The sequence below is a fragment of the Lissotriton helveticus genome, chromosome 8 (genome assembly GCF_964261635.1).
Source record: "Lissotriton helveticus chromosome 8, aLisHel1.1, whole genome shotgun sequence".
Classification (NCBI taxonomy): Eukaryota; Metazoa; Chordata; class Amphibia; order Caudata; family Salamandridae; genus Lissotriton; species Lissotriton helveticus.
The window spans coordinates 1,360,536,455-1,360,824,812 of NC_136069.1; positions in this window are offsets into that span (position 1 = coordinate 1,360,536,455).

Below are 288,358 nucleotides of genomic sequence, written 5' to 3' on the forward strand. Positions count from 1 at the left end.
CATCGTCAGGGGTAGTAAGCGCTATATAAATGCTATTACAATACAATTACAATACAAGCACTCACATAGCAAATCACAGTGGTCAACAATGGTCATGTCAGATGTAGGAAGGCAGCAGATGTATGGGTTATAATGTCCATTAATGCCATGAGTAGATCATGTTTGACAATGTTTTATTGACACAGTGTAATCATTGGTAAATAACCAAGGTAGGTGTATGTCCAGGGTCAAAATGCTACTGTTCCCTTTTACAGAAGACATAGGTGTGCTGACGGTAGCAGTTATGAGAATTCACACCACCTGGGTTGTTCTCTAATCCACACTGTAGTAAGAGGTGTTGCATAGTCACTTAGGGCAAGGTCAGGTTAGAGTGTTGTGTCAACAGGAAAAGAAAATGTGTCATGAAATATGTAAAGAACGCATGTTTGACAACAGGTGCACTGTTGAGAATTCTAGTCTGCTAACTTGGATATTGGTTAAAGTAGCTTTTCATGACCTATGTGATGATGTAACTGGGTATGTACATCTTGCATGTGTACTAAGTGCCCAATACCATGTCACCCTTAAAGGTCAATGCCAATCAGAAGGTTTTCCTGTGGAGTACTATCACCCCGAAGGTGCATTCCCTGGGGGTCAGACTCAACGCAGTGGCCACTCCTGAAAACGGTGGCAGGACTAGAGAGGCTGGGTGAAGAAGATCGCCAAAGTCCAGCTGGACCTGGCACCTCCAGGCAGGAGGGGCATGTGCCGCACCCTGACCCCCCTAATGCGTCGCATCCTGGCGGTGACCTATCCTAATCTCGATGGGCAGTTGAGAGCCAGACAGCAACAATGAGTATGTGTCTTGATGAACTTTGTACATTACCATGCATGTTCACGTATTACAGCTAGTGTTATGACTGTTAGGTTTTGCAACAATTACGACCCATGTAATGTGTAACATGTAGCATATGTAACAACAGTTGTTGGTGCATGGTTAGGTCCCTTGATTCAGGGACATGTAAGACTAAAATAGGGTGAGTATTGCCAGTGGTGCTATTCCATTATGTAATGGGCTCATGACAACACAATGTGCAAGAAAAACACCCCTTTACTGATTTCTGTGATGCTCAGCATAGTTCAGCCCAAATACCACTGTTTGCCCTGTCTCTGTATTGAGACAACAAGACTTTTGTGTTATTTGATGCTAATGAACTTGAAGGTGATTTTCCATGCAATACATCTAGGTAGCAAGCAGGCACTGTGATATTGCAGGCCTTGGTAAGTAGAGCTTGATCTTTGTTAAACATTTTACAAACAGCTCTGGTGCTATCAGTTGAACAATGACAATATATTTAGACTTATGTGTACTGGTGTCACATGTCAGACTGGACCTTACCATGAGTGAGTGACAGAATACATCCTATATAATTTTAAGCAGGTTCCATGTTTTGGACTATGTGTAGGTGACAACATATGGTTGTATGTGCCTACAAAAGTAGGTGTTTAGTGGTAATGGGGGGTAAGTACATGGAAGTGAAATTTACACATTCCCAAAGGTATTGATGGTTGTCACAAGGGGCATTATTCTTTTTCGGCAAATAAAACTATGGTTTAGCACTGTAAATCAAATATCTGAAAATGTGGCTTCAGTGACACTTGAAAAGGGCAGATATATTCAGGTGAAGAACACAACGGCAACTAAGCTGGACAATATGTGAATGATGATATTTTTCAGGGTGGGATAGGCTGACTGGTATGGTCTACTTGCAGTGTACCCTTGCGTAGAGTTATATGGACTAGGATAGAGGTTAATTCATTTGTCAACATGATTTAAACCTCATATTTTCTACTAGTCTCATTAGAGAGGCACAGTTTGCAATGCCACACCAAGCCCAAAATGAAAGGCCGACTAATAGTCATGCCTTTCGTATGAACGTCACCATCTTTCAGGAGACCTCAAAGAGTGTGTCAGTTTCTTTTAGGTATAAGACGACACATGTAATGAAGCTTAGATGTGCTAGACTACCTGTGTTTCACAGCGCATGTTCTCTAAATGTGTGTAGAAGAAACTGCATGGGGCACTTTCTGCTCATTATAGAGGGCAGCCGGGTATGAACCTATGTGTTCAAATGCTTCCAACAGGTCTGCAAAGCAAACAAATCTGTGCTTTTGGGACTGAATGCTGAAGTTGCTCTTTTGTATTTGATTTCTGTATTTATGAGAAGTTTGGAAAGGTTATTTAAGAAATTCAGAATGTAAGAGCAAATGTGTGTTGTGACATATGCCTCTGGATAGCACTTAAATGATATCTCATCAGAACTGGAACAAACAAACCAGCTGTCGGTTGGCAGAGCTTGAGACTTGGTTTCTCATCGAATCACATCTCGCAGTATTTTAATATATTACATAACACAAGAAATATTTTCACCTGTGTGTATACTTTCACAAGCTGCTTACCATCTTGGCATGCTGAAAAAACAGCAAGAGGCATTTTGCTCAGGAACAGCACATTTGAACACTGTGGGTTTAAAAGGTATATAAGGTTCGTAGCACTCATCAAATGTCCCAAAAATCACTGATGATGTATGACTGAGTAAGATGGTCACTGTACCAAAGCCTGTCCTGTCCTAATGTCTGATTTGTTTCATTTATTTCCCAGTATAATTGAGCCCACGTCTCTATAGCGTTGTCCACACATTAAAAAGCCATGGGACAGATGTACCCAGATTTCCATTTGCGATATCCTAATAGCGAATATTTGTAGTTCTCTATTAGGAAATCGTTGTGTACAACAGTCTGTTTTACACTTTTTGTGATTTATAATGGGTCGCAAGGGACCTGCCTCATTAATATATTATTTTGTGACTCATATAGATTGGCTAGCACTCACAGGATGGTGGCCTGTTGGTGTCAGCCGACCACCATGTCTGTGACTGCTTTTTGAATGAAGTAGCTTATTATTTTGAAATGCAGCCCGTTTTCCTTAAAGGAAAATGGAATGCATTTAAAAAAGAAAAATGAAAAGTCTCCTTCACATTTTTTAAGAGTAGCAGTGGTCTGCGAATCAGCCTCAGGTCAGCCAATGAGGGAAGGCAGCAGTCCCAAGCCTCCTGGGACATCCGAGGCGAGTTGCAGGTAAGTGTGCGTTTTAAAAAAAAATAATGTTTGGTGCGAGCGTGCATGTACTATGAATGTTTGGTAATGAGTGTTGTGAATGGTTTTCTTTGTGCGTGTGCATGTGTGTGCCCCCTCCTTCCTAAAATAACCGGTGCCACTGCATGTCCAAATTATAAATGACAAGGATGTAGTTTGAATGAATGTTCAGAGGGTCAATGCATCTCCAGCTAAGACTGAGGAGTCTCATTCACTGACGCTTCAATGGCCCCTGCCACTGAAAAGCTGCTTCATCATTTTGCAGTATTAGCACCTGGACCTGGATTTGTATTGAGTTCAGCATGATGTCCTGGTCGACTGCTCCCTCCACTATGTGGCTTGCAAGTGTGAGGTAGATCAGTTGTACTGAGCTATTGTTAGAACCGTGTGCACCCGTGCGTTTGGAAATTTACACATTACTCAAATTCAAAAAGTCTTTATTTCGATAAAAATCATAAAAGACACATTAACAGGACAATTTACATTTATGGCTGAATAAAACAGATCCACATTACTCATTTGTGTCCTCTGTGTCCTATAGGCATGTGTAGTAAACTTTGCAATGTGCCAAGTTTATATTAAATATCAATAATTATATCTTTCAGGGATCAGACATCTCCTTTTAAGATATTTTGGCTGAAAACGCTTGTGCTTTGTTTTGTTCATTTCTGAAACTTGATATGATTTATCAGCTCCTCTGAACTGGTGGAACATTCTGTTGCAATTCCATCTGTTCTCTTTCTTCAAGTGCATCTTGGAATAGGGATCTTTATTTGACACTCATATTTACCTCACCAGGTAATCTCAATGTTGGTACAATCTGGTATGGTGTTATTGTTTGCCAGCGATTCTGCACGTATATTATCAGAATGGGATACCGAATACGATGTAAGTCATCTGGTAGGGGTAAATCTAGGTGCAGTGCTTTGTTGGATATTCCCTTTGCGATAATGTAAACAGCTGGAACTAAATTACCACTGGAAACAAATGGGGCCTCATTTATGAAAAGTGACGCATCGCTGCTTGAAAACAGCGATGCATCACTTTTCATTGCGCCCTCCTTGCGACACCAAGGAGGGCGGTATGACACATTATGTCGCAAGGAGTTACAGATACGTCAGTATTTCTGACGTATCTGTAGGCGCAAAAGTGACGCATTGCTGGAGTGTGTCACAAAAGTGACGCAACTCCAGCAATGTGTCCTTTCACATGGAGCAAGCCCCATGTGAGAGGGCCTGCGTCAGTCTTACGCCTGCTGTGAGGCAGGCGTAAGATTCTGACGCATTTGAATCCTAGAAGTGGCGCAGTGAAATCTCATAGATTTCACTGTGTCACTTCCATGACCCTTTCTTGCGTCAATACGCCCCCCTGGCATACATTATACCTGGCGCAGGTATAATGTGGCGCAGGGGTTTACAAAGTGACGCATCTACCTTGATGTGTCACTTTGTAAATATGGCGCAACAAGGCGCAATTTTTTACGCCACTGGTGCGTCACAAAAAGTGACGCACCGGTGGTGTAAAAGTAACGCATGGCTTTTGATATTTTTACATTTATTGATTTGTATAGCGCTGAATCACCCATGAGGGTATCTCGGTGCTGGGGACAGAGGAACATCAGAACAGGAGGGAAGAAATTTAGAAGAGGTGGGTTTTTAACATCTTTCTAAATTGAATCAGATTGTGTCCTGAGCGTAACTGAGGAGGCAGGCTATTCCAGAATCGGGGGGCAAGATAAGAAAATGCCTTGCCACCACTGCAAGCCTTTTTGATTCTGGGAATGGTGATCAAATGTTCGGTGCTAGACCTGAGAGTTCGTGACGGGATATAGGAGGAGAGCTTGTTGGTGAGATACTGGGGCCCTTGCCATTACGGGCTTTGTGAATAATACAGCCTATTTTGAACTTTACCCTTTTTTTTATGGGGAGCCAGTGAAGTTGATTGAGTAGGGGTCTAGAGGGTGTTCTAGATGGGGCATTGTGGGTGAGTCGGGTAGCAGTATTCTGCACTACCTGGAGTTTATTAATGGCACTTTCGTTGGCCGAAAACAGGAGGACATTACAATAGTCAAGCCTACTCAATATTAGGGCCTGCATGAGTGTTTCTTTTGTAGAGGAGGGTAGGAGTGGAAAAATCCTAGGCAGGAGGCCAAGAACATAGTAGCTGGAACCTGCGGTGGTGTTGGATGTGTGTTATGTGTGAGTTTGTGATCAATTCTGACACCTAGGTTCTTAACCACTTCTTTGGGAGTGGGGGCAGTTCCCAGCTCTTCTGGCCACCAAGTAGGTGACCAGAGAGTGGTAGCTCCTCCAAACAACATGATTTCTGATTTGCCCCCCGTTGAGTTGCAAAAAGTTGTTACGCATCCAGGCAGCGATAGATTTCATGCCTTCGGAAAACAACAGATCAATGTTGGGTGTATTTTTATCAAATGTTAGAAGGAGCTGGGAGTCATCTGCGTATGAGATTGGAGTAAACCCCAAGGATCTCATGAGTCTGGCCAGGGGGGTGACATATATATTGAAAAGGGTAGGGCTTAGGCAGGATCCCTGTGGGACCCCTTGCTCACTTTGGTAGTGGCAGATGTAAAAGATCCCATGGTAACTGTTTGAGTTCTGTCTGTAAGAAAGTTGGTGATCCACCTCAGTGCTGGCCCCTGAATGCCTATGTCTTGGAGCCTTTCCAGAAGGATGTGATGTGAAATGGTGTCAAATGCTGCTGACAGGTCAAGCAGCACCAAAAGCGCTGCTTGACCATTGTCAGCAGCCATGCGTATATTGTCAGGAACCTCAATAAGGGCGGACTCGGTACTATGTTTAGCCCGAAACCCAGATTGAGAAATATCCAGTAGTTGGTGAGTTTCCAAATAATTAGACAAGTGTCTATTAATGTGTTTTTCAATGAGTTTAGACTGTAAGGGTAGAAGAGATATGGGTCGATAATTAGTGATTTCGGTGGTTGGGACCTTGGGGTCTTTACGTATGGGTTTGATTTGCGCATCTTTCCAAGCCGATGGAAGGCGGCCCTCCCTATGGGAGCAATTCAGAATAGAGCAGATCAGAAGAGCTAGTTGTTCCGCAAATTTAGCAGAAATCCTGGCCGGGATGATGTCCAAGGGTGAGCCAGATTTCATTGCTTCTATAAGGGATGTAACTTCCTTCATATGAAGCTGGAGAAAGGTGTGGAGTTGGGCAGATGTGGTATAAGTTTCAGGAGAGCAGACCGTGGGGGGAAGGGAAGAAGTGTTAGCAGCAATAATTTTCTGGTAAATGGTATCAATTTTGAGGATAAGATGCTCCGCAACATCATTGCATATGGACTGTGAGCGGGATTCCACAGTGTCATATGCTGATGGGCTAGAGTAGGCTTTTACTATTTTAAATAGCTCCCTGGAATTGGATCCAGCCTTCTCCAATTGATGAGTAATGTGCATTTGGCGCGCTGTTTTAATGTTGTTGTGGTAAGCTGCTAAGGCTCATTTTAATTTAGTTCTGTCTTGTTCTAAGTGTGTGAGTCGCCAGGTGCACTCCAGTTTTTTACATTCACTCTTTTCAATAAGTAGGGCCGGGGAGTACCATTCTGTAGTAGCAGTAGAGCTTTTGGGGGGGTGAGCGGCCGGTTTTAAAGGTTCTGCTTCATCCAGTACACTGGAGATAGTGTTGTTAAAATGGCTTAGTTGTTGTTCAACATTGAAATTGCGGGTGTCAATGTCCCATGTCGAAAAAGAAGAGGCAAGGTGATGAGCTTTGATTTTATGCCAGGGTCTGTACCACCTATCTGTGAGGGGTATGGGAGAAGGTGAGATGGGGTGTTTGTCAGATGGAAATTAACTACAGAGTGATCCGACCAAGTGAGCGGTATATTCAATGAATTGAGAGTTGGAAAGAATTAAATCAAGGGTGTGTCCTGCTAGATGAGTGGGATCGCTGTTGAGCTTGAGAAACCCCTGGGAAGCCCAGTCCTCTAGACAAGTTTTGGCGTCTAAGTTGTTTAAGTCCTCACTATGAATATTAAAATCTCCTAGAAGTAGGAAATTTCGGGTAGCAGAAATATGGGGGGGCGATAAATTCTTAAAGACGACCATTAAAGTTGTTTATTGGTCCAGGGGGCCTATAAACCTGTGCTCCTTTCCAACTCTGTTGGGGTTGTAGTTCAATCTTAAAAATAAGACATTCGAATAATTTCGAACAGAACTGGTCAAGTATGGTAACTGGTATATGTTCTTTATGAATTATGGCTTTACCTCCGCCCGCTCATTCTAGCCTATCAAGTCTTTGAATGCGAAAGCTGGGTGGGAGAGCTAGAGCTATCGCAGGAACCGCAGAAGGTTTAATCCAGGTTTCCATGAGAAATCCCAGATCTGGGTTAGTATCCTCTAAGAGATCCCAGATGGTGGTGGCATGTCGGGGGAGCGATCTAATGTTTGCTAAGAGGCCTATCCATGTAGTATGGGGAGGTGGCTTCTGCAGAGGGGTTCGTGTAGGGCCGTGTCTCGGCCTTAGAAGGTGATCTGGTAGTAATAGAATTAGCTGTAGTTTTTATTGTCTGCAAGGGACTGGGCTGGTACTTACACTTATAGCAAGAAAAAGGTCCTTCGGGCCATCCTCCGAAGGGAAATGATTGGGGGGCGGTCTAAGCTTCAACAGGAATTCTCTAGTATAGGTGAGGATAGGTAAGTCTCGAGAGGAGCTATCAGGATTATCAGGTTTAAAATGACCAGGGGTCCTGGCTCCTGGCGTCGGACAGGCGCGCACGGGCGCAGAAGGTCTTGCATTAGGCGTGCCTTCGGCGCACCCGCTGCGTGTCTGGGAGTGCATGGGATGATATAGTGGGTGGGCTAACAGCTGCAGGCAGCTGATTGGTAACCTGGCCAGGAAATTGTGAATCACTTCCTGTAGCTCGGGTCTTTTTCCCGCCTCCCTCCACACAAACCAAACAATTGGTGGTGGACCGTGGGGTATGGACTGACAGTAACAATACAGTGAGTGCCTTTTTAAAACAGTGGCGATTTTACCCTTGTTCTTTTTTTAAAAAATTCAGCGTGAGCACTTTCCAGCGCTCCAATTTACCTCCAGCGCGTCCAAGTGTCATCAAGGATTGTCCACTTTGTACAACTGTGATACCTCCAATATCTTGGCATCGAATCCTGGAATTGAAAGGAGAAGGACAAGGACAGTCATTGTAGACCCCAAGGCCCCCTTAAAATCAGAAATGATTCCTGAATGTATTTCTAGAACTGAGTCATTTAGCACGACTCAAAGTGATGCTCTGATAAGAAAGAATAATGGCGATTATGGTAGCGGACGGAACTACATTGATGTACTTGAAAATGAAAAAATTAGATTAGATTTAAGGAATGGGAAGATTTTGAATGTGTTGCCTCCCTCAAACATAAGAAGAGAGTAAATCATCCCTTTTTTACTGGAAAATCTCCGTCCCAAACCCATAGGCTTATTTTAGAGCAAGACTGGGTTTTCACGTTACGAAAATATGGACAACAGGGTCAAGGGAAGTAGTCCCTTTGACCTTGCCTGACCCTGTACCCAGTTGAAAGCAGTTGCCGATTTTAGTAACTCAATCACAATTGGGGAAGTGAGAAAAGCAATCATCAGTTCAGCAACAGGAAAGGCATTAGACCCAGATGGGGTCCCAGCTGATCTATCCTAGGGCAATTTAGATATCTGGGCCCCATTGATTACAAATATTTTTAGAGCTCTAGTTATCAAAGACTTTGCAGGTTCTTGGAAGGCTTCAAGTGACAATCCCCATTTATAAGAAAGGAGACAAAAATGATCCATCAAACTACCGGCCCATTTCTCTTATCAATTCTCCTGCTAAGATTTTTGGGAGAGAGATTTCAGGGAAACTGGAAGCATGGGAAACAGAGAGAGCCTTTTGTACGGTGGCCCAATATGGGTTTCAACCAGATGTAGACACTTCAAAATAAGCACTCAATCCGTCCCTCATTTTAGGCAAATATTTCAAGGCCAGGAGAGGAGCCCTGTGTATGGCTTTTATGGACCTCTCCTCTGTCTTTGTCGTAGTGGACAGAGACAAACTCTGAGATATCATGGAGTAAGCAGGGGTTGATATCCCCCTTTGATGGTCTTGAGAAGGGTACACCAAGACACCACTATAAGGGTTCGACGTACACAGGTTGGTGATTTAACGCCCCCCATGATCAGAAACTACTCGTTTAAGTAAAAAGTCCAGCAGTGAAGGCGATTAATAATTTATTCAGGCATCCTGAACTCCCTCGAGTTAGAGACATGTTCAAAGCAGTGTGGGACGTGTAAGGTTCACTTTCCTTTTCGACGCTAACAACGGATCTGGAATGCCAAATCAGGGCCCCCTTAAACGGCCTTCATTGCTGGACTTTTTGCTTAAACACGTAGTTTCTGATCATGCACAGTCCAACCAAGGTCCATACGGAGGACTTGACTACCTCAAGTGTTTAAGGTTTAATACCTTGACATGCGCCTTGTTTGGATAATGCTGTACTCGATTCTAAAATCTACTGCAAAATACCAGGCTTGCCCTTGTGAAGCCCTCTTTAGGGTGAAACGCGTTGGCTGCACCTGCATAGAATTAAGAATATCAAAGAATGATACAGACACAATATTGAAGACTCAAGAACCTCTTTCTTATCTATGTTCAATTGCTATTGTTGCCTCTCTGTTTTTGTTATTGTATACTGTATTGTGTGATCTCTAAGCAGCGGATCATTGAGGTGGGCAACGTTATATTTTTTGTTTACTTGTGTGAAGAATTGGGCTGGGCAGCCTCGAATCCCTTGACTGCTTGTTGAGACCATAGTATAGGTGAGAGGCAAGTGAGAATGAGACTGAAAGGGGTAGTAGGAGACCGTGTAAGAGAAGTGATAGAGATTGGTGTAAGAGAGCCTAGAAAGAGTGAGAAGTAAAAGACATTCACTGACAGCTGAGGTAAGTAAAACAAAATGCTCTTAAATGTGTTTTGTCATCATGCGCAGGTGAGAGTGTGTTTGTGTAAGAGAGTGTCTGTGTGAGCATGTGTCTGTATGTATAAGCATGTGTGAGAGTGTGTTGGAGAGATTAAGTGAGATTGTATCAGTCATTGAGTGTGATTGAGTCAAAGTGAATGAGAATGAGGAAGTGAGTGAAAGAATTACTGGAAGTGAGTGAGAATGAGTACGTGAGAATGAATAAGAATTATTGTGGGGAGTATTTGAGTGTGTGAGGGAATTAGAATGAGTGACTGAGTCATAATGAGTGAATGTAGCTGTGAGTGAGACTAAGAAGGACAGAGAATGAGTGAATGAGGGAAAGAACAAGAGTGAGAAAGTGAGTGAGTCAGACGTAGAGTGAGTGAGAACAAAAGTGAGTGTAATCTACTGGGAATGAATGTGAGTGAGTGAATGTGAGTGTGAGAATTTATTTTTATGCTTGCGAGACTGCAGTTAGCCCTGGAAACTTGACAGTAAGCTCTGGCTTTTGAAGACACTAATAGCAAAATGCTGGCGGTGACATACTGGAGGCAATTCCTATTGTGTAAGCCACCTGTGCTAAATGTTGGCACTGACTTACTAGAGATAACATTTAGCTTATGGTAACACCCGTGACAACATGCTTCTGCTGGCATACTGATGGCACTTCTTGGCATAGAGGCATGTGTGGAAAAAGCTGTAGCTGCTATACTAGAGGAAGGAAATTCTTGGCACGGACCCATGGCAAAATGCTGGGGCTGGCATTTTGGAGGTAAATATTCGGTTAAGGAAGGGCAAGAGTGGAATTGTTTTTATAAAGGAAGTGCCATCTATGCTGTGCACTAGTGACGCCATTCTGGCACTGGCATATGTTATGTAATTTTTTACCTTAGTTGAGATCCATGGCTTATGGGGTCATCCATGACAAACTGCCACCACTGAAGATAATTTTGACATAGGCAGGCACACCCGGCACATTCTGAAAAATATATGGTCAACTCATGGTGAGCATCCAGTTTCATCAGCCTAGTTCACCATGAAATATCTGAATGTTTAATGAGTGCAGTTTCATGGCCTATTTCATTTGTAAAATTATGTGAAAACTGCTTAACAATAAGCTATTTGGCTGACTTGTTGTCAAAATTTTCTTAGGAGGGGAAACCCCCCATTCAAACCCTTCCTGGAAGAACTTTGGCTCACTCACTTCACCCCCTACCACTTAAGTCAAGTGTCATCATGGTTAAGGTCATAAGACATCACTTAGCGGGTCAAAGATCATATAATTCAGGGTTAAAGGTCATATGATGCTACTTCCTGTGATGTAATTAAGGGTACATGGCGTGTAATGTCACCTCCATTTCCCATGGCATTCTGGTGAATTGATGTCCAATGATTTAAGTCACAAACCCTGGTAACCTTTACATTTCCCCACATATATGGAAGAAAAAAAACACAATTGCCTGGATTGCCTTTATGGAAAAATGTCATAAAGGCTTAAACATAAATTGCCCCGAATGTAAAAAAAAGAAGCTTAGCAGAAAAGTGATTAATGACAGTTTTATATAAATATCCGATAAATAAACACATGGAGCCATATTTCTCAAAGATGTATCTCGGTCCATGGCAGGTTACCAACTATCTTGAAAACAGAACTTGAACATCGCAGAAAAAACAACATTTTCAGTTTTTAGTTAGACCACTTAATCATTTTGGCACAAAAGCTAATACGGTTAACATCGCAGTAATGGGACTGTAACACATATTTCCTAGAACATAAGGAAAGACGAACGTTGTGGACCTTAGCTTTTATCTATTACCCAACTCGTATATTGGAATTCAATACTTGAGGCGGATGCATTGTTATTACACTGGAAAAAGGCAAAATATAAAAAGCAATTACAATTACTTTTTTGTTGATACTTTGAAGCTTTTGAACAATGAGAAATTGTCGCTTCCAAGCTATGGGATTTGGTTATTTGCACATTGAAATGTCCTTCTTCAACTGTATGGGACTCTTAGAATATTTTGATGCACTCAGTGCAGCAAGCCTTCCTGCTGCCCTGCCATGCGGTAAAAGAAAAGGGCAGGAATGTGCCTTATCTACAAGATACAGCATATTCCTGTCCTTTTACCCTGCGCTTCCGTACGAAGAGCTGCTATGCGCCAACGCACCATAGTGCAAGGGTGTCTGCATTGTAAGGGTGATTGCTTTTGTGCAGGAAGGGACACCTTTCTGTACAAAACATTCATGAGAGGTGTTTTCTTCTTTCTATGTGTGCTGCAGAATACAGCACACATAGAAAATGGAAACACGAGGAGAAATAAAGATATTTCTCATTGTTGCATCTTACTTATGCCTCCACTGGGGAGGTGTAGGAATCTGACGCATTCCCAGGTTTACAAAACCTTGGAAAATGTCAGCTTCCATGGGGTTTATTTACAAGCCCATTGCTCTGCCGGTGCGTGGGTGTTGCAGTGGGTGTTCCCACGCAACATCATGGTACCTGACCCATACCCAGATTTACAAGGTTTTGTAAAGCTGGGAATGCATCAGATTCCTACGCCTCCTCAAGAGAGGCAAAAGGCAGGCGCAACAAGGAGAAATACCTTTATTTCTCCTCATTTTCCCATTTGAAATGTGTGCTGCATACTGCAGCACATATAGAAAGAGGAAAACACCTCTTGTGATTGTTTTTGTGCAGGAAGGTGTCCCTTCCTACACAAATACAATAACCCTACAACACAGACACCCTTGCACCATGGCACAAGGGTGCCTGCATTGGCGCATTGCAGCCTATTGTGCATCAGCACAGGGGAAAAGGACAGAAATGTGCAGTGTCTTGTAGAAATGTTGTATTCCTGAACTTTTCTTTTGCCGCAAGGCAGCACAGCAGGAAGGCTTGCTGTGCTGCCATGTATCAAAATATTGTAAATGAGGTCCCATCGATATTGCATGGGAACAGCAACACCAATGGAATGCCCCTTTCATGCAGAGTAATGCATGACAGTGGGCCATATTTATGAGGCATTGAAAAGCCACGCAGGGTAGCGTTACGTGGCCTTGTAAATATGGGCAGGCTCATTGCCCCACCGGTGGGTCAAAAAAGTGATGCACCAGTGGCTCATTGGGCTTGTACATAAGTCCCTATGTATTTTCTTCGGGAATTTTTGTATACATAACCATATTGATTGTTTGAAACAATTGACTTTTAAGACTATTTTAGCTATTCTGTTTATTTAAAGAAAAACTATTTTCAAGTGACATTAACATTTCAATAAGTATGTAAGTTTAAATGTCTGTCATTTCCTTCTTAGGTTTGGATTTATAAACATAGATAATTTAAAGTCTATATTCATTTTAACATTGTAATGTTTATTTTTACATATGTACATTTGTATAAAAGTATTTGTGTTAATATTTGTTTAACAAATGTATTTCTTTTTAAATGTTATTTACCATTTCAATGACAATCACAACACCATGTTTAGTGACATTTGTACAGTTTGCAGTTATAGCAAAGAACAGTAAATCACATGTTTGTTCCGCTATAATAGTGAGAAAGCATGTTAAAAAATAGGTCCAAACCATTATCTGAAAGCAATGCCCATGTGACAACTTGGAGACCAAATATTTTCTGGTTTCATCCTCTATAAGGAAAGTGAGGGTGGTAAAATCATTGGGAGTAATGGGATACGATGGGGTCTTGGCCCATAAAGCACTCTGAATTTGATACAAGTTGAACCTGTCGAGTAGCATTGCGGTGGCGAAGCATGTGCCCCTTGCCCAGGAGATGGCGTGGTCCCGACTACAAATCTCCTTTGATGTGCAGTGCATATTGGCCTCAATGTGTGCTTGACAATGGTTTCTACAAAGGTGGAACAAGCGGGCGTCTGCAAGTGGTAGAGGGGGAGAGAATAACAGCCATGTTCCCAGTACGCACATCAAACAGCGCCATGCCCAACAGGTAGTGGAGAGTGGCTGCATGTCCGTGGGGTCCAATGGTAGCCCCATGGGAAGGATGGCATTCAATGATGTCTTACCCTCTAAGTCCCTGTCAATACACTCATAAGGAAGGGGAGGGTCTCTATGCTACCAATGGTATGCATATTGATGCTGAGAGACCAAATAATAAAGGTGGAAGTGTGGCACTACAAAGCCGCCTCTTGCATTGGGGAGACCAGCGCCCGCCAACCAACCTGCGGTCTATTGACCGTCCAGATTAGCCACAACAGAAGACACCTCAAAGTGACAAAAATGTGTTACTAAGTGGAATAAGGATATTAACAAAATAAATAGAGAAATCGGGGAAGGGCACCCATTTTAATAATAGCAATGTGGCCAGCTAACTATATTGGTAACTTTATCCACCTGTTGATTTGTGTAGTTAGTTTGCTCAGAGCTGAACCATACTTCAGACGGAGGATCTGCTCCTTATCGCAATGAATATGGATACCAAGATACTTGATGGTATCACCCCGTGATTGCAAGGGAAATCGCTTTGGAACTGCTGCATGACCGCTGATCTCAGATTTACTCCTGTTGATTTGAAGACCCAAAAAATTACCCAATCTTTGAATCTCCTGAATAATAGGATGTAAATAGCAATAATGAATAGGAGTAAGTATGGGCGAAATTTGCGAATGCGTGGTCCGCGAATTCGTCCGAAATTGCAAAAAAAGTGTGCGAGTTCGTGAATTTTCCCGCTAACTCGCGGATTTTTGTGCCAGTTGCACAAATATGTGACCACGTCTGCCTGTAACTTTGCCAGTGCGCCAAAAGGCGCCGAGGTCCCTTGAGTGACCTGGCCATTATAGTGGGGACTGGCGGGAAGACGTTTCATACCGCTAGTGTGTGGTGGATTTGGCCAAACAGGCGGGGTTTCTATGCGAGTTCACTTGCATCTTGTTTATAAAGGGTCACAGACCGATCAGAGCAGAAGATGAGGAGAAAGCAGCCTCCTGCTCACAGGAGCTACACGGGGATGGCGCTCGGGAAACTCATGGATGTAAAAATACGTTTGGCACAGGACCCCAGAATCCTTCAGATGTCCAAGATAGCTCAGCTGCGCGTGTTGGTACAACGCCATTCTGATCCTGCTCAGTGGGTTCAGGCGCATGCAGCTGCTGCTCCTGGACAATGTCCCATCTCATACTAAACTGCCTCGTACAGGCATATGCTGGCGTTGGGCAGTAGGCTGCAGTGGCATGCTGGTGCTCCATGCCTGGTACATGTGCATACCGGTGCCAAGGGGGACATGTGTTTATTGGTGCTGTGTAGCAAGTTATGACTTTACATTTTGACTGCACCAGATAGTGGTACCACCTACACGGATCAGGAGAATCCAGGCATCAGACTTCATGGGGCAAGAGTATAATGGTGCTGTGCAGTACGGGTATATATGTACTGGGGGCAGGGGGACACTTAGCACAATGTGTGCTCACACCCAGAGGGCTCCCAGGCAATTGAGCACAAATGATTTTCACACTGAGAGGGCTCCGGGGCAGTTCAGCAGCACGGGGGCTCACACCCACTGGGCCTCGAGGCAGTTCAGTAGCACGTGGGCTCACAACCCCTGGGCTGCTCAGCAGCGCAAGGGCTCACACCCACAGGGCTCCCGGGCAGTTTAGCAGCGCCACCCTCTGGTTCATCACTGCCACCCTCTGGTTCATCACTGCCACCCTCTGGTTCACCACTGCCACCCTCTGGTTCTTCACTTCCACCCTCTGGTTCACCACTGCCACCCTCTTATTCACCACTGTCACCCTCTGGTTCATCACTGTCACCCTCTGGTTCATCACTGTCACCCTCTGGTTCATCACAGCACCCTCTGGTACACCACTGCCACCCTCTGGTTCATCACTGCCACCCTCTGGTTCACCACTGCCACCCTCTGGTTCATCACAGCACCCTCTGGTTCACCACTGCCACCCTCTGGTTCATCACTGCCACCCTCTGGTTCATCACTATCACCCTCGGGTTCATTACTGCCACCCTCTGGTTCACCACTGCCACCTTCTGGTTCATCACTGCCACCCTCTGGGTCACCACTGCCACCCTCTGGTTCATCACTGTCACCCTCTGGTTCACCACTGCCACCCTCTGGTTCATCACTGTCACCCTCTGGTTCATCACTGCCACCCTCTGGTTCATCACAGCACCCTCTGGTTCACCAGTGCCACCCTCTGGTTCATCACTGCCACCCTCTGGTTTATCACTGTCACCCTCTGGTTCTTCACTGCCACCCTCTGGTTCACCACTGCCACCCTCTGGTTTATCACTGCCACCCTCTGGTTCATCACTGCCACCCTCTGGTTCATCACAACACCCTCTGGGTCACCACTGCCACCCTCTGGTTCATCACTGCCACCCTCTGGTTCATTACTGCCACTCTCTGGTTCGCCACTGCCACCATCTGGATCATCACTGCCACCCTCTGGTTCATCACTGCCACCCTCTGGTTTGCCACTGCCACCCTCTGAATCATAACTGTCACCCTCTGGTTCATCACTGCCACCCTCTGGTTCATCACAGCACCCTCTGGTTCATCAGTGCCACCCTCTGGTTCATCACTGCCACCGTCTGGTTTATCACTGCCACCCTCTGGTTCACGACTGCCACCCTCTGGTTGATCACTGCCACCCTCTGGTTCATCACTGCCACCCTCTGGTTCACCACTGCCACCCTCTGGTTCTTCACTTCCACCCTCTGGTTCACCACTGCCACCCTCTTATTCACCACTGTCACCCTCTGGTTCATCACTGTCACCCTCTGGTTCATCACTGCCACCCTCTGGTTCATCACAGCACCCTCTGGTACACCACTGCCACCCTCTGGTTCATCACTGCCACCCTCTGGTTCACCACTGCCACCCTCTGGTTCATCACAGCACCCTCTGGTTCACCACTGCCACCCTCTGGTTCATCACTGCCACCCTCTGGTTCATCACTATCACCCTCGGGTTCATTACTGCCACCCTCTGGTTCACCACTGCCACCTTCTGGTTCATCACTGCCACCCTCTGGGTCACCACTGCCACCCTAAGGTTCATCACTGTCACCCTCTGGTTCACCACTGCCACCCTCTGGTTCATCACTGTCACCCTCTGGTTCATCACTGCCACCCTCTGGTTCATCACAGCACCCTCTGGTTCACCACTGCCACCCTCTGGTTCATCACTGCCACCCTCTGGTTTATCACTGTCACCCTCTGGTTCTTCACTGCCACCCTCTGGTTCACCACTGCCACCCTCTGGTTTATCACTGCCACCCTCTGGTTCATCACTGCCACCCTCTGGTTCATCACAACACCCTCTGGGTCACCACTGCCACCCTCTGGTTCATCACTGCCACCCTCTGGTTCATTACTGCCACTCTCTGGTTCGCCACTGCCACCCTCTGGATCATCACTGCCACCCTCTGGTTCATCACTGCCACCCTCTGGTTTGCCACTGCCACCCTCTGAATCATAACTGTCACCCTCTGGTTCATCACTGCCACCCTCTGGTTCATCACAGCACCCTCTGGTTCATCAGTGCCACCCTCTGGTTCATCACTGCCACCGTCTGGTTTATCACTGCCACCCTCTGGTTCACGACTGCCACCCTCTGGTTGATCACTGCCATCCTCTGGTTCATCACAGCACCCTCTGGTTTACTACTGCCACCCTCTGGTTCATCACTGCCACCCTCTGGTTCATCACAGCTCCCTCTGGTTCACCACTGCCACCCTCTGGTTCATCACTGCCACCCTCTCGTTCATCACAGCACCCTCTGGTTCACCACTGCCACCCTCTGGTTCATCACTGCCACCCTCTAGTTCATCACTGCCATCCTCTGGTTCACCACTGCCACCCTCTGGTTCATCAATGCCACCCTCTGGTTCACCACTGCCACCCTCCGGTTCAACACTGCCACCCTCTGGTTCATCACAGCACCCTCTGGTTCACCCCTGCCACCCTCTTGTTCATCACTGCCACCCTCTGGATCACCACTGCCACCCTCTGGTTCATCACTGTCACCCTCTGGTTCATCAATGCCACCCTCTGGTTCATCACTGCCACCCTCTGGTTCATCACAGCACCCTCTGGTTCACCACTGCCACCCTCTGGTTCACCACTGCCACCCTCTGGTTCATCACAGCACCCTCTGGTTCACAACTGCACCTTCTGGTTCATCACAGCACCCTCTGGTTCACCACTGTAGATTATGGGGAGAAAGCACACCTGCCGAGCCTCAACCGGGGGCTGGTTAATGTGTTACTGAATTTGAGCTTAAAGTCCGGCACCTGCTTCCTTATCTGTAAGTGCTTCCTGTTGTGGTTTAATTTTTGTGACAGCCTGGAGCATTGTGCCATACTCGTAACTATTCTCTGACCCTGCTTCGAGGGTCAGAGCAGGGTCAGAGAATAGTTGCAAGTAGGCAACAACTCTGGAGGCGCCGCTCAGGAAGCACTTACAGGGTTACAGCAGGTGCCCAAGTTGAAGTTAATTTCTTTGTAACCATTTTGTAAATGGTTAAAAAGAAATTAGCTTCAACCTGAGCACCTGCTGTAACCCTGTAAGTGCTTCATGTACTTCATTCTTTGAAAATCCGTCCCGAACGCAATTTCGTGGATTTTTCTGCAATTTCGCGAGATTCGCGGACTGCAAAATTGCAGAAAATCCGCAAATTCCGCGAACGGAACGGATTTTACGCCCATGCTTAAATAGGAGTGGGGAAAGTGGGCATCCCTGTCTGGTGCCCCTAACTAATTGGAACATGGATGTTAAAGAACCATTGACATGAATACGAGCCATCGGTTGAGAGTAGAAAAGTTTGATTAGGGACCAGAACTCATGCAGGAGGCCACATTTCTGCAGTGTTGCAAACAGAAAGGGCCACTCAAGAGAATTGAAGTAATTCTCTGCATCAATTAAAGCCACAGCTGCAGGGGCCTCAGGTGTAATCCTGGGCAGTTAACTCTGCTCCTCTCACGGAGTTTTCCATACTCCTTGTTACGCGGAGCTCACAAAGTTCTGAAAAACTCCGCTTTGTTCAGTGGGACAGAGTTTTTTTCCTCCCTCGCGTTCACCAACGTCAAGTTGTGGGGTGAGGAAAATCCACGTCCCGGCAAGATTTTTAGTCGCTTGCGATCGTCAACATCAAGTTGGCGAGCGCAAGCATGGAAGATAAACCTCCCAGTGAGATTTCTCAACGCTGGGGGTCAGGTTTCTCATTGCGAGTGGTCAAGCATGCTCACGACCGCTCGCACTGAGAAACTGCCCCTTTGCATTGAGAAAGCTGCTGCTTGAGTAAAAATCTGCTCGAGCAGCCGAAATGGAAAGAAGGGACCGCATGTGCTGTGCAAGGTGCTGTTCAAAACGATTGCACAGTGCAGACAAGCATCCAGCACTGTGCATTAACTGCGAACAGCATTTTTCTATTGAACTCCACCGCTTGCGGAGCTCCGCATAGTGCGACTGAGGTTTTTTGCCACTTTGCGGAGTTCCGCGTAGTGCAACTCCATGAACTCTGCCCAGGGTTAGGGTAATATTCTGTTTCTGTTCAAAACTGAGAAAATAGTATGCAGATTTATGGAGGTGAATCGATGCAGAACGAAGCCTGGCTGAAGAGAAGGGATAATGGTTTTGAGAAGAAGAGGCAATCGAGTGGCAAGAACCTTAGCGAGATCCTATTATCAAAATGTAATAAACACAACAGCCTATGGGATTGGCAATGCAATGGGTCCTTTCCAGGTTTTAAGATTAGGATTACAATGGATTCATGAAGCATGGGAGGTAGTATACCTGTGTCAAGTGATTCAGGGTAAAGTTCTGAAATGAAGGGAGCAAGACGATGTTTGTACATTTTATAGAATATTCCCATGAGTCCATCAGAGCCATGGGCCTTAGACCCATCCATGGAATCCATTGCAGAGATGATTTCCTCATCCACTATTTGTTCACTCAGAGATTGTTGCTGTGGAGCAGAAAGCCAGACCATAGCCACCTCCGAGAGGTAGTCCACCAGGGCACTGCCCTCCTCTGCAATACCGAGAAATGTAAAGCTGAGTGTAAAACTGTAGCCATTCTGCCGGGACCCTGCCATTATCTGAGGTCCAGGCCCTATCCTCAAGTGTGTGCTCCAGTATATAATCAGGCCCCCTCTGCAGGTGGGGCATTCTCGCCAACATACAGTTCAGGTTCTCGCCCTAACCGTAGCGTACGTTTTGGCGCCATCACCGGGAACATTCAAAACCATAAAAACCGGTGCATGCTCCAACAGTGTGTGGGGAGGGCATCTCACCTCACCAAGCCAGGGGAGGAGTGAAAGAGAAAGGAACCAATGATCAAGTCGTGACCATTTGCCATGGGATTAAAAAAAAAAGTGTGATCTTGAAGCTGAGCATGTTGATGTCGCCATGCATCCCGAAGAGAGTATGTACTACACATGTCACGCAATATGTGTGTTGTACAAGGCTTTCCACTTAGGCCAGCCACCATGGACTCCACCGCTGGGTTGAAGCATGCGTTGAAAACACCCCCAACCATTATATGGTCTGTCTCCACCTTGTCAAGTAAATTCTTCAAGTCATGGAAAAATCGGGAGTGTCTATGTTGGGGGTGTAGATATTTAAGAGCAGCATAGTTTGACCTGCCAGCGGCCGGTTACCACCATGTATCGCCTCTCTGTGTCAGTAATACTATCTATAAAGGAGAAGGAAACAGAGTGGTGAATCAGGCTGCATACCCCACGAGAGAATGAGCTATAATTGGAGAAATATCTTTGTGTTTCAATCAGAGGTCAAAGAGGAGCCCGGAGACATGTGCATCTAATGTAAAAACGTTATTTTTACCCCATGCCTAACCAGGAACTGTAGCACTTGTTTTCCCTTTCGGGGGCTCTTAATGCCTCTAAAATTCCAAGTCCTGACTGGGATCTCTAGTCCACATGTCTCAGTGATACGAGCCATGGGCATTCTCTACAATCATCATGCAGGACCAACGGATTGCAGCATCACAGTCATCCTCACAACATGGTGTGTAATCATGAACACAAAAAGCAGTCTGTTCCCAACCACTTCCCCCCACCCATCCCAGGCAAAACTGTGCCCAGCAATGACCCATAAGAGAACAAAAAGGAAAAAATACCCAATAAAGACAAATAACCATGGCGTGTGTACACCACAAGGGATAGGCAACACATCGACAGCTAGTTTCCAATGTAAACTCATACAAACAGTTAGAGATCAAGATACATGTGAAGAAAAAGGGGCAACATCAGATCATTTGGATTAGTATCTCATGTTTAGTAGATAGCCCAGGGGCTCCGACCATCCATAAGCACATCAGCCTTCCTGAAGAAGCCACTATAGAGAGTGGCCCACCTTGACGGTTCACAAGGATCAAAACAAACTATTGATCATCCCCTGAGGCAGTAGGGAAGGAGTGTAGTAATCAAAATGTCTACAGCATCACATAGCACTTCATGTTAATCCGCTGGGAAGAGTTCTGAACTGTTTGTGGCCTGCAGGTCAGAGGGGATTATGCGGGAAACTCTCTGGTGCTCTGGTAGTCTTTGGCATATTTTTTGCAGAACGATTGGCGTCCGCAGGGGTGTCAAAAAAAGTGGCTTACCCTGTACATCCACAAGAAGACAAGCCGGGTCAAGCATTCAATAGCGTAGCTCCAGACCCTGAACCAAGCCTTTGCATCTGCAAACTTACGACGGGCCTACTGGACCTTCAAAATGAAGTAGGATAAAAGGAAATAGTCTTTCCCTCATATTGGACCTTATTGTTTTCACTCACCAAACAAAGTGAAGTGGCTCTATCTCTGAAATTCAGCATTCAAGCAATAATAGGGTGTGGTGTTGGCCCCGGAGGAGGACGCAGGCCCTGAGACCGATGTGCTTTTTTCACAAAAAAGCTGTAGAAATTCCTTCTATCTGAACAATTCCTTTAGCATCTGTTCAACAAATTGGTCCATTTTACGCATAGCCATTGATTCCGCAATGTCAATTGGGCGTAAGTTATTGCGGTGCGACTTGGCTTCCAAGGCCTTAGTTTTCGTAGCTCCGCTCTTGACTTGGCATTCTAGCTTCTCCAGGTGCTTTGACATGGTAGCGGTTCTGTCCTCTAACGTAGAAACGTTTTCCTCAGCTCCCTCAAACTGGGTCTGATGGTGGTCAAGGTGTTAATTCATTCCATCCAGTCTGCCTGACAAGGCATCAAATCGTACATCCACTGTAGCAGGTTGCACCAGCTCTGAGGCACCCTGCCCTGATCCCAGAAGCCACTCACCTGCAGTTTCAAAGGACCTGAGGGAGGCGACAACCACCGCAACATGGATACTTCTGATGGCAGTCCCCGGCAACAGGAGGCAGCCAATAGCCATGCCCAGGAACCTCCACCCTCTGTGGCCCGAGATGGACACTGACAGGAATGACGCGGACTGCCTAGGCAGTGCGACCTCCCCCAGCTAGATGTCACCACTTCAAGATGACCAGGCCGAGGCCATAAGGCAGACCCAATGAACAAGAGATGCAGTGCAGTGGGGCATGGCAAGGTCCGACAACCCTGGCCTCAGAACCACATGCGACCCCTGTCACCACAGTGTCCCTGAGGCAAGCCCAGGTCCAGTGTGCTGCCTCAGGGAGGATCTTCTAGACCACAGCCCCCAGACCGGTGTCTCAACCAAGGGAGGCATCCTCCAGGAAGCGGGCAGGCTGAACACCACTCAGGCCAATGGGGATGGCCCAGAAAGTTACTTATCCTGGCATTTGGTGAACTAGCTGTCAGAGCATCAGCACTGTGTGGCCATCTTGGTCGCCGCCTTGCCCACGCCTTCCAAACTTATTGAAATGTGCCATCACATTGAAACTGATGGCGAGTTACCGGCAGTGTAATTGCCACATTTTTGAAGAGTGCCAATACATCAAGGACTACAAAGATCTGTCAGTAAACGGAAATCAAAAAAGTGCTGTGACCATTTATTAATCAGCCTGTTAGCATCACATGTTTTTAAAAATAACCAAATATGTAGTGATCATGCACACGAGAACAAAGGTTGAAAGATAGAGTCAAGGAATGTTTTGGACAGCTTCGAAATTGATTTAATGGTAAAATTGCAAAATGGGCAAATCCCTTGCTATCACCAGCTCATCAAAGTCCACATTTCAAAAGTGTCTGCAGGAGAAAACACCAGGGGCCATATTTATGAGCCTAGTGGCATTGCCCTTATACCAGGCAACATTTTACATGCGTGACACAACTCAAAAAGGAGAATTATGAAGTCACACAAGCCATATGCGTGGCCCTGAGTTGTCTCATAAATATGGAGTAAAAATTTGTGATGCGTTGTGTTTCTCTGCCCTGGGAAGGCATTCCATGGGCATTGTGTGGGTGTTCCCATGCAACTCCTATGTTTTTTTATGCATTCCCAGATTTACCAGAACTAGTAGATTTGGGGATACACCAAAAAGACACAGCTTCTCAGGGGAGGCGCAACAAGTAGAAATATCTTTATTTCTTCACATTAAAAGAGGAATATGTCTCAGATGGTTGTTTTTGAGCAGGAAGGTGCCCCTTCCTGCATAAAAATAATCCTGCAAGCAATGCAGGCCCCTTGCACTATGGTGTAAGGGTGCCTGCGTTGACGCTAGGCTGCCAAAAGGACACCAGCACAGGGGGAAGGACAGGAATGCACCATATGCATTATATACAGCGCATTCCTGTCCTTTTCCTATGAAGCAGGGCAGCACAGAAAAGTGACTTACCGGACTGCCCTGTGCCACAATCTTCATAAATGTACCCCAAAGAATCTCATAAATATTTGTCAATGTGTTCATCCACTCTAAATAGTGCATCTATACAGTGGTGCTGGAGCAATTGTCAGAGTGGGGATGCTGTCTTGTAAGTCACATCACTGGATTAATAGTTGCAAATATCTTCCCTAAACCCTAACATCATAGGGATTTAATACAAATGTGTTGTTAATGAACAAATCAACCACAACATTTTTGAAGGGTGAGATGCAAGTGATGCATCTGTTTAAATGGCCCTTAATGCTAAAAAGTCAACATAAAAAGCCACTGAAATCAAACTCAAATACTAGGAAGGTTTTTGCAAATTACAATACTGTAGACTCCTCAAACGCAGGCCTTAAAGAAGTCCATCTACCATAGTGTGTTCAGCATAAAATCTGGATTCACAATACTGTTCTTGATAGTCAGATTCACTACGAATTATGGGGCATATTAGCAACAACTTGCGAAAATTATCGCAACCCACACTTAGCGCGATTTTTTTATCGCCTCTTATCGCTGGATGTTATCGCAGATATAACCCAGTATTACCAAAGTTTATCTCCACGGCGATAAAAAATCCAGTGATAGCGGCGAATCCCATCTATAACTTGAGATTTCCAGCGATAAAAATCCTATCGCTAAGGAAAATCTCACTAATAGGCAGGTGGGGACTTAGCCATAGAATCCACCTCCCATTGACTATTATGGCTAAGTCAGGTTTTTACCAGGTGTAAAATCCTGGCGCTAATCGCGGTTAGCGTGCGTTTTTCTATCGCGCCACGGGTGTTGCTAATAGGCGATAGCTGTGTTAGCGACTGCTTTCAGTCGCTACCAGTTTGCCCAATTACCAAGCTGTTAGCGACAGCTTGGTAATTGGGCGATAAAAACGCCACTTTATCGGCAAAAAGTGCAGCTAAAGCGGCAATAACGCCCTTGCTAATATGCCCCTAAGTTCTAAAAAACCCAGACTCAAATAGAGCTCTGTTACTGACAATGACCGGATTCTAGTTATATAAAGGCTGTGCTAATACATAAAATATGCTTGTAACACACTCTTGTTGAGTTCTTGATAGTATGCAAAGTTTGCTCCTGATAATATCCAAAGCATACAAAGAACTTTTTTGAGAATAGTATCTAGATCCGCTTAGTCATAGTTCTGTTTTTATTGTTACCTGCTGAAGGAAAACACACCGGATCCGCTGGTGTGGCCTTAAGCATGCAGAGAAATATTGATGACCGGCCTAAGATTATCAATAGAGAGTATTGTAAAATGTTCAAGTCTAATTTTTGATGCATTGTGAATACAAATACACAGATTCTGCAAGGTTTTTCATCACGAAAATGCACTGTTATTGATCTGTTTTTATTATAACAATGGCTTCAGCGTTTGTAATAAGCACAGTTTCATAGAACTCAGCTCCTGTTAATTTTATTAAATCTATTAAAAATGAGGATACAAAATACGTAATTGCAAAACAGCATAATTACAAAATATCAGATAACAAGAACAAGCAAGGAAATTCAATTAAAGATTGGCTAAAAACGTATGAACAGGGAGATAAAAAGTCTCTAAGATGTCATCAATTATGTCATGAACAATGTAATATGCAAGGTTATAAGCAGTGCATGGCGGGGATGCAAGTTATAGTTAGATCAGTAAATGATAAAATGATAATTTTTGTGGTGTTTTTACACATTAGTTATTACCTTATTTATTAAAATGTCACCTTCAGTTAATTTCTGTCCTTTGTTTCCGTTGCATAAGGTCTTTTTACCATACCGAACTATACTGTCACTTTACCTACGGTTTTTTCAGTGAATTCTGTTAGAAATTGAGGTTTCTTGTTGGCCATATGGCAGAAGAAGTCCTGCCCATTGACTGGAGTCCCTCTACACACCTGGCTGGTGTACTGCTTGGGGGAAACTAGCCTCTCCACCATCATTGTTTGGCTAGCCCCGGTGTCCATCAAAGCAGTGACTGGGACCCCATTCACTTCCACCTGGTGGAAGTGATGTCTCCCGCCCTCAGGGATCACCAGGGATCACCATCTTACCGTCTGAGTCTACCTCCCAAGTAAGGGAGATCACGGCATGAGCTATGGCCTGCCCTGGAGACTACCTACCCCTAAGGGCACATTGGCCAACCCTGTAGAGGTACCACCAGTGGATGGTTTCTTAGGACAGACAGGGTCCCCCTGCTTGTGTTCTAACTGGGAACACTGGTTGGAAACGGTGTTGGAAATGGGGCTCCCTGGGCCGCAGCCCAACAGAGAGTATTTTAAAATGTTCAAATCTAATTTTTGATGCATAGTGAATAAAAATACACAAATTCTGCATGGTTCTTCAAATGCACTGTGTTATTGATCTGTTTTTATTTATAACAATGGCTTCAGCATGTGTCCTATCTGGGAACACTCAAAGCAGCGGTGTTAGAAGTGGGGCACCCTGGGCCACAGCCAACCAGAACCTCCTCGCTGTTTCCCAGAATGGGCATGGGATCTCTTTCCCCATTACCCTGGGACCTGTCTGTGTCTTCCTTGAGCTCCCACGCTTTCTGCCTGGGGGGAACATGAACCACCACCCTTCTTGGGGGCATTCCTATATGCCATTTTGTGGAACGCGGTGCTGACCCAGCGGTCCGTCTCCTTAGCAAGCTCTCTGAAATCAGTGAGGTTGCTATCAACAAGGTGTTGACGTTGATCTGGAAAGTAAAGACTGGACATGTGCTCTGTTGCAAACAAATTGTCCAGCCCCTGATAATCTTTTACCTCACTGCCCTTCACCCAACCACCCAGTGCCTCGCAAAAAGAATCCACACTATCAGCCCAGGTCTGTTTGGAAATCTTCTGACTATACATGAATTTCTGTCTATATTTCTCTGGGGTCAGACCAAACTTTCTGATTGGGGCCTCCTTCATGGGGGATGCCTCATCCTGTCACTCCCTTCTAGGGCCAGTAGAGTGTCCCTCCCCCTCACTAGAGAGATGTCTCCAAAGACTAGCCCTTCAATATGGCTCAGGGACCTTGTGTATTTGGAAAGCAATTTCATAAGCCTCAAACCATCTGTCTATGTTGTTTCCCACCTCAAAATCAGACACCAGACCCTTGGGTGTGGAATAATTGCTGCCACCATCTCTGCTGGACTCACCTATCTGGCCTTAACCCCTTAAGCGCTGCCGTCGGCCAACTCTCTCAGGCTCAACTCCTGAGCGAACATCTTCTTCTTTTCCTCTATGGCCAATTTTCCCCCATTCAAGGACTTTTTCTTTTCCTCTAAGGCCTTCTTCTTCTCCAATTTGAGTTTAGTCAGCTCCAATTGTAATTCCCTTGCCTATCTCCTGTTCGCCAGCTTCTGTGAGGACAGACCTTTAGAGGAAACTGCTCACTGGCACAGGAGGAGCCAATGATCCATGCAAGGTATCCAGCCCCTGGCCCACAGGTAGTCCCAGAATCTCCACTGAATCCTGGTATTCCTCTTCATCATCCTCTATATGCTAATCATCCTCCTTATGGGTCTCATGTGCTGCATCCCTAGCTTCTATCCCAACTCTAAGAGCCTTTTGCAGCTCCACTTTCTTGGTGAAAACTTGGTAGAAATCTCCAACTCCTTGCAAAAATCCTTGAGTTGCTGTATGGTGTACTTCTCCAACTTGCACAACTCACAGTCCATGCTTGCAGATGTAGGTTTATGTATGTGACGTCAAATCAGACTCATGGTTTATAGAAAAGCAAAAATGCCAATCAGGGAGAATTGAAAATATAAAAATGTGAATTGAAGTAAGTAGGGAATAAAATGCCAATAGGGATCAGAGACAGTTGACTCAAATTTATCTGCACAAATACAAGTTCCCATCCTCACTGCTGATCACCAATGTTAAAAATTGAGGTTTCTGGTTGGCATAATATACACATTGTCCAGACAGGAGCCACGGTCCTATTAAGGGTAAATCCGATACACAACCTAAATTAACCTGGCACAAAGCAGTCAGGCTTAACTTAAGAGGCAATCTGTAAAGTATTTGTGCACACTTTAATTGCAGAAACAGAGTGAAAACACCACAAAAATACTCCAAGCCAATTTAGACAAATAAAGAGTATTTATCTGAATAAAACATGACCAAAATGACAAAAATCCAATAAGTAGAACTCTAGATATGAATTTCTAAATATTATATACAAAAACGTGGTTAGAAGTCACTATGGTCAAAAGTTTACTTGAGGTTGCGAGGGAGCTGTGCAAATCCAAAGTTCAGGCAAACTGCGAGGGAGGGCTGGCCTGCTACAGTACCCATGCAGGATCTGCTGAAAAAGTACCCTGTATGGAGCAAACTATCAACGCTTAGGGCATGATGCATCAGTTGGGTCCCTGCATCATCACCAAGCTTCATTGAAATGCAGGCAATGTGTCATTGTTGAGCTGTGCTGGCTGTGGAATTGCTGTTGTAAAACAGCCTCTGCGTTGTTGTTGAGGGGTGATCCATTGGTTCCGAATGGTGCAAGGGCAGTAATGCTATGGATTTTGCAGAAAAAGCCTCCAGAGCCTGCTACTGAGGCCCAGGACTGGAGGGGCTAACCCAGGCAAGGGTAGGACTCACAGATGGCAGAGTCCAACAGCACCAGGAGAGTGGAAAGGAGTCTTTTGTGTCTCTGAGACTTCAGAATACAGGAGGCAAGCCAGCAAGCCTTCTGAGAATGCTTGGTTTAAGGATGTAGAGAGCAGGTCAGGTCCCACTCACTCCAGGAAAAAAGGAGCAGGCAACAGGACAGCACAGCAGAAGAAGTTGCAGTGGCAGTCCGGCCTGTAGCCCATTAATCAGCAGGCAGCAGGCTCACACAGCAATGTAGGTAGCAGAGTAACAGTCCCTCCTACAGCACAGCAGCTCTTCTTCTAGAAGGAATGTCTTTGGCTCCAGTTGAGTTCTGATTTGGTAATATCTATACCCTAATGCGCCTTTGAAGTGGGGGAGACATCAAAGAGGCCTTTGAAGATCATGACACTGCCTTTCCTACCCTATCTCCAAACTCAGTACCGGCGGGTATTCAGCTCTTTGTGTGGGGACAGGCTCAGCCCTATTCAGGTTTGTAGGACTTGGCCTTTTTGACTAAAGTTCCTAAACTTTTTGCTTTTCCCCTAGACCATTTTCCTGACGTAGAGTTGCCAATTTAAATGCTTTGGGTACTTTGCCACTGCTGATAAGTGTCAAAGTACAAGTGTTCCCTATGTAAAGTGTAATGGTAATTGGTTGACCATGATTGGTATGTTTGCCTTACTAGTAAAGTCCCTAGTGATGTGCACTGTGTGTGCCAGGGCTTGGTAATGCAAAGGTGCGCGGAGAAGGGAACTCAAGCTTGCAGTGTAGGGCCTGCACGCAAGTTTGCTAAGTTAGCATGTTGTCCTGTAACCATTTGTGAGGTCTTACTTTTCCTTTTTCATACACATTGGGTACCCCGTGGGCAGGGTGCAGTGTAAGTAAAAGGCAGGAAATGTGTTATGTCCTGACAGTGGAAAACACTCCATTTCATTTTTCACTGCTGAAAGGCCATTCTGCACATAGGACAGAATGGGGGAGGCTGGGTATTGTGTTTTGGTAGCCTAATTTCCTGTAAGTTTATAATGGAGAGGTGAAGTTTAGTACGTATGAACTCACAGTGTTATATCACATCTTTCTAGGAAACTGGTTTTGTCACTGTGTGTTCCGAATTTTGTGCTTTAAGCATTTCTGTGTGCCTCTGCTGAATGTGGATTGACTGTCTGGATATGAGAGGTGAGAGGAACTGGGAGAGGTCTTAACCCAGGGAGGGGCTGAGATGGCACCAGGCTGCCCTGCATCTGGAGATTATGGGGAGGAGAAGACCAGGAGGTGAAAAGGTCTGGGCTGGTGCAGTAAACCAATTGACCCATCTCCTGCTGAGTGATTAAGGATCCAAACCCCCAGTATCAAAGAGAGAAAGGTGACACTGGTAGGGAGACACCCAGAACTGATTTAGGGACGGATCAGGGACCTCTGAGCACAACAAACTTCAAATACATTAAGGGGTGTAACTATGAGAGCAGAAACCCCTGAAGGTTGGTATGAAACAGAAATGGAATGAGACTGAAAAGGCTTGGACCCATTTCGTGGTCAAGAGGAACCTCTGCTAAGGAAGGAGCAACTGAAGAGACTGCTGGGAAAAGACCAACCCTTGCTTCGTGATCTGGGGCTGGTCTGCAGTTTGCTGTTCTAACCAAGGAAGAGGCTGTTGGGACTGTGCTTGGAGGCACTGGGTACCCCTGCTTGATGGAGACTATGCTTTGTGCTTTGTCTTCTAACCCCAAGGGCCAGAGGTGGCTGGCTCCCTGTTTAGGAACATAACACTTTCTGGAGAAGTTTCAAGCTACGCAGTGGTCGCGTGTTGTGGCAGCTTGAGGCCCTCAGAAGATATGCCCTGTGATCTTGGATACACAAAGGAGGAGTGAGACCCGGACGCACTGGGTGCGTGTCGTGGTGCACAGAAAGCACAGGTGACAAGCGCCTGGCCAACATGGGCATCGCAGGTGAAGTGAGTCTCGGACGCGCTGGGTGCATGTTGTGGTGCACAACAGGCATTAGTGAAAAATGCCTGGTCAGCGTGTGCACCGAAGCTGAATTGAGACTCGGACGTGCAGGGTGCGTGTTGTGGTGCACCACAGGCAATCGTGAGTAGCACCTGGTCGGAGTGCGCACCGGAGGTTGAGTGAGTCTCAGACACGCAGGTGGTGTGTTGTGATGCACGGGAAGCGTTGGTGGGGAGCGCCTGACCTACGCGTGATTCGGAAGTGGAGTGAGTCTCAGATGCGCATGGTACGTGTCGGGTTACATCAAAAGCGTTGGTGAGTAGTGCCTGGTCATCAAGTGCACCGGAGGAGAAGTGAGGCTTGGACATGGTGAGCGTGTCATGGTACGGCCGAAGTCATTGGTGAGGAGCGCCTGGATATCGGGGCACTGGAGTTGGAGTAAGTCTCAGTGAAGCAGTCTGCGTGCTTCAGTGCTACCTGGGACTGTGGAGGTGATCGGCTGATCATTGTCTGCACGGGAAGAAAGTGAGTCTCTGCAGTGTGGTGTGCGTGTCTTGGCGCTAACTGAGACCGCACGAAGGAGTACCTGGTAAGCGTGCACTTGGAGTCCACGTGGAGTCCCATCAACGTTGTGTATGTGGCTTTGTGCCAGAAGAGATCCGGAGGGTGCGATGGTGAATGATCACCCAGAGTAAAAGTATTCTCAGGGGCGTGGGGTATGTGTGCCCTGTGGCCGCCTGAGACCTTCCTAACAGTCGAGGGCCGGACCGGCAGCCCCGGAAGAGCTGAGCTGCCAGGCCAAGCCGCTGAGGCCCATGAGAGATTTCTGCATGGAAGGCCTAGTTTGTGGAAGGAGGAGAGGAGAGTGGGGTTGCGCCCCCAGTTAACATGGAGTAATACCTGGGTGGGGTGCAGGCTTGGAGGGACACTCTTGCAGCCTCTCAGTCCTTCGGATGACAAGAACTTTGCTCGGCTCAGAGTGGGGCTCGTATTGACGAAAGGAGTGGCAGTACAGGGGCTAGAGTAAGAAGCTGTACTCTGTGTCATCGTTGAACTGTGTGGGGGCAACTGTTATTGAAGAAGCTGATTGGCGTAATACACATTGCCAATATTGCTGCTAACGAACTGCCGGATTATGATGCCTGACATTATTATTGCCCAATGAAGTACACGATTGTAGCGTTACGCATTGCATTATTTCTCCCTAGCCAAGTACAGGAGTGTAGCGGCCCGCATTGCATTATTTCTTCATTGCAAAGTATATGATTGTAGTTATGCATTGCATTATTCCTTAATTGCATAGTACATGATTGTAGTGGCCCGCATTGCATTATTTCTTCAATGCAAAGTACGTGAATGGGGTGTCACGCATTGCATTATTCCTTTCTTTGCGCAGTATATGAATGTAGTTGTATGCATTGCATTATTTCCCCCATTGCAGGTACTGTGGTGTATCATTATGCATTGTATTATTTCTCCATCGCCCAGCACAGGATTGTATCCTTAGGCTATGCACTATTGTTTGTCCATTACAACGTGTGTGATTCTAGCATTACGACCAGCGTAGCATTTTGAAAGTGGTGGTTGGGATTTGGACCTACCAGCCAGCCGGAACGAATATTACCCTTTATTCTATGTTGGCTTATGTATCGTGTGGTCTTATCCTACTCGTGCCTTGGAGATAGGCCTGGCTGATCGTGCCAAGCTACTAAGGGGGTGAGCAGGGCTATCTCAAACGGTGGCCTTACTTGGCCTAACGTTGAGTTGGGAGCCCCGGGTCACGCACTTGGTGACAGTAGTGCGGGACTGGAACTCCGGCTTCCAACAAGGTTCAAGTGTCAGCTCCTCCCTACAAATCTAGTTCAGGAAGGGCCATCAGTCTAGTGATTGGCCATCAGGATGGAAGTCACACCCCAAGCTTCCTTTGTATTACTGTCTAGAGGGAATGGACAAAGCCCAGCTGTCACCGAACCCAGACATGTATTCAGAGACAGTCAGAGTGACAGAATGATTAAAGTCTGACAAGCCTCTGTGTGAGGTCAACCTCCCATGGAACACCACCACACATTTTTCATTTTATCTTTTTTCATTTATTTTGGGCTCCCTAATTGGGGTCTGTGTTGGATCACACAGGAGAAAAGTGGGACCATACTGGAGGTAGTGCTCGGTCCCGCAAGAGAATCGAGAGACATGTGGCACAAAAAATGGCTGACTTTCCAAAGCATGTTTCCAATCTTTTGTCTGAAATCCTACTCTAATGCCCTTCACTATATCTCCATATTCCACATCAGATGCTTGACACATAGTTTTCACTAGTACTTTGTAAACATGCATGTCTGTTGCATTATGGGTGATATACTTTATGTAGTGCTTTGCTGTTGCATTATGGGTGGTATACTCGGTGTAGTGCGTGGCATGAGGTCTATAAGTGCATAAGTAACTTACTGAAATTTAAGAGGACATCTCTCAATCTTTTAATCACAAAGCACTGTGCTTTATAGCATTCCTACAGCTTGTCTCAGAGGTGATTTATGTGTACTAAAATGTTGACTAAAGACTAACAAACAGCTTTCAGGTGCCAAGTCAAACTGGCAGTGAGAGTGCATAGACAGGGTTTGACCTAGTATTCCTGACCCATGTGTAAACACTGCATGTTTAACTATGCCTAGCACTCTGATACTACACATGTGTCTCAATTAGTTTAAAGAGTTTGTCTTTGCATCAAAGCACATACAAACCTGCCCGATGTTTTACCAACACCTGCCCTAAAGGGTATTTAATACATAGCTGTCAAGTTTCACAGGTTCATGCATGGTGTACACCTAGAGTGCATGTTTTTCCTTTTAATTCTGAGTCGTATAGTCCTCTTTTAAAATGGAATATGTAGAACAACAATTCCCAGAGTTCAATATAAAACAATCTTTCTGAGCAGCACATCATGCATCAACATATAACATTTTGCACATCTTCTAACACATTGTTAAGTATAAGTTTAACTCTCATCAAGCAGTTTTGTTTTTTAGTCAAATTAAAGCATGCAGCAAACTGCACATGTACAATGTTCAGGTGAAGGGCAACACATTGTGAACTAACTACACCTAAAACAAACTTTACATACTCACACACTTACTCACCTATTAATAAATATATAAAAGCACTCACACTACCACATTAAGGGCCACTCACGTAGTTTCAATCTTTTTTTATATATTTCATACTCCATTTTAACAACCTCACATACACACATACCTTTTCAATACATTTATTCTCAAAATTAAATGTAATTCACACACCAGAAAAAATTAGTCATTGGTGAAATATTTGTTTTTGCTCTTATTAGATAGATTTGGTACTCTCAGGAATTGTGAAAACTAAGCATAAGAATGGCACCTCACTCTCAAAGCAACAATTAATGGCAACATTTTCAACTTTGCTCTCTCTAATACTGCGGAAGGCAGAAGATAAAAACTAATTTTTCATATTTTAGTTTTGTAACCCCACTTTTGAATCGTTAGTATGTGTTAACCCTTTCGCAGTTTTATAATTCAATTCAATTCAATTCAAACTTTATTTCGGTTTTTTCTAAACCATAAAAGTACATAATATAAAAACATCGCATTAGAAGTTAAAATCATCATCACAGCAAAAAGATTATGAGTAACTGACTAAACCCTATATCATGGGTGGGTGAGAGATTTACATAGTCCATCAAAAATTTCTAAAAACGCTAAAGGAAATAAAAGATTTAAAATATTTACATCGGATAATTAATAAGCGGGGGTATATCGAATTTTTAATTCATACATTCCAATTATAGTTAAAGAACTATTACTATTCAGGGGATTGAAAAATAGAGAATTTGCTATTCGACAGTCAATCAGTGTTGATACACTCAATTTATATGTTAAAAGCAAATGTTGGGGCAGTCTACATACTATCCACTAACTGCTTACATGATATAAATGTAAATGTAAATGAATTTATATAGCGCAAATCACCGAGCGGTTTCTAAGCGCTTGCTTAGGGAACCCGTCCTGGTATTCCCCTGTGAGATAACCCCGGCAGGGTATCTGCAAGGTGAAAGCCAGGCATCCCGCCGCGAGGGGCCATTGTGGAGATTAAGCAAGCTATTGCCCAGAGTCGCAGAGTGTGAACCCGTGAATCAAGTAGGCACCGGAGCGAGAATTGTCGAGTCCATGGACATTTTAGGACTCAAGACCCCGCCGAGCCGGGAATTGAACCCTGGTCCCAGGCTGACCTCTGCTTCCAGGTCTGCCTCCTCTAACCAGTGAGCCACACTTCTCCACTAGATGATAGTCAACTAAGATTACAGTTTCAAGTCATTTTTAGCTCTATAGAACATTACACACATAAGAAATCTAGACATACAAAATACTATCGGTCGTGCAGTATCTGATATGAGGATTCATTCAGCCTCCTTATAGTGTCTTACTTTGAGGGTATTACATAGGGGTTTGATCCACCTGTCCCTCAAAGTTTTATACGCCGGGCAGAAGAATAAAATGTGTGAAACATTTTCCTTTACCAGTGTAACGTTTTTACAGAAACTGCATTTATCTACGTCTTTGTCAAGAGTCTTTTTGCCCCATTTGGATTTTTTAACATTAGTCTGTAGGACCCCATATCTAAATTTAAGATATCATGATTTTGCCACGGGGGATAAACTTCATCTAAAAGGGATTCAAGTTTAGGCTCATCTTTAAACTGAAGGAACCTCAGAGATAAGGGTCCTAGACTAGCATCCTGTAGTTGGGTTTCACGTTGGTAATCCCAAAATCGATGCTTTACTATTTTGCTACAGGATTTGGTTAGCTCCTCAGGTTTTTCCCAATACAGTAATAAACCTATTTTTTTGAACCAGGTGGCAATGTGTTTGAACCAAGGGATATCCTTTAAAATTCCAAAGGGCATTAGCTCTTGTAGGCCCAGTCTGTAGTGAACAAGCTCATCGGTGGTCCAGATTCTTATCCAATACATAAGGGGACGTAGCACTGCTAGACTATCAGTGCGTTTTAGGTTAATGTCCAAAAAGACAGGTCCCAGTGGTGTTCTTCTTGGCAGCAATAGTAACCTTCGCAAAAAGTCATTCTCGCCCACTTCAAAGTTACGTTTACAATGAGGGCCCCAAAGTTCTGCTCCGTAGAGGGCTGCAGATTGTGCCTTACTCTTGTAAACCTCAATGGCAGGTGATACAGCCTTCGAGGTACTCCCTCCATGTTTCTTCAATATCGGCATAGAGTTTTGGAGCGGGATTAGTTTGTTTTTTTCTAATTGAGGTTTCCATGCCATTTTGGAATCTAACGTGATACCTAAATAATTGAAGCTGTTCACGTATTCTAATATTTCACCTTGAAGTTCCAACTTTAACATTTTTTTTTACTTGGGTTAATGGACATATATTTTGTTTTGCTCGGATTGCTCTCAAGACCCTTTTTGGTACAGTATAAGTGGAAAGTATTTATCAGATTTTGGAGCCCACCAGAAGTTTGTGATATTAGAATGGTGTTGTCTGCAAAAAGTAATGCAGGGATTGCCTCCCCCCTAACTTGGGCGAGTCACTTTTACTTTCTTCAAGGAAGGAGGGAATGTCATTTACGTAAAGAGAGAACAAGGTTGGCCCGAGCACACAGCCTTGCCGCACTCCACGCTTCACCGGGATCTCTCTAGTGAGTTCTCCACGTGGCCCCCATCTCACTTTTGCCAAATTATTTTCGTGAATTCTAATTATTTGTACTAATATTTCAATGGGCACTCCTAGGTCGCTTAAGTGGGTCCAGAGTCTGTTTCTAGGAACCAAATCGAAAGCAGCTCTTAGATCCACGAATGCTACATACAATGAACTGTGTCTGACCTTGACATACTTCCAACATGGGCATAAAAACCTAAAGACCTGGTCGATCATACTAATCTTTTTTCGGAACCCTGCTTGATATTTTGTTAGCAAGTCCACCTCTTCGATCCAGGACGATAGGCGCAACAAGATGTGTCTTGCAAATATTTTTTGTGGAATGTCTATAAGACTGATCGGACGATAATTCGCCGGATCCAGTCTATTCCCCTTTTTAAAAATTGTGACAATCTCTGCCCCCTCCATGATTTCGGTATTGGGTCAAAGTTTGCTATGGCATTACATAAGGCATTCATATAAGGGACCCAAGTTGCCAGATCATGTTTTAAAAGATCTGCGGGACATTTGTCTATTCCCGGGGCTTTCCCAGATTTTAAAGCTTCAATAACATAATTTGTCTCTTTTAATGTAAAATGTAAGTCAGCTGCCTTCGCTGACTCAATCATGTCACCCGTCAACTCTGAATTGTTAACATCAGATTCATTATTTTTTAATTCAGAATAGAGCTTGGAGAAATGATTGATCCAGGTGTCCTCATCTAGGAATAAATCACGCTGTTTACCGGCCCTATTACCTTTCATCATTAAGTTCCAAAACCCTGCCTGGTCCTTTGTCTTGGCTGCTCTGATGAGACCCTCCCATATCTCCTCCTCCCAGGCTCTTTTGGCGGCAACAATTGTTTGGTTATATGCACGCCTTAGTATCTTTATTTTGGATAAGTCCTTTCCTTTTATTGCTACTATTAGCTCCGCCTTTGCTATACGACAGTCCTTAGAGTACCAGGGTGTTCTATTACTGACCCTTTCCCTTGCCTTTCCCTTCTTAATTTGGATTGTTTTACTTAGTATAGGTCCGAGGGCTTTTACCAACTCGCCATGTAGATCAGATATTGAGATTAATACTGAGTTGTCCTCGGTATACTTGGATAATGTTTCTGAAAAGGTTAGGTAAACTTTAGTCAATGCCCCTTCATCCCCTAAGATGTTGGGCCATTTTATAACACGGTCATTCTTTTTTAACATTATCTGGTCATCTAGAGTGCCATAATTGTTGTTTATAGGATTCACTATAGAGAGGAGTTCTGAGGAAGCCCTCAAGGTCAAGGGTAAATGATCGCTCTCTGTTCTAGTGATTATTTTGAAGTCACACAAACAGCTCCAACAACTTAATGATGCCATCATATAGTCTATATAACTTTGAGAATTCCCTCTAAAAAACGTGTAAGCCTTAGGTTTATCAGAAGGAAGGCGACCATTGCAGGATCTAAGGTTATGGGCCAAGGTTAATCCTAGAAGCTGAGTCACTGCTGCAGTGCATTTGACCTGTTTTTCACTAGCCAGAGAAGGAATATTGTATGCTTGATCCTGTTGCTCCATCAGATCATCAAATCCATATAACGGCTCAAAATTACAATTAAAATCACCAGCAATGAATACCCTTGGGCTATCTCCCAAGGTGTCTTAAACACAATTAAGCTGATTGACAACATTCAAGACACCCTGTGAGGGCCTATTATAAACATTAAAGAGATATGTAGCTTTATCTTCTTTGTCTCTAAACTTTAGGCCCAGTATATCTTGGGAGTCAATCTCTACAAAAGTAATTTCAACTTGCAAGGTTACACGGGCCCAGATAACTAAACCTCCAGAGGGTCTACCTTTTGGTGAGCGTTTTGCCTCGACCCCATACGTTTTATATCCTACCATATAGGGGCTTTCTAGCATCCAAGTGTCCTGCAGGATTATAATATCGTACGATTCTATAAAAGAGTGCCAATTTGGATCCACCAAATTTCTATTTAACCCTGCAATGTTCCAGGAGACAATGGATAGGTCTTGACAGTTGCTATATTTTCTGGAGCAGCGAAATCTATTAATCAAGGTTTCCGCTCTCGAGTCTTGACATATAATAGGTAATTTACTAGATGGAATTTTTTGGGTAACCGCCATAGTTCTAACCCCATTAGTGTTGATCACCTCCTCTACGCAACTGCTTGTCTGTGTGACATTAATTCCCTTTGGATCTTTCTTCTGGGCTGGGGTTGAGAGGGGCTTATAGTCCCCCATAAGCTTGGCATTCTCAGTTGGCAGTCAATCAACCCCCTCCATCCCCATAAGTGAAGAGAATCTGTTATGAATGGGGATGTTAAATGTGGAAGGCCTGAAGTTACGGGAGGCATGATTTCCGTGTTTCCATGGATTAGCCACTAGGGACATCGGATAAAAATAGCTCAACGATCTTGCAGTTATACCTCCCTCATAGCCCTCACAATACCAATCACGAATATGGTTTATCACTCTCCAGTCTCGAAAGTTTATTATAATTATATCTCCAGGAATGTCTTTTGGCCTCCTCCCTACCCAGGACGCCCTTCTAACATTTATAATATCACCGTCCAAATGAGAAGGAAGTGGTCTATTTGCCCTTAGCCAGTACATGGCTTTATTCATGAGGGTCTGATAACTCTCAAATTTCCTTACAGGGAGTGAAGGGACTCCTGTTAGTATAATTACAAGAGGTTCTGCCTCAGGTGGTAGGTCAATGCAAATCGAAGGCCCTGCTACCTGGTTGCCATTATCGGGGGTGCTCGATTTTTTGTCCTCGATTTTCATATCTTTTGTTATAGGAGGTCTATTTTTGGCTGTTTCTGTTGGACTTTGGGAGTTGGCTTGGTACTATTTTTATTATTAGTGGGAGCAGTCTGACCTACTCTCACCACCGAGTCTTTCGAAGAGGATTGTCTAGGCAGCAACTCTTTTAGTAGGGTAGAATTGGTAGTTACAATATCAGTGATGGACCAAAGTTGCTCATTTATACGCTTGACTCTTTCCACTATAGGTAGCAACAGGGATTTGAGTAAATGCTCTATATTAATCATTAGATTTTGCAATGGGACTGTTATTGGGTCCCCATTGTTCATTTCACTTGAGGAAAAACCTATGTTTTTCTTAGGGGTATTAGTGGGTCTACAGGATTTAGCTCTGTTTCCCCTTTGTTTCGTACCCCCTTCTTCCTTTTTTGGGGAATACCCGTCTCTGTATGTTTATCACTTGTGGTCTTTTTAGGAGTGCCATTGCTAAGAGTTTCGCGCAATGAGTCTTCCGGTGAAGTTTCCAATAAGGAGTCTAAGGTGGTATCAGACATAATTGGATCCCTATGGATCACTTGGCGGGCTGGAGAGTCTTGTAATAGCAATGGGATGCCTATATCTCATAATTGGTCACTGTTATCAATAGTATATGTGGGCGTTTTGGCTTGGTTTATAGCCCCCAGGGACGAACGTTTTTTTTGCCATTCAGTAGATATTCGTCTCTCAGTAAGGGCTATTTCTTTCTCCAATACTGAAGCAGCCCTTGTGATAAAGGCATCTAATGTCCCTCTAACAGAGCCACCAATTGATGACTTCCGCCCTAAGCTCGGGGTGGTGTTCATTGTTTGTGCACTATATTTGCCTCAGCAAACAGTACAAAATTAATTCAAACCAATTAATGCACAATGAGAAACCTTACTATAAGTCCAGTAAATCGTAGGACCAAGAAGGGTGGCCCAGGCCAGCCTTGGCCGGCCCCGGATGGCCACAGACGGCCAGCCCTTTGCCCGGGCTTAGCCCGGCGCTCCCGCGGCACGGGGATGTGATGGCGATTATATCGCGCCTGGGGCCAGGTGTGCTTGGCCAGAGGGAGTCTTGGGATTTGCAGTCCCCCACAGGTAGGCGGTCAAAGTTCCAAGAATAAACGCGACTCACAATCAGGGCGCTTTGCGGCTGGTGCTTCACCCGGTTAGTCCTCTGGAGTGAAAACAAACAGGAACGCCATGAAAAGAAAAGTACTCCACGGGTTTCAATGGCCTCACGAACACGCCACAGTCAGCTCTGGCAGCGGTACCCGCGATAGCGGGTGCGGCAAGCCGCTTTGAATGCGCCTGAGGCTGCGGGCGTGGCGGTGGTCCGGGCCAGGTGTGCTTGGCCAGAGGGAGTCTTGGGCCTTGCAGTCCCCCACAGGTAGGCGGTCAAAGTTCCAAGAATAAACGCCACTCACAATCAGGGCGCTTTGCGGCTGGTGCTTCACCCGGTTAGTCCTCTGGATTGAAAACAAACAGGAACGCCATGAAAAGAAAAGTACTCCACGGGGTTCAATGGCCTCACAAACACGCCACAGTCAGCTCTGCGCAGCGGCACCCACGATAGCGATAGCGGGTGCGGCAAGCTGTTTTGAATGCGCCTGAGGTTGTGGGCTTGGCGGTGGTTCGGGCCAGGTGTGCTTGGCCAGAGGGAGTCTTGGGACTTGCAGTCCCCCACAGGTAGGCGGTCAAAGTTCCAAGAATAAACACCACTCACAATCAGGGCGCTTTGCGGCTGGTGCTTCACCCGGTTAGTCCTGTGGAGTGAAAACAAACAGGAACGCCATGAAAAGAAAAGTACTCCATGGGTGTCAATGGCCTCACGAACACGCCACAGTCAGCTCTGCGCAGTGGCACCCGCGATAGTGGGTGCGGCAAGCCGTTTTGAATGCGCCTGAGGCTGCGGGCGTGGCGGTGGTCCGGGCCAAGTGTGCTTGGCCAGAGGGAGTCTTGGGACTTGCAGTCTCACACAGGTAGGCGGTCAAAGTTCCAAGAATAAACGCCACTCACAATCAGGGCGCTTTGCGGCTGGTGCTTCACCCGGTTAGTCCTCTGGAGTGAAAACAAACAGGAACGCCATGAAAAGAAAAGTACTCCACGGGTTTCAATGGCCTCACGAACACGCCACAGTCAGCTCTGCGCAGCGGCACCCGCGATAGCAGGTGCGGCAAGCCGTTTTGAACGCGCCTGAGGCTGCGGGCGTGGTGGTGGTCCGGGCCAGGTGTGCTTGGCCAGAAGGAGTCTTGGGACTTGCAGTCCCCCACAGGTAAGCGGTCATAGTTCCAAGAATAAACGCCACTCACAATCAGGGCGCTTTGTGGCTGGTGCTTCACCCGGTTAGTCCTCTGGAGTGAAAACAAACAGGAACGCCATGAAAAGAAAAGTACTCCACGGGTTTCAATGGCCTCACGAACACGCCACAGTCAGCTCTGCGCAGCTTTATAAAGAATCCCAATATGGTAGTGTATTTGTGCATGTTTGTGTCTTATTTGTGATCGTCATGCAAAATTATCGGGAGTCCCAAAACATATTTGCTTGGTAGTTTTATGATTTTAGGAGTACAGTACCCTTTATTAGCAAGCCAAACCTAGGAAATGGGACACCTATTATACAACAATGAGTCAATACACTTCTAATTTCTAAAAACAGACAACTCTTTCTATAACACCCTTCCCCAATACATCTTTAGAATAGTCTCCATAGCAACCCACTGGAACCATTAGGTCACAAGTTCTCAGCACATTCTAGAAGGACTATACTAGTTAAAAAATGAGCTGCAGCACTTGTGGTTTACTGTACAGAATTAAATGTTTACCCAAGTCTGCATTATTGCAGGAAAGTGCCTCTTTTGGCATGGTTAGCCTCCACTTTTTGCCTTGAACATGATGTGATTTCAAATGTAAGTGCACTTGTTCACTGCTACCCAGGTTCTAAGTGCCAGAGCTCTTTCCCAAAACTGTAACACGATTGGCACAACTTCAGCAACCCCTTTAAGTGTACTCCTGGTACCTAGGGCATTGAGAATAAAGGAGCGGGCCCACTAGGGCTGCAGCCCAAATTGTGGCACCATAGGTAGGGACCCCTCAGATCATGCAAGCTGCCATTTCAGGCTGTGTTTCTTGGTGCGGAGAAAACTTAAGAGTTGACCTGGCACACATCCCTGTGTGCCATGCCCACAGAGACTGCAATAGGTATAGGTAAGTCACCTCTACAGCCGTCCTCACAGCCCTGAGGCAGGGTGCACTGTATCACATGTGTGGGCATATCTGCCTGAGCAGATATGAACCTACAATATCTAAGTCCATTCTTGGGTATGGTAAGTAAGCTGGGAAGCCATAGAGGGTACATGGGCTGGACATCCATCATTACGAGTTTCCAAGCACCATGATGGCTTTACTGTATTCAGGGATGTTTGATACCAAACATCTCGTTTTAATAAATCCACACAGATGCCAGTGTTGGGTTTACTAATAAATGCACACAGAGGGTATCTTAGATGTGCCCCCTTAAAACCTCCCAAACACTGGTGTGGTCTCTGACCAGTCTTAGCCAGCATGCCACCACCATTCATGTTTCTGAACTAATGAGGACGAGAGCCTTTGCTCTCAGAGGCTCGGAACAGTGCCACAACTGGGATGGGGTGCTTCGCACCTCCTCCAGGCAGGAGTATCATTCCAAGGCAGGATGCTTCAAAGGTGTTGCCGCCTTTGAAATGCAACCCTGGCATCCCCAGCTAGTGGAGGCTGCCAGCTCCTCTTTCCTGCTCCACTTTTGGCGGAGGACAGGTGGGAAAATGAGTTATGCTAGGAGGTGGGCCCACCTTCAACCATCACCACCCCTAAGGTGGGGCAGGTGATGTTGTCCCCTCTTTTCATATTCCTCTAGTTTTGGTTAGAATTAGCCAACCAGCACCAGGGTTATGCCCACCTCCCAACAGAAGTGACCATATAAGGGTGTGGTCACCCTAAAGGTAGTTAGTAATCCATATTTGTAAACCCAAACATATCACCCCTTAGGGTTTCAAGGTGCTGGGGGCCATTGGGGAAATTAAGTGATCTATTGCCCAGAATCACATGATGCTGAGCTGAGCTGCTGCCAGTGATCGAACCTTGAGCCCACAATCCGGAGTCAGCCACTCTGGCTACTGCTCCACACCTCTCCTCCCTTGTCTATTGGCTACTACCTGGCACTCCCTTTAACACCCTTAAATTCAGTATTTAGGTGGCATCCCTGGGCCCAGAACTTTCCTGATGACCTAAGGAGAAAACGGACACCAAAGAGCTGCAAAGAGCAAGGAGAATAGGACGCGTGACTGACCTGGTGCCTAACCTGCCCAACTGCCTGCTGACTCTGATCCCTGCACCAAAGTCGTCTTGTCCTGCAGCTGTTCTCCAAGAACCCAGGAGATCTGCCGGCCTTTGACAAAGAACCGGGAACTCCCATGGATTGGTGGAACCAATTCCCTGCATACTGCAGGTCAAAATGAGATCCCATAGCAATGACAAATGTGCTCGCCGCTGGAACCATTGAGATGTGGTCCCCCAGCAGAGTGGCTAGTGCCCCCCAAGAGTGGACTGCTGGCTCTCATTAAAGTTCTGATTCCCTACTGCATGCCTGATGACCTAGAGCTTGTGAAGTCCATCTGTTCAACCTTTGCCATAACTAAGGTGTGTTGGTCGACAGTCAGGCCACCAACCCTGTCAGTCTTCACTCCAACAAGAGGGCACTCCACAGCACTGGTTACCAACACTGAGAATGTGTTTTTGTATCTTCTGTTTGGTGGCTTCACTGTGCGGAGAAACTGTCCTGGCACGATCACTGCTCCACTGATGGAACAACTGAGGTGAATCTTTGGTGCACCCAGTCCCAGTAACGGGCATTTCCATGTGTACCTGCATCCAGCATCCCTGGGCAAGGTAATTGAGAACTGCCTGTTCAACTTGTGTCCTGGGACCCCAAAGACCTCTGCTCTGGAAGAGTAGAGACCAAATCTCACTCCAAGTGCCCATTGGAGTAAGTGGTGCAAAAGTTAAGTGCTTTAACCTCGAACACAACGGTATCTGATTGATGGTCTTGCCCATCCCCCATCATTTCCCATCTACTTGCTATAGATAAACTTGTTTGACAGTGCTGCGTGTTACCACTGTGTACTTGGCTCAACAGTCTGGCCTGTCTCCCATTGCCCGCAATCTTAAAACTGTGAGGCAGTGATGCAAGTTACTGCCATGTGTTCTACATAGACCATAACAGTTAATACTTGATGGTGTTTAAAGTATTTTCTTCTGAAACTGTGGTACAACTGTATTTTCAAAACTTGCCTATTTGTATTGATTTTGGTACCTAAACATATATAGAAATAAGTTATTTTTGCACATTGGTCTCAGATTTTTTCTTGAGTGTGTGTTTCATTTGTTGCTTCTGTGAGTGCAACAAATGCTTAGCACTACCCTCTGATAAGCCTAACTGCTTGCCCACACTACCCCAAATAGTGCATAAGTATCATCTACTTTTGTCTCTGTATACCAATAAGAGACTCACTGGACTCTCTGCACTGTGTATTTCGTTTTAGTATACTATATAGAGAGCCAGTTTGCTACAATTACCATTTATATTTTTATCAGAGCCAATCATACATCGAGTTACTTATCCTTTCAAGATACTGCCTAATTTTATTCCACTGCATATTCACAACATCAAATCAACAATGCTTCTTTTTTAAACCAGGAGCACACATCCATTTTAAGTGCCTTTTATTTTCCAAACTATCTCATTTAGATCCAGCCTTCTCCCATCTGCTACAGCTGCTTCACTTCAAAATGGTTAGAGTGTGGATTGTGAGCCACAGCTATATGTGTTGGGCTAGATAGTCTGCTAGAAAGCGTGTTATTGACAGGGACTTGGGTTTGCCTAATGTGGACATTACTTGGATTGGCCAGAGATGATTGAAGTGGCATCAATTGCTGCCTTTGGTTAAAAGCATTGTGATTTCCAACCCCCTGACCTCATGACTGTACACTGTGGTGGCAATGACCTAGGCACTCTGACTAGGGTAGGACTGGAAATCCTAATGAAGGATACCTTTACACAATTAATGACACTTTTCTCTCACAGTATGTTGGTGTATCCCAACATATGCCAAAGACAGAAATGGAGGTGGTCAAATCAATTCTGTCCACAGATTGACAATGCCAGGAAATATGTTAATAAAACTGTTTCTGCATTCCGCAGAGACCATAACATGGGCTCTATCTTCAACAACAACCTGCGTTTTGACATGCATGGGATTTTTAGAAATTATGGAGTTTACTTCACAGATAAAGGCAACACAGGGTTTCTCAGCAACCCCAAACTCTGCATCCTGTCATGTGTGTAGCTGTCACATACTCACAATGAACACAACTGCTCTTCTCAGAGCCACCCTTTGGCCCAAAATGTCCTTCATTATCTTTCTCTATAACTTTTTTTACATTTTTTTAAATATTCGCAATGATGTCCCAAATATGCAAAACAAAAGCAGACATGTATGTATGTATGTAAGGTAATTTATACAGTGATACTGTTACTCCAAGGAGTGTCCTGGAGCTGATGCAGAAGGAGGGGTTATCAGAAGGAGAAGAAATGTAATGGCTTAGGGTTTAAGGAAGATACACATTTTGAAGAGGGGGGCATCCTTGATGCATCTAAGTTCCAAATAAAGTTTATTCCACAGAGAGGGGCCTGGGACAGAGAAGGAACTGCCCCCTGACCTTGCCTCCCTGAACTGCAGGACTTTGGCAAGACATAAGTTGGCAGAGAGCAGGTTTCTATGGGGCACATACAACTCAATTCTAGCAGAAAGGTAACCTGGGCTAGTTCCATACAGTGCTTTTTGAGTAAGACGCAAGATCTTAAAACTGAATCTCTTACTGATCAGAAACCAGTGAAGATTGAGAAAAAGCCGTGATATGGGGGAATTACGGGGTAGCCCAAAAATTGTTCATGGAGCAGCGTTCTGGATCAACTGAAGTCCATCAATCAGATAGTTCAATAGACCTAAATACAGTGTATTCCCGTAGTTCAAATGCACTGTGATCAGGGCTTGAACAACTTGTTGTCATGCCGTAAAGGATAGAAAATGTAGAAACTTTCGTAACATACACAGTAAGGTGAAATAGGTGCCCACTACTGTACTAACTTGGGAGCGAAACCCAAGTTGTCCATCAAATTCAATTCTTACATTTTTTTAACTAAGATTGCCAAGATATCTCTGCTTCATAACCAAAGAAGAGGAGCTCAGTTTTTCCAGCATTGCATTGAAGTTGGTTCAGAGAGAGCCAGCAAAAAACTGCACTGAGGCAAATTCAAATGTTTACACCCAGGATCATCTCATCGGTCTTTCAGGAGAATAGCAGCTGGGTGTCATCAGCATATGACAGCAATTGTAGCCCCTAAGGACTCTGCCAAGTCACCTAAAGGGGTGAGAAACACAATGAATAGTGTGGGGCTCAATGTCGAGCGCTGTGGCACACCCACTCTCAAATTATGCGGATTTGCATTGAAGAGGGGGCACCATCCCTCTTGTTCTCCCCCCTCAAGAAAGGATGCTAGCCAGTTCCGAGCCTGCCCTCTAATTCCAATTGAGCTTAGATGGTTCAGTAATATGCAGTGAGAGACAGCATCGAACACCGCTGATAGATCAAACATGATCAGCAGCGCCCTGTCACCTGCATCAAGGCTGATACGGATGAAGTCTACTACCTCAAGCAGGGCTGTCTCAGTACTGCAATTAGTGCGAAATCCTGGTAGACCAGCATGTAGCAGGTTGTTGGTTTCTAGGTAAGATGAAAGCTGATGATTTTCATGTTTTAAAGGACTTTTGAGATAGCTGGAAGTAGGGAGATCGGCCTATAATTGGCTGGATCTGTAGGGTCGGCCGGGTTTTTTTTCAGTATGGGTGCAATTTTTGCCTGCTTCCATGTTGTAGGCACAATAACTGATGAGAGAGAGGTGTTAAGAAGCTGATTTACAAGAGGGTTGATGGCCTCCACTCCTCGGATAAACATGGGGACCGGGTCAAGGATGAGCCTGATTTAAGGCGCCTCAGTGCTGACAAGGGAATCTTACGTGGCTATAGGGGAGAAGGACTCTAAGAACTTGACATTGTCCCTAGTAGGGGGAAGTGATTGAACTAGCTCAAGATGGTTTACTCCCTACTTCTCTTGCTATGTCCCTGCTAGCACTAGCCATGTTGCTGCCTTCCTCCCCATTGTGGGGGGAGGCTGGCCTCAATGGCAGCTATTTTCTCATGAAAGAAGAAGGCAAGTCGTTCAAACCATTCCTCGTAAAGTGTTATATGGCCCATGGTGGCTTTGGGATAAGTGAATGATTCGAAAAATATCCTTAGCACGGTTGACGACATTTAGAAATTGGGCCTCAAAATAAACTTTTTTGCTAGTTTAATTTCTAAATGATATTTCCTTAATGCAGCTTTATACTCCCCTTTTTCGATAGGGCAGTAAGTTGCTCTCCATTGTCTCTACCTATGTTTGCATTGTAGTTTGGTTATTTTGAGAGAGTGATTATACCATGGGAATGAGAGTCTGGTCCTGCGCAGCTGGTGACATCTCTCTGGGGCTAGGGCTTGAGTGGAGGACTCAGTCTAACTATCAATAAGGCAAGCATCCCGGTCGACCCTGCCTGAGACGGAAGGCTTTCCCACTTCTAGCCTACTGCAGATGGTTTCAGATTGGACTTAATGAAAGGCTCATACCATACTGGATATGTTGCCATTAATAGGTGGAAAACACCTTTGCCTAGCCCATCTGAACCTCAGGGTAAAGTGGTCTGACTAAATCAGAGGGATAGGGATGTCGACTTTGAGAGGTAGGGAAGTAAAGATTTGGTCTAAGGTGTGACCCACTAGATGAGTTAGGGTGAAAATTGACTGGGTCAAGCCCATAGCTGTCATACTCGCTAAGAGTACAGATGTTTCTCTCACGTTCTTATTTTCCATATGAAGATTAAAGTCTTCCAGCAAGATGCAGTGTACATATCTAAGCATTAAAGGAGCAAGAGCCTCATATAATGAGGATATAAATCCTCCTTTGGGGCCGGGGAGCCTATAGATTAGAGCCCTGGATATGGATTGGTTAGGGGAGAGAGAAAGGCTGAATCCCGAAGCCTCTACCCTCTCCGAATTAATTAAAGTTATGGGGATAGGGTGAAGCAATCCTTATAAATAATTAAAAGCCCTTCCCCTCTACCCTAGTCCCGGTCCTTCCTAAATATTTTAAAGCCGTTGGGGACTGCTGTCCAAATATCTGGACCAGAGGAGACTGTGAGCAAAGTTTTTGTGATAAAAAGTGCAACCAGGCACTCATCAGAAAGTAAATAGAAGAACTTATCTGCATGTTTCGGGAGGGACCGTAATTTAATCAAAGCTGCTACAAAGGTAGAACTCAGCCCTGACTGTTTCAATAGATTTGCCACAACTAAGGATTGTTGGTCGACAGTCAGGCCACCAACCCTGTCAGTCTTCACTCCAACAAGAGGGCACTCCACAGCACTGGTTACCAACACTGAAAATGTGTTTTTGTATCTTCTGTTTGGTGGCTTCACTGTGCGGAGAAACTGTCCTGGCACGATCACTGCTCCACTGATGGAACAACTGAGGTGAATCTTTGGTGCACCCAGTCCCAGTAACAGGCATTTCCATGTGTACCTGCATCCAGCATCCCTGGGCAAGGTAATTGAGAACTGCCTGTTCAACTTGTGTTCTGGGACCCCAAAGACCTCTGCTCTGGAACAGTAGAAACCAAATCTCACTCCAAGTGCCCACTGGAGTAAGTGGTGCAAAAGTTAAGTGCTTTAACCTCGAACACAACGGTATCTGATTGATGGTCTTGCCCATCCCCCATCATTTCCCATCTACTTGCTATAGATAAACTTGTTTGACAGTGTTGCGTGTTACCACTGTGTACTTGGCTCAACAGTCTGGCCTGTCTCCCATTGCCTGCAATCCTAAAACTGTGAGGCAGTGATGCAAGTTACTGCCATGTGTTCTACATAGACCATAACAGTTAATACTTGATGGTGTTTAAAGTATTTTCTTCTGAAACTGTGGTACAGCTGTATTTTCAAAACTTGCCTATTTGTATTGATTTTGGTACCTAAACATATATAGAAATAAGTTATTTTTGCACATTGGTCTCAGATTTTTTCTTGAGTGTGTGTTTCATTTGTTGCTTCTGTGAGTGCAACAAATGCTTAGCACTACCCTCTGATACGCCTAACTGCTTGCCCACACTACCACAAATAGTGCATAAGTATCATCTACTTTTGTCTCTGTATACCAATAAGAGACTCACTGGACTCTCTGCACTGTGTATTTCGTTTTAGTATACTATATAGAGAGCCAGTTTGCTACAATTACCATTTATATTTTTATCAGAGCCAATCATACATCGAGTTACTTATCCTTTCAAGATACTGCCTAATTTTATTCCACTGCATATTCACAACATCAAATCAACGATGCTTTTTTTTTTAAAGCAGGAGCACACATCCATTTTAAGTGCCTTTTATTTTCCAAACTATCTCATTTAGATCCAGCCTTCTCCCATCTGCTACAGCTGCTTCACTTCAAAATGGTTAGAGTGTGCATTGTGAGCCACAGCTATTTGTGTTGGGCTAGATAGTCTGCTAGAAAGCGTGTTATTGACAGGGACTTGGGTTTGCCTAATGTGGACATTACTTGGATTGGCCAGGGATGATTGAAGTGGCATCAATTGCTGCCTTTGGTTGAAAGCATTGTGATTTCCAACCCCCTGACCTCATGACTGTACACTGTGGTGGCAATGACCTAGGCACTCTGACTAGGGTAGGACTGGAAATCCTAATGAATGATACCTTTACACAATTAATGACACTTTTCTCTCACAGTATGTTGGTGTATCCCAACATATGCCAAAGACAGAAATGGAGGTGGTCAAAGCAATTCTGTCCACAGATTGACAATGCCAGGAAATATGTTAATACAACTGTTTCTGCATTTCGCAGAGACCATAACATGGGCTCTATCTTCAACAACAACCTGCGTTTTGACATGCATGGAATTTTTAGAAATGATGGAGTTTACTTCACAGATAAAGGCAACACAGGGTTTCTCAGCAACCCCAAACTCTGCATCCTGTCATGTGTGTAGCTGTCACATACTCACAATGAACACAACTGCTCTTCTCAGAGCCACCCTTTGGCCCAAAATGTCGTTCATTATCTTTCTCTATAACTTTTTTTTACATTTGTTTAAATATTCGCAATGATGTCCTAAATATGCAAAACAAAAGCAGACATGTATGTATGTATGTAAGGTAATTTATACAGTGATACTGTTACTCCAAGGAGTGTCCTGGAGCTGATGCAGAAGGAGGGGTTATCAGAACGAGAAGAAATGTAATGGCTTAGGGTTTAAGGAAGAGACACATTTTGAAGAGGGGGCATCCTTGATGCATCTAAGTTCCAAATAAAGTTTATTCCACAGAGAGGGGCCTGGGACAGAGAAGGAACTGCCCCCTGACCTTGCCTCCCTGAACTGCAGGACTTTGGCAAGACATAAGTTGGCAGAGAGCAGGTTTCTTTGGGGCACATACAACTCAATTCTAGCAGAAAGGTAACCTGGGCTAGTTCCATACAGTGCTTTTTGAGTAAGAAGCAAGATCTTAAAACTGAATCTCTTACTGATCAGAAACCATTGAAGATCGAGAAAAAGCCGTGATATGGGGGAATTACGGGGTAGCCCAAAAATTGTTCATGCAGCAGCGTTCTGGATCAACTGAAGTCCATCAATCAGATAGTTCAATAGACCTAAATACAGTGTATTCCCGTAGTTCAAATGCACTGTGATCAGGGCTTGAACAACTTGTTGTCATGCCGTAAAGGATAGAAAATGTAGAAACTTTCGTAACATACACAGTAAGGTGAAATAGATACCCACTACTGTATTAACTTGGGAGCGAAACCCAAGTTGTCCATCAAATTCAATTCTTACATTTTTTTAACTACGATTGCCAAGATATCTCTGCTTCATAACCAAAGAAGAGGAGCTCAGTTTTTCCAGCATTGCATTGAAGTTAGTTCAGAGAGAGCCAGCAAAAAACTGCACTGAGGTAAATTCAAATGTTCACACCCAGGATCAGCTCATCGGTCTTTCAGGAGGATAACAGCTGGGTGTCATCAGCATATGACAGCAATTGTAGCCCCTAAGGACTCTGCCAAGGCACCTAAAGGGGTGAGAAACACATTGAATAGTGTGGGGCTCAATGTCGAGCCCTGTGGCACACCCACTCTCAAATTATGCGGATTTGCATTGAAGAGGGGGCACCATCCCTCTTGTTCTCCCCCCTCAAGAAAGGATGCTAGCCAGTTCCGAGCCTGCCCTCTAATTCCAATTGAGCTGAGATGGTTCAGTAATATGCAGTGAGAGACAGCATCGAACACCGCTGATAGATCAAACATGATCAGCAGCGCCCTGTCACCTGCATCAAGGCTGATACGGATAAAGTCTACTACCTCAAGCAGGGCTGTCTCAGTACTGCAATTAGTGCGAAACCCTGGTTGACCAGCATGTAGCAGGTTCTTGGTTTCTAGGTAAGATGAAAGCTGATGATTTTCATGTTTTAAAGGACTTTTGAGATAGCTGGAAGTAGGGAGATCGGCCTATAATTGGCTGGATCTGTAGGGTCGGCCGGGGTTTTTTTTCAGTATGGGTGCAATTTTTGCCTGCTTCCATGTTGTAGGCACAATAACTGATGAGAGAGAGGTGTTAAGAAGCTGATTTACAAGCGGGTTGATGGCCTCCACTCCTCGGATAAACATGGGGACCGGGTCCAAGGATGAGCCTGATTTAAGGCGCCTCAGTGCTGACAAGGAATCTTACGTGGATATAGGGGAGAAGGACTCTAAGAACTTGACATTGTCCCTAGTAGGGGGAAGTGATTGAACTAGCTCACGATGGTTTACTCCCTACTTCTCTTGCTATGTCCCTGCTAGCACTAGCCATGTTGCTGCCTTCCTCCCCATTGTAGGGGGAGACTGGCCTCGATGGCAGCTATTTTCTCATGAAAGAAGAAGGCAAGTCGTTCAAACCATTCCTCGTAAAGTGTTATATGGCCCATGGTGGCTTTGGGATAAGTGAATGATTTGAAAAATATCCTTAGCACGGTTGACGACATTTAGAAATTGGGCCTCAAAATAAACTTTTTTGCTAGTTTAATTTCTAAATGATATTTCCTTAATGCTGCTTTATACTCCCCTTTTTCGATAGGGCAGTAAGTTGCCCTCCATTGTCTCTACCTATGTTTGCATTGTAGTTTGGTTATTTTGAGAGAGTGATTATACCATGGGAATGAGAGTCTGGTCCTGCGCAGCTGGTGACATCTCTCTGGGGCTAGGGCTTGAGTGGAGGACTCAGTCTAACTATCAATAAGGCAAGCATCCCGGTCGACCCTGCCTGAGACAGAAGGCTTTCCCACTTCTAGCCTACTGCAGATGGATTCAGATTGGACTTAATGAAAGGCTCATACCATACTGGATATGTTGCCTTTAATAGGTGGAAAACACCTTTGCCTAGCCCATCTGAACCTCAGGGTAAAGTGGTCTGACTAAATCAGAGGGATAGGGATGTCGACTTTGAGAGGTAGAGAAGTAAAGATTTGGTCTAAGGTGTGACCCACTAGATGAGTTAGGGTGAAAATTGACTGGGTCAAGCCCATAGCCGTCATACTCGCTAAGAGTACAGATGTTTCTCTCACGTTCTTATTTTCCATATGAAGATTAAAGTCTTCCAGCAAGATGCAGTGTACATATCTAAGCATTAAAGGAGCAAGAGCCTCACATAATGAGGATATAAATCCTCCTTTGGGGCCGGGGAGCCTATAGATTAGAGCCCTGGATATGAATTGGTTAGGGGAGAGAGAGAGGCTGAATCCCGAAGCCTCTGCCCTCTCCAAATTAATTAAAGTTATGGGGATAGGGTGAAGCAATCCTTATAAATAATTAAAAGCCCTTCCCCTCTACCCTAGTCCCGGTCCTTCATAAATATTTTAAAGCCGTTGGGGACTGCTGTCCAAATATCTGGGCCAGAGAAGACTGTGAGCAAAGTTTTTGTGATAAAAAGTGCAACCAGGCACTCATCAGAAAGTAAATAGAAGAACTTATCTGCATGTTTCGGGAGGGACCGTGAATTAATCAAAGCTGCTACAAAGGTAGAACTCAGCCCTGACTGTTTCAATAGATACCAGCACATTCAATAATTGGTAACAATGTAAGTGAATCTGTGCATCACACTGGGTACATCACCATCTAAATAACTTTATAAAAACATGTATGAGTCTCTGAGCGTGTCTGTAACTATGTGCATGAGTATCTCACTGGGTCCATGAGCAAGTGTATGAGTCTTTGTGAATGAGTACATGACACCATGAGTGGGTCAGCGACTGGGTGCATGAGAATCTGAGTGGGTTTGTGAATGGGCACATAAGGGCTTGAGTGGGTAAATGAGTTTGTAAGTGGATCAGTGAGTGGGTGGAAAGTCTGTGAGTGGGTACATGACTGAGTGGGTCTGTAATTGGGTACATGAGTGTCAGGGAGCTCTGATTAGGATTCTGCACTTCTTTGTGTGTCTGTGAGTAGGTGCATGAGTCTCTGAGTGGGTCTGTGAGTGTGTGCACGAGTGTCTGAGTGGGTTTGTAAGTGGGTGTGTGAGTCTCTGAAGAGATGTGTGAGTGGGTGCGTCAGTCTCTGAGTGTGTCTGTGACTGGGTGCATGAGTGTCTGAATGGGTCTGTAAGTAGGTATGTGAGTCTCTAAGTGGGTCTTTGAGTGGGTGTGTGACTCTATGTGGGTCTGTGAGTGGGTACACGACTCTCTGAGAGTCTCTGTGAGTTAATGTGTGCCTGTCTGAGTGGGTTTTTGAGTGGGTGCATGAGTCTCTGAGTGAGTCTGTGAGTGGGTGTGTGAGTGTCTGAGTGGGTGTGTGAGTCTCTGAGTGGGTACAGAACTGTCTGGTTAGGTCTGTGAGTGGGTGTATGATTATCTGAGTTGGGTCATGAGCAGGTATATTAGTCTTTGAGTGGATCAGTGAGTGGGTGAATGAGACTGAGTCAGTGTGTGACTCGGTGCATGATGCTGAGTGGGACTGTGTGTGGGTGTATTAATCGCTGGATGGGTATTTGAGTGGTTGCAGGAATATATGAGTGGATGGGTGAGTGCCTGCAGTCAATGAATACATTTGTGAGTGGGTATATGAGTCTGTGAGTAGGTGTGTGAATCTCAGTGGGTCTGTGAGTGTGTGTGTGTGGGTCTCTCAGTGGGTATGTAAGTGGGTATATAATTCTCTGAGTGGGTCTGTGAGTATGTGGGTGAGTACTTATGAGTGTCTAAGTGGGTGTGAGTAAGTGCATGAGACTCAGAGTGGGTCTGTGAGTGGGTACATGCATTTCTGAGTAAGTCTCTGGGTGGGTCCCTGAGTGGGTCTGGGAGTAGGGGGATGTGTTTCTGAGTAGGTGTGTGAGTGGGTGCATGAGTCTTTGAGTGGTTATGTGCGTGTCTGCCTAGTTCTCTTTTAGTGGGTGCATACATATCTGAGTGGGTCCGTGAGCAAGTATATGAGACTTTGAGTGGATCTGTCAGGGAGTAAATCAGTCTATGAGTTGGTCTGTGAGTGCATGCATGAGTGTCTGAGTGGGTTTGTAAGCTGGTCCATAAGGGGGTGTACAAGTGGGTGTGAGAGCCTGTGAGTGGGTGTGTGAGTGTTTGAGTAGGTGTGTGAGTACCTATGTAAGTCTCTGAGTGCATCTGGGAGTGGATGCATAAGTCTCTGAATGGGTCTGTGAGTGGGTGCATGACTATGAGTGTATCTGTGTATCTGGTCCTTCAGTGAAATTGTGAGTGGGTGTGTCAGTCTCTAAGTGGGTCTGTGAGTGAGTGCATGAGTGTCTGAGTAGGGTCTGTGGCTGGGTGCTTGAGTCTGAGTGGTTATGTAAATGGGTGCATCAGTGTCTGTGCGTTGGTCTCAGAGCTGGACTGTGAGTGGGTGCATCAGTTTCTTAGTGGGTCTGTGAGTGGGTGCATGAGCAGCTTTTGAGTGGGTCTGTGAGTGGTTGTATGCATCGCAGAGTGCATGTGTGAGTGGGTGCATAAGTCTCGGAGTGGGTCTATTAGTGAGTATGTGGGTCTCTGAGTGGGTCTTTGATGGGTGTTTGAGTGTCTGAGTAGGTGTGTGAGTGTCTGTGTGAGTCCCTGAGTGCATCTGTGAGTAGGTACATGAGTCTCTGAATGGGTCAGTGAGTGGATGAGTGGGTGAGTCTCTCAGTGGGTCTCTGAGTGGATGTGTGGTTCTCTGAGTGGGTCTGTGAGTAGGTACATAAGTGTAGGAAAGTGCCTCTTTTGACATGATTAGCCCCCACTTTTTCGCTTGATAGTTAATGTGATTTCAAACTGGCAGTGCACTGGGTCTCTGCTAACCTGGTTCCTACTGCCAGATCTCTTTCCCAAAACTGTACCATGATTGGCACAACTTCAGACGCCCCTGTACAGCCCCAGTAAATGGTACCTCTGATAACTAGGACATGGGTACTGAAGAGGGTTCACCAGGACTAGAGAACAAAGTGTACCACTCCAGAGGCCTATGACCAAGATCATGCAAATTGCAATTGGAGGCTGCATGCCTTGGTCCAGAGGGAACCGAAGAGTCAACATGGCACACAGCCCTGTGTGCCATGCCCTCATACACTGCAGGGGGTATAGGTAAATCAACCTTACTGCAGACCTTGCAGCCCTAATGCAGGGTGCACTATATCCTATATGTGGATATATGACTCTGCAATATCTGAGCCATTCCTGGATATTGTAAGTGCACAGGAAAGCCAGAGAAGAACATGGGCAGAATACTTGTCATTACAAGTTTCTTAGCTCCATGATGGCTTGACTGTACCCTAAGATGTTTAGTACCAAATATCTCATCTTAATTAACCCTCACTGGTGCCAGTGTTGGATTTATTAATACATGCACACAGGAGACCCTTTAGATGGTCCCCTGAAACCCTATCAAGTACTGATATGGTGTATGACTAGTCATAACCAGCCTCCCACCAGCAGATATGTTTCTGAACTCATGGGGTAAGAGCCCATGCTTTCAGAGACCAGAAACAAAGCTTGCTCTCGGAGGAGGTGCTTCACACCTCCTCCAGGTCTGAATGCTCTTCCAGAGCAGGAAGCTTCAAAGGTAATGCCACCATTGAAGCCCATGTTTCCCCAGACAGTGGGGGATGCCAACCCCCTGTCCTGATCCACATCTGGTGGGAGGACAGGTGGGAAAATTAGTTAGATGACAAGGAGTGTCCACATTCAGCCAGCACCACCCCTAAAGTGTGGCAGGCGATGTGCACACCTCTACTCAAAATCCACCATCTTAGGATGGTTGGAAAACAACATATCAGGGCTTGGGTAGTGGCCCTTCCCATAGGAAGTGGTCACTTAGAGGTGCAGGAAACCTAAAGATAGGTAGCCCATTGTATATTACCTGTCTTCCCCTATGATGCCCCTAAATTTAGTATTTAGGTGGCATCCCTGGACCTTGAACCGTATATTCAATGGAGAAGAACAGAAGACATGGACAAAGAAGAGCTGAAGCCCAAGAACTGAACCTGACTGCAAAAAATACTGACACTAAACCAAGCCTCTTGCTTCAAGGAATGGACAATCATGGATGTGCAGTCTCAACCTGAACCTGCGAAGACTCCAAGAATCTGGAGCTTCTCAAGCCTTCAAAAACTCTCCAAGAATCTCCTTCGGAGTGAAGATTTCACTCCCCTGCACACTGCAGATATCAATCCTGCTAAGTCCAGTTTGTTGACATGCTGCTACCCAACCACTCCGACTTAGCACTCACACCAACAGAAATATTTTCGCTCCGGAGGGTCAGATCTGTCTCTCCATCAAGTTGGGAGACACCAACACCTACCGGAGCCACACTGTGCTAATATCCGAGGTACTAGACACCCTTCAGCAAACAGCAAAACTGAGAATCTGTGCTGGATACCAACTACCCTAGAACCAAGCATCTATTGAGGGATGTCAAGATCCCTGAAACCCATTTTGTAAGTGGGCCAGTTGTCGCGACCAACTCTTCAAGTTGCTTCTAATTGCGAGGACCTCTCGATGCACAGCACCCGGCTGACCTAACTGCTCAGCACCCAGCACAACCAGCCCTGGTAATGACAAACCAGCCATGCTCCAATGGTCCAGAGACCCTTGCAACCTCCTTTCCAAGCGGGACTGGCTGGACTTACCTATAATTCCTCATGTGCCGTGTATTTTGAGGTGGCCTGCTTCGTCATGGCACACCAGCTACCATCACCTTCAGCACACTGCTCTTGGCCGAATCTGGGATGCTCCCTACCTTCTGCTGCTGAAACTTTGGACCTGGTCCTGCTATTGAACTAAAACAAGAAGGTGACCTTTGTGAAAGCATTGCATGATTGTACTTGCATTTTTCTTCCTTTACTCATTGACTTCAATGGTGTCTAATTGCCCACAAAAGTGATATATTTTCCGAACACTTAACAATCATAAAAAGTACTTACTGTAAACCAAAGTTCTTGGTCTTAAAAATAACATAAATATTGATATTATTTTTATAAATTGGTCTTCAATTTATTCTTGAGCATGTGTACATTTATTGCCTCTGTGCGTACAACAAATACTTAGCACTACCCTCTGATAAGCCTAACTGCTTGCCCGCACTACCACAAATAGAGCATCTGTATTATCTACTTTTGCCTCTGTGAACCAATACGGGACTCAGTGGTCTCTCTGCAGAGTGTACTTTATTTTAGTACACCACGTAGAGATCCAGCCTTCTACAAGCATTGTCTGAGTGAGGTCTGTGACTGGGTGCATGAATCTCTGACTCGCTTTGTGAGTGGGTGTGTTGGTCTCTGAGCTGGACTGTGAGTGGGTGCGTGAGTGTCTGTGTGGATCTGTGAGGGGGCTCATGAGCTTCTGAGTGGGTCTGTGAGTGGGTGCACGAGTGTCTAAATAGGTGTGTGAGTGGCTGTGTGGGTCTCTGACTGGGACTGTGAGTTGGTGTACGAGTTTCTGAGTGGGTCTGTGAGTGGGTGTGTAGGTCTCTGATTGGGACTATGAGTGGCTGCGTGAGTATCTGAGTGGGACTGTGAGTGGATGTATGAGTCTCCGAGTGGGTCTCTGAGTATCTGCATGAGTCTCTTAAGGCTTCTATCAGTGAATGTGTTATTGTCTGAATGAATCTGTGAATGTTTTTTTTATTTTATCATAGATATTCACAAAGTCACCACAATGTTACACAGAGGGCTGTGCTGATGGGAATTTGTGAATATCATGCATGGAAAAAGCAACTCTTTTTCAACATTTTATACACATCAGGGGTTACTCAAAGACCCCTATGTTCCTCTCATGGGGTTCAAGAACATCCAACCGGACCTCTTATGCCCCTATCTGCCATTTCATATGTGCCCCGGTTACTGTTCAAATGCAGTAAAATGGCGGCAGCAACTCTCAGCTCAGATTGTGGATAGTACAACACAGCATTTCTGTTTGTGCACGCATTCGTGATTTGCCGTAAAATAATCACAAATTCTTCGAGGACACAGATATAAAAATTTGGATTTCCTTTAATTTCTCAACAACTACTGAACAGATTTACGCCAAAAAACTAAAAGCTTGATATGCAGAACCACATCTACCTATCTGTCAAATTCAATGTAATTCTGTCCTTCAGTTCAGGCTGTAGTTGTGTTCAAAACTCCTATGAGAATTAACATGGGAGAGTCACTTTTTTTGACCACCCCTTTTTCTCAGCCCCCACTTGACGGATCACGGATCACCCTGAAACTTTCAATGCACAACAAGACTCACCGGCGCACTTTTATTTGAAAATTTTGCGAAGATTCTCCAAACAAAGGCAAAGATATAGGCATGTCAAAAAATGCTTTTCCTATTAAAGCATGGTCCTAAATATAACTACCTACTGACAACCACCAGTAGGCTATATAGCACTGTGCTAATCATATGCTTAAAATCTTTGCTGTAGAAATGGTAAAAGGCTTTGTCCCTTTCTATCTCGTGTGGATGGCACTGTGCTAATCCTATGGTTAAAGACTTTTATAGAAAAGCAGACATTTGAGGTGTCGCTGGTGTTGAGAGTGCTCTATACTGGATCAGCTTTCAACCTAAACATGAGAACTACCCAGGGTTCTCTGCTTCTTTTTTGCATAATTTACGCGTTACCCTATGCCTGAAAGGGAATTGTTTTGACTTGTACTGGGTGCTCCCTTGTGTCTGGACAAAGTTATGCCTCTCTGAAGAGCTCTAATGAGAGCGAAACACGTATCAGGGGTTGTTTTTATTAATTTCAGGTTGGCTTGGATGGTATTTACCAATCCAAAGCTGAAATACTGTGCATGGAGTGGTATCAGGCTTTGTTAATTTTAGTCTCGGTTTGAAAAAAACTTTCAATTCATGGATCGAAAAATAGTAGATATTTGTACTGTTTATTTTTATAAATGTGTTTATTTTTATTTCTTTCTTCATTCCCTCCTTGTTAGATGCGTCTGTGGACCATTTTAGTGGACACCCATACCAAAAACCACGTCCAGTGGTGTTTTCAAACACACCCGGGTGCCCTGAGCCCCCAGGATATACTCTCCTAATCTGAGAGAAAAGAAACGTGGAAGCACTCGATTGTGTCATCATAGTAGGTAACGGTTGTGCCTATTGGCTATATACAACTTTTTAGGAAAAACTATGTTCTTTTTTCTTATTTGTCTTTCTTTGCCTTTCTATTTTCTCCCTATTTTTTCATCCTCTGGTGAATGAAGGCACCCATCTTCTTAAAAACCTACTGTGGGAAGATGGAATAAGGAACCCCATAAGACCACTGTTGTGGTCTCCTCAGTCTCCCCATAGGGTGGCAATAAGCAATACATAACCTGGGTGAGTGGCAAAATGTACTATCGGGCCTTTACCCAATATGAAATGTTTAAAATGTGGGGAGAGAGATGTTTCGAGTTCTGCATTGGGAGCTACTCTGCATGCCCAACTTTTCGCATTTTTGGGAGGCTCTCCGGGGCAGGCCCTCTATTAAATTATCGCCCCTAATGAGTAAAGGCCATGGGAAAGGAGAGTCTGTAGACTAAGTTTACCAACCTTTTATGTCTAAATGATATCCCCTACGATGTCTTCTGGTTTACAAACTTTATGGTTTAAATGGTTGAAGCTTAGATGAATGAAGAGTATGTATGTAGTATCATTTGTGATTTGTGAGTACATATACTCTGGTTCCCCTCCAACCTTGGCTGTCTGTGCTTGGAACTGCTCAGAATTTCTGTGAAGTGAATATTATGCGGAGTGACTTGAGCTATCAGAGCCAAAATACACACTATTGCCTTTGCAAAAAAGGAACGATGTGAAAATGAGAAATGACTTATGAATTGTGTTATAATTTTTTGAAAATGTCAATGTATTTAAATTTTGTATTTGCAGTGTTGTCGTCCCCCTCCCTGTGGTACCTCTCCGCCCTGATGAAGGTGTGGCCATAAACTGGCCCAACACTGAAACACGCGATGCCCAGTTCATGCTTGATTACCTCAGGGCGGGAACTATCCCCATTGGACTTAGGGTGCGCAATATACCGGGTCTTTTTTGTCAAAATCAGACAGTTCCTGGAGCGGTGGGCCCTCATCTCTAACCGCTGCTCCAGGGACTGGATGATGCTGATTATTGAAACTGCCCGAGAAGTCATCTCAATCTTCAATAGGGAAATTCAAGAATTGTAAGATACATTGAAGGATGGCAATGCTGTAGCTCTTGGGAAGAAGAAGTTGGAAGAGATACACCTAGCGCTCGACTCCTTCAATGACTACCTTCTAAAAAGAAAAACGGAGAAGTTCCGAAAAGATATCCGACTCTTCTCCCAGGAGCGAGTTTATCCCTATCTCTCCCCTTGATTCTATTCCAACGTGGATGAGGGGAACCAACGTAATCAGACCCCAGATGGAACAGTAAGAGAGTAACCACCTTTTCCGATACTACTGATTCGGAGGGAGAAGTCCAAGAGGAGTATGACCCTAACTTTGACCATGGCTATAATTCCAGTCATCCTAATAGATTTGGATCAACTGAGAGAAATCCTCCTCAGAACCCTTTTTTAGGGAACCGCCGTGGCAATTTTCACCCGAGAACGCGTACCCCACAAACTAGGAACTACCCTCTGGGTCAGGGTCAACCGCAGAAATATGTCGAGACTCGACACCAACAATATTGGAAAACATAAAAGGTATCCCTGTGTTCAATCTGTCTGAGAAAGTGATTGACTCTAGTTCTTCTGACCTTCTTACGAGGGGCCTATCATTTGTTCCGTCTGCTAACTTTGACAAATTCAAATTTACCAAGGATCTTCACTTGTTCTTTCAGAAAATGTGTCTCAAAAGATATTTTTCGGATCGCCCCCCCGTCCCTGGAGTGGAGATCTGGACTAAAACTCCCCTCAAATTTTAATCCTTCTATTGAGATGGTGGGTCCGGAGGTGAACATATTTGAAAAGGTAGTTACAAGGAAAGTTGACAAATTTATAAATACGTCCCGGTGCCTCCATCCAATTTATCGCGACAAGAAGAAAACGTCCTTAAGAATCTAAGAGAGGACAAAAGTATAACAATCAAGCCTGGCGACAAAGGGGGAGGCATCGTTATTTTCGATACCCCCAAATATATGGAGAAAATGAATGATCTTTTGTCTTCATCTGATCACTATCAGAAGATTAGATCCAACCCTGAGAACGCCCTTAAGCAGCGCATTTTATGGTTAGTAGAAAGGGCCTGTGAGATGGGCATCACTTGCGAACAGGAAACTGAATTCCTAACCCCGAGTTTTACACGGATACCCATAATCTATGGTGTGCCCAAAACACACAAGAATAGCAATGACCCCCCCGCTTAGACCGATCGTGTCTACTATTGGGGCAACCACCGAACCCCTGTCTAAGTACATTGACCGGTTTTTTAAACCCTTGGTGGGCGAATTACCATCTTATGTCAAGGACACTGGCCATTTTATTGGTAAAATTGAGGGTTCAGCATACCAGGAGGATCGGGAACTTCTTCGAACCTTGGATGTTGAATCATTATATTCTAACATCCCTCAAAATGGGGCATACCTACCCATTGAGAAAATACTTGAATCAAAACCTGAAATTACCAATGCGAGTTTTATTCTCCAATGCCTCAAGGTGGTGTTGTATGAAAATTATTTTGAGTTTAACAACACCTTGTTTAAGCAGACCCGTGGAGTGAGTATGGGGGCCAGTTGTGCCCCGAGGATAGCCTGCCTATATGTAGGAGAGTTCGAGAGAGTTAACATCTACAATGAGATGGCCCCCTTCCATGAAAATGTCAAAAGATGGTGTCCCTTTATTGATGACATCTTCTTTATATGGGAGGGGGACCAAGGCTCACTGAATGAGTTTGTTGAATGGCTCAATGCTGCAGACCCTAAACTCCAATTCACCTGCCATGCCAGTAATGTCAAAATTGAGTTTTAAGACATTTGGGTGGAATATGAGAATCAAGAACTAAAAGTCTCTTTGTACACCAAACCCACCGCCAGAAATACGTTACTCCAGTATGGGAGATACCACCCACGCTGCCAGAGGGACAGCATACCATACAGCCAGTTTCTCCGCATTAGGAGTAATTGTATGGAAATTAGAGACTTCCTAAACCAATCTGATATCCTAAAAGAAAAATTAAGTCATCGAGGGTATCCAGCTAAATTGATAAAAGATTCATTCAAACGTGCAAGATATTCGAACCGTGATTGCATGTTTCAACCAAAACAGGAAGACCATATTGATTCTTTGGTATGCATTACCAGACACTCTAACCTTGATCATAAGGTTAGACAAATCAATAATTCAAGTTGGCACATCCTGAATCTGGAGAACGACAAAAAACCCCTACAAAGGCCGATATTTGCCTTTAAAAAAAATAAAAACTTAAAGAACTATCTAGTGAGAGGCAAGATGAATGAAACTCCCATCAGTACTCAAACAGCCATTACTAACCTGAACCCCATCTTGGAAACCATCGATGCGGCACCTGTCAGGCCTGTCCTCACGCGATCATTGGTGACAGTGTGACCACTATTGAGCGTACCATCTCTATGGCACGAAACAAAAAGCTAACTAACTGTCGCACGGACAATATAATCTATCTCATTTTATGCCCGTGCAATTTACCCTATGTGGGAGAGACTGGACGAGAATGTCGTGTAAGGATTGGAGAACATAAATCAAACATTAGAATCAAAAGGATCACTGCACCCATTGTATCCCACTGGTTAGAAAAAGGACATTCAGAAAAGGAATTGAGGTGGTTCATCCTTGAAAAAATTCAAGCTTCACAAGGAGTGGATCCTTCCAATCTCCGCAAGAAGCGAGAGGTGTTTTGGATATTTTTCCTTAACTCTGTAAGAAAAGGTCTTAACGAGGAATGCCCTTGGTCCAATGCGATTCTGTAACCCCTGCCGTCTCCTTTGAGTTTATCTTAAAAGAGTTTTTCTCCCTAGCATCTCCGTCAATCTCTAAACTTGAAAGGTGGTGATGACTAATTTACTCCACCTACCTCGCAAAGATGTTATTTCCCTTATATGTTGAATCAGTATATATAGATGTGGTTGAGATGTCTGAGTCACCTTTGGGGACGACTATGGCCTTTCTCACTGTTGTGCCCGGAGAGGATATCTCGAAGTCTTTTTCATTGTGTAAGGAGTCCTTTCAAAGATGGTGACCACCACAGAAGTACCACCTTGTGATTAAGAGTCCGCTCTCTATCTCCATTTCTTTATAAGGGCGGCTAATCAGTGATCTTTGGAGTCTGCAACAGGTGTATAAGAGGTGCACGTATGGAGCCCTTTCTAAGATGACGGCCGCCATAGAAGCTCAACTACGAGAATAAGAGTCCGCTATGTTTATTTCACCATACTGGTGGCTAATTAGTGATCCTTGGACTCGTTAACAGGTATATAAGAGACAAATGATCAGTTGGCTCCCTCGAACACTGTAGCAGAACGAACTGCGGGTACCCCTATTAAACCTTACGTCATTCTCGATCCTCGGTAAGTCGCACTCCGTGGCTGAGCCGTCTACTGGGAGCTCAAAGTGGGATCCTGTACAGGGGATCCCACTGAAACTCTCTGTACGAAGCCTTGGTATCCTGCCTCTAACTGGCTTTATCCTTCTTTTTGCCTTTGTAGTCGTGCCGGTCACCGGTATCCCCAACCAATTCTTTCCAGCGGCCGCATTCTTGATTCCATTCGAGCCGCTTTGAAAGTTCCCTTCATCTTTAACTATGGTAAGTGAATCTGTGCTGCAGTCCCCATGCGGGCTCATGATTTTGAAGCCCACTAGGGGCTAATCCCTTCGATCTGTGGATTTGAATTTTTTGACATTACTTCTACCCATGTACTACCCAGAGAGTAAATATATGTTTACTTCCACCTCCTAGAAACCGGCAGTAAGATTTCCTCCAGATACTAGCCATCTATGTTGGAAATAACATACGATAAATTGAATTCGGCGTGGGACTTCAGACCGATTCAAGGTAGAGCCTACTGCATTTTAAAGCCTGTTATCTTTCGAGTGGGTTCCCTGCATTTCTTAAGCTAGTGTTATCGAGATGCATAGCCCTATATGCAGGCAGGTTTGTCCCGCTGCCCTAGGATTAAACTCACACACAGGCAGTCTACTATTTAGAACTGTTTCTGGCAAGTATACCTTCATGGAACCAATACCGATGTGGGAGATAATTAGCTAAGTGCGAAACCCATAGAGAGGAACAGTCAACTTCACATTGTTAATTTTAGTCTCGGTTTGAAAAAAACGTTCAATTCATGGATCGAAAAATAGTAGATATTTGTATGTTTATTTTCATATTTTTTTTTATTTTTATTTCTATCTTCATTCCCTCCTTGTTAGACGCGTCTGTGGACCATTTTAGTGGACACCCATACCAAAAACCACGTCCAGTGGTGTTTTCAAACACGACCGGGCGCCCTGAGCCCCCTGGATATACTCTCCTAATCTGAGAGAAAAGAAACGTGGAAGCACTCGATTGTGTCATCATAGTAGGTAACGGTTGTGCCTATTGGCTATATACAACTTTTTAGGAAAAACTATGTTTTTTCTTATTTGTCTTTCTTTGCCTTTCTATTTTCTCCCTATTTTTTCATCCTCTGGCGAATGAAGGCACCCATCTTCTTAAAAACCTACTGTGGGAAGATGGAATAAGGAACCTCATAAGACCACTGTTATGGTCTCCTCAGTCTCCCCATAGGGTGGCGATAAGCAATACACAACCTGGGTAAGTGGCAAAATGTACTATCGGGCCTTTACCCAATATGAAATGTTTAAAATGTGGGGACAGAGATGTTTAGAGTTCTGCATTGGGAGCTACTCTGCATGCCCAACTTGTTCACATTTTTGGGAGGCTCTCCTGGGCAGGCCCTCTACTAAATTATTGCCCCTAATGAGTAAGGGCCATGGGAAAGGAGAGTCTCTAGACCAAGTTTACCAACCTTTTATGTCTAAATGATCTCCCCTACGAGGTCTTCTGAATTATAAACTTTATGGTTTAAATGTTTGAAGCTTAGAGGAATGAAGAGTATGTATGTAGTATAATTTGTGATTTGTGAGTACATATACTCTGGTTCCCCTCCAACCTTGGCTGTCTGTTCTTGGAACTTCTCAGAATTTCTGTGTAGTGAATATTATACGGAGTGACTTGAGCTATCAGAGCCAAAATACGCACTATTGCCTTTGCAAAAAAGGAACGATGTGAAAATGAGAAATGACTTATGAATTGAGTTATCATTTTTTGAAAATTTCAATGTATTTAAAGTTTGCATTTGCAGTGTTGCTGTCCCCCTCCCTGTGGTACCTCTCAGCCATGATGAAGGTGCGTCCATAAACTGGCCCAACACTGAAATGCGCGTTGGCGTATTTCAAGCTTGCGGCAGTATAACTTTCACCATAGATGACTGTGTTCATCCCTTGTCTGCCCCGCTCTCTCCTTTCAGTGACGCAAATATTATCTATTCTGATTGCGCCCTCAGGAAGTGATGTACCTTTAATGTATGAATGTATGGATGCTTGAACGAATGTGTATGTTAGATAGTGGAGATATTATGAATGTCTAGTGAGAATGACGTACACTGGGTGTGTGGGACCTGTATAGATACTAAAAGTGTATTTTTCCTTTTTAAATTATGTTAGGTGTGTTTTCTGTCCACAATGAATTATTCTAAATTCAATAAGACCACACCTTTTTAAATATATATATAATGTTTAAAAAAATTCTATTTTTGTTAAAATGAAACACAAATAAAATAAATTTAATGAAATTCATGTGCGTTTGGCTCTGATACTGTCAATCATCACCCAATTGCTGAATTGAAGGATCCACTAGAAGGACCATAGTAATATAAGGTGGGCAGGGTTCTTTGATTCTTTACTCACTTTGGCCATTTTATAGCTCGGCAAGGATAGCAGTGTGCTAATTCTATGGTTAAAAACTTTGCTGTAGAAATGGTAAAATACTAGGCCTGGGCGGTAAATTCTGTTCCGCTTGCGGAATTTGGGTAATTTCGCATTCCGCAAAGAACACGCGAACAGGAAAAAAGAATCGCGAACGGGCATAACAAGCAATTCTTCGTGTTTGCAGAGATTGTTTACCGTCTCACTGAGCTTTGCGTAGCTCGACTACGCAAATTCTGCCCACCCCTATAAAATACATTGTCCCTTTCAATCTCGGCGTGGATGGCACTGTGCTAATACTATGCTTAAAGACGTTGATAGTAAAGCAGACATTTGAGGTGAGCAAATTTAGAGTGTCACTGGTGTTGAGAGTGCTATATACTGGAGCTGCTTTCCGCCTAAACTTGAGAACTACCCAGAGTTCACTGCTTCTTTTTTACATAATGTATGCGTCACTCTATGCCTGAAAGCGATTTGTTTTGACTTGTACTGGGTGCTCCCTTGTGGCTGGACAGAGCTATACCCCTCTGAAGAGCTCTAATGAGAGCAAAACACATGTCAGGGGTTGATTTTATTCATTTCAAGTTAGCTTGGATGGTATTTACCAATTCAATGCTGTAATGGTGTGCCTGGAGTGGTAAAAGGCTTAGGCCGTTTTACAGCTCAGCAAGGATAGCACTGTGCTAATCCTATGCTTAAAAACTTTGCTATAGGAATGGTAAAAAACGTTGTCCCTTTCTATCTCAGAGTGGATGGCACTGTGCTAATCCTACGCTTAAAGACTTTGATAGACAAGCAGACATTTGAGTGTCGCTGGTGTTGAGAGTGCTCTATACTGGAGGTGCTTTCCACCTAAACCTGAGAACAACCCAGAATACTCTGCTTCTTTTTGTGTGTATATATATATATATATATATATATATATATATACACACATATATATAAATATATATAAATTATCTATTGGCGGTCGCCAGTAGATAGTTATAGTTAGGACCTATTGCCCATAGGAAATCTGCAACATTCTATTTGGAATGACTTTGGCGCCGATTAACGAATCTGCACGAAATTTTCCAAACTTTTGGCCAGCTCCGGTCCACTCCTATACTGAAAGGTTGGGGTGATTTGTCAAGCGGGGTCTGAGAAAAAAGGGGGGTCCCAAAACACGTTTTCCCCATGCAATTTCCCATAGGACCTTTAGCCGCACCTACAGCCTGAACTGCTGAACGGAATTACACCAAGTTTGGCAAAGAGGTAGTTCTTGGTTCAGACTCGTGCCTTTTGCTTATTTGGTGTAAATCCATTCAGTAGTTCCTGAGAAAATTACAGTTAAAACAATTTATATATCTATGGGCGCGGTGTTACCGCGGATTTTGCGTTCATCGTACCATAAGCGCACCCTCCCGATCATGCGCTGAATGCTAATTGGCTGTCAAGTGGTTGTCAACATTCGAAACTAGAAACTATTGACAGCCATTTTATGCCTCGGTAGAAGCGAGGCCGAAGAAGTCTGTGAAATATGTGTGCAAAATGCGAAAAGGATGCAGGGTAGATACACTGTGACCCCCTAGGCCTGCTCAGGGGGTCCCAGAAAGACCCCCAAGGGCAATTTTTTTTTTTTTAATCGCGGGATGCGCGTAGGTTCCGGGCATTTCGCTGCTGAAAAAAAAATGAAGCACGGGCTCCCTCACTTTAAAGGGGGGGCCAAATCCCAGGTGCATTTTAAAAAAAATCCCCCCACACTGCCCCGGGGGGGACCGCCACCCCGGGCTGTAACTTAATATATGCGGGGGGCTCACAGGGCCCCCGTAGCCCAGGGGACCGCCACCCCCGGGGCTTGTTTAAAAAGGGTGGGGGGCTCATAGGCCCCCCCAGTCCCGGATACCGCCACCCCCCGGGGCTTCAAAACATTAATTGAGGGTGGGTCCCACCCTGTCATTGCAAACTGCTTTTCTATTTGGAAGAGAGAGCAGGAAACGTGCTCTCTCTTCCAAATAGGAAAGCAGATTGCTTTTCCTCAGGAGGAGCAGCATGTTAGCTGCTCTCCCTGGGTAAAAGCAATGCCGGCTCCCGAAGGACATGGGGAGCCAGCTGGGACCGTGGGGGCATTGGGGCTCCCCCCATGGTCACCAATGCTTTTTATAAGCCCCGGGGGATGGGGTCCCCGGGGATAATAAAAATTAGTGATGGGGCAAATTTCTTTTTTTTACGGTAAAATTAGGAGTCACGCACCCAGCACGGCGCTCAGTGCAGCCCCTGGTGTGCACGCGTTGAATGCACGACTTCTAACCCGTAGGAAGCGCGACTCCAGCGCATGCGGTGCACGACTTGCACGCGTTGGCTGCACGACTTTGAAGCGTTGGGTGTGCGACTCCTAGGCAAAAAACAAATTATATTTTTCAAATATACATCAAGCTTATGTGTTTAGTTGTTAGGTGGCCCTAAAAAGAGACCTTGTGTTTATTGAGAGATTTTAGTACCTACATGTAAGTACCGATGCAGAGTCTAAAGTTCAAGAGGAAGACTCTGTTCCACTCATCTGTAAAATGTACACCATCTCTCCTATAGATGCCATGGATATTGAAACGCAGATTGTTGTGGTAAATGGACCCCATTCTTTACTCTCGGATAAAAGCAGAAACAGATTTATTCACATGTTTCCTAGCTTTCTCAATCTGTGGACAAAATTGATTGAACCAGTTCCATTTCTGCCTTTGGCATATGTTAGAATAGACAAAGGCAGTTTGGGGGAAAAGTGACATTAGTTCTCCAAAGGTGTCCTTCATAAGCATTTCCAGACCTACCCCAGTCAAAGTGCCTAGGTCAATGCCACCACAGTGCACAATTATGAGGTCAGGGTGTTGAAGCTCAATTGGTGCCACTTTAACCCTCTCTGTCCAATCCATTTAATGTCTACATTTGATAAACCTAGGTATTTGTGAATTCCTATGTGTTCTGCATACCTTTGGCTCCAAAAAATATAGCTGTGTCCCACAATCCACTCTCTAAGCATCTTGAAGGGAAGTCTGGATGCACTCAGATGGTCTCTGTAAATGAAGTTGCAGTTTGAAAACTAAGATTTTTCTAAAATGGTGGATAACATGCAGTGTTGAAAAAAGAAAAGAAATCATTGGTTGTTTGATAACATTCTACACTGAACACTACTTTATTTTAAAGCATGATTCTTATTGGTTAACAAAAAGTGATTGAAAAGAACATTACATAGGATAAGTTGGTATATTGAGAAGTCAAGCGCACTTGCTGTTTTGATTAGCAACATTGTGTGATGAACTTTTGACCTGTGTGCTCAGTTAAGTGTTCCATGAAGTGTTTCTATGGTAACCGGCAGAAGGCAGAGTGGGGGTAGGGTTGAAATGTATGTCATTTGAAAAGGATTGAAATGTGTAAGCAATAGAAATGTGTGTTTGCTTTTGAATTAATGAGGGAAGCAATGTACTTTGATGTGAAGGTGTATATGTGTTGAAAAGCGAGAGGGAAACTGTGCCATTCTTTGGTTCTGGTGAGAGGTGTTCAAAACAGAGATTCTGTATAAGAAAATCTGCTGTGTGACTGATATACTTCTTATTCTACAAAACAACTTGAAAAGTGAGTTATTAATTTGTGAGGGAATGTATGTGGTGCATTTTGATTTTAATCAGACTAATGTGTTTAACCTGCTAAAGTGCAGGGAATACATTTTTTTCTCTAGAATTTTCTTGTGTGTGTGTATTTAAAAAGCATTCTGAGATAAGCATCTGTGTATTTTATGTGCTTGCAGATAGATAACTATGCTGTTCTCATGTTTTGGTAGAATTAGAAACCAGTTATTTTTTATTTATTTGCAAAAATGACTCAAGTTTCTAAATGAAAATGCAGTACTCATTCTAGACTATGAAATGTGTTTTGGTAAAATGCAATGGATAGTGTTGGTTGTCTAGAGTCTCACAGTGAGTTTTGTGTACATTTAGGATTCATTCTGATAGAAGCACTCTATACTAATGTGTAGTAGAAAATGTTGTGCAAAGTACAGAGTCACCTAAAGTCATGTTGAGTGGTAAATGTGTTTTGGTAAAATGCAAGGGATAGAGTTGCTTGAGTAGAATCACACAGTGAGTGTGTGCATTTAGGAATCACTCTGAGAGAAGCGTTTTGGTAGTTCATGCGTTTCCCAACATGTAATTGGTTAAAAACGTATTGGGTTCTCACATTTTGGCAAAATTAGAAAATAGTAATTGGTTATGTGTTTCCAAAATGAGTTTAGTATTAATAGTAAAATGCAGTTCTGAAATATATGGAATGCATGCTTGATGTTTTTACAGACAAATAAGTACATGTAGTCTTGCAGTGACACCACTCCCAGTATGATTTCCTACACTACCCAAACACCACTGCACTACTGTAAACCCTTAATCTACCTCCAGCACGACCACCTACTCTACCCATTCACCACTTTACTACTCTAAACCTTAATTCTACCCCAGCACAACCTCCTACACCAACCAAACACCACTTTATTTCCTAGAACACTACCCTACCTCAACCTCCTACACTACACAAACACCACTGCACTACCTTAAACTCTAAAACGCTATCCCTAGCATGATCCCCTACAATACATGAACACACCTGCACTATGCTAGAACACTACCCCAGCATGACTCCCTATACTATCTAAACACCTTGTCACTACCCTAAAGCTTACATCTATCACAGTAGGACCCCTTACACTAACCAAACAGCACTATACTATCCTACTACTGTATTTACAAGAAATATTGTTATTTGTCTAGAATCACACTGTGAGTCAGGGTCCATTTGGGGAAATTGAGAGACAATGACCTGGTTGCTTTATGTGTTTGCAAACATATACATACATGTACTCTTGTAGTGACACTATCCCTAGCACGATTCCCTATACTACACAAATAGCAGTGCACTACCCTTAACCCTTAATCTACCTCCAGCATGATCAACTCTACTACCCACTACTGTAAACCCTTAATTTACCTCCAGCACAACCACCTACACTACCCATTCACCACTTTACTACCCTAAACCTTAAATCTACCCCAGCATAACCTCCTACACTAACCAAACACCACTTTATTTCCTAGAACACTACCCTACCATGACCCCCTACACTACACAAACACCACTGCACTACCTTAAACCCTAAATCGCTATCCCTAGCAAGATCCTCTACAGTACATAACCACCACTGCACTATACTAGAACACTAACCCAGCATGACTCCCTACACTACCTAAATACCATTTCAGTACCCTAAAGCTTAAATCTATCACAGCAGGATTCCTTACACTACACAAGCAGCACTATACTATCCTACTACTGTATTTACAAGAAATATTGTTATTTGTCTAGAATCACACTGAGAGTCAGGGTCAATTTAGGGAAATTGAGAGACAATGATTTGGTTGCTCTATGTGTTTGCAAACATATAAATACATGTACTTTTGCAGTGACATTATCCCTTGCACGATTCTCTATACTAAACAAATAACAGTGCAGTACCCTAAACCCTTAATCTACCTCCAGCACAATCACTTAAACTACCCATTCACTACTGCAGTACCCTAAACCCTAAAACACTACTCCAGCACAACTGCCTGCACTACTCAAACACCATTGCACTACCCTAAACCTTAAATGTACCCCAGTACAGCCTCCTACACTATCTAAACACCACTTTATTTCCTAGAACACTTCCCTACCATGACCCAGACGATCTACCCAAGTCACTTGACTCGGATCAATGCTGCCTTCTCATCCTGCCAGATTTATCGGCCGCATTCGATACTGTTGACCACAAAATGGTCATCAAGGTTCTATAAGAAAGGGTTGGTCTTCCAGAGACGGTCCTCCACGGGTTCTCTTCCTTTCTTCACAACCGCTCACAAAGAATACAAATTAAAAACTTCGAGTCCGACCTCCACCCCGTCATCAGGGGTGTTCCACTAGGGTCAGTGCTTGCCCCTCAGCTTTTCAACATTTACATTGAACCCCTTACCACTCTACTCAGGAAATCCAACAATCCCTTTCACTTATATGCAGACGACATGCAGCTTTATCTGGAAACCACCTCAATTGACGACATCCAGAGACTTAACACCACGCTCAAGGAGGTTCAACACTGGCTCACAAGTAATCACATGAAACTCAACGAAGAGAAAAAGGAAATCCTCCTCATCTCAATCAAAGACGAAAACCCCTAAATTGAAGAATGGCTCAAAGCCATTGATGCCCTCAATGGTAACCTCACCTTGGCGGATTCGGTAAAATGTCTAGCGATCACCCTAGACCCGAAACTGGACATGAAGAAACACATTGCAAGATCCGCTAAAAGTGCCTTTCTCAACCTGAAACTACTATACAAAATAAAACCCTTCCTCCCCCCAAGGACCTTCAACAAGCCACCCAAGCACTGGTGCTCTCCGGAGTAGACTATGAGATTGCTGCCCTGGATGGGACAGCAAAATGTCACCTCGCCCCCCTGAAGACAACCTTCAATGCAGCTGCCAGAATGGTCACTGGAACTAAGAAATTCAAGCACATCTCTCCCGCTCTCAGAGTACTTAAATGGCTCCCAGTTGAGTTGCGAGCCAGCTTCAGAACAGTATGCCTCATGCACAAAGCCCTGCACACAGGCAAACCGGAATACTTGGCCGCCAAACTCAAACAGGCCGGCCAGTCCAGAAACCTCAGGAGCTCCAACTCTCTGCTACTCATCCCTCTGAAAACTCATAAGCATAAAACCGCAGCCAAATCATTTGCTGAAAACGCCCCAAAAATCTGGAACTCCATCACCCCCACATCAGAACAATCCCTTCATTTCCAAAATTCAAGATCCTACTCAAATCCCTCTTCCTCGACTGCTCTCGAGCGAACCGATAGAGCCAAGGAAGTTCCTTAGCCGTCGCTTCATCTTACCTTAACTTTGGGACCGACGACACTGACTCAGATCAAGAAACCTTTTTTGTGTGAACGGATTGAACAATAAATACACTCGGATGATCATCTGGTTTGTCTTGCACCCTCCTCCCCTTTGCCCCTTCGCTAATGTGCTTGTTCCTTACCCGTCTCGAACACTCATGTTCTACCAATTTCATGTACCGTCTATTTGCACATACTTGTACATGCTGTGAAGCGCTCTGATACCCCAGGGTCCAGCTAGCGCTATATAAAACTCCTAAAATAAATAAATATGGGGACAACACCAATCCACCTGTGCAATTCACAGGGTCTCACAAACAAGTCTACATCTTTGGACATGTAATGTGAACAAAATACAACATGCCCTTTTATGCACATAGTTTATAAGTTTGCAGTTTAGACAGGATTGGTACACAGTGTCGAATGGGCTCTTAAAGACTAGAGATCCATTACTAATAGTCTGCATAGACGATGCACCCAGACAGCCCAGTTGCATAGTGTTCCATCTGAAGCATTGTAGAGATACAGTCTTCAGACTTGGAAGTGTGTTGAGCATTGTGCACATCTGAAACTGGTGAGCTGTCTCCAATGTGCAAAACATTCTGCATCACCTTCATAACACTGTTCATAGATGACACAAGGATGCGACCCACGTGCCTCTCACCCCAGCTATGCCTACTACCTTGGTGTCTACACAATAAGAATCAGATGTGTGACCTGACAGTGAAGAACCAACATTACATGACAAATTATTACAATAACTGTAATCTGTGTGATATGACTGATACAATGACTATGTCAGCTTGATATATAATATTAATGCAGTTAGACCTGTAATATCAGAGCAAATGCTTCCCAATTTGTTGATTAGGGATTGCAGAATGGAGACAATGTCTCAAATCATTTATGTTAACCCTATTTCCATTTGAGGTACCTCATGACACGAGACCGCAAGTAGCAAAAACAACTGTACATCACCTGCTACATAGTGAAGTAGTTGCCATTGTGGTTGTGGAACTTGTTATTGATACACCCAATGTTGCAGATAACGTCATGTGTTAGGGAGCAATGGTTAAGTGGCATACTGACAAGTGCCATGTACGGAACTATGGCAACATGTTATGGCACAAGTACAAGTGATGCTTTTGGTTGATCTGTGAAGATTTATAATGAACCCTGTCAAGTACATACAAATTACTTATGTGAATCTTTTGCATGCTTTTTCACTGCATCGGCACCAGCCAGCAGTGGACGCAGAAACACAGACCAAGGGGAAGCAGCTAGCCAGAGTGGTTCCAATGCTGAGTCAGTGCAGGAAGAAACCAGTGGCACCGAGGGTGAGGGGAACGTCACTGAAGGCCTTTCTAATGTGACATCAGTTGGATCACCTGCTGGCTCCAGTGATGACTCCCATGTGGTGGTGGATGACCCGGGAACTGAATCATCTACATCCGGCTCCACAACTACCCCTACCATCTCCACCCTCCCAGCTGCTCCCCATTCCACTGTCCATGTCCGCTCCCCTAGAGGTGACCCATCTCCTTTACACAAGGTACCTCATTCCCTGCCCCTGTCATCCCTGCTGTCCTGCGTGTGGAGGCCATAGATATCCTAAGGCAGATCTATGTTGGGCAGACAGCAGTGCTGAAGGTCCTCCAGTTGCATACCATTCATGTGACACAAATGGTATCATTCCTGGAGGGCATTCACTGGGACATGTCTGCCCTACAGCGATCCAATCAGGCTCTGGCATCCACACTGAGGACAGTAGTGTCCTAGCTCCAGCTGTCCCTCCCCCTCCTACCTCTTCCATATCCAAAGTGCTACCTACCCTCCCTGACCCAAGTACACACAAACGTATGTATGCACCCAACTCAACAGCCACATGCAGCACACAAACACATAGACACAAGGACAAACCCTCACACACGTACACTCATGAGACAGACAGCACACCCACCCCCACAGACATACCACCAAACAAAACACATGCATCCACAGACACTCCACAGACCTCAAACTCCACACCCCATACCCTTGCCTTTCCTGTTCCCACCTCAGCCCAGGCACCCCACCTTGTTCCCATTTAACTCTTCCCTATTAAATCATGCACACCCCCTACCAAGAAGCATAAATTCACCCCCACAGCCCAGACATCTAAATCTGCAGCACCCCTGAGAAGAAACCAAGGCCCAAGTCAGCCCCCACAAAAAAATCCCCCATGTATCCCAAAACAAAATCCACTCCAGCAACCCATACTTCCCCAGCCCAGTACCCTCATCCACAAAAAACCACTCCTAAACAGACCATACCCCTCCCTATACCTGTCCACAACGTCAAAGATTTCACAATCCCCAAAGTGGTGAAGCCCAGCCCATCCCCACTTCCATCTACCCCTCCCAATACAGCTGCTTCCCCCCATCTGAGCCAACCACTGCAGTGAAGCCACCACCCCCTCAAGCCAACCCTACCACTACAGTGGACCCACACCCCTTCTGATTCCATCCCTCCTAAAACTCAAACCATTCCCCCCTAGTTTTGGCACTTTGGTGCATGGCATAACCCCTAGACGCCCCTCCCAGGGGAGTTGTCCCTTTGTTTGAGAAGTGCAGGCAAGCAGTGAAGGCCAATACATTTGTGGCCCTCAAAGCTATTGACTCTTACTGCACTGGCTATTGGCCTTTTTTTCATCACCGTTCCACATATAGTTTTGCTGAGTAAAGCATTTTCTGTTTATTTTTTCATATTTCTGTGTCCTCAAAATGGATTTCTGGTTAACAGTTATTCATGTGTAATATGTGGTGTAAGTATAAAATGATGTAGGTATGGGGTGGTGTGCATATGGTCCATGGGGCACAAGTGCTTGCTCAGTATGTATCCTAGTTTGTTATGGCTACTTTGGCTAGATGTCTATGTCAGCACTGGTTTTGTCTATGAGTGTGACATGAAGTCACAAAGCTTTTATTTAGGAAAACACAGTTCCACATGCTTCATGCTTTCAGATGTCAACATAGTGCAAATGTGGCAAAGTACAACAGTTTATAAGAAACATGTTACATATGTTTGTAATGTGCAAGAAGACCACTGTATCATCAATGCACCAATGCACCTGGATAGATATGGAGTTTGATAACATGGTAGTGAGTTTCGACACACCCATGTACACAAGGTAATGGCACAAATCTTTCAAGTGACTTGATTAGAATAAGCAATGTCAAGTCCTGTTAGCACATTCTGTGTGTAAACCATTTGTCTGTGCTTGGTAATCCAAAGCCCCTTCATGACCCCTCATGTAACACAGTTAAAGATGTACCTATTCAGTATGACAATGCACAATAACCATGCCCTTCTTGGCTCAGTTCATGCAAGCAGTATGAACCTCAGTTGTTGGTACCAGAAGTGGTGTAGAGTGATTTAGTCCAAGGTGAATGCTGTGTGCCAGTCCAGGCTGACCCTGCCCAAGATCAGCTAGTCAGGGTCTCACAAATGCCAATGACTATAGAGCAAAACAAAAAAACACTGCCTCAAGTGTGCAGTCACTTTAACGAGATACAGGTGGACTGACCCCTCCCTTGGGTTTGCATCCTTAGTGCATCGGGGTGATGCAGAATCGACACACGACACCCCTCACCTGGGACACTTAGGAATGTGTTGAGGGGTCAATGTGTTTTGCACCAAGACACCTTTCGATCATGGACTGGAATGTCTTACTTCTGAAACTGCTTTGGATTTCATGACACACATGACTTGTGGTCACGTCGCACAAAGCATAAACAATGCATTGTCATCATTTCAGTATTTGGCCACATCACTTGTGAGTGCTATGAATGTGACTTAAACCTCCACATATCCCTCATCCTCACAAGGTGTACCTATCCTCAGGCTTAAGGATGGCTATGTCAATTGTGTCTGAGAGCCCCAGGTTAAGCCTACCGGCATCCTCAACAAAAGTAGCAGCTGAGCATACACAATGTGCTGTGCACTGGTCACTCCAACACTGTCAATGGAACATACCTCCTGAGACTCATGAGTACTCCTACTACTCTGCAGTACACTATCTGCACATTCAGAAAGGAATTATTTGTTAGCAGCACACACTACAGCCTGAGGAGCTAGATGCAAATTGGTGTGAATGACAATCTCAGAAGATGCCCCTATACACATACAGATTGGGTATTGTGTGCAGCGTCCCAAGTCCACACATGGTGACTGTATCCTACATTGTTGTTGGCCCATGCTTTTTTTAAATTCCTGAGGGATTGACAAGGTAATGTGGATGAGTATTGTCACTTCCTGCAATGTGACTGCCTGTGACATGAGATGTAGTGGTCTTTGTGTGCATTTCATGTCTTAAAATTTAGCCTGTGTAACAGATGCATGTAGGTGCGGGCAAAGTGCCAGTGAATATGTCTCTGTGGAAATACTTTTGTGAGTTCATTGGAGTTCTGTTGCCTCCAAAGTTTTGTTGTGTGTTGTGGTGAACAAATGCATTCACTTTGTGATAAATACATAACTGTGATTATGGGCATTCCTATTTCAACGTCAAATGTGTGCTTCTACTAGTATTTAGTGATATGCCTGTACCAACCTGATGATGACCTTCCCTCATTTGACAGACAAAAGAGATACTATTAAACCATGGTACGATTGAGATCCTAATGATGGTCAGGCACTCTAAAAGTAACTGGCACACATTCCATTATCATCACTTTCATTGTAGCCTCTGTGCATTTCCCTGGTAAGGGATGTTTCAAAATGGCACACTCTGCTGATCAAGGGGGTGTGGGGTAGGTTAGAATGGCCAAAGGAAACTTGCCTCCCTGTGAGGCCTCTACGTACAATGCAACCTCTCTGCATCTGCCATGACCTGACAGTGATGTGCGGGTGGAGTAGATAATACTGCTCCTGTCAGGGCACGCAAGGCAGTGCACCAAGGTAAGTATGCCCCAAAGGCTGGCACCCAGCCTCAATTAACAACACAGCTGGGGAGCAGACAAGATGGCACCACATTGCAGTGGCCTGGTCGGTACTGTGAAAGTAAGTCAGTCTCTTGGGGTGGTTTTCATAGCACCCAAAAAGTCCATCCCACAGGTGACCATGATGCACTGACACATCGGCCAATACCCGATTGCCCGCATTCCCATCCCAAGCCTATCCAAAATACTTTCTGATGGAGCACAACGCCCTTAGGGCTCAATGTTCGTCAGCCCCCCGACTTGTGTGTCAGCCCAGGCTGAGACAGTTTCCCCACATGTACAGACAGCTCTTCATCTGCTGTGGTTGGCTGGTCTTTCGTCTTTGTGCAGCATTACCCGAGTATTTCACATGTTTGTGAGGGACCATTTACTAGATGATGTGGCTTTGTTGGTTTTGCAACAGTCCCTAGGGCACCTGCATGTCCACTCTGCCCATTCTTTATAGTTGACACTTACATTTTCTGCAACAGTGTGAGAATGAACTTCCTGCCAAGTAACCTTAGGCGTTGTGTTTTTTGCTGTTTTCTATAGCTTGTACTCTATCCAGAGGTATTGATGCAATTTGCATGAGCACAGTTACATTATAAAAGGACACATTGCTGGGGGTATTAGCCCCCAACCCTAAAATTGGCTCACCATTGCTGGAGGTATTATCCCCCCTCCCCAAATTAGCTCAACATTACTGGGGGTACTAGCCCCCAACCCCCAAATTGGCTCTGCATTGCTGGGGGTATTAGACCCTGACCCCCAAATTGGATCAACATTGCTGGGGGTATTAGTCCCCATCCCCAAATTAGCTGAACATTACTGGGGGTATTAGCCCCTGACCCCCAAATGTACTTCACATTGCTGGGGGCATTAGACCCTGACCCCCAAATTGGCTCTACATTGCTGGGTGTATTAGCCCCCACCTCCTAAATTGGCTCAACATTGCTGGGGGTATAAGCCCTCCAACCCCCAAATTAGCTCTACATTACTGGGGATATTAATCCACCATCCACAAACTGCTCAACATTACTGGGAATATTTGCCCCAACACCCATATTGGCTCTGCATTGCTGGGGGTATTAGCCCACCATCCACAAATTAGCTCAACATTACTGGGGGTATTTGCCCCCAACCCCCAAATTGGCTCTGCATTTCTGGGGGTATTAGACCCCGACCCCTGAATTGGCTCTAAATAAGCATGAGCGCAAAATCCGCTCCGCTCGCGGATTTTGCGGATTTTCGGTAAATTCGCGATCCGCGAACTCCCGCGAATTTACCGCGAATCCGCAAATCCGCGAGCAGCGGATTTCGGGGGCAAAAGTTCAAGCCTGCCTGGCCTGTTGTAACTAATTTACGATGGCGCCGGCAAGCTGCCAGCGCCATCCTAAAATAGTTACTAAGTTAGCTTCAACAGGAAGCTCTAATAGATAAAACAAAGCAGGTGCTCGATTTTATCTATTAGAGCTTCCTGTTGAAGCTAATTTAGTAACTATTTTAGGATGGCGCTGGCAGCTTGCCGGCGCCATCGTAAAATAATTACAACAGGCCAGGCTGGTGTGCTGTCTCTTCATCTGCTGCTATGATGGGGCCCAGACCCTTTGGAACCCCCGCCCACACACTCGCGCTGTGCACCGTCCTCCCGCCATTGACCCATAATGATGGACAGCTCAACCAAGGGACCCCTGCGCCCCTCGGGGCGATCGCATAGTAACACACACATGGTCGCTGGAACTAGTTGAAGCTCAAATGCAGTGACTCATTCATCAGCCAAAAAACAATCGTGAGCGTTGTCAAGGCTGGGCAGGTGTGCCTTCTTCCCAAATCTACCGTCGAAATCAGCTGTGATGCTGGATAGAGGCCTATGCATCCTTGACTTTCACGAGCACAATCCCAGTGCTGTTCCTGTGACCAGGAGCTTCTGTATCTTCATCTACTGGTCTGATCGGTCTCTGACCTTTTATACAGACAAGAGGCATGTGCACTCGCATGGAAGCCCCGCCCGTTTGTCCCCGCCCACACACTCGCTGTGTGCACCGTCTTCCCGCCATTGACCCACAATGATGGACAGCTCAACCAAGGGACCCCTGCGCCCCTCGGGGCGATCGCACAGTAACACACACATGATCGCTGGAACTAGTTGAAGCTCAAATGCAGTGACTCATTCATCAGCCAAAAAACAATCGTGAGCGTTGTCAAGGCTGGGCAGGTGTGCCTTCTTCCCAAATCTACCGTCGAAATCAGCTGTGATGCTGGATAGAGGCCTATGCATCCTTGACTTTCACGAGCACAATCCCAGTGCTGTTCCTGTGACCAGGAGCTTCTGTATCTTCATCTGCTGGTCTGATCGGTCGCATGGAAGCCCCGCCCAAATCCGCCGGTCGGCAATCCGCAAAATTCGCGGATTTTGCGGATCCACGATCCGCAAATCCGCAAATCCGTGAATCGTGGATCCGCAAAATCCGCCCATGCTTAGCTCTAAATTGCTGGGGTATTGGCCCCCAATCCCAACATTGGCTCAACATTGCTGGGGTATTACCCCCCAACCCCCAAATTGGCTCAACATTGCTTGAGGTATTAGCCCTCCAACCCCCAAATTGGCTCTACATTGCTAGGGGTATTTGCCCCCACCCCCCAAATTGGCTCTACATTGCTGGGGGCATTAACCCCCTAACCCCCAAATTGGCTCTACATTCCTGGAAGTATTTCCCCCCCTATATTTACCTGTAATTTCACCCCTGCTTTCTCTTATATTTTCTTTTGCTGTATAATTTCATTATTGTGCAGGGGCAGTTGTCTAACTTACCGTCTGCGACAACAGCGCCCATTGGGGTTGTAGTATTCATTGTACATGTAAAGTAGAGGGATGACGTGCATATTGGGATAAATAGCTGCACAGTATCAGTCGCAGGAATTGAGTTGTGGTGTGATTCATGGCTAAAATACTCCCCTTCCGGCCGCTCTGATGTGTCGGTTGGGCCAACTGATTCGGCACATAGGAAGAACGCTTCGTACTTGGGCAGTGGGAATCAGACTCGGAAGTGCCTTCAAACGACTTCAGTCTGCATTTCCAGAGGCTTTTTGTTAGGAAAATTCAGTCTGTTTCAGAATAACCGAGTCATTCGGTAAGCAAAGGGTTTTGGGCATCGTAACGCATTGTTTGGGGAAAACGGATCCCAGTACGAGTCGGTTGGAAGGTCCAACTCTGGAAGGCTCTAGGATTGCCTTCAAGACGAGATCGGAATCAGCCTCTTAGTGCTGATTGTTGGTTGTGTCGCCAAATGCTTTGGATTAAAATGGTAGTAACAGCCTTGTATGGCTGTTTGAATTGGTAAAGTTTAAGTATAGCTGAAAGCATGGCTTGTTCAAAATCTATTAATATTATATGTGGGGAACGTTGTTTGCTTTAATTTTAATGTTCTTTAGTAGTTCATAGTAATTGCTACTTTCTTTATAGGGTAGTAGGTCATATATGAATGGTATATTAGTGTTTTCGGTAGTCACCATGTATTGTGCGCATCTTAGTGAATAGTTTTAGGCACACTGTGAATGTTTCATCCATCATTCATGTTTGACATTGGCTCAATTTTATTAAGTTGTCTGCGGTGGAAACTATTATGATGTGTTGTTAAGGCTATCATGTTAGAGGAAGGTATCCTCATTATTTGTGGAGGGTAATTTCGATATCTTGCTTTCTTCTAGGGCCAGGAGGGGTATCACTGGTGCCTTTTTTACTATGTACTATTAAGTGTAATAATATAAACAATTGATTGTTTAAAAATGTATAATGCACTTATTATTGACATGCAAATAATGGTACTTGTTTCCTATTTTATGCTTACGTATGTACTCTTGCTGGTAACAACAGTATGTATTTTCAGGTTTTCAGTTGGGGGTGTTGTAATATAGGTCAGGTGGCCTTTCTGTGGGGGAAAACACATTTTTTAGTTTCATTTTAAGCGTTTGTTTGTTGGTACGTAGGGCTTTATTACAATGTTGGTCAGCGGTGCGTCTGAGGACATTATTTCGGAATGAAACTGCCCACTAGTAGTCAGAGGTTTTATTTGACAAATTAGGATGTGACTGCCCATGAGGTGGTCGGGAACATCTATTTTACCATTGCGGCTTGTGTTGAGACTGGAAAAAGGGTCGCAGCACAAGCTGAATTGGAAAAAATTATGGTTACTAATATCCATGCCCGGGTGTCAGGCACCTTGTGGCGCCTCGCACAAGCGGTATGGTTGTTGGAGAGGGTACCACATGTGCCCCCCCAGGCCTTATAGCGTAGGCTGCAGGGCAACGGGGGCCATGCTAGGGGCCCCAACGTCCATTTCCGACAGCTTTTCAATGGTGGTCGGATCACCTGTCTGAAAGCGACATCTTAATCCCTAGAGCAGCACTGCCCCATTGTAGAGTATTACATTCCAACCGATGTTTTGGCCGGGCTCCTGGAGACCGTTAGAAGCGTTGGTCAGTCCCTCCGCCAGCTGCCACCGACTGCCACACATAATTAAATAATAAGCTGCCGGTTGGACCGCTCGCACTCTGTGTGTTTGGGGAGGCTGAACTATTTGATCGGATCTCAGCGATCAGCAGACTGCCGATGCTTTCGTGACTTATCCACCCAACCCCAGGTTGCCCACCACCCTGTCCTGAAGAAGATACGCACGGCCGAGGCCCCAAATTTCCCTTGCGCCCTAAGAAGGATCGAAACGTCGACGCCCATGATTAGGCCTAGACTTCCTTATGTAATGCTTATCGTGCAAAATTGGAATTCAGTCTTGTATTCATGCAAACAACTTCATTTACGTTGTATCTTATATTGAGCTAGGCTGTATATGACAGTGATTGACAACCATTCAAATTGTTCTAAATGAATATAAATTTCCTTTTTCTTCTATGTCACTGAATTTTCCTTCTTATTCACTGACTCACACTGAGCACCCTTCTTTTATGCACGTTCCTACCTGGAGCAACCTCCTTGTCTTTTGAAAAATTGAAAAAATTTGAGAATATCGGAATATTACTTGACAATTCACCTGAAACTGAATACAATTAAATTAATTGGTGAATACGAATAATTGGTTGGCTTGTTGGTGTCTGACTTTACATTTGATGTCTAAAATATTGACAAAAGCTTAAGGAGTTTTATTTAAAATAATATTGCATCAAACTCCGTTTTACTTTGACAAATTACCATTTATAATGTTTTTTTGATTCACATCTTTGTTGGAACTAGGTTCTAGGACCATTGTCTTTGATACCACACATAATAATGTGGCGGGCGGACCATAGCAACAGATGTCGGTCATACCACAATCCACAAATATGTAAGTCATCTGATCCTTTATTACAATTCACTATTGATTATTCATCATCAAATTGATGACTTATCCGAATTTCTTCTCCTTCTAGATAATTTTTTGCATTGATATTTGCAATGTTTGCTTTCCTTTATTTGATGTATCTTAGGAAGAATTACTGGATTTACTTTTCTTCTTTCTTTTTGGTTGCACAATCACTGATTTGTTTTGTTCACAACTTAAATACTAAATGTTTTTTGTTGTCACAAACTGGTGTGACGGGGTAGTTCCCTCTCTTTCTCCTTCTCTCTTTTGTTGTTTTTAGAAAGTACACTCTTTGAGATATATGATTCTCTTAATTTATTTCTGGCCCATTCTTAGGAATAAGAAGATGAGTAACTATACATATGTTACCTTTGTACTTTATAGATTGTTTGGATGCTCAGTTAAACTATATGTCCTGAAAATGACCTTGTATTAATTACAAAGGTTGAAACGTCGTCGACACAATTGTGGCCACAACTAATGGAGGACACATTGTTTTGTTTGTGGTAGTTTCGGTGTTGCCCTGAAACTCCTTCTTTTATGTAACCTCTTTTTATCTGCCACTTGTCTGGTTTTTGTATGTTCACTGAATGTTATGTGTACCAGCTTACATCTCTGAGCCGCAAGATATTATTATATATATGTTTATTGAATACATTTTGTATTTTTTTCTAGATTTCGCCCTTGTGGGCCGTTCCTTATTCTTTACCTTTTATGTGTGCACTGATGTATACACTTTTTCTGTTATAATTAATTGTTTGTTGTTGACATTTGTCTGTGTAAATTGCAAATATGAGAACACTCTGAACCATTGTTTGGATTAAATACTGAATGCCCCTGGTTCAAGTGGTTTTGGCTTCCCCTGTGGTGGTTAATTAAACCACAATCCACGGCCTGTCGGTTGCAATCCGAACACACATCGTAATGAGGTCCTTAGTGGGGGCTGAGGGAGTTTCATTTGAAATTTGAAATTTGTGAGCATAATTGGTTATATAAGTGTATTGAACACTCTGCTTTAACATTCATTTTTAATTTGATAGTATTTTTTGGGGCGTTTTAAGTTTATTTTAGTAATATAATATTATTATAATTTCAGAATATTTCTATATTTTTTTACGTTTATTTTTAAATTTTGTTCAACAGAAAATGTTGCTGATGTTACGTTTTGTAAATACTTTATTTTTGGTGATACTAAAGTAGTTGATATAGTGTGTTGCATTATTTTTGACTATTTATCTGGTCACCCTACCCCTCACCTGCACCTCATTACACCCCGGTGCCACGTTCACTGGATCGCCGTGCTATGTTTTCCGGTTCAAGGTCGGCAGCGGAACCTTGGGTGAATAGACCAGCAGGCTCCCGTTCATATGACGCAGATTCACGTTGTTTACCTTCTACTTCATGTGGCTCCCTCATTCTTGTCTTGAGGTCCTGGTGTTGTCGGATTCCTGCTCTTCGTACGGTCCATCTTGTTGTTACCTGTCACAACTACCCCTCTTCCCTCTTGTATCTCCCCTTCAGGATTGAGACTGTTGAATTCACCGCTGCTGTGCTGTGGGGGCTACCAGGCAAACTACGAGGCCCAGGACTCTGTGGGGCATGCACCTGACAACTCGCCCCTCCCCCTTGCAACCGGGGGCTTCTTATACATCTCGCGTCGCATCACCGCTGCTGTGCTGTGGGGGCTACCAGGCAAACTACGACGCCCAGGACTCTGTGGGGCACTCACCTGACAAATCGCCCGCCCCCTTATAACCGGAAGGTGTAAAAGTGACCAGCCGTGTCCGCAACGCGGGAAGCGCGCGCGGGCATTCGCCGGGCGAAGCCTGGGCCAAAGGCGGCCCGTTTGAGCCCGTTTGAGCCACATCGAGGCTAGTCTGGGCCCCCCTCTAAGCCCCTGGACACTGAAAAAGGTAACCTGTGTTTGGTTTGGTTTTTATTGAAGCCCTGCTACCTGAAATAACTCTTGTGTAAACATGCCGTTACGTAATGGAATTGGAAGGAAAGGTGCGGGAGCAGGGTATGTTGCAGGGACTCTGGACCAATTCATTAGAAGAGCCTCTTCAGTCTTGGCACATGAGATAGAGCTGACAGAACGTCACCTCTCAATGGGCTCAGTATTTTCAAAAAAGATCCTCCCTGGGGGCCATTGAGAATGCACGAACGCCGGACAAACAAGGCCAGAGTGACATCATAACTATCCCGCAGGAGGAGACCACAGGTACACAGACCGTCCAAGTTTCCCAAGTCTCACAGAACTCGGAAGCTAATCAATCCCCGCGGGGGGGGGGAACATCTGAAGAGCCCTGCCCATTGGCTGAGCGTTTGAAGGGGGCTGCGGTGAAAAGAAAGCGAGGAGTTTCTCGAGTGGGTCCCCAACAGAAAGGGAAGAAGGCGAAAAACTGTCCGCAAAGCAGGCAGAAGGAAATTGTCACCGAGGAAAGTGTAAATGTTGACAATTTGCTAGGGAGACAGGAAGAAGGAACTGCCCCTGATCTGGCAGTGGCCTCGGCGCGAACTGATGATCCATTTTGGAGGAAGCTGGAGGCCGTTTTAATAGCTCACTTGGAGACTCTAGAGGACAGACTTAAAGCGATCACACATAGAATTGAGAAGGCTGAGGAGGTGATATTGGATTCCCTGGGAAGTATAGATGATAAAATAAAGAGGGGTGGCCATCGGAAAAGTATAGGAAGGGGGGATGAAAGAGAGGGCCAAATGGACGTAATTCTTACTGAAACACCTGGGTCACTCACTGCGGCAAAACCTCATATGAAAGAAAAAGCAGGGGGGGACTGGAAGACAAGGGACTGAACGTTGAAGATGAAAGATCACAGGAGGGGTGTGGTAATGAAGGGACAGAAGGAAACGGTGCTAAGAAATCGCAGTTCAACTTAAATATACCCCCAGACTGTGCACCATATGTAGCGGTCTTGACGGGGGTTCCAGAGCCTAAAATAGAAGTTGAAGAATCCTATGATCAATTGAAAAACAAAACAATACACTGGTTAAATTGTAATAGGCCTCTGCCCCGTTAGCTCAATGTAAGGTCTTGTTTGTAAGGAGAGTGAGCTGGGTGGGACACAAGCAGACAAATATAGCAGGGGACTGTAGTGTGGTGAAATTCTATGACCCTAGGGCAGTACAGCATGTTACCAGTGCCCAACATAAAGGCATGCGATCAAACATCCAGGCGCAAGATTTGAGTTACTTCTATAAGCCCGAACACAATGGGACCACAGGAGGGCACCGGGAAGATTGTGGGGGGTGGACACAGCAGCCAAATAGAGGAAGGGGATGGACACACAGGGCTAGGAATGAGAACCCAGTCAACTGTACGCAGGTGTCACATACACATGAGAGTTTGACAGCCCAAATAAGGGAAGGAGGTGCTCGTCCGCTATCCAACAAATATACACCCTTGAGCTGGGGTAGACAACTCAGCAAAGTAGATTGACTACCCAAGGATACGATAGTCAAGGAAAGCGACTCACAACTAAGTAAACAAGGAGGGGAGATCATAAACGGAGTACACCCAAATAAGAAATATGTGGCACCATGTAATGTATCTCGATCTAGAGCCACGGATATTAATACTAACATATCTAATGGGTCCATTTCGACCCCTGGATCCTTCCCCAAGAGCCATTGGAGCACTCTAGAACTACTGTCCTGGAATGTGGCGGGGCTTTCAGCCAGATTTCAAAATACTGAGTGGCTGGAATACGTAAATAAATTCAATGTAATTTGTGCTGGATATAAAGCGTTTGGAGTCCCAGCTGACAGATCAATGGCGGGCAGAGCTAAGGGGGGTCTCCTTTTATGGGTACATCTGAGTCTGGGTGGGACCTGGAGGGATCTAAACTGGTAATCAGACTGTATGCTAGCGGTGCAGTACAAAACTAAGGATCTTAACTTAATTATAGTCAATTTCTTTAATGCGGGAGGACGTAGAGTGGGAGAGCTGGAAGAAAGACTATGGACAGAGAGAGAGAGGGTAAAGGACGCCACGGCCCCATTGATCTTAATAGCAGGGGATTTTAATTGCCACATGTGCCCAAATTTGATACCTTTTACGGAAAATTGGAAATCCTGTAACATAGAAGAGGGAGCCCACTTCGACCATACGGTAGCTGGGAGGGAACTAAGTAGGATGATGAAAAACCATGGAATGGAACATTCAATGGATCTGTTATCTATTAAACCTAATAGACAGGTCAACCCTACTTTTAAAGGAAGAGGACACTGTTGCTATATTGATTTTGTGATTGTATCCCACTTGTTAAGACAACGAATTGTGTGTTTTAACATTGATTGTAGTGGTTTTAGCGACCATAATCCTTTAACAGTGACAGTGGCAGTGTCACAGGTTAGTAAAGAAACAAGGAGTAGAATAAGGGATGTCAGGGAGACGGTCACGGACCAGGGGCGCCGCCTAAAATGGGCCAAACTGGATGGAGATAATTTTTATAAAACGCTTTTGAAACCGGGGAAACAGCACCTAGAGGTGTGCTTAAACCTAGAGATTAATGGGCCCCCGTTGGTGGAGGCATTTGAAGAGATAGGACGGCTAGTAGACACCCTAATGCATACAACACGGAGAGGAAAAATAACAAATAAGTCCAAATGGTTTGATAGAGGGTGTTCCCTAGCACAAAAGAATTTAAGAGCAGCCCTCAAACATAAGCCTAGAGATGGTTTAAGGGTCATACATTGTAGACTACTCTATAAACAGGCAGTAAGGCGCAGGAAGAACACGCTCCAAACTTAAACGTTGGAAGACTTAAGAGGGCCAGCAGAAAGAAGAGATCTTTCCACCTTTTGGTCGATAATTAATGGACCTTGTTTCCAAGATGGAAATAGTCCTCAGTTAGCGTCCAACGTGCTCCCTGAACGGTAGGTGGAACACTTCAGTGGTCTTTATAATAGAGGGACCCCGTTGACTGGGGAGTACGAGGAAATCAATGAGAGTGGGTCAGAGGTGCCAGTATTCACATTAAAAGAGATTGTGGGGGGCATTAAGGGCCTCACTCGAAATAAAGCCCCAGGCCCGGATGGGATTCCACTGGACCTCTTTCTAAGCAATGTGGAATTGTGGGGACCAGTGTTAACTAGTGTGATTAATGCAGCCATAGCTTCTGGCCTACCCCGCTCATGGTCAATGGCCACAATAGTTCCTATTTTGAAAAAGGGTAGTAGGGAAAGCCCCCAGTGTTATAGGCCTATTTCTCTGATAGATGTAACAGCTAAAGTAATTGGCTGGGTTATCCTGAATCGTCTTATGAGCTGGGAAGAAGAACACCATATCCTCACTGACGTCCAGTATGGTTTCCGGGCTGGCAGATCCACGACTGACCAATGTCTAAATCTATACCTATTGGTAACGAAATACACAGTAGCCAACAAGGAAAAGGTATACTTAGCTTTCATGGATCTGGCAGCAGCCTTTGATTGCTTGAATAGGGAAAAGCTGTGGGCCATAATGTCCAATCTAGGGGTTGATGTTGGTCTCATTAATATCTTGAGAGCCCTTCATCAGAATACAACTGCAAAAGTGAGGTACAATCTGGAAGGAGGGCACACAGAGTCTTTTAAGTGTACCAGTGGGGTCAGGCAAGGATGCATTTTGGCACCCTTCCTGTTCTCCATTTACATTAACGGCCTAGAAAACTTTTTAATTAATTTAAAAGTGAACTCACCAAGAATAGGAAGCAGATCTGTCCTTGTCTTGCACTACGCAGACGATGTGGACCTGCTGGCACGCACCCCGTTGGGACTGCAACGCCTGATAGATGGGTTTGTAGAGTTTATGAACAGTTTAGATTTATCTGCTAACCTGACTAAATCATATGTCATGGAGGTGGGCCCTAAACATTTAGGGAAAATGTTTAATTATAAAATAGGTTCAACAAGCCTGGGCATTTTATTTGATAGGGGTTTAAGTTTTAAACCATTGATCGAGGAGCGCTGTAACAAGCTAGTATCAAGCTCAGGGGCTATAATGAACTTTGGTCGTAGATTGGGACGATGGTCCCCGGAGCAGATGCTGACTTTGTATAACTCGATCACCTGCGCTAAAGTAGCATATGGGTCAGAACTATGGGGGATGGCAGAGGTATCCAAACTACAAATAGAGGAAAATAAATACCTGAGAATGCTCCTTAAAGTCCCCCAATGTGTATCATCCCATATTGTACATGAGGAACTGGGCAGCGAGTACCTAGAGGACAGGGTGAGGAGTAGGCCCCTTGCAGCTTGGATAAAGATCTGGGTCAACCAAGAAGCCAGTCTGACTCAACAGATAATTATAGAATGTATGGGGGAGGGAGAAAGGAATGTCCATCCCCTGGCTCAAATATGTGAAGGATGGCCTAGAGAGTATTGGGTGTGTAGATCTTTTTTTAACACCATTATGTATTACCCAACGGGACCAAATTAGAGTAAAGGAGATGCTCTCTAAATATAACGCCACAGCACATGACGTGGAAGTGAGAAACAAACAGACAGATCAGGCACACACTGTGGTGAGGTCCTGTAGAGGTTTGGAGCCCTACCTCGCCCTTGTACATAATCCTCAGGACAGATTTTTATTAACACGTTTTAGACTCAATCTTTTCCATCATTTATTAGCTGAGCCTGCAGGTTTGATCTCCGCAGGATACCCTTCACTTTGTATTAATATGCCCATTTTATCAAATGCCTATGCGTCGTTTTTTAATAGATTTGTTTAAAAAGGCCAACCTTAGACTTGTGAAAGAAGCTCTCGTATTTTTACAAATGGCACGAGATCCCCTGACTATAGGAAAATAGTGTTTTTACATATGACTTGACAAATTGGTGGCATTGTATTTTAGTGGATGTTTCTTTTTAAAATGTTTGTATTCTCTTTTATACTGTACTTTTATGGTGTTTTGAAATGCCGAATGAAGAATATGAATCCTGAATCTTGACTATTTATATATTTATTTGCGTGTCATGATATTTTTGTTTCCATTTTTTAATCGATATAAGTGAAAATTATATTTTTAACTAAGATTTTTTTGTTTAGCGATATTTGTGTTGTTATATGTTATGAACAGAAAGGCAATATTTTTGTGACCAATATTTACTTTCCAATATTTTTGTAAATCAATATAGTTACTATCAATATTATGTCAGAGATCTATCTCATTTAGTGTACATTATGAGACAGCAAAATACATGGTGAGGTCTGAGTCTTATATAAGGTACCAGAACATTATGCCTTCCACTGCCATGTCCTTAAGGACATTGGGGCCCATTTAGGAACAGGTGTGCATCACTCTTGTAACATGGTGCAAAAGCAACACAAACCCTAAGTCAGATTTGGGAAGCCACGCAAGGCCATTTTGTGGGGCCCTGAGTGGTTCCTAAAATCTGGAGTAAGGCAACGCAGTGCAAATCACAGCATTGCCTTAGTCTGCCCTGTGAGGGCGTTCCATGGGCATTGCATGGATGTTCCCATGCATCTCCCATGGTTTATGATGCAATCCCAGATTTACCATAACTGGTAAACCTGGGAATGCTCCATAAAGTTACGCCTTCCCAGGAGAGGCATAACGAGGAGAAATGTCTTCATTTCACCTCGTTAAATCCTCTTTCTATGTGTGCTACATTCTACTTTACACATAGAAAGAGGAATATACTTCTCAGGATTGTTTTTGTGCTGGAAGGTGTCCTTTCCTGCACAAAAACAATTATGCCTGTAATGCAGGCACCCTTGCACCATGGTGAAAGGGTGCCTGTATTGACGGATGGTGGCCACAAGTGCACCATCATAGGAGAAGAGGCAGGAATGTGCCGTATTGCCTTAAATATGTGCATTCCTGCCCTTTTCCTGTCTTTCAGAGCAGCAGCAAGGTGACTTGCTGCGCTGCACTGCGTGACAAGTTTGTAAATGGAAGCTTACAGTTTTTTCTCTCTCTCTGGTTGAATATTTTCCAGGTAGACATAACTGGGTAAAATTACAATTATTGAGGAAAGCCCAGCCTAGCCCACTCTTTTCTTTTTAGGCTGAATTTTGTTTTCGTTGATACTTTTTTCCCCCTTGCACTGCCAATTTTATTAGGGTTGTTTGCATGTTGTCTAACATGTCTATCCATTTTGTAATCGGGATGCACCTAGAATGCATACAGCAGTCTGTGGAATATGTCCCATTTGACCATTGGTATGCATGCCATCCTAGACATGTAGGTCTTCCCATTTCTTTCATTCGCTTTTCATTTTGTACCACAGCCTGGGTACATTTGCTGCAGGCTTCTGTCTGCTGAAGGATGGCATCTGATCTATGCCCTTGTCTGCACTTGTTTTGACCTTGAAGGAAACTGTCTGAGCTATCCTCATATCCACTCCGGAAGTAGTAATTCTGTTTTTTGTTCATTTATTTTGTATCCTGAATCTTGCCCATAGTCAGCTAAGATTCCATTGGTGTTTCTAGCCTATAGCCATTACGTAAAGCATGGTGACAGACGTCAACACTGTTTTGTCCCAAGACAAGTCCAAGGACCCTTATTTTGCAATTTCTGTAGTCACTTTAGCCTTTGGTGCTTGATAGCTGACCATTCTGATATTTGAAAATTTGCCTCCTAGGTTCACCTTTGTGACGCTATTTTCATGATTGGCTAGTTCACTCTGTAGAAGACTTTTTCAGAATGCAATGCCAATAGCGTCGCCTTTAACTTTTTTTTCCAGTTTAACATGATGGACAAGCCACCTAATAATTTCAAAGGTTTGTCCACCTGTAATGAAGCCTGACTGCCCATGAGCAGTAGAGCTATTCTCGGAGTTAAGACCTTCAAGTAGATTTTAGCATGGAGGTTTAAGTTGGAGTTGATAAGCCTGCACACCTTACATTCTGTGTAGTCGTTACCTTGTTTTGGGATTACAAAAATTATGGCCTCATACATGATTGGTGTGATCCTTCCTATATCCTGCAAAAATAAATTAAATACTTTTTGAGGAGCCCCCCTAGTTCACTGCGCCCTCCTTGCGCCACCAATGATGCGTCATATTTACAGTATGACGCATCATGGAGGAAGTATTTCAGTATTTCTGACGTATCTGTATGGCGAAAAAGTGATGCTTTGCTGGAGTGTGTCACAAACGTGACGCAACTCCAACAATGTGTCCTTTCACATGGGGCAAGACCCATGTGAAAGGGCCTGCGTCAGTCTTACGCCTGCTGTGAGGCAGGCGTAAAATTGGGTCCTAGAAGTGGCGCAGTGAAATCTTATAGATTTCACTGCGTCACTTCTATGACCCTTTCTTGTGCCAGAACAGCCCCCACATACATTATACCTGGCACAGGTATAATGTAGCGCAGGGGTTTACAAAGTGACGCATCTACCTAGATGCGTCACTTTGTAAATATGGTGCAACAAGGCACATTTTTTACGCTGCGGCGTAAAAGTGACGCACGGCCTCATAATTGAGGCCCTATATGTTTAAAAAAACTCCTCACAGAAACCGTCTGTTCTTAGAGCTTTATTTATTTTAGGATTTTTTAATTGCTGCTTCTAATCTCTTCTTCTATTCATGCTTCTATAGGTGCTCCTAGTTTCTCAGCTTGTATCAATACAATTTGGTGGAATAGGAGGCATTCCAGAAAAGACACTGCATCCATATGTTCCCCTTATTTATAATAACATTTTGCCTAAAATATTTTAGATATTTCCCTCTTCGTTTTTGTTTTTTTTGTCACTATGCTTTCTCCTTAAACTTCCGCTAAGAGAGCATTAACTACGAGGCATTGATCCTTGTCCTCTGTCTCATAAGCTTTCATTTTTAGACTTGGGGGCAGATTTAAAAGCCCCTTGCAACACTTTTACGCCGCCGCAGCGGCTTAAACCATGCGCCATGTTGCGCCTTATTTACAACGTGACACATCTAGGGAGATGCGTCACGTTGTAAAGTCCTGCGCCACATGAAACCTGCGTCAGGTTCCATGTGGGCGTTCCGGTGCAGGAACGCCACGTAAAAGTAATGCAGTAAAATCTACAAGATTTCACGGAGTCACTTTTACGGCCATGTTGCTTCAAAACCCTGCAACTGCTTGAAGCAGGTGTAAGGCTTGACGCACCATGTTGGACATAGGCAGGGTTGTAACAGTGCTGGAGTTGCGTCCTGCACGCGACACAACTCCAGCACTGCGCCAACCTTAAGCTGGCAGATGCGACACGCATCTGTTTATCCTTGTGCAATGATGCGCCGCATTGTAAATGCGGCACAATCTGTGGTGGCGCAAGGGTAAACTTGCGTGACGCATCTTTCCTGGCGCATCTCAGCTAATTTGCAGGGATGCACCAGGAAACGTAAATCTGCCTCATAGAACTTAGAAGCACTCTTTCAATCTTGTTAATTTGCATAGTTTGAAGATGCCCCTTATATTGGTAATTATTTTCTGGTTTACCATAGTACTTGCTTATATATTTTTTTTTCTGCTTTCTTCTCTAATGTGCTTCCTGCATGCCCATTGCAGCTTCCCCTATGTTAGTCTAATTGTGCACATTGTAGACCGCTTTTTCTTTTACACATGTTACTATATTGCACGCTTGTGCCACAATGTGCTTTCACACAGAACCTGCATACGTTTTTGTGTTCTGTTCTTTTCCTGGGATTTAGTCTGAACTCTACAGACAAAGTCAAGCAACAATGCCCCTTATTATTCTCTCTGGTCAGGCACTCGCACCTAGACACAACACAAGGATGCAGCTGCTGTTTGTGAGCACACATGCCTTGTCATATAACTGAGCACAATAGTTTAAGCAAACACACTGAGCAAGGGTTCTGAGGCAGGATTGGTATGTCAACTGAGATGTAGTGTGTCCATTTGTATATGCTAAGGTACAGGGTCCACCACTTTTCCCAGAGATCTTTGATATATAATAATTTAGTTTAGGTAGAAGGGGAGGAGGGTTTAGGCTACTCTGTCTTATAACATGACAGGGCTTTTTATGATATATGGTTTATTGATCATGCTAACAGTATTTCTGGTATGCATTTGTTTTCTAATTGTGGCCTGAATACTGCATTTTGGGACACAATAGTTTAAATAAATATTATAAACTTACTACATGTCTCTTGGTTATCTTACTGTGGATAGGTACGAGTGAGAGAGCGAAAGGGCGTGTCTTGTTACCACAATCCCTGACTGAGAGGGTCAAAACTGTTGTGTACTGGGGTGCCAATTCCCTTGCTTATCTGGTAGGGTTAGTGAGGCACTAGTCAGACTCACAATCATTGACATCAAGGTGATATGGTGTCTCAGTCCCTACATACTGATGTTCTATGGTCCCAAGCATAGTTCTGTTCATGAGCAGAATCCCTAACACTTCAATTCAGCTTACTTGAAGTCTCTCTCTCTCTTCATTTCCTCTTCTATTGCTATCAACCTTCCCTGCATGATTGACTTGAATACATCCCAAAGGTTAGCAAGGGAGACCTTGTCGGAATCATTCATTAACCAGTATTTTTCGATGGCTTTTGAGATTTCCTCCTTCTTTGCCACACTGTATAATATATTTCTAAGTCTCCAGCTTTTACATATGTATTGTTTTGTCAACCACTTGTTTGCTATCCATACAGGTGCATGATCAGAAACCAATATTGCTTGAATTCGCACCTTGGCAAGCCCTCAATTTTTTGACTTGATAGAAATATCACATTGTTTCTCTCTCACCAGCATCCATGAACCTCCATGACCTTATAATCCATATAAACTTTTGTCTTTTGCTTCTGAGCAGATAAGTATGTTTTTTAAAGACTTTTAAAGATTGTAAGGTTTTTAGAATGTTTGTTGGTGATTTGGATGATTTAGTTTGGAAGCCCATTTTTTGGCTTAAGAAGGTTCAGATTAGATTAGGATTTTATTTTCAGTTCACATATTGGGTTTACATTTCAGATGTGTTAATATTAAACAACTTACATTTGTTTTCAATACGATCTTAGACTTTTAATAAAGAAGTAAGTACCTGAGGCAATTTAAAAAGTAACCTAGAATGTAGAAATGGTAAGAATAGACAGATGTAGCTTCATTACAATCCTTTTGAAGGTGGTAGCCATATTAGTTTTGGGCAAAGAATGACAACACACAATCACACCAAACTTGTTTTTATGGAAATCAAAGCTTGTTTTGGCAGCATGGTCTTGAAATTAAATTTGGCATATTTTGACTGGTTGCTAAGCAACAAGCTGGTAACTGTCACAGAGCTAAAATTGCCCACAGAGGTTTGACTGGTAACAAGTTTCCAAACAAATACTCACAGTTGATTTATGAAAGATGATTGTTAACACCAGATTCTGATTTAAGGCAAACTACTTTTGCAAATAAGTATTCGAAAAACCTGGTGAATTAGAAATTAAGGTGGTTGATTGAAGGAAGCCATATAGAATGTGATCTGTCAAGAGTTGAAAGATACTGTTCAGGAGATAGTCTGGTGTTTATAAAAGGAAAGTAAAAGGAAAGGCAATACTGTTGATGATGAAGAATTTTGGTCATTATTGGAGGAGAAAGGCAGGGCAAATAAGGGGTCAGCTGGAAATATTTGAAAAAGCGAAACCATGGAAAGGCACCAGGAGTTTCAGGATTTTTAGAGGATGGAGGAATAGATGTCCATAGCAACTCACAAGAGAGTGGTTTACCAAGAGTAGCAGAAAGAGAGCAGATTTAACCTACGAAGAGAATTTCTTTTGTTTTCACCAAGTTGAATATCAACAGAGTGCACAGAGGGATTTGAATGCATATATCCTAGATTTGGGATGTGATGATGGGTTTGTAGATGAGTTTTCTAGTAGTGAGAGTTTAAAAGATAGCGTGAGGAAAGATATCATGGATCCTCTGGGGCAGTAGTTATTTAGCCTTTCAGAAATTAGGGATTCAAGGAGCTTGAATTGGTGACCAATGGGTCATGTACTGGAGTATATTAAATAATGATTAGGCGACCATTAGACAAGGAGGAGAGGAATACGAGGGCAGAATGCTCTCAGCCAGTGATTGGGGATTTACACCCACATGCATCATTGTTCCATTTTGCGATTCCTTAATTGCGAAAATTAAGGAATCGCAATTAAGGAATTGCAAAATGCAATTCATTAAGAAATTCGCAAAAAAATTGAGATTTCTTAAAATTCCTTAATTGCGATTCTCTAATTGAGAATCGCAATTAAGGAATTTCTACACATTCATTCCTATGGGCCTAGAGGCCCATAGGAATGAAATGGGAGGGCATTCTCAATTTGCAATTCATCATTGTGAATTCGCAAATTGAGAATGCAATTTCAAGGGTGCAGGGGTGTCCAAAAGACACCCTGTTGCACCCCTGAAGTTTGCTTTTGGAACATCTTACACACACACATGCCCCAAGGGCACATGTGTGTGTAACATGTAACAAAGAAAAATACATTTAAAAGCATTTTTCTAGATTTTTGCAAATTACCATGAAGGTCAACTTCATGGTAATTTGCATTTCTAATTTCCAAATTCGCAATTTCTAAAAGTATGATGAATTGCATTTAAGGAATCTCAAATTGAGATTCCTTAAATGCATTCGCAATTTAAGAAATCGCAATTGTGCAATTTCTTAAAATGCGAATTTCTGAAAAAGGTTGGTGCATCCCAAATCAGGAAATTGCATTCGCAAACGGCCGAAAAATGCGATTCGCACCGTTTGCGAATGCAATTTAACTTGATGCATGTGGGCAAAGGAAACTATGACTCCTAATTTGGATCCTGATTTAAGTACATATGTTTTTAGATTGGGAAGAGACCCAACGAAAGGTCAAGAAAGATCATTGAAGCAATGCAAAAATAAGTTATTGGATGTTTTGTGACCTTTAGCAAAAAACATCCAATAACTAATCAAATAACTTCGAAGGGCTGTCATATTGATTGAGACTTATTAAGAGGATGGACCCAGAGAGTAAGTTGCTTTCTGGGGAATTTGAATGCAAGCCCAATGTTTGAGAGATGTAAGGCTGTGTTGCTGCATGTTAGTCCAAAGCTGGGAGACGTGGCTAAAAAGGAAAGTTGTGAGGAAGTGAGTGGTTTGCTTTTTGGAGAGGTATTAGTAAAATCCCTTGGTAAATTTGTCCACACGGTCATCTCTTTAGATAAGCCACACAGTTCTATGTGGAAAGTATTTGGCAGGAGAAGTTTATTTGTAAGTGTAAGAAGGTCTTTTGGCAGCAACTACAGTAACATCTCCCATAATCACATATGGGGAACATTCAGGGGAAGCCAAGGAACCGCTGAAGATGAATTATACTTGGTCTGCAAGAGGGACAGCACTAGTTAATTTGTCAGGACAATGTGAGTAAAAGGACTGTTTCTGGTTTTATCCACAGAAAGGTGGGAGAAAGGTTGAATTATTTAATTTAAGAATAGTAAATGATTACAAATGATCCTTGGTTGATTGGTGCAATATTGGGGCACGTAATAGAGTGCCATTCAAGTGCTATTCAGAGAAAGGTTCCAAGGAAGTTGCATTTCAAGCAGTATTTAAGACAGATTGTGCAGACAGGGTGGCTCAGATGTTAGAAATAGGAGCAATTGCGAAGTTGGACAAAGATCGGGTTGGGTTTGTGAGTACCTTGTTTCTATTGGAAAAAAAATACAAACATTGGAGACCTGTTATAAACTTGAGACAAATGAATTATTTATGATGTACAGGCATTTCAAGATGGAGGCGTCATCTGTTGCGAGATATTCTGCAGGACTTTGATTGGATGGTAAAAATGGATTTGAAAGATGCATATTTTTCATTTACGATTGCATTAGAGAGTCAGTTTTTCCTTCAATTCGGGTGGGAGGGACAGTTATATTAATTTAGGTGTCTTACTTTTGGTCTTTTATAAGCCCCTTGGTGAGCTTTTCAAAGGTAAAGAGGCCTGTTGTGCGGTTTTTGAGAGAGTGACGTGTACAGATGAGAATTTATATGGAGATATTTTGATAATGAATCAGCTTGTGGAGATTTTGAAGACTTAGTTGCTTATGACAAAGGCGTTTTTTGGAGTTTCTGGGTTTTTTAATAAATCAGACAAAGTTAATTCTGATTCCTTCACAGATAATTGAATTCTTGGGTTTTACTATACAAACTGTGAATGTGCAGCATCAGTGACTGGAGAAGAAGAATTGTCAAATAAAAATGGACATTTGTTGAAGGAAGACTAAGTAGATTTGAAGGAGCTGGCTCTAGTAATTGGACATTTATCTCCGTCAATTCAGGCAGCTTTTCCAGGACCCTTGCATTTCAGTGCTTTGCAGCATCTGAAAATATCAGTTTTGTCAAGAGGTCTTTGGTATGGGGACAAGATAATGGTGATGCAGGAAACTCGGATTGAGTGAATTTTAGGCCTGGGCGGTGAACTCCACTCCGTTCGCGGATTTCGCAGAGTTTTTTACCTGTTTGCACTCACCAATGGTAAGTTGGCAAGCGTGAGTTGCTGCTCGGGTAGTTTTCAACCCAAGTGGCAGGAAGATCAGCGAGAATGGCAGTTCATGCCACGCATCACCGCTTGCAGAATTCTGCTGAGTTTTTATGTCACTTCCCTGGTTAATTTGGTGGACGGACAATTTGAAACCTTAGAATGGGTACGCTATTTTTGGTTCAGCACCAGACTTTTTTTTGGAGTCAAACTTGAGCAATTTAGGTTGGGGAGCATGCTAAAATAATTACATGGCAGGTGGGAAATGGAATTCAGAGAGAAGCAGGATCATATCAACTGTTTGCGGTTAAAAGCAGTTGTATTTTTGCCATTCAGAGTTTCAAGAAACAGATTCATGGTTGTTCAGTTTTGTTGAAGATGGATAACATTTCTGCTGTAACATATATCAACAGGTTGAATGGAAGAAGATCAACGAGTTTTTGCGAGTTAACAAAGGAGATGTTGCAACATTCAGGAGATTCAGTGAGCTTTTGTTCATCTTGAAGTGGATCTATTTCCATCATGCATGGTTTTTAAGATAGAAGATAATGTGAGTTGGTGTCCAGAATCAAGGGCAATGGCAATAGATCCTTTCAGTCTGAATTGGAGGAATTTCAGGGCTTAGTGTTGATGCAAGTAATGAGACAGAAGCGTCAGTTGGTTATAGTGATGCCGTTTTAGACAACTCACGCTTGGTTTCTGTTGGTGAAGGATTCTGTATTTGAAGTGCAATTTCTGGGGTGGCCTTGCAAAGGCTTACTATTGGGCATTGAGGAAGAGGAACATCATCTGTTAGAGTCAGGTGCGCTCAGTCTTCTAGTTTGGAGAATTTCAGGAATTCAGGAAGATTTGCAAAACTTTCAGGAGATTCTTCAGTCTTACTCAATTCTTCTTGGGTACCAGCCACAAGAAAAGAATATAGGAATGCATGGAAAGTCTGGCATCATTTATGCTTGGAGAAGGACTTGGATGCCACGGACGCCGATAAAGTTATGATTGCTAATTTCCCAGTTGAATTGTTTGGGAAAGGTCTAAGTTATAGAACTGTTAATTGTTACAGATCTGCAATAGCTGCTGGACATTTGCTTCTAAATGGTATGGTGATTGGCAGGGGTCCATCGATTTCTAGAGTCATGAAAGGTATATGGCTTATAAGACCAACTAAGTCTAGATATGAATGTCTGTGGAATGCTGACTTAATTTCTCAATTATTTGGGAAATGGGCAAGCAAAAGGTTTTGGGGTACAAGAGAATTAACCTGGGAGCTAGCCCTCTGTTATTATACCCCATTTCTATATTGCCATCTAGGAATTTTGGCCACTGGCTTTTTCATGGCTCAGTGAGTATTCTCAGGCAGTTTCACTTATTGTATCGGCCCCCTGTAAATCCTACAGTCACCAGCTCCTCATTGCCACAGTTTAAGTTTAGCTTGGTTACTTCTGGCACTGCACATGGAACTCACTGGAACATGTTCTCCAAGTTGTGCCACTGGCCACGCCACCAGAAGTAACTTTTAGGAATTAACGTTTTTAAGTTTTTTTCCTGGAATTTCTTTAGAGTTAATGGTTGGATTAACAATAATTAGGACAATGGATAACTTTCTTTTCTAGATTACTAGCTTTTGAATTACTAGTTAGAAGATCATAAGTACATGTACATATATCAAGATTATAAAAAATGCAAACTTGAAACTTACTGTTTCTTCCTTCCATAACAATCAGTGTTAAAAGTTGTTATTCCTGGCTAGAATTTCTGTGCGGCAAATGCGGAAAGACTGCAGTAATGATTCTTGTATGTAAATTCTTCCCTTCCTATTGATTCTTGATTTAGCAGTATGACAGTTGAGGAAACAGTTTAGTATTTGTAATGGATGCTGAGAGCTAAGACTCCGGGATCCTTGCAGGTCATGGGCACAGCTACTGTTAACGGCCTTCTGAGATAATGCAGTTTTCCATTGCTGAATTTGATCTGGCAGCAAGATGTGGCTTGGGCCCTGATGGCACCTGGACAGTTTCTGTTGTTATATTCTCTGAGTGAACCTAAATGGGAGAATATTCCCTGGTAACTGAGATGGTAACATGAATCCCACCCTAATTCAAACATGTAACCACTTTCAAAGGTTAATATAAGTACTTAGCAGCATACATCAAGATAATTGCCGGAAATGATGGTTTATTGCTTTGGCATCTATGGCTCAGGTAAACAGCCACTAGAGTTAATAACTGGATTCAAATCTAGTAAATCACTTCAATGGCATTGCAACTTTTTTTAACAAAAGCTGTTACCGACTGCTGCTATGTCACAAAGAAATGTCAGGCTTTCTAAGAGCCGGTCAGAACAGCTCTGGAAAATATGGAGCATAATTTCAAAAGGAGAGGGTACAGAGAGTGGTGGGAGGTGGGTGGCAGGAGGCCAGGTATTTGGTTTACGTTTTGGACATGGAGGAGAAGCCATGTATGGCTCCCCCACTACTTACATGCATATTAGTTGAAAGCAAGGGAAGATTATTTGGGGGGCATACATAATTTGAAATTATACATGGGTAAAAAACGAATTACACAGGGTTCCTAATAACATCATGGATACCTCAAGCTTCCCTCTTATTGTCTATTTGATGCCACTCAGAATCCCCTCGGTGAAAACCATCCCTGTAATTTACTGATACCCTTCTATAATTCTATATGCCAATTTAGGCTTATAAATGTTAGCCTTTCAGGATTTGTAACTAACATTTTGAAATAACAGATTTCCTTTACATTAGGGGTTTTCTATTACCACTGCATTACAGGTTGGCACATCGTTTAATTTGTCGAACTTCATCCAGTGTTTTAAAACTTCATTTTCCAAATCTATCTATCTAATGGCTTTGTGTGTCGGATTCAATTTTTTATTTGAAACTAATAACCCTGACAGAAATGTTTCTCTTCCTTGTCTTTTTGGTAAAGGAAACACTCACAAAGAGTAACAAGATTATGCCTGATTCTTTTTTCTTTTTGTATCACCCTACACACACATACCTTTTGTGATTAAAAGTTTTTACCTGAAAATGTCTGCAGTTAAATTCTCTTGAGAATGATATCCCTAATTCAAATATCAGAGCAGCTGAAAAATCTTCAGATTAGTTTAATTTCACATCAAATTTGCGGTCGTCATCTCTCACTCTGCCAGTGACTGACTTTTTCCAGGTCGGAATTCTCTCAATTTATCCGTATCTAGATCAACTTAACCTTCACATATTCTTGTGTCCATATCTGCTGTTCTTATGTTCACCCCAACCATGCGATTCAATCACAAGAATGAAAATTGAGGTATACTGTATCCAACAATCCCCAACACTTTCTGTAAAGTACATGAATCTCAAAATAAAGCATAGCCATGGAGAGGCATCAATAACTTGCGAACTTCCTAAAGTGCAATCAGATTCAGATGCCAGCTATCTATTTCTCACCCTCTCGAAAACTGAGTTTTTACCTACTGAGGCAGCGGAGCCTACCACTTTATAATTTACTGTCAAAGGTTATCCCTTCTATACGATTGCTTAAGGCTTGCAGTGCATGTGTTACATTTAGCTGAGCACCACAAAGTTAAAGAGAGGGGTCCAATTCAGCCAAAGGGATAGGACGCCAATAGTAAACACTAAAAACAATGATCCCTTTGGGTTCTGTAGCACACACCACATGCATGCTGCCTCCAATCATAACTCACTTAACCAGCACCAATTAGAAACCCAGAACATAATATAAGAAAATTATAAATCTTTATTTTGTCACTGTATTTTAAAAAACTCTTATATTCTAAAAAAAGCTTTTCTCTTAAGAGATATTTCTCAAGGCACAATATAAAAAACACTCTAAAAGCATAGAATTTCACAAATGAGGGAGAGCTTAGCAATATATTTTCTAAACATCAAAGCAACAACCTGGTACACAGTGGAAGTACAAAAGACAAAGCAGTGTAAAAACTCTTGCATCACATTCAATGTATACAAGGTGATTCTTCTCTATTCTCCCCACCAGACGTTACTTCCAATTTTCTAGTTGAACCATCTATGTTCAGACCAGGTGTTGTTTTTAATATTTTCTTAGACACAGCAACAAAGCGTTTCGGTGGTATCTGATAATTCCCCCACCTTCTTCAGGCTAACACACAGTTTTACAAATCTCCCCTAAAAAGTGACAATATAGAAAAGACAAATTTATATATCAAACTAATCTTTTCATCCACAAATATTCATAGCATAACATGATGTCCAATAACATAGACTGTTTACACAGCATTTCATAAATAAAATTAAAGTTACATTTTCTTTATATCTAAAAAAGACCATGGGTTTCCACATTACATTCTTTGTTCTAAAAACTGTGCTGTCCATACTCCTTGATACTCCACACTTGCTCGCATTCTGCCTCCACTTACAAACATTGTCCATACATAAACTGTAAAATAACAGCAAATACCCTCCCTTTCATAGGTGAGTTGAAGGAAGATTCAATCTCTCCCTGTAGATAAAACTGAATGTCTATGTAAAGATCATCCACACTCCGACACTCGACATAGGGGCCCAGACCGACCTCCCTGAAATGACAAATGAAGGAGTGTCAGAACATGAGAGAAAGTCTATTAAGGTATATTATACAGGGCTTGTGTGCTTGATATTGTTCAAGCACTTCAAGATTGAATGTTCTAATGGTAGCTGAGCAGCCCCACCTCATTTTATAAAAAGTATAATATACATCATGTTGGTTTCTAATCAAGGCTTTCAAATGTCCAAGAGGTATGGTAAGAATATTAGAACAATTATACCTTATGCCTATCTATTCTTGGTTTCCGTCTGTTGGAGAGTTAAACCAATGCACGATGGGACAGATACCAAGACAGAAAACATGAAAGCATGGTTTTAATGTTCAATTCTGCTACCCAAATGTCTTTCCAATAGTCCTGCTCTGTCAATGTCTTAGGATTAGGCCTGGGCGATAAATTCCGTTTCGCTTGCGGAATTTGGCAAATTTTGTGTGCCGCGGAGAACGCGAAATTGCCCAAAATTCTGTGTTACGCGGCTTCGCTCGCGTTCTCAAAATGCGTGTTCGCAAGATATTTTCCCCGAGCATGTAAACAGCGATCGCGAACAGGAAAATAGCATTGCAAACAAGCAATTCCGCGTGTTCGCGGAATTTCTGCGTGTTCGCGGAGATTTCTTACCATTTCGCAGAGTTTTGCATAGCGCGACTACGCAAATTCCACCCACCCCTACTTAGGATACCTGTTTCGTGAATCCAAATTGTAGAAACCACAGGAGCCAAGGTTGCCACACCGTCAAGGATCATTAAAAAGAGATCGGGTGGTCCAACTTTCACCTGTATCAAAAAAATAATACATTTGTATAAGACACCTGCCACGTGCCTAACCTTTTATCAAAACTCATACAATGCAAGCCCCCCATTCTTGTGGTTGCACATTACTTCCCCAGGCGTCTTCACATCAGCATCTTCTAATGCATAACTATAGTGCCGCTGTACTCTAACATGTTGATTTATTCTCCCAAATCCATAAGTGCAACTGTCTTGCATCATGGTTTGTCCAGAAGCGTCCGTTATATGCCAAACGGGTCACATCAACACTTTCAAAATAGGGGTTCAGAGGTCTAACTGCCTCCTAATCGGTAATGATAACAAATAAATATCGCCTAAATTGATTAGCTCCGAGCACTCAGTTCCCCTTATCAAACCTGTCAGGGGTTACCGGGACTCTCACGTCTCCTGGCCTGCTCCTATTTTCTATCAAACAAGAATGTTAAAAAGGCCGGCAACCCAACCACTCAGCTTTTAAATCCACCCCTCGCGTGCTTACGCCTGCTACGTGACTCACAATGGAAAGCGGACTTAGTCAGATACGGAATGCCGCCATCTGAGAATGTTTTTTTTCTCCAATATTCGTCACCGTGTAAATGTTACACATTATGAAATGGACGAAAGACTTTCCTACTTTGCATTTCTTAATTATTATTAAAATCCTTACTATCGCAGATACTTGCTACCTTCCTAGTTCTACTAGGGGTTTCATGTTTAGACTGCAGTAAACCGGTAACATGCTCCTAATAAAATAATGATGCATCAAATCGGGGGGGCCAGCCCTCACATAAGTCAATAGACCTAACCAATCTGGTAATCATACCTTATTAAATATGGCCTGCAACCAAAAATGGTTTGTCATGAAATATACCAATATTCATCCCAATCTTCTATCGAGGCAATTTGAGTTAGCAAATGTACCTATTGTCGCCTATTTTAATTAATTCCGTTTTATTTTTATGTTTATGCAAGGTCTATTTTAATGGCCAAGTCTACATAAAAGTTTTTCCTTTCAAAGTTAGAATTATGTCTTAACAGTCAAATTATTAATCATCCTGTTCCCTTTTCACTACTCAGCCACTAACATCAAGTCATGTAAATGTAGTTCGTTTGAGAAGCTTCTCCCATTTCTCTCATGTGTTCAATCCCTCTCTTATCGTGTTAAGAATGCAAATGTACCACTGCTCCCTTGCCTTCCTTTTGTCCTCCATATTGCCACATCTTTTGTTCAAGGTTACTTTTTCTAGGATAAGCCAGCAAAAGTCTGTTTCTTTATGGCCATGTTCCAAAAAAATGAGCCACTAACGGAGCATTGACTTTCCTCGTCTTAATGGCAGATCTATACTCCAGTAGGCGTATCCTCAACTCACGGCTGGCCTCCCCCACAAAGGCTAAGACACATGGGCACTTTAAAAAATATATGATGTTTTTGCTGCGGCAATTGTTAAACGTATGTGCAACCAACATACTGCCATTATGTTTCAGCTCCTTAGCTACAATACATTGTGCACATTTAGCATAGATCAGTCCTGTGAGTTCACTTAAAAGAGTGAGTTGACTTCAAATAGATCTACATAACCCATCCTAATAAGAGAGTTTCACTATGACTAACTCAAACAGCATTCACGGCTGACAGCCCCTTGCACCTTGTGAGACCGTGACAGAGCCAGGGGAGGACTCCATGTCCCAGACTCCCCGGTCCCTAGTGATGCCTTCTTCGTGCCAGGAGCCACTGAAATTGAAGACTGCAAACCCCGGGTACAGGGCGGGCATGTCCATGCCTGTCAGAGCCCAGAGGAGGCCGGACTTGGCCCACCCTCTAATGTTTGGCTTCTGGGGGTGTTTTAGTTGCGGGGAAGGCTCCGGAAATGGGGAAAAGAATGCTAACTCTGACGGGGTAACTATTTTTAGTTAAAGCTAGTCTTGTCATCTGCAAAGAAAATGCATTTACTGATAGAAGGCTATCCATTGGGGGTGTTAGAAATATGTCCTGGGCAAATATATTGAGTGACTCTATTGATAGTACCCCACAAAGGATTTCATGCAAGAAAAAGAGCTAGGGAAGGTCCTAGAGAATCTCATGGAGACTCAGTTACTCCCTTATACTCCACAGGTAGAGACTTAGGGCCCGATGTAGGTAAATCCCATTTACCGATTTTGAAATACCGAATCCTACCGATTCGGTATTCAAAAATCGGTAAATGGGATGTAGGTCCCAACATCTGGATTCGTTACCGAATCCTTAACAATTCTTAAATTACCGATTTGGTAAATACCGAATCGGTAATGCCCATTCATTCCTATGGGCTTTGAAGCCCATAGGAATGATTAGGCATTACCGATTCGGTATTTACCAAATCGGTAATTTAAGAATTCACAAGGGTGCAGGGGGTGTCACTTTGACACCCTCTAGCACCCCCAAAACGGCCATGTGTGCAATGTGGCACACAGACATGCCCTAAGGGCACGTCTGTCTGTCACATGGCACATGTGTACATGCACAGATGTGCATGTACACAGGAATCGGTTTTTTACCATGGATTTGTATTCCATGGTAAAATACCGATTCTGTAAGCCATGTGCTGCCGGAACATAGGCTACCTACATTGCATTTTCGGTAATTTTACCGATTCGTTATCATTACCGAATCGGTAAATATTACCGACTCGGTAAATTTACCGATTCGGTAATGATAACGATTCTGTGAAATTACCGAAAATGTGCCCCTACATCTCCATAGCCCTTTACCGATCGGAAACGGCCGAAAATCGGTATTTTTGGCCGATTCCGATCGGTAAAGGGCTACCTACATCGGGCCCCTAACCCCCTCATGTTTATGTTTATGTTTATGTTTATGTTTATGTGATTTGTATTGCGCGCAAATACCCTGGGGTGTTTCGGCGCATAGGATTACAATTCAGGTAAGGAGGCGCTGGAGAGGAATCATTGATTGAAAAGCCAGGTTTTCAGTTGTTTCCTGAAAACTGTGAGAGTGGGGCTAGTTTTGATGGGGAGAGGAAGGGTGTTCCAGAGTCTAGCGGTGGCAACTAGGAAACGTCTGTCTCCCCAAGAAGAGGTTTTTGTCCGTGGGACTGGTAGGAGGCAGTTTGAGGATGAACGGAGGGATCTGCTGGGGGTATATATGAGAAAAGCGTTCTTTAGGAACCGAGGTCCTGAATTGTGGATGGCTTTGTAAGCTATACAGAGCGCTTTAAATTTAATGCGGCTTCTGACACGCAGCCAATGAAGATGACGTATGGCTGCGGTGATGAAGTTGTATTTAGGAATGCCGAGAAGGATTCTGGCTGCCGCATTTTGGATCGACTGGAACTTATTCAGGACCTCTTCTTGAGCATTAAGAAGGAGGGCGTTACATTAATCCATCTTGGAAAAGATAAGGGTGGTAATAAGGGTTTTTCCTGTAGATGCTGGGAGATATGGCAGTAGCTTCTTGATTTTGAAAGGAGGAGGAGACCACAGTGTTTACATGATGATGAAATAGCAATTTATCATCGAACATTACTCCGAGGTTTCTGACCTTGGCGACAGGTTCTGGTGGGGGACCCATTTCGTTTGGCCACCAGATGGAGGACCATCTAGGCGAAAGGCTGCCATAGGTCATGACCTCAGTCTTCTCTGAGTTTAATTTTAAACAATTACTCGACATCCAGGAGCTTATAGCTAGCATTCCCTCCTGGAATCTGGACGCAACTGCTGCTCCATCCTTATGCACAGCCAACACCAGCTGGGTGTCGTCGGCATAGGTGGTTAAGCTCAACCCATGTGCTTTAATGACCCTCGCCAAGTCTGAAACATATATATTAAATAGGGTTGGACTCAGCGAGGATCCCTGGGGCACCCCGCACGGAAGAGTGAAGATGGCCGAGTAGAAAGTGCCTAGCTTTACAGTTTGGGTGCGGTTGGAAAGAAATGAGGCAAGGAGATCCTTTGCTAAGTGGTTGATCCCTAAGGTTGAGACACGGTCGATCAGGATGGAATGATCAACCATGTCAAAGGCGGCGGATAAATCCAAGAGTATAAGGACCGCCGCCCCTCCTTGATCTAATATTGCCCTGATCTCATCGGTCGCCTTTATCAGGGCCGTTTCCGTACCTTGACCCTGCCTAAACCCAAATTGGGTGTCCTCTAGGAGATGGTTTTGATTTATGTATTCGGATAACTGTTTGTTCATGAGATTTTCAAAGATCTTGGCAGGGAAAGGGAGGCAGGCTATGGGTCTGTAGTTGACTGATGCTAAGGGGTCGAGAGAAGGTTTTTTAAGAAGGGGTTTGATGACTGCTTTTTTCCACACGGAGGGGTAGGAGCCTGTGAGGAACATGAAGTTGCAGATATCAGTGAGTGGAGGCATAATGACCTCGGGAATGAGTTTGAGTATGGAAGGTGGGCAGGGGTCTAGGGGAGAACCTGACCTAATGGAGACAATTAATTTACTGATCTGTTCAGAGGGGACTTTGTGAAAGTTGGAAAAGGTAGGGGTAATGGGTGAGAGGGAGGGGTTAAGGTCGGATCCACCGGGGTGTGTGTAAGAGGTGAAAGCTGAGTATATGGTAGTGACCTTGGTGTCAAAAAAGTTAGCTAAAGAATTACAGAGGTCTTGTGATGCCTCGATAGAAGGACATGAAGGAGGATTGGAGAGGGTGTTAACTACCTGGAACAGTTTCTTTGAGGAGTTCTGGGCAGACTCAATTTGGGATAAGTAGAAGGAGCTCTTTTGTGTAACAATGGAGCGCTTGTATATAGCCAATGCGTCCTTATACGTTTGTTTGTCTTGAAGGTTGTAATGTTTACGCCAGTGTCTCTCAATATTTCTACAGTACTGTCTCTGGAGTCTAAGGTCCTCTGTGAACCATGGGGCGGAGGAAGTGGATCGACTGGGAAAGATCGATTTGATCGGTGCTACCAAATTAAAAGCGTCCTGAAGCCAGTCCTGGTACATGTTGGATACTGTGCTAGGATTGGAGGAGACCTCATAAAGAGAGTTGGAGAGGGTATGGATGAGTAGAGGGATATCTAAGTTTTTCCAAGCTTGAGTGATCTTAGGGATATGGGCCTTAGACTGAGGTGGATTGGGATTGTGGGCCTTAATTGTAAAAATCACTGCAGCGTGGTCCGACCATGCCAGGGGGATGACGGTGAGCAAAGTAATATCGGGGTTATTGGTAAACAGGCCATCAAGTCAAGTCAAGTCTAAATTTGTATAGCGCACTACTCACCCAGAGGGTCTCAAGGCGCTTGAGGGAGGGGGGGGCTTTACTTATCAAATATCCAAGTTTTTAGTTGTTTTCTGAAGGAGAGGTGGTTCTGTGTGAGGCGTTGGTGGGTGGGGAGGGAATTCCAGGTCTTGGCCGCTATCTGTGGGAGGGAGGAGCAGCTGGAAGTCGGGAGCGGGGTGGAGGGACGGGCTGGGAGGCAAACAAACAACAAATGGCAGCAGAAACAAAAGCGAAACAAGGCGAAGCAAACACTCAGGCAATGCGATATAGCGCTACGATACCAGTGTGGCACAATTGAAAATGCAGGCGATGTAGCAGTCCAGCGCTGCGCTACGATACCAATCTGGCACAATTTAAAAGCAGGCAATGTAGCAGTCCAACGCTACGATATCAGGGAGCGTGGGGAGCGACCACCTCTGCAGGAGTCGGCCATCGAGGGTATGACCTGCTTGGTGAGTAGAAGATGACACTAACTGACGAAGTCCAACCGCTTGAAGGTCAGTAATGATTTGGATAGTGTCCTTGTCACTAGAGATTCAAGATGGAAATTGAAATCTCCTAATATAGTGTAGTCAGATGTTGCCACTGAAGGCTCAATGAGTTCCTCTAGGGCTGAGAGGAAGCGTTTGCGGGGACTTGGAGGGCGATAAAGGAGGGTGCCTTTAAAAGCTTGATTATTATTGAGGGCAATAGAATAAGTGAGGGCCTTGCAGTCCGGGCGATTAATGAGCTCTATTTTGGTAGGGTATAGGGCTTTGTGAATGATGGCTAGCCCGCCACCCTTCCCTGTGGGCCTATCCTGTCTAATCACACAATAACCCTCCGGTATAGCCAAGCAGAAGTCAGGACCGGAAGAGGCATCGCCCCAAGTTTCTGTAAAGAACAAAATGTCTAGGTCTTGACTGGTGGTAAACTCCATAATTTCCAAGTTCTGTTTAGGGAGGGATCGGGCAATGATAAGCGCCGCGCGAAATAGGGCCCGGTGTCTGGGTGGGGAGATGTAAGTAGAGGGAAGGGAAGGGGGAAGTATGAACATGCATGCGGGGCAATGAGCAGGTGCGAGTGCAAAGCTGGTAGAGAGGGACAAAGGGAGACAGTGAGGCCTGGCAGCAGATAAGTTAATATCCTTTAGCTGTGTAGATGAATAGCATCGAATGTTGCCATTGGAATTTGAAGCAGTAAGGCCAGGGGGGAGCCCTGGGCCCGATCCAGGCACGGACGGGCACGGACGGGCTTGCCTTAGGCACGCCTTCAGCGCGCCCGCTGCGCGCGCCCACTGCGCGTAGGAAGGGGCATGAGATTTTTATGCCGGTGGAGGCGAGCAGCTAGACTGCTAACCTCCGTTGTAACCGGAAGTGTAATGACGCACTTCCTGCTGTGGCGATCTATCCCTCCACAACAATCTGAATGCTCAGTGGTGGAACAGGGAACACGCTAGGAAAACACAATGGTAAGTTTCTAATCAAATTACAATTGTGACACAAAATAAGAGTGCAGTGAAATGTGCTTTAAAATCCGCTAGGAGCGCTTAAGAATGAGCCTCCGTCGGCGATTTTAAAAACAAGCTCTTGGTGGCATAAGCAGCGATAGTACAGGACCTGAAGCTGGTCAAAAAATCTAGATGCGTGCTCGCAGCGCTTATGTGTCCCAAAGAATCCAAGTGCTGTGGGAGTATCAGGGGTTTTTATGCCGGTGGAGGCGAGCACATCAAGATACCCTTGGTAGAAGGAAAGAGGCCCTCCAAAAGAATGCCTACTCAAGAAATCTAAGAGACCAAGAAAGATCTCACCTAATCAGACCACTCCAAAACTGCAGGTTGAAGCCCAGGAATCTACACACCCACCTACAAACCTAGATACTTTACTGGACACATTTATTTTAATTTTGCAACCCATAAGGCTATGGCTAGTCTCTATTGAGTCCAAGATTCTAGAGGTAGTGGAAAATGGCTTCCTTGTCTTGAGAAATTTAGAGGCTGATGCTAAACCAAGGCATTCATTACATAATCCCATCTTAAATGTACCAGTGACTGTATCTGCACCCCATAAGAGTAATCATGGTAAACAAGGGTTACAAATCACTAAAGGCCACCCTATCTTTGTGACACTGCCCAGAGGAAAGACCACAAATGCCTCAGCTGGGGCTGAAACAGATGGTAATAGAAGTTTAGGGGCTCAAGCTATATCTGAGGCTGACTTCCTTCCCAGGCAAAGCATTTCAGAAGGGACAGTTACTAGATATGTTCAGGGAGAAAGAAATTATCTGATTAGTGAGAAATTCCCAAGCCATATTTTCCAGCACAGGAGGGGAGCTATTCCTCAGGCGCTTTACATCTTCCACTGGCTGCCTGCCCTTTTGTCCTACTATTAATACATTCCCCACTCCTAAACTTCACACAACAGGAATACATTACCCAACTTATGAATAAAGCATGACACTGGCTAACCAAGCATGATTGGATAGGGCACTGACACCAAAGATAAATAACGGGGCTGCATTGTCCTTAACTTCGATAACTCAGATGTTGTAGGAGATTTATCAGCACAACTTCCCCCAGTTTCCTCACCAGAGTCTCGAATATATCCTGTACCCATGTCATAGTCCAAGTCCTAACCAAACACCACAGCCATATTGGACAGGTACGGACCCCCATAATGTCGAGAATTGGCATATCTCGAGAGCAAACCCGCCAATAACATTCTCAAATAGATTTGACTGTCAAGCCAGGTCTTTCCTGCACTGGAAACAAGCATAATTGGGACTGGTTTCGGGGTAACACCCCTCATAAGTCAGGCTAGCTTGAATCCAGTGGCAAAGTGAGGAAGGGACCTACTATGACATTTGTGTGAGTTGTTTGTATTGAATCCTATCATTCACTCAAATCAAATTATTCTGTTTTAACTAACTCATTTTGTACTCCGTTCAAAACGTGCCTGACCTGTAATATTTTTAATGTTTTATATGTATGAAGTGAAAACAAATTCGATGTACTTTTATGCATTTTATTTCAAATGCGAAATAAAGTTTATTGAGTGATTGAAGATACTTAGGACCTCATTTATATATTGTTAGGATGGAAGTATTGCCTTAAATGGATGGTACCCAATCCCTGTGAAATGTATCATTTCCCTATTTTATTTTATGGAGGAATGAGGCTGAATGCCGATTTCCTTTATAATCTCATGGAATTCTTAGGTGACTTGTAATGTCATTTCAAATTTCAGCAGAATGTACTTTATTCCCTATAACACACGGTCACACTATTACCCTTCCCACAAAACACTTAAATCCTTGAGCCCAGATTTACTGAGATTTTTGCGTCAGGGTTGTCACTTTTTTGCACAGCCCCAATCTGCATGGCTTTGCATGGTTATTTGAAAGAAAAGTATCAAAAGACAGCACATAGCACTGCCCTACATTGGTATACACCTGTTACAATGCATTTTTTACTCCGCACTACCATTACAACGCGACTTTTACTCCGCATACCATTACAACGCATTGCGCTGGGGGGCGCTGTAGGATAGGGAATAAGTTTAATTTTCTATCCAACACCTTCCCTAGTGTCCACGGGGACTGGTGTAGGAATAGAAAATTATACTTACCACTATCCAGCGCCCCAAGGCGCTATGCGTTGTAACGGTATGCGGAGTAAAAGTCGCGTTGTAATGGTATGCGGAGTAATAGTATGCGTTATAACGTCATACATCCCCCTAGATTAGATAGGCATTATATGGGTGGTGCATGGGTGTCCCATGCACCCACTCACGTATTTTGATGCAAACCAGACTTGGAATCAAGGACTGGGGCCAAAATGTTGCACCCACCTAAAGTTGACATTAAAGGGAAAATGTCTTTATTTCTCCTTGAGGAAATTGTTTCAAAGGTTGGGTTTTGTGCAAGAAGGCATTCCTTGCTGGACAAGAACTATCCTGTTGACCATGCAGACACCCCTGCGATATGACACAATGGTGTCTATATTGTGCTAGGTTGTCTTATGTGTGCCAGCACTATGAGAGAGCAAAAATACTTCATATCCTTGAAAATACAGTGCAGTTTTGCTCTCTCCCTTTCATGCAACAAAGTGCAACAGCTTCCTTTACTGAGCAGCACTACTTGAAATGTTAATACATATGCCCCTAGCTGGCTTGCCTTTTCACGTTCATTGCAGACATGAAGAATTAAACATAACTCTGTGCTACGAAATTGAACATTATAAAGCAGTTAGTAATTTTTTGCAAAGGTGCATTAGAAACTATTTAACTTAAATCTGATTCAAAATGCTTTTGCTTAGATTATGCAGGAACATGCAGTGTGACTAACGTTTATTTAACAATAACAGGGAAAACACACACATGCTGTCATACATAATGTACTGCTACTGAGCGCATTCCCTTTTCAGAAAACCATATCAGAAGAATGAAAAGCTAATTTCTCCTTTTTGTTGTTTAAACTGCAACTGTAAATATGCTCTTTGACTTGTCTTTCACCTTGTCTGCCTACAGTAGTCATGAAATGTAATGGTTGGTCTGCATTGCTATGGCTCAGGAGGCCATGCAAGAGGTACACTAAGGGAAAAGGCAGGCACACATTACACATTTCCACATTTTCTCTCTGTCTCATTCTTTTACACATACACACATATGACCACACCCAAAAACACCCATATATGTAGTAAGGCACACATAACAAGAGGTGCAGTGTCGACCGAACGATACTGTGCCCAGGTGGCACTCCTTATGAGACGTGGTCTCTCACTGTGGTGTAATTGTAATCCGTTTAAATGATAGTAATAGTATGCTCAACATTCATTCATCGTTGTTGTATGTGGGAATTCATTTTTTATTATCATTAGTTCATTGTTGCCTCACAATGAGGATCAATTCGTTATAATGTTCAAACTTCAACAGTCAATAACGCTTCTTCATTTGACTAAAAATCAAATTGCGAAATGTACATCCCTATGCATTTCGAGACTCAGGCCCTTCATCAGGAGAACCGTGTACGATCTGTAAACAATTAAAAGAAATTGCTGTGTAATGATCAGGTGTTGTTACTCTCCCACATGGCAGTACAAAAGTGAGGGGTCAACAGGTGTGCGTGGTTCCATCACAGTAAAAAGTGCTGTGAATCATAGCATTGCGTGATATAGCGGTTAGATACGCTAGTGGCGTGTTATTGTGTGAAAAACAACGTAAGTGTATAATTCAAGATTAAACACGTGCTCTTAAGATTACGAGTCGAATCAAGGTATATGGTGGAAAACGAGAAACCAAAGTGTGTCTCAGTGACGGATAGAAATCGCAAAAAGTAAACTCAGTCATTCAGTGATTGGCGTGGAACGCCATGACTCGGTGAAAGAACAGTGGGGTTTGGAACTTTCCGTACATGCAGCTTCTGGAAAGTTAAAAGAATTACAGTCTTACCGCGCGTAGATTCATGTTTGGCTCCGTTGTGGAAACTCGAGATGTGTGTGGTGCACACGCGTCGCAAGTGTTTAAAATTCTATCTACTGGAAATCGAGGATGGACTATGTTACATAGCGGCCATCTTGAAAGGGTAAAGGTACCTGAAGATGGATGGGAAAAACCTATCCACTATCGATAAAGTGGAGGGCATAACGTTTTTTGAAAAATAAAGCTTTTGCGATGTGGTATGTGATCGAAGTGCGAAAGATAAGCATTATTTGGCCGTAGTGACATGGAGCGTTTAAAACCGTGGTGTAACGCCGTGTGTTGGAATCAATAAAGTTGGTTGAAAAAAATAATGATGATTCTAACTCTTGGTGAGTATTCCTGGGGGAGAACTGGGGGGCTAAACGAAATAGGGGCATGCCTTAATGGCAAAAGCGGTAAAGGGATGGTGAGGACATAACCAACATATAAGTGTAACAAAACATAAACATTAGATTAACAGAGTACATGATGCAAAGAATAGAGAAAAGCATGTTAAAGGAAACAACTATATTCCTTCCTGTCATTAAGACCCTTGGGCTGGCAAGCGTCTAATTTTTGTATCCATATTATTTCACGTTGTAAGAGTCTCTTCCTGTTGTCTATACCCTGTTTGACAGGGACAACCTCCAAAACGAGAAATCTGAGTTGACTGATGTTGTGGTTATGGGTTGTGAAATGTGCAGCAAGAGGTGATTTCATAACCTTGTTTCTGATAGTACTCTTGTGCTCGGTCAAGCGAAATTTCATTTTTCTTTCAGTCTTGCCCACGTATGGAGGGCCACACGGGCATTTCAATAGATAAACCACATTTTTTGAGTCACATGTAGCGTTGGTGGACAAATTGATCGGTTTCCCAGATGAGGGATGATTGAGTGTATTCCCCTGGATGAAGTTGTTGCAGTGACTACAGTTCAAGCATGGTTTAGTTGCCGTTTATCTCATTTCTGTTGCTCTGTTGCTCTGGGTGTAGCTTCCAGTAAATCTTTGATGTTCCTTGATCGCTGATATGCAAAAAGTGGCACATGGTTGAAAATCCCATTGAAATATGGTTCAAGTTGTACCATTTGCCAATTGTTTAGGATGATCTTTTTAATTTGTAGACTCTTGGTGGAAAATTTTGACACAAAGACGGATCTGTAGGTTGACTTTTGTCTTGTGTTGGAGGATAGAAGATTACTGCGATTGGTGGCGTCTGCCCGTTCCTTAGCTGAATGCAACACTGAATCTGGATATTTCCTATGTTTGAATCTTGTTAATATTTTCTGTTCATTGTTTGAGTATGATTCCGGTTCTGAGCAAATTCTTCTTATCCTGAGTAATCTTGAGTAGGGTAAATGCCTCTTTAATGATGGAGGGTGACAGCTGTCAAAATGTAGTGAATTGTTCCTGTCTGTTGATTTTGTGTATAATTCTGTTTCAATCCTGTTGTTCTGACATGTCACTAATACATCAAGGAATGGTAAGCTGGGTATGCTCACGGAGTGAGTAAATTTGATCTGATCATTAATGTCATTGATGTAGGAAATTAATTTGGTAATCTCTTCTGGTGGGCCAGACCAGATGAGAAAAATGTCATCAATGTGCCGCCAAAATTTTTATATTTTGTCGTGCCATCTCGGATTAGTCAGAATGTTGTCTATTTCTAATCGGTGCACAAACAGGTTCGCATAACTGGGGGCTGCACAATTTCCCATTGACGTGCCAACAAGTTGTAGTAAGTAGATCTGTGCACACGTCAATTTATGACAGTAAAATACTGTAAGTAATCACAGTCTGACAACCACACGAACGATATATGTATGCCTTTGGAGCCCTGATGAAGTCGTGGGCGATGCGCCCTGACGAAACACGTGTTGGCTGGGCGATGTGATTAAAACAGATTTGAAAGAAATACTTCTATCAAGACTTCGGCTACATATATTGTTTGTGTGGTTGTCAGACTGTGATTACTTACAGTATTTTACTGTCATAAATTGACGTGTGCACAGATCTATGTTGTAACATTGTTATATGGATCTTGGTCCTAACAAGAGGTTATAGGTTGTCCTCTTTTCTGTAGCACCGTACATAAGTTACTGAAGAACTACTATATCACGTTACACACGGGAGGCGCCTTTTCTGGTCGACACATTAAAAACCTGTTGCTTGTTTTGAACTCAAGTTGTAGAAAGTACTCTCCATTCCATGTAAAATAGCTGTGATATAAAGTATATTGCAACAATTCCAGTAGTAAGATTTTTAATTCCTCTTTAATTTGATGGTGGATTAAAAATGATTCAATTGCTTCAAGGCCTCTGTTGTGTGAATTGGACGTGTATAAAGCACAAACATCGATGATGCACAAGGTGATGGTGAGGTCTGGGTCAAGTACAGTTTGCTCAAGTTTGTTAAAAAAATCAGTTATGTCACGTAGGTACGTTGTCATGTCCTTCACAAGATGTTGAAGATGCGCATCAATATATTTCACTGTTGGCTCATGAATGGAACCTCTAGTGGACACTATTGGATGGAATGGGGGTTTATTTAGGCTTTTGTGAATTTTCGAGAGCATGTGTAAACTCGGACACCTCGGGTTAACTTGTATTAGGTATTTTTTATCCTTCTCTGTAATGGTTCCCATGGTGTATGCGTTCTCCAGAATGGTATTCAGTACTTTAACAAATGCCCCCCGTGGGGTCCTGTGTCAATTTCATGTAAAGTTCCGGGTTCTGTACATGATCTTTAACACTCTCCTGATAAAATTCGGAATCCATAACTACAAGCGCCCCACCTGGGCACAGTCTCGTTCGGTCAACACTGCACCTCTTGTTGTTTTAACTCTCAACTCCCCACGGTCAGAGGGGGTTCACCCATTGGCACCCAGAAGAGTTATCAGGATTGCCTAAAACTAACAGAGAAAGAACACAGCGTATAACATTAATTAAGAAAAGGAGTGCCGCACACCGCACATTATTTTTTCGTAAGGCACACATATCCACACAACACAAGATTGCACACAAACCCATAATCCAGCCCACTTGATAAATAAAGTCATTTTTAAATCTATCTCTATCTTCTGATACTAAGCTGATCCCATTCTGGATACTACACCAGTCCCACCTTTCATATCTCCACTTTAGCACTGCGTCCTACATGGCAGACGTTTTATTCACACTGCAAAGCATGGATGTTCCTCAAAATGTTACTGATCTCAATGTGTTTGAAGCCATATTGTGAATTTCCATGTTATACACCCAGCATTGTCAAACACACAATTTGAGGATACAAATTTGACTTTGCTGTTGACTGACTGCCCTATCAGGCTTTTGCTGCAAGCACTCTCTTAGACGGTTAAGAACAACTGTTTACACCCAGCCCACTAACAAACACCTAGGGTCATATATATTACCTGTTTTGCGTTGCTCTTGCACCATGCAAGGTAATGCAAGAGCTATGCAAACCTTAATTCATATTTTTGAAGCCATGCAAAACCACTTTGTGTGGCTTTGAATCACTTAAAAAATATGCAGTAATGCAATGCAGCACAAATTGTGGCATTGCGTCACTGTGCAAGGGAAGTGGTCCATGGGGATTGTGCGGGTGTTCCAACACAACTCCCATGGTTTTCGATGCATTCCCAGATTTACCAAACCCATTAAACTTGGGAATGTGTCACAAAGATACGTTACGTAGCCCCTGGTGAGGCATATTAAAGAGAAGTATCTTTATTTCTCCTTGTTATTTCTTCTTTCCTGCAGCACACATGGAAAGTAGAGAAAGCCCTTTCCCTGTGATGCAGCGCAGCAAAGTGACTTGCTGTGCTGCCCTGCACCACAAGGGTCCTAAATATGGGCTCAACTGCACTTATGAAGAATAAGAAACCATGTATGATGACTCCTTGAATCATCCCATATGTGTGTTTTAAATGTGCTTTTCCTATTACTAAAGCGAAATCCCACCACAGTTACAACCATAATGATTCTGTGAAATTATATTTTCTGGACCTTAGCACAGACCACACTAAATGCATAGAATAGTCTCTATTAGACTTATTAGTCTGTTCTTCTTTCCAAAGTGTCTAGAAAAAGCATGCCCATCCATTCCTTTGTACATAGTCCAAATATTTTAAGTTTGTTTAATTGCTTATCTATATAATGCTGTAATCTCTGGGAATTACCTTTCTCCCCATTAGTACAGGATATATACTGTGTTGCTACCTACACACACCATGGTCACTGGCTACCTGGGGACATGTTTGGTATCTCCACTCCAAATGTACCTTAAGTTATTTTATATTGATATTCCCACAGTATATGTACTAACTTAAGGTAATAGCTTATTCTGAATCATCAGGTGTGGCGTTGTTAGACTTGGTGTCTTTTGGTGTGGTTTCTCCTTTTTTTCTGCCTTTGGCATCCTGTTTTTGAGTGTGTGCTGAATTTAGTTTTTGCTGGCTGTAAGACTCTGGGCTCTTTAACGCTGCTGACCAGTGCAATAGTGTAAGTGCTCCCTGTCTAAAATGTAATTGTATTTGGTTTCTTCGTGATTTAACTATCTGATTTACTAATAATTCCTTAGTACAGTACACCAGGGCCAGATGTAGGAAGGCCTTTACCGGTCGGTAACGGCCAAAAATCGGTATTTTCGGCCGTTACCGACCGGTATTTAGCTTTCAGCATGTAGGAGATCAAAAATCATCCGAATCTGTAAATTTACCGAATCGGTAAAGTTACCGAATCGGTAAAATACCGAATCGGAAATATTACCGAATCGGTAAATTTACCGAATCGCAAAGGTTTGCGAATCGGTAAATTTACCGAATCGGTAATATTTACCGAATCGGTAAATTACCGATTCGGTAAATAAGAAGTGGTAAAAATGGATATTGAGATGTAGGGAAGCTCTGAAATACCGAATTTGCTTGAAATTCGGTATTTAAGAGTCGGTATTTACCATGGATTGGAATCAGGTGGTAAACAGGTGCAACCTATAAAAATGGACCCAAAATGCAATTCTTCTTGCACAATGGCGGCATTTTATGTGATTGCAAGACGGCTAAGGCTACAGGAGGAAGGGGAGAGGGAATGGCAGAGAGAGGAGCAGGTTTACAGACAGAGGATAACCCTGTTCATGCTCACAGAGGCAGAGATACTCCAGAGGTACAGGTTGACCCCAGACACCATCACTGACCTCATCAGGGACCTCCACCCACTGTTGGATCACACTACCCCAAGGGCACACGCTATTCCTCCCCATGTGCAGGTGCTGTGCAGCCTACACCTGCTTGCCTCTGGGAGCTATCAGAGTGTGGTTGCTGCGGTAGGTGGGGTGACCCAGAGCAGCCTGTCAAGGTTTTTCCACAAATTCCTTGACGCAATGTTATAGAGGATGGAGCATTACATATCATTTCCCCAATATCATTGGCTGCATTGATGGCACGCACATTCCCATATGTCCCCCAGCTGCCACAGAATACATCTACAGGAATAGGAAGTCCACCCACACCATCAATGTGCAGGTGATCTGCAATGCAAAGTTCGCCATTACTGACCCTGTGGCAAAATTCCCTGGGAGTACCCATGACTCCTATATATTTCAAAACAGTGGCATCTAAGCACGGCTGACTGCAGGTGAATTTGGTGAAGGATACCTCCTAGGTAAGACACAGTTGTGCGACCCCTATAAGACCTATTGCAGTAAGCAGTACAAGTATGTATGTGAATAAATCCTACCCATTTTCTTTTAGGAGACAGTGCATATGCCCTCCGCTCCTTCATACTCACCCCCTACCTCAACCCCTCAACACCCAGCCAAAGGAGATATAACCGGGCACACAAGAGCACACGCAATGTTGTTGAGAGAACATTTGGCATCTGGAAAAGCAGGTTCAGATGCTTGCACAAGAGCGGAGGTGCAAGGCAGTATACCCTCATCACCTGCTGTAAGATCATTGCTGCCTGTGCTATGTTGCACAATCTCGCTGTAAAGAGGGGTACTGAGGTGGAGTTGTCAGACTATGAGGATCATGACGACGACATTGCTGTGCCTGAAACACAACCTGCTGGAGTGTCAACACCAAGGGATGGCAGATACAGACGTGAGGAAATAACACACAACTATTTCTGAGTGAGTGATGACACTGAAACCTATATTGAAAGCACAAGCTTTTGTTTAATTTAGTATATTTCCAGGTATGTCAAATAACAAAAGTGCAACAGTAAGCATTTCACAGCAATGCTCACAGTGAGCAAACACACACACACAGGTGTTGAATCCACCCACCATAGTTGTATATTGTCACTAGGCAGGTTTAAATGGCACAAATGTGCAACTTTAACTTTTTGAACCATGATTAGAATGTCCAATGGCAGTAGGCCATATTATCAACTGTTCATTTACGGCCACGCTTTGCACTAGCAGGTGTTTGTGGTTCAACCTGTTCACTGGGCGTTTGGCCTGTAGCCTCACCCTGTCGCCTGCTGCTCCTCCTTGTCTCTACGACATGGGGGCTTGCCGTGCTGCTCCTACTGGTGCTACCTTCAGTGTCCGGCACATCAATGACAGCAGTTTGTGCACTCTGGGCATTGAGTAGAGCCTCCAGCGCACCAGCCATTCCGGCTATGCCCCTAGTGAGCTGATTGCTGTTATTAGTCAGGACTTCCTGACTATTCATGCTACGTCTGCATAGCAAGGATGTGGCTGTTGCCAGGGGGTGTATGGATTTCTCAGTTCTTTCTGCACGCTGCTTGTCCCTGCGCCTTGCAGTAATTTCAGAGTCCAGTTTTGTGCACAGTTGCTGTATGCCTGTTGCCATGCTCCTGTTCACTTCCACCAGCTCTTTTATGCCCTTGCCAATTTCCTGCATGTTGATGTTGAGGTTTCGCATTTGTTTTTGACAGGCCATGATGCCCTTGCCCCGCATCCTCTGAATCCAGACCATGGATCCCTCCAGGCCTTGGAAGACACTGGACCCCTCCCCACGTGCACCTACACTCCTTCCTTGTACTGTGCGCCTTCTAGTGGTACTTGGTACAGGCTCTGTGCTGGGCTGCAGTGTGACAGAGATGGCAGCTCCAGCCAAGTTGTGTGAGTCTTCACCCACCATTTCACCAGCAGCTGTCTCCATTTCCAGCAGTGGGGAAACAACATGCCTCCTGCTAGGGTGTGCAGCAGGTGTTTCTACCTCCAGGGATGCTGGCATTTCAGGTGATGAAAGCAATAGTGGGGACTGTGTTGGTATTGGGGAGGCCGGCATTTCCTCACTGACGTCAGGTTCTTGGGAAGGTGCCTGCCCACTCGGAACACCTGTGTCCTGTGAAGCACTGGGACCTGGCTCATGACTGTCATCCCTCTCGGGTGCCGTGCCTTCTGCCTCCTCAGACTGCCTTCTGGATGTGTGACCTGTGGACATATGAGCACATATCAGCTGGGTGCAAATGTCTCACTGCCACTACAATTAAACATATGTAATTGCACTTAGTACATGCTGCCTGCCCTTCATTATGTATGCATTCAGTGTAATAACTTGGTGGTTACAGTGCTGTGTGACATGCTCTTTCATTAACTGACTACGTGTACCATGATGCATTGCTACAGTTTGGCACAGACACCCTGGGACTGGGGTAACTTAGCTGCAAGGGTTGAGGGATGGATGAAGGTGTGAGGGGGGATTGCTGTGCATGCATCTTACCTTTTTTTGATGCAGCTTTCGCCGAACTGTCCACTTCTCCCAGTCCATGGACACTTTCATGCTCCAGGGTTGTGGCTACCATCTCCTCCAGGTCGGTGAGGGGGGTGCAGTGTTCTTTCCACCACCTGTTTGGGAGGCCTGTTTGTGGTGGTCAGCCAATTTCTTTTTTGTGAGGCTCCTTAGGTCATAAAACCTCTTTTTTAAATCTTCAGTGACTCTGGTGGTCACTCCCACTGCATTTACTTTCTCCAGGATTTCCAGCCAAATCTTCCTTTTTGCTGATTCTGGAACTGTTAAGGACTGCTTCCCAAAAAGTCTGTGGTGAACCTTAACCACCTCCTCAACAAGGACCTGTAGCTCCATGCTGCTGAATTTGAGCTTTCTTTTCCTTTCAGCCTGCTCTGTGTCCTTGCTCCTTGCCATGTTTTAATTTGAAAGTGCACACACTCTGTCTGCTGCTGCTCCCAGTCTCTCTGCTCCAACTGCCTCTCCAGAACCTTCTAATTACTTGCAGCTGCCTGTGTAGCCACTTCCTGCTAGGAAGTGGGAGGGTGGTTGCACCTGATTGGCTGTTGTGTTAAGTTTCACTTTTGCTTGCTGTCCGGTTCGGTATTTACCGATTCGGTATTTACCGATTCGGTATTTACCGAATCAGTATTTCCAATGCATTCCTATGGGCCAAAAGGCCCATAGGAATGCATTGGGAATACCGATTCGGTAAATACAGATTCGGTAAATACCGATTCGGTAATTTCCGATTTTCCGATACCGAATTTGACCGATTCGGTAAAAAATACAGATTTTTCCCTACATCTCATTTTCCGATTTTTGAATACCGAATCGGTAAAATTCGGTATTTAAGAATCGGTAAAATCAGATTACCTACATCTAGCCCCAGATGTGTACAAGGCATATAGGTCAAATACTACTAGTGGGCCTGCAGCACTGATTGTGCCACCCGCATGAGTAAACATGTATCCGGCTGTACCTGCTACCATATCATGGCTGCCAGCACTTTCATTTTTAGAGAAGTCAACAGCAAGATAAGACATTTATTGGAGCCATAGGGACAGTCTGTGAACGTAGCCCTTTATTTGAACTGATGGACCTCAAGTAACAGCTATACGGACTCAATTAATTTTCATTATGCATCAATGTGATATTGCCTTGCGAATTGGGGAACTTCAGTTTTCACCTTTTTGTGAGTTTTTGTTACTAGGAAAACAACTTAAGTGATATGGTTGTTCATCTGTACTTATTTTAGAGACTTACTGACACCTGCCATTATTGCAACTTAAATGCAGACCATGTATGCGCACACTAACTGTTTGTCAGTTATTCCTAGTTTAATAAACCATCCTGATTAGTTACTATTTTAAAAAACAGTCATAACAGACGTGATACATATTATGCCATCATTGCATGACCTCCAAGACATACTTGCAGTGTGCATGCTCAAAAACACGGTAACAACTCATCAACTTAAAACATATGCTTGGGGTGCGGATAGTCTAAAAAATCCTGATGCACCTGCTCTGAAACATGGCTGCAAAATCAGGCACTCATAAATATGAAGGAAGGGAATGTGCTCATTAGGATGTCAATAGTGCCCTACTTAAGACACAGCAGTGGCTCCAGTCCACATCACCCAAATAGAGGGAAGCGGGGCCCTTTGTATGTCGACAGTAAAGTATGTGTATGTCTCAATGTGTAGGGTACATTTGTAACAAATAAGTGCATGGCTGAGTGTAACAGAAATCTGTATAAGAGAGCACCTTGAGTGTGGCAGTGTGCAATTTTGTTCATGGAAGTTGTGTACTATTGTGTACTATTGTGTACTATTTTTATATTTTGAAATCTTTCTACAGCTAGTGATGTAAAATTGCAAAATGTGCAGGTGAGTATGAGCAGCAGTCACCAGTGTTTGTGGGCAGTTGGCGTATGCATGTCTTACTGTTACATGTGTGAGCAGGTTGTTTCACAATATTTTGTGTGTATGAGCCCACAGACAATTTGTGGATGGCTATATGCCACTCCATTCCACTTTACTTCACTCTATTCTATAATGCACTACTCCATTACTCAATGCCACTCCACTCCGACACTCAATGCCACTCTGCTCTGTGACACTGTGCCACTCCAATTGATGCTACTCAACTCTACTCCACTCCACTCTATGACAATACACTCTGCTCTACCCCACTTTACTCTACAACACTCTACTCCACTCTACCAACACCCTCTATGCCACTCCACTCTGCTGTACACCACTCCACAACATATTATGCCACTTCACTCAATTCTGCCACTCTACTCCACCTGACGCCACTCAACTCTATGCCCTTCCACTCTATGACACTCTATTCCCTCCACAACACTGTATGCTATACGATGACACTCCACTTCACCCTTCTCGACTCAACTCTAATGCACGCCACTCCAGAAGACTCAACTCTACTCCAGTTTCGAACATGCCACGCCACGCCACTGTCCCTTACCCCACTATCTTTGAGCAATGCTGATCAGACCCACTCAGACTTGCTCCTAGGGTATGTTTCTCTTGTTGGCCTTTTCGACTGGATTTTCGTTTGCCTGCAGTCCCGCCATTTTGTGGCGGTTGAAACCCTCCCAGACTGATTTCACCCCGCTGGTCAGCACCTTGTACCGCCGGATTTACCATTGCCCTAAATCGACCTCCTCTTGAGTCACCTTTCACCCCTCTCTTCTTGTTGATCACGGTTTGGCACACTTTTCGCCCCCTCCCTCGGACCCGTTCCATCTCAAATTGCGACCCGATGCACTGAGGAATTACGGCTCTGAATGTGGTTGATCACGAATAACCCTATCGGTTTGTTGACTCAGATTTTCTGGTGTCCCAGGTAATCTTCACTCCTTGGCTGGTCTGCTGAGACCCGATCTGCATTCAATCCCCCTTTACTTTTCCCCCCCCCCATTACCCTCTATACCCCATCGATCTTGTTTTCTATGTTATTTAATCCTCAAGCAACGGATGTAATTGTGCAACACGTTTTTTTCCTTATTCTATGATAAGCTCGTGTAAATAATGTAATTTTGGGCCACTGTTTAACCTCATGTAAAGCGCTCTGATACCTGCGGGTCTAACTAGCGCTATATTAAACTCTTCAAATAAAAATAAAAATAAAAAATAAATAAAAATTTGCTTCCAGGTGCATATGCAGAAGGGCAAACCACATAGCTGCCCAGGTTTCAGATTGCAATGTGTGCCATTTTATAATTTCAGAGTAATTATAAGCGACATGTTACCACGTATGAGTGATACTTTCTTACGAGCAAAGTCAAGCTATGAAGATGAGGGAAACATATAAATATGAAAAATTACATTCATTTAAGAATGGGGAAACTCTGAATTAACTGGTGCACAGCGTTAGAAATACATTTTTACTGACTTCCATTTATCAGAGGCATGTCTAAGTCATATACTTAGAATCATACAAATATCAGAGAGCTCCTTTGCAATATATTAAATCAAGGCTGTTCACATATGCTCAGGAGCTGTTTTTTTCGGTTGTGTGCTGTTTTGAGGCTTGTGCTTCCAGCTTTAGCCAAACAGAGATTGTCGGCCTTTGTGGTGGGTCCCTCCTAACCAGCAAAATCACTAGAGCTTAGGGCCTGGGCATCCCTAACGTTATGTGAGTTACCTGACAACAGGGAACCAGTGTCAGAGAGGCACCAACAACATGAAACACTCAGTTAGTTACAAACATTACAGGGTGCCAGTTGAGCCACCTTTGTCATGTTCTGAGCATTAACACCAGGAGGCAACGCAGGCTGCAGCTGCCTGATCACGCTCTGCCACTTACAGGCTAGATACTTTAACTTAATTAGGCCGCTGCCGCAGATTGGAGTCAATTCAGACTGCGGTGGTGGTGCCGCTCCATTGGAGGCAGTGATACAGACTCTGCCAAGGCTGGCCAGGAGGCTGGAGGTACTGGCAGGCTCAGGCCTGAGCCACTGCAGCCGCAGCAATTCAGGTTTACTGCTGGTCCCCAGCCCACCCCCAGTGTCGTCGAGGATGGAAAGTGAGTCCCACAACTCACAGGCAGTCATAACCATGCCGCAATCTCCTTAACATTAGCCATATCACACTTTGCAATTAGCAGGACATCCTGCAGTAGCCGCATCCCTGTTTTGCCATATTTGCACTGAAGCTTTAATACACACCTTCTGCCAGCACCCAATGAGCACCATAATACAAGCCGGCAGACTGGCAACTGCCTGAGGTAAGAAGGGGGGCACACAAACAAAGGGGAAATGTCAGGGGGACGAAGGGGGACATCAGACAAACGTGTGTGATGTACCTCAGACAGCAGGGTCCTCAGCTCCTTCTTCCGCGGCGCTGCAGTATTCGGTCTCCAGTTCACCTTCTGAGTGTAATGTAATGCAGGACTGTATAGGCGACGGGAGATGAGCACTGCCAACGCCGTGGCCCATAGCAGGGCTAAAGGGCTGCTTAGAGGTGGGGCTGTCGAAGCTGCCACTGCCCCAGTGTCTCTCACTCCTCTCGGTCTTCCTTGGCTGCGGCAATGAATAATTGAATTCGAACGGGGAGTTGACAGTATACAGTCTGTGTCTCGGGCAGGTGTGAGCTGCAGTAGGCAGCGGAATGCTGCGATCATATGCTTGAATTTGGCGCCGCCTGCATAGCCAGCCCCTTTCAACAAACTCAACTCCTGCTGGCAGCACCAAGACACAGTATAATGAATTATTTCTGTAACATTGTAGCAGTGAGTGTTAGCCTTCAGACGAGCTCCAAGCCTACCTGCGCACACCAGGGTAGGCGCGCTGCGAGCTTCCACACTTTTAGGCAGCCTTCTGTACAGTGACAGATGCTGACATGCTGACTATGCATATGCTTGACAATGCATTTGAGTGCGGTAATGCGGAGCACTACACTGAAATGCGTTAGTCTAACGCCTGATGCGTGGTACTTGGCAGGACTGAAACCATTTGCCTCCGAGCCATGCAGTTTCTGTCATCAGCACCTCTCCCTTTTTCCACAAGAGCAGTTAAGTATACCTGGCAAAATATCCTAGTTTGCAAATGTTTTCTATATAATTCTGGTTCTGCAATATTTACCGCATTATGCATCGTCTGCTGCAGAAATTGACGATTTTAACTAATAAATTGTCTGTAGCTCAAACGGATCAAATCTTACTAAAAATGTGATTTGTGTTTCTGCAAAGTTGACGGCCCTTTGCAAAGGTTGACTGATCACCTTTGTCACTGCTGGATTTGTATGTTACACTGGTACTACTACTAATAAGGCAACATTTTTCCAGAGACTGTTAGCTTCGGTAAAAATTTAAAAATAATAAAGTATCAGAAAATACACTGCATTACATTCTAGCCTCTTTTTTGCTGCATAATTTAGTCAACACTGCAGAATAATTTTGTCCTCCATTGGTGCATAATTCCAGTGGCCCCAAAGCAGGCAGCACATGTTAAAGTGCTTGTGCATGAAGCAGAGAGACTGCGAAGATTGCAAACTTAGTTTGGTGTGCTTGCAAACAATGCATTGCCGACCCCTGGTGAGTTACAGCTACTACTGCTGAAACAAGGCCAACGGAGGGACCAATGGGTGAGGCGGACTGACCTCAAGGGCAGCAGGAGCGCTGGTGGAGCCCAGTGCAACAATGTTTGTTGGTGCCCTCTCAATGACTCCCTCCGCCACTGATTCCCTCACTACCACCCTTTAACAGTGCCCCTCAAGTCTCCATAACCATACAGTGCCGCCCATACCAGTGTAGGGTGGCAGAGCACTTTACATCACACTCCTTACACGGAGACAATTACTCATATGTGTGTAAATCTCTGTATAGGAAATGTTACATAAGACAAAGGACTACAAAGTGTAGGAGTGACATGACATCCATACTAATACGCAGTATAGTTTAAAAGTGATTGGTTTGGAGATACACACTGAAATTAGAATGTAATACTATGATTGGGGGTTCTCTTTAATAAACAGAATTGATTTCTACTCAAATGAACCCTTTTTGCAACAATAGGGTAATCAGACTGGGGAAAACATGCAGCTCTTAGATGAAAGTTAATAGCTCACTGTTCTATTTTAGGATTTTGACTTATAAACTGCAAGTATCAAAAGGATCTCACTGACAAAAGCAGTAACTCACTGACCCATTTTCATTATGTGCACTTTGTGATCTGGATGGAACATGTTATTTGCAGCAGGCAAACGAGCCCTCTGCGCTACCTTTCCATGAGTCAAAACTTCCACTTGACAAAACTCCATCTCTCTCTAGGAAGAACATTAATCACTGGAGTTACCATGACATTTTTATTGTTGCCTAAAATTGCAAGCGGCCAGGCCTGCTCAGTGCTGTTCATGAATATTCTATCTCTGACGCATAGCATTTTAAATTTGAAGGTGCAGTTGCATGCTCCTATATGTTAGACAATTTTAGCGTGCTGGTGCTGCCACATGGGCAGTGAACCTCAATTGCAGTATTGTCAGAGGGGCACTAGAGTACGGGTCTAATGTATTTTATTGCTGTGATGTTGACAATAGCATTAAAATGCGTTAGTCGAAAGCCCGATGCGGCCCTAACTTAACTCAGCCCTTAAACTGCATTTGTTAAAGTTTTCATGTTAATTGCAGCGCCCATCATGAGCTGAAATTAACATGAAAACTTGAACAAATGCACTCAATCAACCCACAGCCCAGCTCCATTAAGAAAAGAAATGCAGCAACATAGCTGTCAAGGTTTCAAATTGACATGAGGGACGGTTTAAAACCTGCCTTAACAACATTCACTTGGATCTGTTTGTGAAAAAATGTACCGTCCTTTCACTTTTTTAAGCAAGTTTGGAGTCATGTTTGGTGCTGCACCCACACACACGGTCTGGTTACTGGCGCACATAGCCTTGGTTGCAGCGCACATAGGGCCAGATGTAGGAGCCCTAATACCTGTCGGAAACGGACGATTTCGGCCGTTTACGACCGGTATTAGGGTTTTCAGATGTAGGAGGCTTAAAATTATAGAATCGGTATATTTACCGATTCGGTAAAATTACCGAATCGGTAAATAACCAATTCTGTAATTACAAATGTAGGTGGCACACTTTACAGTGCCACAGGCCCTTAAGAGTCGGTATTTTACCACACAATCCTATTGTGTGGTAAAATACCGAATTCAGGTGTGCATGCACCTCTGTGCATGCACACCTGTGCAATGTGACACACAGACATGCCCTTAGGGCATGTATGTGTGCCACATGGCACACAAGCCTGTACTTGGGGTGCTAGAGGGTGTCAAAGTGACACCCCCTGCACCCTTGCAGGATTCGGTATTTACCGATTCTGTAAATACAGAATCGGTATTTCCCATTGATTCCTATGGGCTTCAAAGCCCATCGGAATCAATGGGAAATACCGATTCTGTATTTACAGAATCGGTAAATACCGAATTTTACAGATTCGGTAATTCAGATTTTAAAATTACCTACATCTGCCCCCTTCCCATTTACAGACTCTTAAATACTGAATCGGTAAAATTCGGTATTTAAGAGTCTGTAAAGGATGTACATCATTACGACGCACACTTTTACAACGCGTTCCATTACACTGCGGTTGTAACAACGAAAGTCGTTACGACTTGCGTTGGGGGGGCGCAAATTAAATTTTTTTTATTTACTATTCCAACATCAGTCCCCGTGGATAGTAGGGAAGGTGTTGGGATAGTAAATTAAATGATTTACTATCCTTGAGCGCCCCCAGCGCAATTCGTTGTAACAACTTTCGTTGTTATGACCGCGTCGTAATGGAACGGCGGTGTAATGGTTGCGTCGTAAACGTCGCATACCGTCTGTAAATGGGAATTACCTACATCTAGCCCATAGACCTTACACTGCCGCACACAGAGGAAAAATATTAGAGGGAACATTGCTTCACAGTGCTTCTCTAGCTCTGCACTGTACCCTTCACAGGCACACATATATCCAGTGCAGAATTACTACTCTGGCACTTTGCAATGCTCCACAAACAGAGCTGTTTTGTCTTCTCCTCAGAACATTTAAACAATCTGGCAGTCTTTCAAGCAGTGGAGTCCTTTTTTTTGATTTGGCTATGGGTTTTTTTTAATTGCTTTTCAAAATGAACTTTTTTCCTCATCATTTTTATATTATCTTTTTAATATACAATTTTGCTTTCTATATGCTTTTATTATTAAAGAAGCACATTGCTTTTTGTAATTTTAGGGTTTATGTCAACTCCATGATTTTAGCATACATTTCAGGAAGCCTTTTAATCATTTCTTGTTCAAGGAGCGGGTGTCATGTGGTCACAATTTAGGCCCAAGGGATGAGTTAAGCACACAGCAGGTAAACTTTCAAAAAAGGTGAGTGAGTAAGTCTGCAGGACTCACTTTTGTGACACAGAGTACAAATTACCTGTTTATTACTACGGATTGATACATTGTATGCTGCCTCCACCATGCTCATAAAGCCTAACCTATTCCACCACTATGAGGGCAGCCTTCTACCACTATGAGGATAGAGCTTTAGGTGCCTTCCCTGTCCAACAAGACAATAATGTCTGAGATAAGCCTTTGTCATGGCACACATGCATAATCAGTGTTCGCCTATGACAACAAATCAGCATTAGGGATGCAGCCAACAGTACAGTTGGGCACTCAGGGCAGGGGTATACGTCTCTTACCATGCAGAGGACTTTTCTGCCCAAGAGACACCTCTCCCAGATCAGAACAACAGAAACCAAATCCTAACCTGAAGTAGTTTGGTGATCAGGTTGGTAATACTGGTAGGAAAGTCTGTCAATCCAGGTCTGTGTTCCACTATGAAGACTAATCCTTGCAAAGAAATAGACAATCCCAACAACTTGGGATTCTCTCCCTTCATTGCCATCAACTATTTCAGTGGCTTATGATCTATTGGCACCACAAAGATAGTGCAATTTAAATATGGGTGAAACGGATGCTAGGCTTATACTATGGCAAAGCACTCCTTCTCAACAGCCACCCAGTTCTGTTTTCTGGGTGATAACCTCTTTCTAATAAAGGCTTCTGGATGCTCTCTACCTTTGTCATCCAGTTTAGCTAACAACGCTCCAACTCGTTTGTCAGAGGCAACTGTCTGTACAATGAAAGGCTGACTTTAGTCAGGTGCTTTCAGTATGACTGCAGTTCATAGTGCCTTTTGCAGTTCCTCAAATGTATTTTGACACACTTTAGTCCATATAACCTTCCAGGCCTGCGTTCTAAAGGTCAACACAGTCAATGGAGCAACAACACTTCCATAGTTTGGACTACTAGATGCTGGTTTTCTGACTCTGATTGTGCCCTGAGATCTGTTATCCAGTCCCAGGGCTAGTGGTCTTTGTAAAAGGTATATGGTAATCAGGTGTAATCAGAATTTGTACTGACAACCTACCTCCAAGTCTCTAGTATATGGTAGGGCATGCAGGTTTAGAGGCCCAGTAGATGCACTGCTGGGGTGCATGCCATCATTTTAAAAGCTAGCCCTGTCTTGCAGGCTACTTTTAAAATTAGAATATGTCCAAATTCAACTTAGGAAATTGAAAGTTCATCCAAAGTCTTAAACTACCCTATTTCTTCATATGTCACCACTAAGGTCTGTCCGTGGTGCCCCAATGGCAAAGTTCCTTGTTAAAATAACCAGCAACATTATACAAGATGCTTTATGTGCAGTTTCAGGGAAAACTGCCAATTTCATTTTTCCCCAATGGAGTAAATTAGCTCCAAAGACTAACATGGAAAGGCTTTATTTAACTTTAATAAAGTCTATCTTTTGACAGGAGTGAGCTGAAATAATAATTCAATATTTCAAATTAATAGTAGCAATCACTCTAACAACTTGCAGAGATTGGATTTATTACAACTATTGTAGGAAAGACGTTTAAGACCTGCTTTCCTAAAGTGAACCGATTCAGCCCTGTAGCAGCCCCTTCTGATTGGCCAGCCTTTGATTATCTGAGCCAAGCTGCTTGGATGGGGTGTGGATTGACCTTAACTGAGACAAAGGTAATGTCTGGTGGGAGCATATCTGATGCCTGCAGATGCAGAACAGGAAAGGAGATGGGTAGCCAAACTGGTCTTCAAATGGAGAAAGACAGGGCAGGAGCCATGCCCACCCCCAATCCCTGCACCTATATGTAAATGGGAGTCCCTGTAATTGAATTAGGGGAGGGGCATGGCAGGGGAGGGTAATGGAAAGATAGCCAAATCGGTGGGTGAGCTTAGCCAGATCTGAAGCTCCAGGAGAGTTCTTTTCCATTTTAATTTTTGTGGAATAGCGCTTTCTGGGACAACAATTTGCTACACTTCAGGGGAAGTGGTCAACACAGAGGATGGCACCTTGCAACCCATTGGTCAGGGGTACCCCCTTCTTGCCATCAATATAGATAAGGAAGAGCTGCCCAGCAGCTCAGATCCCTGCCTGGAAATATCAATAGAAAAAGAACTGCCCTGCTGAACCTCTGTTCCGCACCACTAAAGGAGTGCACTCATAAGGACTGCACCTGCTTCACACCATGGGCTTCACAAAAGAGGACTTTGCTTGGTTTCAAAAGGATTAAAGAGCGGAACTTCAAGAAGTCACCTCCATCAACTCCTTCAAATCAAGCCCAGCTTCAAAGGGACTTTAAAGGATTTGACCAGGTGCATTGTTTGAATTGTAGTCCTAAACCTCCAAGAGGTAAGTCAGAGCTTCAGGACCCTTGGCTGGTGTTGTGGACTCTCAAACAAGCACAAGAAACATCTGTGGAAGAAGAAGGACTTCCTTGCTGGACCCTTGGACTGCGAAAGAGAGGACACACTCATAAGGACTGTACCTGCTGCACTCACAAGGCTTCACAACAAAAGGACTTTGCCTGTCTTAACGAATAAGGAGTGGACTCCTTGATCAACAACAGGTAAAAAAGTGATGTAATGGCTACCTACAACACCAACAACAAGGACAACTCCGGCTAAGAAGCTTCACCTGGATTTTACTTGGATTGACCAGATACATTGTTGGAGTTGTAGTACCTGACACCAAGAGACAAACCAGAGCTTCTGATCCCTTAGCCGGTGCGGTGTACCACTTTCCTGCATCAAGAAACACTACTGGAAGTAAGTGTAAAAGTATTACATTGTGAGCGGCCTGAACTCTTGACTTTGTCCTGGTCCAGCGAGACCTTTTTTTAATCTTTGAGCACTATTTGCTTTTAAGCACAAGTTTTATTTTTAATCTTCAACTATTCAGATCTCTTGTTTCCTACATTGGATTTTTGTCATTTTATTGTGTGCTGCATCTTACTTATTTACTGTTGTGAATATATTAAATGCTTTACAACATGTCTCCTAAATTAAGCTAGACTGCTCATGAGCCAAAGTAGTAACGGTTAAGTAAGGATTAAATTATTGAGATTTGATGGTATTGGTGGTACTAACTGAAGGTACTGCTGAGTAGGACCTCTCCCCTGAAGCTCCCGGGTTAGGGACTACCAAATTGGTAGATATCCCTTGTTTAACTGACCATCCACCACTTTCCTGAAAACAATCTAACAACTTTTAATCAGAATAAGAGTGGATTGCGTCTTACCCTTCCGGAGACGACATATTTTGCATTGCCTGCCTAGACGCCTGCCGTACAAAAGGGGGTCGTGATGGACGGAGCATCTGAACCAATCAAACACTCACACCCAGTCAAAAGATCTGGGTTTAATCCATCACCGTTCTTTAGCCCACTCTGCCACCCCAGTTCAGACATGGCCATATGCAAATCAGTCTGACCCTGTGCCTCATGGCAACAGTCTAGCCCGAACTGCCAGGCCATGCCTTCCCTGGACCGGAAACAAGCTTCCGAGGACCGGTTTCTGGCATTAAAGCCGTCTTCAGCCTGGCTTGCTTGAATCCAGTGGCAAAGTGAGCAAGGGACTCACGTCTGAGCATACCCTGCCACAGTTATGGCGGCCAAAGCGGTACAAAAGGGGGTGGTGATGGACGGAGCATCTGAACCAATCAAACACTCACACCCAGTCAAAAGATCTGGATTTAATCCATCACCGTTCTTTAGCCCACTCTGCCACCCCAGTTCAGGCATGGCCATATGCAAATCAGTCTGACCCTGTGCCTCATGGGAACAGTCCAGCCCGAACTGCCAAGCCATGCTTTCCCTGGACCGAAAACAAGCTTCTGAGGACCGGTTTCTGGCATTACAGCCGTCTTCAGCCCGGCTTGCTTGAATCCAGTGGCAAAGTGAGCAAGGGACTCACGTCTGAGCATACCCTGCCACACTTATGGCGGCCAAAGCGGTACAAAAGGGGGTGGTGATGGACGGAGCATCTGAACCAATCAAACACTCACACCCAGTCAAAAGATCTGGGTTTAATCCATCACCGTTCTTTAGCCCACTCTGCCACCCCAGTTCAGACATGGCCATATGCAAATCAGTCTGACCCTGTGCCTCATGGGAACAGTCCTGCCCGAACTGCCAAGCCATGCCTTCCCTGGACGGACACAAGCTTCCGAGGACCGGTTTCTGGCATTACAGCCGTCTTCAGCCCGGCTTGCTTGAATCCAGTGGCAAAGTGAGCAAGGGACTCACGTCTGAGCATACCCTGCCAAACTTATGGCGGCCAAAGCGGTACAAAAGGGGGTGGTGATGGATGGAGCATCTGAACCAATCAAACACTCGCACCCAGTCAAAAGATCTGGGTTTAATCCATCACCGTTCGTTAGCCCACTCGGCCACCCCAGTTCAGACATGGCCATATGCAAATCAGTCTGACCCTGTGCCTCATGGGAACAGTCCAGCCCAAACTGCCAAGCCATGCCTTCCCTGGACCGGAAACAAGCTTCCGAGGACCTGCCGTGCCACCACCTTCCTCGCCAGGGCCGGACCCTCCTATCCAGACAGGTAATGAGTCCTCCACCCCTAGTTGTGCTTAGATGGGGACTCTCCATTGGCTGTCACCCGATCCTTTGCTGGCCAAATATCCGACATCCGATGCCCTGATGATCTTTCACTTTGCCTGTCAAGCTGCTCCTCACCAGGACCGGACCCTCTACCCGGATTGTAAACTAGTCTGCCACCCCCAGTTGTGCTGAGGTGGGGACTCTCCATCGGCTGCCACCCCTATCCTTTGCTGGCTGAGTATCCCTTGGTTTGAGCATGGCCCTCTTGTCCCTGAAACATCACTGGCATGAAGGATCCTCAGAGTTATGTTCTGCCCACGTTCTGGTTTAGGGCTCGACAGAGCTCCGTGAGTAGATCCGCGGCCTGGCACCTCTTGTACCTGCAATATCACTGATGCATGAGGACACTCAGAGCTACATTCTGCCTTGGCCCTGGTTTCAAAGCCTGATGGAGCTCCATTAACTGATACGCACCCTGCCCCCACGCAGCACCTTAACATCGCTGGATCCACACCCTTTCCTCCACCTCGACCACCGCCACATCCTACCACAGTGTTTTAGACTGCCTCACCTTAGAATGGCCTGATAGAGCTACGTGTCTGGACTGGTGCGTGGCAGTCTCTTGACTTTTACCCTGTCTGCACTCTGACCTCTAGAGGGGCTCGATGGGGCTACCGCACCCTGCCCCCACTCCAACCATTTTAAGGGCCAGACGAGGCTCAATAACCTTATCCGCGCCTTGTTGTCGCACAACACCCAACATAGCTGGTCTCTGAGCCCATCTACCTCTTGGTCCTTTCCCACTCCCTCTGGGCTGCCTCACTGTTTTCTTGCAACCTCGGCGACCCCCCTCTGTTTCCGATGGTGCCGGCCAGGCCCAAAACACCACTCAGAACTTGATCAGGTCCTCCCTAATTGTTTGCCACCCCATCCCTGGTGGCCTCTTTGAACCTCTTCCAAATTCTGGCGTAGCAGGCTGTGACCTGACTGGTGCTGTGCCGCCGTACAGCCCCTGTCTCCGACGGTACTTGGACGACCTCATTTCTTCTTTTTTTGCTATCTTGATTATCAAACTCCATCAGAAGGCTACTTCTTAGGATGGTGACGTTCCGCCAGTTTTAAAATGGCGACTATCCTTCAGACATCACTCCCCAAGATGGCTAACGTCGTGGCCATGCAATAAGGACAGGGTGAATGATTCCTTTCAACCCCCTGTGACCTCTCCTAAAACAACCTTCATAATGACCTCCCTGGAAGTTAGGCTGCTTCATCCCTGGCGGAATTGATGAGCCTCCTCAACTGCTAATTTTACTGACTAAGACCTGGCTGGCGCCACTACGCCATGTTGCTGTGCTGCCGATCACCTACCACACAGACTAACGTTGTCGGTATGCAGTAAGACTAGAGAGAGTGATTTCTCTCCACTGCCCGTGACCTCTCGATAGCAACCCTGATCACGTCCTCCCTGACTGTAAGGATGCTTCATCCCTAGCAGAATTGGTAAACCTCCTCTAATGCTGGTATTACGGACTAGGGGCCGTGCTGCCGATCAACCACTGACACCAATAGTACATGGATGGCCCCATTCTGTTTTAGTTGTATAGTTTATTTACCGACTGGGGCATGACTGGCTCTGTTCCGCCAATCAACCACTGACACCCACTGGCGCCATGCCGCAGATCAACCACTAACACCAATAGTACAATGTTATTTTTATTATAATTTATACCTGTGAATGTTTTTGTAATTTACTGTCAATCAATCAATCATTGCCACTTGTAAAGCGCGCTACCTACCCGTAGGGTCTCAAGGCGCTGGGGGGGGGGGGGTGCCGCTACTGCTCGAACAGCCAGGTCTTCAGCTTCTTCCTGAAGGAGAGGTGGTCTTGGGTCAGGCGCAGGTCGGTCGGGAGGGAGTTCCAGGTCTTGGCGGCCAGGTAGGAGAAGGACCTTCCTCCTGTAGTCGCTCTTCGGATGCGGGGGACGGCGGCGAGGGCGTGGTTGTCCTGTCCTGTATTTACACAGATTGCTAACCCTAGCATTGACCTCCCTCTCTTCCGGCACCTACATTGATTGTTAACTTTCTCTCATTCTTCTAACGGACTCACCCACCTGACCCCTCTCTCTTCCCACTAGCACTTACCACCCTCTCTTCCTATGCCCACTGTGATTGTGAACTTACTCCCCGCCTCGGACCGGATCCACCCACCTCTCCTCCCTCTAGCATGATCCACGCTCTATTACTCCTTTTCCCATCAGGCTCCCCTCCTCCCCTCACCTTCTCTTGCAAAATACCTTCCCATACACTGACCTACCCCTTCTGCTCTCCTCTCCCTGATTGTTCATCCCCCCTTGCCTTACTCCCTTCATTGCCAGCCCCCTCGCTTTCTTTCACCTCTCTCCGCCACCTTATTATCCTAACATGCCCCCCACCCCTCAACCATGTCCCCAACCCCTTTGACTCTACCCTCACCAGACATGGCCCCAACTCATGGACCATTCTTTACTCTCCCAATCTCTCAAAAAACTCTAAGAATTTTTTTTAACACAAATTACTCATCCGACACCCTGAAACACTAATTGTAGATATCTACCTCAGCCTCACCTCCCACATAGAAACAAACTACATCTTTTACTCCAAACACCCCACCAAATGGAAAAGCATCTTCCTACAACATCTCCCAGTCACTAACTCAACCTAAATTTCTTATGAATTTAAATTATCTACTACTCCCTCCCCAGCATTTCTAGGCAAAATTGACATCTCCATTTTCAAAACGGGTAACATCCTCATACAAGCTGCTGAATACCCCCTCGCCATCTTTGAGCACCATTTCAGCACCTTGTCACACCAACTACACAAAACTATTCCTAACCCTCTGTCTACCCAACCAGTCAATGCCCTTTCGTCCTCCCCCTTACCTCTGACCCCAATCGCCCCACCCTTGACATCTCAACAGCTAATGCCAACTCGCAAACACCGACATCCAAATACGCACTTCCCCCAGCGACCCTCCCTCTCCCTGACAGCTCACCTGCACAACCTGTCGCCCAATCTCACATGCCCTCTAACAACTGGTCCCCTACAACCCCTAATACTACCTATAGCCCCTCCCCTTCCTTCCTGCTCTCCCACCCTGAATCCACTGTGCCCCACCTGGCCCCACCATCTCCCTCACTGAACCTATTATCTCCCTTTCTGAATTACACACCACCCCTGAACCTAGATGCAGTCTCTCTCCACATTCCTCATGCTCTCTTAACATCACAAACCACTTCTCCTGATGTCATGATTCGCCCAACTCCCACCAAACCCCTCCCCTTGTCCAACAGTCTAAGCACTCCTCAAACCCGCCTCCTTGCCTCTCATACCCTCCGCACAACAGACCTCACTCTGTGGTAAACACAAAACACACCCTATCCCCCCTCCTCTCCAACTATGTTACCCCTCACTCTAATCTACCACCCTCACTCTAGGGGAATCGTTTTAAAGTATTTAAAGTATTTATAAAGCGTTCCGTATAATCATCACCTCTAAACAGGCAATAACCAGATCTTCAACCTCTTCTGAAACATGAGGAGATCCTCAGTGAGATAAATTTCCAAAGGTAGAGAACTCCAATGGAGTGCTGCTCAATAATTAAAAGTGTGGCCACTCGTTCTGGCTTTCTTGATTCTTGTACTACACACCAGGACTTGATTTGAAGATAGCAGCACTAGTATTGGCTTATAAAAGGTGACTCTGTCACGCAACATTGCTGGTTCTAGGACATGGAGTGCCTTGTAATGATAACAAAGTAACTTAGGGGCATATTTGCAAGGGGATTGCACCACAGGAACGTCACTTTTACTAACAGTCCTGTGGCTCAATTCCCTGCTCCATATTTACAAAGTGACGTTAAGCCACTTTTTGTGGCTTAGCTTCGCTTTGTAAATATGGTCCCCTTTCATGCAGGTATCTGCGTGAAAGTGGCTTACAATAGGTGTTGCTGTTGGCATTCCACCACAAGACCCATTGCTTTTTTATGCTGCCCACATTTAGAAGGATGTGTAGATCTGAGGCAGCGCCAATAAAGAATGCCATGCAATAGAAGGTGTGAGAATGGCGCAACAAGGAGAAATACTTTTATTTCTCCTTGTTTTTGCTTTCCAATATGAGAAAGAGCAAAACAACATTAATGATTGTTTTTGTGCAGGAAGGTGTCCCTTCCTTTACAAAACAATTCTTAAATAATGACGATTTGCTATTTCTATCTGTGGTGCAGAATGCATCACAAATAGAAGTAGCACATCACCTTTATTGATTGTTAATGTGCAGGAAGTGACACATTCCTGCTCTCAAAAAATAAGTTCCTTCAACACAGATGCTCTTGCTCTATGGCGCAAGGGTGTTGGTGCTAGGCAGCTCTATTTAGCGCTAGGGAAAACACAGGGGTACAGCGTATTGTTGCAAATATGGCGCATCCCTGTGTTTAGGAAATGGCAGAACACAGTGCTACAAATCTTGCAGCACCATTTCCTTGTAAGTATGCCCCTTAAACTTGGCCCTCATACCAGCTGACGCCAGTGAAGCGAGTTAAGGCAAGCCAAGCTTCTTCTGAAGCTGTTACAAATCAACCTGGGTGCCTCATTTTGGATGAGTTGCAGGTGATTAAACAGATATTTGGACATTCCCAAATACAGAGCATTACCATAATCTTATCATATCGTTGCCTAGACAGCATTCTTATGCCATACTACTGGGATCCATTGAAAGAGCTTCTTCAGCATGTGTAGAAGTCCAAAACATCTACCACACACTGCATTTACCTGATCTAGCATCGAAAGAGAGCTAACAGAAATCCCAAGTTCTCAGCCACTCTTTTTGGCTTGGGGGCAGGACCGTGAAGGGACAGCCACCACGCATCATTTCACACTTTACTTGCCAATCCAAAAAGCAGGATTTCAGTTTTATCTGCAGTCGATTTCAGGCAACGCATCTGCATCCATCTGTCCACATCGGATATGCAGCCTGACAGATTCCCACATGTCTCTGTATGTCTCTATCACCATAAAAAGCATATCGCCTACATTTACATACTTTATGGATGGTCATTTGACTACCTTGTGCATATGGATATAAATTGGTAGTGCTCTGTGCCATAAAATTTATATAATCGACAAGGTAGAGAGAAGGCGAGAAATAATCTAAAGAGTATAATAAAAAAAAATTTTGTTAAAGAAAAAAAAGACAAAGAACATTCAGAGTCTGCCCTTGAACGAAATGTAGAACCAAAGCTATCCACAACTGTTATACTTTGATATAGTAAGTATTAATCAGAAGTACATTAATTACATTATATAAAGTCATTGATTTGAAAAGAATCACATGTGCAAAAACTATTATACTATATGACTCAGAAAAACACAAATTATGATTATAACTGCATCCAAACGGAAAGGACCTTGCACGAGCAATCAAAATGCTGTTAAAGCTACAGAATGAATCAGATAAATAAATTAGAAAAAATACATTTTTTTGATAGCTCAAAGAGTGCAAAAAAGGGGCAATGTGAGCATATTCATAGTACAGCCTCAGATTTATGTTACCACTGACTAGGAGCATAGTTAGCGGGTCTATGAATGGAAAGTGTACTGGTTAGTTAGATATATCTGTGGAGTTGCATGGTGGTTGAGTGACAGCTGCTGGTGTGCTACAGTTATATAGCAGTATGTTGGACTCAGAACATCATGGAAGGTGCATGTGAAAGAAATAATTATGAGAGGTTCTAATGCTAGAATTTTAGAAAAGAAATGGGACTAGCATCACCGAGTATTTGAAGGGAGCTGAAGATAAGGTTACATTTTATTTTGTAGGCTGGAAATTGGTTTGGAGATGATGGTAGATGTCTACCGGAGTACAACGATTAGTGCATCTACATAACATACAAGAGAGTGACAAATGTGTTACAATTGTGGGCAGTAAATGACTTGCTCAGACAAGGGTGAGATAGATCTAGTTTTGCAACACATTACTGGGCATATTTTTGACCCGGTTTGCGTTACTCTAGCAGCACACATCATGGTGCAAGAGTGACGCAAACATTAAGTCATATTTCTGAAACCACGCAAAGCCACTTTCTGTGGCTTTGATTTGCTTAAAAAATCTGGAGTAATGCAACTCAGCACAATATATTTGTATTGCATTACTCTGCACAAGGAAGGCATTGCATCAGCGTTGCGTGGGTGCTACCATGGTTTTGATGCATTTCCATGTTTTCCAAGCCTGGAAAACCTGGGAATGTGCCAAAAAGATACACCTCCCCAGGAGAAGAGAAATATTTGTATTGCTCCTATATTTTTCCTATTTCTATCTGTGCTGCATTTTGCAGCACAGATAGAAACATGGAAAAACCTCTCAGGATTGTTTTTGTGCAGGAAGGTGCCCCTTCCTGCACAAAAACTATCCTGCCTTCATTACAAGCATCCTTCCACAAAGGGTGCCAACATTGCAACAGCACAAGTGCAAAGGACACAAATGTGCCGTAGTGGACCAATACAGTGCATTCCTGCGCTTTCCCTGAGACTCAGCCCAGCACAGCAAGTTGACTTGTTGCTCTGCCCTGTTCCACCTAACTTGTAAATATGGCCTTATATTTGTTTGTAATCATCTTGAAGTAGTTCTAGGCCAGTCATCTGAGGTTTGAATAATGGTGACGAGCTTAGTTGATGTGGAAAAGTCAGGCCTTGTAGGCCTTAATAAAGGCCAGCTAGTCATTGACATTTCCAATACATTAGCATCACTTGAATTTCAGTACATCAGTTTGCACATCAACCTTTGAGTAAAGACTAATTGTGGGTTAACTGATATATAGTTTCTTCTGAGAACGAAGAAAGGTCACATTTCATGCCTTCTGCATTGGGAGATGTTAAAGTCCTTCGAGGACAATGTAGCCAGTGCTGAGTCCTCTGGGCAGGGTGATGTGGTTCTGTAGCAGAAGGTTAAGGAGTCTTTCTCTAATGTTCTATTGCAGTTTGATTTCCTGTAGCAGTGCGGGCCGGACTGTTACTATTGGAGTAGCGACAAGACTGATTTACATATGGCAGGAACCAAAGTGAGGTAGCAGGGTGGGCAAAAGAATGATGGGTTGGAATGATACTCCAAGCAGTTGCTAGTTGTTATATTTATTGCAAGCATTCCTCCACCAACTCTTGTGTGTTTACACACAACAACCACCTGTAACATGGGTAAATACAACATGTGTCACTAACATGGCTAAACTCAACCGTTCCACTAATATTCTTGTTGGGGTGATAATTTGGGGATGACAGTGCCCAAAGGCTAAGCACAACAGGTTTTGAGTCATAAAAAGATTTAAAAACATCTTACTGAAGTCCTACCAAACCATTTAAAGAAAGCTGCTGCAGGAAAAAAAACAGATTAATGTACAGAAAGCATGCACAACATGAAAAATTGTATGTGTCATTTGACTGAGTTTACTTTTTAGATGTTAAATAGTCCCACATGCATTATATTCAAGCAGCAGGGAGATACACCAAACAGCCAATAATATGCAGTCACTCCTACGGCAGAAACATAATCCTCTTTTATGTATATATTTTAAAGCAGTCTATATCCAAAACTAAAGATTTTTTAAGCAGTCTATATTCAAAAGCAAAAAAAAAGAAATATATATATTTTTTTAATTTTTCTTTGCTTGCTATGTTAATTCCTTAAAGGTCTGAATCAGGAACACGAGACAGCTGGAGACTACTGGCTTGTCTGTCTATATAATGTGAGATAAAGGATTGCTAGTGACCATCTTTATGTGTCATGACCCACATGCTGGAGCCTTGTAAGTGAAAATCCTTATGAGTCATGGCCGCATGTTGCAAGGTGGCAACACATATTAATTGCGTTTTTCTCTCGTATGAACACTTGTCTTTTTTATTAACGTCATACTTATGGGGAGCATTTAACATTAATAATTACACTAATGCCCTCAGGAAGAGGAAGGGCATTTAAACATTTTTTTACTTGTCCTTCTTTAATCTTTTGAAATACTTGGCTCATCCGTCAGAAGAGTACTAAGAGCCACTGATATTTTTGCTCAGTGTTTATTAACAAATTCAATTTGTTCATTTATGTCAAATGTTTCAGAGATGGAGGAACAAGGGACATTGGGCAATATCATGGTCAGGTGCACTGGCTCATCTTAGAGCTGAGCGCATAGTTTTTGCATCAGAGTTATCTAACGTTCATGCAGATAACTCCTTATTGCTCCATGTTAGCGCACAAACGTTACATGTAACAAGTCAGGAATGGTGAGCAGATATTTCCTCTCTCTAGTTCTGACTTCTTCTGTTTAAAGGGGCATATGTACAAGCCCCTATAGCCATTGGAACGTCATTTTTTTGTGACGTTTCTGTGGCACTAGGTGCTTTGCCATATTTCCAAGCCAGTGTTAAGCCTGTCTTGTAAATAAGGACCCTTTCATGCTATGCTTAGCGTGAAAGGGGAGGGCAGTGGGTGTTGCTGTGGGCGTTCCACCCCTTGATTTTGACACTGCCCCCTTTTTACAAGTGCAGCATAAAACCTGGACTTAACTTGCAAAACGAGGAGAAATGCTTTATTTCTCCTTGTTTCTGCTTTTTCCATGTGTACTGCCTTGTGCAGCACACATCGAAAAAGCAAAATGCCTTGGATTATTTATGTGCAGGAAGGTGACCCTTCCTGCACATAAGCAATCCTGTAAATAAAAATACTTTTAGTAACTTCCATGTGTGCTGCATTAAGCAGCACACATAGAAGTGACAAAACAGCATTTAAAGATTGTTTATGTGCAGCAAGGGACACCTTCCTGCACGCAGACACCCTTGAACTATGATGGAAGGGTGCCTGCATTGGTGCTGCACTGCTAAGTGTAGCACCTGCGCAGGGGGTAACACAAGGCTGCACCATATCCTTGTAAATATGATGCAGTCGTGCATTTCTGAAGTGGCGAAGTGAGGCGTAAGTCATGACGGCTAATGCCTCACTCAGCCACTTCTTTATTAATATCCCCCATTATGTTGTGCATTAATTCTGAGAGTTTCTGAGTTATATGTATAATATCTACACCCCGCGGATGCAAAAAAAGAGGTGCATGGCTCTGCGCTGAGGAGGCGCGTGGCTCTGCATTGAGAAGGCGCGTAGCTCTTCCTTGAGCCAGTGCACCCAATCACAGTATTCCCCCAGGTTGAGACTTGTGGAATTTTAACGTTGTAGCTGGAAGATCAAGAGAAGTATGCAAGCGTCATACACAAAGTGTGGAACTTACAATTTATGATAATCTAATGTGGCATTTGCTTCTGTTCGTGTTGGAATCATCACAGCCATGCATTTGCTGTAATACCCTTTCTGTGTGCCATCACTGCACTACTTGACCAAAATAAATCATTGATGTGAGCATTAACTTTCACATCTTCCTTTACAATGTTTTATTTCAGGGGACCCTTTATGTCTGCTAAGATATGTGAACAAGGACAAATAGAAACATGAGAGCCTTGCACAATATGGATTTTGTATGCCAAGTTCGCTTTAAATATTTACACTATTGCAGAATGAAAGCACATGCAATACTTGTAGAAGTAGGAAAATAATGAATAAACTTGTCAAAATAATAAACATCAACAGTATGTTTTTGTACAAAACTGAACCCTGTAAACTGCACAAATCACAAACTAGACGTACATTCATATGCCGGGCTGCACATCTCATTTATAGTACTACGCAAAGAATGTGCCCTCTATTTCCTATCACTTTGTGTTCTATCATATACAACACACTTCACCACCTGCTAATCATCCTCTCCCTTCTGCTGGACTTTGCCTCCACCAATGAACTATGCTGCACACAGTGCAGCAATGAAACATAACACTTTGAGGGACAACAAGCCCATTTATTTCCCCTGGCCATCACCGAGTGACCCCTGAAGCACATTGCCCCATGCTGCCCAGAGGCATTAATTCAATACACTTCCCTGTTTGCTAGCAGGAGCTGCCCTGCTGTCGATTATTATGTGTACCTCTGGTGAACATCTCTTTAACTACCTTGATGCATTCTCAGAAATGTCGTGCTTACCTGTATGTGAGTCCTATTTGTTGTTTTGTTTCTTCCTTCTTATCAGTCCTATGTGAGAAGGATGCTGTATTCCCTTCCACGCAGGTGATATAACCCTCACTGACCTATTGTGTCATGTTTCGTCATAAGGTTATACCATTGAACCATCTACCACTGTGGTTAAACTCATGACCCTACTTTGATATAGGGGATAATCTATGTCCACAACATCCTCCGGCGTTTTCTAAGAACAGTTAATTAATGCATTACCAGCTAAGCAAACAGTAAGAAAATATGTATGAGGCTTGACTAAAGTGTATCTGTTAGTGTTTTTTAACTTGATTAAACATGTACCGGGGTACAGTAGAGACATCATTTATTCAGACCTTTCTTCTTCCTTTGTCAACATATTGCTCCACTCTCTTTGCTGTCTGAAGAGTTCAGGAGCACTGTCTCAAAAGTGTCACATAGAATGCAAAGAATATAGGTGCACATGCATCAATTTAGGTGATTGCGATTCCTCAATTGCAATTATTAACTAATCGCAAATATGAAATCACAATTGCCTATGCATGTAGGAATCGCCAAAAAGTTCGCGATTTCTACACATTCCTTAATTGCGACTCGCAAATTGTGAGTCACAATTAAGGAATGGCTTCCCATTCATTCCTATGGGCCCTAGGCCCATAGGAATCAATGGGAATTGCATGTGCAATTTGCAAGTACCAAATAGCTACTCGCAAATTGCGCATGCAATTTCACGGGTCAAGGACGCTAAAAGGACACCCTGATGCACCCTTGAAAATTTAATTAAAAAACATGTTGCACACACATATTCCCCAGGGCATGTTTGTGTGCAACTTTCGTGCATTTTTCAAAGTTTTCGCAAATTTCCCGCAACTTTAAGTTAATGGTGATTTGCGTTTCTTAATAGCGAAATCACATTTTTTTTGTTGCATTGCTTTTAGGTAATCGCAATTTGCCTACATCAGAATCGGTGCAGTGATCTTGGACTTCAGAGATTGGTGCATGTGATTCGGTGTGTGCAGTGAATTCTCCAGCCACTGGCAGGTGCTGAGTCGGTTTCTTCAGCGATGCAGTGGAAAGAGGTGTGGCTGCTTTGCGCATCTCGTAGTTGCATCCCTTTTCCAGCTCCCAACAGCAGGAACAACCTCAAGAGGCCCAACTCAGGGGGCGTGGCTAAGCGCCCGACGCGAATGGAAGCAGCCGGGTAGCGGCTCCGTCCACGTCGGGGCTTTCAGGCGGTTCGCTCTCCTGTTTTGAGCAATGGAGCACTCTACCTGATGTCGGAGCTCCCCAGGCACCGCCCCAGCTGATTTCTGTGGTTCTTCTGCAACGAGCTGCATTTCTTGCCGGAATCTCCTCTCAGTCGCGGCTCCTCCGGGTCGCGACCGCCATTTTGTTTATATTTGCCGGCGCTTCTCACAGCTGCGCACTTCACCGCAAATACCTCCACTGGCTTACAAGGACTTCCTCGATGATGCTGTTTCCCTGTCAATGAGGCTAGACTCGTTCCTCTCTCCACGAAGGTGACTCTTTTTGTTTTTATGTGCTGACCAGCTATTATTATTCTGATTTTGTTTACCTCCTCAAGTTGAGCGGCCATTTTGTGGTGCTGTACTCTGGGCTATCCTTGACGCCGCATTTTTTTTTGCTCTTCCAATGGCGCAACGCTCTGCCACACTTCCTAAGCGCAATTTTATTAAAAATTCTAAGCTATTTACGATGCTGGCCAGCCTTGACGCGTCTTTAAGCCCATCCACTGACATTGTGGCAGCTGATATGGCAGCAACTTCTTCTCAGGTGGCACCCAAACCTGACTCACTCCCAAAACGCTTGAAAAAGAATCCCCCTTCTCCATCAAATTCCTCCTCGCCTATATCAATTGAACTGCTCCTGGAGGAAATTCGAGCTCTGAGACCCTTTATGGAGGACACCAATGCAAAGCTGCAAACGCTTACTGATAACTGGTCCATCATGAACACCAGGGTTTCCAATGTAGAAAAGGAGGTTTCCTCGTTTCATGACACGACGACTAAAGTCGTTCATATGGACTCTCAGGTATCCTCTCTTCAGAAACAGGTCGAGAATCTTGAAAATAGAAATAGGCGCAATAATCTACGTCTTTACGGCCTGAAGGAAGGAAGCGAGGGGGAGGATCCTATTGCTTTCTTTCAATCCTTCATTCCCAAGCTATTGCACTTGCCTGACGACACTTCTCTCAACATTCAACGTGCTCACAGGCTTGGACGACTCCCATCTTCTCCGACGCCTTCTACTAAACCGAGAGGGGTAATAATGTACTTCCTTGAATACACGGACCTGATGAAGGTCCTCTTAGCTGCCAAAGCATTTCCTCGCATCACCTGGTCAGGCACCACCTTATATTTTGCTCAAGATTACGCCAAGGCCACTGCTGACCGCCGCAAAGCTTTCTTGGATATGAGACCTGCTCTACGATCCATTGGAGCTCGATATGGCCTTTTTCATCCGTGTCTTTTCAAAGTCACCTATAACAACAAGACTACTTCCTATGAGGATCCTATAAGGCTCCGGAGTTTTCTCAATTCATGTGGTCCTACCGGCATGGAGTTCTCTGCCTCATCGTCTTCGTTTCCACCTTGACTCTGTTGCAGTTCACATTGATTTTCCCTACTCATTGTGATCATTGAACACCCATGTTTGCTTAGTTTTGTGTTCTGAGACTCTCACTGAGTCTATACATATATCTTTCTTGTTATTTGTTCATTGAATTCTTATCTGTTAGTTCGTTATTGATTTGTGCCTTGGCCCTTGTTCGCATTTTAGCTTATTGTTCTCCTTTTTTCCACAGATTGTTCACAGCGTTCCGTCCTGTTCTCTCCGATTGGACTTCCCGTTGCCTTACCTGTTCGCCCTTCGTTGGTTGGTCTTACCTACCTCCCGTTTTCTCCTTTCGTTCTGTTCCCATTTGGTCCCGTCGTTGACCCTTCCTCTCTTCCAAAATGTTGTGTAAGTATTTCCCCCCTATTTTACTGCATCATGTTCTTATTGTGTGGATTCTTTTTTTGTACTGTACTCCTTTTCCTCTTTTCCCTTTGTTGATGAGAATTTTCTCCCACTTGTTTTTCATTCCTTTATTTCTTCTGCCTTTTTTTCTTGGCATTGTTCCTCTTTCTTCCACAGTTATTCCGGTTCTTCTCCTGTACTCTCTCAAGACTTCCTTATTTCTACCTTCTTGCTTTATGATATTTTCTTATTTCTGGTCTGTTATCTTCTTGCTTTCTGACTATTCTTTATCTTTGACTTCTACCTCTCTGGTTTTTCATTCCTTTGACATGCTTCTCTATTCTCCTCCATTGGTTTTCTGTTTCTCCTTTTTCGCACTTTGTGAGGCTTTCTTCTATGCCCTATTTCCACTTTTCCTTTTTCCTTATTCCTGATGTCACTACGTATTATTTCTTGGAACGTTAAAGGCTTGCATTCTCCTATTAAAAGGCAAAAGATACTCTCCCACTTAGCTAAATTGAATGTGGATATTGCCTTTTTGCAAGAAACCCATTTATCTGATGCCGAGGCTCTCAAGCTCCAAAGGGGTTGGGTGGGTAAAGTCTTTTCTGCTCCGGGTGATGGTAAAAGAAATGGTGTTGCCCTATTAATTCGTAAGTCTTTTTCTCATTCTGTATTGCATTCCGAATGCGACCCTGAAGGTAGATGGCTATTTGTTAAACTTTCCTCAAGAGATGTCCCCATTTCCCTACTTAATGTTTATGCCCCTACGGGCGGTAATCCTATTTTTTGGAATGCATTTGCCTCTCGTATCAGTGCTTGTATTGATGATAATTTCATATTAGCGGGCGATTGTAATATGCCATTGGACCCCTTCTTGGACAGACATTCTAGCTCTTTTTTTGTCCCTCACAAATCCCACAGACTCTTCACGCATGCCATCTCTCAGCACAAATTAGTTGATGCTTGGCGCATATGTCATCCGACCAGTAAAGAATTTACATTTTATTCCCCGGTCCATCACTCCCAATCCCGCATTGATTATATCTTTCTTTCCCATCACATTTCCCAATCCCTTTCCCAAGCTGAGATTGGCCCCATAGTATTTTCTGATCACGCTCCAGTCCTCATTAATGTTGATATTTTACCCGCGTCCACCGGACCTAAGAGATGGCGCTTTAATAATACCCTCCTTCTTGATCCCAAATTTACTGCCTCCTTTATTGAGTTCACTACTGAATTTTTTGACATTAATGATACTCCCTCTTTGCCTGCCCACACTATTTGGGACGCCTACAAAGCTGCGGCCAGAGATTTTATTATCAGACATGTGTCCACAAAACGTAAACTTGCTCGTAAACACACCGCTGCCCTTTTATCCCAGATCAAAGCCCTTGAACATTCCTTTTACACTTCTCATACTCAAGAAAGCTTAACTGCCCTTGTAAATGCAAAAATGAGTTATAACAAGCAGTCCACTGATGATGCATCATTGTACTTATTGAAATCCAGTTCGAAATTTTATGGTGGGAAGAATAAGGCGGGGAAAGTTCTTGCTAATTATCTGAAAGTTAAACATGACAAATTGAATATTGAATCTGTTTTTGATGTTAACTCGGTCCTGCAACACAAAGATGCTGATATTTTGGAGGAATTCTCTCGTTTCTACTCTGTACTTTATTCCTCTGACACCCACCCCTCTCCTGAGTCTCTTTCCGCTTTCTTTGCAAGCATTCAACCTCCTCCTACCTTCCCTATTGACTTAACCTCCCTCGAAACTCCCCTCACCATTCGTGAATTACATACTGCACTCCACTCCCTTAAGAAAGACAAAGCCCCCGGTCCCGATGGCTTTACTGTCGAATTTTATCAACACTTTGCTACTCTTCTGCTACCCAGATTACTTCTACTTCTTGATTCCTTCAAAGTCAGTGGTGCCTCCTCGGGCACTTTTTCAGATGCCTACATTTGTATTATACCAAAGGAAGGGAAGGATGCCCAACACTGTAAAAATTACAGACCAATATCACTTGTCAACATTGATTATAAGTTATATGCCAAATCCTTAGCCATCAGACTGAACACTTTTCTCCCGGATCTTCTTGGACCTGAACAGTCAGGGTTCGTTAAGGGTCGCTTTATTTCTGACAATACCAGACTCCTCTTTAATGTTCTTTCTAAATCGTCCCGATTCAGTGATTCCCTAGCCGCAATAGCCCTTGATGCCGAAAAGGCATTTGATAGAGTGGAATGGTCTTTTCTTTTTTCTGCCTTAAAATGGTTTGGCTTTGGCCCTAATTTTATTTCCCTCATATCCTTTCTTTATGCACACCCTAGAGCGGCGGTTTGCGCCAACGGCCTAATTTCCTCTTATTTTTGTCTTGGAAGGGGCGTTAGACAAGGTTGTCCTCTCTCCCCTTTTCTTTTTAACCTTGCTCTAGAACCCTTTTTATCTAAGTTACGTCAAAACCCAAACATTCATGGCTTTCCACTTTCTCACTCCCAAATCAAGTTAGCCGCCTACGCTGACGACATTCTACTTTTTATTTCTAACCCATCTGTATCCATCCCGGCTTTCCTTGATGAAGTTATTGCTTACTCCCATCTTTCTGGTTATAAACTTAATCATGATAAGTGCGAGATTCTGCCCCTCACCAAATTCACCTTCAAGCCTGATTTTGCCACATCCAATTTTAAATGGAGTCCGACTCATATCAAATATCTCGGTCTACATATCACTCCTTCTATCCCTGATACTATTTCATTATGCCTGACTAAATGTACTCAGAAGATAACTGACCTCACTTCTAGATGGCATCCCTTATATCTTTCTTGGTGGGGACGCCTCGACACCATTAAGATGATGCTTTCCCCAATCGTCCTCTACACCATTTCTAATATCCCTCTTCCCATTCCTGTAAAATTTTTTACTAAACTCAATACCACATTATCATCCTTTTTATGGTCGGGGAAAAAACCGCGTATGTCCCTCTCTCGACTACGTCTCCCCAAATCGGAGGGTGGGGTTAATTTCCCTAATTTCCCCGCTTATCATAAAGCTTTTCTCCTGAAACAGGCCGCCATCGGGCTTAAAGATACTTCTGACTCCCTACCCCTTTGGGCGGACCTTGAACGACTCTCTCTTTCTCCATTTTCCTTTGCCGAATATCTCTCCTTCTCTCGCAAACCCCAATTCTTATCTACCCCCATTCATAAATATACTGCGAAATTACTCTTAGCCTCTGCTCCACCACATCCCTCTTCTATTCCCGACCTTCTCGCCACCACTATTTGGTATAACACTAGTGTTCTTATCAACCAGAAGCCTTTTTACTGGAAAACTTGGAGGCAGCGAGGTTTAATTTGGGTCTCCCAACTCTTCACTGGCTCTGCTTTCATATCCTTCCCTGACCTCCCTCGAACCTTCTCTCTCCCTTCCTCCTTTTTTCGCAAATACCTCTTACTCAAGTCTGCCGTTATGTCTACATATGATTCCCTTTCTCATTCGTCTTCTCCTGCGACCTCAGATACTCTTACTTCCTCGCTACATCTCCAATTGCGGTCCAATCCCTCCGCCTCTTCCATCTATCATTCCTTTCATAACCCTTCTACACCTCGGCCCAAAACCATCGTGGAAGAGCAATGGGAATCTGATCTTGTCGTTTCTTGGCCCACCTCCTTATGGGATAAAATATGAATTAAGCTTCGCAAATCTTCTAGAGCTGCATCTCTCACACAAACACTCTTCTTCATATACAATAGACTTCTTTACACGCCATCTCTTCTTCACAAAAGATTCCCCTTGACTCCGGACCTCTGCTGGTCTTGTGCTGCCCCCAATGCCACGCTTTTTCATATGCTTTTTCTTTGCCCTCTTACGCACGCATTTTGGACTAAAGTATGGGACCAAATCAATTCTATTTTTCAGACTTCTATCCCTTTCTCTCTCACTGACCTCTTCCTTGGCTCTCTTTCTTCCTCCTGGACCGAAGTTGAAGCAAATGCTCATATTGTGGACTTGTTATTAGCTGTTGCGTTTCAACAGGTTACTGTTAATTGGAAAAATTCGAAGGATATCACTTTCAAAGCTTGGTGGTTTAATGTATGCTATAACCATAGATTGGACACTGCATTTGTTTATCCCCTCACCTTGGCCCCAAAACGACAGGAGTTATGGCTTCCTATCACCCTTTACCTGGACGTTTGTGCCAAACGTTCCTCTCACCTGCCACCATCTCAGCAAGAGGTTTCGAAACCCCCCTGAGCTGCCTTTTGTTCCTTATTTTTCACTAGCTTTTACATCTCTGCTTTTAGTTGTCTTATTCTCCCATGTTACCAAGCCTCCCCAATGTATATTTTGCATTTTCTAGCCTCCTCCACTTTTTATTTTCTTTTTTCTTTTTCCCCCTGCATTCATTATCTCATGTTATTTATTATGATGCCCTAGTTTATTGACCTTTTTGATGATGTTGTATCTCACTTTGCTCTTTGTAATGACAACTTTGTTTATTTCAATAAAATATTCTTGAACTTAAAAAAGAGGCCCAACTCAGCAACAGGCACCTCTTGGCAGGTCAGAACACCAAGCAAGGAAGTTCAGAGGAGCTGGTGGTGAAGTCTTTGTCGCCAGGGCAGAGGAGCCCTTGGAGATCTTCTTCAGACAGGGTATACAACACACAGCACAGAACAAACAGGCACATGCATCATCTATTTTTGCGAGCGCAAACAGTGCGATTTGCAAAAATCAGCCGTTTGCGCCCGCAAAAAGGGCATTTGCAATGCATCAAGGTTCAAGGCACTCGCAATTTGAGAATTCGCGAATTATTGCGATTTCTCAAATTGCGATTGCATTTAAGGAATCGTAATTTACGATTCCTTAAATGCAATGCAAGAACCACTTTAAAATAGCGATTTTGCTATAAGGGAGTGCAAATTACCATGAAGTTGAACTTTATAGTAATTTGCAAAAACTTTGAAAAATGCACTAAGGTGCATTTTTCAAAGTTGTAGGTTACACACACATGCCCTTGGGGCATGTGTGCAACGTATTGTATTGTATTGTATTGTAATTGCATTTATATACCGCTTACTACCCATGACGAGGCATCAAATCGCTTTTTCGGCGAGTAGCACACTACTCCGGGACCAATAGAGCATTAGTGTTGAATTATAGTATAGTATAGTGAAACATGCAAGTAAATTTTAAGTGGTGGATAGGTTAGTCAGTTATAGGTGAGTCAGTTATTTGGATTAGGAAAGATGGCAGAATCTTAAAGCACACTAAACCGGAAACCCATAAAGGATTAGTGCTGAATTAGTATGGTGAAATATGAAAGTAATTTGAGTGGTGGATATTAGTCAGTTATTTGGAGTGAGAAGGGTAGCAGAGGGATAAAATGGAAGAAAAGTTTACATTCATGTAGAAATAGGGTAGTGCATTTGAAATGCTAAATTAGAAGAAAGTGATAAATATATAGATCCATAAGTACATTGAAAGTATATAGATACAAAGAGGAGGTAAGTATATATAGATTAAATATATTGATAGAGGTACAGGATGAGAAATAGGGTAATGCATTGGATATGCTTTTTCAGGAGAAAGGTAACAGAAACACAGATCCAAGTACATGGAAGGTACATAGATGCACAATGGAAGTAAGACCAAAGATGATTTTTATTTATTTATTTACAACAACATAATTATTCTACATGTTCATACAATGCAATACACAAAGATAGGTACATATCTATAGTGAAAATAAATGCTTATATACAGAGGAATATGCTGTACACTTCTGTTTGCTTATGGTGCTTATGTGGGGAAGAGCCAATTCTCGAGTAGTTTTCTGAAGATAAGGTGGTTGTCAGTGGATCTTATGTTGGGGGTAGAGAGTTCCATAGTTTGGCTGCTTGAACAGAGAAGGATGTGCCACCTATGTTTTTTTTCTTGTATCTTGGGATTTTGAGGCGAGATACCCCTTTAGAGCGTAGGTTACTTTGTTGAATGTGTTTGGTGATTTTAATTCTGATGAAAAGTGGTCCCATTCCATGTATTTCTTTGTGGGTGATACAAACTAACTCGAACGTGGATCTTCTAGCAACCGGTAACCAAGGCAGGGCTTTCAAGGCAGGTGAGATGTGGTCTTGCGGTTTGATATGCAAGAGTAGTCTGGCAGCCGAGTTCTGAATCCTTTGTAGTCTTGTCCTGGTTGTTAAAGGTGATCCGTGGTAGAGGCTATTGGCGTAATCGAGTTTGGACAGAACAAGACAGATGGTAGCTTGCACCTTGTGTGGAAATCCTAAATGAGGGAAAATTTGTCACAACGTTTTTATAGTGACAAAGCTTGATCTTGCTAGTTTCTCCTCTTGGCCATTCATCGACAGCTTGGAGTCCATGGTCATTCCGAGGTGTCTAGCTTCCTTCGATACTTAAGGTGGTGATCCCAGTTCGTCAGGCCAGGCGACAAACGTGTCGTAATGTTTCCAATCACCACACGCGAGTAATTTAGTTTTGGAAGAATTCAAGTTGAAATGGCTCCAAGTCTTCCACTGATCCACGGTTTTGTATTTGTGGCATTTCAGTTAAAGAAATATTTGCGTGTCATCTGCATAGTTATAGCACGTGAGGTGAAGTTGATTGATCAATACTGGTAATGACTTCATGTAGATGTTGAAAAGCATGGGCGAGATGATAGAACCTTGAGGGACCCATGCTTTTGTGAAGTATGTTTTGGCCAAGCATGGTGGGGTATGGATGACATTAGTTCTGTTTTGAAGGTAGGACGCGATCCAGTCTAGAACAGTTCCCTCTATGCCAGCTTCATAGAGTCTTTGTTTCAGAGTGTCATGGTCAACCGCGTCAAAGGCAGCCGAGAGGTCCAAGAGGAGTAGTGCAGCAACCCCGCTGTGGTCAACTGTATTCTTCAGGTCATCCCAGATGGCAAGTAGGGCAGATTCAGTGCCTCTTCCCGGACGGAATCCTGTTTGGAAGTCGAAGAGTATGTCATTCTCTTCAATGAATTGTGACATCTGGGTGAATGCTGCTCTTTATAGCAGTTTGCCCAGGACAGGTCAATTTGTAATGTGTCTGTAGTTGTCAGGGTTCAGCGGGTCCAAGTTTGTTTTCTTCAGTAAAGGGCGTATGTGTGATTTTTTTTCTAGTTCTTATGGACATGTTCCGGTATTTAAGGAATGGTTGATGATTCTTCTTACTGCAGTGACAGCAGAGGTTGGTAAAAGAATTGTCTTGAAAGTTTGTAGTGGACATGGGTCAGAAGGGCTGTCGGCAGGCCTGCTTGCTTTGATCAGGTCCATAAATTCATCGTATTTTATAGAACTCTTCATTTGCACATTTAGCATTTTGAATTCTGTCTAAGTAGTACCTTTTCTTAGCTTTAGGGACTTGCATAATCTGTTAATTTTTTGTAGGTGAAGTTTGTCTTGTTTGGCGTTTGTTTTGAGCCAGGTACGTTGCAGCGTTCTAATTTGTTGTTTTATGTCTTTTATTTCTAAGTTTCTCCAAGGCGCTTTTTTTCTTTTGTGCTGTTGTGTGGTTTTGAGTGGCATCAGAATATCAAAAGCTTCCTGTAGCCACTCATATAGATTTTGAACTGAAGTTATTGTTTCCAGATTTGTACCTGATGTTAGTTGTGTTTCGAAGTGTTCCAATTTGAGTTTGTTCCCCGGCCGATAGGTGGATGGATGTAGGCTAGTTTTAGGTGAGTCCCTTAGTGTTGTTTCATTTTGGAAAGCAAGCAAGTGGTGGTCTGACCATGTGACTGCAGTTATAGTTTGAAAGGTAACTAGTTAGTATTGGCAAAATGACATCTAGGATATGGCAAGCGATGGGTGTGGGTTTGTGGACAACCTGATGCAGGTGTAGTGCGTCTAGGCCAGTGATTATTATTTTCCGATGGGTTATATTGGGTTTGTCAAACCAAATGTTGAGGTCACGCAAAATGCATAAGTTGGAGTGTATTGTAATCAAGTTTGAAACTGTATCTAGAAGTGCGCCTGGGAGGTGGTAGTCTGTAAAGGAGCAGGAAGGTACAGGATGAAGATTGTGTAGTATTGCATCTTGTTAGAAGAGCCTCACAATTCTTTATGGGGAGGTCATCAACTTAAGTGATATGTAACATTTACCTGAACACAACAGCTAGACCACCTCCTTTTTTGCCTATACGCTTTTGGGTGATCGTTTGATATCCTACAGGAATGGCTTCATGCAGAACTGGAGCCATAGCATCTCCCAACCATGATTCAGTTATGAAGAGTATGTCTAGTTTTGCATCAGTGAGAAGGTATGTTTGTGTGCGAGTTACCCCCGAGCCTAACTATAAAGTCACATTTTTTTCAGTGAATTTCTGTGTTTTTTAAATAGCAGTCACGTTTGCAGAGTGGTGAAGAAAGGGGGCTAACGTGAACAGAGTTGAAAAACAAGCAACAATATAGGGTCCAACAAAAATCAAACATATCTGGGGTGAACACGCAGAAAATGCATATTGTATGTATGTGCACCCCTCGTTATAAACATGGAGAAAGAGGCATTTGCATTCTAGTGGGTCATTACACACTGTAGACAGTGTTCGGGCAGTAAGCTCAGAGCAATTTCAGGGGTGCAACAGGGTGTCCTTAGGGCACCCTTACACCCTTGAAATTGCATGCACATTTTGCAAGTACCTATTGGTCAGAGGGCAAAATTGGCATGGTTTGAGGAAAAAATAGAACAGGTTGTGCAATGCCTCCGTGTTGAATAAAACAATGAGAAAACAAGGGCAAAACAGCAACATAAAATCCCGGTAAGGCAAGTTAAGTGGTTCTCCGTAGAATGTTTAAAGAAGATGAGGGAGACAAGGAGCGAATCACCAATCCTGAAGCTAAATATGACCTGGGTAGATTTTTATATCTCAAAAAACTGAGAAGAGAATATGAAATGTTAATCAGCAGCTCGAAAAGAGTTTTCAAAGACAAATGTTGGGAAAACCTGTGGAATCCATTGAAACAAAGAATATACACCAGTTCTGGAAGCTGATATATGCAGCAGCAGAACATCTTGTGGGGGGCTATGAATTGTGTGGTAAAGGAGGCCGCATGGGTGTAATATTTGAAGGAACTGTATAGCTCCCGTAGTGCACCAGAAGAAGGAGAGCCGCTGTATTGGAGTGGGTAAGTGGAAGATTTAAAAAGAGCCTTTTCTGTAGCGAATGTGATGAGCACGATAAAAAAGCTAAAGCTATCCAGGGCTGCAGGACCAGATAACCTCCCCGGCATTATAATAAATTCTCAGTTGAACTGGTGGACTGAATTTTTGTCCCACATGTTTTTACTCATTTTAGACATGGAAGGGAGCAGTAATCAGACCGGTGTACAAGAAGGGTGACACGAAAGCCCCGAAAAAGTTCAAATTATTTAACTCACTAGGTATCCGGAGAGCACTTTCCACTTATACAGAGTTCATGGCCATTAGGGGCCTAAAACTCAACGCTAAAAAGACTTATTGAATATACTAAAACCTTTTCATATTTAGGTGTACTCTTAGAGGGAGCAGGCTCCTGGGGTCCAGCAGTTAGGAGCAGGACCCTGTTATTCATAAGATCAACCGCGGCACTGATGAACTTTGCACAAAAATTAGAAAAAAGACCACCTGAGATCCTCATAAAAATATACCTAGCAAAGTGCAGGAGCATAGCAATGTACGGGGCGGGTATCTATTTTTTTTTGTAATGTGTCGTTTATTTAAATCGTTGGAAACATCTTTTTAAGATATATTCTTGCAGTCCCACAGAGTACATCTGTTTGTATTTGCCATGCAGAAGTGGGCATTGAGTTCATTACTGATCTCATTAAATTGCAACCAATTTTACTATGCCATAGAGTCTGATCTACACCAACATTGGGATTAAATAGAGAAATTACTAGGGATGTAATGTCCTGGATCAGGCAAGACACATTCCATGGCTATCTTACGTTAGAAAGCTGTTTAATGATTTAAATAGACCGGAGTTGTATGATAATCCCGAGGAGGTATGTGCAATATCCAAAAAGGCATTGAAACAATTATGCATGATTCACTTTGAACTGTTAAGATTAACCGTGGAAATTAATAAAAAATCTGTCATTCAACATCAGAGGACCCTGGCCTGTTATAGGATTCAACCCTATTTGTGTTACTGCCTGAGGGGTTTTGATAGATACATCCTAACAAGGTTTAGATTTGAATCTTTTCATCGTCTAGTGACGTTTCCAAATAAAAATGACTGGTCTAGGGACCTGTCACTCTGCCCTTGTGACAATGTCTCCCAGCAAACGATAATCCACGTGGTATTATTTTGTAAGTACAACATTCAAGAACGTGTAAGGTGGATTAAGCAATACCTGAAACAGGGCGCATGGCGGCAATACAGCCCAGCCTATTTATCTTTGCAACAATTGGATAATGAATATTGCACTGTAATTATGAGTGGACTTTTAAAGAGTATATTGAAGAAGCGGAATGTAATAACTTGTTAGCTATAATATGGAAAGAAATAAGTGCCTTTTTTGTACGGTATATTCTTTTATATACTGCAAATGTACAGTTTTTTTTTATTGCTTTATAGCATGACGTATTTTAAGGAGGACTCTGCATGCATTTGATTATTATTTTAACTGCTGCTTTTATGATTTTGTATTTCTGCTAAAATCGAATAAAGCATGATTTGATTTGAATAAACTTACTAGACATTGGGGAAAAAGTATTCGCAAAAATAATATAAGGCAGACTTAAGGATTGGGCGATCAGTGGTCGTTTGTGCCGGTTGAACAGGTGGACTTCAAGGAAGGCCACTCCACCGTCGACCACTGTTTCGCACTATGGGCAGTGGCACGAAAGTCAGTTGAGCAAAAAGGGAAGCTATATTGCTGCTTTGTCGAATTCCATGCTGCGTTTGATTTAGTGGACCGTAAATGCCTTTGGCAAACCTTGGAAAAAGATACCATACCAGAAGGTCTTCTGGCAATAATTAAAGAGCTACACAGAGGAAACTGAGCACAGATTATTAAGGATACTGGGGGTCTTTGATGCCAAAAATAGCGATTGAGAATGGTCTCAGAAAGGGCAGTGTGTTGGCCCCCTTGCTCTTCGCCATATTCCTAGCAGATTTGCCCTCGGCCTCAGAGGTAGAAAAAGTGCCAGCCCAAAAATGAATGGTAAAAAAATAGTTATGCCTGTTGTACGCAGACTATCTGGTAAATTTTTATCAGACTGAGCTAGGCTTCCAAAGGAAATGAAACGCCTTTAGAGAGTACAGTGTGGCAACGTTTTTAACTGTAACTATGGATAAAACAAAAATATTATGCGAACAAAAAAGGGGGATGATACTCCTGGATGGTAGTGGCGCTACACCAAATATCGGCAATATCAATATTAGTTGTTCTATTATCTTAGGCGTTGGGTGCCTAGGTATGGGTCATCATCCCACCCCACAAATGATCCGTAGATCTAAAAATACTTATGAAACACCTATCACACCACCTTAGAACGTTCAAAAAGAAAACAATGTCACAAGTTAAATCCACAAGGTCACAATCCGGTTGAATGAATGCATGAATCTTTTAATCCACAAGGCTTTCTCCAAGTCCAGCCAACACGTATTTCTTCGTATGGGCAGGTACCCACGACTTCATCAGGGCTGGGAAAGAAACAATACAGAAATATATTGTAGTCCCGCCGTACATCGGGCAATGTTTATACTGTACATATAGGTAATCAGTAATCTTCCAACTGTGGTATCATGCAAGTGGGTTTATTTTTACATATTCTATGCCCACAGATATCTAGGTTTATTCACATTCTTATATCAAGGGTGCGTGATAGTGAATAATTGAAGAAGGGAGGAAGGGAGATAGAACTCCCAGAGAAAGAATAAAAGATGCCTCCACAGGAGGCAAGTGAGTTCCCCACAATTTTTGTGAATCAATCCGTTCACCGGTAGAATCAGAATTCCCGGCATCATACCGGCACTATGCCTCACTTGTAATTTGTGTGCCAGGGACCCACGTGAGCAGGATAGCGTAAATATCAGTGCTGTACGTCTCTCCGTGGGTGATATATAAAACCCGTGCTCAATATATGTCCAAGACTGAGCATAGCAACTCAGGCCTACCTGATACTTTATCGGTGGTATACTGTGAGCCTGTAAATCATCATAAAGTGTCAGAACAATGTATCCTCAATGTCAACATCAATATCCACATAATGATCTGACCCAGAGATGTACCTTCTGGCTGGTTATACTTCCGACCCAGCCTCACACGGCTGGTCAGTTATACTTTCAAATCACGGGTCTGTCCTTAATATCACGCTGTGGGAAAATATGTATATATCATATATTACCAAGCTCCAAAGGCATTGCTAACAATATAAAATAATATACAATGGATAGAAGTAAAGAGGCAGCGGAGCTCTTTGATAGCCTAGCAAGAGGTGAAACAGTAACAACCTCTTTAGCAAGTGGGAATACGAGTAAAAAGAATGAAGGACTGACGGATAAGTTTATGAAACTAGAGAGATTAAGAATTGCTGAAAACTCCAAATGGTGGGACGGGCTACCCTAGAGCAGTATCTACGATTGAAAAGAATACCTAGGGGGCTCCGTTCACAAATACTGCCGACCTATGATGATCTCGATGAGAATCTCCTACTAGCCTGGGAAAGAGAACTAATTTACGCTATCCTGCTCACGTGGGTCCCTGGCACACAAATTACTAGTGAGGCATAGTGCCGGGATGATGCCGGGAAGTCTGATGCTACCGGTGAATGGATTGATTCTCAAAAATTGTGGGGAACTCACTTGCCTCCTGTGGAGGCATCTTTTATTCTTTCTCTGGGAGTTCTATCTCCCTTCCTCCCTTCTTCAATTATTCACTATCACGCACCCTTGATATAAGAATGTGAATAAACCAAGATATCTGTGGGCATAGAATATGTAAAAATAAACCCACTTGCATGATATCACAGTTGGAAGATTACTGATTACCTATATGTACAGTATAAACATTGCCCGATGTACGGCAGGACTACAATATATTTCTGTATTGTTTCTTTCCCAGCCCTGATGAAGTCGTGGGTACCTGCCCATACGACGAAACAGGTGTTGGCTGGACTTGGAGAAAGCCTTGTGGATTAAAAGATTCATGCATTCATTCAACCTGATTGTGACCTTGTGGATTTAACTTGTGACATTGTTTTCTTTTTGAATGTTCTAAGTTGGTGTGATAGGTGTTTCATAAGCAAAAATGTTATGCTTTGGGAAAATATGCCACAGTTGGTTTTCAGGCCCATTATAATTGAAAATTGTGAGAAATACAGATACCTAGGGGTCTGGTTCGATAGTACTCTAAAGTGGCATACGCACATAGATGCCCAGAAAGCAAAGGCCTTTATATCTGTTTGTGGGTTGAAAAAAATGTAATTGAGATTACAGAGATATGTCCCATAGACCTTTGTTAAAGGCCTAGAGCGCAATGATTTCCCCTCAAGTACTGTATGAAGCAGAAGTCCTTTACCTAATGGTAAAAGTGACTGGGACATAGAGGAAGGGAAGTGCTTAAAACCCTACTGTTGTTACCAGGCTCAGCAATGATCCAGGCCATTAGAATTGAGCTAGGAATAACTTCATGGAGTATACGGGCTCAAGTGACTTTGTTAAGGTTCTGGAAACTCCAGGATCCCGGGGCGGTACAGAAGGTCTTACAGTGGTTGCAGGAATGCGATTCAGGTCAGTAGTCTAAAATAGGCTAAGGAGACTAGAAAGAAATTGTATAGGGTTGGTGAGAATTTAAGGGTGAGAATCTGTCAACAATCACTGAAGGCAGAATTTACTAAGAGTATACTCAGGTCACAAGTCCAGGAATTGTCCAGGAGGGTAGACTTGAGCACGAAAACATCGGTACAATTTATGAGGGCTTCCTGTTTGAATGAAGCCTGGTACCCTTACCTGGACACACTACCCAATTATTGGCTCAGATGTGAAATTTTAAGACTAAGAATTGGCATTAATCCTTGGTTGGCAAATGAGAAAATAAAAGCAGAAAGGATACAGCCTGATGGAAACTGTAAATGTGTGCTGGAACAAAAAGTGATATTTTGCTCATATTATTTGACTGTGCAGCAGTTTTAGCCCAACGTAAATTATTTTTACGCCCCGTTTTCTTAGAATATGATACAGCATCACAAACTCAGGCAGTAGACTTACGTACAGATATGTCTAATCACGAGATTGCAATTGCAATTGGAAGTTTTATGCAGGCCATAAATATTTTTTTAGGGAAACATTTGTAGTATTCTTAGTGATCGTAAAGGCTGATTGTTGTTAATATGTACTTATTTACTAACAAAAAAGTAAATTAACTTTAACTTTTATTACTTTTAATGGGGTCGTACTGTTAAGGTTCATATTAGGAAATTGTGTTATTGTGTCGCACAACGAGGGATATTCGTGTTGTAAATTATCCAGGTAAAGGTTACCAATTCATATGGAATCATTGATGAAATCGCATTGTTTTATTATTTATAATGGTTGTTTTATTGCTGTTTAAAGACAATGGTCTAAATAAACATTGCTTTTGACGACTTGACAATCAGTAGAACCGGAGATATGCAGGTTTAGAGATTTCAGTCAACAACAATAACAATAATACTTTATTAGGCTTTTGCAAATACCATAAATGTCAAGATTACAAAGTATCTGCAAAAGTTGCATTTCTATAAAACGATTGCCATAAATTACACAGCTTCAGTGAAAATATTCAAGAGTAAAAATGAAAATAAGTACAAAGTAAAAAGGGAATACCATAATCCCGTCACATCCAGCCATGATACACCCTCAGCTATTAATCACAGCTTGTTCAGATCCTAACTACAGACTTTAAAAAACTAAGAAAACGAAATACAGAGTTCCCTGAAAGCATTAATAAAAAAATAAAAAAATAAATAAAATAAAAAAATGAAAGCTGGATGCACCTGACTAAAGTTTGTCTTTTTTAAAATAGGAATAATGTAGGTCTTCCTCTGTAGCTCATAGTAACTACAAAACAGTAACATATTGAGCATATCCTGTGGGGACTTACCATCGCAGCCACAGGGTGACAGGCTCTGACCCTTGTTACACAAACGGCGATGGGCGCGAAGGAGATGAAAGAGGTCAAAGCAGGACATGGTCAGTAAAAACAATCATAAGAGCTAGAGAGCACTAAGAGATATGGTTCCGTGAATTGCACTGTTTTCAAAAGAATACATCTATGTACACTGGGCTTCCTCAGCTCACAATCTTCTGTTTCTGACACCTGCTGCCTGAAAAACTCCTCCTTATCCCAGACCCGATCCTTCCGAATAATTGATTTCGCGTTACGATATAAATTTGCTTTTCCGAGACTCCTAAAACCTTCCTATATATAGTTGAGCCAATAGATATAATGAGCATGGTCAAGGGCCAACAGGTCAGAAAGATAGTTCATGCTAATATCTCCATGGAGCATGAAGGTGGACGTGCCCTGGGGTACGCTTAAGAGCTGTCTGAGGAAGTTTTGTTTGGCTATTTGTATAACGTCATGAGCTATATAACCCCAGATTTCACTACCATACGCCACCATGGCAATACACTTAGTCCTATAAATCTGCAGGAATCTGTCTATCGGTCTCCTGCCCAGCCAGGAGGCATAGTTAAAAATAGCAGCATTTGCCTTTAAACGTTTCTCTTGCTTTCTGCTCTTTAATGGCCCCAAGCTCAGATTAGCATCCAACAAAACCCTCAGATAGAAGAATACACTAGTCTCTGGGAATCGAATGGATTACACTTTAAAAATAAAAGACTTTCTTTAGCTGGGTCCCACCCGCAACACATATGATTTTGAGTTGTTAACCAGCAGATCCTGATCTTCCATAAATTGCATGATGGATCTAAACAACGTTTGCAGCCCCCTTACAGACCGAGCCATGAGTTTGGCATCATCAGCGTACAGTAGAACCGGCAGACCATGCCGTCCCATCTGGGTTGAAGTCCACCTTTGTCTCCACTAGTACCTTGTCCAAGTTGTTAAGATATAAGTTAAACAGAAAGGGAGACAGTATACAGCCCTGTCGGACCCCTCTCTGAATTGGAAACTGCCAACTGACCTTCAGATCTTTGGTGTAATGTACCTCTGCCTTGTGTCACTATGGTGATCTCATAAAAAGAGGACAATGTCTCTATCCACCCCCATGGCTGACAAAGTCTGCCAGAGCTTACTTCTGTTCACACAATCAAGCTCAGAGGACAGGTTAATGAAGGCCAGGTAGATGGTACCAGGGTGGGCAACTGTATACTTGTTAAGGATCATAAAGAGGTTCACACATTGGTCCACTGTTGACTTACCCTGGCAGAAACCATATTGGACATCAGCTACAATGTTATTTTCATCTTCCCAGCTTGTCACCCTTTCCAATAAAATGCAGCCAACCACCTTGAACACTGAGTCCAGCAGAGAGATTGGCCCATTACAGTGGGTGCTATCTCTAGTATCTCTAGTACCTTTTTAAAAAACTAGGACGATAGTGAATGTAGCCCAGATAACCGGAGGGACAGATCTAACCAGTGTACCCTAGCACCCACAGCTGCAGGATCGTAATCTAAAGGTCAGGGGGTATCCCGTTGGGTCTTGGTGACTTATTCCTAGACAACCCCACAATGCCCTTCCTTACTTCCTCATCTGTAATTATTAAAACAGAATTCCCTCCTACTACTCCACTGGATGCACTCACATCTGGTGGGCACTGAAATATTTCCTCGAAATTACTAACCCATTCATCTTCCGTAATGTGAGCACTGAGAGCCTTTGTAGCATCGGCTTCTAAAAAAGGGCTGTTTACAATGCTCCAAAACTTGAAGCTGTTCTTTAGGGTACTTGCAATAGTGAGCTTACTCCAGGCCTCCTCCCTCAACTCGGCCTTGGGTCTTACTAATTCGGCTTTATACAGCCTTCTACAGGCCTTTAGAAAACCGGGGTATCTTGGTTTGGTACCTTGCTGCACGGGAAAAATCTGGATCAAACCATCTTGGGGCCCGGTCCAGGTGCCTCAGGAACGGAGCCTTCAGTAGATCTACTATAGTATGGGAAATAACCGTAAAATCCTCAAGGACCTCCCCCGGCTCTGCCTGCAGGGTTTTGCAGGTTGCTAACTCCTTATGGCACAAAGCTGTTAGAGACTCTTAAAAAAGTAAGGAATTATCTGCGTCCCCTGACCCTTCTGCCCCCATCTGCACCTTTCAGTAAACCCCTACCTCCTGCCACACTGGTTTAAGCTAATAGAGGCCAGCTAGTCTTAATGCACAAGGGGTTGTGGTCACTATAGATACTTTCTTCTATGGAGAAGTCCGACATAAGATAAAAAAGAGGGTTTGAAAGAAAAATAAAGTCAATAAACGAGCCATATCCTCTCCCTGTGAAGGTGGGGATGATAGGCTTTTTGCCTTGATCCAGTTTGCACATGGCCTATGTTAGATCAGACTCATTCACTAGGACATAGAGGCAATCTCCCTATTGGGTATGTTCTAAATGCATTACTGTCAAACAAGGGCAACCCATATCTCTGGGATCCATCCCACTCGAGTCCCCACATAAATGGATGTTGAAGTCTTGTGCAATCATAAATTTACTGTAGTGTGGGGCAATACTATACAGGTTTCTTAAGAAGGAGCCCAACACAGAGATGTTACAAACATCAGGAAGGGAAGAAGTTGCATTATAAAAATTCAGAAGCAACAGATTACCTCATTCACGAGGGAATGACAGGTTTTGCAAACATGAATTATCAGTATGCAACACGTACATCTACATTGAACAGATAAGGAAACCCCCTTGGTCCTACCCTCCATTGAGGGGGTAGTAGGCACAAAATAGGACTTGCATCCCTCTACGAAAAAAACTGTTCTTGATAGCCCATGTTTACGGTAGGCATATCATGTTGAATCGTTTTATAAATAAGGTCATACCAGAGTCAGAGAAGTTGCATGCCAACCCTGCTATGTTCTATGATATGAATGTACAGGCCTTGCCGTCCAAAAATCCATCATCTGAAGAGCCAGGAACCATCTGAGGTCTAGGGTTTGATGGCTCCACTAGATCAACCGCAGTAAGTCAATTACAAGTGTCCAGCGATCCCAATGGTGCAAAACTGTTGAAAAGGGGTATATCGTGAAATGCCAACTGCTGACCAGGCTGAACATAAACAAGGGTCCTCTGAGGGTTCATCTTTCTCGGCGGTGTTACATTACTCGAGGGCCTGTAAAAGTACACCAGGAGAAGGGCCACAATGGTCGAAACTGGACCTCTGGGAGTACTCGGTGTAGCTGCAATGAGGAATCTCTCTGCCACAGGATATCTGTTAAAGTTGATGATGACAAAGTCTCCTTCCCTTTTCTTTTACCCCCAACCCTATTAACTCTAGGCACCATGTTAATGAATCTCTGCACCCTTAATCCCAGTGCCATGTGGGAATTCAACCAATCCAAGACTTTTGTCTTTAGTTGATATAAGTCTTCTGAGACACCCATTGGAAGCACGGGAACTTTCCCCAAGATCAGTACATATAGTGTAGCTTTGGGTGGAAGATGTAGAGTAATTGGCCTCTGCCTTAATGAACCAAATGCCCTGACCCCTGAGGAGCTAACCTCCCCTCCTTTAAATAGGTCACCAATGTGGACTTGGCAGGCCCAAGCAAACGTACGAACTAGGAATCTCCAATGTGCCCCTCCCCCCTTTATCCTTGCTACTGAGGAGTATTAATCCACTTGGGTGGCAAATGAGTTTGTTTACACTATCCAACAGATTGGTGATGATAACTGCGCCTGTCCCCTTGTACCCTGGTCAGGTTGCCTGTTGCTCCCTGTGTAAGAACAGCCAGGTAATCCCACAGGTCCAACATGAGGTACTTTACCACCAATTGGGTTATGCTGTTTGAGCCTGAGAAGTTGTAGCTCTATTGTGGCTAAACATGGCTTAATTGGGTCCAGTTTAAAATCCATACCCGCTATCACAGAACCCAAGAACCCTTCCATCATGGCCGCCATGTCCTCCTTGGTCAAGGTTTGCAACTTGTGGGCGCTATGCAGTGTCCCTTCTATCCTTGAATGGTTAGGTTTACCCCCTGTCAAGAAACTCTTTCTTTTGGCTCCAGTTCCTACTCCTGCTCTTGTGATCCCTTCTCGGGTTGGTGGTTGAATGGCCAGAGACATAATAATGCCTTTACTCCGCAAATGAGAAGACAATGTTACAATCCAGATTTTGTTAGGCAATGAGGTGGAAGGACCAAAAACACAACCTCTTTTCTGCCTAATAGATGGAATTAAGGAATCCTGAACCCGGCACAGGGACCTGAGATGATGACACTCCTGAGGGACTAGGGAGAGGATGATTTACAGTGGAGCGGAAAAGCTGATGGGCCACCACCTCTATCTCTTTGTCAAGGATCCCTGATGCCCTTTGTAAGAAAGAGTCCATCATGGTTACCGCAGGCCTGAGGCCGCTGCCACAGCCACCTTATATTTTCCCATATATGTCCAACAAAAACCCACACGGTTCCACAAAGATACAAGGATGGGCAGTGTAAAAATCAAACCAGTAACGTTAAAATATCCAGGAATTCCAAGCTGGAGAGAATTATGTAGACAACAGTCTTACACCATTAAAAGTAAGTAGATGTGCTTGACCAAGTCCTATAACAAGGAATAAAAGGGCGGCCTCCCACCTACTCTTGTAGAATGATCAGAATACTTCCCCACAAGGATCTTTACTGATGTAGCTCCCTAGAGCATCTGCTGCAGATTTCCAGACCTGAGGCCCCAAGAGCGGGGCTCAGAGAACCAAGAAGGGTGGCCCAGCTCAGCCAGCCTCCTCCAGGCTCTGATGGATGTGCTGCACTTGGCCTTTGTCTAGGCATGTCCCGCACCGTGGGAGGTGAGTAGGGCTTGGCACACGCATGCAGGGAACACGTCAACAGGCTCATCCTCTCTCCTCCTCCTCTGACAGATTTTTGGGACATGAAGTCCCCCTTCTAACAGCAATCTCCACCAGTAGCAGCAAACGTGCATCCCACTGAAGGTGAGCAGCGTTTATCAGTGCACACGATGCGTGGAATTCATCAACAGGCTCTTCCTCTCTCCTCCACCTTTCACAGGCTTTCCTGGGACACGGAGTTCCCCTACTAACAGCAATCTCCAACAGCAGCAACAAAAGTGTGTCAGTCATAATAGAACTAAAGAACAAATAGCATCAACCCTGGATATCTGGTTATTCCAGATGGTACAAAGTCACAAGTTCAGGCTGACCACAATGAAGCATGGGCCGGCTACAGGGACTCAGCTTGGCGTGCTGAAAAAGGTTCCTTAGGTCCTGGTTGCGGAGAATTTGCGAGTTCACATGCATCAAACAGTTGAGGAGATGTGTCGGATCCGAAGAGGTGTGGAGCTGCGATGCAAGGTCCTGCGTGCTCAAGTATCTCATCAACAAGGGCTTGAGATGAAAAGTCCAGTGTCGGTGATGCGTCATGCAGGTAAGGCGATGTGTCCGTTCTGATGAGCTGTGGGGCTGGGAAAGCGAGAACCTGTGTCATTTTCGAGGTTACTGTTGATGACAGATTTGCAATGCGAGGGCCTGCTCCGAGAAAGTTGTGCACATGCAGCAGGTCAGGTGTGGGCAGAGAGGTTAATATGGAGTCCTCTACATTGGGAGAAACTTCACAATGGAGGCAATGTGTTGGTTCAGCTCGGGTTTCGCACCACACAGCAGAGGAGATGTGTTGGTACTGCTGTCTCCACAGATGGGCAGGCAGAACAACTTTAGGCTCATTTCCAAGGGTCCAGGGGTGGCACCACTTCTCAGGGTGAGACTTGCAGACAGCAGAGTCCAGGTGGTATATTCAAGGTTGTCGGAGCTTTCTGTCCGTGAGGTTCTAGTGAGGAAGGTGTCCAAATAGCTATTGGAGTCACTTTGAGGGTCTCGGTTCAACATCTGTAAATCCAGTCCTTCCCACCCAGATCAAAGGGCAGTAGGCATTAGGTCAGAATAACAAGGCAGCAGTTCCTTCAGCACAGCAGTTCGGCAGTGTGGCAGTCATTTCAGCAGCACAGCAGTCCTTCTTTCTGGTAGAGTATCTATGGGACCAGATCTGTACTAAACAGGTGATGTCCGGGGTCCTATATTTATATCTGGTGCCCTTCTTCTGGAAGGGAGAAGAAGCTTCTGGAGGTTTCCTTTTGAAGTCCTCAAGCATTCTGCCTTCTTTTGCCAGCCCTAGACAAACTACAGGGGTTATGCATCCCTTTGTGTGGTGACAAGACATAGGCTATTCAAGTTTAAGTAGGGGTGTGCCCAGCTCCTCCCTCCGATCCTGCCAATGACGGCCCATCTAGGTACAACAAAGCTCTCTATTTTGTTTGGTCATCTAGGAAGGATACACAAAGCCCAACTATTAGGTACACCCAGTCATGTGACCCAAAGATAGGCCACATGCACTAAATGGTTCTGGCTCGAAAATGCCAACTTTCTAAAAGTGCCATTTTTAAAATTGTAAATTAAAATCTAACTTTACCATAAGAGAGGATTTTTCATTACAATTCCAACGACACCAAAACGACCTAATTACTTGTTCCCAATTTGAAATTATAGCTTATTAAATGTAATAGGAACTTCAATGTTATCCAGAAGGTTCTAAAAAAATAAAACAGTTCCCGAGTATCTCAATTTCTGTTACCCGTAATTACAATAGAAGAAATGAAGACAATGTGGTATGGGGCCTAATCTCCGCCACTATTTGGGGTTAACATTTGTTTTATTTTCCCAGTGCACACTTATGCTGGCTTTGATGGCCACATCCTGGGAAACCCCTTCCACCAATAAAACGCATGTTTGGTGCTTAGAAGCCCCTTCTCTTGCCTCTGCCTGTGGTCCTCCACCGGAACCGCTGTGGTGAGGACCAAAGCAACTCTCTCCTGGGATGGTTACTGCTTGGCTTCTCTCCCTGATTCCCGCACTTGTGTCCTCCTCCTCTCATCCCACCGTGTATTCTTCATTGTTTCTGTGTTTTCACCACCCCTTCACCTCCAATTGGCTTCTTACATCGTGAAGTGGTTTGGGAGCTATGAAGCTAACTTGACGTGTCGAGTAGGCTGACTCATCGGCCATTATGGATTTTCAGCCACTCATGTAGCATATCTTGAAGGAGAGTCCACATTGAACTGGAGGGAACCAGTCCAGTGTTAAAGCTGGAAGAGAATGGTTGGAGAGCTAAAAACCATTGAAGGATTCTTGAGTGTGTATCTTTTACTATGAGCAAGCCATACTATTGATGCATGATCAGTTAGCAACAGGAGTGAGCAGCCCAACAGATAGTATTGTAGTGCTTCCCAGGCACATTTTTGTGGGTAGGAATTCTTTTTTGAGGGTGGCATATTGACATTTTTAAGGGATGAGTTTTGTGCTAATTTAAACCACAAGCTGCAAGCACCCACCTGAACTGGGTTGCGACAGCACTGCACTGTCACCCGAATAATCTACTTGTACAGCAGTGGGCTCCTCTAAGTCTGGACACTTTAAGACGGGGTCCTTACACAAGCAATCCTTTAGAAAGTCAATATTTCTCTGATGGACTAGTGACTAACTGTGTATTTTCTGTGGACTTTTCTTTATTTAAGAGATCAGTGAGAGGGGAAGCAATTTCGGAGAAGTGGGAAATAAATCTCCTGTAATATCCCACAAACCCTAGGAAAGGTCGCAGGTCCCTTTTGGTAGTGTGTCTCGGTATGTTTATGCTAGCAGCTATTTTGTCTACTTGTGGTCAGATGGAACCTTCTTGTATTTGATATCCTAGAATATAGCGTATAGAGTCAGCTGATAATTGGCACTTCTTGGCATTTGCTCTAAGGCCTGCTTCATGTAATGCTGTTAGTACTGACCCTAAATGTTCTAGGGGTTGGTGCCAGGAAGGCCTAAAGAAAACAATATCATCTAGGTAAGCTGCTGCAAAATGCAGTGAGAGAGTAATTCCTTATTGATTAGGCGATGAAAGGTTGCAGGGTTGCTATTTAATCGAAAGGGAAGAACCCTGAATGGGTACAGTCCAGAAGGTGTTGAGGATGTCTTTTTTTTGCTTTCTCTCTTAGTAAGGTCAATTATAAAAGGAATTTGGCTTGTCCTAACTTCTCTAGGAGTTCATCCTTCACGGCATTGGATAGGTCTTGAACTCAGAGATGTTCTTTACTTGGCAAAAAGTGATACAGAATCTGATGGAGCCATCGGTTTTCGGCTCTAGAACAACGGTTGAATAACAGTTACTGTTAGGTGGTTCTATTATTCCATTTTCCAATATTTTTATTGTTTCTTAATCCACTGCCTGCTGACTTGCTTGTCGGATGCGATATGGGCGTAACTGAACTACCTTTCCTTGTCCTGTAATTATATCATGTTGTATCAATAGGTTTTTCCTAGTTTGTCAGAGAACATGTCATAAAAAGCGGTATTTTTGTTTTAAGCAGCAGCATTTGATCAGGGTTTAGAATGGTTCCTACCTTTATGAACTTTTTTTCTTTAGATTCACTGCCAGGTGAAAAATGTTTCTCAAGAGGTCGGTAGTCAGTGATGAGCAACATTGAAGTCCCAGTACGGACATCATCTAAGGGTTGTTTCCATTTCTTCAGAGAATTGATAAGATATATCTGGCCATCCTTTTTCTCATGTAGGACTGCTACCCTATATATAACTGGCGTCACTTGGCTTGGAACCTCAAAAGTACCTTGCAATTTAGCCAACAATTTATTATTTGAGGAGGGTAAAAATAGGTATATGGACCAGATTAGCTCTCTGACATCTTTTACAAGAAGCACAATATTTCCTGATGTCCATGTAAACCTCTGGCTAAAAGAACCACATCAATAACTACTTTTCCTACTGTTCTTGGCTATAATGACCTCCCACAATTTGACTATGAGCTAGACACAATACTTCTTGGTGAAAGGGAAGAGACACTAATAGTTGTGTGATTTCTTTCCTTGCCCTTGAGAAGTTACTCTGTATAACAGGCCATTTTTATTAAGAAATATTGTCCTATCTGGTCTTGTTCTTCTGCAGAGGCCCATGTCCAGGCATGGATCACTGAAATATTATCGACGGTCACATTATCGACTTGCTAAAATATCGTAGAAAAATTATCGACGACAAAAATATCGACTTTGTATACTTATTACACCAACTACAAAAATATCGAGTCAAAAATATCGACTCTTTAGAATACCGAGTAAATAAATATCGCCTTAAAAAATATCGACTACAAATATATCGTTTTTCATGAAATTACCCCTAACACTACAAAAATATCGACTACTAAAATATAGAGTACAAAAATATCGTTTCAAATAAAATATCGAGTTCTTTTTTGTACCCTTTCATGTCTAAAATACCATATTAATCGTCAATAAAAGTCATTGCTCTATACAAAAAACATTTTACATATAATACCTGTTACTTTTATAACATTCCTATTTATCTACATTTGCTATACATTCTATTAAATGCGTTCTATCATTTGAAAAATATTCTTTACATTTAACTAACATTTTCATTATTTTTTTTCACTTACACATCTATTTTATTTAACAACTAACCTGCTTTAATGCGGAAATCACCACATACCACCATTCTCACATCTACAAACACACCAATTAACAACAAAAAAATTCAAACTAGCCTATACAATGCTTCATTTCATCCTACAACCAATCAAATCAAAGCACACAAAATACACATACTATAAAAGGGATACATGCATTCTACCATTTGTTGCTGCTAACTCTATAGAAAGAAGATGCCAACACTCTGAAGATTTTGTTCCTGAACAAACATCTTTAAAGATCCAGCTCACTAGCTAATTATTCAAGTAAGTTACAGTGCATTATTTAGAAATCTAAATTAGTAGTCTACTATTTTACTTATATCTCCTAAATCTTGCACTTATTTAATTTTTATCTCCTCCTACATTTCTGATAGAAACTACTCCAAATAAATTCCTAATACATGCTCCTATTTCTTCACCTGGAAAATCAGATAGTAAGTATATATTAATGCTCTGTTATACACCAACTGCTGTTTTTAAACACTATTTCACAAGATTCATTCTTTATTTTAAACATTTTATTCACAGATATTCTGAGATTTTCCTATTTCAACACTACAAATGTATAAAACTACACTAATTAAACATGTAAGTATATATGTTTTTGTTAGTAAACACCCAATATTAAAAATGCTATTTTCTAAACAACATATCTTGCATATTACATCTTCCCTACAGATCCAATAAAAACATCCAACATCAACTATACCAAAAGACAAGACTACCCTTGTAAAAAATTTAAGTATACTTTTAATTTGTCTAAAACTTCCGAAAAAAACGAAAACTATGTTCTTAACACCATGTTATTAATTTTATATTTCCTCTACAGATATTCTGAATACATCATACATCTATTCTACCTACAGCAAACAAAACTACTTATTTAGAAGTTAGGGCTACTACTGAGGAAAGTAATGTGTTATTTACCAGGGAACACAATCATCCCCCCAATGTCACAGAAATTGAAATAAGAGATGCTTTAGAAAGTATAAAAACTGCTAGCACACAAAGTGATAAACCAACAACACAAATCCTTAAAGAAGAACTGTTAAAAGTCCCAGCCCATGCTTCAGGTCAACTACCCTCTATTGACTCCCTTAAACGCACAATTGCATACACTAAAAGACTCACTACCACAACCCAACCCAACCCTACTACTTTTGAGGAAATTATTATTTCACCAGAAATGTGCATCACACACAATAAAGACAAATTTATCCTTTTTGACAATGAAAGCAGTACAAACAGAATCATAATGTTTGCAACTGCAAGTAATTTAAGAAAAATCCAACAGTGTCCCCAATGGATGATGGATGGAACATTTAAACCATGCCCAAAACCTTTTTTATCAACTATATTCCATCCACGGTTTATACCATAACTATAACATCCCTTTCATTTACTGTTTGCTACCTAGCAAACAGCAAAACACTTATACAGAAATATTAAATGTTCTCAAAAATGAAATCAATAATTATTTTCCACAAAAAATAATTATTGATTTCGAATTAGCTATGATTAATAGCATTTTGAAAACATTTCCCCACACAGCAATCCAGGGTTGCTACTATCATTTCAATCAGAGCATATGGAGACATCTCCAGAAATCAACTTTAAGTATTCTATACTCAACAGATAGCACCGTTGCCTATCAAATTAAAAAATTGATAGCACTGGCCTACGTTCCTGTTACCGATGTAGCGGAACACTATAATTTATTAATTGACAGCACATATTACAAGAGGAATGAAGATAAACTAACGCCATTACTGGACTATTTCGAAGATACTTGGGTGGGAAGGTTGCACAGATCTGGACATCGACGCCAACCCAAATTCCAAATCCCTTGGTGGAATGTCTATCTCAGTACTTTAAACCAAGAGGCTAAAACAAACAACAGTGTAGAAGGGTGGCATAATGCTTTCCAAGCTACCACAAGCAGAGCCAAACCTACATTCCATAACCTACTAGAAGCTTTGAAAAAAGAACAAAGCTATCAAGAACTAAGAATGGAACAATCTGTGACCCAAATTGGTCCAAAACTAACTAAACAAACTAAACAAATGTTCCGACTACTGCAAAGTCAAGTCACACTATATCCTACAACTAGAGGATTAGAATATCTGTCAATAATAGCTAAAAGCCTACTATAAAAATGTCTACAAAATATACTAATGTCTTCTTACAATAATGGTAAATATAAAAATATTAAACATTTCTAAACAATTATAAATAATACATATTTGTTTAAGAAACTTATCAAAATTTGGGACATTATTTCAGAACAAATATGCAATATTTATAATTACGCCACACATACACATTACATAAAGATCGACATTTCCCACCCAATAAAAAAAGTACTTTAAATATTTTCAATTTTTGTAGATAAAAAAGACGTAATGAAGCAAAATACAATCCATACAATCCATTGCAATGTAGGACAATTCCAATATGGGAAACCCTCAAAAACCCGAAAAGTATGTAAAAATGAAATAAACGCTTCAGGAAATCCCGAAATCAGTAGTGTGGACACTTTAGTATTTAAAGTGATATACACACAACTTTTAAAAAACGGTCACGCATATCAATGTATCAATCTAATACGAAACCCTCCAAAAACCCGAAATTTTAAAAAAAAATTTAAAATCCGCTCCTGGCAAACACGAAAAATAGGAGATACATGTCAAAATATAACCACAATAAGTCATACATTAGTTTCTCCGGAAAAAAACACGCTTCCTTCCATGTAGTTTTCATGCGAGGAACCGGAACCTGTAAAAAAACATACATAACGAAACCCACCCACAAATAGCCCATAAGATTTGTAAATACACTCACAATTAACATTAACCATGAAAGAAGACATTTCCTAACACTTAAAATAAGACTAGAACTAAAACATACACGACGCATCTATAACGACGACATTTCACCTAAACGCTACATAAACAATTCATACATACACACAAAAACACTACACAGTTCGAATATACCCTCAAACATTCCCACTCAGTTATAAATTGTATGTAAAATTAACCTTACCTCTCTCCACACGAAGCAACTCCCAACCGCGAGCTTCTCCAGTCCTGAATGAAGCGCAATAACCTTACGCGGTAAAAAAGTAGTCCCCTTAAACCATTTTTGAAAAGGTATCATAGAAAATACATACACATTGTTATTTTTACAAATTAATACACTAGACTCATTATAATTTAAACTGTTTAAAAAATATAAATATATTTAATATTAATTAATATATAGTAATTATTATATATTAATAATATAAAAAAATTATGGAACACTTGAAATAATATATGTAAATATTTTCTTATTGTGTACATTTATTGGAATAACTTTGTGTTTGTTTATAACTAAACATTATAATTGTTTATGGTAATAATTAATAATAATAAATAATATAACTTATTTATTGTTATTAATAAAAAAAATTATAACCATTTAATATATAAACAATGCCCTGAAATAATGTATTTTTATTTCTCTGAATGTATGTTTTTCAGAAAAGAAGAGATAAATGATTATGTTTAGTAATTAATAATAATAATAATAAATATATTAGTTATTATTTTTATTAATTATTACAAAATGTTTTATAATAATTTCTAAGTATTATAAAAGTATATAATTGCATAAATAATCTTTTGCCAATACCAGATATTATTATTAAACATATTCTTCCCCTATACAGTTATAAAGTTTACAACATAATATATTTATATGTTTCATTTAAAAACAACATTGTCTGAAATATGTACCAAAAATGTATTAATTTGTATTTCCATATTTTGAGCTGAAAAAAACTGGTTTTTTATTTATTTCAATATAAATACTTGTTACTCAAAGTTAATGATGATAAATATGTTTATTTACAGAAAAAATGTTGTTAAATAATTTTGTGTGATAATTTACAACATGTACATAAATGATAATGTGTTATTCTGCAAATACTACATTTCAAAAAAATGTTATGTTCTTTTTGATTGTGATTGTATTGTAGTACACATAAAAAAAATACAAATTTGTAATAAAGTTTTGTGAAAACATCCATTTTGCAATATTTTGTAATATAATAACACGGTAATGTACAATTATATGCAAATGTGCTGGACACTGGTTTTTATATTTACCCTGTACGCCTGTACCCCAAAAACCCAATACTGACCCTGAACCCTAAAAATATCCCTGTACCCCAAAAACCCAAAACTGACCCTGAACCCTAAAAATACCCCTTTATCCAAAAACCCAAAACTGACCCTGAACCCTAAAAATACCCCTTTACCCAAAAACACAAAACTGACCCTGAACCCTAAAAATACCCCTTTACCCAAAAACTGAAAACTGACCCTGAACCCAAAAAATACCCCTTTACCCAAGAACTGAAAACTGACCCTGAACCCTAAAAATACCCCTTTACCCAAAAACTGAAAACTGACCCTGAACCCACAAATATACCCCTTTACCCAACAACTGAAAACTGACCCTGAACCCTAAAAATACCCCTTTACCCAAGAACTTAAAACTGACCCTGAACCCTAAAAAATACCCCTTTACCCAAAAACCCAAAACTGACCCTGAACCCAAAAAATACCCCTTTACCCAAAAACTGAAAACTGACCCTGAACCCTAAAAATACCCCTTTACCCAAAAACTGAAAACTGACCCTGAACCCAAAAATATACCCCTTTACCCAAGAACTGAAAACTGACCCTGAACCCTAAAAATACCCCTTTACCCAAGAACTTAAAACTGACCCTGAACCCTAAAAAATACCCCTTTACCCAAAAACCCAAAACTGACCCTGAACCCTAAAAATACCCCTTTACCTAAAGACTGCAAACTTACCCTGAACACTAAAAATACCCCTTTACCCAAAAACCCAAAACTGACCCTGAACCCTAAAAATACTCCTTTACCCAAAATGAATTAATATTATTTAATTACCAATAAATTATTAATTAACAATAACAAAGACGTTAATATATTAGCACATTAGCTATAATTAATTTAATGTAATAATTAATATGATTTTTCCCCAATTAATTAATCAACAATAACAAAATATTATATATAACATATTTACTCTAATTAATATAATTAACTAATTAATATTAATTAATTACCAATTAATTACTAATTACAAATATGTACAACATTATATTAATTAATTAACTAATTAATATTAATTATTTACCAATTAATTAATAATTAAAAATATTTACAAACATATATTAATTAATTATTTATTTTAAATTACTCCCCACCTTTATCCCCTATTAACCCAACATCCCGCTCCTAAACATTAACTACAATTTATAACAATAACAAAGAAGTTAATATATTAGCACATTAGCTGTAATTAATTTAATGTAATAATTAATATAATTTTTTCCCAATTAATTAATTAACAATAACAAAATATTATATATATATAAAAATTACTCTATTTAATGTAATTAACTAATTAATATTAATTAATTACCAATTAATTACTAATAAAAATATGTACAAAATTATATTAATTAATTAACTAATTATTATTAATTATTTACCAATTAATTAATAATTACAATTATTTACAAACATATATTAATTAATTATTTATTTTAAATTACTCCCCACCCTTATCCCCTATTAACCCAACATCCCGCTCCTAAACATTAACTACAATTTATATTACTATTAATACATTTTATTTTTTTTTTACCTTTTTTCTACATATTATCGATATTTTTTACTTTGACTATTTATCGATATTTTGTCTTGTCGATTTTTTTGAGTCGATATTTTTGTACTCAATATTTTTTTATCATTATTTTAATCGATATTTTTCCCAACGATATTTTTGTTATCGATATTTTATTATTGTCGATATTTTTAACTCGATATATTGTCCATTCGATATTGTGGAGTCGATATTATGTCTGTGCACCGTCCAGGCATGTGCCAAATCTGGTTCCTCATGCTGTGTTGCCCTGAAGCTAATTGGAAGTAAATGATTTCTTGTCACAATGCTTTTCATCCCTTGTTTTCTTTTGTTTAAGCTTACCCCCACTTAACTCTTCTTAATGAAAGGGTGGCTCCTCTAATCATCTTAAATCTTTCTCCATGTTTCTCGCATAGTCCAATAATTGTCGGAAACAGTAAGAACTTTGCTAGATTTGTTATAATTCCTATGTGTAAAGGGGTAGATACCCCTTGCCACTGAATTTGAACCACAGCTACCGGATATGTCTTTTAGTCTCATTGTATACAAAGGATAACTATGGTTTCACCGGCCAGGATTTGATTGCAGTTTACTTGTGACTGTCTAACCACTGAGTAGTGATACCCGAGTCTACCAGAGCACAAAGAACGCTTTCATTGAGGATAACTGGTGTTTTATATAGTGGCTGTCCCCCACGTAAATATAGGACCCGTCCCTTAGTGAATCCTTTTTTCAAGGGTTCAGGGTTTGTTACTATTTGGGAACAGTTCATTACAATATGGACCCATTTGGAACACTGTTAGCCTTGATTTATTTCTCTCCTGATGAAATTTGGAGCAATTTAAGGTTCAGTTGTGGGTCGGGTGGAAGACATTTTTGAAACATTCAGGAGAGGTTTGCTAATCTCTCTCCTCTAGGTGTGGTCATCTTAAATTCAGGATACCTATGGTAGGCACATGTGAGGTCAATCACTTGTGCGACTGTCATCTTGGGATGTTGATTGATCCAGGTTCTGGTAGTTGTAGGCAGTGCCTCAAAATATTGCTCCAAACCTATCTTTTCTATAATCTCAGCTATCATGGAAGTAGAGGGTTTTAGCCAGCAACTTCCCAAATCTTGTACTCCACAATACAGAACTCAAAGATTGTCATTGGGCCCCCACTTCTCTCATTGAAATTTGGAGCAGCAACACACATAATCATATCCTAATCTTTCTAGAATGCTTTTCTTTATGTCCTCATATGTAGTGGTTCCTGCAGGTTTTGTGGCTTGGTTAGCAGTTTGTAATTCGCCATACAAAATGGGGGCAACATATTGAACCCATTACTCACAGGGCCAAGCTGCTGAGGTGGCTACATGTTTAAAATTAGTGAAAAAGTAATCAGGATCTTCACCCATCTGTTTTTTTTGTAGTACAGAACTTGGAACATTTAGATGGATCTTCGCACTAGCTTGCTGTGTGTCTAGTAACATAGTAGCCTGGGTCTTTAATGACATTTGTATGAACTCTTATTCTTGTTGTCTGCTGTTCCATACCAACTGAAGATGTCTCTGACCTTCTGCCAATTGTGTAATCATGTCCTCCATGGGTAAGTGCTGGCCGTGGTCCTCCACTGGAATCGTGGTGGTATGGAAAAAAGTGCCTCTCTCCTGCTCAGCTGCAGGCATCTATGTAGCATCTCTCCACCGCACCCCTCCTTTTCAGGATCTTCTCTACCAACGTCCTCCTGTTGGCGGTTCTTGCAATGTTTGCCACTGGGGTCTTGGCCCGATTACCGCTTGACTCCTCTCCCTGATTCCCAAGCCGTTGGTGTCCTCCTCCCTGAGTCCCGATGTGTCTTCTCCCTTGTTCCTGTATTTGTTCCACCCCTTTTCCTCTGATTGGCACCTTTCATCATGACATTGTTTAGGAGCTGGGAAGATAACTGGGTTCATGAGTGGGCTTCTATCAGATATCATGGATTTTCCGCATCTCACATTGGGATATTTGATACAGTTTGTTAAGCGGGAGGCACAATAAGTGCTGCAGGTCTACTTGTAGCATTAAATGTACAGGGACTTGGACTGGTACATGTAGTACTTCTTTACTAGTACTTTACTAGGGACTTATAAGTAATTTAAATATACCAATTTGGGATAAGACAATGTAACTGTCTTTTAAGGAGTGAGCACATGCACGTTAGCATTGGTTAGCAGTGTTAAAGTGCACTTTGCCCTAAGGTCAGCAAAAACAAGATCAGCATAAATGGAGTAGAAAGATAAAATATTTGGTAGATGACCACCCTAAGGCTGATAGGTCTAACAGTATAATAAGCGTTCATGGTGGGGAAGAATGGCCCTTGAGGGTTTTGCATTCGGTGCTCCTTTTCTCCATAATGCTGGGCTCTAAATTGATCACTTGTGCCATGTGTCCCAGTTAGGCCTGGAGAGAAACACTGCTCTGTTTACTGGAAAACATAGAATATTAACTATTTGCTTGGAGATGGGGATGGCTTCCCCAGTGGAAGACTGAACAACTTGGGATACAGTTTTTGCTGCAGTATATACCAGAACCTGATACTCCTTCCCAGGCCGTTTTTCCGGAAGTGCTGGAACCAGAATGATTACTTCACTGCACCTACCCAGGACTTGGGGATGAAACTGATGGGCAATTTTGCTGCAGTATCCCCCATTATATTAAGCAACATATAGGGTGTAGCAGCAGCATTGGCTATACCCCATCACACACTGTATTTGACTTCTGCACAGCAGGAATGTGACTTACCTAAAAAAGAGATCTATTTGATGCTGTGTAGAGATAATTTGGGAGCCAAACCTGGTAAACCACAATTTAAGAGTAATTCTGAAAAGGATAACTCTAAGCAAGCACACCGACTCCACAACATACTCAAAGCGGGATAATAAAAAAATAAATAAATACAGGACAGAATTACAGGGTGTCTCTCAACAGAATGACATTGAAAAGTGATCTAATCTTCGAAACCGTGATATGAAATGAAATGAAAAAGGTACGTATAAAGGGCATGGCTACCATACTGCTTCCCAGCATTAGGAACCTAGTTTGTGAGTGCCTGCTTTAACTGGATGGGAATAAGAACATCTTTAAATGTCTTCAAAAAATCACGATGGTCTTCTTCTAACCGGATATAGTCAGGGAGAGTGTTTCACATTCCGGAGGCAACATATGAGAATTGGTGGCCTCCACTTCTGGCCCTGTGAATTCTGGGGACAGTGGCCAGGCGTTTGTTTTCAGAGTGCAGAGCTCTGTTAGGATGGTAAGGGGCAATGATTGGCTGTAAGACTGGCGGGCTTTTGGCAGCCCTAATCTTGTGGGTGAAACAGAGGGCTTTAAATTGAATCCTCTCCACAACAGGCAGCCAGTGCAGCGAAGTTATAGCTGCACAAGCAGATTCTCTGTGGGGAATGTTCAAGAGCAATCTAGCTGCACAGTTTTGCACTGCCTGGAGCCTCGTTATTGTGGAACGTGGTGATCCAACATAAAGGGCATTCGCATAGCCCAAGCGGGAGAGGATTTAAGCTTGGACCACAAGCTTCTTAGCCTCCCAGGTCAATATCGGGAAAATTTTCCTCATCATCCTTAGTAATCCACAGCAGCATCCTGCAACCTTTTGTGCTTGGACCTTCATGGTTATTTTTTGTCCAGCCAAACTCCCAGACTTTTTATTTGGTCTTTGGGCGTAGGTGCGCTGCCCAAACAGTCAGGCCATAGGGAGGTAGACCCTTCTGGGAGAGGTTTACCCAGAAGCATCGATTCTGTCTTTGCTCCATTTAGTTGAAGGAAGGAGCTGAGATTTTTTTAAGACAGTTGGCTAGATTTTCTGGGTCGTTTCCTGGTTGGTTGAGGGATACTATCAGCTGGGTGTCGTCAGCATATGTGACGATTCGGATGCCAAAAGGTTCAACTATTTTGGTTAGAGGGCTCATATAAACATTAAAAAGGGTGAAGCTCAGCGATGAGCCCTGTGGTACCCCACACCTCAGGGGCACGTTCCTTGAAGTAAAGTTCTCCTCGAAGACCTGGAAAGAGCGGCCGTCTAGGAAAGACTCCAGCCATCTCAGTGCAGTTCCCGAAATCCCTGCCTCTCTAATCCTAGAGATCAGCAGGTGATCATTTACGGTATCAAAGGCTGCACTCAGGTCTAGGAGGATAATTGCAGCTGAGCCTCCAAAGTCCATAATTTTTCTTGTTTCCTCGGTGACCGCAATAAAGGCTGTCTCTGTAGGCTGCTGGGGTCTAAATCCTGTTTGCGAAGAGTGAAAACAGCTGTTCTCTTCCAAGTATGTGGACAGGATGGCGTTAACATGTTTCTCTGCGATTTTTGCTATCCCTGGCAGCAATGAAATAGGGCGATAATTCGAAAATATTTCTGGGTCTGCACCTGCTTTTTTCAGCAGTGCTCTCACCATGGCTTGCTTCCATGAGGATGGGACCTTCCCCGTACTCAAGGATAGATTAATACGTTCTAATATAGTAGGGGCGATAGTATGGGAGACTTTATTCAGGACAGTAGCTGGGGCCATGTCTCTCGGGGAGCCTGATTTTTATTTATTCAAGTGGATTTTAAGAGATTCCAGATCCAAGGATGGGAAGATCTCCAGATCTGTTATTAACCGACTCCCCCCAATATCCATCCGAGGGGGACCTTAGGGGGTAGTTTCCGAAGGAAATGTTAAGTAAATAGATTGAATCTTAATGTGGAAGAAATCTGCTATATCATTGCAGCGTATTAATGTGTCAGCTACCGGGGATGATGGTGATACAGGGGTAGTGAGTGTTTAAAAGATTCTAAACATTTCTCGCGGGATATTAGAGGTTGAGAAGATTTTGGATTCATAATACTTGACTTGAGCTTTGCAGATTTCCAGTTTGTACAATTTTATAGCTTCTCTGTAAGTTTGCCTTTTTTCCACTGAGAAATCTTTCCTCCACTGTCTCTCTGTTTGTTTACACTTTAGTTTTAGTTCTCTAAGGCAGGGGGAATACCATGCTATCTTTTTCAGGCCCTTTTTGTTGTTCCTAAGCTTCTCTGGAGCTACCACGTCTAAGGAGGCATCAAGCCATCCATTAAAATCAAGGTTGGCAGTCCCCTTCTATAGTTGGTTGAGTGTTGTTGAGGATCTTGGCCCAAGCCTCAACAGGAATTCTGGACCAATTACGACTCAGTTTTTTTATGGAGGTTTCAGACCGGTCGCTGGTCGGTGTGAACCATGTAAAAGGTATCAGATAGTGGTCACTCCAGGGTATAGGAATGGGGCTGTCTACTAATAGGTTGGTATTAGTGAAAATAGGATCAAGTAAATGTCCTTTGAGGTGGGCCGGACCACTCACTTCCAGTTTAAGAGATAAAGCCCCTAGGTTGTCAATCAAATCCTCTACACTGGATGAGGAGGCATCATCAAAATGGATCTTCAGATCTCCGAGTAATGAAAAGTTGGACAGGGAGCTTACTAAGGTAGCTATGTTTTCAGGCAGGTCCGTGTTGAATTTTCCTGGGGCTCCCAGAGGTCAGTAGAGACCCCCTCCTCTGCTGAGTAGGCGATCTTGCCTTTGTACGGCATAGCCTGGTGGAAGTGCCTGGAGTAGCAGTGGATCTGACCAATTCTTCCAGGATTAGCCTAATCTCTATGGCATGTCTGGTTATTGATCGGCAATTAAGCAGAAACATTTTAAAATCTGAGTTGGGTGGAGGGGTCTTATCACCTGAGTGCCCAGAGTCAAAAACTAGGGGGCAGTGTGGGCAAATATGGGTTAGAAAAGGAGGCCCCAGGCTGTGATGGCAGACCTGTGTACCTCTAGGGCTGGTCAGCTGTAAGGCCGTGTATCGAAGGGGGGCCCCCTTCGAGAACCAGGGGTCATGGCCCCTGGTTCCGGTCGGGCGCGGACGGGCGCTGTCGGTCTTGTCTTTGGCGCACCTGTGACGCTGCGTGCGTCCGCTGGGCGCTCGTTTCATGCTGATTTAAATAGTACCGTCTAGCACCAAGTGTTAGCAGCACAAAGCACAAATTAAAAGATATGTTTTCCTTTTAAAAACAAGAATTAGCGCTAGCAGCACTCACATCAGTCCGCTGCGCGCTCGTTTCATGCAGATTTAAATAGTGCTCCGCCTGCCGTCTAGCACCAAGCGTCAGACGTGCTAGGGGGAGTGTCAAGACGGGGGGAGTGTCAGGGCATGTGTGTCTGCCCTCCACCCAAGCAGCATCAGCTGTGGTGGACCGGGGTCGAAGCACACAAGCCTGGAGCAAAGTGCCTAGTGCGATCGGGTACAGTGCAACGAAAAGGTATTTTTTTTAAAAACAGGTAGCAGCGTTAGCAGCACAAAGCACAAATTAAAAGATATATTTTCCTTTTAAAAACAAGAAAGAATTAGCACTATCAGCACTCACATCAGTCAGATAATATTAGACTTCCTGACAAGTATCAGGAGATTGATAAACGTTCATCTCGTTCCTTCCAGGGGTCATCCGATAAATTTTTGGAGGGTGGTGGACGGTCAGAGTGCAGATCAGAAGAAGGACTCAGAACGCTCATCTGACTGCATAATCAAATCGAAAGATAAGCCAAAACCTTCCAAGTCTCAATTCAAAAATAAGAAGGTAGCCAGACTTAAAGTCAAGCATGCCCCAGATATTGAGAACTCATCTTCTGAGTGGGGAATGGGCAGTGACAATGCTAAACAGCACAGCAGAAGTCACAATAGTTTACCAGAACCTGATGGATTGACTGGTGGGAGTAGCACTGAGTGAGTATATCACAGTGGATACACTTTATATCAGGGTAAGTGTCCTACATCATTTATATGAAACAAATCCAACTGGAGGGGTAAATACCCAGAGACATCAATGTTTTCTTTGGGGAGAACTTAACTCATGGTTACAACATTCTTTTGGCTGAAAAGGATTGGCCACCTGATTTAGTAATGGAGTGCCCTAGTGGGGAAATGGTAATGGTACCTGCTTTCACAAACCTCGTTCCAGAATCAGTAATACCAAGGTGTGGCCATTACTAGCTCCTGCATTATATTGCAGCCATGTGTTGGGGGATGGCAGTTTCCCTTATCATGAGATCCCATTGAGGACGACCCCAGAACCTCAACAACAATACCCAATTAAATATGAAGCTTAAGAAACAAATTCGGGAAACAATAGAACAACATGAATACCACGGTGTAAGAGAAAGTTGCACCTCATATGTGAATAATCCATTGTTTCCAGTAATGAAACTGGACCATTCATATCCTCTAGTATTAGACTACAGACACTTAAACACAGCTACTTGCACATTCGTACTAGCACAGAGTGCACACCGTATACACTAATGGACAACATTATTCATCAAGAAATATAAAAAAATCACTTGATATCTTGAATGGATTTCTTCTGGCAGAATATAGCACATGGAAGCAGAGATCTGACCACATTTAGGCTCTCAGAGGCAATTATCTTGATTGCCCAAAGGAAATAAGAATAACCCTGGGCTGCTTTCAGAATTTCAATGACCAGGCATTGTCCTATGTTGATGACATATATATGACTGAATCAGAATCAGAAAGTACATTATTCGGCTAAAATCATTAACCATAAAAGTAACAACAACATAGACAGCATACTACATAAAGAAACTGGATTAAAAATAAACATACTAGTTATATTTCATTTACACTAATACTTTTCCTTAATTTTCAATACATGTTTAAAATAATTTAAAAGAACCACAACAGTAAAAACAGTGTCCATTCTCTGACATTCTAGGAATGCTAAACTACATCTTTTTAAATTCATATCTTTAAGAAAGGGGATTAAACATTTTCGACGGGGAATAGAGTAAAATTTACAAAAAAATAAGATGTGGATATCGGATTGGGACGAGGAATCATCACAAGGGCAAGTAGATAAAGTCTGTGACCATAAATTCATCTTTGGGAAGGACAGAAGTCTAAAAACGAGGTTCAATCTAAAACGGGTTAAAAGAAATCGATCATGATTTGACATCAACAGGGTCAAATAGGGCTGTACTTTTACTCCAGTCAGTATCTGGTTATGCCAAGCAACTGTCTTTTTGTTTGCTTCTGCTCTTCTTCTTTTATCCACGAGGTATTCCAAACACAGTTTTTTCAAAGAACTTCTGGGTATGGTTCCCATAGATAATGGATCCTCGTAGTATTCGTAGTGACCAATATCAAACATAAATTGCTTAATATATGCTAACCATTCGACCCTGACCGAATTTTCACTGTTCAAAATGTCCTGTATCACAGCCTGGTTAACTACACATTCATTGGTAGTCCACACCCTGTGCCACACGAGAATGGGCTGTATTCGAATTAAATCTGACAAATAAGGTTGACCCAGCTCCACATGACAAATGTAAGTAGAAACACTCTGTGGTACAGATAAAATATCCCGTAGAAAAATGTTTTCAGCAATTTGTAGTGGGTCAATATTCGAAAAGCCCCAGAGTCCCGCACCGTAAAGGGCTACGGATATACATGTAGCATTATATATAGTCAAGATTTCTTTTATAGGTTTTTCCCCAGCTTTTTCATGAAAATCCTAACGGCCATTAAAGTTTTTTGGAACAAAAGAGTTCTGGCCTTTATGGCACTCAACCAACCTCCCCGGTCATGAAACAAAATACCCAAATAGGGAAAACACGAGATATTTTCCAAGGGAACATTATTTAAAAACATAGTTTTCGACTTTTTACCAGATTTTGTGCCGCAGTTCATGGAGTATGTTTTACCACAGTTAATTTTCAGATCTAAACTCAACATGAACTTTTCAAAGGATACTAACAGTTTCTGCAAGGCCAAAGGGGTTCAAGCCATTAGGACAGCATCGTCCGCATACAGGAGCGCAGGGATCGACCTCCTCCCCACTCTAGGAAAATCCCTGCCCTCCTGCAGAAGACGATGTTCAAGTCCGTTAATATAAAGAAGAAATAGAAACGGGGCGAGAACGCAGCCCTGACGTACTCCGCGACCCACACCAAATCTTCTAGTGCATTCTCCCCCACGGCCATAGCGGACTGATGCCGTGGCACCTGAGTATAAATCTCTCAAGAAGCAAATTATGGCATCATCAATGCCCAGCCCTTGCAGAATATCCCATAGTTTAGTATGCGAAACACAATCAAATGCCGAAGACAAATCAACAAATGTAAAATATAACCGTTCCCTTTTAACCCTAATATATTTTTGTTGGATAATCATTAAATTTAAGCATTGTTCCACGGTTCCCAAACGTTTCCGGAAACCGTACTGTAGGTCACTCAAAATATCGTTATCTTCAGCCCAGTTCTGAAGTCTTGCCAAAATTATTCTCCCAAGAATTTTTACAGATGAATCAATAAGGAAAATTGGCCTATAACAAGCACAATTTTGTCTCTCGCCCTTCTTGAAAATTGGCACGATTATTGAGGTGAACCAGGATGAATGCATGCCGTTGGCTAGGGCGGCATTAAAAAGCTGTGCCAACATGGGACCCCAAATCACCACATTTGCTTTATATAAATCTGCGGGGATCCCATCTGGACCAGCAGCCTTACCACCCTTAGTGGCATTTAATCCGGTTAAAACTTCCTCCAGGGATATCACCAACTTTTCCACACCCATTGCACTATTCACAGAAGTAAAAACGTTAGTCGAACATGGGGCATCCTGCGAGCTATATAAAGTTGAGAAGTGTTCCACCCATTCCTCTTCGGTAATCACCGTCTCAATACGGGCCTTGTGACTATCGAAGAGTAAAGGTGCGTTAACTGCCCTCCAAAATGCCGAAGCATCTTTAGACTGTGCAGCCTCGCAGAGTTCTTCAAGGGCCTCCTTTTTTATAAAATTTTTCCTATTTTTCAGGGCCTTATTGTAGGAATTCCTTAACCCTCTTATTACTAAGTGATCCCGGGGTGATTTATGGATGGCATTTTTCAAGTCACTTAGTGCCCTGGTACAAGCGGTATCAAACCAGCTTTTGGTACGCCTAGTCTTATTTCTTAGCTCCACCCACAAACTTTTCTTAATTTCAAGGGCTATTTTATCAAAATGCTCTAAAATCTGAATGGAGCAGGCTGATCCCCCTAGGCATATAGAAAAACTATCTGAACAAGTATTTAACAATTTTGCCTGAAACTTTTCAGGCATAACCTTGCCCCATTTTAGAGTATACCCATTTTGCCTACCTAAAGTCAAATCAGGGGCTATATCTCGGGAAGGGGTATATTCAGAGGGTTCACAAAAAAGATTCACGACCTCTAATAATAAGGGCAAATGATCACTTAGGAGCAACTCCAAAATTGATAGACTATTGATTCTATTACCACAACTATTTGATGCGAGAACAAAATCAATAGTGGACATTGCACCTCTGCCAACAAATGTCGGTTGGAATGGAGTGGGATTCTGAGCTATTTCATTTACGAAACCCAAATCATACATAAATACTAGTTCATTGAGTAGGTCCCCAATCAAGGAATGTTCAAAGTGTGTTAGATGTGTATCTTGTTCTAACATTAGGCCACAAAGCCCCTTTTTACCCCTTGTACAGAGTGGACAGTTAAAATCACCCCCCCATAAAATTACCATTTCCTTGTTTGATTTTTCTGTTTCATGTTGTATTTTTTCTCTGAGTGTTCTTAAGGTAATCAGTATTTGAGCTTTCGGGATATTATTGTAAAAATTAATCAAAATTACAGTAAGTCCCTTAGTGCTTATGGTTATAAGTTGAAAATAATTCGAATTAGGTTTAAAAGTTACTTTCTCATATTTAAGCTTGTTCGAAAGGAAAGTTATTAAACCTCCCTTCGCACGGCCATGTAGACCGGCCTCAGCTGGGGTAAAGAAAGTTCTGTACCCACTTAGATGCACGGGTTCTGTGGACCATGTTTCTTGAAGGACCACAACCTCCCACTCATTTAGAATTAGGTTCAGTGATGGATTATCTATCTTATTTTTTAAACCTGCTACATTCCAAGATAGGAATGTACAGGAATCCTGTTTTTTATTTCTTCCTACCTCTTGCACCGAGGAGATATCACGGTCTATCTCCTTACATTGAGAGCTCACTTCCCCACTGTTATTCCCAGTCTCGTCCCTTTCAGCTATAATAATGCTAGAAGGAGAAGGCTCCTCACCCGTACCAGACTTTATATTAATGGTCAGGTCTGGGAGAAAGATTATTCGACATCCCTCCCCTAAGGAGGGAATTATAGGGTTACTTTTAGGAGTGTCAGCCTGTACCAGACTCCGAGAGGTTGTGTGATCGGCACCCTTTTCATGTCAATCCACATAATCAAGGCCCGAAAACACATCGAATCTGTTATAGGTTGGTAAATTGTAAGCTGGGCACAAAAAGTCCCTATTCTCTCGGTAATGGTTGTTGTTCCTATAATCCATTCCAGTGGTGATTGGGAAAAATTGCCTCTGAGCAATACCAAAGTGTGCCCCAAGTTGAGGTAAAGCATTCGATCCATATCCACAATGGTTTGACGAAGACCAATCTACAGGTTGTCTTACTCTATCCCTACCTCCAGGCTTTTGGCCTGGGCAGTATGGATAGAAATAACAAAGATAGTGAGTAGAGATAGAGTCACTGCCATTTGACTCATACCAATCTCCTATATGACGAACTGCTCTATGGTCTTTGAAATTTATAATGATAACATCCCCTTTCTTATCTTTGGGTCTGGAGCCCACCCAGACTGATCGCCTCACTGTCAGGATTTCTCCATTAATGTGCGCTGGCAGGGGTCTGTTATTATATAACCAATGTGTTACTTTATTTCTTAGAGCACGATGATCTTCCCTAGCATCCATAGATAACTCGGGGGCGCCTGCCATAACTATAGTGTAGGGAGCTGCTTCAGGCAGTAGGTCAACCGTTCTCCTTTGGTACCGTTTTCCATTATGTGGATTTACGGTGCCATTCTCCTTACTGGTCTTAGGTTGGAGTATCTGTGGCCTTTCTACTACCAACATTTTATCCTCGCCTTGGCCACCTACACTACTCACAGGTTTAATGACAGGTTTATTTTGTAACAAAGTTACAGATGGAACACTTTTAGTTATAGAGCCAGTTGGTTTTATCCCATCATGTCCTGATTTTACGGGGAGAACTGGACGAGGTGATGCTAATTTAGGGACAATGACAGTGGCTGGTGGCACAGATAAACCATTAGGTTTCATTAAATTCACCCCCTGTATCAGATCAGCTAGTAATTGCGTATTTGTCCCAACTTTTCCATCTAGCTGTTCAAGTCTAGGATTACACAGAGTCATTCTATCCAACAATGGCTGAATTAGATCTTTTAACAGACTTTCTAGCCTCACAAATAAAACGGTCTCACCAGGGGTACAAAAATCAGTTATTGGTTGAGGCAAAATTGGGAACGAAGGTAAGATCGCCGCCTCGGTACAACAGGAGTCGAACTCCTCTTCTATACTTTAGCATCCCTGGTAGGCATAGGACAACCCCCTCTTTTTTTAATGTTATAAATAGTAGTTTTCAAAGGTGACAACTGGGTGGAATTAGTAGACAAAGCAGGCGAAAATCTTGGGGAGTCCGAAAGCCCTTCATCCTCATAAGTACTACTTTGAATCATGTGTGGAGATTTCAAACTAACCGGAGTTATTGGTACTGAAAGTTCTTTTATCGAAAAATTAGATATACCAGTTTCATCCTCCCTTTTGCCCAAATTGGGAGGCCTGATTTCTTCCACACTGTTATGTGCATGTAATCCCAATGGGGCTGACCCTATGTTACCTACACTAATTTTTTCACTTGTCATGGTAACTGCTTGTGAGCTTTTTCTAGATGCATGTAATTGTGCTTTGTGGATTTGCTTCCCCCTTCTCTTTCGTGTTTTCGCCTTTTTAAATATTCTTGCAGGTGGGGTATAATTTTGTTTATCCACGGTATCTGAGTAGTCAGAGGGTTTTTTAACATGAACTTGTGCGGTCACGGTCACTACCCTACCAGAGGGAATAGGAGGTTTTTTGGGCGAGGATATATCAATTAAGAGTGCCTCATCCCGCGGCGCGGGAGAATTCCCCTGCTCAAGAGAGGCACGTCTATTAGAATTAATCTGAGTAATTTTTTGGATTAAATAATTATCCATAGGCCCTTTATCTGATTTTTCCTTATTCATTTTACAAGCTTAAAGTTAAACAGATTCTGAAATATTTTTACAGGTAATTAAAATAAATAATAAAAATATGAACTAAACAAGAACAGGACGACTGCAACAATCAAAGTCAGCGCCTAGTCCTACATAAATATGACAAATATTGTCAAATAACAATACCTAGCTCTCAGGAATCCCAAGTCCCAGACGCACCAGCATCTAGTGCCCAGTCCAGTCTCTGCAGGCCTCGGAGGGCCTCAGAAGGCTGGCCCTTTGCCCGGGCTTCGCTCCGCGCTATGCTCCGCGCGCGTCCCGCTAGCGCGTCAAGAGCACTCTCTAAATAGCGGGAGGGGGCGGGAAGAGGACCAGCTGCGGCGAGTTAGGTAACGCAGCGCCCGCTGGTCCTCGCAGTCCCTGAAGCTGGTAATGTCCCTCGGCGGTCACCTCGTCGCTCAGGCAATCCGGCTTGGTAAATGCCTCGAGCGGCTCCCGCGAAGCGGGGGCCGCGAGGCGTGGGGGGTAAGGCAGCAGAAGCAGCAAAGAGTCCAGGTGCGGGTACGCAGATTCTCCGTGAGCTAGGACAACACGGAGCACGCCCAGCCCTCCACTCTTCAAGACCAGGCGGGAGGGGGCGGGAAGAGGACCAGCTGCGGCGAGTTAGATAACGCAGCGCCCGCTGGTCCTCGCAGTCCCTGAAGCTGGTAATGTCCCTCGGCGGTCACCTCGTCGCTCAGGCAATCCGGCTTGGTAAATGCCTCGAGCGGCCCCCGCGAAGCGGGGGCCGCGAGGCATGGGGGGTAAGGCAGCAGAAGCAGCAAAGAGTCCAGGTGCGGGTACCCAGATTCTCCGTAAGCTAGGACTGATGATGACCTCATGGAACAAAATCCAATCAAAAATTGCCCACCTCACTGTCCTTTATTTGGCATATTAGCGGTCAAGGGAAGGCCAAAGCCTTGCAACACACTTCTTAGAGAAATGCATGCTGCTTCAACCTCCAATAACATTGAAAAGACCACAATCCATATTGGGATTCCTAAATTTTGGCAGAACATATATTCCAGATTATGCAGAATGGGGTAAACCATACTACGACTTCATAGGTCTAGACTTCTCAAGCACACATTGGACACAGGAAGACGCAAATATTTTACTTTCCTTACAAGCTGACATGATAGCTTCCAAACATTTACAGACATATGTGAACACAGCAAACCTGGTGATCCATGTCATAGTGGGAACATCAGGAAACACATTCAATGAAGGTGACACAGTACCAATTGCAGATAAATTGCATTTATAACCTAATGCTGAAATGCATTTTGCACCTTCTGAAAAAATCCTAACAGCAGTACAGACTGCTGGATTGAGAGAGCGAAACCTGGCTCCAGGTAAACACATTTTTGTTAGGACCCCTATGCCGACCTTAGAGGCCGAAACCAAATCAAACATTCCAAAGGCTAAACCGTGACATCAATGATGGATACAATGGGATAACTCACTCACCGCAACAGATGTAGACTACAGATTTGATTGTACACTACAAACACTAGCCTTCCAGCAGTATAAACAAGAATATCCATTGCCTAATGAAATAATCCCTGTAGATAATTATGACTACATCATATATACTGATGGTTCTACCCAGCGTGCTGTAGGGACAAAGCATCGTACCAAAATGAAGGATAAATCCGTACGACATCGACCCGCACAGGTAACTGTACGATTCGTAAAAATGCCGTACGACCCGCCAAGTACGATCCGGACCGGGGAATCAGTACGCGATTCGTACTGTAAATGTCACGTATGAGCAATTCGTACGGAGGGCAACACTATTACATACGCACCGTACCCCTAAAATCAAAGGGTGTACGCACGGGGCGTACGCACCATACACCTACGACCTTGGGGTGTACGAACCGTACCCCTATGGTCCGTACACCTACGATCATGGGGTGTACGCACGGGAACATACACACCGTACCCCTGAAATCCTGGGGTGTATGCACCGTACCCCGATGCACCGTATCCCTGCAGTCATGGGGTATACGCACCATACCTGGGGGGTCTGTTTCGTACGCATTTCGAGGCGACGGCCATTTTAAGCTCCCGTAGAAAAGAGTCGTACGGAGTGTTGTCGATACGATTCGTACTTGCTGGGTCGGAAAATGCAGCTTCAATCTGTACGGATATTGCGTACTGCGCGTTCCGAATGCGATTCATACGGATTGGTGAGTTGTACGGTCTTCGGTACGATTCGTATGGAGAACTGCTTTGGGTACACATCGTACTACATCGTACGTATGGGTAAGGTTCTGCATACAATTCGCACTGGAAAAAAGCTCCATACGGCTATTCGGAGGGCATTTTACCGAATCGGAATCGACCCCATGGTGTCTACACAGTGCAGCTGGCAGAACTAAAGGCTTTAATTCTGGCACTAGGAAATACAGATCCCAGATTCCCCACAAATATAGTGTGTGGTTTGCATTACTGTGTCCAGTCTTATATTGAATACCTACATGACTGGAGCCAGAATGGATTCAGAGATTCAATGGGTTGCACAATAAAGCAGAAGATGCTTTAGGAACAGGTGGCAAAACTGAAAGACTGCTTGCCATGGATTCATGTAATCCACACATTGAGTCATCAACATATTGGTGTCAAAATTGCAGGAATTCCATGGCTGATGAAGCCACATAAGCCACACTTCACACTGCTGCGGTTGCTGCACTTACTCGTTCTAGCACAATGGCAGACTGAGACATCATGGTGGTAGTCAATACTGCTCGCAATGACACCCACCTGCTGAAATGATTTCCACTCAAGTACTCCTACGAGTTAGATGCAAAAAACATACCATATGCTCACATTCCTGGAGTGGGGAATAGAGTAGTACCACACACTGATTGCAGACTGCAGTTAATACTAGCTGCACACAAGAGTCTTGCCTCGGCACATGCGGGGGTGACTTCTGCATTTTCATTATTACAGCAGTCGCACTATTGGTGGCCAGGATTTTACAAACAGACCAAGGACTTTGTCCTTAAATGCAATATCTGCCAGCAGATAAATGTTTCCACTGTAATGCATCCTTCCAAGACACCTCTATTGATTTCAGATAGGCCTCTGTTTTTTTTTATTTGGACCATTGCGGCACTCTGTCATCAAATATGGCTTCCAAGTACATCTTGGTTCAGTGGATTCCTGTTCTAGATTCCTATGGGTCTGGTCACAGCTGTTGGCTGACGCCCAAACTGTTATAGAAGAATCTGCGAGTCTTTATCAAGACTTACACAGTTGGCACAATACATTCTGACCAGGGTGTGACGTTTAGCTCTAGGGCTTACAAAGAGGCCATGGAAAGTTTGGCTGTCACCTATATAGGGGCCAAAGGGCACTCAATAACATGGCAAGAAAATTCCTGAGTGGTCAGACTCCCTATGAAATTCTGTTTGAGGTGAAGATTTGGGTCTCAGACCTAGACAATCCCAGCACAGTGGTGGCAGAGACACCACTTGCCCTTGGCTGTTTTAAAGGAACTGAACTACTTCCAGGGTGAAAAAAGAAATATCCAAATAAAACGCACTGTGAAGGTAGCCCCGGGGAGGCCTATCTGGATCCCAATGGTTGGGGATCTGGTCATTAAAACAATTGTGACAAAAAAAAGTATGGGCCATCCTACAGAGCCTCACTCTACTTGGAGCGCATGGGGGAAAAGGAGGAGGCTGCCCCCCACTCAAAGCCTATGCATACAAAAAGAGACTCCTCCTTACGGACACATCTTTCGTTATGAACGTGACTCTATGGGAAAACCAATTTTTCTTATTTCCCTATTTATAGGAATTTCATTTATTCATATATGTCACTGTGTCAGATTCATAGAAAAACCACACATCAGCCACCACCTTCAACCCCCACATTCCATACAGTGAAAAAATGTGAGGAGAGAGAGAGAGAGAATCTCACGGAAGAACCGCCACAAGGGGTTACTGGCTGATGATTACCAGTTTTACCCACTTATCATCATCGGTAACTCTCTCTCACTCGTGAAAGGAAGAGGAAAGAAAAGAAAAGAATAGTGAAATCAGCAGATCATTTCACTACTCAGAGACATAAATAATAACTCCTACTGGTGCACACATCCACACAGACACCCCTTGTGAAAAAAACAATCAAAGGTGTGATTCTCACCATTAAAATTGAGAAGCTCGCTGGCCACTTTGACCTTTATTCTGGGCTGCAAGCCTATCAAACTAAAATTGGTTTCTATTATAGCCAACCTATTGTTAAATTGCCAACATGTTTCGTTGCTGTATTGTTTCGCAACTTCATCAGGGCTTACAAGGGTTCGTCCTCTCACTCATTCCACGGTGTTTTTCAATTCAACACCTTGAGGTGGCAAAGTTACAACATACCAGCACACCTCTTGTCCGGGTCATCGTGTCAATCGATCACGTTTCCCTGCGAAAACCCACCGTACTGCTGGGGTTCGCGCCGCGTCCCACTGGCGTTTAAGGAGCGCCCGTACCTGTCCAGGCTATTGAAGGTACAAGAACTTCTTCCACCTCTTGCTGGTCTCAAGGACAAAATATTTGTTTCCATTGAGCTGATCAAACAACACTATGTGGCGATGCTCAACAGTAAGACACATGGGCTCCAGGATAGCTACATGCCTCCTCTTGCTACTGTACAAGAAGTTCAGATGGAAGGTTTGATAACTGAAGAAGCATCCTCTCTCCTTTGAGAGACAACAATCAACGACAATGAAGAATGTCCTCTACCTGTTAAAAATACAACAACTGTACAGTCAACTAGTAAAGTAAAGATTTCAATTCGGAAACATGGCAAGAACACGGCCTACGTCAATGTACCGGCTGATGAGGACTATGAATCCGAAACCGGTCCCAGGATGCTTGTTTCCGGTCCAGGGAAGACATGGCTTGGCAGTTCGGGCTGGACTGTTCCCATGAGGCACAGGGTCAGACTGATTTGCATATGGCCATGTCTGAACTGGGGTGGCTGAGTGAGCTAAAGAATGGTGATGGATTAAACCCAGATCAGTTGACGGGGGTGAGTGTTTGATTTGCTCAAACGCTCCGTCCATCATCCCCTTTTGTATCGCTTTGTTCGCTCTAAGTGTGGCAGGGTATGCTCAGACGTGAGTCCCTTGCTCACTTGGCCACTGAATTCAAGATAGCCTGGCTGATGAGGATTATGAATCCGAAACCGGTCCCAGGATGCTTGTTTCCGGTCCAGGGAAGACATGGCTTGGCAGTTCGGGCTGGGGTGTTCCCATGAGGCACAGGGTCAGACTGATTTGCATATGACCATGTCTGAACTGGGATGGCTGAGTGAGCTAAAGAATGGTGATGGATTAAACCCAGATCAGTTGACTGGGGCTGAGTGTTTGATTTGCTCAAACGCTCCGTCCATCATCCCCTTTTGTATCGCTTTGTTCGCCCTAAGTGTGGCAGGGTATGCTCAGACATGAGTCCCTTGTTCTCTTGGCCACTGGATTCAAGATAGCCTGGCTGATGAGGATTATGAATCCGAAACCGGTCCCAGGATGCTTGCTTCTGGTCCAGGGAAGACATCAATCAATCAATCAATCAAGTCATTTATAGAGCGCACTACTCACCCGTAGGGTCTCAAGGCGCTGGTGTGGGGGGGGTGCCGTTACTGCTCGAACAGCCAGGTCTTGAGCTTCTTCCTGAAGGAGAGGTGATCTTGGGTCAGGCGCAGGTCGGTCGGGAGTGAGTTCCAGGTCTTGGCGGCCAGGTAGGAGAAGGATCTTCCTCCTGTAGTCGCTCTTCGGATGCGGGGGACGGCGGCGAGGACGTGGCTGGTTGATCTGAGGAGGCGCGTGGGAGTGTAGAAGTTGATCCGGTTGTTGAGGTAGCTCGGGCCTTGGTCGTGTAGGGCTTTGTGCGCGTGGGTGAGGAGACGGAAGGTGATTCTCTTGTTGACCGGGAGCCAGTGCAGATCTCTCAGGTGTCCGGAGATGTGGCTGCGTCGGGGGATGTCGAGGATGAGTCTGGCCGAGGCGTTCTGGATCCGCTGGAGTCTCTTCTGGAGCTTGGCGATGGTTCCGGCGTAGAGGGCGTTGCCGTAGTCCAGTCGGCTGGTGACGAGGGCCTGGGTGACCGTCTTCCTCGTCTCGGTGGGGATCCATCGGAAGATCTTTCGTAGCATGCGTAGGATGTTGAAGCAAGACGAGGAGACGGCGTTTACTTGTCTGGTCATGGAGAGGGAGGAGTCCAGGATGAAGCCCAGGTTGCGTGCGTGGTCCGTTGGTTTGGGTGCGGTGCCCAGGGCGGGGGGCCACCAGGAGTCATCCCAGGCGGAGGGCGAGGAGCCCAGGATGAGGACCTCCGTCTTGTCCGAGTTCAGTTTCAGGCGGCTGGTCGTCATCCATTCGGCTACATCTCTCATCCCTTCGTGCAGGTTGGCTCTGGCGGTGGTGGGGTCGTTGGTCAGGGAGAGGATCAGCTGGGTGTCGTCGGCGTAGGAGATTATGTTGAGGTTGTGTTGGCGTGCGATGGCCGCGAGGGGGCTCATGTAGACGTTGAAGAGGGTGGGGCTCAGTGAGGATCCCTGGGGGACGCCGCAGATGACTTTGGTGGCCTCTGACTTGTACGGTGGTAGGCGGACTCTCTGTGTTCTTCCGTCGAGGAAGGAGGTGATCCATTCCAGTGCCTTGTCCTGGATTCCGATGTTGCCGAGGCGCTGTACTAGGGTGCGGTGGCAGACAGTGTCGAAAGCCGCGGAGAGGTCCAGGAGGATGAGGGCCGCTGTTTCTCCGTTGTCCATCAGAGTTCGTATGTCGTCGGTGGCAGCGATGAGGGCGGTCTCGGTGCTGTGGTTCGCTCGGAAGCCAGACTGTGAGGGGTCGAGGGATCCATTTGTCTCGAGGAAGGCGGCCAGCTGTTTGTTGACGGTCTTCTCGATGACTTTGGCCGGGAACGGGAGGAGCGAGATGGGACGGTAGTTCTTGAGGTCGGTGGGGTCTGCTGTGGGTTTCTTGAGAAGAGCGCTGAGTTCGGCGTGCTTCCAGCTCTCAGGGAAGGTGGCGGTGTCGAAGGAGGTGTTGATGATGTCCCGCAGGTGGGGTGCGATGACAGCGTCGGCCTTGTTGAAGACGTGGTGAGGGCAGGGGTCAGTCGGAGATCCGGAGTGGATGGAGTTCATCGTGCGGATGGTGTCTTCGGTGCTGATCGGAGTCCAGGTGCGGAGGGTGGTGGTGGGTGGCGTTGTTGCGGTTGTGGCTTGCGTTGGTTGGTTGTTGAAGCTGTTGTGTATGTCCGCGATCTTGTTGTGGAAGTAGGAGGCGAGGGAGTTGCAGAGGTCTTGCGACGGGGTGATGTCATTGTTTCCGGCGTTGGGGTTGGAGAGCTCTTTCACGATGTTGAAGAGTTCCTTGCAGTTGTGTGCGTTGTTGTCCAGCCGGTCCTTGTATGTATTTTTCTTGGTGGCGCGGATCAGTTGGTGGTGTTTCCGGGTGGCGCGCTTGAGGGTGGTCATGTTGTCCGTAGTTGGTTCCCTTCTCCAGACTTTCTCGAGGGCTCGACAGTTCTTCTTGGAGCTCTTGAGTTCGTCGGTAAACCATGGTGTTTTTCTGCTGCAGGGACCGCTGGGTGGGGTTCTCAGTTCGTCTGCGCAGTTGTTGATCCACTTCGTGAGGTTGTCGGCGGCCTGGCTGGGGTTCGCTGAGCTGGCGGGCGGGTGCTGGCTCAGGGAAGCGGTGAGCTGGTCGGCTGTGATCTTGTTCCAGCTTCTTCGGGCAACCTGTTGCTGGTGGTGGTGGATCGTCGTTCTTTTGAAGGTGAAGTGGACGCATCTGTGGTCCGTCCAGTGGAGTCCTGTTGCGTGGTTGAAGGTGACGTCTTTGCTGGATGAGAAGACGGCGTCGAGTGTGTGTCCGGCGAGGTGGGTGGGGGAGGTCACCAGTTGCTTGAGTCCGAGGTTGGCGAGGTTGTCGAGCAGGCTGATGGTGTTGCGGTCGCTGTTGTTCTCCAGGTGGAAGTTGAGGTCCCCCAGGAGGATGTAGTCGGCGGAGGGGAGGGCATGCGGGCTGACGAAGTCGGCGATGTCCTCGCTGAATCGTGTGCGTGGTCCCGGGGGTCGGTAGATCAGGGTGCCTCTGAGGGTGGTCTTCGGGTCGGTGTGGATCTGGAAGTGCAGGTGTTCAGCGGTGGTTAGGGTGTCGTCGGTGTTGGTCGTGATGCGGATGGTGTCCCTGTGGATGATGGCGATGCCTCCTCCCGTCTGGTTGGCGGTGCGGTCCCTCCGGATGATCTTGTAGCCCTCTGGGATGGCGATGGCGATGTCTGGGGCTGAGGAGGCGTTCATCCAGGTCTCGGTGAGGAAGGCAACGTCAGGGGCGGTGGTGTCGAGGAGGTTCCATGGCTTGGCAGTTCGGGCTGGACTGTTCCCATGAGGCACAGGGTCAGACTGATTTGCATATGGCCATGTCTGAACTGGGGTGGCTGAGTGAGCTAAAAAATGGTGATGGATTAAACCCAGATCAGTTGACTAGGGGTGAGTGTTTGATTTGCTCAAACGCTCCGTCCATCATCCCCTTTTGTATCGCTTTGTTCACCCTAAGTGTGGCAGGGTATGCTCAGACGTGAGTCTCTTGCTCACTTGGCCACTGGATTCAAGGTAGCCTGGCTGATGAGGATTATGAATCCGAAACCGGTCCCAGGATGCTTGTTTCCGGTCCAGGGAAGACATTGCTTGGCAGTTCGGGCTGGACTGTTCCCATGAGGCACAGGGTCAGACTGATTTGCATATGGCCAGGTCTGAACTGAGGTGGCTAAGTGAGCTAAAGAATGGTGATGGATTAAACCCAGATCAGTTGACTGGGGGTGAGTGTTTGATTTGCTCAAACGCTCCGTCCATCATCCCCTTTTGTATCGCTCTGTTCGCCTTGAGTGTGGCAGGGTATGCTCAGACGTGAGTCCCTTGCTCACTTGGCCACTGGATTCAAGATAGCCTGGCTGATGAGGATTATGAATCCGAAACCGGTCCCAGGATGCTTGTTTCCGGTGCAGAGAAGACATGGCTTGGCAGTTTGGGCTGGACTGTTCCCATGAGGCACAGGGTCAGACTGTTTTGCATATGGCCATGTCTGAACTGGGGTGGCTGAGTGAGCTAAAGAATGGTGATGGATTAAACCCAGATCAGTTGACTGGGGGTGAGTGTTTGATTTGCTCAAACACTCCGTCCATCATCCCCTTTTGTATCACAGTGCGTAACTTGCCACAAGATCTAGAGTATTCAACGGTATTTCCTTCTAATGCATTGTGGATGATAATATATCTAATTATGTCAACATGGTTTGTTTTAAAGAGTACAGTCAAACTTTTCTGAAAAAAGCAAGTATTCCAGGTGCTGTTCAAAATTACACTCAATGGAAACATTCCCCTACACCACTAATGGGTTGTTTAAAAACATTTGCACATACGTTTGCTTATTTTTCTGGTTACAATACATCTGATAATGCCTCATAATTGTATAGACTTGCATCCTCACCTGCAAAGAAAAAAAAACGCTGACACCAAGATTGAATATTCTGCTTCTTTTCTTTCCCAGCTCCCTGAATACGGGTTCGACCTTTGGAGGGACACTATCGATGTAAACTCTGTTTGGGAGACAAAAGACTGGCAGGTTCAGGCAACTGAGGCTTTAGTTAGAGCATGCCTTATACTACAGCAAATGATTTTCTTTAACAAAACTGTGCCACAAACAAAGTGTCTTTCACTGGCTAAGATGAAAGTTTTGAACACACCACAAATTCCCACATTTGAACATTTTGAAAACTGGCAACTAGGTGCACACTACAGGGAGGATACATTAGACACCATGCTGCGTAATGGCACATGAAATTCTTCGGACCCCAATTGGAAGATATGGTTAGTTTGGCCACTAGACACAAACAGAGGTTTAGCTTGCTTCCTCGATGACAGTGAGACCTTTAAAACAATAAGGCCTGGCATGCAACATATGCAGTCGGAACACTCGGTTGGGTAAAAACTCAAAGTGTTGGGAAGTTGTGCCTTGGCTAGCAAAAAAACTGGACACTGTCTCAGGTGAAACAACACTTGTCCCTTTTGTCTGATGACCTGGAACTCAGGAACCTCTTGTTAGATCCTCAAAAACGACCTCAAAAGTGGTTCTAGTATGTTTTATACAATTAAATATGGAACGTCCCTCAGCAGGGGTCTGCTGAAAGATTGTGCAAAAGTAATAGGGCTCATTTAGAACAGGCTGTTGCGGAGGGCGACAATAGTATGACCTCCTTACTTTTTAGGAAGATAGTATACTCAGTGAGAGACATTGTTCAACAAGACATTATCCTCATTGCAACATGGACACTCTCAATTTAGGTTTATTATGCTATTGAGCTGGGTATTCCAAACCCTTTGCTTTGGCCACATGCCTTGGTGACATATAAACATCACAAATCTTTATTCCCCATACTATCTTACAGAACAACAGATATTTATGGCCCGTAAGGATGAAAAATACACTACATTACACTTGGAAAAGGTATAGAAGTTACCTTTCACTGTTGGATAATCCATGAGTATATTACACTGCCTGTCTCGAGATTTCATTTTTCGTACTGTCTACAACACCACCAAGTGGGCAGATATGATGCGTTAGGCAAAGGTTTTGTAAATGAGTCTTGGGAACTTAATTTTAAGTTTCAGCATCAAAATAAAGTGACTGAAGTATTTCTCAGCAGTTAAAAATACAAGAGTACTTTAAATGGATCCTTGGTTTGCAAGGACATTTTGTTGGACCGGGCTTGTAATGCTTCAGTGGCAAACCTGTCATGCTAATTGAAAGGTTACCTGGGAGTCGTGATTCGTCCGACTTTCAGATTACTCTCTAACAGGAGTTACCTGATATTGAACAGTCAATGTTGCTGCGGAATAAAGACGGGGGTTACCTATCTGGTAACGCTTTCTTCCGTTGTTACACAAGAACTGTTTCCATCAACCCATACAGTTAGGAAAGCAATGCTTTGGCCTCCAATTAATCTTGCCATGGTGTATTTTGATACCCTGAGTAAACTGAAAGCCTTACTGTTTCAAAACGATGTGGCCTTAATTTCTGCTGAGGAGACATTTGATCTTAAGGTAGCAAGGTCCTCTTCAGAGATGCAGATGCACCTCCGCACTAACTTCACACTACATTTTGGAGAGCTGGTGCATCATAGTTTTAAAATGTCTAGTGCAAGGCTCGGCACTACAAAACATCCTGGCACACTGGCGCACTACCCTTATCCCCACATATCAGGGTTGGCTCCACCGACTGTGGATGGTCCTGGGTATGGAAAGACTTTCATTGTATAAGGCGGGGGAGGGGGCTAAGTATGCTGAGCTTTGGCGGCCGTTTCTGGCCCTCCTGTCCTCAGAGTTTGTAGAGGTGACCTGCCCGAGGTATCTTAGATTGTTGAGGCTGACAGAGACTGCCCTGGAGGAGAAGGGCACCAAACCCGCCCCACGGACTGATGAGTGAAGTTGTGCCACCAGCTGGAACGAGATTGTGGACCACGGGGGGGAGGGAGGGGATGGTATGAGGGGGTGGGGACCATTGGGGTTGGGGCAATGGGGTGGAGGGGGTGTTGGGCACAGGGAGGGATAGGTCGGTTAAGTTAGGGGGGGTTGGGGTTGATTGTTCAAAGAGTGTGTTGACCGATAGCGAGACCATGTAGAGGGGGCGGGCTCTGATACACGCTGGCGACAGAGGGTGCGGGTCGGTGGATGGAATTGAGGCGGTCTTGAGCTAACACTGCAATGTTTGAAATGCGGCCGGTCCATCCTGGGTTGTTGGCGGCTTGCTGTGTATAACCCCGATCCTGTGATAATTGCATAGTCCTGCCCCTCTGCTGTAGTCGAACCCTAGCTCTTATTGCAACGATTGGCAACCACTCTCGTTTGTTGGGGTCTGTAATGGGTTAACTTACTCAATAAAATATATTTAATACTAAAATGTCTAGTGCAAAAGAAACAGCGCATTTTTTCCAAAATATAGACTCTGGTTTGGTTAGCACTTCCAGACAGTTTTCCGCGTCATTTCATCTTTTTATGTCCGTCCTTAGGAGCATCTTTGGAGGTATTCCTCTGGTCCTTTTCCTGATTGCTGGGACAGTCATTTTAATATATTTGCTCTACAAGGGATATCTCATTTTGAGATCAAATAGGGCTGGCACTAACTCATATGCTACTTTGCCGTGAGAAATTGGTGCATTGCTTTAGGGCACATTTGCTTGGAGAACTGAATGAGCATTGGCTCTTATAATTTTGGCCTGTGTGGCTTCACTGTGTGCAGCCCATGTTCCGCTGTCTGCTGTGCACTTTCGAGTGTGCCTTGGATTTAGGCCTGGGATCGCAACTGGTAGAGCTTTTGGACATAAAGGTACTAGCGGAGCTCTTAAAAGCCTATATATATATATATATATATATATATATATATATATATATATATATATATATATATATATATATATATATATAGTTGTCCACTGCATATTCCATTGCTCCTGGCTGTATTCTACGATTCTCCCTGGGATGCTTCTGCCCCAGATAGATTGCACCTTTTGCTCTGGTTCTGCTGAACCATGACTGGTTCCTCCTGCTCCCTCAGAGGTGATGGGAATACATTTGCTCTATAAACTTGCTCTGCGGTGTGCCCATGAGATCACCGTCTGCGGATGCTGGGAACAGCAATTTTTCGTCTACCACTGGAAACAGTTCAGTGACTAAATATCGAGGGACATAATATAGAATGCCCAAAATATCGACGTACAGAATATAGAATCCCTATCTACAAACAGGTAAGTACTAAAACTTACTATTCCCACTCCAAAGAGTGCAACAGTAGGGAAAGCGTTGGATTGCAGGAGGTTATTAATTACTATTCCCACTCCAGTGAGTGCAACAGTAGGGAAAGCGTTGGATAGCATAGGGGTAAAAATACCTATTCCCACTCCAGTGAGTGCAACAGTAGGGAACGCTTTGGATAGCATAGGGATAAAAATTACTATTCTCACTCCAGTGAGTACAACAGTTGGGAAAACGTTGGGACATAATATAGAATGCCCAAAATATTGACTCCAAAATATCGAAGTACAGAATATAGAATCCCTATCTACAAACAGGTAAGTACTAAAATATTGAATCCAAAATATAGAATGCTAAAAATATAGTTAACTAAAATATCACATTTTTTAAATGTATTAAAAGTGATATAAAAGTGATTAAATATTAAAAACAATAAAAATACATACTTAAAATAATGTAAAAAAAGCTACAAATGTAAAATAATAAATGTAATATAAAATAAGTAGAGATTTTGTTGGATAGTGAGAGAGTACAAATTACTATTCCCACTCCAGTGAGTGCAACTGTAGGCAAAGTGTTGGATAGCGTAGGGGTAACAATTACTATTCCCACTCCAGTGAGTGCAACAGTAGGGAAAACGGATAGTATAGGGGTAAAAATTACTATTCCCACTCCAAAGAGTGCAACAGTAGGGAAAGCGTTGGATAGCGGGAGGGTAAAAATTACTATTCCCACTCCAGTTAGTGCAACAGTAGGGAAAGTGTTGGATAGCGTTGGGATAAAAATGACTGTTCCCACTCCAGTGAGTGCAACAGGAGGGAACGCATTGGATAGCGTAGGGGTAAAAAGTACTATTCCCACTCCAGTGAGTACAACAGTAGGGAAAACGTTGGATAGTGTAGAGGTAAAAATGACTATTCCCACTCAACGAGTGCAACAGTAGGGAAAGCATTGGATAGCGGAAGGGTAAAAATTACTATTCCCACTCCAGAGAGTGTAACAGTACGGAAAGCTTTGGATAGCGGGAGGGTAAACATGACTATTGCCACTCCAGTGAGTGCAACAGCAGGTAAAGGTTTGGATAGCAGGAGGGTAAAAATTACTATTCCCACTCCAGTGAGTGCAATAGTAGGGAAAACATCGGATGTCGTAGGGGTAAAAATTACTAATGCCACTCCTGAGAGTGCAACAGTAGGGAAAGTAATGATTTAATATTAAAAGAAGATTAAAATAATTATCAATACCAATAAAAAATGTATTTAAAATAATTACCAATTAATACAAATTAATTACCAATTAAAAAAATTAATTACCATTAAAAAATGTAATTACCAATTAATAATTAATTATCAATACATATCAATAAAAATAAATATTTACTTTATTACAATTAAATTACTTCCCGCCCTATTCCCCTATAAACCCACAACCCCCTACGGAATTAAATTACACAAAAATTAAATTCTTTGTGCTTAGGGCTTCTAAATCACATGATTTGATTTGAAAGTATGATTTTTAAGATTTCGTTTGCATAAGCTGCTACATTTTTAGCAACACATTTTTTTCCATTAGTATAGTCTCTTAGAAAACTTAAGTCCTAGTAGTGGGTGTCAAGTGTCCCAAATTGGCCTGGAGGGAAACACTGATATTTTACATATACACGGGTCTTTCCTAAAGTTGCCTTCACTTGTACACAATACTTTCTGACACACATTTGCATCTGTGATAGTCTGGATTAATTTCTTGGAAACTACATTGGCTTACAAAATCAACTTTGCAAGAACACTATCATGCTACCTTGACATCATGTACAACGTTTATACATATGTTGTGCAAATGTGCTTGTTGTTTTTGTACACATGGCAAAACAGCTATGTATAACACAAAAATAATGGCAGCCTGATCAAGAGCTTGGCTCAAGGCAAGGATGCCGTTTGTTATAAATAAACATCCATTTCCAGGTGTTTTCAGAGGAGAAATTTGCTGTCATTGGTGATGTCTCTAAATGCTAATGCTTTGGCCCAGCAGACTGCTGATCTCTCTACAAGTGCTGTCCAGCTCATGACCACGAAGGATGCATACAAGCTTTCCCTTCTGCCAATCTCATAAACACGACCTAAACACTTAGGTTAGGGGACGCATTGTAGGAGTGTGCCAAATTTCTATATTGTTTTAAATGCTTGCATACATACATTGTTTTAGCATGATGGTGGAACTTTTCATTCTGTCCACTGTCCTCATACTACTGATAACTTTCATTTGCTTCTGTCTATTGATCATTGCAGCCCATACGTTTTATACAAGAATCATGTGGTTCAATAAATATTGAAAACTTCTCACTGTGTATTGCTTATATATTTCTCTGAGAGCAGAGAGAGAGAGTGACTGACTGAGAAAAAGGGTTCTAGATCTGTTACAGTGATTCCTAGGGAATCTGGATGTAATGTTCAGTGGTTGCCAGAACCTTTTCTGCCTGTCTAGGTTTAGAGCTCATACAGTGGCATTGTGTGCTAGGTGGCCTATAGGACAACATATCCTGAGGGGGTGCATGGAATCAGTCTGGCACCATCCCAGCGGTTATCTGTCCATAAACAGGCAGTTCCTACCATAGGGTGGAAACTACGTGAAAATCGGATTTCACCACGTTTGCATCTTACGGCGCTGAGCTTCATGCCATATAGTTACCCTGCTGAAAGTTATCTTGTTGTAAACTATGGAATCCTAATGCAAATCATGTTATGCCTCTCCTATAAAGTCTTTTTTTATAACTATTGGTCTACAGAATGAGTGCTTGTATGTTTTTTTTACCTGTGTACACATGTAACTGTCGGCCTGTGTGTATGGACAATTGTTTTTCTGTTGTCTATCTACAGGGGTTGTATTAGTGTGTGTATGTTTGTAAGAGTATGTATGTATTTATGTATAGACTTTGTGTGAAGCTCATCTGGTATATGATGTACACTTATGTAAGTGGAAAACTTGGACCAGTCCAGACAACCCTGGACTTCTTGGAAAGAAGTCAGCAAGCCTTTGCAACTGCAAGTTGACGCAGGGCACAGGGGTTTAGTTGTTCCAACCCCCACAAGGGATACTGGCCTCAAACTTGGTGATAGGGCATGGCAGGCCTCCTGAGCTGGGGAAAATAACCACCTTTGTTGCAGAGCCTTTGGATCCAGAGGAGCCCAGGATCAGCAGACCGGTCGACTTAGTTGGGGTGCCTGTGGATGCAGGGAAGTGACTCCTTCACTTCAAGGGATATTCCTTCAGGTGGCACAGGCACAGACAATGCAGCAGACTGAAAGGGAGATGAAGTCAAGCCCAAACGAAGTCCAGAGTGCCCAGGCCATAGAAGAAGAAGTGGTGTCTGACCTGAATCTTATCCCACGATGAATCGAGGGACCTATACCCAGGTAAGCCCTTAAGTACCCTAGGGAAGGCGGTTGGGACGATTCAGGGGACCCTCCCAGGGGAAGGTCTGGCCAGGGGGGAGGTTATTCTCATGTCCTTTGTCCATTTTCACGCCAGAGCAGGCGCCAATGGCTCCCAGGACTGGTTTGACCTGGTCTACGCATGGGGTCGCCAAATTTGCCACTCATGCAGACTTAGAGGCACTGGCAAGAGCACCCACTCTACCACATTACATTAAATCCTGTCTGGGAGTTGGTCTTACCTCCCTGTGACAGGATACCTACTGTTCTGCCTTCCCCTGCTTGATCTTGGCTCAGTAGCAGAAGGGCCGAATTGTGTCTCTAGTCAGCAGCAACTATTTTGTGCTGTCCAGGTTAAGTAGGCTTGTACCGGGAACACTGAGAGCCTAACGTAGGGCTCTTCCTGTGCTTGGAATCTGACCTCCCACACCGTTTATGGTGTGGGGGTATGATTCCAACATGCTTGATACCAAACATGATAGGATTCCTTGCAGCCATTTTCGAGATGGTCGTCGCATAATTAAGCGGTGCCCCTCTATATAGTATATGGCTGCTACACTGACAACCCGGCAGAATGGACTCCATAGGTTGCAGGGGTGTCCTGCTCATGCAGGGGCACCCTCTCACTTAGACCCAAGTACCCTGCCTTCAGGATTGCAAAGGTCTGCTATAGGGGTGAAATATAGGTTTTAGGTGCAGTGAGCCTATATATAGGAAACCTATATCTTTAGTAAGTGGTGCTAGCACCATCTTACACAGGCTGCAATGGCAGGCCTGTAGGTCCATTTTAAATGGTCTCTCATCGGTGGCATAATACATGCGTCAGCCCATGGAAAGACCTCTGGGGTACCTATGCCCTGGGTACCACAGTACCATATACTAGAGACTTATAAAGGGTACCCCAGTATCCAATCTGGGATGTACCTAAGTTCTAACCACAACAATTTAAGGGAGAAAGGAGATAGTCTGGGGTCCTGATTAGCAGGATCCAATTCAGACTAGTCAATAACAGCTTAGCACCAGGCAAAAAATGTGGCATAGCCATGCAGTAGGATCCTACCTTCCTACTTACTTGCGTAGCGCAAACTAAGTCAAAAGGCATCAAGCTCTGTACAGAGTCAAATTCAACAAGTAACTGAAGAGTTTGCTGGTTTTTGGGAGCAGAAGTGTACTGTTACTATATCATGTTTCATGTTATGTTATTAACTACATTTAGAGCACACTTACACCTGAAGGTTTCCTGTTGTGAAAGATCTATGAAAGCAGAAGCCCTTCCTAACCAGCCAAAGGGTTCCATATAAATAAGAAATGATAAATTTGTAGGTATTCACAAAGAAAGCCAAGGTAACATTTGTTGTTCTGCGTTCTTTAATACCTCTTTGGCTTTGTGCATCGATCTTCCATGAGTTTTTGCTGACATGCACATGTGCACGTATGTGTTTGTACTCTAAGCTTTGTATTTACGTTGCTTCGTTGTGAGCCTTTCTGCATACTACATACAATAACCACATATTTTGACTTTGTGAATTCTTGCTGAAATATTATCATGTACAAGACTGGCTTGATAATTGATATCTTTCCAAGGCGTCTATTTAAATTATCTGAAGACAGAAACATTTTTTCAGCAAGTTTTATTACATTGAAATCTAACAACTTTAATTACTTTGAAAACATATTTTATTGACACACAACATTAGGCCAGCATGTGGACTAACCTTCAGTTATCTTTTATTTAGTTTAATTTCATTCACTTGGGTTACATAAACGTGCTTCTTTCTCAATTTCTGTGTGCCTGTTGGTGCAATTTGGCACTCACCAATGTAAATAAAAGACAAGCTGTTAATCATGGAAAAACAAGTATTTTTCAGAAAGCTCGCTTCCCAGCAAAGTTTCATATACAGTGAATTGTTTAAAAAAAAATTCTACATTTGTTTATCATGTAAAATAGCAATAGACCTATTCAAAAACACATTCATAAGTAAGGGAAATAGTTACATACTGTTATATGTCTTTTGCCTCAAAGCATCCAAATCCCTAGTAGTAAAAGTGACATGCGTGTTTTCTATTAAATGACCAAAATTTGTGTTCTGTAGATAATTCAGAAAGGAAGGTAGAGAAAAGATTGCTACAGTAGTATGATTTTATGTGCTCCAAAATGCTTTTGTGTATAGAATAGGGCTGGGCGGAATTGGCGTAATGCCACTACGCCGAATTATGGAAAAAAATGTGGGGAAAACAAGTGCACGTCCTGAGGGTCCATGTACCCCGGACAGGGGTCCCTCATGCCCGGGAAGGCTCCCTGATCTCCCCGGCCTGACTGGGTTGAGAGGCAGGGACCAGCCCTTGGGCCTGGGTTTCGGTCAGGGCCTGGGGTGTGGGAGTCCTCGTCCTGCGGCCTGCCAAGGGTCCATCTGCCCGGGACAAGGGTCCCTGCTGCAGAGCCCCGGAGCCCTGCAGGGGCAGGCGGGAGCCCTACCGCTATGGCTCAGCTCTGGGCGGGCTCATGGGCATCCTTTTAGTCCCGGCCATCTGGTTGTGCCTTTCCTCTCAGCCATCTGGGCACACGCAATGCTTTCCAATGGTGTGACCAGATGACCGGGCTGCCCTGGAAGTCCCGATAGGGGTTCATTCGCCTCCCCGATCCCAGCCAGGGCTCCAGGAGTTTGAGCTCCTCCACGTCCTTGGTGCCCTCTGTCACTCGGTGCGCACGGGTTCCCAGAAAGAGGGGTAGCTTTCCTCCAGATGACTAGGGGCAGGGTATGCCGGAACACCCCTCATGGACTGGCAGTTCTCTGCTGGGGACCAGATGGGCTATGCCCGGACAACACCTCCCCAGGCATCCGAGGCTCCATCCTCCGGCCCGCGGCGGGGCAAAGTGCACGGGGCGGGCTCCGTCAGTCCCCGGGCAGTCCTCCCCGGGCATCCGGTCCCCGAGAGCACCTGCGGGCCTCCCCGTGCTGGGGTCCCCGGGAGGCGGAGCCCCCGAGCCCTGCAAGGGCAGGCGGGAGCCCAATCGCGAAGGCTTAGGGTGGGCAAATGGGAGTTCCTTCGGTTCCGGCCATTTGGTCGCATCTTTCCCCTCGGCCATCTGGTTTGCACCCAATGCTTTCCAATGGGGCGACCAGATGGCCGGGCTGCCCTGAAAGCTCCGATGGGGGCTCATTCTCCTCCCGATCCTAGCCAGGGCTCCAGGAGGTTGGGTGCGTCTGCGCTTAGGGTCCCCTGAGCCTTGCGGTGCATATGGTTTAATCCTCCCGATTAATAGGGACAGGGTACTCTGGAACCCCTCTCATCCAAGTGGTCCTCAGCCGGCAGCTGGATGGGCCAGAGTGCTGCCCCAGCGGATTGGGTTTATGGGCACAGGGAGCCTCCCCTTGCTTGGCTGGGTTCTGGGGCTCCCCGGGGCCCAGGGAGGGTGGCCTCCCCACCCGTAGCTCTGTCCTCGGATCCTGCTGATCCGCAGCAGCATTTAATTCTCTCCTCCTCTCCTCCTCTCCTCATGAAAGAGAATAGTGACTACAACATGGAAGTGGGACTAAAACCCATTGCCATCCCTCAAGAAAGGAATACGACAGTCAAAACAAGCTAACACCACCTAAAAGAAAGGCTCAAAGAAAGTGGTATTGCAAACCACGAGAATGAATTACCAACATCCCAAAATTTTTAAGAGCATCCTCCTGTAAGGGGCGGAGAACACAGAATATGTAAACACTGGACAGACAACCCCCAACAACAACATAAACATAAATAAACTATAGCACATAGCCATTTGAAAAATAATGAAACATGCGCCGGTGAGTTACCTATCACCTGAGTAATGTTGCACTTGTTGCACCTAGGTTATCCCAAAAACATAGACACTGTCAACCGTTTTGTGGCTCAAGAAGAAATTTTTTTACTGACAAACAGTACCTTTGTTGCAAGAGCACACAGTCCTCGAAGACCACTTGACGTTAAAGAGTCTTCATGTGAAATTTTAAAAAACACACTCGAAGATGACTAGGCTGAAGCAGCTATGTAATGCGGCACAATACAAATAAATTTTACATGCATCCCGACTGCCACTGCTTGTAGAGCAAATCCACTAAACCTAATATGATGCATGAAAGGATGGCAGCGCCGGGTGGCTGCAGAAGGGAGTGTGCTGAACAGCGTTCTAGAGCAGCTCACAGAACTGCCTAGCAACAGAAGAGACTCCGAAGACCCAGCCGTACAGCCACGCGACCACCATGAGAAGGTAAGACAGCGCTCACACAAACCAGCTCGTGCCTAAACTTTTCAAACCACAGCAGAGCCGTTTAATGGCCAAAACTCTTGTGAGGGCCTCAAATAGGAGAAAAGAAATTTAAAAAAACCATTAATAAGACAGAAATAGTCTCACCAAGTTCCCCGCTCCTTCCACCATATGGGCTGATGTCCAAACGCAAGTGTAATCATATCAAAAGTAAGAAAAAAAAACACTTCAAATCCATATCTGACAGAGATCATCAAGACGAACACGTAGAAACAGTAAGCAGCAAACTCCTGTCCATAGGCCAAGCATAAATGTCTGTGGACATGCACAATGTCATCAATGTGAAGCTTGCAGTGTAACAACACTTCCCAAAAATAAGATGTACTCCATACTGCAGCAACATACTTTGGTAGCCACTAGTTTCATTACATTCCAATGCACTGTAGTGGCAGACACTTATAAAAGGCACTGTGAAAAGCACTATTACATTACCAAGCTGAATCATGTGGTGCTTAACAGGCTAAAAATCTTTTTGTAATAAATGTTCACCAGCAAGGTGTAGCTTGGCTTGAAAATACAATGTCCTGAAGATGTAAAAACGTGCATCTTAGCACGACCCATCTGGGCTGGGGCTGTCCGGTGTAATGGACACTTGTGGGGCTGCATGGCCTGCTGCTCCAGTTTCTCTTGTTTCTTTTCTACATTCATTAGATTCAATTCTTCCTCCTGGAAGTGAACTTTTGTTGTCTGTTGTAGTTTCATTCTGCATTCAATGCCATTTTTCCCAAAATACCTTTGCGCTGTCTGTCTTGTCTCTAAGGACCATTTCCAAGTGGAAATGTGCTTGTGCTGTCTGTGTGGTAATTTGTGAACTACTACGTGTTCCGTGTGCTCTCTGTGCTTGTAGTTTCAGTCAGTCCCTTCCAACTTGAAAACGTCCTTGATACGTCAACTTCAACTTCTTTAAGACCACAAGTAGAACATCGTCGCCAAAGTGTAGAGAAGATGTTCCATGCTTTGAGGTAATTAGACGTAGCTGAGTAGTGTCTTTGTAAGTTATTTATTAAATCCATAACATCAGTGGTAACAGCCCCACCAGGAGCAGCCTGCCTGCTGCTCACCCCATCTTCCAACTGTCAAGGCCCACCAGGCACCCAAGCATTCCACTCATTTCATCACACCAACATTCCATACAGATCACTCACACTGGCTGAGCAGCTAGGAACCAGGTAGTGGGGAACATTTTAAACACAACAGGAAGATACTATAAAGAGCTTCATCAGCATGAACAGAAATTTCCAAACATCTACCATACACTGCATTCACCTGATCTTGCATCGATAAAGAGCCATCTAAAAGTAAACCCAAGTTTGCTGCCACTTTTTTGGCTCGAGGGCATGACCAAGTAGGGACAGCCACCAGGTATCATTCCACACTATACTTGCCCCTCCAAAAGCAGGATTTCAATTTTATCTGCATTCAATTTCAGGCAGTGTGTCTGCATCCATATGGTTATTCAATCCAGATATTGTGACACGTGGCTTACGCGTCACAGAAGAGTTGCACAGCCGGATACACATTTGTGAAACATTTAAACACATAATCAATAATGTAATCCAAGTTCATCCAATTTATTTCTCTAATTTATTCCTGCTTGTCCGTCATGTCTAAAACGAAGTTCCAAATTTTCTCGCATATTTAATTGCACTTGAATTGCCCATCCGGGCCTATTCTCAGGCACGTAGAGAAACTTCGGGCCCGATTCACAGAACTAACTTAAGACAAAATCCTAAACTTACTGCTATTTTGGTATTCACAGAAGGCACTTACTCATTTTGGTATTCACAGAAGGCACTTACTCATTTCGATATTCACAGAAGTTAAGAGTCCTAACTTTAGGACTCCTAAATGCCTTCTGTGAATACCGAAAGTCTTAAAATTAGGATTTTTCTCAGTTTAGTTGTAGTAAAGTTAGGACTCCTAACTTTAGAACTCCTAAATGCCTGCTGTGAATACCGAAAGTCTTAAAATTAGGATTTTTCTCAATTTAGTAGTAGTGAAGTTAGGACTCCTAACTTTAGAACTCCTAAATGCCTGCTGTAAATACCGAAAGTCTTAAAATTAGGATTTTTCACAATTTAGTAGTAGTAAAGTTAGGACTCCTAACTTTAGGACTCCTAAATGCCTTATGTGAATAGCAAAAGTCTTAAAATTAGGATGTTTCTCAACTTTACTACTACTAAACTGAGAAAAATGCTAATTTGAATACTTCGGTATTCACAGAAGGCATTTAGGAGTCCAAAAGTTAGGAGTCATAACTTTACTACTACTAAATTGAGAAAAATCCTAATTTTAAGACTTTCGGTATTCACAGAAGGCATTTAGGAGTCCTAAAGTTAGGAGTCCTAACTGTACTACTACTAAACTGAGAAAAATCCTAATTTTAAGCTACGAATGAATCAGATACAGAAACTAGAAAGAAATCAATTTGATTGACAGCTCAAAGAGGCAATGTGAGCATATCAATAGTATGGCCTCACATTTATGTCACCACTGTCTGGGAGCATAGTTAGGGGATCCATGGAGGGAAAAAGTACTGATTAGTTAGCATGCCTGTGGAGTGTCGTGGTGGTTGAGTGACAGGTGCTGTGGTGCTACAGTCATATTGCAGTGTACTTGACCCAGCATGTCATGGAAGGTGCATTTGAAAGAAATAATTACAAGAGGTTCTAATGTTAGAATTTCAGAACACAAATGGGAATAGCATCACAGAGTCTTTGCAGTGAGCTTCAGTTAAGATGAAAATTATTTGTAGACAGAATTGGTGTGGAGATTGTGGTAGATACCTGCCGAAGTACAGAGATTAGGTCATCTACATACCACACAAGAGGTGTTACAATTGTGGGCAGTGAATGGCAATCTCAGACAAGTGTGAGATTGATCTTATTTTGCAACACATTAGGGGCCATATTTTGGACCCAATTTGTGTTGCTATTGCAGCAGGTAACGTGGTGCAAGATCGACGCAAACTTTGTCATATTTTTGAATCCACAAGAAAGCCACCTCCCATGGCTTTGAATTGCTTCAAAAATCTGGAGTAATGCACTGCAGTGCACATCTCTGAGTTGCATTACTCTGTGCAAGAGAAGCATTCCATGGGCATTGAGTGGGTGTCAGCATGCAACTCCCATGGTTTCACACATTTTCAGATATTTTATACCTGGTAACCTGGGAATGCATCAAAAAGATGTGCCTTCTTCATTCTGAAGCACGGATAGAGGAAAAAGCCTCTCAGGGTTGGTTTTGTGCAGGAAGGTGCTCCTTCACAAAAACAAATCTGTGTACAGCACAGGTACACTTGCACCAAGGGTGCCTGCTTTGGTGCTAGGGTGCTAAAATGGCATCAGAACAAGGTCAAAGGACAGGAATGTGCTGTAGTGGACACATCCGACACCTCCCTGTGCTTTCCCTGTGATGCAGGCCACACAGAAAATTGACTTGCTGCCCTGTCTTGCTTCACTAAACTCGTAAATATTGACCTTCATGTGTTTCCAATCAATTTGAAGCAGTTCTAGTCCCAGTCATCTGAGTTTGACTAATGGTGATGACCTTGGTTGATGCAGAGAAGTCAGGCCTTTTAGGGTTAAAAAAAGATCAGATAATCATTGATATTTCTAATGCATTAGCATCACTTGGATTTTACTAAATCAGTTTACAGATAAACCTTTGAGTTAAGATTTATTGTGGGTTAACTGATATATAGTTTCCCCTGAGAATGAAGTAAGCTCACATTCCATGGCTTCTGCTTTGGGAGATGTTGAAGCCCTTGGAGGAACAATCGCATAAGAGGTCAATGGAGCAATAGCGTGTACGGGCCTGATAAGGCACCATGTTAAGCATGGGAGGCAGCAGCAAGTCGGGTGATCAATGTAGTGCCGCCGCAATAGAGTAACGAGTAATGCCTGCAATCATCAAACCTCGGGGGATGCCACCCCAAACTGTAGCACAGTGAAAACAGACCACAAAAGGATCTCACACCAGATTTGAACAGTAGAGCACCTTTTAATAAATAAGACAAAACTTCAATGACAACTATCCAATCAATAGAACTGGAAATATGCAGGTTTAAATATTTTGGTGATGATAGAAACAAAGAGCACAAAGCGTCACTGTGGATATCTGGTTGCCCCAGGCCAGTACAAAGTCACATTTTCAGGCAGATTGGAATGCAGCATGAGCCGGCAACAGGGACCCAGATAGGCCCACTGTACAAAGTACCTTAGATCCTGGTTGCAGAACATTGTGAGGTTCTGTACCGGGGATGCATCATGCAGTTGAGGAGATGCACCTAATCCGAGAAGGCATTGAGCTGTGATGCAAGGACCTTCATCATTGTCAAGGATCCCAACAACAAGGACTTGCAATTAAAAGTCTGGTGCCGGCGATGGACCATGCAGTCAAGGTGATGCGTTGCTTTTGAGGAGTTCTGATGCTGCAATGCAAGAACCTGCGCCATTGTAGAGGTTGCTGTTGATTAGAGATGTGCGATGCATGCGAGGGCCTGCATTGAGAAAGCTTTGCACAGGCAGCGGTTCAGGCAGAGAGGTCAATACGGAGCCCTTTATGTTGGGAGAAGCAAAACAGAGGAGATGTGTCTTTTCTGCTCCAGTTTTCAGAGTAGAGAGGATGTGTAGATACTGCTATGTCCTTGGCAGGGTAAGACTTACAGAAGGCAGAGTCCGGGTGCTGGGTTTGAGGTTGTTGGAGGATTCTGTCCCTGATGCTTTAGTCTGGAGGCCAGCCAACTAGCCCTTGGAGTCACTTTGGGGCCTGGGCAGGCTCAATCTTTCTCATCCAGGCAAGAGGGAAGCAGGAATTTGGTCAGAACAGCAGGGCAGAAGTTCATTCAGTGCAGCAGTCCGGCAGAATGGCAGTCCTTTCAGCAGCACACCAGTCCTTCTTCCTGGTAGAGTATCCACAGGTCTAGAAGTCTACCGAAGAGGGGGTGTCAGGTCTACTATTTATACCTGATGCTCTTCCTCTAGGAGATGGGAGAAGCTTCTAGATGTTTATTTTTTAAGTCCCCACGCATCCTGCCATCTTTGTGCTGGCAAGAGTTATATTGGTGTTTGTAGATCTGTTTGTCAGAGTATGTAAGTATTTATGTATACTCTTACACCGGAAGGTTTCCTGTTGCCAAAGTTCTATGAAAGCAGAAGCCCATCCTAACCAGCCAACGGGTTCTATATAAATATAACTTTTTGGGTCTTCACAAAGAAAGCCAAGGTTACATTTGTTGGTCTGAGTGTTGTAATATCTCTTTGGCTTTGTGCATCGGTTTTCCATGAGTCTTGGCTAACGGGCACATGTGCTTGTACTCTAAGCCGTGTATGTATGATGATTCATTGTGTACCTTTCTGCATACTGCATACAATAAAGAAATAATTTATCTTTGTTAATGCTTGCTGAAATATTGTCAAGCAAAAACTGACTTTATAAGTGATGTCTTTCTATAGCGTACATTTAAACTATTTGAAAAGCAGAAACATTTTTTTACTAAGTTTTACTACAATGTAATCTAAAAACTCTAATTACTTTGAAAACAGATTGTATTGACAGCCAACATTAGGCCTGCATGTGGACCAACCTTTAGTTATCATTTAAGTAGTTTAATTTCATTCACTTGTTTAGCGTAAACGTGCTTATTTCTGAAATTTTGTGAGTCCTGTTGGCGCAACTTGGCACTCACCAGTGTAAATAGGAGACAAGCTGTTAATCATGAAAACACGAGAAAGTATTTTTCAGAAAGTTTCTTCCTCAGCAAAGATTCATATACAGTGCGTTGTGTTAAAATGTTGTACATTTTTTAACCATGTAAGATATAGTAGTAGTTCTTTATTGACTGATTTATATGTATTAAAATCATTACAATTAGAGATTTGAAACCATATGCACATTAGTTTATACACAAAATGTGTAAAAGGGAAGCTATATAAAATAGCATGAATAATTCCATGAAACTTCCAGCAGTGTCGCTACAATTGTTATGATGCCTTGAGGGTAACAAGCCATACTGGGATCATTGATATAGTGTATACACAGCGAATAAAGTAAAGTTTTATATCAAATTCTATAAAATAGCATTCCCTTTACCCATGATCTCATCATTAAAATCGAATTCATAGATTTAAATAAACAGGTAAAAGCATAATCTGACAAACATATTAATATCCTTAAAAGGTTCAGATCGTATAATAGTATACGGCACTCTACCTCGATCTGGTTTAAGGTGGAACCTGTGATGTAGTGTGCCTACGTGCTTTAAGATATACTCACTTATTACATAGTGAAATTGGTGCCTACATGAGTGCGATCCTGAGGGGGCTTTAAGTCCTGGTTCAACATGTTATCAGTTAAGTGAATAAAATTAACAATTTAGGTGGTTAGGTGAGCTGATTGACTGGAAAGACATCATATGATAGCTTGATGCCAGGTTCTCACCCCCTGGTTAATAAAAGCAAGTTTCAAGAGAACTTGCCTCTCTTTTAATAAGTGTGGGCAAATGCACACCGTATATAATGAGGTTTCATTTGGGGAACCACAGAGACAGCAGATGTCGTTTGCCCATTTTTGTATCGATATAGGAGTTCCATCCTTTGTTGGATATCTACCAAATCTTCACCTGATGAATTGGTTCCTAATAAATGGCTGTAGGTGTATCAATAGATATAGCTGAGGCTCTATCCTTTGAAACGAATTGAGGACGAACCAAGTTCGCTTTTTACCTGCAAGAGCCTCCTTGTCCAACAGAAGTGATGGATGAAAAGTAGCAGAACGATTTAGTATCTCATTAAAATAAGTTTTGTTTATATCCAAGTGCCTAAAAGGTTGAAGATTAAGGGCCAGATGTACTATGTGCAAAATAGCACCTCACAAATTGCGACTCGCAATTTGCGATGCGCTAATTGGCATGTACAACAGTGTGTTTAACACTGTTTGAGATTCCTAATGGGGTTGCAAATTGCGAGGCTTATGAATATTAATGAGCCTTTCGCAATTTGCAAGCCCATTGGGAATGACAGGCCCTCTCAGGGATGGTGGCCTGCTGGGCTCAGCAGACCACCATGTCTGGGACTGCTTATAAATAAAGCAGTTGTTTTTCTTTAAATCCAGCCCATTTTCCTGAAATGAAAACGGGATGCGTTTGAAAAAAAAAATGAACCGTGTTAGTTTCATTTTTTGAGGGCAGGTAGTGGTCCCTGGAACCACTGCCTGCCCTTAAAAAATATTTTTAGAGACTGTCGCAAAGTGGAAGGGGTCCCCTTGGGACCCCTTCAAATTGCGACTGCATTACCACCCTCTTGAAGAGGGTGGTAATTTGCAAGTGTTTTGCAACCACAATTGCGGCCACAAAACATTCATACATGGGGTTGCGTCACCATTAGGAAGGGAACGCCCCTTCTTAATAGCGAGTCGCAATTCCTAAATAGCCAGTTGCAAATAAATTGTGACTCGCTATTTTGGAATTGTGCATAGCCCTTTCACATTTTGCATGCTCAAATGGGCCGCAAACCCGTAGATCTGGCCTTTGGTCTGAAACTCTCAGGGCCCAATTCCCAGAACTAACTTAGGATAAAATCCTAAACTTTCTACTTTTGGCATTCACAGAAGGCAGTTAGTAGTAGTAAAGTTAGGATTTTGTCTTAAGTTTGACTTAAGTCAAACTTAAGACAGAAATAAGACAGACTTAAAACAGACTTAAGTTAGTATTTTGTCTTAAGTCTGTCTTAAGTTTGTCTTAAGTCTGTCTTAAGTTACTACTACTAAATGCCTTCTGTGAATAACAAAAGTAGTAAGTTTAGGATTTTGTCTTAAGTTAGTTCTGTGACTCGGCCCCTCAGTTAAATAGTTTTTAAGACTCTAGCGAAAGTCATGTTTCATTAATTCTTGCCAGCATGTTTTGCTAAAGTGCAGAGTTCAGAAGCATACAAAAGATACAAACTTTAAGAAAATGCTGATTGTCTCACTAGGGTTTGGCCGATCAAGCCAAATTCCAATCGTACATTAGCATGGCCAATATTTTTGGGAATATTAAAATAGTTTTAAAAACTTTAATTTGCAAGATGTCCAAAGGTTTGAAGTCTTTGCCTCGAAAGATTACTGACCCATTGTTAGCCTTGTCATATTTTGGTGTGTTTCCCCCGAGTTTTTGCTTTCTGCCCTCCTGGTTTTGACTCTGTTTTTGCTGGTCTAACGTTTCTGTGTGCTTTTCACAGTGCTGATCAGTGGTAAAGCACTAGTGCTCCTGTGGTAAATTGTGTTATGATTGGATGTGCGACTCACTTGTCAGCCTCCAGTAACGGGCACTGCGAGTGCCGGGGCTTATGAGTCCACCGCTGCTCCTGGGCCTGCAGACACAGATTGTGCCACCCACCTACGTACCCTGAACAATTATAAGTTAAAGAAGTTTGGTATGCCTGAACTCAGCGTCTAAAGACTCATCCTTTAGCAAGGGTGCCCTTTGCATTCAGAGTTCGTAAAGGCCACTTTTAGAAAGTGGGTATTATTTTGCTCAGTCAGCCCGTGTGCCTCTGCTGGAATGTGGATTGCCTGTCTGGTTTTTGGGACAACAGATGGCTGGGGAGTAGGGTGGCTCCTGATAGTCTAGGTAGGCCACGAAAGGGCTCAATAGACCTGGGTTACGATAGGGGAAGAGGGAGGGAATCTCCTTTCACCTCAAAGGGCCTGGTCTGCCTCTGACAAAGCCGTCTCCACCTCCTGCCAGGAATTCATGCCAGAGACGGCCCAACTGGTTCTGGCTGGACACAGACACCCTCTGCCTGAAAGACCAAAGGATTTTTGGATAAAAATGGTGGGTCCCAGACCGCTGAATTTTAGAACTCCTCTGGAACAAGAAGACTGCCAAGAAGAAGCGCCGGAGAAGCTGCGAAAGGAACGACTGCTTTGTTGGGTGCTTTGATGGGCTGACCTGCAGTGGCTGCTTCTGTCTTGGGCAGTGAAAGGCCTGGACTAGACTTTCTGCAACCAAATTGGTGAGCCTCTTCAAGGGCTTGAGGTAGAACTTGCCCCCTGTTCACGAAGTCTCAGGAACAGCAAAGACTTCAGGTTCTGTGTGTGTTGTGCTGCAACCCGAAAAGCGCCCCTTTATGATGTCTATGATGACCCTGCTGAACCCGTGTCCTGAGGGCACCGCTGAAGGCAACACTGCAACGCCGCACAGCAACCCTGGTTTCACCAACGATGCCTGCTGACGCCATCACCGAGCGCTGCTCGCACTGTGACCTGTGGGCAACACACTCTGCACCACCTCGCTACACGACGACGAGGCGGCCTTCCTGACGATGCCACTTCCCACTGAAATCGGCGTCGCTGCCTGCACCATGTTTCAGGGGCACCGCTCGTAAGTTACACGACGCACCGCCCTCATCCCACACCGCCGCCTTGGCCTACAGACGCCGGCGCCATCGACTCCAGTTTGTCAGCTGACGACAGCACTTCAACATGCTGCTGCTTGCACCGTGACCTGCTAGCACGGTGACAAGCACCGCCTTAATCTCGCACCGCGACCCTGGTCTCACCGACTTCACCATCTGACGCCGCCACCGAGCTGCTGCTCACACCGTGACTTGGGGGCACCGCACACCGAACTGCTGCGCTTCACACCGCAGCACTCGACGCCTGTTGGCACTCGCGCTCCGGATCCCATCAGAAAGGAGCTCAACCTGCAAAGCGAGTGACTTCAAGGGCCCCATCGCCCTGCATCTCTGACCGGTACTGTTTGCAGGTCTTCCCGACACCATAGTTGTCCTGCGACCCCGTGATCAGCCAGAACTGCTTTTGGATTTCTTGTTCACGATGCTAAATTTGCCCTGGACGGACCTATAGACATAAAGGAAATATTTTAAAAGCATATTTTGATAAGTGAAGATTTTGAAGCATAGTATTGTGGATTTTTATCGTATTTGGTCTTTATATTTTTCTAAACTGGTGTGGTGTCCTTTTGTAGTGCATACACTGTATTACTGTTAGTTGTATGCAAATGCTTTACACACTGCCTCTAAGCCTGACTGCTCGTGCCAGGCTACCAAGAGGGTGAGCAGGGGTTATTTTATAAGTGTAACTCCCTTATCCTGACTTGAGTGGTGGTTTCTGCCTCGCTTTGACGCAAGTCTCAGCTAGCCAGAAATCCCATAACACCCATGGACCAGAGAAGGCATCAGGTTTACCTTCATGGTTTTAACTAAGAACTCACGAATAGGACTGTAGTGCTAGAGGCACTCTTATGGTCTGCCACCCTGTGATGACCCAGGAACTGGTTACAGGAGACGCGCTGAGACGCCCCCCTGAACACCTCCGCAAAACCACTTTCCTGATTACTTCGGATAATGACTACGGATCGCTCCGTGTTTGAGCCTTGAATGCTCACAAGCCCTCCCGCCTGATGGAGGAATGCAGGACGATCATTAAGTTCCTTCCCTTCAATCCCGCTATCCCGAACTACGAGATACGGATAGTGGAGTGATTCTAACCAGTTTCTCAATACTACAGATTGTCCACGGATCATTTTGTCTGGCCGTGCTCCACAGCACTCGCCCCGCTTAGTCAACAGGAATCAGCCCCTGCCCAATCAACCCCCCCTTCACGTCCTGACGAAGACCCGCGCAGTAAGGATCTACTATCCTACAAACTTCTGGGTCGAAACGTAGACAGCTATCTACACTATCAACTCCTAAACCATAGCATGATCCATACAGCTGATTAGGAGTCTGTTTGTTATGCAATTGTTGTGACTTATGCTCATTCTTTGTGTGGCCTCTCGTGGGGACCAATTAACACTTATCTACTGTATTCGTGAATCTGTGTGTATATAAGTAAATTTATGACTAGTGAAGTACAACTATCTTAAATTTTTCCCTGCACCCCCCCTTTCCCTTCCCTTTTTTTTGTGGGCGCAATTTGTATATATAAATGCTTTGATATTTACTTATCATTGAATGATAATAAGTGTGCAGTGAAAATAAAAACACTGGACATGTTCATTGCTTGGATCAGAATTTTTTAATATTGTAAAAAACTTTTCATAAATAATTCTGTGTCCGGTCTACCAAGAGGGTGAGCAGGGGTTATTTTAGAAGTGTAACTCCCTTATCCTGACTTGAGTGGTGGTTTCTGCCTCGTTTTGACGCAAGTCTCAGCTAGCCAGAAATCCCATAACACCCATGGACCAGAGAAGGCATCAGGTTTACCTTCATGGTTTTAACTAAGAACTCACGAATAGGACTGTAGTGCTAGAGGCACTCTTATGGTCTGCCACCCTGTGATGACCTTTGACTACCATTATTTTAACTGCCTTTGGGCTGTTATTTTATCCTAGCCTGAATGTACAATGTCCTGCATATGCCTGTTTCTCTTAAAAGTTTCTTTCTTGTAATCTTGCAGTCTTTCAGTGGGAGCTGTCACAAAGTAGGATAGCCTCACCAGGAACAGAACTTGTGGGATGTGCATTTGAAAGCATGAGATGGAGAGAGAGGTTTGCAATATACTTTTTGGTCTTGAAGTGCAGTGTTGTGAGCAGTGTGTGCACAAATGTGCATTGTGTTGTACATTGGTAGAATCATGAAGCTCTTACAATTGGCTTTGACATGGCCTCATGTCATCCAGTTTTCTGACTCTGCCTTGCTTGAGCTTTTTCTGCGTGCACAGCAGCACTTGTAAGTTGTTTGGGCTAATCACGTTCAAGGATTGTTTTGTGAGAGATTGTTTAAGGCTTTCGTGAACTTCGTCAAGATAAAGGCTGGAACTTGCGAGATTGGAGAAGGGAATGTGGGAACCCCTTCCAGCCAGGAAATGCTTGCTTGGAAGCTGGCCAGTTCTGGTAAAATTCCTCTGGCATGGGGGGAGGTTTCTCTCGAACCTTCTTGTGTGTTTTGAGATTAAAAAGCTGAGGGTTGTTGACTTTGAAACTGGGAGTTTGGAATCCGAACGGGGACGGACGCGTCCACTCCAGCAGAACCCTGGTTGCTGAGGCTCTTAACCAGGGCTGTTTAAATCCCCGGTGCTTGAGCTTTGATTATTGCCAATGTGATGTTTGGCCAGTTGCTCTGATCATTTGAGGTGCTTGAGTTTTGATTATTGCCATTGTGATGTTTGGCCAGTTGCTCTGATCATTTGAGGTGCTTGAGTTTTGATTATTGCCATTGTGATGTTTGGCCAGTGGTTTTGATCATTTGAGGTGCTTTCTTTGTGATGTGTAAGTGAGTTGTGGTGCACATCCAAAGTAATCATTTGATGTATATATATCTTTCTGATCTCTTGGAGGACGTCCAGCGTATTAAATTTTCTTGAGTGTTGTTTCATATTATTTGCTGTTTGTTTATTTATGGTATTATTCATGCATTTAACTGCTGCATTTACCAAGTGTGTTATTATTGCTTGCACACAAACATATATATATCTCCTTGTGTATTTTAATGTTGTGCATTTGGCAACTGGGAAAGCCTTTCTGTTAGAGAGTATTGTGTAAAATAAAACCCCAAGCCTTATTCTAAGAGAGAGTCCTTGCATTTTGTAAAATGAAACCCTTTTCTAAAGGTGTTGTTTGTTTGGTGTTCAATGTCTTTTGCCTCACCGAGTGTTGAGCCATCGTGTTTGAGCTGCATTATCTGAAAGGTGAAAGCAAGACATTTGGCGTAACTTGTCAGGATTCAAAAAGAAAATTAAAAGGGGAAAGGAAAATGTTTTTCAGAAAAACAAAGGCAGATGTCATTTTTAATGCATTGCTTAGCATTTATATAAAAATGGAACATTTAGAAAAATAATGTATTTAACTGAAAAGAGAGTTGGCTGTTTCTTAGTTTCAAAAGAAGTCTTTGAAAAAAGATTGAAACATGTAGTAGCCCAGGTTGAGGACGATGATGTGTTGGATGATGGCTACTTCTCACAGCAGGATGTTGTATTTATATGTTTTCTCTTACACCTCTCTTTGTTTAATTTCCAAAGTATCGGATATAGATCTTGGATCATGCGATAGAAAATAGAATCGGGATTATCACGTCCAAGGCCATCACTCTGGGTCAACCCTACAAGTCCACATACATATTGTTTTTGGTGAGGGTGATGTGTTAATACCTTTTTCTTCTAATTTTCAATAGCCCTGTGTTTCCCCCAGGTCTTTTGTAATATTTTCTCTCTGTTTATGTGTTTTTACTTTTCCCCTTTCTCTGAGCAATATAATTTAGTATTATGCATCATGAGACGTAAGGAGTGCCCTGTCATATTATACAGGCTCAACAATATGAATAGTGGGGGGGCTACCTCTAGTTTAACCCCTGCTTCTCCTTAAACGGGGATGTTTCTATGATTCTAGTCTTGATGTAGATATGTTATATATAAGTGCCATGTTGTTGTGTAAGTATTAGTCATGTCCAGTTGTATTTTTATATGTGGTTTTTTATGTATATTTGTCATGCATAAATGTGTAATTTGAATATACATGTATACATATATATATATATATATATATATATCTTTTTTATATGGTTATTTATATGTTGTCTTGTGTTATAAGCCCTGAGCAAGTTCCTTTTACTGGAACAAAACATGTTGGCTGTTGTCCAGTGTTTTTATGAACAACAATAAAGAACTATTGAAACAAAGTGACCAGTTTGTGACTTCATCCCTGGTGTTGCCTCCACTTATGTATTGAATTTTGTTTCTGGATCTCCAGTGGGACTGAGCTGTAGCAGGTCCCGTGGTTGGCTGGCATAGGACTCAACTCTATGTGGGACTATATGATTGATGTGCTCAGCTTAGAGTCGGATGTAGGTTCAATTGTTGTATTAAACATGTACCAAGATCTAAAGCCATTTGTTTTGATATGCTATTCAGATGGCCAGGGTGATTCATTCGTGAAAAATGTGAACTTAGAGATGTTGCCAGTTAATCTAGAGGTCTCACAACAGGTTTTAATTAATTCTTTTGAGGACATTGCTAAGCCAGATATGAAATTGAACCAAGAAAATAAGGATGTGTAGGAAGATAAACAAACCAGTCTGTTAGAATTAGCAATCGTTGATTGCAGGTATAAATCAGACATGTCAGTGAATGATGAATCTTGCTCTACATGGAAAGGCGCTATTAGGAAAAAAATGCAGCAATGTGGTTTTGAATCTGCACAACAGACTGTACAGTGTGTTTTAAACCAGTGGTCAAATCAGAAAGGAGACAGTGTATCTTGTGTGCCAGCTCAGGAGTAGTGTGCTATTTTTAGTAATTGTGAAAAACAAGGAAAGAAGAGTATACTTTTACATTTGTGGATTGAAACATTTTCAAATGCTGGACAAATACAGATGCTTTTGTGCTTTTGCGCACTGAAAGACACTGGGCAGATGACAATAGGACATAATGTGACTTTTACTTTAGAATTTTCTCAAAAGCAATGGGAAGAAGCAACTGTTATTAAATGGCACATACAGACAGAAACTGCAGTTTTGCAAGAACAGTTGGTGCAGGCTATTAAGGATATTATAATTATTAAATGTGTCAATTAGGCCTTGTAAGCCGATTCGAGTATGACTGAGCAATATGGTATCTTCAGCATATTATAAGTATTTTATGTTGGTACAAGAGAATTTTGGCAATTGAATTTACTTTTGTAAATAAAAGAGTAGGTCTGCCATAAATAGACTAAAAAGACATATAGCTAATACACAGCCTTTTTTCAAACCACTAAGTTTTCAAAACATTGCGTTGTACATCTATCGTCACCCAGCTTTACCCAAACCCGGGTATTTGTGTATAACAATCTAATCATGTTTAAGAATTTCTGCTGAACACCCCATGCTGCCAATTTTGTCCAGAGCAGCTTGCGTGGAACAGAGTCAAAGGTGGCTTTCAGGTCTACAAAACAGATATACAGAACTTTTGGCCTTTGTATTTTGCCCTTTCTGCTATCAATGTAAGGGACAATCAGTGTGTAATTGTTGATTGGCCTCTTCGAAATTCTGATTGGATAATTGGGATTTTATTTGATAATGTGGTCCACTCTTCCAGATCCTTTAGTAGGCATTTTGCTAAGGCTTTAGCATCCATGTCTGTTAGGGCTATTAACCGATAATTGTCTAGGTTGTCTGCTGGGCCATCCTTATAGATACGTTGAATAATACTCCCTTGCCAAGATACCGGAACCATTTAAGTAGTTACTATATCCTTTAATATTGGAGTTAAAATTCTTGCCCATAGGTCCATATTGGCTTTAAAAATGGCATTAGGAATGCCATTGAGGTCAAGTGCTCCATTTTCTCTAATCCTACCTATTATTGTTTTCAACATTTCCTCATTTATAGATTCAATTATTCATACATTTTTGCGCCAAGGGATTTCTTTCACATTGCTCCCACAACTTAAGTCGATTAAGTTGGTTGATATAGTCCATTGTAGATTATTACCCATGTCAGTTTCTGGTGAGGCCCCATACAACTTGCAAATAAAGGTTTCCCATTCTGATTGAGGAATATTTGCATTATTGACCCTCATGCTGCCAAGATCCAGGTCATTGATTATTCTCCATAATGCTTTTGGATTGTTGGTGTTACAGGTGTGGTACAAATGTGCCCATATTTCTTCGTAGTAAAGCATTTTAGCCTTCCGGATCTCCTGTTTGGACATTCTTCTAAACCCTTTCAATGAGAGTAATTTAGAGGATTTGCAGCACAATACGAATGTTTATATATTACCCTTGTTGCATTATTGAGGGCTTTCTTCTGTAAATACAACCTGTGTGAGTACCATCTATTGTGTGGTGGCCTAATATGATGGTCCCTAGATTAAATATTAGTTGGAAAATGTTCTAATAATAATGAACACAAACAGGGCCATATTTCCAACATGGATTTTCCTAATCGTGATTTGCAGGTTGTCAATTTGATTTGTTTCTCTGCAAAAGCCATAATCCCAAGCTGTTTGGATGACTGCCAAGTTAGCCTTTTTAAATTGTAAGCGGTTGGCATTAATACTGCTAATGACAACCTTATAACTTGTGTATTATGATCGCTCCACACGGGGGACAACATGGTACCCACCTATTCCAGTTGCTAAATCCTTTGAAATGATAGTGTAATCGATTATTTAATTTTGCTTTGAGTTTTTATAGGTGGGTATCCTTGTTTGTACTATTCAGATGATCATAGAGCAGCATTAGATTACATCTTTGCAATTGGATGCTGCACATCTTGATTATATCTGAGGTTTATTTTGCTGGAAAATTGCCAGAGACCATATTCTTAATAAAATCACCTGAAATAAACAAACTAGTTGCAGGGTGTTGAAGTGTCAACATTTTAATTACAACAGTCTGGACAGGGCATGGACATTCAAGGAGCATAAGTTGATTGTTTGTTTTGGACCTGCCAGATGTTTTTCTCTTCAGTCATTCTCTAAGGATCTTACCTTGGTGAGAGTTGAGGGTAGCCAACCCCAATCATCCATTAGGCCCATGTTTCTCTGTGTTTGATCGCAAATATGCGATCCTAAAGTTTAACTTGTAATTTGTAATACCTGAGGTAAACTGGATTAAATAGTGGACCAATTGCTCCTTTTAACACATTGATTATCCCACTCTGATTTCTGGTAATCTTAGGGTTTGCCTTGTCCCGCAACACCAAAGCTGATCTAGGGATCAATATTGTCGGATAGCTTCTCTATCCCCTATTATTTCAATGGAATACCATTTTCCAAAGTGTTATTAACTCTCTCCTTGTTATGCCATATTGTACGTGTAATTTTGCGAGGAGAGATGGAGGAGTTATGCTTGAATTGAACAGAATCTAAGGCATCAGTTCTGATATAAACAAGCATTGGAAGTGAGGCTAATAACAATAACTTTAATATGTTGCTATGGTTAAATATGTCATGTGGGCCCCTTGTGTCATGTTGGGAATGAATAGGGGTTTTTCAGGAGAGGTAAGACTTTTTTTCTGGAGTTTGGTTATAGGATCCCTTTTTTTAAAAACGTGAAGCTAATTGTCATATTATGTGTCCCCTGACGCCTGTGAAAGGCTCCTGCTGAAGGAATATCACTAAGAAAAACTGGTTTTCTTGAGTAACTGTCTGCATTTGCTGTCAACTATTTGCTGGACTCGTTGTTTTCTCTTTTCTTACTTGCTGGGTAATTGGTATTTCTCTACAGATTTAAAAATGGCCATAGGGTACCCCACCTATTGGATTTTTTAACAACTTGTCTAGCCCTTCTTCAAAGACTCCTATTTCCAACTGGCTGCTTGATACATCAATCAATTCCTTCTCCAAATCTGTCTCTATTGCTTTTTTTCCGACTAGCCTATGAGCTGGTTTCGAAAATTGGATAATCTTTCTTCGTCCTATCTGCCATACTTGTCTTTACTGACCTATTTGCTTATTGTGTGCTTTTCTTTGCCCTTTTCTAGCTCTTTTGGATAGCCTGGTAGTTTTTGAACTAATGAGTGAATTTGAGCTATTTATTGCTTGATTAACTTCGCTGACATGGGATGCTGATATTTGCGTAAAATCCTTTATGTGCACTAGAGAGTCCGAGGTAATCCATATTGATCCTTGATTGGCTATTGAAGTTTTTTTTATCCCCAGCTTGCGCAGTGTATTGCTTTGTTGTTTATCACTGGTCATAATAGCATTGTTTCATGTTAGGATGGAAATGCTCTTCTTTCCCTAGACCGACCATCCCCCATTCTCCGCTCTGGGCTGGTGTAATATTTGAACTAATGAATCTTTAAACCATCACAGCACATCCATTTTCAATGGTCAGCTGTGGGTTCTGGTCCCTTATTTTGCAGCAGAGACATCAATCTAACTTTGTCGACTAAAGCCCTAACAATGCTTGGCATGGTTTACACCTTGTCTGTGATGTGAGCACAGTTACAAGAGGTCACCTGATTATCTCTGTCTGATTGGGCCTTAGCTATTAGATTTGATAAGTTCAATAACTTCTAGTCGATTCTGGCTACATAAAGGACAAGAGTATTGAGCAGCTCCACCTGAATATTTAATTTCTCAGAGTGATAGTTTAAAGCCCTGGTAATAGCACTCTTAGTGTTCAACATGCTGCTCCATGACATGGATGGTTAAAAGTCTGGCTGATTACTTTCCTGCTATTCATATTGGACTGAAGGCATCTATTACTGAATGGACCTTTTACTTATTAGGACGTACTCTATTAAGAGCTGCTTGGTCTCATATATTTTCTGTTCAGTTACTTGTAGCCGATTTCAATATTGATAGAGTTGTCTTTAACCATTTGGGTGAAGAGTGGCATGCCTCAGAGGTTGTGTCGGTGGACGCACGGTTAAGTGAGTGGGTGTGTGAGTGGCTGTTTTGCACAGTAAGTGTATGTGTGAGAGGCTGTCTTGGTGAGTGGATGGGCCTGTGAGTGCGTGTATAAATGGTCATGCAAGCGGTTTAGTGGAAGAATAAATGGATTTTTGAGAAGTTGTAGGTGTGAGTAGCTCAGTTAGTAGCTGTATTGACAAGTGAGTGGTTGTGTGAGTGGCTGTATGAGTGAGGGAGTGGGTGTGTGTGAGAAGTTGTTTGAGTCTGTGAATGGGTATTTGAGTGGTTGTGTCAGTGGGTGTATGAGAGGTTGTATAGGGATGTTAGTGGGTGCATGAGTGGTTCTGTGGATAATGTCATTAGTTATGTCATCAGTAATGTCTTTTGAAATATCATCAGTGATTACGTCAGTGATGTCACTGACCATGTCATGAGTAATGTAGTATGTGAAGTCATAAGCAATGCATTCTGGCGGCTTAAGTACTCTTTAGCTCGGGTAACTACAACTACTGAATGTTTATGGTTTCTCTCAAGTGAAGGCTCAGCCTAACTATAATGTCCCTGTAACCTTTGTTTTTTTCAGACAATTTCTAAGGTATTTTTTGATTCAATTTCCTAACTATAATGCCCCTGTAACCTTTGGCTTTTTTCTGTGAATTCCTAATTTTTTTTTAATGTTATTTCATAACTTTAACGTCTCCTTATCCTTTGTTTTTTTAGTGAATTTCGAAGGTTTGTTTTACTTTTATTTCCTAACTGTAACCTGTAACCTTTGAGAGTGGGTGTGTGAGTGGCTTTATAGGTCAGTGAGTGGGAGTAGGAGTGTCTGTATGGGTCTTTGAGTTGGTGACAGAGTGGTTTTGTGGGTGTGTGAGAGGCTGTTTGGCTCTGTGAGTGGTTGTGTGAGTGGCTTGAGGAAGAGAAAATTAAATTATGCTACAAAGATAGAAAAAAATATGTGGCATTCCATGCAATTATGGATGCAATTTATGGCCCATATTGTAGCATTGCCGGCTAGTTATTTTTAAATTTTAATGCACATTGGCACAAAAATATTCCAATGCTCCAGAAAGCACACATGTTTCTAAAGATGAGAGAAAACTATACATATATGGCAAATCCTTTTCACACTAATACTAACGTTTTTATGTAGTGCTTCATGCTGCACCTTCACTAATTCTAAGCCCTGTATATAATGTAACATAAAATATAAGAATATACACATTGCATATTCCAGCTGCATGAGTTTAACTCACTGAGCCATCCAGGAGACGTTTATTCTCTAACAATTACTTTATTTTAAGTTGCATATGAATGACAGCATGAACATTTTATTAACACTGCCATTTTTACCTGGTTAAATTGTTTGTGTAAAACATATACAATGTTCCATTTAGCAAAAAATTGTCATGCACAGAAGTATATTTTAAGCCGTGCCTGTTTCATTCTTTGTTTGACTTGTCTTCAATGAAGGTTTAGCCTGTGTTCACACACAAGGGCATGCGTAGGTTCCCCATACGGTCAGTGAATTTACTCCTGCCAATAGTGCTTGCAATGTTAACATGCATTTTCGAGAAAAAGAAACAAAATAATTTGAAAGCACAAAGGAATTTATTTCACTCTGTTTTATTATTCTTTACGTATTTAAAGTTGTGTTACTTTCTTTTGACATAAGCCGTTCCCACAGTTTTGAGGATTGAGGATGACAATACGTGCTTTTCCAGACAGTTCAAGTAGGACTTGGGGGATAACACCTTGCAGTTATGGAAATGCATGTCCACACATGTCAAAAGGCGAGTTAGAACGACAAAAGACCAGGGCTCTGTCACCCTCCAAGATGGGTTGCTCTCTTAAACTGACGGATGGGCCCTGCTGCTTAGAACACACCTTTGCAAGGAGAAGCAGGCTGAGGTGAGACAACTTGACAGCAGTCAGGAATGTCCAACAAAGACGCTCTTTGATCACAATCCTCCCGGCCATTGTAGTTTTACACTTTAAATAAGTGTAATTTGAAGGTTAAAAGAAAAATATGTACACATTGTTCTAATTTTTTTAATCGATTTTACTTTACAAATAAATAAGGTATTCTTCCTGTCCAATCTGCTGCTCAATTGGAAGTTCCCACTAGCTGAAAAGAATATGGGCCACAAGTATCAACATTAGGAATAGTAACTACCTAATTGTGATTTTCAGCGAATCGCAATTAGGTAATCGCTATGCTTAATGTATGAAACTTCAGGAGTTTCCTCTAGGGATTCCTAGAGGGTCGCAAATCGACCTACCACATTTATTTTAATGAGGTAGGTCGCAATTTGCACCCCAGAAATCCTTAAAATCACGGGGATGGTGGCCTGCTAGGGTCAGCAGACCACCATGTCCATGATCGCTTTTCCCATGAGGCACAGGGTCAGACTGATTTGCATATGGCCATGTCTGAACTGGGGTGGCAGAGTGGGCTAAAGAACGGTGATGGATTAAACCCAGATCTGTTGACTGGGTGTGAGTGTTTGATTGGTTCAGATGCTCCGTCCATCACCATCCCCTTTTGTACTGCTTTTCAATAAAGCAATAACTTTCTTTTTAATGCAGCCCATTTTCCTTAAAGGAAATAGGTTGCATTTAAAAGAAAAACATGATAAGTTTTCTTTTCATTTTTTTAAGAGTAGGCAGTGGTCCATGGTACCACAGACAGCTCTTCAACATTCCCAAAAGGGAAAGGAGTCCCTTCTGGAAGTTGGAGGTAAATGTGAATGTTTTGCAACCCCATTCACGGTCACAAAACATTCATACATACTGCTGCAGTTAGTTATTTGGAAGGGAGTCCCTAAACACGCCCCTTTCAAATACCAAATCGCAATCCTATTTTGAGATTCGTTAACAGGTTACCGAATCGCTAAATAGGGAAATAGGGTTAAACACATAGAAAAGCCTTTTTTTAAATTGCAAACAGGCTGATTCTGCAAATTGACCTGGTTAGATTAATACATGTGGCCCTAAGTCTATTAAAGCCTTTAATAGGCTGAATTCTATTTTTATTCTTTGAATTAAATTAAGAGACCGTTGGTTATCCTGGATTTTTACAAATATAGACTCAAGCAATTCTATGCCTATGAATTTGGAAAGCTACTCACTGGATTTGCACATCGATGTATTAAGACTGTATATTTATATGCATGCATTCAAGCATAAACCAGTTAATTGTTTGTCACTGTAAACACCGCTAGTGTGGGAAATCAGGACTTGTTTGTAGTGTTCCCCACACTTTTTGCCCCATTTTGACTACTAGGTGCTGTACTCTGATTGTGCCATGTGCCCTGGGCTCTGCAAACTAGACCCAGGCCCTGGGCTCTGATTAAAAGTAGATGGTTAAGTATATGTTTAATTGGCAATGACAGACCCCCATAAGTCCCCAGTACATAATAAGACACAAGGGATTCAAACTACCTATAAATCCCTAATATATAATAGGGCAGGGAGGTTTAGAGGCCCAGTAGATTTCCTGCACTACAGTGTGCACTGCTGAGTTGCCTGTTGTCATTTTAAAGCCAGCCCTGCAGGCTGCTTTTAAAGTGTAATTATATGCAAATTCGACTTTGGAATTAATGGTTCTTCCAAAGTGGTAATCTACCTTGTTTTTATAAATAAAACACCACTAAGGTCTCCCCCAAGTGCACTAGGGGTAGGGTGACTTATACCTATAAGCAGGGACATTGTAAAATATGTTTTATTAGCCCTGGTGAGGGAAAGATTGCCAATTCCGTTTTTCCTGTGAGCGTAGATAACCCTCAAGCCCTTTGGCCAGGTTATCTTACGCCCCAGGGTATATCCCCACCAATTAGGGACTTTTTTGTTTCTGTACACTGCTTACCCGGTCCCCTAAACGGTCCTAAGGGTACCTCCCTCCTTGTGTTGTGGGAATTGTAGTCCAGACATCCCAAGACCATCTAGGAGATTCTAAACCCTTGGATTTGTATATTGGAAAATGTTATCCCTTAAAAGGAACTTCAGGAAGAAGGTCCAGGAGTTTGGAGAAGTTTAGAGCAACTATTCGTAAAGCTTCATAAGGTGACCGACTTGACGTTGAGCTGGCTACCTTCTACCGTGACATGCCCTGAATTTTCGGTTCGTCCTGCCGAAAGCTCCAGACTTCCATGAATTCACATGGGCTGCGCGTAGAAGAAATCGGACAACATCACATCAAAATTGGTCTGTTGGAGGGGACCTCTTGACGTCGAGAGAAAATCCTCTAGAAAAGTTTCTAAGTTTGAAGGTAATATTGTGACCAAGGCCTCAAACTTAGTGTATCCAACCATATCTCCACTGCGGTTGGCCTCAAACTTTGGGGCCGATTAGGATGGCGGACGGACTTGCGTCCGTCCGCCATCCCAGAGGTGGAGGGACCGTCCGCATGGGCTGCGGCGGTCCCTCCGTGCAAATTAGGATGTGACCGCCACCCTGGCGGTCACATACTGGATATTTAACATTGCGGCGGGTGCTGCTTCAAGCAGCACCCGCCGCAATGTTAAAAGTGCATGTTTTACATTTACATGCACAAAGCGGCAGGCACCGCGCGGTGCCTGCCGCTTTGTGCATGTAAATACTGGGGGGTACCATAGGTACCCCCCCTGTGCACCCCCCACCTGCCTACACCCTGGGGGCCCGCAACGGGCCCCCAAAAGCAAAAGTACACATGCTTTTCCACGGCGGAAAAACCGCCGCGGAAAAGCATGTTTACAAATGCTTCCTAATTTGGCTGGCGGTGTCTGATAGACACTGCCAACCAAATGAGAGCTTGTCCGCCGCGGTTGTAATCCGACCGCGGCGGAAAAGCAGGGGACAGAAACCAAGACCCACCAGCCATCGTAATGCGGCGGTGGGTCTTTGGTGACTCCGCAGAGGATTTTCCGCCTCCTCCGGGCCGGAGGTGGCTTCCGCCGGCCCGGAGGAGGCGGAAAATCCTCCATCCTAATCGGCCCCTTTGTCTTTGCCCCAGTCAAATGCCACCAGATTTCCCAAAGTGGGGGGTATATGATTTTTAAGTGTTTATTTTTTAAAAGTTCATATCTCAGGTTCCCTACATTTTGGTATTTATTTACTCATAAACATATAATCTATTTTTATAAATTGGAGCTTGAATTTTATTGTGTGGTGTGTCCTGCTTATTTAATGTATTGGTGTTTTCCACATACTGTCCACACCTGTCTCTTAAGTTACCCCTGCCTGCTCATTGGCAGCTTCCAATTGCTGAGCAAGGGAATAATTTATTGACACCTTGACTGACCCTTTTATTAAGTTTATGACCTTATTACGAGTTGGTAGTCACTACGTATCACTACTAAAAATCCACTTTCCAATAATTTGTGGGTACTTCCAAAGAGCAAATACATTTTTCTCTGCTCCAGCTTTTTCAGTTGGAGAAACATTTTCATTTTTGCGGATATCTTTCAGACCCACATAATTTAGATGAACTGCAAGATTGATATACATTGGAAGATTCAGGCATATACACAAAACTACAACACATGCTCAAATGTACCCCTGTCCCCACCCTCATAGTTAGCACTGTGGAAGTTCCACAAAAACTGAATTATTTCCACTGTACGAATGAGAAAATGCAGGCATAAAAAATGCAATATTAATCAATTTGTGAAGTATGCCTGCACAGCTATCATTTTGCTCACCCACTCTGAGCTTAGGCACCAATATCTCTTTGTGAACTTGGCCATTTGAGAAGAGCCATGTATGAAGTCCTTGCTATGTTACGATGGGTAGTATCTAGCAGACCTATATGGTCTGGAGAGTGTCAGTTTCATTCCTAATGAGATATGCTGTCAGTTGTATGGCAGTAGATTTTGTTTTCTTTTTATATTATGTTGCCTCAGTGGAGCAGAGCTCAATTTGGTTATATTGCAAGATGGAACGTGACCACCAAGGGATGTGAGCACTGCATAGGCTTTAATGTAAATGTATTATTTTACTGAAATGTGATAAGACTAGATGTATCATCTGAGTGTGGGCGGTACATTTGATTAATGCCCAGCATGGCAGGAAAGGAGAGAAGACATGTCCTTAGTAAAAGGTCTGCTAGCTACTGAATTTTCTACCCTAAACTTCACATATATTCTGAAACTAAGTTGAAGGTTTCAGCAAAAGAGGGTTTGTTTCACTTTCCAGTTATTTTACCTATGACATGCATAGAAATACAGGAGTTTGTGGAGTGTAAGCCTTTGGAACTACTAAGATTCAACATACTGGTAACATGATCATATGCTCATATAATATTTGGACCTGGCTTTCAAATGCATTTTTATTTGTATTTGTCAGACCACTGCATTCCTCTAGTCTAGTTTTCTGTCACTCTTACTGTTTACAGTAGTCTTCAAACTTTGGGTAACCTCTGATATCCTCTGATAACCTCTGATATCATCTTCAACTTACGAAAATAATCTGGGGTATTGATCATCATAGTAATACAGATATTGGCAATTTTCTTACCTCCAGTTCTTCAACTGTGAGAATTGCTTCTCGGAGGTACTAATAGGGTACATTATTGAGGTATTTAATCTATGGCATTGAAGCATGATGCCCTTGCAAGATATGATGCCATTGCAAAATATGATGTCATGATGCCATTGCAAGTTATGATAAAATTGTCTGGATAGCCGACCAAAGCCTTTTTGAAGGTCTTAGAATGAACACACAGGGGTAATAACAAAGGCATTCTTCCTCATGAGAAGTAGTGTGCTTCTGTAGTAATATTTCATATTTTAAAATACCTTTGCGAATTGACCCAAAATATCTAAAATGGGAATGTTCATATTTAATTAGTACAAAAGACTGTGGTGCCCCTTTGTACTTTAACTTTTAGGAATCTGAACATTTTGAGGCCAGTTCAGTACAGGCGTACTAGTTAAGGTACTCATAATTGTCCATGTGAATTGGGCCCTCTTTGACACTTGAGATCCTAGAGTAATTAACCTAATTTGAATCCCCACCTGCCGGGCACTTACACCAAACCCACGACTGTGTTTTTTTTTGTCTGTTTGACATACCATCCCATGGGTTTCATTGTCTCTCTAAGTATGGCATACCAGCCAAGTTGTAGGAAATGTATGAGGAGAAAGCTGTCTCTGATGCAGGACGCAAAGTTGTGAATGTGTGCCCAAATCCCATGGCTTGCTTTTTTATACTGCGCCAAAATCTGTACTGAACAACCACTCATAAACAGTAAGCATGTGAAATGCTTGATAGAAAGAGAGTACATCACCCGTATCCATTCCCCTACTGAATCTAGGGGCATATTATCAAGGGGGTTTATCTCCGCTTTTTTGGCTTTAAAAGCCAAGAAAGCGGAGATACAATTATCTCCCTATTACCTAGCTGTCGCTAACACCAGTTAGCGACAGCTAGTAGGAGATAGCGACCATCTTGGGCCCCACTTTGCATGTCAGTGATATTTATCACTAATGACATGCAAAGTGGGCGTGCCAAGATGTTAGCGACTGGAAACAGTCTCATAGAGTCATGTCTACAGTGTTTTTCGGTTCCCTCTCCTACAATACTCACGAACATCTGCAAAAGTATTAAATCAGGCTCCCCCCGTGATCCAGCTCCTCCTAAGGTACTAGGGGCAAGTTTAACAGTATTGGAACCATACTTTCGACATGTGCTCCAAGTCTCCTTTGCATCGGCCTGTCTTCCTGAAGAGTGGAAGAAGGCTATTGTACTCCCTATTAAAAAGAAACCCAATGTGAGCCAGGACACCCTGGAAAACTTGCGACCCATCTCTCTGCTACCTTACCTAGCGAAAGTGGCGGAAAAAATAGCTAATAAACAACTTATGGCCCATCTGGAATCTAATAATGTTCTTCATAGCTCTCAATCTGGCTTTCGGACGGGCTACTCCACAGAGACAGCTCTTTTGAGAGCGACTGAAACCTTACGGGCAGGAGCAGATGAGGGTCATACCATGGCTCTTATTATGCTGGACCTCAGTGCCGCGTTTGACACTGTAGCACACTCCATCTTGCTACAGTGTCTAAACAAAGCCGGGGTCACCAAGGCGGCACTGGGTTGGCTGAGGGCGTTCCTCATAGACTGCTGCTTTCAGGTTCAGAGAGTTACCTACCTCTCAGATAGCATAGCCTTAGAACAGGGGGTGCCTCAGGGCTCTGCCCTGAGCCCCACCCTGTTCAATCTTTACATGGCTCCGTTGGCAGATGTGGTTCAATCGTACGGCATAGAATTAGTCTCCTACGCCGACGATACCCAACTGCTTATTACCCTGTCCTAAGCGCCCACCATAGCAGCTGCCAACTTCAAAACCTGTATGCAGGATCTTGCAGGTTGGATGAACCAACACTGCCTAAAGCTAAATGGCTCTAAAACAGAGGTTTTAGTGATAGGAGGAAAGGATGCTAGCTGGACTAAAGAATGGTGGCCACCCTGCCTTGGTCCTGTACTCACTCCTTGTAAGGAAGCAAAGAACTTGGGTATTTGGGTTGATCCAAAACTTTCTTTTGATGGTCATGTTCATAAAGTAGTAGGGAAATGCTTCGGGGTTCTGAAGACCCTTAACCGTACTCTGGACCTTCTTCCTCTAGAGGCCAGGCGAACCATGACCAAAGCCCTAGTGACCTCCCGAATAGACTATGGCAATGTGCTACTTTTAGGAACAACGGAAAAGAACATCAGGAGATTGCAGGTGCTCCAAAACACGGCAGCACGACTAGTCCTCAGATTACCCAAAAGAGCAGCCTCTAAACCTACCCTGGCGGCTCTACACTGGCTTCCAATAAAAAAGAGGATCTTATTCAAAGCGCTCTTAATGTGCTATAGGATCACCTCGCATAAATCCCCTCCTTACCTGACAGATCTAGCCATCACCTATGAGCCTAATAGATCTCTTCGCTCTAGGGGAACAGGTTTACTTAAAATCCCCCGGATAAAAAAAGCAAGAATAGGAGGCCGCTCCTTTCGTGTGTTGGCAGCCAACAAATGGAACTCTCTTCCAATGAATATCAGGCTAGCGGACACTGAAACTAAATTTAGGAAACTCTTGAAGACCTACCTGTATACCCTCTAGTTTCCAGCCTCTCACTAGCATCTGCCTCTCTCTCCACAGCGCGGGGACACGCCGGGATGACGTCACCATGCGCTTTATAAACCCCTTTTATTATTATTATTATATTATTATTATTATTATCATTATTATTATTATTATTATTATTATTTTTATTATTATTATTATATTATTATATTATTATTATTATTATTATTATTATTATTATTATAATGAAAAAGAGTCAAAGGGTGCATTTCCCAACACAATTTTAAGATAAATTTGTTAAAAATATTCAGGCTCTAATTACTGGTTTGGTGGCCCAATGGACTGCTGAACCCGTGCTGGCAGTCTGTGGACCACCAAACTGGCAGCCTGCCACCGCATGAGAACTGTGTCGGTCGGACCACCACAGGACCGCTGCTGCCGCCAGGAAACCATGAGGTGTGGCGGTGACACAGACGTCCGAGACCCCTAATATGCTGGCAGTGCACTGCCAAGCATATCAGTAGTTTCCTCAATGCCACACTTTTCATGGCGGTGTAACAGCCATGGAAAGTGTGGCGGTGAGGAAACAACCATGGGGTACATAAAAAAGGGTACATGTTGTGTCTCCTTGTGTGCATGCACTCCCAGGTCCTGCAGGGCATTGACTTGACAGTCCATGCCCTGCAGGAACTGCCTTTGATGCTCCCACCTCAGTGGGTGTGCTAAAGAACCACCAGCCAGAGTAAAAATAAGTCATACTCTGGAAGGCAGTTTTTAATTGCTTTTGGTTGTCTCGGGGTGGGGTGACAGCGTGGCGGCCCCACTCTGAGACCACCAAACGGGTACACTTGAAATATTCCAGTAAGTTTTTAGCGTGCCAGCTAAGCCTATTCCTTTTCAGAAGTCTTGCAGGTTCGTCTGTCCGAGAACATTTTTGAGAAAATGAGTTACACATTGAAGTTTCTTGTCACGGTTTTCTTAAAGTCAAGAGGTGAAAGAGGTAGCCCAGAAAATACCTTTTTACATGTCTATCCATTACCATAATATTTATTAAAACGTTTTTTTTTTTGCTGTGCGACTTTCAAGTGGGCTATCAATCGTATGATATGACTCAGAATCTCATTGTAAGTGGCAGGTTGAAATAAAAAAACGCATTGATTTAGGCAGTACAGAAAACTGAACTGTGATTACTGTCTCTTAAAGTAGTGTTGTTCAGGTTCCTACAGCAGAAATGTATAATAACCTTTGAAAATTGAATAAGAGAGCACAGCACAAAAAAGTTCCAACTGACTAACATAAGCCAGTAATGTGTTCAATCCCAAACTCAGCAATGGATGAAATAGTCAAACTCGAGTAATTGTGATCATCAGTGGATCAGTTTCCAAATGTTGACACGTAGGTGTAGCAAATACACAGCTGACACGTGTTTTTTTGTTAAACAACTTTCTCAAGGCTTAAATTGATATCTGTATGTAGAAATATCAGCAAAAAGCAACCTAGTCTACTCCAAAATAAACGATCAAAGGTGTGTGACAATTTTAATACGAATCTGAGAGTCACATAAAGCCCAAGTGGTCATTAAAGTGAAAACGGATGAACTGAAAAAGTCATCATGGTAAACGAATCAGAAGCCAAAATGCCAAGCCTCTAAGTGAAAGCGGACATCAGTCGAAATCCGAAGCGTCTTAATTTCCAGCTGTCGTCCCTCAAGTATTTATATGTGTATTTTGACTATACATATAGATATGTTCTGGTATCACTATGTCACAATCTCTTGCCCTGAATGCCTACAATAGTCCAAGTATTAATAATATGCCAGGCTCTCTGAGGGTATTGCATGATGTTATACAGAGATTTACCAACACCAACTATAAAATCAAAACTATTTACACTGTTATGCTAGGAACAGCCACAATCCAAGAGAGGGTATCCACATGCAATTGCGCACTACAACAAGCCAGGAATTATCAAGATGGGTTTTGCCAGGTCAAGCATTATACAAAGAGTAGGAAGTGGGCATTATGCTCATCTTACTAAGGATACATTACCACTATATTTCTACAGCCAGCTATGCTATATATGAGTACCAGTATGACATGGGTGTCATCAATAGCTCGTGAATAGCCTCTCATGTGCAGTCTCTGTCCAAATGTACAAATGCAAATTAACACATAACAAAAGTCACTTTAGAATGACAAAAGACCAGTACTATTAAGAATACACTTTTATACACAGAAGCAGCATGAAGTGAGCCTGGGCCCCAAACCTGATAGCTGCCAGAATGAAAATGAGATGTGCAAATGCCCATTTAGAATTTAGGGGCATATTATCAAGGGATTTATCTCTGCTTTTTTGGCTTTAAAAGCCAAGAAAGCGGAGATAAAATTATCTCCCTATCAGCAACAGGGTGCTAACACGCAAATTCGCATGTTAGCACCCTTTTTCTCTACGCTTCCCCTTGCATCTCTAATGAGATGCAAAGGGGGCGTTCCAGAGAAAAATAATAGGAGAAATGCTGTTAAGCGACATTTCTCCTATTATCAAGGATTTCGCTAACCATGTTAGTGATAAAAAAAAAAGCAGCGCTAACCGCGGTTAGCGCTGCTTTTTTACACCTGGTATTTTCCTGACTTAGCCATGATATCCTATGGAAGGTGGATATCATGGCTAAGTTTTTGAGCCCCTATTATCAAGCTAACGCCAAACTTCGAGAGATTATCGTTAGTTTTCCAGCGATAGTCTCTCATTTGGCAGTTAGCGCGAGGATTTTTATCACTTCTGAGATAAACCTTGCTAATAGCAAGTTATCTCTGCGATAATTTCCGGCGATGCTTAGCGTTACAAAATTCGTTGCTAAGCCTCGTTAGCGATAAATAACGCTAACGTTGGTAATATGCCCCATAGTCTTCAACAGTCAAAGCTGGGGAACACTCTTGCCAGGGGTTGATTGCATAATGTCACGGATGGAATGAACAGCATCATGTGCTGAACATCGCCATGTGCCACAAATTGCCACCAATCTACCAAAGCCAGCATTCTTCCTGCTATGGGCACAACCATGTCACAGATGACATCGATAAACTACGAATAAGGCAGATTTTCCACCAGGAGTGGGAATCAGCAAGCCAAAGATTTACCCTATGTTAATATGTACAACACATATGTCAGGGTGGGCACTATTATGCCTTGAATGGCCCCCGTATTGCAAGAATTACTATAAAATAAGCTAGTTTTAGCATTTTGCTAGGCATGGGTGCCTTCATATTCCAGAATTGAGCACTGGGTGCCAAGAATTACTACCAGGTGTTTCAAGCGTTTGAAGCGATTGAACCTGACTCACATCATTCCTTTTATGAACCTGTATTAATATTGTGTCAGCAACAGGAAATGTATTTAGTGTGGAGGTAAACCATTTACCACTATTCCCAGAATGGTTAGTCTTTGCGGTTCTTAATTATAAGAAGTACTCCATGCCAATTTCTTTAAAATACCATTTGATTCCTGTGCATACATAGCTTGTTAACCCTCTGTTTAAATTCCCTACTTCTAAATGCTCTAACACGATCAAAGTAATACTTGCCTTTCTCTTATGCAGAGGTTGTTTGCCAGAATTTCGTATACAGAAATATCATCTTACTTAAATATTGTGTCCTAAACACTGTTTTCAAAAACATCATCCTTTTGGGTGTAGATTTTCTGCTTTTACATCAAAAGTGGTGCTATTTCACAAAAGAATATTTAGGACACAATTTTAATGTTAGACAATACTTTGACTGCGGCATTCTGCCACCATACTGAGCCTTAGGGTGGTCTTCCCCCAAACATTTTGTCTTACTCTTCCATACTAAATGTGTCTGTGCTCACTCCTTAAACCATGGTAACAGTGGTTTATCCCCAAGGGGCATTACTCATTTACTCCCAAGGCCTGTAAGTTAAATGCTACTAGTGGATCTGCAGCACTTACTGTGCCACCCACTTACATAACTCTTGAAACATGTCTCAGGCCTGCCAATGCCGCCTGTGTCTCAGTTTTAAACTGACATTTTGACCTGGCAAAATAAACATTTTGCCAGGCTCAAACCTGCCTTTTTAATGCATGTAATTCAACCCTAGGAGAGGTCCTAAACAGTCAACAGGACAGGGTGCAATGTATTTAAAAAGGATGACATACAATGTGTTACATGTCCTGGTTTTGAAAAACTCTTAAATGTGTTTTTTTACTATTGCACACCTTGCTTTTTCCAAAGGATAACATCAGAGTTGATGCAATACATTCAATAAACTGAAACCTCCAAATGGGAACAGGCAAACAGTTCATGTTCGGTGTCTTTGGAATTTTAATGAAAACCTCTCTTCTATGGTGTAGTAAGAATTTTTATTACAATTTTGATAATGCCACTTTTAGAAATGTTTAGCTTGTTTCCTTCCCAGTGTAAGAATTGGCTTTTGTAGTCTGGTCTGCTCTGTTCCCATGATGCACTGGGCCAGGGACAGACTAATTTGCATACAGCCAGGTTCTGAATCTGGGATGGTGCAATGAGCTAAAAAACGGTGTTGGATCTAGCCCTGATCTCTTGACTGGGTGAGAGTACTCTGCTTAATTCAGAGACTCTGTCCATCACAACCCCTTGTTGTAAATAATTTTGTCCACCCTAAGCGTGGAAGGGTATACTCAGATGTGAGTCCCTTGCTCATTGCACCATCAGGATTCAAGCAAGCCGGGCTGAAGACGGCTGTAATGCCAGAAACCGGTCCCCGGAAGCTTGTTTCCTTCCCAGTGTAAGAATTGGCTTTTGTAGTCTGGTCTGCCCTGTTCCCATGATGCACTGGGCCAGGGACAGACTAATTTGCATACAGCCAGGTTCTGAAACTGGGATGGTGCAATGAGCTAAAAAACGGTGTTGGATCTAGCCCTGATCTCTTGACTGGGTGAGAGTACTCTGCTTAATTCAGAGACTCTGTCCTTCACCACCCCTTGTTGTAAATTATTTTGTCCACCCTAAGCGTGGAAGGGTATACTCAGATGTGAGTCCCTTGCTCATTGCACCATCAGGATTCAAGCAAGCCGGGCCGAAGACGGCTGTAATGCCAGAAACCGGTCCCCGGAAGCTTGTTTCCTTCCCAGTGTAAGAATTGGCTTTTGTAGTCTGGTCTGCCCTGTTCCCATGATGCACTGGGCCAGGGACAGACTAATTTGCATACAGCCAGGTTCTGAAACTGGGATGGTGCAATGAGCTAAAAAACGGTGTTGGAACTAGCCCTGATCTCTTGACTGGGTGAGAGTACTCTGCTTAATTCAGAGACTCTGTCCATCACCACCCCTTGTTGTAAATAATTTTGTCCACCCTAAGCGTGGAAGGGTATACTCAGATGTGAGTCCCTTGCTCATTGCACCATCAGGATTCAAGCAAGCCGGGCCGAAGACGGCTGTAATGCCAGAAACCGGTCCCCGGAAGCTTGTTTCCTTCCCAGTGTAAGAATTGGCTTTTGTAGTCTGGTCTGCCCTGTTCCCATGATGCACTGGGCCAGGGACAGACTAATTTGCATACAGCCAGGTTCTGAAACTGGGATGGTGCAATGAGCTAAAAAACGGTGTTGGATCTAGCCCTGATCTCTTGACTGGGTGAGAGTACTCTGCTTAATTCAGAGACTCTGTCCATCACCACCCCTTGTTGTAAATAATTTTGTCCACCCTAAGCGTGGAAGGGTATACTCAGATGTGAGTCCCTTGCTCATTGCACCATCAGGATTCAAGCAAGCCGGGCCGAAGACGGCTGTAATGCCAGAAACCGGTCCCCGGAAGCTTGTTTCCTTCCCAGTGTAAGAATTGGCTTTTGTAGTCTGGTCTGCCCTGTTCCCATGATGCACTGGGCCAGGGACAGACTAATTTGCATACAGCCAGGTTCTGAAACTGGGATGGTGCAATGAGCTAAAAAACGGTGTTGGATCTAGCCCTGATCTCTTGACTGGGTGAGAGTACTCTGCTTAATTCAGAGACTCTGTCCATCACCACCCCTTGTTGTAAATAATTTTGTCCACCCTAAGCGTGGAAGGGTATACTCAGATGTGAGTCCCTTGCTCATTGCACCATCAGGATTCAAGCAAGCCGGGCCGAAGACGGCTGTAATGCCAGAAACCGGTCCCCGGAAGCTTGTTTCCTTCCCAGTGTAAGAATTGGCTTTTGTAGTCTGGTCTGCCCTGTTCCCATGATGCACTGGGCCAGGGACAGACTAATTTGCATACAGCCAGGTTCTGAAACTGGGATGGTGCAATGAGCTAAAAAACAGTGTTGGATCTAGCCCTGATCTCTTGACTGGGTGAGAGTACTCTGCTTAATTCAGAGACTCTGTCCATAACCACCCCTTGTTGTAAACAATTTTGTCCACCCTAAGCGTGGAAGGGTATACTCAGATGTGAGTCCCTTGCTCATTGCACCATCAGGATTCAAGCAAGCCGGGCCGAAGACGGCTGTAATGCCAGAAACCGGTCCCCGGAAGCTTGTTTCCTTCCCAGTGTAAGAATTGGCTTTTGTAGTCTGGTCTGCCCTGTTCCCATGATGCACTGGGCCAGGGACAGACTAATTTGCATACAGCCAGGTTCTGAAACTGGGATGGTGCAATGAGCTAAAAAACGGTGTTGGATCTAGCTCTGATCTCTTGACTGGGTGAGAGTACTCTGCTTAATTCAGAGACTCTGTCCATCACCACCCCTTGTTGTAAACAATTTTGTCCACCCTAAGCGTGGAAGGGTATACTCAGATGTGAGTCCCTTGCTCATTGCACCATCAGGATTCAAGCAAGCCGGGCCGATGACGGCTGTAATGCCAGAAACCGGTCCCCGGAAGCTTGTTTCCTTCCCAGTGTAAGAATTGGCTTTTGTAGTCTGGTCTGCCCTGTTCCCATGATGCACTGGGCCAGGGACAGACTAATTTGCATACAGCCAGGTTCTGAAACTGGGATGGTGCAATGAGCTAAAAAACGGTGTTGGATCTAGCCCTGATCTCTTGACTGGGTGAGAGTACTCTGCTTAATTCAGAGACTCTGTCCATCACCACCCCTTGTTGTAAATACTTTTAGAAATGTGGCATTTTCCTGCCATACCCTGTCTCTGGGTCACATGACTGGGTGTAGTTGGAAGGTGGTCTTTGTGTATTCCTCCTTCACAGCCACACACAATGTAGAGCTTAGGTGTGCATTAGTGGGCCATCACTGGCAGGATGGAAGGCAGAGAAGGCAGCGCCCCACTTACACCAGAATAGGCTGTGTCCTTCCTTCCCACAAATAATTGCATACTGCCTGTAGTTAGTGTGTAGACAGGGAAGGGGAGGCAGGAAACATGAGCACTTCAAAGGGAATCCTCTAAATGTGTCTCCACTTCAAAGAAGGCACCAAGTATAAATATTGGACCTTTAGAAAACAGCTCTTCAGTGTACATCTGGACTTGTAGATAATACAGAAGAAGGACTTCTGTGCAGCTTTGCTGCCAGACGGTTTTGCACACTGCTGCCCTACTGCTCCGCTGTCTGCTGCCCTGCTTGCTGAGAAGGAAGATTGTGCCTGCACCCATCATTCCAGGCTAAAGTAAGACAAAATGTCAGCCACCTGATCTTCTGTTTGAGCTACTGGGGCGAAACAGGCTCCAGAAGCTCCTTGCAATTGCCCAGCTGACCGGCTGCTAGGACTTGCCTGAACCCGGGTAGTCTCTGCTGGAATGTGTCCCTGACCCCCAAGTAGTGCCCCTCAGGTTCTGTACCCTTAGTGTTACCTCAGATGAGCTTGGCTGAAGTTTGTGGACTCCCCACAAATGTGAATAGGCTCCCGCACATGAAGATTTTACTTCCTGCGCTGCTTGCAGATGAGAAGTGATGGGGAACCGGACTCTTTATGGTGCAGCGACCACCGATGACTCCCGGCAGTGCTAGGTCTGCACATGGCACCACAGAATGCAAAGCTTGGAGTGACCACCAGCACGAAAGTGCAGCACAGACCATCCACGCCAACGACAGGAACATCACACTACAGCGTCAACAGTATGTGATGCCCAGCCTGCTCTTTGTTCAGCATCGAATACAATCCACAATATTTGCCCTGCTCCTCTCAAACCCTTCCACTGTGAACAGAACTTTGAAGATAGCTCTTTCATCAGGACAAACTTGGTCTCTTTATCCGGCCAGCGTTTCATTGTGGTTGTTCTGATTTTGGTGCTATTTTCACTTAAACTTTAAAATTACATATCTCCAGGTCTATTGTTTGGATTTTTGTTGTTTGGTCTTGCTTTAGATATTAAATGCTATTCTATGTTTCTAAATTAGCAGTGGGATTTTCCCCATGTTGTGTTTTCCCTTTATTTCTGTTTGAAGTGCTCCATAAATACTTTAAATATTGCCTCCAAGTTAAGCCTAAATGCTCTGTGCCTAGGTACCAGAGGATTGAGCACAGGTTAATTTGGGGTTAGCTTGTTTCTTCACCCAGACAAGGATTGTACCTGAAGCTAGGATTTTGCCGCCTTCAACAAGTAACCAATGGGCATATTTAAAAGCAAAGTGTTAAAGAGTGTTGTTAAGCCTAAAAGGCGAATAACACACCCTAGACTAAACAAAATGGAGAGCAAGGGTTTTAAGGGGCGAGTCCCTACCCCTGAGGTATAATTAAGTAAACAACGAGGACTGGCCCACTGTGTTGGAGTGATGGAATCTTTTTAGTATCCCATGTCACCTGTAAATGTAGCTATGTCAGCTGGGCACAAGCAGTCTTTGTTTAAAAACCCCTCACACACCAACCTGGTTGGTGTCATGCTTCATCATCGGGGTCCAACTAGGCAGCGGAGTGCCGCCTGGTTGTGCTTCAACGCCTGACTACAGCGGAGCGGGTGTCGTGCAAAGGTGTGAAGTGGATGAAGGTGGATGTTAAAATGCACCTCTGGGAATCCTTGCATGGTAATTTATTCGTGGAGGCCCAGGGTGTCAATTAAAAACTATGTGCTGCAACTAATAGTAAAAAAATTATGATTACTTAGTTGACTTGATAACGGTCTACATGTTTCAGTCCCTGTGGAGTCTAGGCGGGACTTTCCTCAGGACCAAGGGTAAGTGAGTGGCAAAAGAAAAAGCCTCGTGTTTTAATCTCCTGCACACGCGCTAAGGTGTGTGGAAAAAAGAAGAAAGGTGGAAGGCACGCCTGTGGGTTACAGGCACCTTCTGGGGAGCGAAAAGCCTGTGGGAAGGAAAAACAGACAATGCACACCAATGCGTTAAGAGAATTGCTGCAAGCGTACGTTCGCTATGTTACAACAGGTGTTCTATGGCGTGCATGGTGGTTGCTGCTATCAAAGAAAAACAGGTGACAGTGGGTAGAGCACAGCACGCTGTGAGTGCTAGCATGCCTGTGCTGTGACTGTTATGGTGGCGCTATGGAGCCTGGTGGGTTATCACAGTAACCTATGTGCCCCCAGTGTCTTAGCCATGGTGGTGCCGTCACCTATGGCGGCTGGCCCTTGCGCCACCTAGGAGTTGAATGCAGGCTGCGTAGGCTCATGTTCTCAAATGCGCAACAGATAAGCGCTTACATGTGCTGTGCTGTTACAGTGAGACTCACATACATTGAAAAATTACGTAGTGACAGACATACATGTAAAAATTATATGGAGAAACACACACACAATTAAAAGATGCCAGAGAGTAACGCACCAATAATCACATCGCTACTTATGAAGGTCCAGAGAATCGGGGCACAGGGGGGGAGTCACTCCTGTCACTATCTGGAGATGAAAAAGGAATATGGCAGTCAATACCCCTCGTGTATGGTGAAGGATAGGCTGTCGCCGTGCTAGCGGCGAATTTCGAAAGAGAGGCGAGACCTTACTTGTGTATGCAGAGTGCTCCGCTTTGATCCTATTCAGTAGTCCTCCGTGGCCCGGCTGGTATGGGGCAGCGGGCAGCATCCGATTAAGTAGCGGCCATTACTGGAGGCTTGGGGGAGGCGCCTTAGTATCGCGCATGCGCAGTGTGCATGGAGGTGGTGGGCATGCGCGCTAGGAGACAGTAGACCTCAGAGCATGCGCGATGCTCGTTACGGCGTCTCTGGCCGGTGAGGCAGGGCGCAGGTTCTCGTCTGCTATGGGCCAATACTTATGTGGGCGGAAAGCGAGAAACACACCTGTTGGGGGTGTCTAAATTACATAAATAAAGAAACATAAATGGATCACGGGGGGATCTTATGCGTTTCAGAAATGGGGGGGGAGAAGAAAGCCTGTCTAAAAAGTATTACTATGTATAGGCACATCAATACTGTTGCCACAGTTCCTGTCTCTTAAGACCGGAGGGAGATTGGTACAGGTAGTGGCAGTGCATCAAGGATACAGAAAATGTAAATGACAATTATGCAGCTTAATGGGTGCATGGAGGAGGGTCACAGAGGGGTCACATATAATATAATACGGGTGGTGACATGATGTTATGTCAAGGTACAGGGACACTGTCACCATAATTCATGCCCCATCATGGGCATGAAAGTTCTGGAAGGGACGGTACTGGCAAGCGCCACAGGTCTAGTTGTCTGTGATTGGAACAGTGGTTAGCGGTTACTCAGACTGTTCCATGGTATGTTGTCATTCAACCCTACCTGATGGGTGGATAGACGGTAGACCCAACGCTGCTCATTGTTTAGCAGCTTCTCTTGAACGTTGGGAATGTTAGGGTCAATGCTCTCAATCACAACCCATCGCATGTCGTTTGTGGTGTGGCCCATTTCCAGAAAGTGGTTGGTGAGTTTAGTAGTGTTTTTCTTACACCGGATGGTACTACGGTGCTCACATATTCGGGTCTTAATTTTCCTGCTGGTCATGCCGATATACCACAGGTTGCACGGGCAGGGGATGCGATAGATCACATGAGGAAGAGGTGTGGCGCCACGGCCAGGGCGACTGACGCTGGAATCTGGGGATCACGGTTTGATCCCCGGCTCCGGCGGCAGGTTAGCCCAGCACCATGTGACTCTGGGCAATAGCTTGCTTAATCTTCCCGACGGCCCCCAGCGCCTAGAGACCCTAAAGGGTGATCGTGCGCTTTACAAATGTGGATTATTATTATTATTATTATCATGTGTGCTATTGCAGTTGGTATGACTGCGCAATTCCCACTGTTTCCCTGGTTCAAGGGACAGGGTTTTTTTGGTGTTGGTGAGGTGGCAGACACTACAATCTCCACATGCATAGTGGCCTGTGACATTGGGAAGGCCCCACATATTGGTGATTGTTTGTTTAGATGGTGGTAAGTGTCTAGGGCTTGTTGACCCGATTGCGTCCTTTATAGATCTGGCTTGTTTGTGCGAGATCAGAGGGGGGTCCCATTGTAATTTTCCGGTGTTTATGATGTTCCAGTGTTTTCGTATGATTTTTGATACATGAGTGGACACTGTGTTAAATGTGGTCACACAGGTAAGGGGCAGGGATGTGGTTTTCCTGGTACAAGTTTCGATCAACCTCTCCTGGTTTTGATTCCTTGCATGCTTCTGAGCCTTCTCCGTAATTCTTTTAGGGTACCCTCGTTGTCTGAGCTTCACACTGAGGTCCCTGGCCTGTTCTTTGTAATCCGCGGTTTTGCTGCAATTACGTCTGAGTCTTAGAAATTGGCCGTAGGGAAGGTTTTCCCTAAGTGGCCAGGGGTGGAAGCTAGAAAAATGTAACAATGAGTTACGAGCTGTTGGTTGGTTTCCACTCACAGACAACTAGACCTGTGGCGCTTGCCAGTACTGTCCCTTCCAGAACTGTCATGCCCATGATGGGGCATGAATTATGGTGACAGTGTCCCTGTACCTTGACATAACATCATGTCACCACCCGTATTATATTATATGTGACCCCTCTGTGAACCTCCTCCATGCACCCATTAAGATGCATAATTGTCATTTACATTTTCTGTATCCTTGATGCACTACCACTACCTGTACCAATCTCCCTCCGGTCTTAAGAGACAGGAACTGTGGCGACAGTATTGATGTGCCTATACATAGTAATACTTTTTAGACAGGCTTTCTTCTCCCCCCCATTTCTGAAACGCATGAGATCCCCCCGTGATCCATTTATGTTTCTTTATTTATGTAATTTAGACACCCCCAACAGGTGTGTTTCTCGTTTTCCGCCCACATTAGTATTGGCCCATAGCAGACGAGAACCTGCGCCCTGCCTCACCGGCCAGAGACGCCGTAACGAGCATCGCGCATGCTCTGAGGTCTACTGTCTCCTAGCGCGCATGCCCACCACCTCCAGGCACACTGCACATGCGCGATACTAAGGCGCCTCCCCCAAGCCTCCAGTAATGGCTGCTACTTAATCGGATGCTGCCCGCTGCCCCATACCAGCCGGGCCACGGAGGACTACTGAATAGGATCAAAGCGGAGCACTCTGCATACACAAGTAAGGTCTCGCCTCTCTTTAGAAATTCGCCGCTAGCACGGCGACAGCCTATCCTTCACCATACACGAGGGGTATTGACTGCCATATTCCTTTTTCATCTCCAGATAGTGACAGGAGTGACTCCCCCCCTGTGCCCCGATTCTCTGGACCTTCATAAGTAGCAATGTAATTATTGGTGCGTTACTCTCTGGCATCTTTTAATTGCGTGTGTGTTTCACCATATCATTTTTACATGTATGTTTGTCACTACGTAATTTTTAAATGTATGTGAGTCTCACTGTAATAGCACAGTACATTTAAGCGCTTATCTGTTGCGCATTTGAGAACATGAATCTATGCAGCCTGCACTCAACTCCTAGGTGGCGCAAGGGCCAGCCGCCATAGGTGATGGCACCACCATGGCTAAGACACTGGGGGCACATAGGTTACTGTGATAACCCACCAGGCTCCATAGCGCCACCATATCTGTCACAGCACAGGCATGCTAGCACTCACAGCGTGCTGTGCTCTACCCACTGTCACCTGTTTTTCTTTGATAGCAGCAACCACCATGCACGCCATAGAACACCTGTTATAACATAGAGAACGTACGCTTGCAGCAATTCTCTTAACGCATTAGTGTGCATTGTCTGTTTTTCCTTCCCACAGGATTTTTTCGCTCCCCAGAAGGTGCCTGTAACCCACAGGCGCGCCTTCCACCTTTCTTCTTTTTTTCCACACACCTTAGCGCGTGTGCAGGAGATTAAAACACAAGGCTTTTTCTTTTGGCACTCACTTACCCTTGGTCCCGAGGAAAGTCCCGCCTAGACTCCACAGGGACTGAAACATGTAGACCGTTATCAAGTCAACTAAGAAATCATATTTTTTTTACTATTAGTTGCAGCACATAGTTTTTAATTGACACCCTGGGCCGCCACGAATAAATTACCATGCAAGGATTCCCAGAGGTGCATTTTAACATCCACCTTCATCCACTTCACACCTTTGCACGTCACCCGCACCGCTGTAGTCAGGCGTTGAAGCACAACCAGGCGGCACTCCGCTGCCTAGTTGGACCCCGATGATGAAGCATGACACCAATGTGTGAGGGGTTTTTAAACAAAGACTGCTTGTGCCCAGCTGACACAGCTACATTTACAGGTGACATGGGATACTAACAAGATTCCATCACTCCAACACAGTGGGCCAGTCCTTGTTGTTTACTTAATAACACACCCTGTCACTTTAGAAACGCAGGGCTGCACCATACTTACAAGAATATGGTGCAGCTCTGGGTTTCCACTTGCACTGGCGCTACATTTAGTTGCCTAGCGCTAATGTAGGCACCCTTGCACCATAGTGCAAGGGTGCCTGCATTGAGGGGAGTGATTATTTATGTGCAGGAAGGTGTCACTTCCTGCACATTAACCATCTTTAAATGGTGTTTTGTAACTTCTATGTGTGCTAATTAAAGCACACATACAAGTTGCACACCGTCATTTTTTAAAAATTATTGTTTATATAGAGGAAGGGACACCTCTCTGCACATAAACAATCATTGGTGTTTTGCTATTTCTATGTGTGTTGCACAATGCAGCACACATGGGAAACAGCAAAAATGAGGAGAAATTAAACATTTCTTCTCATTTCGCCAGGGTAAGACCAGGTTTTCTCTGGTCTTAATTTTGGCGCTGCCCCATATTTATACAACCCTTGTAAATATAAGGCAGCATCAAAATCAATGGGTGTTGAGGTGGAACACCCACAGCATCACCCATTGCCCTCCCGTCCCATGCTAAGTATAGCGTGAAATGGTGCCTTATATATAAGGCAGCTTTAAGCCACTTTAAGTGTCTTAATGCTGCCTTGTAAATAAGGTGAAGCCCATATCGCCACAGGAACGTCACTAAAAGTGATATGCCTGTGGTGATAGGGGCTTGTAATTATGCCTCAAAATTTCTTACCCGCCCCAAGTGCAGAGTTCCCTTGTACAGGCATTTAGACATCTCTCATTTCATCATCAAACCAAGAAATATTTGGATTTTTGAAACTCTAACCATTTACCCTACATTATGCTTAGCATTGTTTTAGTTAGTACATTTGAAGCCTTGATTGTCTCACATATCATGTTCACATTGCGTCAAGTGGCTACATCCACCTATAAATCACTGTTGGCGACACCATGAAAAGAGCTCCACACAAGGCATAAGAGTGTTTAGTCATATTGCCATAGTCAAAATAATGTCCCTTCCAAGGATAACATGTTTTAGACTATCCCTATGATTGCCCTCCCCAAAAACATGTTTGCACTCCTCCAGAAAGCTATTGGTCATTTCATATGGGCTGATAAGAAGTCCAGGATAGCAAGATGCAGCCCTAACTGAAAGAAGAGGACTGTACCCACTTAGTGCTACAAGATGCTGGCAAGCATCCCAACTTTGGTCCATTGTTTAGTAGGGTAGAATGAAGTCAAAGAACCAAGGAACTTTGTTGACCAGACCATGCCAAGCATTTAGTTATGGAAATCCAATGTCTTCCTAAAAACAACTACAGCTAGCAACTTTATTCTCTTGTGACACGGGCCACCCATACTGTGTGGGACCATCTGTGTGGTGGAGGAGAACTGACCATTTCCCTTTTTCCCACTCATCCTGTTAGTAATCAACTTCTATTTGATCCAGTCAATGAAAAAAGGCTTGTTGAATGGGAAAAGGCGAGTTATCACAGAGTAGGAGAATTCTTTGATGAGAACGAAATCAGATTGTGTGAGATGCAGAAGATGGATTTCATCTTTCAGAAATCGAACAGTCGATCAGATTAGACACTAGCTCCTGCTCACACTCTTAGAAAGACAGCTTCACACCAAGGACAGAGACAAACTGATTGCTTGAAATCTACATCAACTTGAATTAGGTTGTCAGCTCCCAGAAAAGCAGTGGGGAGATAGCTTCACTAAGTCACAGAAAGCATTATGACAAGAGCAGCTTTTAGTAAATTATCACTCTAGTTCAATCATACTCCTTCCACATATGGTACCTGAGACACCCTACCCATGCTGGAAAAAATGTGAAGAGGAGGGCACATTACTACACTTAGGGCACCTCATGTGACTATTCACTTTAGCGAGTCACAAATTGCGTTGAATTGCGACTCGCAATTTGCGACTCACAAAATGAATGTACAACAGTGTCGCAGACATTGTTTGAGGTCCCCAATGGGGTTGCAAATTGCATTCCTCATCAATATTCATGAGGCAAGCACAATTTGCGACCCCCATTGGGAATGGCTAGCACTCACATGGATGGTGGCCTGCTGGGGTCAGCAGACCACCATGTCTGTGACTGCTTTTTAAATGAAGCAGTTTTTTTTAATGCAGCCCATTTTCCTTAAAAGAAAACGGGATGCATTTCAAAAAAGAAAAATTAAATTTTACAGTTTCATTTTTTAAGTTCAGGCAGTGATGTCTGGGACCACTGCTTGCTCTTAAAAAATATTTTTGCAAACCCACCTGGGGATCCCTTCTGGTTTGTTAGTGGTTTACCACCTACTTGAAGTAAGTGGTAAACTGCGAGTGTTTTGCGGCCAAAAATGCAGTCGCAAAACAATCATACATTGCTGTTGGACTTGCCATTAGGAAGGGACGCCCTTGGCACGCCCATTCCTAATACTGACTCGCAAACCATATTTTGCGAGTCGGTAATAGGTTAACCACTATGGTTTCTGCATGGGCATTCCTGTTTGAAACAGCAAAAATTGGTCGTATATCTGCCATTTAATGTATACCTGCCCTAGACTCCACTGGTTCTGGTAGAGCAAGCTGGATGTATGTTCCAAGCGAAGATTAACAGATTCCTGGCATACATGCTAAATGGGCTACCAGTTCACTAACATCCAGTGCACTCTCAGTAGGCACTGTGTATAGCTTGACAAGTGATCACCCTCCACTGGGGGAAAATGTACATACCAGGTTTTGGAGAATGGCACCTGAGACTGAGGGACCTGCTAAGTATCGATAAACTAAGTACAGCAAAAGTTCTGGATTCCAGGAACTTAAATGTTAGTGGTTCTTCAGGGTACACAGGATCAGATCATCAGGTATTTCTCAAATGGGATGAATGGGCCATGTGTAAGGGCAGGCAAAGTAACATTGGGAAGCTTTCAGTGGTGTAATGCTGGGATGAGGAATGTTGAATACAGCAAACATTTAACTATTCCATCATTGCAATAGTTTTTTTTCAACTAAAAAAGCAAAGGTTAAAGCGGAGTTATACGTAGGTCTTCTAATGATAAAACATAATGCTATAAATCAAATGAACACTCACATTTGCCAGCTATAAGTATTTGCCCTAAGTATAACTGCACTGCCATAGATTTCAGATGTCATCAGTGAGGTAATATGTGAGGTCATAAGCAGTGCATATTAGCGGTGGATGTTATATTTAGGTAGGTTACATAAATCTGGTGAATTTCAGTGAATTTATAGGGATTTTTACATAAGTTAAAATCTTACAACCTCACTTACATATAGCTCTACGTTAACCTCTGGTCCTGGATTTACTAAGACTTCATGCAAAGCAGGAAGGGAAGTTTATGCGCTGCACTGTATGAAAAGGAAAGAGTAGAACTGCATAATATTTACAAAAATTTGGCACAGTTCATTTCTTGCCTTGAGCTGGCACACTTTTAGCTCCAATGCAAACACCATTGTAACATGGCGTAAGGGTGCTTTAAGTTCAGCATATTTTTTGTGCAGAAAGGCATACTTTCCTGCACAAAAACTATCCTTTGAGGCACATATGCAAAGAAGAAGTAGCAGGGAGAAATAAAGATATTTCTCCATGCTATGCCAGCCTCGGATAGGCACACAACTTTGGCGGAACTCATGTTTACATGTCTACAAAATATGAGTTTCCATCAAAATATGTGTGTGGGTGCATGGGAACACTCATGACTCACACATGTAACACCTACGTGATGCAAGGTAGCACAAGGCAGTGCTGTGTGTTGCCTAGCATTACTTTTTTGAGCAAATCAGGGTTTGCGTGGGTTTGTAAATCCCTAGATTTTGTGCTGGCTGCACCAAAAAAGTTATGCAACCCTGACACAAAATCGTAGTAAATGTTTTTTCAGTGATTTTCTCTGTTTTTCTGTGGCACACAGCCTTTAGCTTTGAGAAGCCAAACATCTATGTCTGGAGGCAACTCCCCAGCAGAGCCTGGGCTTCGGCTGTGCGCAACTGGGAGAAGACCGCTGGGCCTTTGAGGTTTGGATTTGTGTGGCATGTGGTTGGCCTGCAGACAGGGTCCAAATGCAACTCCTATTTGGGCAACCCCGCAAGTGGCTAAGAGGCCACAGATGCTTTTCTTTTTAAAAATATTTTGTTCAGTCCCATTGGAATCCCATGTGAGCACAAGTGGTCTGTTTTGGCTCCCCAGGATTACATGATGGCAATGCTCCATGGGAACCATCAAACGCTCCTACGAGAGTACCACTGGACAGGCATGCTGACATTTTCCTTTTAATTTTGGGACCAGGCGGGGGTGCCTGTAGGACCGCTCCCTTCAAATGTCATGGGTTCAAGGTACCCCTGCCTTGTCCCCTTATACAGTCTTTTATTATTCAAGATGAAGACTGTGGCAGCTCCAACACCATACCATTCAATCATCAACTACTATGTTATTCTATCTAAGCAATATTGTCTGTCAACATTGGCAGTAACATAACAATCCATACATGTCACAAATACTCAGTGCCAGTTTTCAGATTTCTAGTCCCAGACCTTGATAACATGGAATAAGGCGATATTTCAAAAATGATCAAATTGAATAGGCAAATGATCATCGTATCATCAGCTTGAGCCAGATCTCCTAGCTTACATAAGGAATCCTTCGTCAAGAGCAACATTGGACAAAAATGTGGCAGTGCTACATTTTCTACACACAGGATCATTCCAATCCACTGTTCCAAAATCTGGTGGAATGTCACAACCAAGTTTCAGTGGTGTTCCACAAGAAGTATGTCCTACAATTATAAGGAGTTCAAGTTCAAGTTCAAGTTCAGGCATTTATAAAGCGCACTACTCACCCAGAGGGTCTCAAGGCGCTAGAGGGAGGGGTTCACTGTTTATCGAATAGCCATGTTTTCAGTTCTTTTCTGAAGGAGATGTGATTCTGAGTAAGGTGGAGGTGGGTGGGGAGTGAGTTCCAGGTCTTGGCAGCCATAAAGGAGAAGGATCTGCCACCCATGGTGGTTTTTCGGATGCGCGGGACTGCGGCGAGGGCTTGATTGGATGATCTTAGTTGGCGGGTGGGGTAGTAGAAGGATAGTCGGGTGTTGAGGCATTCGGGTCCTAGATTATAAAGGGCCTTGTGTGCGTGGGTAAGAAGGCGGAAAGTAATTCTTTTGTTGACGGGAAGCCAGTGGAGGTTTTTTAAGTGACCGGTAATGTGCTCTTGGCGTGGGATGTCTAATATGAGTCTCGCTGATGCGTTTTGGATGCGCTGGAGCTTTTTCTGCAATTTTATTGTAATTCCGGCGTAGAGTGTGTTGCCATAGTCGAGTCGACTCGTGACCAGTGCATGGGTGACAGTTTTTCTTGTTTCGAGGGGGATCCAGCGGAAGATCTTTTTGAGAATGCGGAGGACGTAGAAGCAGGAGGATGATACGGCGTTGACTTGTCTGGACATTGAGAGAGAGGAGTCTAGGATGAAGCCAAGGTTACGTGCATGGTCTGTGGGCGTGGGCGCTGATCCCAAAGCGGAAGGCCACCAGGAGTCGTCCCAAGCTGAGGGGGAGGATCCTAGGATGAGCACCTCCGTTTTGTCTGAGTTGAGTTTTAAGCGGCTCTGTTTCATCCATTCGGCTACTTCTTTCATGCCTTCGTGAAGGTTGTTTTTGGCGGTGTTGGGGTCTCTGGTGAGGGAAAGGATTAGCTGGGTGTCGTCGGCGTAGGAGATGATGTTGAGGTTGTGTTGACGTGCGATAGAGGCGAGGGGACTCATGTAGACGTTGAAGAGGGTGGGACTGAGTGAGGAACCTTGAGGTACGCCGCAGATGACTTCGGTGGGCTCTGAGTAGAAAGGGGGGAGTCGGACTCTCTGCGTTCTCCCGGCTAGGAACGAGATGATCCAGTCCAGGGCTTTTCCTTGTATGCCAATGTTGTTGAGGCGTTGTATGAGGGTGTTGTGACAGACAGTGTCGAAGGCGGCGGAGAGGTCGAGTAGAATGAGGGCCACTGTTTCCCCGTTGTCCAGGAGTGCTCGGATGTCGTCGGTCGCCGCAATAAGGGCGGTTTCGGTGCTGTGTTTGGCTCGAAAGCCGTTCTGTGAGGGATCCAGGGAGTTGTTGGATTCAAGGAAGGCTGCGAGTTGGCTATTGACGGCTTTCTCGATGACTTTGGCCGGGAAAGGGAGGAGGGAAATGGGACGGTAGTTTTTCAGTTCTGAGGGGTCTGCTGTTGGTTTTTTCAGAAGGGCGCTGAGTTCGGCGTGTTTCCATATTTCTGGAAAGGTGGCGGAGTTGAAGGAGCAGTTGATGACATCGCGGAGTTGGGGAGCGATGATGGAGTCAGCTTTGTTGAAGATGTAGTGGGGACAGGGGTCAGAAGGTGAGCCAGAGTGGATTGAGTTCATGAGGCGAATGGTGTCTTCAATGGTGATTGGGTTCCAGGAGTTGAGGTGGTTAGTTGGAGGGGTGGTATCTGAAGGGGGTGGGGTGTGTTGGTCATTGGGAGTATTCTTAAAGCTGTTGTGGATGTCGGCAATTTTGTTGTAGAAGAAGGAGGATAGCGCATCGCAGAGGTCTTGGGAGTTAGTGATGTCGTTGGATGCTGCGAGAGGGTTGGTGAATTCTTTGAAGATATTGAAGAGTTCTTTGCTGTTATGAGAATTGTTGTCAAGACGGTCCTTAAATGCTGATTTCTTGGTGGATCGAATCAGTTGGTGGTGTTTGCGGGTGGCTGTCTTGAGGGAGGTCATGTTGTCTGAGGTTGGTTCTTTTCTCCAATTCTTCTCCAAGGTGCGGCATGTCTTCTTGGATTTTTTAAGGTCATCATTGAATCAGGGAGCCTTTTTGCTGGATGATTTCAGCTGGTGTTTTTTCAGGGGTGCTAGTTCGTCCGCACTGTGGGTAATCCATTGCCAAGGACACATCAACATCTATATACTCTTTACACATAATGAGGATTTTGGCAATGTGAAGGGGGAATAGCATGATTTTGCTCCACTACCACATGTGGTTTGTGCTAATGATGGCACAAATAGTGCCTTAGTACCAACACACAACATATTACAAGTCCAATGTATTCTTCAAATGTTCCATTCAATCACAGTGCAAGTACCCCCAAAGTCTGTGTCTGTCCTTCCCAGGATCAACCCATGTTCCCTTTGTACTTCGAGACAGCACAATATACCTCCAAATGTCACAACTCTGAAAAGCTGAAATTAAGATGGTATGTGAAGGAACCTAAAACAGATCAAAACAAAACAATTACCAACAAACATAACATGATAGGCAGATTACATAGTACATTTTTGGAGGATACAGTTTAACAAAACAACCAGAGATAATGTAATTGAACGCAGTAGTAAATATGTCAAAATGTAGATTTACCAACACCCTTGGTCTGATTTTCCCTGAACTTACCCTGTCAAACAAATTACCACGACATACTTCTCTTTATAATCACATCAATATTTGGTGTAACGGTGAAAGTGATAACATGTAAAGATATACTTACACTCATGAGAAGAAGTTCTCAATGACATCTTGACATACGTCCGCTCCTTTCTCTTCCCTACTATCAACTTCATTTGCCATATCAGGATCCTTCATGGTCTCCATCCTCTGCGATGTAATAGATGATTTGTCGCAGGGCAATGTGGAGCATGCAGTAGGCACCAGTGATTTTGAACACCTTATCGGGTGAGTAATGGAAGGCTCCATCATCTCTGTCCAGACAATGGAATCTTGCTTTCATGAGCCCGAAAGCATGCTCCACTGGCTGCCTTGTTCTTCCATGGGCATCACTGAAGCGGACTTCCACAGGCGATTTTGGATCCCTTTGTGGTGCCAAAAACCATGGTCGGTTGGGATAAACTGAGTCTCCGAGATAGAAGACAAAAACGTGACAGAAATAAGTAACACAATTACAGATTATTAAAATAGACATTTCACAAACAATATTGTGAAATATGGTACTGACCAATAAGCATGCCATTTCAGGTCCAAGTTGTGATGTTTGCAGGGGTATGGCACTGTTCTGTAGAACAAAATAATCATGGCAGAGCTGGGGAAACATGCACAAATGCTTGTGAAGTACAAATCCCATAAGCAGAGAACTTGGGCGTTGATTGAGTAGAAGTGTTTCCAATTCTGGTAGACCTCCTCTCTAGAGTGTGGTGGCACCAAGGCAATATAAACCATTAAAAGAACCCCTTCAAATTGGCTAAATCCTGCTGCAGTGGAAACCAGAGGAAGCTGTTTATGTGTGTCATCATTGAAGATAGAACTTCTTTTAGCACAACACTGAAAGTTGTTTGTGACATTCCCCCAAATACTATCACCGTGTATTGGAAGGATCCTGTGGCTACAAAATGAAGTACTACAATGAGTTTGACAATTGGTGTTATAGATGTGAGAATTCTGTTATGAGGCTGAAGATCTGACTCCAGCTGATGGCGTAAAGCCGGTAAAATTTGTCTAGTCAATCTGAACTTCTTGATTATATACCTTTCTCCCATGGTGGGAAGGTCTGGAAATGGGCGGTACACCTGGTGCTGTCGTCTCCTCACTCCCCCAGGGTTCATATGTCTGCATTGGAATATACATTTGAACATTAGACACATTTTCCACTCAGTATCTTTGGTAATGAACATTAAAGTCATGTAGTTTTAAATGTATATGGTCTAACTACATATTTTTATCCAGCATTTACTTTTTGTGCTTTAGTCTTCACAAATTACATTTATAGCGTAATATAAAATCAAATTGTATTGAATTGTAAATAATACATTTCAAATGTATTATGTACACATTATTTATTTATTTATTTCCTAAAAAAAATACCATCAATGGAGGGTAAACAACACTGCGCTAATATCTCTTTCCAGTACAGCCATGTACTACATATAAATGTGTTTTTTGTTTTTAAAGAATGAGTGTCCATGAGTGTTTTGAATATGTAAACAAACTATCCCCATTTTGAGTGGTGGTGATGGACTTAACAGTCTGGCCCTGCCAATAGGGTATTGGGAATCAGACGAGCATGGTGGAAGTTGACCGTGTAGTGGGTGGGAAACTTCAAGACGGACACAGCCTCAGGTTTATGAAGTAACATACTAAGGCAGATGACAGTGTCCATCTACTCTGACTATTGCGTACATGTGTGTGGCGGTTGGAAAAAAAGCTCACCTTCCTCCTAACACTGTTGCCATCAAGATCTCTTTCACTTTTTTTTGTCTTTATTATGCCTTCTTGCCACCCTTCTTCTTACGAAACCGCCCTGGGTTTTCAACCTCATTCGCTAGATAGAAGGGAGTAGATTAAAGCTTGGGGGAAAAAAGGCCCCCCACAACCGGATCACACTTGAGTACCAATGGAGGAACTCCTCCCCCAGCCACACAGTAAAACCCTTTCCCTGTCTTCCACCAGCCAAGGCAAAAAAAAGCTTAATTATTGGACTTTAAAACCAAAAACCCCAACTCTCAGCCAAATCTTGCTAAAAAGGGCTTCCAGAAATTATTTCTCTTTCTCGTCTAATTCGAAATATTCAACTTAGCAACAAATCTGATTGATTGTAGCCAATCACCCTCCATTGGGGCAGCAGGGGAGACCCACAGCTTACATAGCTCTCTTCAAGCCAAGAGCACAGCATAAAATACTGTTTTATAAAGCATATTCATTGTTACTTGCCATTGGTCTTCCTTCGCGATCTCCAGCAAGCAGCTTCCCCACAAGCTCTCTGGTAGCGTAAATTGACCATCCTGCATCTTGAGCATCAATCAATACCATAGCGCAATTTCTTTTTTTTAAAATACGATTAGAAAAAAGTTTCTCCTCCAGTTCATTAGAGGTGCCTCTGAAGCCGCCCGATACCACGTACCAACTTTGAATCTGGAGGAATTTAAATCTAGAAAAGCTAGGGCCCCACTCCTCCTCACACTGACCCTACAAAATTAGTTGTCCTTCCGGAAATAACGACTTCCATCTCAAAAGACCCATTTCCTTTAAGGATCGAGCCAATAATTACTTATTCCAAAGTGGGGACCCTGGTGTATCCCATATCAAAGCCTGCTGGCTAAAATATGGAATTTTAAAAGCCCTTCTGATTCTGTACCATGTTTCCGCCATATCCTTAAAAACCTTTAATCTGAACTTTTCAAAGTATTTCAGATCAGCAAATGTATACCTAAACCCACTTTCAGCAACTTTCTGCTTCTTCAGCATCTCTTTAAACATTCTACCTATTTCTGAGTCCATGGGGGTACCCAGTAACATCCTACCATTTTTTAACAAAAAAGACCATGAATACAACCGCAGGTCTTGCAGCGCTGAACTCCCTTTCACTAGCCTCCTCCTAACCTTCTTCTAAGAGAGACGGGGCACTTTTGATGTCCAAAGAAAGGTACTAATTTCACCCTGCAGTCTTGTAACCCACTCCTTCCTAAAAGTCAAGGGGATTGCTTCAAATAAAAATGTTTGCTTTGGAAAAATCATCATTTTCACCAAATTTACCTGGCCAAAACACGTAAGCGGTAAGTGCATCCAACCCCGCAAACTAGCAGTAACCTCCTTTTTAAGCCTATCAAAATTAACCTTAGTAAGATAAGCCACACTTTGGCTAATCCTCACTCCAGGATACTTCATTTCTTTTTTGCAGACAATTCCCTCAGTACTCATATTCCAAGCCATAACTTCCATTGTCTGCTTATTTATATCATAGCCTGAAATACTTCCAAACTCATTAGTTACATCTAGGAGACAAGTCATGGTTTGTTGTAACTTTGGTGTATACATTATGATATTGTCTGCATAGAGGCCAATCTTCTTTCTCCAGCCTTCAAGTTCAAAGGGCACTCCTTATTTTCTGAGCTAATGGCTCGATATATAGGTCAAACAAAAAAGTGGAGACAGAAGGCACCCTTGTCTAGTACCCCTTATGATCTGAACTAGCTGGGTCAACACCCCATTAACCAACACTCTGGCTGTGGGGACCAAATATATGGCTGTCAACGTTTTACACACATTTGGGCCCAAATTGAGGTGTTTATCCAACGTCTGCAAATATACCCAGTAACACGATTGAATGCCTTGGCGTCATCTAAAGCAATAACCGCCAGGGGAATGTCGTATGTCGTGGCCATATCTATAGAACCAATAAGGGAGAACGTCAACTCTTTCAAAGCAACCTCTTCTACTTTTGCTGCTGCTGCATCTGGGAGCAACAATGCCGGGTCCTGCAGGTGCCTGCCTTCTCCCCGGAGAAGCTGCATTTGCTAGCAAAGGAGGTCCTTTCCCTGTATGGCCAGCTCTATGGCTCAGGAGAAGAGCAAGTCCATGTCTGAAATGTATATCCTATTAACACAGGTTATAATGTTCCTTTGACCTCCAGAGTGAAGTTTTGTTAGTGATGGGAACTGCTATATATTTTGTTCCTTACAGAGGACAATGATGTCTAAGCACTTCGCAATGTTAAAAAACAACATTAGCATGCTTTGTGTGTTTAAAGCCCTAGCTTCCAATTGGTGTGTATGGAGAGATGCATCTCTGTATACACAAAAAACTCAAATCATGGAAACTAGGAAACACATTATATACTATTTACAACTGTACATACAAATGTTTTCTGTGGAAACACAATGAAAATCATGTTAGCTATATGTATGCAAGCACAAGGAGATGATGGACGGAGCACTGAAACTCTCAGACACCCACCCCCAGTCACAGATCTGGGTTGAATCCATCATCGTTCTTTTGCTCACCTCACCACCGCAGTTCAGACACAGCTATATGCAAATCAGTCTTGACCCTGTGCCTCATGGGAACAGTACAGCCTGAACTGCCAATCCATGTCTTCCTTGGAATGGGAACAAGCATCCTGGGACTGGGACTGGTTTTGGGCTAACAGCCCTCATTAGCCAGCTAGTTTGAATCCAGTGGCAAAGTGAGCAAGGGACCCACGTCTGGACATACCCTGCCAACATAGGGCAAACAAAGAAAACACAAGGAGATGATGAACGGAGCGCTGAAAATGTTCAGACACTCATAGCCAGTCACTGATCTGGGTTAAATCCATCATTGTTCTTTAGCTCACTCCGCCACTCCAGTACAGAAACAGCTATCTGCATATCAGTCTTGACGCTGTGCCTCATGAGAACAGGCCAGCCCGAACTGCCCCACATGGTCCCACAGATCACTCATCACATGTCAGGGCTCTCCAAACAGGTGTAGTGGAGCAACCAATAGCTCCCAGACCCCTTGAGAGTAGCACAGAGTGTGAGGTAATTTACTAGATGGACAAACGGTTATTTGTGCATGTAAAAGTTAAGGGAAGGCTGTGTTCATGTAGTATATGATCCTCAGGTTGCAGATAACAAGGCCTGACCATAAGCAGTGCTCATGCATGATAATGGGCCAGGCTGGGGCTGAGTCACAGGGTCCAACAATTGAAGCACTGAGGGACATCTGTCATAAACATATATCCTGGCCTGGTCAAATTTTTAGGTGTGATTAAAAATTGCCCCTGGATGCTTTTAAATGGACGACAGTTGAAAGTGAGAGTTACCTAATTTCTTGAGCTACAACTTCATTTAGTTTTTTTCCCATTTCAAAGTGTATCGTGTAGAAACTGCAGGCCCCTTACTCAGAGTGGCCACTATTCGCTGTGCTATGAGTATAAGGTTTAGCCTTCCGTAGTTCCCACTTTTTTGCGCTGATTAGAAATAGGTCACATCTCAGAATATGTTGGAGCGCACTTTTTTGACATCAACATTAAGAGTTCTTGGCGGTATAACCTTGGAAAAATGTTTATATTGATGTGCTTTGTCTATTAATTTGTTGATAAGGATCCTACCTGATTCCTGTTCACAAACAATTCACTGTTCTGAGCGGACACATGGTATGTACAACGAAGTGACGGAGCGCGGCGTTAGTCTCCTTGGCTTAACGCCGCGCTCCGGCACTTCTGAAACGCAAGGCTGCACCATATTTACAAGAATGTGGTGCAGCCTTGATTTCCCCCCTGCGAAGGCGCTATGTTTAGCAACTTAGGGCCAAGGAAGGCACCCTTATACCATACTGCAACGGTGTCTGCATGCAGGGGAGGATTGTTTATGTGTCGGAAGGTGTCCCTTCCTGCACATAAACAATCCTAAAATGCCATTCTGACAGTTTCATGTGTGCTGCTTCATGCAGCGCACATGAAAATGACAAAATTGATTTAAGTGACACCTTCCTGTACACAAACAGACCATGGCACTTTGCTTTTTCCATGTGTGCTGCACAAGGTAGCACACATGGAAAAACCAAAAACAAGGAGAAATAATGCATTTCTCCTCATTGCGCCAACTTAACACCAGGATTTACCTGGTCTTAATTTTGGCTCTGCCTCCTGTGTACGCCATGCTTGTACAGACGGGGCAGTGTCAAAATGAATGGGTGTTGCGGCGGAGCGCCCACTGCTAAGCATAGGGTGAAAGGCGGCCTTATGTAATAGGCAGCCTTAAGCCATGCAAAGTGGCTTAACGCTGCCTCGTACATAAGGCGCCCCCCATATTGTCACCACAACATCGGTAAAAGTGACGCTGTGGTGGCGATAGAGGCTTGTACATATGCCACACAGGAACTAAACTCCACATATACTTCATGTTGTTTGATGTCATGAGGGACAGTTGTGCCAAACAGGCCAATAGTGTTTATTGTTTCAGGTGTGATGCTTCTTCAGTATTTTGGATCAAATTAATCAAACAGCATTAGTAAAGTGCAGCACTGTTACCCCTAGCGGTATCTGGGCACTGTGTCTCTGTCATGGAGCCGGGTCTCGAGTCTTTTTCTGAAGTCTGCCAGTGAGGAGGCTGTGGGGAGCTGGAGGGGCAGGTCATTCTAGGTCTTGGCATCAATGTACGAGAAGGAGAGCCATGGCTAAGCTGTGACGGATGCTGGGCGTGTGTGAGAGCGAGTGAAGTGGAGTGCAGGTGTCAGGAGGATTGGTGGAAGAATAGTCAGTGCTAAATGTAGGCAGGTTCAAGGTTGTGGAGGGTTTTGTAAGTGGGCATAAGAATCTTGAACTGGCATCTCTTCTGGATGGAGAATCAGTGAAGGTCTCTCAGGTGGGGGCCGATGTGGGTTCATTTGGGGAGGTCCAGCCTGAGTCTGGTTGAAGTGTCCTGTATGGTCTGGAGCTTTTTGAGGAGTTACGTGGAGATGACATTGTGGAGGGTGTTGCTGTAGTTAAAGTGGCTGGTGATGGTTAGTATTCAGCTGAATATTCTGCGGAGCATGCAGAGTATGTGGAGACAGGAGGAGGCAACTATATTGACTTGTCGTTTCATGGTCATTTGGATGTTAATGTGGATACCGAGGTTACATGCATGGTCGGTCAGTGACGGTGTGGGACTGAGTTGTGCCGGCAGCAGCTGTGGTCCCATGCGGAGGGATTCTTCCTAAAGATCAGTTCTTTAGTCTTGTCAGAGTTGAGTTTGAGGCAGTTGTCTCTTATACATTTGGCTACATTGATCATGGTCGTGCAGATGTTGGTTTTGGTGTTGGGGGGGTCTTCGGTGAGCGAAAGGATCAGTTGAGTGTTGTCTGCGTAGGAGATTATGTTGAGTCCGTGAGATCTGATGACATCTGTGAGCGGGGTAATGCAGATGTTGAACAGGATGGGGTTGAGGGATGATCCTTGTGGAATGCCACATATAATGTCTTTGGGTGCAGAGGTGAAGGGAGGCAGTCAGATGCTCTGTGTGCATCCTGTAAGAAAGGAGACGATCCACTTGAGGACCGCTTGCTCTATGCCTGTGTTATAGAGTCTGTAGATGAGGGTGTTGTGGGAGACAGTGTGAATGCCATGGAGAAGTTGAAGAGTATCAGAGCTACAGTTTTTCAGTGGTTGCGGAGTGTAGGAAGGTGGCTACCTGACTATGGTTACCCCAGATATTTTGCCTTGTGTTTAGCTGGTTTTCGACTTAGTTGACCTGGTTCCCTGCCAATCCGGGCCCCAGGCTATCTGCTCTCTCTGTAAAATGGATTCCATGTACCCTAGGTACATACCACAATTGGAAATGGACTCCTTGTTAGCCCCTGTACCATGCACTATAGGTGCTCAGGGCATAGATCCCACCGCTGCCACCAATGTGAGAAGTTGGCCTGATATATGATGTTTCCAATTCTGGAACCACCTTGTATCAGTCCAAATATCCCCTTATGGTGTCTGGTTGTAAGTCAACCTTATAGACAAGCTATCTTAAGGGTAGCATAGACTAAGCAGCCTTAAAGGCTTAACTCAAGAGGTCGTGTTAAGCGAGCTATTTTACCAATCACAATCCTGTAATATCAAATGAAAGGACACCACACAAGTATATATTATAAAAATATATGTATTTATTACTCACAATAATCCCACCGCTGCCACCATAGGCTGCTTAGTCTATGCTACCCTTAAGATAGCTTGTCTATAAGGTTGACTTACAACCAGACACCATAAGGGGATATTTGGACTGATACAAGGTGGTTCCAGAATTGGAAACATCATATATCAGGCCAACTTCTCACACGGAGTGTTCTGATGACGTCTGTTGCCCAAATCAGCGCAGTCTGAGTGTTGTGGTTGGCACAGAATCCTGATTGTGAGGCGTCCAGTAGGCGTTTTTTTCTCAGGAATTCCATAATCTGTCGGCTGATGGGTTTCTTGAAGGGGAGCAGGGAGATCAGACAATAATTTTTTAGAATGCTGGGATCGGCAAAGGCATTCTTTAGGAGGGGTCTGACATCTGCATGTTCCGATCGGTCTGGGAAAGTTGCTGTTGTAATGGAGGTGTTGAGAATGCTGATGAGTAGTGAGCTGATTGGGTTGATTGTGAGGTTGTAGCGGGGGTCAGGTAAGGGGTCAGTGGGCACCCTGGAATGGAAGGAAGACATGATGGCTGAGGTGGTCAAGGCGGTGAGTGGAGACCAGGTGGTAATGATTTGTCTGATGTTAGTTTGGTTGGTCGAGGTTGTTGGGGTTGAGGGTGGCAGAGTGAAGGTTGAACTTGTTGGGGTGGTTGGTGTTCTCTGTAGCTGTCAGGTTGGAGAATTATTTGACAATTTTGAAGAGCCGGAGTCAATGCTGGAGGTGACTACAGCTTTCTTGGCTTCCTTGATGTGCCCTTTATATTTGCTGAGGGCGGTTTGTGAGCTGAAATGTTGGCGGGGTTCTTAGTGGCTTACCATTTCTCCAGTTGGTGGCAGTTGAGCTTAGTGGTCCTGATTTCTGGGCTGTACCAGTTGGCATGTTTGGTCGTCTTGTAGGATTTTTTATGTTTAAGTGGGGAGACTCTGTTGGTGCTGTCACACTTTTGCAAAGTGGGTAGCTGTGGGGGGGGCGCTAGGTGGCGCCAGACCGTAATGGCCCCCTTGGCGTGAAGCTCCCGCCGAGCCGGGCGGGATCATCAACATCAGCTCTATCCTGCCACCTCTGATGGCCAATAAACCTGTCTAATCGAGAACGGAGTGCCTGCTGCAGGATCCTGTGAAGTTTTGTGCTGCTCCGACACAGCTATCACCATTTATTTGCCGACTGCTGCGGAGGCGGACTGTGTGCTGCTCCGACACAGCTATCACCGTTTATTTGCCGACTGCTGCGGAGGCGGACTGTGGCGAGCTTCTCCTGGTCGTCGCTCTGGGGTGCAGTCACGGGGAAGTGCCGTGGCTCTGGAGACCTCGCGGTGGTTGGTGAGCCGAGGCAGATGACGGCGTGGGGCCCTGCCGCCCGTGGAGCTTATGCCTGCTGATTGATATTACTGGGCACCGCCCTGCCTGCTGATCCTCGGCGTGCCGACCCATGAGAGTGGAATTTGTGAGGGGAGCAGACCCCCAAGGTAAAGACGAGCCGCCGCCATTTTGGATCCCCCTGGCCCCGGACACTTGCTGGTCCTGATAGGGGTAAGACAATTGGCGCGATAGTTGGTGGGGGCCACCCTGCGTGTACCTGCCCCTGCCCCTCTGCCCTATCTGCCGCCCTGGATCAAGCTCCCCCGGGCCGCCCGCTGCGCCTGCTGACTGCTCATCATTGCAGCGCCATTTTGGCGGTTCGACTCGGGCGCTATCCTGCTGAGATCCACGAGCGCGCTCCCCATACCTGCTCGGAGGGTGTATAGTGTGCCGGAGTTCGTGATAGGAAGCCCCTGGCCGCTCCATCCCCCCTGCGGGCTGCAATTCCACTCACAAAATGGGGAAGAACGACCCCCGGCAATCTTAAATGCCTTTTTACACTCGACAAACGCCTTGAGCCACTACCGCGGCGCAGGGCGCGGCGCCCCCCCCCCCCCGGATACCAGAGATGCGGAATGGAAGGCTATACTGGCCGGGGTGCAGACCAGCCTTACATCTATTGACGCCAAGATAGACTCCATGAATGCGAGGATGGATGGTGTGGTCACGAAACTGGCTAATCATGAGGAGCGGTTGAAGGAAGCAGAGCAGAGGGTGTCAACTTTGGAGGACGGAGCCAGTGTGGCCAAGCGACATGAGCTGCAAATGGATAAACTCCTCAGAGTCATTGCAGACAAGAACGAGTAGTTGGAGGCACACTCTAGGAGGAACAACGTCCGCGTCCTAGGCCTGGCGGAAACGACAGATACAGGGAAGCTTGAACTGTTCATGGAAAAATTGCTAGTGGACCTGTTTGGATCAGACTCCTTCTCTGCCCACATGGTCATTGAATGTGCACACCGTTCCCTCAAGAAACGCCCTGCCCCGGGCCTGCCTCCCCACCCGGTGATAATGCGTTTCTTGAATTACAGAGATCGGGACACTGTCTTGCGTCTAGCGCGAGAGAAAGGGGAAGTGCGCTATGAAAACACCACTCTGTCATTTTACCCCGTTTTCACTCAACAAGTTCAGGATGCTCGCCGCACGTTCGCGGCTGTCAAGAAAAAGCTGCAAACACTAGGCATACAGTATGCCATGCTCTACCCTGCGAAACTCCGGATTCATCATAAAGGAGTGCCACACATCTTCACCACTCCACAGCAGGCGGAGGATTACCTCAAACAGGATAGACGCTCGGCCTCCCGAGATGAGGCTTCACGCCGCCGCTCGAGGTCACACTCTCCGCTTTCTGAACCTGGTTGAAGACACCTCACCATACTAGCCTGACTGCTGTGGGACACTGTCTCGGACCGTGGGTGGACACTCCGTGGATTGGTGATGTATTACTTCTGTGACTTGTTGGAGGGATATGATCTGGTCGCCCGGCCGCTTGCCTCCGTCCCGTCTCAAGACTCCTCGTAACTGAGGAGACGTAGATGGGTGTGAAGTGAGGTCGAGCGTCTCCGGCGGGAGCCCCTGGCGGCCCCCAATTGAGGGCATTCCCCTATTTGGACATGTTCATTATGGGTACTGTTAAGCTGTCCCTACCCCAGTTGGGCAGGACTGCATGGGAGGGAGGGGTGGGAGGCGTACTACGTTGGGGTTTCTGTTGCGGGGAGCCTTTCCCGGCAGGTTGGGGATGCCGGTGTGGGTGGCGGGTAGGGGGAATTGAACTGCTTCTTTCCTTTTGTTCCGAAGTACTGTTTCTGCTATCTATTGCTCTAGGACTGGACCAACGGCACTGTTCCTTTCACATGTCGACCCTTTGCATATGCCTGCTTACAACCTATGTCATGTCTGCTGCTGTAGGCAATGGGTGATGCGGCTACGAGCCTGACCCTTAAACTGGTCGCGTGGAATGTCAGGGGCCTCAACAACCCCAGAAAGCGTAGGCAAATTTTGGGTTACCTGGATAGACATGGTATCAATATAGCCCTTTTACAGGAAACACATCTAGCCCCCAGTTCCCAGAAACTCTTTGCATCTAGATGGGCCAACAACCGCTCCTTCTCGTCTTACTCTTCTTACTCCAGAGGGGTCACCGTCCTTAAGCTTATACACCGTGCGGGGCTGACAATGATAAAGAGGGCAGGTATTGTCTTATCTGGGGGCGACTACACATGCAAGATGTGTTGTTTGCTAACTTCTATGGCCCCAATGTGGACGATCCCTCCGCTCTTCTTACACTTTGGGGTAAAATCCAGGCATTGGGCACTACGCATATAATCTGGGGGGGCGACTTTAACACCGCGCTTCTGCCCAGCATGGATAGATCACGGCTGCTTCCCTCACACTACACTACTACCCAGCGCGCTCTGCTAGGCATTATCGAGGAGGGGAAACTGGCCGATGCTTGGAGACACTTTCATCCTACCCTCCGTGAAGGCACACACTACTCCACCTTACATTCCACCTGGTCGCGCCTGGACTACATCTTTGTCTCTGCAGGGTTGGCTCCCTGGCTGTCCCGCTCGTCACACTTGCCACGCACTTTCTCTGATCACTCCCCTGTCCTCTTGGAATTGCAGATCTCTCTGGATTGTTTCCCTTATCTGGCCTGGCGGCTTAACCCTGCTCACCTTCGCGATGCGGCCTTTCGGACTGAGCTGGAGCAGGTCGTGAAGGAATTTTTTGACCGCAACATCTCCTCTGTGGACAGCATTACCACCGTATGGGAGGCCTTCAAGGTCACTGTCCGGGGGTGGTGCATGGCCAAAGGAGGGGGTATCCTGCGTTCGCTGCACACCGACCTGCGTCGGTTGGAGACTGAGTTGCGCGACTTGGAGGGCTCCCTTGGACACAACCCGTCTGACCCGACGATCACTGCTAACATCCGCTGCAAAATCTCCGAATATGCTCAGATTGCTGACAGGGAATGTAAATTTCTAGGCCGCCCATATATGGCCAGAATTTACGGAGAGGGTGACAGACCTGGGAAGGCGCTTGCTACTTCTGTTAAGCCCCCTCGATTTGCCAACTATGTCACTACAATACACAACGACGCAGGGACTGTGTACAGGAACCTCCCAGAACAACTTCGCGTCTTTCGGGATCACTACCGGATGCTATACTCCTCGCACAGGACTGACACCCTTGACCTCCCAGCTTACTTCGAGGATGTTGCATTGGCGTGGTTGGGGAGTACTCAGCAGAAATTCCTGCACGCTGAGCTGGAGATAGATGAAATAACTGACGCCATTATGGGCATGGGGTCTGGCAAGGCTCCCGGCTCAGATGGCCTTCCTATTGAGTTTTATAAACTCTTTGCCTCCACTCTCGCCCCGATACTAAAGCAAGTGTACTATGCCGCCCTTGAGGAGGGCAGCCTCCCGCGTACGATGCGAGAAGCTCTCATCACCTCCCTACTTAAACCTGATAAGGACCCTACCAGTTGCAACTCTTACCGCCCGCTCTCCCTTTTAAATTGCGACACCAAAATCCTTGCTAAGGTGTTGGCCACCCGTTTAAATCTCCTCATGGAGAGACTGGTGCTTCCTGACCAGGCCGGGTTTGTGCCTAACCGAGCGACCTCCCATAATCTCCGCACCCTCCACGCTGTGCTGCAGGACATAAACCCCAAATGCGATGCCGTGGCGGTATTACTAGATGCCACCAAGGCATTTGATTCATTGGAGTGGGATTACCTATTCGGCACATTGCAATACATGGGTCTGTCTTTCAGTTTTCTAGATTAGATAAAATTGCTCTACCATCGGCCCACGGCTGCTGTATTGCTCAACGGCGCTAGGTCCACACCGTTTGAAATTCAGAGGGTTACTCAGCAGGGCTGCCCCCTGTTCCCAGTTCTCTTTGCCATCGGGGTAGAGCCACTAGCTGCGATCCTCCGCCAAAAACATAATCCCCGCTCCCTTATTTATCAATCCCGGCAACTCCTTCTCTCATTATACGCGGACGACATTACACTTTATATAGACAAGCCCCGAGACAATTTAAATCCCATATTGCGTGAGATTACAAAATTTGGTGGATTTGCAGGGGTGCAAATAAATTGGGCCAAGTCTGCAATTTTCCCGCTCACTGACAACACTCCCCCTTTTCAACTTGACTACCCACTAGTTTGGGAACATGACGAAGTGAAATATCTAGGCATCCAAATCACCGGTTACAGGGATGCACTGATGAGAGCTAACTATGGAAATGCTCTCGATGAGATCACGGACAAAGTTACTAGATGGCTGCGTCTTCCCCTCTCAATGGCCGGTCGCATCTCTCTTCTAAAAATGGTCCTTTTACCCAAATTGCTATATTTGTTTATTAATATCCCGTATAACCCCGGCAGGTTCTTTTTCCGTTCCTTTAACTCCCAAGTCACTAGACTGATTTGGGGTGGGAAGCTAGCACGACTCAGCCTCAGTACACTTATGCTCCCCTTTCACCAGGGAGGATTTGAAGTGCCCAACTTTGAGAAATATTATGATTGCGCTCAGGCCCACTTCGCCGTCTACTGGTTCCACCCGCCCCCATACATGGCGCACTTAGCTGTTGAAGATGGTTATATGACCCCTGTTGTCCCCACTGGATACATCCATTCCTCTGTCAGTCAGAGAGCCCGGGACCCCTGCACAGTGGACTGCACAGTGCAGGCCTGGACTCGTATGGCACGCACACTGGACTGCACGTTTTATTACTCTCCACACTTGCCCTTAATGAATGACCCGCTAGTGCTTGTCACTTGTGAAGTGTTATGCCATAAAATGTTCAAGAAGCTGGGTTTTCGCAGCTGGGGAGACCTGTATGTACAGGGTACCTTTCGCACTGCGGACCAATTTTTTGGAGAGTCCTCTCCTTCCACCATGGAAACCTTCCTATTCACCAGACTGCGGCAAAATGTTCGCGCCCTTACCCCGTCATTCCCTGCCGAACCTGACACCTTTGCCCCACTCCATGCGGTGGCGCAACCGACGGCCCCCCGCCACGTTGTGTCTTTAATTGGCCAAGCAAATAAAAGTTGCATGTCGCTGGGGTCGCGGGAGGGCGCCTAAGTTTAAGTGCTGGCTCACTTCCATGGCAACCTGGCAGGAGAGGCTACATGATTACGCTGACCTACTGCCCTCACGTTCACGGCCAAAGGACATTTGGGCGCCACTTACGACATACCTTCTTGGTCAGCGGTTGGATGAGGGGGAGATGGGAGGGAGGGGGAAATGCCTGCTGATTGAGCACCACTGTTTCTGCTAGACATGCTAAATGTTTCCTGGGCTTGCGCCTCATTCTATGGGTGACCATTACCTACACTGTGGCCCTTGTGGTTTGACGTGCTGACCAAAGCTGTTGTACTGTCAGTTTTCTACGGCCTATGCCGCTGTTCTACAACACACTTCAACTTGTATTGCCGGCGATGTGATTGGGGAGGCATGTGGTGCTTTTCCTACCAGTCTTCATACACATGTTTAACTTACTGTTACCTACTTCGGACTACGGACACTTACTATTTGAGCTGGAAGTTTTGGGGGGTGGGGGATCTCTCGGGTTTTAGCATTTCATGCTGTTGTAATGGATCTTTTCGAGCGAGGACTGGCGTGGACGTTTGTCATTCTTACTCTGTATAATGTGCCTTTGCCATGCCTGCCCCTGTTGCACTGCTGTATCATGCTATTGAGTTCAATAAAGGTTTTTGAAAAAGAAAAAAAAAAGAAAAAAAAAGTGGGTAGCTGTGGATTTTGGGCCATAGCCTGCAGCTACAGAACCCTAGCAAACTATACACTTGGGGGAATCCAGGGTAAGGTGACCTGCGTGGCTCCCACTAGTTTTTTCTTTACCCAGAATCCCTTGCAAATTTAAAACGTTGACTGAAAAGAAAGACATGTTCCTCACATTTGTGTGATGGAAAGTTCTATAATCTGTGGGGAGCCACAATCCTCATTCCACCTAGCAATCTCCGACATTTTCCGATAAAAATGGTACCTATGGATGTGATGCAGTGGTTCAAAGTGTGATGCTACGATTCTACTCCTGCAACAGGGTCAAGGCACCAGTTCTGCTTCACATGGACTGGAGATACGTTGATTTCCCTGGTGCAAGTATCCTAGTCCACTTCCAGTGAACCAGACACAGGAGCAGGTGTAGAGACTTTGATAGCCCAGAGTTTCAAAAAACAGGAGGCAAGCCAACAAGCCCTTGAAGATCATTTTGGTAGCAAGGCAGAGTCCAATTCTCCTCTGTGGATTCAGACAGCAGCCTGCAGCAAGGCAGCCCATCAGAAAACCAGGCCTTCCAGGTCAGCAGTCCAGCAGAGTGTCAAGCCCTGATGCAGCACAGCAGTTCTTCTGACGGAGTCAGTTATAGGTCCAGAAGTGTCTGGTTTGGAGATGTTAGAGACCCAGTACTTACACTCAGCTGTGCCTTTGAAGTGGGGTGTCTTCAAAGAAGGGTCTTTGATGTACAGAGACATCCTTCCTTACAAGGTAATCAGTCCTTTGTGTGGGGACAGGACACTACCTATTCAGATGCCAGTGTCAGCACTGTCCTCCCTTCCTGTTCAGGAAGGGCCATCAGAATGCAGATGAGTACTCAGACACACCTAACCTTCTTGTACTTGTGGCTGCCTAGAAGAAAATTACAAAGTAAAGCTATCACCTATCCCAGATAGGTATTGGAGACAGGCTGCAGGCACACAGAGTAGTAGGACCAGAGAAATGTCCACTTTCTAAAAGTGACTTTTCTAAAATAATAATGTTAAATCCAACTTTACTGGTAAAGAGGATTAGTCATTACCATGCCAATGAAATAAAACATGAAACAGCTACTCCTTTCTAATCAGGAAATTGCATCTTAAAAGTATATTAAGTAATCCCCAATGTTAACCTATGAGAGAAGTAGGCCTCAAAGTAGTGAAAAATGATTTTGGGTGTTTGTCACTACCAGGACATGAAAAACTTGAAAGAGTGTGCTCTACCTTTTACTTACACCACACCCTGCCCGATTGGCTACCTAGGATCTACCTTGGGGGTGACATATGTGTAATAAAAAAGGGAGTTTATGGCTTGGTAAAGGGTTTTAAATGCTAAGTCAGACAGTAAAATGCACACACAGGCCCTTGAGTTTTGAAAGGTTACTTGTGTGGGTGGCACAATCACTGCTGCAGTCCCACTAGTTTAATTCAATTTACAGGCCCTGGGTATATGGTATACCTCTTTACAAGGGACTCAAAAGTAAACTAAAAATGCCAATTGTGTATACACCAATGTTACAATGTTTAGGGGAGAAGCACATGGCCGTTAGCACTGGTCAGGAGCGGCAAAGTGCTAAGAGTCCTAAGCCCAAAAAAAGAATCAGCAAAAAGAGGAGGTAAGGAGGATAACAGTTTGGATGAAGACCACTATAAGGATGACAGGTCTAACAGAAATGACCACTTAATAAATATAATGAGGTACCTCCAGTGCTATCCTATGGGGGAGGTAGGCCTTGCAGTAGTGACTAGGACATGTGAAACAAAAAAGTACATGCCCAATATTTTAAATACACTGCATCCTGCTCCTGAATATTATTTTTACTCAACAATTGTATTGCCTTATTTTTATGAGTAGGTGGGGAGCAGCATAGTGATAAATGTTTGAATAGTGTTTTAAGCTTTTCTCTATTATATCGATTGTAATGATTTAATTAATCAAACAATAAAGTAATATCCACATGGAATACACTGCGCTCTCCCTTCTGGGCTATCCAGGGCCTAGGGGAGACTTATCTGTTAGAAAAAAAGAAGGTTTGGACCTGACAAAAGTTTTGTTTTGCAAGGTCAAAATGGTAATTTAAAACTGCACACACAGGCTGCAATGGTTTTCCTGAGACATGTTTAAAGCACTACTTAAGTGGGTGGCACAATAAGTGTTACAGGCCCACTATTAGTATTTAATTTACAGCGTGGTGCCACTTTACTAGGGATTTATTAATTAAATATGCAGCTTGGGTAAAAACCAATAAATCCATGTTTAAAGGAGAGAGCAACCTCACTTTAGCACTAGTTAACAGTGGTAAAGTGTGCAGAGTCCGAAACCCAGCCAAAACAAAGGAGTCAATTAGGATGGCGGACGGATCGCCACTGCAATGCCCATCCGCCACCTATTTCCCCCCCCTGCCATATTACAATGGCGGGGGGACCGTGGCGGACCTGAAGACCGTCCGCCGCATTTCCGCCGCGGTCGCCTTGTGACCGCGGCGGAAAAGCTCTAATATGGTGGCGGTGTCTATCAGACACCGCCAGCCATATTAGGATGTGGTGGGGGCTATGCCTTTCCGTGGCGGCAATGCCGCCACAAAAAGGCCTACGGTCCTTGCTTTGGGGGCCCGTTGCGGGCCCCAGGGTGAAGGGGGTGTAGGGGGTGCACATGGGGGGTACCTATGGTACCCCCCTGCAGTTGCATGCACAATGCGGCAGGCACCGCGTGGTGCCTGCCGCTTTGTGCATGCAAATGCACAGCATGCATTTTTAACTTTGCGGCGGGTGCTGCTTAAAGCAGCACCCGCCACAATGTTAAAGATACGGGATGTGACCACCAGGGTGGCGGTCACATCCTAATTACAATGGAGGGAACGCCGCTGCCCCTGCGGACGGTCCCTCCACTTAGGGGGTGGCGGACGGACGCAGGAAGGAGGGTAAAAAGTTAGGGGAGAACCACACCAAATATGCCAGTTCTAAAAGTCTTCCATTTACTACCATTGTGCCTAACTATCCCTTCTGTGTCATATACGCTTTCTCAGAGAGGAGGGGTATTTAGGTGGTGACATTGGTGGGATCCTCCTCTTTGGTGCCCCTTAATGTTTCAATATAATTTTTTGGGTTTGTATTTAATACATATTTAAGGGAGACGTAAATATGAGGAATCAAATATTGTGACTTGCAACTATTGTGATGCACAAATATTGTTGACAAGAATATCGTATTTTGAGGTAAGTGATATTATTTTGAAGAATATTGATGTTACTTAATATTGTTTTTAGTAATATAGTTGTCAAAAATATTGTTTTTGGTCATTTTAATGTGTTTTAGTTGATAAATTAATTTGATATGTTACTGTTGTTTATTTAAATGTTAATCATGTTTTTAAATATAGCTTTTAATTTTAAGTGATTTTTAATTTTTGATTGAATTATTAATAGTAACTTATAGTGTTGTTGTGGGTTGTTGGGGTGCAGGAGGACAGCTTGGGAACCTAATTCAGTAATAATTAATTATGAAATATTTAACACATTTGATTTCATTAAATGATTGTATGATTGATATTTATAATGTAAATTATCTAATACTGATATATGTTCATTATATGTTATTTGTGAGTTCTCAGGTTAGTCGGGGTCTCTGTGGGAAGTTAAATATAATACATTAACAATGAATTTATTATTGTTAATTCATTTTTTATTTGCTTTTTAATTATGTAATTTATGGACTACTTATTTTACTATTTACTTATATTTTTATAATTTTGCTAATATTTTAGTGGTAAGCTGCTATTTCTTTAGGGGTCTAGGGTCGGAAGTTAATTAAGTAATAATAAATTAAACAATTATGAATTGTTAAATAATTAATTATTTCATTGATTTTTAATTATATAAATTATGAAACTCTAATTTATTTCACTTTTATTTTAGTTGTGATCAGCTATGTTTGTATGTGTATAGGGTGGAAGGTTAATTAAGCAATACTTATTATTTGTAAATTAATCATTTAATTGAATTTTAAATTTGTAAATTATGGAATACTCAATTATTTCACTTGTATTTTAATTGCGGGCTCCTAGGTTTGTGTGGGTTTATGGTGGGTTGTTAATCAAGTATTACTCATTTAACAAATAATTCTTCATTTTTATTTAATTTTGTAATTAATTTTAAATGTGGTAATTATGAAATAATTATTTTTTGAAGTTATATTTAAGGAGCCGGCTGCAAGGTTTGTAGGGTGATAGGAAGGGAAGTTAATTAATTAATAATTGAATAAAAATTATTCACTAATCGATAAACAATTATTTTATTGACTAATAATAATGAAAATTGATTAATTGTTTTATTTTATGAATATATATATATATATTTATTTATGGTAATTAATAATGTTTGCATTAACAGTTTTATATCTTTTTTACATTTATGGGGTTACTCCTAAATGTAATGTGTTTGAAGTGAGCTACTTTCCCTACTCTTGCTTAGACTGCAGTAGGAATTGTAAAATTAACCTCTACACAGCTCAACACTTTCCCTATTGTCGTGCTGTTTGGAAATGGAATGGTTCACTCGCTGTTGCGTGTGCACCTAAGCTTTTGGGGCATTTGTTGAAAAAAAAATTATATATATATACCATAGGTTTCAGGTCATATATAGTTAGGAATTAGCATTTAAAAAACCATTGAAATTGCTCCTATATAGTTAGTTGTACTTACTATATTTCGCGCACCCACAATCCACTGCTGATGATGTCACATATTACATCATTCATGACATGGTCGGTGACATCACTGATGACATCACTGATGACATCTCAAATGACATCACTGATGACATCATCCAGTGACTGTGTTTCTGTAAAGTTTAAATATGTTTTACATATTGAAGAATGACTGGATGTATAAGTGTCTGGATGAAAGATTTAGTAGGTACATGACTGAATATATGAGTGAGTGATTAAATGTGTCTTACTGAATGCATGGGTTAGTGACTAAACTGTCAGAATGTGTGCATCAGTATGTTTGTTGTTGTGTAAGCAACTGCATGTGTTGATCAGTAGCTATATGAGTGGCTATATGTGTTATTGATTGGTTGCCCGAGTATTTGTATGGGAGACTGAGTGTGTGTGTGGGTAGCTGGCATATATAAATGACTATACACACTGATTGTGCGAGTGGCTGTATGGATCACTGTGTACTTGTATCAGTAATTGTATAACAATTGTATAACAAAGTAAGTATGTGTTAGTATATATTTGAATAAGTAAGGTGTTGTGTGTATAACTGTATAGTTGAGGAAATGAAAGTGTGATTGATTCTTTGCATGACTGACTAGATGTGTGAGTAACTCCATGGATGAGTGGCAGAGTGTGAGTGTCTGTATAGGTGTTTGAGTGCAGATGATAGTGTTGTATTGATGAGTGACTGTATGTATGAGTGATTGTATGGGTAAATGATTGGATGTGTGTATAGACCTAGCAATCAGTGTGTGCGTATGTAGTAACTGGTATTGGTGTGTCAATGGTTTCAAGAATGGTAGTCTGTGTTTAACACTGGGTGTATCATAGGTTATATTAGAGTGTGAAGAAGTGCATCGTATTATCACATGAATGATATCATCAGTGATGTGATCAGTGAAGTCAATTGAGATGTCATCAGTGATGTCATTTGAGATGTCATCAGTGATGTCATCAGTGATGTCACTGACCATATCATGAATGATGTAATATGTGACATCATCAGCAGTGGATTGCAGAGGCGCAAAATATAGTTAGTACAACTAACTATATAGGAGCAATTTCAATGGTTTTTTAAATGCTAATTCCTAACTCTATATGACCTGAAACCTATGTTTTTTTCAGTGAATTTGCATGTTTTTTTAAATGGTAATACCTAACTATATATGACCTGAAACCTATGTTTTTTTCAGTGAATTTGCAAGGTTTTTTAAATGCTAATTCCTAACTATGTAAGGCTTGAAACCTATGTTTTTTTCAGTGAATATATATATTTAATATAATATATATATAATTTTTATTTTCAAGTTTTTTTTTTAATATGATTACGGGGTCCACGCTCCGTGAGCGCTCCGTAAGCACACAAAAAACGCTACAAGCTCTTACCCCGACAATTGTTTAAAATTCCTAAAACATAATATCTACGTTTTTAACGTACATTTTAAAGGTAGACAATATCTGCTTTAATGTAGAAAATGTTTTTTTACACTTTTAACAACAGCATATTATTTTTTGAAGTAGTAATAAATCTCGCGAGGGTACGTCACACGTGCACGCAACGTAAGAGCTCCGTCCGCGCAACGTAAAAGCTTTGAGCTCTTACCCCCGAAAGTTTTATAAACTTTAAATCGTTATATCTACGTATTCATTGCACAATGTAAAGGTACACATTATCTGGGATACTAAAGAACATGTTAATTTAAACTTTTACAGACCATATATAACTTTATTAAAGCAATTATAAATCTCGCGAGGGTGCGTACTACGTAAGCGCATTGTAAGAAGACGTAAGTGCTCCGTAAACGGAACGTAAGCTTACGTAAACGCAACGTAAGCTTACGTTAGCGCTCCGTAAACGCTTCGTAAGCTTACGTCCAACCATGTGACCTCAGAACAAAACATTCTATTAGTTTATAATACTTCCTACTCCAATTCTGGAAAGACCCCTCCCATCTTCATCATTCTTTTTTGGCTTTCGAGGAAGAAACAACTTTTTTCATCAGCACTTTGCTCCTGAAAAATCTATTGAAATGTCTGAACAGCAGCAACCTGAGCATTCAGAACATGAGGAACCTGAGCATTCTGAACACCAGGAACTTGAGAATTCTTCCAGTTCATCTTCAGATGAGTTTGTTCCTGAAACCCCCTAGATCACCGAAAGAGTCTATAGTTTGGAAATGTTTTCAATTCCCAGATGGACAGAAAAAGGTAAATGCGCCTTTTGTTACATGTAAAATCTGTGACACGGTACTTTCCAGAGGGGATCCACAGAAGAAGTACAGCTTTGGAACTTATAGCATGTCAAGAATATACACCCAGGAGGCACAGGTGCATCCCATAATTTTTTTCTTTATTTTCATAGTTTGGTCCGGTTGAACAATTATCTGCCTTAAAAAGTTTATTTCTTTACATCGTTTTTCAAGCAAAAAAACCCCCCAAAAAAACAGTTCTTTTTAGAACTACCTCTACTGGTTAAAGAAAGAACTAAATTTCTATGTTTGTATGTAAAAGTTTGTCATAGTGAATGTCAAAGTGCAAAACTATAAGGATGTGGTACAGCATAAACTCATAAGGTGTTTACCTATAGTATACTGTACTACTTCCAAAGCACTGAAATGTAACATATGTATATAAATATGTTACAACTCAATGGGCCAGATGTACGTAATCTCGATTTACCTACTCATAAATACCAAGGGCCCGATGTAGGTAATCCCAGAATACCACTTCTTAAATACAGAATCATACCAATTTGGTATTTAAGAACTGGCAATGGGGATGTAGGTATTTTTACCAAATTAATTACCGATTCGGTGAAATTCAGAAATTACCGATTCGATAATTACCGAATCTGTATTTGCCATTGATTCCTATGGGCCTTGAAGCCCATTGGAATCAATGGCAAATACCGATTCGGTAATTACCGAATCGGTAAATACCGAATCCTGCCAGGGGGAACAGGGTGTCACTTTGACACCCTGTAGCACCCCTGTTTTTGGCTTGTGTGCAATGTGACACACATACATGCCCTTAAGGAATGTATGTGTGACACATGGCACAGGTGTACATGCACAGATGTGCATGTACACAGGAATTCCTTATTTACCACCCAATTGTATTGAGTGGTAAATAACAAATTCTTAGACGCCTCTAGCACGATCAACAGTGCTACCTACATTAGAATTTACAGATTTGGTATTTTTTGCCGAGTCTGTATTTACCGATTCGGTAATTTTACGGATTCGGTAAATACAGAATCGGTAAAAATACCAAATCTGTAAATAAATGCCTCCTACATGGGAAAAGGCATTTACCAGTCGGTAATGGCCAAATTCAGCCGTTACCGACCAGTAAATGCCTACCTACGTCGCGTCCCAAATCATACCACTTCAATATTTAAGAGTAGGTAAATGGGATGTAGGTAATTTCTCTTTTGAAATTAATGAATCTGTTTAATTCAGTCATTTTACCGATTCGGTATTTACCGATTCGGTAATTGCCATTGATTCCTATGGGCCTTGAGGCCAATAGGAATCAATGGCAATTACTGAATCAGTAAATACCGATTCGGTAAAATTACCGAATTGTCAAGGGAGACAGGTTGTCACTTTGACAGCCTGTTGCACCCCTGATTCTGACTTGTGTGCCATGTCACACACATACATGGTCTTACGACATGTATTTGTGCCACATGGCACAAATGTACATGCACAGATGTGCATGTACACAGCAATTCATTATTTATCCCCGAAAGTGTTATCGTTATATCTACATATTCATTGTACAATATAAAAGTACACATTATCTGGGATAATAAAGAACATGTTTATTTTAATTTTTAAACAACATATATAACTTTAGTTAAGCAACTTTTAAACAACATATATAACTTTATTTAAGCAACTTTTAAAAAACGTATATAACTTTATTTAAGCAATTACAAATCTTGTAAGGGTGTGTACCAAATAGTTCTTTTTACAACTACCTCTACTGGTTAAAAAAATATCTAAATTTCTATGTTTGTATGTAAAAGTTTGTCATACTGAATGTCAAAGTGCAAACCTATAAGGATGTGGTACAGCATAAACCTATGAGGTGTTTACCTATAGTATACTGTACTACTTCCAAAGCACTGAAATGTAACATATGTATATAAATATGTTACAACTCAATGGGCCAGATGTACGTAATCTCGATTTACCTACTCATAAATACCAAATCATACCACTTCAATATTTAAGAGTAGGTAATTTGGATGTAGGTAATTTCTCTTTTGAAATTACCGAATCTGTATAATTCAGTCATTTTACCGAATCGGTATTTACCGATTTGGTAATTGCCATTGATTCCTATAAGTCTTGAGGCCAATAGGAATCAATGGCAATTATCTAATCAGTAAATACCGAATCGGTAAAATTACCGAATTGACAAGGGGGACAGGTTGTCACTTTGACAGCCTGTTGCGCCCCTGATTCTGACTTGTGTGCCATGTCACACACATACATGGTCTTACGACATGTATGTGTGCCACATGGCACAAATGTACATGCACAGATATGCATGTACACAGGAATTCATTATTTACCTCCGAAATTTTTATAAACTTTAAATCATTATATCTACGTATTCATTGAACAATATATATAGATTCCTATAAGTCTTGAGGCCAATAGGAATCAATGGCAATTACCGAATCAGTAAATACCGAATCGGTAAAATTACCGAATTGACAAGGGGGACAGGTTGTCACTTTGACAGCCTGTTGCGCCCCTGATTCTGACTTGTGTGCCATGTCACACACATACATGGTCTTACGACATGTATGTGTGGCACATGGCACAAATGTACATGCACAGATATGCATGTACACAGGAATTCATTATTTACCTCCGAAAGTTTTATAAACTTTAAATCGTTATATCTACGTATTCATTGAACAATATAAAGGAACACATTACCTGGGATAGTAAAGAACATGTTTATTTTAAACTTTTAAACAACATATATAACTTTATTTAAACAATTATAAATATCACGAGGGTGCTAAATCATTATATCTACATATTCATTATACAATATAAAGGAACATATTAACTGAGATAATAAAGAGCATGTTTATTTTAAACAACATATATAACTTTATTTAAACAATTATAAATGTCACAAGGGTGCGTACCACGTAAGCACATCATAAGATGACGTAAGCGCTCCGTAAATAAAACGTAAATGCAACATAAGCTTACGTGAGCACTCCGTAAACCCTCCGTAAACACTCCGTAAGCTTACATCCAACCATATGACCTTATAACAAAAGATTTTATTGGTTTATAATACTTCCTACTCTAATTCTTGAAAGACCCCTCCCATCTTCATCATTTCTTCAGTTTTTGGCTTTCGAGGAAGCAACACCTTTTTTCATCAGCACTTTGCTCTCGAAAAATCTACTGAAATGGCTGAACAGCAGGAACCTGAGAAACCCCTAGAACAGAGAGAGAGTCCATAGTACGGAATTTTTTTAAATACACAGAAAAATAGAAAAAGGTAAATGTGCCTTTTGTCACATGTAAAATCTTTGACACAGTACTTTCAAGAGGGGATCCACAGAAGAAGTACAGCTTTGGGTCTTATAGCATGGAACACCATGTCCGAAATATACAACCAAACAATTGGAGTAAAGCTGTAATGAAAAGATCAGAGGAGCAGGGCTCCGCTCCCAGTAATTCTTCTGAAGCAACAGCACCACCAATGCAAGCATCAATGGTTGCAAATATCCAACATGAACTTTACAATTTGATGATGCAATGCATTCGTTGCCAGAAACTAATAGCCTTTGGACAAGAGCATTCTGAACACAAGGAACTTGAGGATTCTTCTACTTCATCTTCAGAAGAGTTTGAATTTTTTTTAAAAGTAGTACTTTCAAGAGGGAATCCACAGAAACAGTACAGCTTTGGATCTTATAGCATGGAATGCCATGTCCGGAATATACACCCAAACAATTGGAGTAAAGCTGTAATAAAAAGATCATCGGAGGAGCAGGGCTCTACTCCCAGCACTTCTTGTGAAGCAACAGGAAGCACAGGTGCCTTACCAGGAGCATTTTTTCTTTTCTCTGAAGATTGTCTTCTGGATGAATCCTCTAATTGAGTCCTCTTGATTGATAAAGCTTGCTTATAGAGTCTTTGTTTGCGGTTCTTGGTAGGCATAATCTATTATGACTCTGTAGATATTTACAATCTGTTGAAAAGAAAAATATGACATATTATAGACCACTACCAACACAGCACATAGCAATTACATTAACTAAACAATATAAACACTAGTTCACATCTCTCTTTGTGTGTCTCATATCACTCTCTGCCTGCACAATCTCCCTCTTTGCATGCCTCATCTCACTCTCTCCTTCCACCATCTCTCTGTTTGTATGTGTGTGTCATCTCAATCTCTGCCTACACCATCTGTCTGTTTGTGTGTGTGTGTCTCATCTCACTTTCTGTGTCTAAAACGATTTACCATACTAAATGTTTTTTGTTGAAATGTCTGGCTTTAAGTTTTTTGACAAGGAACACACTGAGTGTGTATGTGAATTAAGGAATTATGGGGCATATTATCAAGGGGGTTTATCTTCGCTTTTTTGGCTTTAAAAGCCAAGAAAGCGGAGATAAAATTATCTCCCTATTACCTAGCTGTCGCTAACACCAGTTAGCGACAGCTAGTAGGAGATAGCGACCATCTTGGGCCCCACTTTGCATGTCAGTGATATTTATCACTAATGACATGCAAAGTGGGCGTGCCAAGATGTTAGCGACTGGAAACAGTCGCTAACATCGCTATCTCCTATTACCAACTTTTGGAGATATTCGCGGTAAGCGCGAATATCTCCAAAAACTAACACCTGCCCTGAGCAGTTCTTAGCCATGTTATCCAATGGGAGGTGGATAACATGGCTAAGAGCATTAGCTCGGTAATGCATGAATATCGCTGACTTTTCAGCGATATTCATGCATTGAGGCCGTTTTTTATCGCATTTGCGATAAACCTTGATAATAGCAAGGTTTATCTGCGATAATTTCTGACGATGCTTAGCGTTAAAAAATTCGT